The sequence below is a fragment of the Homalodisca vitripennis genome, chromosome 6 (assembly GCF_021130785.1).
Source record: "Homalodisca vitripennis isolate AUS2020 chromosome 6, UT_GWSS_2.1, whole genome shotgun sequence".
Lineage (NCBI taxonomy): Eukaryota > Metazoa > Arthropoda > Insecta > Hemiptera > Cicadellidae > Homalodisca > Homalodisca vitripennis.
The window spans coordinates 113,975,259-114,263,616 of NC_060212.1; the positions used below are offsets into that span (position 1 = coordinate 113,975,259).

General features: G+C 32.6%; 5 protein-coding genes across 7 annotated transcripts; 2 read left to right on the forward strand and 3 right to left on the reverse strand.

Moving 5' to 3' along the window:
• Positions 1-203: 203 nt before the first annotated feature.
• Positions 204-84,224, reverse strand: LOC124364753 (ubiquitin carboxyl-terminal hydrolase CYLD). Of its 3 annotated transcripts, none has more exons than XM_046820469.1 (14): positions 83,405-84,224; positions 74,863-75,112; positions 67,835-67,959; positions 61,315-61,414; positions 51,463-51,702; positions 33,296-33,489; positions 25,335-25,491; positions 19,882-20,044; positions 14,052-14,248; positions 12,468-12,655; positions 10,754-10,862; positions 9,272-9,393; positions 7,317-7,533; positions 204-3,876 (listed from the first exon to the last, which is right to left on the reverse strand). In XM_046820469.1, exons 1-14 carry the CDS (start codon positions 83,873-83,875, stop codon positions 3,686-3,688), a joined length of 2,724 nt encoding a protein of 907 aa, XP_046676425.1. In that variant the 5' UTR covers positions 83,876-84,224; the 3' UTR covers positions 204-3,685. The 3 variants fall into 3 exon arrangements, with proteins under 3 accessions (XP_046676425.1, XP_046676427.1, XP_046676428.1); XM_046820471.1 differs by having other exon boundaries at positions 84,039-84,223; XM_046820472.1 differs by lacking the exon at positions 83,405-84,224 and adding an exon at positions 83,382-83,401.
• A 2,420-nt stretch (positions 84,225-86,644) lies between these two features.
• Positions 86,645-109,876, forward strand: LOC124364756 (WD repeat and FYVE domain-containing protein 2). Its single transcript, XM_046820475.1, has 4 exons — positions 86,645-86,945; positions 92,013-92,154; positions 109,283-109,488; positions 109,765-109,876. Exons 1-4 carry the CDS (start codon positions 86,785-86,787, stop codon positions 109,859-109,861), a joined length of 606 nt encoding a protein of 201 aa, XP_046676431.1. The 5' UTR covers positions 86,645-86,784; the 3' UTR covers positions 109,862-109,876.
• A 4,675-nt stretch (positions 109,877-114,551) lies between these two features.
• Positions 114,552-123,888, forward strand: LOC124364757 (peptidyl-tRNA hydrolase 2, mitochondrial-like). Its single transcript, XM_046820476.1, has 2 exons — positions 114,552-114,912; positions 123,658-123,888. Exons 1-2 carry the CDS (start codon positions 114,631-114,633, stop codon positions 123,829-123,831), a joined length of 456 nt encoding a protein of 151 aa, XP_046676432.1. The 5' UTR covers positions 114,552-114,630; the 3' UTR covers positions 123,832-123,888.
• Positions 123,889-137,503: 13,615 nt separating this feature from the next.
• LOC124364758 lies at positions 137,504-154,750 on the reverse strand. The gene is made up of 5 exons (XM_046820477.1): positions 154,580-154,750; positions 147,597-147,852; positions 146,555-146,757; positions 145,499-145,593; positions 137,504-144,239 (listed from the first exon to the last, which is right to left on the reverse strand). Exons 1-4 carry the CDS (start codon positions 154,706-154,708, stop codon positions 145,513-145,515), a joined length of 669 nt encoding a protein of 222 aa, XP_046676433.1. The 5' UTR covers positions 154,709-154,750; the 3' UTR covers positions 137,504-144,239; positions 145,499-145,512.
• A 19,300-nt stretch (positions 154,751-174,050) lies between these two features.
• On the reverse strand, positions 174,051-260,514 carry LOC124364759 (Golgi apparatus protein 1). Its single transcript, XM_046820479.1, has 18 exons — positions 260,036-260,514; positions 253,153-253,474; positions 247,634-247,879; positions 246,514-246,694; positions 243,674-243,894; positions 243,409-243,530; positions 236,544-236,817; positions 234,160-234,335; positions 233,218-233,335; positions 230,319-230,531; positions 224,727-224,927; positions 223,527-223,712; positions 217,901-218,101; positions 215,483-215,602; positions 213,626-213,851; positions 188,557-188,663; positions 184,176-184,388; positions 174,051-177,234 (listed from the first exon to the last, which is right to left on the reverse strand). The coding sequence occupies exons 2-17, from the start codon at positions 253,162-253,164 to the stop codon at positions 184,221-184,223; spliced, it is 2,772 nt and encodes a 923-aa protein (XP_046676435.1). The 5' UTR covers positions 253,165-253,474; positions 260,036-260,514; the 3' UTR covers positions 174,051-177,234; positions 184,176-184,220.
• Positions 260,515-288,358: the final 27,844 nt, after the last annotated feature.

The window sequence follows — 288,358 nt, forward strand, 5'->3', positions numbered from 1 at the left end:
ATTTTTTTTTTTTTTTTTTTCAGGAATATTTTTGACTCCAAAATTATAAACTTAGGATGATGGGCAGTACCCGTCATCAGTAATTACGCCGATGCTAACTGATGACGGGCAATATACGTCACTGGTAACAAACGGGTTAAACAAATTCAGATCAATGAATTTCTACATCAAAAACAAGAACAAGGATACACAATAAAACAATATCAATAAAAATAATAGTTTAATGATCTGATCTTATAAACAAGATTTACACAAATGTATATAACAGTTTACACTTCTAAAGCACATTACATATTAAAAATAATGTCTTCATACAAAGTGTTGGTTTTAAAAATGAGAAACTGAATGTTTTTTGCATGTTTACAGTTATTGATGAAACTTAGTATTTGCTTTTCGTTGTGTTCTTAGATTAAATCAGATTTACATGTTAAATACAATTCACGGATCATTTTAAAGTCAAACACTGCAAGTAAGTGGAACATTTAAACTTAATGTAAATTTGATTAAATTCCATAGTGCCTTTGACACCATGTGTGCTGGTTAAAACAAAATGATAAGTATATTAGATTCTTCTATTATACTAACATAAATATAACCGTGCAATGGGGAATTAATAACATAATAAATTCTTCCATATTGTGCACACTAAATTTGGCATTTTAAAAACTTAAACTACAACTAATTTTTAGTAATTGAGTTCTGATCTATTTAAGACAAGTCTGTTTTGGGTGTACCACCAAACTTGTGGTGGTGTTAGAAAAAAATCTCCTAAGTTATACAAACCTATTGTTTCATTCTCTCATGTTTTTAGCATTCATAACTTCTTAGTCGTTTATGATAATTTTTATTTGAAGGAAGAAAATAATTTTTTTAACACATTCAGCAACCAATGTACTTTACAGTGTTACATAATCTTCACAATATTAGACCTGTGCTCAAGTGGTAAATAGGCATTTATTTAAACGAGAAGTTTTCAAAGCCAATTATTGCAATCGTTTGGCTTTGTACAATGCCCAACACATTCAGTATTATTGTCAATATTATTGAAAGAAGCAAAATTGTACTGATGAATTTATGTGCATATTAATGGAAGTCTAGAATTTTATGTATCAATACTATTATTTGGTGTGGTATATTAACAAACATAATAGTAACATTTAATTCATTAAGGGCACGTCAATGTTATTGTAAATAAAAGTGGTGAGCATTTCCTTAAATTCATTATTGATATTACATGAACAATAAGTCTGATACCAGTGATGATTTTTTTTTATGAAATCAAACCTAACAATGTACAAGTCAAGCACTAAAGCGAACAACATGTGCTTAATCTGATGTTTCAAGATGATTACCACTTGTATAATTCATATCTGTGATCGACTTTGACAAGGATAGCTTGAAATAAAACGGAAAATAACAGTCAAACGTATTTTTCCTCCAGTGACCATTTAGGTATTTATTTGTTTATATTGAGTGGGGAATATTGACAACAATAATGATAGTGTAGGGTCAACACTACAGAATGAACACTAGCTTTATATTGTCAATAACACTGATAAATAATATTTTAATGGAATATCTTCATAATATAAGGTTCAACACAATTATAAAAAACTGAGTGTACATGAAATCTATTTATTGAACCAAATTTCTGGTGAAACACAATTTATATAATATTGCTTGCATATTTTAATGCGGACTTGAAATCATAACTAGTGAAAATCGTGAAGAGGAAATATCAAGGTGATACCATTAAGTATCACTGTGACAAAGATTTAGATATTTAGGTTTGTTAAAAGATGGTAGAATACTTTGATGCTGGTTCTGGCAGAAATGGATACCGTAGTTAAACTTGAAGACTTAAATAACAAAAAGGTACTGCCCACTGTTTAAACTTGGAACTTTGGCATTATTTATCTATTACTTACTTGAAAATAATACTAAAGTTACCGACATCATTATTTACCATAAACATGCTTTATTATTGTCCTTTATCGATTGAAAAATTTTAATATTCAAAGTTCTTTACAAAGCATACAATCTTGTTATTAGAAAACTCAGTTGTTTTACAATATTATATTACACATTTTAACAGTGATTTTAAGCCGGTGTGTTAGGATTTCGTTAATATCTGAATTTATGAGAATAAAACAAAACTAGTAGTAAGATATAACGAGTGATCGTATGATAAAAGATACAGCAGTGGAAGATTGTTGATTATACACACTACACATAGGTAATGTAATTATAAAGCATTCAGTGTCTGATGACTATAAATCTACTATCACTTAAGTAAAGGCGAGTTATTACCTACTTATAAAAATACAATACTGGTGTAACTCTTAAACTGATACTTGTTTATTACTTAGCACTAAAAATTATACCAAACTTATTGACATAATCATTTTAATAAATCTTATTTCACAACATCCACCACCTCAATTTTCAGTGCCATAATGGATTGCATCCTAAAACATTAATGTTGACATAACTTTTTTAAGATTAAAACCCTAAAACCAAATGTTAGGCTTTCATGTCTGTACATACGAGATTTTAAAGATTGGAGCCAAGAACATTCCATTTCTGTACGCTTTTGTTCAAATTCAATACTAAAGAAAACAGTTAATTCCCTACGATACTAAAGTTATGGCAGCAGTTTTCATTTAATGTTTTTCAAAATTACTTGATTCTTATTGGTATGTATGTAAATATCAAAATAGCTAAACTTTTTCATCACGATCCATAATAAGCCTTTCAATCTATATATTTATGTACAAAGCAGTTCGTTCTGATCTGATGGAGGGACAACAGCGGAATCACAACAGATGCAACTAACATATACAAAAAAACTCGGTAAGAAGTAGAGGATTCAACAGGAAATGCGTATTGTGTTGCATTCACTGGAGCATTTGTCCACACATTTAACCTTTATCCATGGTTCACGGTGATGCCCTGATGAACCGTGGTTAAAGGACACTCAATTTTATATAATGTAATTTCAGTATTCATCCGAAACAAACGGCATTGCAAGAATCTGTATAGTGTAAACATGTTGTCTCGAATAACTAGTACTTCGCCAATATTCAGTAACAAAGGTTTTGATTCTTCTACTCATAATTGTTACAAAAAAAAGAGATAAAAAGGACTGTTCTTGCATTTTCACAAATTGTTTGATACAACAATGCAAAGTTGAAGAAATCATGTTTTAGGCTAAGAATATCCATATACGTGCACTGAATATTAAGAGACGATTGTGTAATAAGATTGACCTGTTTATAAAATCCCTACCAAAAATCTTTTTATTTAGATTCAATAAATTTGTATTTTACTTTAAAATATCTAATTTCTTAATTTTGTCCACAATAACTTGACACAAAAATACAGACAATTTGCAAATGCAACATGAACTCCCCGACTATCATAAATTTTGGAATGGTACTGCTTGCAAAAAAACCATAAAAGTATACACTGATCGTGGTGAAAACGATTTTCAAACGTTTCCAGAGGCTGCTTGTCAAACTTGTCACCTTATACTTATTTACATACAGAAGCAATATTATATACAGGTTTTAAATAAAATCACAGCCAACAAAATAACTTACGATGCTGCCGTTTACAGAGTACCAGCTTGAAAGTATGCGGAGGAGAGAATGACAATATTTACAGATGTCGAGTAATCGGAACCTTATCTGTACATGGAGACCTCGGAACTCTGATACATGCACATGTAGGCGTCACATAGAAGGCGTTTGGCATGTTCAGGCAGTAGACGATCATCCTTCACCTTGTTCAAGGTCAGGGCACCCTTTTCCGAGAGCCACAGAGGCAAATCCATGCAGGGCACCACTTCAGGTATGTTGTATCCGTTTTGCTCTCCTGAATTGAAAAAATGAACATAAAATTTACAACATCGGGTAACTACATTATATCACTTGTCACTCTCTTGAAAAGAATTATTTTACCCAATGCTATCTTGAAAAAATTTTGAAAACCACATTTAAATTTCAACAGATGGTCATGTCACGTCATCTACACAACAATGAACCCTAAGTAATCCTTTGTGAAGCACAATGTTTCATCGTGTAATTCACTTGAACTCATATTAGTACATTAGGAAACCTTATTAGAAAACACCAATTTTTCCCCAATGTAAAAAAGTGAAACTAACTCATAGACACGATTGTGGATAGTTACATGCGTACAAGGAATCATTATTGAAATGTTATCTATCAGGTTTTAGGTTCAATAAACAATTGACTCTCCAAATGGCATGGTCAGAAATATTCTACTAAAATATTGCTAAGTCTGAGATTTCTGACCTAACATTAATAAATTCAATATAATATAATTAGTATTGTGTTAAAACCTATACATATGCATGAAAATAGGTTAGCAGCTGTGTAAACTACACTTTTTTACAACAGTATATGGGTATAATCTCACGTGTTCTATGGTCAATTGTTCAAAGTTTGTTTATATTTTGGCTGCAATCATGGCAGCAACCACACAACTTTACTGAACATTTTATATCTGTCATTAGAAAAAATGAAAAACAAACTAAATTCACATGGCCAAATTTATAGAATTTAACGATAGAAATAAAATTTAAACTGAATTAAAGTAAATATATATTTAAAAAATTTCATTTTTAATGGTTTTATTTTGCAAAAGCATTTATTAGAATATATGTTAAAACATTTTACGAATTTGTAAATTTCAGGCAGAGTACGATAAGCAGACCCGGTTTTTATATCGTTTATTACAATCATCGATACTTTATATATCAAATACCAGAACTATCGATAACAACGTATCTAAAATATTAAATTAAAGTCAAATTAATAGATATTGCTTAAAAAATTACGTAATATCATAAATAATAAAGGAACCATAACCATTAATCAAACGTAAAATTAAGAGTGGTGATAGGAAAACTGACATTTAAATAATAAAGAAAACATAACAACAAAACAAATATCTTGAAACTGAGAAAGACACAGTAAATCATTTTTTAGTGTTATTTTGTATAGTTTTCTAAAGTATCTTTTTAATTTAAAAGAAGATACTTATAAACAAATTGTATTTAGAGTATGAAAATGCATGTACAGTTGGTGCACATAATCAACCAATAATTAATTTGAAAATAACTAAATTATCAATGTATATAATAATTAAATATCGTTTGATATTTTGAATATATAAAACCGGGTCCGCTTATCATACTCTACCCCATACATTTCTTATAAAAGTGCCAAGATACATATTGCACAGAAAATAAGATACACATATTAAACACATTCTTTATCAGCAATACATTTCGCAAAGTTTCAATGTATCCTAAAAAATTAAGGTACATACTATCTTTCGAGGCCAATAGTAGAATTTATTACTTGTTATACATTTTTTTAATATTTCAAAAGCAAAAAAAGGACACAGGAACCTGATAACTTGTTTTCAATATACTGTACTATGTTTCAGTGATAAAACATGAATATTTCAAACAAATGTTCTAATTTTGCCAAAATTCGGCTCTGCCACTGAGCTGATTTTACTCCTGCCAGCTGGGGGTTAAAGAAAATGATAAGGCTTATAGTGAAGGAAGAATCCTAAGTGGAGACAGATTAGAGGTGTCGTGCCCAATTAGTTTGCAACCATAGTGGATTAACTGCTTTATTTGGCTTCATAGGCAATGTACTCATATGTCTGATAGTGCAGTCAGCTAAGCTTAAACCCTTTCTCTCCTCGTCCTCCAGTAGTAACACTAACACCTTGGCAGGCTGCAATAGTTTCCATTGTATTTCTTATTCATTAATTCTTTCACAGAAAAGTGTTTATACAGTAAATGCAAAAGATTCAACCAATAATGAATGAATCTACACAAAATAATATATTTATACACACAGGCTGTCCCACGAGGAGGTTTAAACGTTTGATTTTATATTACTTGCCCATTTATGCACCAAACATTTTCAAACTCTACACAATTCATTACATAGGGGTTAAAAAGATTCTTTGAAAATTTCAGCTCTCTAGCAATTGTTTACATAAAATAGTGGCATTTTGGAAAACTACTTTAAAAACAGTATTTTTAGTTTTGTAAAATTATTTCTTGTTGTTGTGTTTTTTGTCTTGTGTTTCTTGTTGTTTTGTTGTTTTTTTATTTTTTTTTTAAATATGTTCTAGCGAGAAAAAAAACATTTAAATCAGAAAATTAGAACATAGCCTATTCAAAAAAACTACAGTTACAGTTCACAATTATTCAAACTGTAATCCATCTCAGCGACGCACTGATAACAACGCTTAACAAATTAATCGTAAGCACTTACAAAGAAATTCTGCGGTATCCGGAGAGAAGTTCCTATTCAATTGATTGTTTAAATTCTTAATCATTATTGAAGCTACGAGTATAAACTTGTTCCTTTAACGCAGTCACTGCGAGTTATGAGCATGCTCGTCATGCGAAAATGGCGCGCCAGCCGGTGGATGAGCAAGCTTGGCATACAGCAGCTGCTTTCATATTGCCTCAGTGTGAGCTGAGCAGTTGCCCGGGAAGGCTGTAACACTCATAGCGAGGTGTGCCTGTTTCGGTGAGTCAGTTGGTGCGATTCGTCGCCGGTTCGCCATTTTCATTTGTTGTGTATGCTTTGCGATATTGTGTGAGTGGATTATAGTGTCTGTTGACTGTGTAAGTGTATGTACTCATAATGGAGGAAGACGATAATGTTATTGATGATAATTTTTCATCTGATGAAGACAATGAGTCGAGTTTTAACAGTTCTAGGGACGGTGAAGGCGGCGTCCCCCACCCCACCCCAATACGTGTAATTAATGTACTATCTACGTGTCATTCATGTATTATATACGTGTAATTTACGAGTGTTTGTGCCGAAACCTAGTGCGCTGCGAGCACATACAACACGGGAACCGGTACCCGGTGCAGATGATTAGCAGACTCGGCACGGACATGACGTCACCCGTTCCGGCCAACAAAGCTTCCGGGATACCTTGGACAACCCTTTCGGCTATCCTGACTCCGTTTTGGGTAAGTAAAAAACAAAAACAATTCCCGCATTTTCTGTCACCGGTAATTTTGTCTTCCGCAGTGAATGTGTTAAGTAACCCCATAGAAAGAAATCAAATACAGTAAAATCTGGGGATTGGAGTAGCCAATCTAATATTTTTAAAACCTATTAAATGAATTGTGTAGAGTTTAAAATGTTTGGTGCATAAATGGGCAAGTAATATAAAGTAAAACATTTAAACCTCTATGTGGGACACTCTGTATATATATATGTTTTCTAAATACAAAACCACACCTTTTCTGTCAGCCATGGAGTCAAAGAAGCACCATGGTGCATCTGACCCGGTGCCACACTTGACGAAGGCCACATAGTGTGAGGTCTCGATGCAGACGACGGCAAACAGTTCCATAAACAGTCGCGGAATTACGCAGTGGTCCTGAAGCACTGAAAACTCGTGTGGCACCTGCAGCCTCCGCCAAACGTGCTTGCTGCGCTTCTGGTGCGAGTGGGCCTAGCAGAACAAAAGTGTGGATTACATTGTGCATCTTCCTTCTTTATCACTCATTACTACCGAGGATCAGGAAAAAATGCAGAGAGCGTATTGAAAAGGTTGTATCACATCATGATAAATGGCGATTATGTATAAAAACAGCCTAAAACTTAACCTTCAAAATGTAAATAGTTAAAATTGTTATTTTTACTTTATAAATTTTTATTTCAAAACGTCTATTATTTTCTCGTACATCTGAAAGAGCAATCCGTAAGCTATTTTTATACATACCACAACTAAAAATTAAGCACTTATTTGTATAAACTTTTCAATACCAGTTTTGTCACCTGTTTTCACGCATTTGAATAGTTTTTATCCAGAGTCAAACCTTAATATTTTTGTAATAAAGAGGTTTTTTTTAGTGAGCATCATACGTCTTGATGTCTGAGAGCCAACAAAATCAATAAACACAAAATTACAGTATATTTGTTTTAATTTCTTTCAAAGTATTATTCGTACAATAAATATTCACAGGACTGTACATAGTAACTTGATAAGCATATGACAAAAGTGTAGGACTGTTATGAACATAACATCCATTGTATGGGAGGCAATATGACAATCGACCACTTGCATTCAGTCCCTGATGTAGTACTCTGGCAGGATCTGTCTGTTAATAGTCATGTCTGAATTATATTTCTGTATCATTTCCATAACTATTAGTCACGTTTTCTTGTATTTGAACATTGTTACATACATATAAAACCATTTCTGTCCGATATTCACCAAACAGAACATTTTAAGTACTTGCACACAAATAAAATTTAATACAAATATTGTATAGCATATTTTATATTAATCTAATTAAAAATAGAGGTTCTTTCTATTAAACATGTAATATACTGCATAAATACAGCTGATAAATGAGTAGCAGTAAACAACCAATATGGCCAGATATCAACTTAAAAAAAGAAAAAAGCTCTAATATGAACTTGTTTACAGGTAGCTAAATAAAAATTGTACATATATTGAAAATAAAGTCTTCTTAAAATAGGATTAGGTTTCATTGAGTGTAGTAATTTTTTGAGTACTTCTTTTACTGTTGACTCTGAATATTTAAAAATTCAAAATATAATTTTGGCTTTATTTTTTCTTATATTTTAATGAACTTTTGAATATATAAAATGCTAATACACATATTTTTTGTGCAAAGCCAAATAAAGAATTATAAAATGTGGTCAATAAATAACAAGGTTATTTTTTTTAAGAGCCGTACACCAATTGTTTAAAACATAGCTTGATATTTTCGGATAACACCTCTAAAAAAACCACTAGGATATATAAAAATATAGTTAATGTGCTTTACATAATGTTATTAGTCCTTGTTGAATTTTTATTTTTTACTTGTAGAATGTAATTTTAGCTAATGAATTCCCATAAAGCTAAAAGAATTTAAAAAATGGATATTTCTTGTAAAATCAAACTTACATTTTTGTTTGTTTATATTCACTAAGAATACATTTTTCAATGGATAGAAAACACCTAACTATGTACAAAAAAATAATTTTTCAAGCATTTTATAATTTATATAACAGAATGTATTCTAAAATAAAATATCTAACTTTCAATTTTAAACTTTAAGATCGATACAAAATCATATAAACTGTTGTTGAACACTTAAAACTCCATACAGCAAAAGAAAATTACTTTCAAATGGTTTACAAGTGTACCATTCTCTAACTGACTGACTGATACTCACAGTATCAAGGCACGGGGAGCAGAAGGCAATACATTGTAGTCCCTCCTCACAGATACCTTGGTCGAAGCACTCCTTACACTCGTACTCTGCCAGCTTGCCACACACAGTGCACTGGCGCGGGGCTGCACACCAATGGTTCCAATTTTAATATCCGTGCTTTAGAAACGTACTCAGTGTTACTAATACAATTTGGCACAACCGATTTGGTTTTATACCTGACTAATGTTGCTAAAAAGAGGGTGCCATCAATTTTGGGTTTGAAAATATTTTTTATAGGTATTACATTTATAGTCCTTTGAAATAACTAATTAATTTAGACCACTCCATGTGAAATTGTAGGCATTAAAAGCAAAACACTTAGGCAATTTTGTAATCAGGCCCCAGTAAAACGGCAAAAGATAAAATTTAAAATCTGTTCAGTACATACGTGACTTATAGCTTCAGAGAGTGATATTTTATTTCATTAAGAAAACAAACATTATAGAAATTGTAACTTCCTTAAATTATATTTGATTAAAAAATTTTGTCATATTCTTAAATTTAATTTAATTTATAAATGTGCTCATTTTCTTAATTATATAAAATTTTCAAAAAAATCTTGTCATTAAAAAAAATTAATTTAATTAAAAAATGTTGTAATGTTCTTAAATTAAATTATATTATATTCTTAACTATATGTCATTTTCTTTCATTATATTTAATTAAAAAATGTCATTTACTTAAATTATTATTTTAAAAAATTGTAATTTCCTTAAATTATAATGTTTAATTCTTAAAATTTTGTCATTTTCTTAAATTATATTTAATTTTAAAAAGTTGTAATTTTCTTAAGTCATATATGAATAAAAAATATGTTACCCCCTTAAGCTGTACATACTGTAAAAATGCCATAATTACAAAATTGTCCACACGTTCTTATTTGTATTCCTGTAATTTAATGTGGAGTCAAAAAAAAATGTTTCTACTTTTTCTGAATTCATGAAGTTTTTTAAAAAGAGCAACGAATTTAACAAAAAATACATTTTGAAGCACAAATCGATTGCATCATCTACAGATATAATATTATGTGGTACCTCCTTTAATATTGTAATTTATAAAAATGTTTTAAACAACACCTTTAATAAATAGCCTTCGTGTATCACTATCACATGTATTTATCTTCATTATCAGACATTTTGATACTCGTAAAAAAAAGAAAGTGAATGACAAAACAGTACTTCTCTGATTAGACAGTAAGAAGAAAGAGGATTTAACACCATTTGTAGAATTTAAAAAAGCATAGGTATCAGTAATGCCTCGTGACATACACTGATACTTTAATTCATTTTCACTATAGAACTGTTATCACTAATCTCCTGAGAGTCTGTAGACATGAACTTGTGTGAGTAGTATTAATTGCAATTAATTACTCGGTTTTTATTTAATTGATTTTTAAAACCGAACTTATATAACAATGCTCCTGAGACACTTGTATGAACTTACAATCCTCTATAACGTCAGTCACATCCAGCAGCTGGGAGGGAAGTATCCTTGGGTACATTTTGAATGACTTTCCGAACCTTGGCATTTGAATTATCAAACAGGAAGGTACCTGAAAACATAATGACAAAAGGTAACATTTAGTTTCTTGATTAATTAAGGTAGTCTACGTTATCTCAGAATGAAATAAATTCGTGATTTCATGTGTTTATTTAAATAATTTTTACTATCATAAATAATAATCAGGATGATTTTTTCTGTTCGTCTTATTTTGTCAGACTTAAAGCTCTGACAAGAAAACAAAGATAACAGCTATACACACTTTTTGCAAAAATTGCTGATACAACAATGTTGAAAAAAGAAAACCTAAAATCCTCCCACTTACTGTAATCCAAATTCAGATGAGATGACTAAATTATTCATTTTTAGTCCTACTACATTTGAGGAAGTGGTAAAAACTATACATTCTCTTAAAGTAAAATTATCAACTGGCCTCGATGATGTTCCAGCAAAACTGTAAAAAATTGAGCAGCACAAGTAGCTCACCATCGGTCAACATTATCAACAAATCGTTCGATTCTGGTGTATTTTCTACAGGTTTAAAATCTACAAAAAAGAACTATCGTCCAAAAATATTGCCATCAACCTTTTCTAAAGTATTTGTAAAGATAGCTCTTACAAAACTCATCATCCTCCTGAAAAATAATCAGCTTCTTCTAAGATACCAACATGGATTTATCAAGGATAAGTCTACAAATAGTGTAGTGATCCATCTTGTAGAATATGTAATTAACCATTTGGAGAACCAAAAATATAATATCAGACCCAATGACGTAGCCAGTGAGGAGGCTCAAGGGGTCTGGACCCCTAAATTTTCAATTTTGTAATTAATTTTTTATTAAACGGTTTTTATTATTTAAATAATTCAGTATTACTAACATGTACTTCTGAAAGATAATTTTCAACAAAGGAACAGGTCAAGAACTTTTTAAGGAACAAAATAGGTCCTAACTCTCTGTCCATTATGGGAAAGTATCAGTTGTCTAGACCCCCCAAAATTTTTCAGTCATTGATCAGCCCTATGTACTGGACTACAGCATGGACTTTGACTGCCTTAGCCATACATCAATAGTGCATTTCTTGGATTAAGAGGAAAAGTAAATAAATGGGTAAAAATCTACTTAGAGAACCAATTGTAGGAATAGAAAAAAACAAACAAAATGTTCTTAATTCATAGATCAAATCCACTGCCAGTAACGAGGGGTGTAAAACAAGGATGAGTTCTTGAACCGATTTTATTCAATCTTTACACAAATGACTTTCCTCATTTCATTGAAAATTCAAAAACTCTATCTCTCATGCATGGAGACGACACTACCCTTCTTATTAATTATGAATTACCCCATAGACTACATAATAGTGCCAGTCTAGCAAGAAACAAAATTGTTCATTACTGCTTCTAAATTATCTAATTATAATAAAAAACAAAACAATTCAACTAAACTTTGGTAGCATTACAAGACACATTAGAAGAAAAATAAAAATCAGTGTTACAATAGACACCGATCTTAGCTCGACTGGCCACATAAACAATCTAACCAATAAAATAAGTACTGGGATTTATGTACTTATTAGCTGATCATCACACTCTATCATCACTGAAATATTTGTATTTTAAATTATAGATGTAGTACTGAAATCACTCTGCAAAGATTACCTCTTTCAGTTTGATATCGCTGGCAAGGAAGCTCTGTTCGAACAGTTGTTGCACAGTGGGCAGAGTCAGCTGTTCATCCTTCTCCACGAACAGCTGGTAATGATACGCTTCCTGACCTGAGCTCAGCTTCAGGAATGGTTCAGCTTTCAAGATCTGGGCCACCAACGATGTCAGGAACTCTTCCGGGTCTATCGACAAACGTAACAGTCAGAATTGAGGAATACTTATTACAGTAATAAGTATGTGGATTTATAGTTGGACAAAAGTTACTTTAGCACAAAAATAAAAAATAATAAAAACAGAGTTCCAAATTCACTCTTTGATATTTATTTGGTGAGCTCGGAAGTTTGGAAGCAGAAGAATGAGTTATTTATTTTTCGTTACAGAAAAAAACCTGTTGTACTGTCAGTTCTAAAACACATTAATAATAATAATGTTGTTTATTGTGAAAAAACAATATAAAAAATGTATCACAATCATCCTAAATCTAACCAAACCATTCTAGCTGACAATGACCCACTCAAACACACGTGTTATCATTCAAACTTCTCTCTCTTACAGTTTACAGGTCCGGTAATACGATTTTGTTAATGTTTGTGCTCTTATATTAAAAAAACACAGCTAACACATGCACGCAACAAAATGGACTGGATTGCATCTAATCTAAACAACATTGCATTAATCTATTTCTTCAGACAATATGCTGAAACAATTCCAATCTAATCATCCTTTCCAAGTGATTATACAAAAATGCCAAATACAGCAACAAGATAACAAACTTAAGATATTTTAATCTCAAGGGAAATATGAAAGTGTGTTTGCAGTTAAAATACAGTAACATTCTTCACATAAACATAGAGGTCATGAATGGCAAACTATAAGACAAAACAATACTCCACAGAGAAAAAAGGAGTTTTAAATGCCAACAAGCAACAGGTTTAAGCTGCTATTTGATAGTAAATATTTCAGCAATAGGAATGGTGTATCAGGTGAGTCTGTAATTACAGCGGATATTGAAAAGAAGAGATATTACAATATGTTTCAATATCTGTCAGCTGGCTTGTCATTTAGTGAGACAAATGCTATAACATATGATTTTTTATTATATTGGTATGAACGACCTTGGAAGAACTAAATGCCCAGGAGATGTCATGGGTGAAGGATGTAATAAACATAGCAAAGGATAAATTCCCAGATAGTACCAATGTCACCATATTAAGCCAAGATATCCATCACAAAACTAATTCACCGTACAAACCAAGATTTAAGATGGCCATGAACAATTTTAATCTATATCTGGGGTATAGACTCTGCCCTGACGTAAATTATGTTCGTACTTGTCATATATATTTACCTTTCTCTTCACAAGTGAGTCCCGTCACCGAGCTCAGCTTCTCCATCAGTGTCCTCTTTCATAACACGGTCTGCTCTGACGTAAATGATGTTCATACTTGTCATAAATATTTACCTTTCTCTTCACAAGTGAGTCCCGTCACCGAGCTAAGCTTCTCCATCAGTGTCCTCAATTTTATAACATGATCTGCACTGATGTAAGTGATGTTCGTACTTGTCATAAATATTTACCTTTCTCTTCACAAGTGAGTCCCGTCACCGAGCTCAGTTTCTCCATCAGTGTCCTGAGTTTCATAACACGGTCTGCCCTGACGTACAGCTTCTCTCTCAGTGGGTTCACGATCTCCTCTCTCAGCACTGTCTGCACCTCTTCATACTGAGCTATGTCTCGGTCCGTTGCTGGCCGAAACAGGAGGTTGTCAAACACGCTGCAACGTATAATACATTTGCACACATCATATATAATGGATAATTTTGAAGTATTTTTATATAATGGCACAAACAACAAATTCTATTGATTACCAGTCATTTACTAGTAGTGTCGTCCATAAAAATAATAATTAATTTTAATTAATAATAATTAATTAATGTACTCATTAATTTTTTTGAAATATTATAGCCACATTCATGGCCAAAAGTGGTTTCAGTTATCTTTGTTTTACTGTAATATTCTGTAAATCAAAGGTAGCCAAGTTTTCAGGTCAAATATTGTAAAAGTTACATAGCCTGATACATGCCTACTTCAAAGAATAGATATTTATTTCACCATTCAAGTTCATATGAAACATTAGAAGTAGTTAATTTATCTCAATATTAAAGTTAACCCTGAGGTTAATGTACTAGTGAAGTGTATTTGTACAACAAAGGTCAAGAGAAGTGTTTATTTATTGCTTACTACAGTTCTCAATAGAAATGTTTGTACCCAATGGAAACAAAATTGTGTTACTCTAAGATTTGATTCACAACTTCATGCAATAGAACAACCTAAAAACTTGTGAACAATTTTCTGAGATTTCAGTAATTGTTAATCAAAGGTTTACAAATTTGTTACTGGTTTGACAATATTCTTGAGCCAGTTCATTCAACAGACATGTCCTCATCTGTCCTCTCTCTCAAATGGACAAGACCACTGGCACACAACAATGTTCTCACCACTTTGTTCTGTATATAACACAAATTCCCAAAGAACACCAGTGGTTTTGAGCTTAAGTCTTTATAACTGAAAGGACACAACATTTAATGGATTTTTAATTGTATTCTATTTTTCACTGATGACTAAAAGTGATTACTGATAAGTGGCAAAATGCACGGACTTCCCACCACATGCATACATACAATTTTGCTCCCCACACTACTTCTCAAAATTTATAAAAATAGCATTTACTTACTCTCTGGCCAACTCTCGTACAATTTGAACCACAACACAGGACCATAAGTATTTTAAAATAATTATTAATGTTTTCTAACTATTCCATTTTGTATTTTATGAGAAAAAAACCACTATAAATTTCCCCAAACAACACACACATTTTTTTTATTCTAATAATATGAAATTTTATCATACATAGCCCGTTGAATGGTTTAAATCAGCTTAAATAGTGGAACAGGTTTAAACTGTGTGGCTTTTTAAGAAAAAAGAAAAAATCGATTTCTTTGAAAGGGTTCTAACAGTGAGACTGAATTTATAACTGAATAACAATAAGATTTATATATGAAAGACAAAGTCAGATCCTAAAATGTGATCAGGCTCTACTAGCTTTCGGATCCCAAAAGGGTCAAAGACAAAGTGAGATTTGTAAAATGCGGTACTTTGGCAAGATAATGTTATTGTTTACTTTTTATCATCCACATCCTGTCCTAAGGTGTGTGTTGTAGCGAAAATCTGCTACTTCCACACAAACTCCTTATCTGAAGAGACGAACCGAAGTCGAAACGGAAAATCCACAAATATGTCAAGAGCGTTAGCTCAAAGAGTAAGTTTGCATTGACACGCAATCCATAAGCGTTTTGGCCGTCACAGAGTAAGGGATCCCAAAAGGGTGACCGGGCTCTACGAGCTTTCTATCGTTATACCAATCCTCTTTACAACCTTATTGTGCTATCTTCACGTGCCAACGGTCTGTGTGAGGGAGGATCTTATCAAACAGAACAAGGGAGAGAGTTGATATAGCACAAGGTCGACAGTGCTGATAAAAAGTGCACCAGTCCAGACAGGATTTGAACCGCCAAGGTGTTATCTATCGATATGATTATTATATTCAAGATTTCACTGCTTAATATTGATTATTTCTATTTTATATTTAGTACAGTAGGAGGCATGTAGCTATACCTGTGATCTTGGCCACTGAGAGTGAAGACCTGCCTGCGTTTCTGCAAACATAGACTAGGCACTACCCTTCTTACCTTCCCCGCTCGCTGTAGATTATACACAGACCGATTTTTTTATGCATGACAGTACAACTTTGACCTGATCCATTCACACACAAATATAAATACATCCTACTGTATCTATTGTTTGAATAAATTTTCATACTACTGCATGTGTTGTATTTATTAAAAATTGTATTTGATACTTTATTTATTATTTTTTAATTTCCATATTATTTAACCCTGAACTGCGGATTGACTAATAACAATAACTACGTACCTTTGTCAGATAGTTTAAACTCTAGTCATGCACTACTATAGTTTCGACTTTTAATAAGTCATCTTCTGAAATTGTCATAGTTTAAAATTCACGAACACACAGTACATACACAATGAATAAATAAATAGTACGAGAAACACATTTTATAGGTGTATCAATCAGCCTTAACATAAGTAAGGTTGATTGAGGATTGAGGTTTGAGGTATTGTTGAGGTGTAATAAGTTGATATTTTTAGTTAGGATTATGGTGTGGATTTATTTCATATTTTTTATCACAGTCCGCGCAACTGCCACTGCCACTGACACACACCGCTAGCACAGATTACGTACGGTACACTAATGAAAAACTGTTTACCGAGTGTCTTATCACCTCAAACTGGAATCCCGTCCTGAATTGTTATGATGTCAACGAATGTTCAGCCAATTTTTCGGACGTGATTAATGAATCCTTATCTTTCGCTAAAAAATAAATAAAACATCCCACAACACAGAAGAAAAAACTTAAACCATGGATTTCCAATGACTTAGTAAATTTGATTCATAAAAGGGATAAAATTAGTAAAATCTTAAAAAAACAACCTTTTAATCGTGAACTTAGGACTTATTATAATATGTTAAGACGTGATTTAAGCAACTCTATAAAATCTACAGAGCGGGATTACTATAGAATGAAATTAAATGACTGTACAAAAAATACTAAATTGTTTTGGGGAATTATTAACGAATTAATTGGGAGGAATAAATGTAGAGACAACTTTCTTATTCAAAAATTTCTACCAGGTGCACCTATATTGAGCAAGGAGGTTTTAAAACAGGTTGCCAATGATTTCAATGATTTTTTTCGGCTGTTGGCAAAACCCTGGCCGACGAGATTGATTCAGGGGGTGATCCAGTGGTATGTGACTCTGATTACTGGCTGAACACTGAATTCTCACTACAGACCGTGACTGAACATGACATAATACGCCAGGTCAATGGCCTGAGGGGTGGATCCGCACCGGGGATGGACGGGATCTCGGCTAACCTTTTCAAGGCAAATATCCATGTTATATCTCAACAGTTAACACATTTAATTAACTTAAGTATCTCAACTAATGTATTTCCCGATAATTTTAAGCTAGCAAAAATGTTTCCTCTTTTCAAATCTAATGAATTTACAAACAAAAACAACTTCTGTCCCATCTCATTGTTAAGTGTTTTCTCTAAGGTCTTAGAACGAATAGTTAAGGATCAACTCGTCTCATTTTTACAAAACCATAACATTTTAAGTGAGTGTCAGTATGCATTTAGGCCAGACAAAAGTATCAATGACGCATTATTTGATATCAACAGAGATTTAAACAAAGTATTTAAAAAAATAATCGGTGCATGCTTGTTTTTTTTTGGATTTAAAAAAAGCATTAGACTCTGTGGATCGCACTATTTTGTTAACAAAATTAGAAATGATAGGGGTCAGCGGCATTGCGCTAGCGTGGTTCCGCAGCTACCTGAGCGAGAGGCGACAGGTTGTGTCCATCTGCGGAGAGAACAGTGATCCACAAAATGTAGATTATGGTGTGATTCAAGGTAGTACATTTGTTTTTGATATATATAAACAATATTTCTAAACTAAATCTGTATGGAAAACTCTTTTTGTTTGTGTATGACAACTTAATTTTTATTTCTGGTAACAATTGGATGGAAGTACAGGAAAAGACAGCAAACGACTTAATGATTTTGAAAAAATGGTTAGATTAAAATTTTCTCTCACTAAATATATCTAAGACAAAATTTCTACCTATTTCTTTGAACAATAATTCAGATTACAATTTAAATAGTTTGAGAATTCATCAATGTGGCAATTCTGCAAATTTAACATTTGGATGTAAAAGTATAGAACGTGTTACAAGTTACAAATATCTAGGTGTAATTTTTTGATCATCGCCTTAAATGGTCTGATCATATAGCCCATATTCAAGTAAAAGTAAGAAAATATATTTTCGCTTTCAGAAGATTAAGCGATGTTTTAAATGAAAAGGAAATTAAAATAACGTATTGCGCTTATGTCCAATCTCTTCTTACATTTGGTAACATTGCTTGGGGTGGGGCATTAAAATCAGTTTTTGAGCTCCTTTACATAACACAAAAATGTATCTTAAAAGCAGAATTAAGGAAAAATAAATGTTATCCTACTGACACTCTTTTTCATAAATCTTCACTCCTTTCCTTGCGACAATTGTACATAAAACATCTTTTAGTTCATATTTATAAATATTACTACATAATTTTCCCAGAAACATCACATTCTTATAATACCAGGCATGCAGTTACTGTCGGTATACCTGTTACAAGGTTAGTTAAATCATTTTCAATAACAAATTCCTTTTATATTTCCCATGTATTGTTTAGACACATTTGCAAAAACTTCAGTCACTTCAAATTATTCAAATCAACTTCAATTTCAATTTTTAAGGAAAACGTTAATTTCTTCCTTCTACAGATTGGCCTTGAGGGAGCCGAGGCCCTAATCTTACCTGAATACAGGGGCGGGCTTGACCTTGGTCCTTTCTCTCACCCCTCCCCCCTCCGATACCATCTGTCATTCATCTACATTTCAAAGTGATAATTACTTCAAGTAAATTAAATATAAATTTTTTGAGTCGGATTGTTTAATTTAAATTATTATTGTTATTGTTGCTCTTTCGTTTGCCTCTGAACCATACCTGGCAAAACAAACTAACATTAATTTCTGTAAAGGATAACGTCTCTAGCCTACGCACAGGCTGCTTGCCCATGTAGGCTAATTTCCAACAAATATATATTTAGATTACAATGTTTTAAATTTCTTTGTTAACTAATATTTATTTGCAAGCACATTATTGTAATCTCTGTACCTATATGAAGATTGTGGAAATATACTTATATTTCATTTCATTTCATTTTCAATTTTATTTATTTATTCGTTAGGTTTTTACTGTGTTCGTGAATTTTAAACTATGACGACTCCAGAAGATGACTTATTAAAAGTCGAAACTATAGTAGTGTATGACTACAGTTTGAACTGTTTCACGAAGGTACGTAGTTATTGTTATTAGTATTTTTTTTAATACAAAATAAGTGTTTTAACATATGTCATATACCGAAAAGTATATTTTGTAAGCTAATGTTTTATTTGATAGCATGTAAAAATAAATGAATAAAAATCAAATGGAGTCAATCGTATCTTTATTCAGATTGTTTATAAAACCAGAATAATTATTATGTATAAAACACAACGAAACCAAATTAAACCCGAACATTGACTCAACTCCCAGAAGTAATTGCTAGCATGGAAACTGTAAAATATAATCTAACGTAAATGTATATCTTACTTTCTTTAAGTATGTGTCGTATTTTGGCACAATTTATACTCTCACTGTGCGTAACGTAACATACCTGGTGAAGGCAAACATGCTGAAGAGAGTGGCGTCAAGGTAACAGCTGTTGTGGTGACCTTGAATCCCTTTGAACTTGCCACATAGGGACTCCATATCGCCAGAGCCCCGACTGATGGGCTGTACAGTTCCTGGTATTGGTGGACAATCCACCCCACCAAACTCTACAACAAGTCCTCATAGCTCTTATTTGTTAAAGGTGGTTAACACTGCATTAATGCACTGCAATGTAATCTATAACTATGAAACACATATAAAAACGTAATTCCTTATTAGCATTAACATTTCTTTACAAAACAAATTTTATGTGACTTAATTAACAATTAACACTAAAAGTCTATACATTTTTCGCATATTCATTCTCGTATTACATTCAGTATTTTTTTATATGGATCTACATCGGCAAAAATTTTGGTTTAAATTTTAATAATTCAGAAACAAAGCAATCTTTACTCTTCTAAAATTGCAAAGGAATGAATAAGTTAAAACGCATTTCCCTCGATTGGGGATAATGACAGTTTATAGTGCAAATATCTATAGTACTGTCAGTCAAAAATTGTGTGACATTAGTACCTGTGGCAACATTCTCAACTATAATACCCGAAATAGAAATAATATGGTAGTAAATCATCATAATTTGCAATTCTATTGTAAAAGCTAAAATGTATGGGTGCAAAATTCTTTAATATACTTCCAAATTACTTAAAATTAACGGAAGAGACTAACATTTTCAAATTAAATTGTGAAAACAACTTACCATTATATTCCTTCTCTGAATTGTTTAAATTTGTAATGGATAAAGATTGTATGTATTTATATTACCATTAATTTTATACTTATCTAAATTACCCATAATTAATATTGTTTATTACTTATCATTTTTATGGATTTATTTTGGACTTTACAAACACCAACACCCACTTATGTATTTATATATATATATATATATATATATTTATATATATATATATATATATATATATATATATTTATACCTGTATATATATATATATATATATATATATATATTGTGTTTATATTCTTGACACCATGTGTAAACTATGAATAAAGATGTTTCTGATTCTGAATATAATTTAAAATGTGACATATCCAGCTTTTTAAAATTACAATTCTATTTAAAGACTAGAACATGAGAAATTCAGCTTAAACAGGTATTTTAAGGAAACAGGATTTTTTCAGACATTTGCCATCGTTCAGTGACACAAAAGAATCAGTCGTAGATGGTTGGTCGGCAAATGCAGACTTATTAAGACCTGTATTCTATTCAGTTTTCATAATTAGTGTTGTGTTTAGTTTTTTATTAAGTGGATGTTTTAGAGTGAAGTGAAGTTGAGATACAACATGGTGGTTGTAGTACCTGACTTACATGTGTCACAACACTCTGGTATGATTAGTTTATTTCAATGTTTGTTATTATGTGTTAAGTTAGTTATTTACCTGAAGAAGAGATCAGATTGCAGATCCTGAAATGTAGTGTACTGAACCTTTTGTATCACTGAACAATGGCAAATGTCCAGAAAAATCTTGTTTCCTTCACAATCCGTCCATTGTCAAAAACAAACTTCAAACTAAGAAGATATATAAAGACAACATTTTGAAAGGTTTAAGCAGAAAATCTCTCAAGCTAAAGCCTTTGACCAAATTCCTATAAAATTTATTTAAAAAATTATGCAAGATTAACTTTAACCATTTGTACATCAATTTCCAATGCATCAGAAGTTATTAAAACATGGTTTACATTTATTCCATATCATAGTTTGATCAAACAACATTTAAAGCCATAGGTAGGTAAACAAAGTGAAGAAATATTGTAGCTTTGTAAATAGTATTACTCAATGTTAGTACATTCTATTTTAATGTTCATACATCACTATGCGTGTGCTGATGACATCAAATAAGTGAAGATGAAATAATAGTTTTTAAAATGAAATTTTACTACAAACACTTTACCGTGCAAGAAATACACATTTTGCAGTGGAATAAATGTAAAATTTGATTTAAAAAACGTTTATTCCATTGTAATTGCCTTATTGTACATAATGTTCTTCATTATTAAATTTTCTACAAGTTTCTCTGTAAAGATTTATGTTTTTATTAACTATTTAACAAATTAATTATACGTTAAACATAAAAAATCATTTTTAGAATGCCCTTTTTTGTGTTTTACATAGTACATCTTAAACAATAAGAGAAATACAGTTATGGAACAAATTTTATTCAATTTATCATGTCAAAAACCATTAGAAAAAACTGCATTTGTCTCTAAATCCCTCTTCCCAAACTCCCAGCAAATGATCATTTAACCTTGGGTACTAAATTGTGGGTGAATCTTTTGTTTACTGTTTCTCAGTAACAAAGCATTTCCGGACCTATGTTTATATAAACTTTTTACATTAATTTTTATAGTACAATAAGCTCAGAAAGTACCGGTAACAATACCCGAATCACCTTGTATCTTTATATATATATATATTTCTTGTGTGCATGTGTATGGGGCTGAACTCCTCCTAAAAGGATGGACCGATTTTAATGAAACTTTTTGTGTGTCTTCAGATGGATCCGAGAATGGTTTAGATTCACAATTCGGTCCAATTTAAATTGTTTATATAATTAATTTTTTATTTATAAATAAATTGTTGTTGATACTGGAATATTTTACATTGGATCCGCCAGACTGCGCTACGACACGTAATACAAAGTGAACTGTTACTTAACAGCTGTTAACACTTTCAGCTTTCAACAAGTTCAACAAAGACGCAGAAAAATTTGCTTACATTTAAATTGTAGAAAATATTACGTTATTATAAAGTCCTTGATCAGTAGTGTAATGCAGATTGCAAAGATGAAGTTTCACCAATTGTTCTATGTAAACATTATAATATTACAACACAGCCATAATGTTTTTCTATTTTAATTCTAGGTTTTCTCGACAGTTTGTGTTGCTATCAAATTTGTGTTTTGTTTTGTAACATCGTGTAATTATTGTGTGAGTGCTAATTGTAATAATACATTAAATAGAGATTGAAGATGTTTGAAGTGCATAAAAAACTATAGTTATTTATTGAAGTTATTGAACTCATTTTGCAAATTTATTGAAGTGAGTATATTGGTCGCATAACCTCAAATAACCTAAGTAGCATACAAATCAAAAGGTTGTGTTTCTATTGTGTGAATAACTATTGTTAACAGTTTAGATAATCAAGTTTTAAACTAATTGGATTTAAAATAATTTGTTGTAATTTACATTTTGAATCTGTAGTCAAAATTGGTCACATAAGTTCAAATTAACCCTCAAAGCGTCTATCGTCGACATTTACGACGACTCGGACTTTCACTAAACGTCATCGTCGAAAATTTCAACTATGAGCATTCATCTCTTTACATTAATTTTACGACGCTAATACCGGTCAAATCGCCGTATAACCTATACAGTTCGAAAGCCCGTGAGTTTTACTTTGTGTTTAGTGGTCTTTGGATTTCTCGTAGTCTGTATTGAACATTAGTCTACATCGTTTTCATCAGCTGTTGTTTCCAGTGAAGCGTATATGCCTTGTTTGTTGCTGAGATACAAAAGTGTAAATTTCACCATTTACAGTGTATTTTATGCTGTTTTCTTTGCTATATAGTTATCAATTCGTAGTTATATAGTTACTAATTGTTTTGTGTGTGTGTGTGTGTGTGTGTTATTGTGAGTTTTTGTGCTATATTTCAATATCATAATATTTTTGTAAAAATTTTCTGTTTATTTTCTTCAAAGTATACTTTTAGAAGCTGTCTCATATATATATATAATATCAAATTAGATACTAATGAATATGAATTCTCTGATTTTTATGTGAAAAATATATAACATTTGATAGCAAAAGACTAAGAAACTTGTTATATAACTTACTGCAACTAGGAAAATTGTCAAATGTGCGCTTTTTCATAAAAATATGTATAAAATAAAAACTATATATATAAACTGTTTAACATTATACATTTATGTCTTCAGGACAAACTTTCCCATAATTTAGCCATTCTGAATTTTCAATATATTGAATATTTCAAATACATGTCCATACTTTTTTAAAAAGTGTTTTTATTTTTGTTATTTTAATTTATTTACTTCTAAGGTAAGAGAATTATTTTTCTAACTTTATAGTTACACAGTCTGAAAGCTCAGCTCTTTGCAAAAAAAAATGGTATATAACACTTTATATTTAAGTTAGTATTTAGAGTTATTATAGATTTTACAAGGAGAGCCTGCAAAACCTCGCAAAACAGGTGTACATTTCATACAATATGATGGACGCTCGGAGGGTTAAGTAGCATACAAGTCACATGTGTGAATAACTATTGTTAATAGTGCAGGAATTGGTTTTAAATTAAATTCTGTTGGCCAGTTCCGATACTATACTGTAATTTTAAATAACTATAATGAAATTCGGTAGTTTAGATAGGCTAATCAGAATATCAACAATTCGATTGTGATGGTGGCCGCTTATTATACTTCAGTCTTTAAATAACTATAATCTAATTCGGATCGTCATTTTAGTAGTTTAGATAGGTTATTCAGAAATATCAATAATTTGATTGTGATGGTGGCCACTTATTATACTTCAGCCCTATAGGGAATACTTATTTAGTATTTTAGATCAATTAAATTCTGTTGACCAGTTCCCATACTATACTGTAATTTTAAATAACTATAATGTAATTTGGTAGTTTATTTAGCTAGACTAATCAGAAATATCAACAATTTGATTGTGATGGTGGCCGCTTATTATACTTCAGCCTTTAAATAACTATAATCTAATTCGGATTGTCATTTTAGTAGTTTAGATAGGTTATTCAGAAATATCAATAATTCGATTGTGATGGAGGCCAAATATTATACTTCAGCCCTATGGGGAATAGGTACTTATTTAGTATTATTTTCGAATTAAAGACGTGTGTACAGGACAACGTCTGTCGGGTCTGCTAGTATATGTATATATTTAATCAATTTTGTGTGAGTCCACTGATTTATTTATTATCAATATAAACTATATTAGCATCAAACCCGTGCAAATCACGTCAACAGGAAAACTCCCAACCGCCATTAAGAAATAAGCTAATATTACGTTGGTTAGTGAATTGAGAATAACTGGCTGAACATTATTTGTGTATTAGTAGTCAATAATCTGTTTTAAACTGGACAAAAATACTCTCATAAAATCAACCTCGGAACATTGGAAAACTGTGGAGCAGAGCCCTATGGTTGGATGTATTTCAAATCCACAAAAGACACATCTAGATTGTAAGAGCTTTGGGTTGATACCATGTATGTATATGAAATATTATACATGTATGAAATAATAGTTTTAGATACCTAAAATTACTGTATGGTCAAATTCTTTTAATAGTTATGGCACTTTAAAAGTAGTTTTTCACTATGTAACACTAATATACCTTTGGTTTTTGGCTCTATGTGGTTATGCTGCGCATCAAGGAACCTAGAGTCTTTCCGGCACTGGTTCAGTCCGATAAAGAACGCCCGTTGCGGATTACAAGTGAAGTACCTTCGACCGTGGAAAGTTCCATCGCTTTGGCCAGGGTGCTCCTCCTCCTATAAAAATAAACAATGTATGTATTTTGTATCAAAAGCTCCATTTAGCACATCTGTATGGAAAGTCAAATACTTATGCACATTAATAAAATTATATATTTTGTAAGTGGAATAAAGAATCAACTGTTTAAAATAAATTTGATTTTGAGAATAAATAAACAGCAGACCACAGTTGTATTTTATATATATAAACCTGATGAACATGAACGATACCAACAATACAGACAACTCGGCCATAGCAGTACTCCATTCTATAACTTAAGTTTAAAATTAGCCGTAATAGAGCCCAGTTGGTCAGTGGCCAAAACTCTGCAGACAATGTCTTGGCTGCGGAATTAAACAAGTTAGTGACCCATTAACTGACATGAGTGAGTCATCCTCAGATAGCAATCAGTCACTAACTAACAGCTGATGGTGTATAATACTGACTATAAATAATTACAGTTACAAAGTTCATTACTTATAGAAATGCACATAATGTACACGGTATGTTGTTCAGCTTACAACTACATTTATGTTCAATAGTGTAACACTATGAGATCAAACACTATGTGAACTGTACAATATTTATGTAGAAGAGAAGTTGGAAAAAATCATATACAGAATAGATGGCTTTGCTTATTAAGAATTCTTAGAGCTTTTTAGAATGTGACCAGTTTTGCTCTTTTTGATTTGTTTGGAAATTATTTGTAGAGATTTATTTCCTATAAAATTTTATTGTTAACTAAACTCATTAAATCTGCTCAATTATTGCTCAATCTCACAAAATTGCTCAATGAAAATAAAACCACTTTTGTCAAATTCTCTTGTCAGAATTCCAATAACTTGAGTACAAATCAGCAAATTCCAGTCAAATTTCAGACAATACAACATTTTTAGGATTAGTAGAAGGTAACAAGCTCAATTGGTCCTTTCACATTGATAAAATATGTTCTAAATTAAGTTCTGGTATTTTTGTAATTAAAAGGTTATCCCTATCTTGTAATGTAATAAAAGCTTAAATCTATTTATTTATTTATCTATCTATGTTGTTTGATCCACTCACACATCTCGTATGGAGTGGAAGTGTATGGGTCATCTCTCTGTAATATGAACAGAATTTTATCCCTTCTTTAAAAAAAGCCATAAGAATCATGTTGAATCTTAATCATGATGCACATTGTAATAATCACTTCACTGAAATGGGAATAATGACGGTTTACAGTCTCTAATATATAGAACCGTTTTGTATTTGAAAAATATTATTGACACATTGAGTTATAACAAAAAATAAAAACAATTTACAAATAATTAAACATAATAAAGAATTTTTTTCAAGAAGCCTTCTTAAATAGGAATACAATTTTTAACCAACTCCCAATATCGAAAAAATATAAATAAATTTGATGAAGTTCAAAACATCTTAAAAAGCATTTCTTGTTGAGGCTGCTTTGTACAATTTTAATGAATACTGGTCAAAAACAAATTCATAATTTTCTACTTTCTTTTTTCTTCGTAGTTTTAAGTAAAACTTCATGTATGTAGTTGTATATTTGACGAATAAAGAATTTTTTGAATTGAATTGAACTGTAAAATAGCTTTTTGTGAGGACTCAGATTGATATTGCCTTTATTCCTTGTGTTGTAATGGTGGAGATGGAATCAGATGGCATATTGTTATTTTTAGATATTAAAATAGAATTTAAGATATACTGTAAGATAATCTTTAAAATGTTCTTTAGCTGAGTCATGATGTATTAGTTTAAAAATAATCATTAAGGGATTTTATTGTTTTAATATATTGTCATGAATACAGACAAAATATGTGAATGAATACAGACAAAATATGTGAATGAATACAGACAAAATACGTAAATGAATACAGACATAATATATAAGTTAAGTGCGTAAATTTCGGAGTTAATTTTAGTTAATATTTTGTAAATAAGATCATTTCGACTCAGGTGTTGATCAATACTAAGAATTATGTGTCAGTCTTGATTTAAATAATTTGTGGGTTGAACACAACTACTGGTTCCCTTTGTTTTTTTAAGTAGTTTTGAATTGTATAAAGACAGTGCTTTCTATATTTAAAACTATATTGCATTCCTTTAGATATTTTTAAATATTTTCCAATTATGTAACAGTGGCTTTCATTTTCTTATATTGTCTTTTTTGTAATTTTCAATTTTTAGTTACAAAAGCATACAAACACAGTTTGCTATTTGGTGTATACATCAGGTTTTTATTAATATTATTCAAATAGCATAAGAACAATATTATTCCTAATATTGATCCTTGTGGAATACCAAATTTAACTAGCTTAAGTTTAGATGAAACTTTGGTGATTTAGTTATACTGTGTGTTCGATACATTATTTTCATATATTGGTGAGAATCATTGAAGATCATTAGTATTATTAAAAGAATGTCTTTAACCACAATCATGTTGTTACAATTATCTTCAAAGACTGACAATGTCAAGTAGTTACAACATATGAATATTTTAGACACATTAACCTGTATAAAACTAGAATACAACATTATTCATTAAACTACAGTGACCATATGTACTTCTGAATTTTAAAACTTCATTCACAAAGTAAAAAGAGTTCTATAAGAAATTACAAAATAATTTTCTTTAACAGACTCTAGTTGTAACAATCTGCATATAGAAATTCTGTTTCAAGTTTGATTGTAAGTACTTACGGTTTTTAGTACATTTTCCGATTGTTCACAGGGAATAACTAAGTTTTTTTTATTGTCTAGTTTGATGGTTATAAATTTTATCAATGAAAATAATTTGTTTACTTTTTTTTAACCCTTCATAAACAGTGAAATTTGTTTTGGGGTTTTCAAACAACTTGGAAACCGTGAAAATGACAAACTAAGATTAATTACATAAGTTAGAAGTTCAACAATAAGAGGAGCTATGAACTTCTATAACAGAAAAAATATAAAAAATTAGTCTTACTGAAACACTGTTTACAACGTGGTGCAATTAACCAAACCTATGCAATACCACTGATAGGCATAGCTTCACTAGTGATTTCTGTTGGTTAATCATAATTTTACTATACTAAATAGTCTTTTTTATTTTGCTTTTTTTAAATAGTGATATATGGAATTTCTTTATTATTAAGAATTAATTCCTTCATTTATTCTGTGATTTTTTTAATTGGTAGAATATTCTTTTATCAATGCTAATACAGCGGTAGTTGTACTCAATTGAGGTTATCAATGGTAGAAGGGGACATGTTTTTATTTTAGCCTCCATAAATTGTTCCCTTTACAACCTCTGTTTGGGAATCTAATAATTTATAGCACATTACATTTTATTTTGTACATTGATATATTTTAGCGTACAACACTAGAATATTAACACTATTTCCCATACTTTAAGGATTCAGTTATAATATACCCAACCTGTTTAATTTATATGCAACAAGTTACACTAACTCATTATATCAATTATGAACTGATTTGAAGGCATTGTTAGAGACAGTCATTCTAGTAATTAAAATACAATATATATGTGACATTTTCTAATGAATAAATTTTGATGCTTATTTATTAGGGAAGTGTTTTTACAATAGTTGACACTGCTAGAGTGTATGGTTTGCTAAGCTAAATTTGATAATTTTGCATTTTTCTCAAATAATATAAATTTTAACTAAAAAGCAAAAACAAAAGACGACAGACATAATTAAATCCAAACAAATTATTCTTACTATTGTTGTAAATTTTATGTAGATTATGCAAATGGCACTAAAAGCCTGAAAAATAATACAACTTAGAAATATTTAATTTACTTGAACGATAAGTTTTAGTAAAGTTTAAAATATGTTTTTATTCCCTTACAGTTATAATGTGACCTCTTAATATGTACCATTTAGTAACCAACACCAAGTATTTTTACACAAATTTTTCTTAACACTCTTTTAAAGGGTACCCTGTATAATATGTACCCAATATATAATATCATATAATATGTACTCCCTGTATAATAGGCCCCTTTTCATAGCTCAGGAAATACCAACGGTAATCAATTTGTATATTTTTGATTTGGTAGTGTACATTATGAAATCTCCAGATAAATTAGACTTCAGATCCAATATTCATAACTACAACACCAGGAATCGAAATAATTTGGAAATTGAATTTAACCGTCTTAGTAAAACCATGAACAGTCACAAAGTAATTTCATTAAAAGTGTTCTATAAATGAATACCATTGGTTGATAAATATCCTGACTCAATTTTCAGAAAGAAGCTTTATAGGTGGTTACGGGTTAATCCTTTTTACAGCCTTCAGGAGTTTTTTGGAGTTAGTCAAATTGCTTCTTGAGAACTGTTCACTCTTTAATGTTGCTTGTCTCAACTCTTTATAGTAGCTTTTTTATTGTTATTTTAAATTAGTCTATAACCTCTTGTTGTTATTGTTAGTTTATTTATAAATATTTTATTAATTGTTGAATTTTAGTTTTGTTGATTAATTTCGTTGTTTTAAATCTTTTAATTGTCATTTAATTTAAATAATGTATTTTAACTAATTGATAGCGTTATTTTAACAAGTCTTTTTACACCTTAACACACGAAAACTACCAAATTATAAAAAAATATGAATTTGAAATGTAATAGTTTATCTGTAATTTATGGTATATCTAGACTTTGGCATTATGCTACAATACTGACGTTAATACTTTTAAAAAGCTTTAAAACAATAAATTGGTTGATTGATACAGTCAATTTTATTGATTAGTTAACACGCAGATTTGAAGCCGTTCTCAGTAACAAAAAGTAAAATCTACCTCGGACTGAGACCGTGAGGAAAAACACTTGGTAATGACAGCTCTGAACGGCATCCAACACAAATGTTCCAACGAGGTGAACAAACCTGTGCCATACCCAGACTACACACTACACTGGTGCAGAATCAGTACTTGTGGTGATGTTATCAAGGTCACACACTAGAGTTTTACAACTGTCGTATCAACTCTTGCACCTTTATTTGTATTCATTAATGAATCCCCATCATTAAACAATGTGATCAATTACGGCCTCTTGGTACTGCTTTTTGTATGGCTGCTTCTTAAAGAAACATCAACAGGCAGTCCTGCAGACCCTTTTTTATTCAATTTAGAATTATGGCTTTGGCCACCCTATATATTATTTATGAAACTCTCTGTATGTACATAAAATATCCAACACAATTCAATAAACACCAGTATGAACATAACTATCAGCTGAGATACAGACCTTCAGTGTCCAGTCCACCGATTAACTTAATATAAAGCTGGAGTTTACTACTCAGCTCTGAAATTGCATAACAACCTTCTTCCACAACTCAAAATTCCCAAAACAAATCCAAAGTTTCCCTAAAACACCATCTCCTTGACCTATTACACGATTGAGGAATTTTTAAACGAGTAAAAATAATGTAATTTAAAGTGTTTTTCACTCACAGCCACAAATAATATTTTAAGTTAGTACAGCATTAGAATTTGTAAATGATTGACTTGTTACAAATGATGTAATGTTGCTAATTTGATGATTAATATGTATACTTTGAGCATAGCTCATTTTTGTACACAAAAAATGAATAAAGCTTTTTTAATTTTAATTTGAATTCAAATCTGTAACTGATACAAAAAGGCAGTAGGCAACAGATAAAGAGAAATGTATATTTTATTCTGTAACTTATTAATTTAAGGTTATAAAAACTGAGATAAATTGTATTCTAATTTATTCTTACTCCTTAATATATAGAAAATAAGAAACATTAAAGAGAAGGGACATCTTGAGGGTGTTTAACACAAGAAAAACATTCCTATTAATCTTAATTACAAATTAAAATTTAGAATTAGAAAAACAAAATTTAGAACAGTGATGTGCAACTTAAAGCAAATAAACGTTTCAGGATTATTCTAGACTCATACAGCAGTCATGCACATCTCACTGTGTCACGCATCAACCTGATATCTGTCAATCATTACCTGGCACTTGCCATCTGCCATTAACATCGACTTGTACACCTTGCTTCTTCTGAAATCGAGCATCATAGCATTTCTTCAGTCAAAAAGGTGAACTTTGAAATCCCTTATATTAATACAAGAGCGTCCATCATATTTACAACAAAGTCCAAGTTAACACTTTACAGCTACAAGCTGTTTTTACGTTATTATAATTTGGATGACCATGAATATAGAAGTTAAATTTTATTAATTTGTAATTCATAAACACTTGTAGTGTTTTTCAATATTAAATGTATGGGAAAATTAAATTACGATCAATACATGAAAAAATAATAACTCTTTCATTATTTTTAGCGTTTAACTTCTACGTTTTAACATTTTTATTTCCATTCATATATAAGAGAATTTTTCTAAGAATAAAACATTTTAAATGAACAATAAGTAGCTGAGATATTAAACATAAAGTGGCCCGCTATATACAGTGCCGTTTGATGCTTAATCATTTTTGCAGAACATTGGTATTGATGCCTGTCCATTTTGAAACCAAATTTCTCACCTGGCCTTACAAATGTTCAACAAGAAATGCCTTTAGAATATAGCCATATCACATGAAACATATTATCAACTGGTTTTGTAAATTTCTAGTCGAAAAATATTTTAACCCTAGTAGTGGCAATCATTTCGCTTGTTAATGGCAGGCCGTTTTTGTGTGTTGCATAAGGTATTTTTCTTTTTATTAAAAAATACATATTAACAGCAATTATGGTGTATTATACATAGTTTTTTTCATAAAAGAGTGAAGAATAAAATTCTGTTCAGATAACTAAAATACATCATATATACAATGATGTATTTTTGTATCAATCATCATCAAATATATATATATATATATAATTTAGCTACATTTTTAATTTTTTTTACATTAATTGCGTGGGACCATGGTTTGAAAATATTTTTATTCGTGGTTTGAAAATATTTTTTATTTTATTATGAAAACTTTGAAACTTCAAGATAGCCAAAAGTTATAAAATATTATGTAGTTTTTTTAAATATATAGGTTTTTAGGAAATATGCAAAGAAACTACAAATATGTGTGAAAATTTGAAAACATACTAAAACCCAACTGAATAAAACAGCAACTATCAATTTGAAATTTAGTAACCAAAAACATAATTTTTTTGAGCCATAGCAAAAAGAAACTTATTAAAAAGAAAGAATAAAGCAACAACATTATATTACAATGATAAAATAAATAATTAGTTTGTTTATTATTTGTAATGGTTTTATTTCTGGCTTGAGCTAGGACAAAAGTACGATATGCATCTAAATTTAATAAACAAGTATATTACTATTAGTATTATTTAGTAAAAATACTCACATAAGAACTTTACAGGATCATAATAAACACGTTTTATGCAATAATCAATAAATATTTACAGTTAACAAATGTAATAAATGAACAAAAAAAACCAATACAGTCAACAATTGTTCCGGTCTCTGGCAACAGAGTTGAAAATAAATTCCACTTTATGAACAGCTGATTGCTTCATCCACCCACTCTCTACAACGATTGAAAAAACTGTCTGTAGACAGGACAGATTCTGATGTTTGTAATGGTTCCCAAATCACGTTGATATGACGAATTTACGTACTATAATAAGTTAAATAAAGACGCCATGACTAATCGTCGATTGCCAACCACCGTGGGACTGTCACCGACGAATAGTCGTCGATTGCCAACACTAGAGTAAACAAAAAAACCATGGATTAAATCAGGAAATGTTGCTAAGCTACTGTTGTTGGATTAATGTGAACGTATCTACATTCATTCTCCTATTGTGAGTTGTACTGACCATCTCTATGCCAGCGACCCAGCGGCCAGGTTTGTCACCGGGCAGGTTGCCGATCCATCGTATGACACCGTAGAGAGGTTCGTCATCCACCCTGACCTCTACCAGGGAACCGACGCCCAGGTCAGGTGATGGAAGGGGTTCTGGGGTGTCGTAGTAGCTGCCGGCTTCACTGCCGCTGCTGGACAGCAGAGCATCTGCAACCATAACACAACACCTTTTAGACATTTAGACGCAATAACTTAGGGTAAGGAGAAAGGTCTGGAACTAGAATTGTATGAACACGATTTCATGAGACAAATTAGATAAAGACAAAGGAAGAAGGGTAGAAGTTTAGGGAAGGAAACAGGGTAAGTGGAATGGCAGTGTTTAATCAAACTGAAAAACATCAATGTTGACAGTAGAATTCCAGCAATATTAAACTAAAGTCCGGGGTGTGCAAAAGGCCCTTGAGGCTTATAGGTTATATTAGAAGGTAATCTTCTATGACGACAGTATAATACAAAAGGTTGTTTTTAGACATAATAAGTGCCTTAACATTGATGGCAATTATGTAGAAAAATAGATAAAAGTGTGGGCTTTCACATAAAAATAAAGGTTACTTGATTTTGGTATGTATCAAAATCGTACTTACTTAAAAAAACCGTGCTTTGTATAATATCTTAAACATAATTTTATATTGTGAAAAAGAACTAAGACAAGAAAAGGTGCAGTTTGGGTACAAAAAACATAAATAGATTTGTTGAAAGATTATGGAGAAAAAACAAAACAAACATTGGTCAATGAAAATTTCGATGTAACATTTTTCACTGCTAACTTGTGAATTCTACTTTACTAACTAGGGTAAAGTCACACAAAATTAAGCTCATATTTCTATCAACAAACTACAACTTAAATTAAAACACAGTGATTTCAATAGGCAGAAATAAAAGTAACTGTTTTACAGGAGCCTTATATAAAAAGTCAAATATTTCTAGACAAACTTCAACTTATATTGTTATACACAAGCCTAAAAAGGTGAAGTACAAATACAATAATATCAGGGCTACAGACAAAGATACCAAGGGTTATACCCAAGCTACTTCATCATTGTACCTATGAATTTGGAAGGAAGAGACAAGACATTTTGCCAAGTTATCATAGGAAGACCTGTCAGAATACATCCTTCATCTGCCTTTTCTTCTTTTTCTTCTGGAGGTACCATGTAAAGCAAAATTTTTATTAGCTAGAACGAAATACCATCATTATAACACATTGAAAAAGAAAATTACATTGTTGACATTGTTTAACATTCTCCCATTTATTGAAAGTATTTAAGAGAACAAATACTACCTATCTATCACTTTTGTATCAAAACCTATAAATCTAAGACCATTTTTATTCTTTAATACTCAATCTTTTGGTTTTAAACTCTTATATAGATCAACAGTAAAACCTCATCTTGAGACATGTAAATTGAACAATGGCAGCTACCAACACAAAAATTGAGCTAAATCAATTAAACACGTAACTGGCAAAAATTAGGTTTCATTCATTATGGAATACCACAAACTTCATCCTAGAATGTCTTTAACCATAACAACCTAACTCATTTTTCTAGGAGCCCTCTTTTCTTACCAGCCTTAAAGCATTATCAGGAACAATAACTTGTTCCAGAAAGAACTCCTTTGCAACCTGGTGGAAGCATTAGAAATATACCAGCTTTGTCAGAAATACTATCTCATTAGGTATTAAGAACACAATCCAACAACAGAAGACATATTTCTAAAGCAAGTGCCCTTTGGTCATTTTCAAAACAAGTTCATGAAGAAAAATGTATTATAGATAGTACTCCTGTCTTTTTCACATAATCCTAGTTTAGTTATAAAACCTGTCATGACACTGTATCAACTTCTTTAGACCCTTTATTTAGAATTTGGAAGTCTGGAAACGATCAATTGACGATGGCAGTCTTGAATTTATCATTGTTGCCAATCAATTGTCCAACTACCTAATAAAATACAAGAAGAGGAAGTTTCCCGATGCAACGTATGGTCAAAAATGACTTGGAATCTATTTAACAAAGCAATAATTAGCAACAGGAAAACAGTCAAAGTAGCACTGATCCTACAATAGCTGTAAAATAAAATGTACACCAAACTTGTCATAATAAGTAATACTTTTAATAAACACTGCATAAATATTGTTAATAATAAAATTCTTCCTAAATTAACATAAGCTCATACAAGACAATCAAATACAACATTCAAAAGAATAAAACATTTCAAATGTAAGACTGTTCATGAAACTAGATTGGAGAGAATAATTAACGTTGTAAAATAAATATTCCTCTTGCTATATATATTCCTCATAGTTTTAAAATACTCGTACGTGAGGTACCATTTAGTCAAACCTACCTCACACATAACAAACTCTTTCAATTACAACTGGTATATTTCAAGACTAACATAAAATAAGAAAAAATATATTTTTTTTACAAAAGATGAAACTTTACAGAAATGTCTAATTATGGACTCATAGCTCTCTTACTTTGATTCAAGTACTGGATAAATCCACGTTCTCTGTTATTTGAAATGTGAAAACAAAAACCTTTTGTAGTGAACAGCACGGTTCATGATCTACACATTCACCAATCACAGCTAATACAAACTACATTGGTTCTACACTATAATTAATTCAATATACACTCCAAGGGGACGAATTGATGAAGATTTTAAATTAGGTATTGGAATGTTTTATCTATTTTGAATATTCTAAAAAAACATATATGTCAATCTTTTGACAGAGTCTACTACACCACTGTATTTAAATTAGGACGAGGCAGCCAATAAAAAAATACAGAATATAATTTTACATTTTACTTTTGTAGAAGTTCAAAAGAAATATTTAGAAACCGTGCTTGAATACACGAAACAAAAAGACATTCGTAATTAATAAACCACAGTACAATAAAGATGACTTTTTTACAGTAAAATATTTATGTTAAACCTGAAGTCTAATATGAAAAATTATGTTTCAGTTGTAAATATAATATTTTTCGTACATTATGCCATCATGTGCATATTGTACACCTGACAAATGTTTTGTAGATTTTTAATATCAACTTGTTTTTAAAATTACATGGAAAATTCAACAAACCTTACATATTAGAGTAGGATGCAATGCAGTTTCTAGTCTATTTGAGAAGCTCGTCTTCAAAAGTCTCTGTGATTATCTTGAAAGCAACAACATCTTATATCTTTTTCAGTTTGGTTTTTGACATGGGAAAAGTACAATTGATGCAATTTTTAAATTGTGGACAGGGTTTCGAGGGTCATGAAAGAGTTACACTTTGCTGTTAGTGCTTTCTATGACTTATCCAAGGCCTTTGACTGTGTTAATTTCGAAGTAATGCTGGGTAAACTTAAATTCTATGGCATTGGTGATTTGCCCTGAGTTGGCTAAAATCATTGTTTATGAACCATTAATAAAGGGTGGCTGTAGATGATAATGTTCAGAGCAGCTACAAAAAATTCATCTTGGGTGTCCCTCAAGGGTCAATTCTTGGTCCACTCCTCTTCCTTATCTATTACAATGATCTCCCAGAACTCATCTTCAAAGAGCAAATTCTAATGTATGTTGATGACACTCCATATTTGCCTCAGCAAGTAACAAAAATGTCCTTCACTCCTTAATTCAAAGTATCCAACTCTACACCAAGTGCACTTTGTTTATTTCAATTCCTTAACATCTTATGGTTTCATTTTCTGAGGCAGCTCCAGCGAATCTTCTAGAGTGTTTCTTAGGCAAAAACTTCACCAGAGTTCTGACTTATTATTGCTGACTTAGAGAACCTTGCAGGGAAATATTTAAAAACTCTAAAAATTTTACCCCTTCCTACCAGTTTTGTTATCAATGTGTAGTTTATGTCAGATGTAATTAAGAAATTTTTAAGTAGGAACTATGTACATTCCCATATTACTCGAAATTCTTCTTTAATACAGTATCCACTACATAAAACCGCCTTCTATGGAAAAATCTATATATTATACCTTCAGCAGTCTATTTAATAATTTCCCAGTTTACATAAAGAAAGATACATCTTTTACAAAGTTCAAGAGAGATACTTTGGCAGTTTTATCTAGCCAAGAATTTTTTGCTTTTACTTCAAGAGCAGATGTATAAATCTGTCCTTTACTAAGAGTTGTTGAAATCTTTTTTTTTTTTAACTAGTTTATAACAATATTATTTATTTTATATATAATATATTCGAGGGGGTACCCAAAAAAAAAAACCGGAATTGTATTTTAATTTAATGTCAAGTCAAATTTTAACACCTAGCCAGTATATTTTATTACCTAGTTCAGCCTCTTTGCTATAAACATAATTTATATTAATATTTCATCATATATTTATTGACAATACACCTGTTCAGTATTTTTTTGTAATGAGCAATAAATATGACTTGTGACTAAATGCCATCTTACTCTGTCTTTATACAGGTTTTACTAAAAGCTTAATAAGTAGGCTGAACAATTTTAAATATAAGTGTAAAACTACCTTAATAGACAATAATTGACACAGTTTTAAAATAGTTTTATAACATTTTCACGTCCACAACCAATCTTGAACAATATTTCACTATTTCAATCTTGAAAAATTGAACTAACATGATTCACTTTCCACAACCACGACTTACCATGAGATTGTCATTAGTCTAGGTGTAGTTGTTTCTGCTATGTTCAATTTTATAACATTAGACAAAAATATTAAACCAAAAAATGGTGCTGAGAGAAGAAGCTAGGGAAATTTGTTCTCAATAGCTCTTAACTTATTACTACACAAATTTGCTAGGAGCAATGTTGTCCATATATTAAAACAAAGCTCTTATATTACATTGATAGCTAGTAAAACAGCTGACACACTCATTGTAAGTGGTGTAAGGCATTATTAAGCAGTTTTACATAATATTCATGCCTCAAATTCAAATAGTGGAAAATACAAGCAATGTTTCTGCACAAAGCCAAACAATCCCATAACTGTTGTGTTTTATGTCCTTATTAAAAACATACCAAACAAACCTTTGAAATCAAATTAAATGTGCTCTGTTTTTTTTATATATTCTCTGAATAATTGCACATAGAGTGTATAGTGGAACTTGGATAGTTAAAACCTAAAAAAACATGTGAATTAACAGCAAACTCTTCTCTTACATATAAGTGTCTTAAACAGGGCTAAAGAATAATTTTTATCCCATCATATTTATGTAATAAAAACCTTATATTCAGTAACATAACTAAATACTCTATAGCAGAAAATAAATAAAACTCAACGTCTTATAAGAATAAGAAAATCATTACATCCAAATTGTACACATTCTCTTTGACAATGATGGCTAAACAAAGGGGTTTTGTTGTGGAAGGGTAAGGGGATAGAACATTGACTTTGACAGTGGAGAGGCAAAATATGGATACTTTAAGATCTCCTATATTGCGGAATTCACGGAAATCCAAAAGCCATGGCAATTATTAGGGCATGGGGGGCATTATTTTGTAAACATCACATGACATTCTACTTAGTACAGCCAAGGACTGTACTACCATATATTTAGCCATTAGCAAGATCAACTACAATGCAACCTACAAGTTTTAAAATTAGTTTATTTTTCCTATACACTCTCTTATATATCTTATGGTAGATATAACCCAAGCATTGGGTTATATGGGACAACGTCCAAAGAAAAGAAAGATAAAATTCTTAAGTTTAAAAAAGCATTGAGAGCTATCCTTACACTCAATGTACGAGATTTAGTTAAATAAGATTTTAAACAGTTTATAGTTTGTATATAATTGGATCTGCCACGAATTTAAGAAAAGGTGCATACTGTATTTATATGACACTACAGAAAAACAAATTTTCACAAAAAAATATAATTTTAAATTAAAAAACAACATTTCTTAACAGTAAGATTTTTTAACTGCCAAACGAATTATAAAATAAAAATAATTTCTTTTAAAAATAAAGCAGCATGTAATGTAATTGGCATTATATTTATTTACTTGAGGAGTTTTTAGAGTAACATTTCAACCTTATTGCTGACAATTTTCTTTTTTGAATCTTAATATTAAATGTTCAGTTTAGGTTTATCAAAGATAATCAGTTTCAATAAATTACGATATTTCATATACCAATTTTGTGCAACGATAAATAAAAACAAATTTTGATTCTGACTCTGCTAGATGATGCATTTTATTGTTACCTGGTCTACATTTAAGAATTTTAGCTCAGAAATAATGTACAATGTATACAAATATTTCAAGCTATCCTAAAATATTTGAATTAACCACCGTATTTTACAATATACATTGTAGGAGTACAAATAAATTTTGGTGACGCTCACCCAAATCCTATGAAGAGGCACAGACAATCATCAAGCTCGATTTTGCTTGTATAAGCTTCATGCAAGATTTCAAGTCTGTAGGTCAGTTCGTTTTCAAAATATTACACGGACGGACAGACGGAAACGAAATTTTCTAGTCCATCAAGTAATAAACTTCACTAACACTCAGCCAAAAATTTTTAGGAATTAATAGAAAAATTCAAATTATCCACAATTATGAATGAAAAACATTTCTATTACTCAATTTCCAATTTAAGTTCCGCAAAGAATATTGGGACATATAAATTGTATATTATTTAAAGCTCATAGATAATATTTATTAATTTTTACCCCTCAACCTTAAAGTACATATTTTTTGTTAATGCAATATTTCATTGGTGTTCAGACAAAGCACATGAAAACCTATGTTCTTTGCATTCTTAACACCTAGATTCATATGAAATCAACACAAATGATAATGTGTCATAATTTCTATTGGAATTAGAAAAATTTGATTGAAATTCTTGTGCAAGACGATGCAAGTTACATGTGAACTGAATCAGTTTAATGCATGTGAACAACACGTACCATAGTAGGGGTCTGGATGCTTGCTGGCTTTCAGTTTCTCCTCAAACTCCAACACAAACAGAGGTATATTGTCCATCCTGGTGTCTGTCATCACTGCTACCAACCTCACAACATCGCACACTGCTTCACTGTTCACTGCACTACTGACTGGCTGTGTACGTTGTTTGTACTACTTTGGATTGTGATTTTATGTGTGCCTCAAATAACAAAATGTTCTGGCTTCTGACTTTAACTCAGCTTACTTTTAATCTGCAATGCACTAAACTTTTTTATTTTTTACCATTAATAAAAAAAAAATAATTAAAATTCAATTCATAATAATATATACAGTGTTCACAAAAGGGTGTCACAAACTTCTGTGGCTGATAGTACTCATTATTCTAAACAAAAAAAATGCCCTATAGGTAAAGGAATGTGTTGTTTAGCCCATAACCAGCATTTTGTATTTTTTATAAAAAAAATATATTAACTCTAAGACTAATAAAGCTACAAATACCAAACTTTGCATATAAATTATGACAAATATAAGGAAAACTCAAAAAATAATTGTGTGTTTTGCTTTAATATTAACAAAATTTTGCCTGTTGAAAATTACGTCAAATAACAAAAAAACCAGTAACATTTTTCAACAAAATTCGTTAATGCATAAGCGAGCACAAACACTTTAGAAGTACGCTTGCAGAAGCCAGGAGCAACAAACATGTCACAGTTGAGAGGCATCAGTTGTTTGTTGCTCCTGGCTTGTGCAAGCGTACCTTTCAAGTCGCCGTGTTTGCTAATGCGTTGATGGATTTTGTTGAAAGAAGTACCATTAAAACTGTTATAAAAATTACAAAATAATTGGTATCTTGTACACTATACATAACTACTGTTTTTTTTTATTCAACTCAAAAAATATTCGCAGGTGCCATTTTGATAATGTTTAAAAAATTACAATTATTTTTTGAGATTTTCTTTTACTTCTCTTTAGCTATGTGCAAAGTTTGGTATATGTATCACTACTAGCTTTAGATATTTTTTTTAATAAAAAATGGCAGCTTGCAGTCAAATGCAACATTTCTTGACCTATGTTTATACAACTTTTTAAACATTCATGAGTACTATCAGTCACAGAAGTTTGTGACACCCTTTTGTGAATATCCTGTATACTTATGTTATTATCTTATATGTATGAAAACAAAAATTCCAAAGGCACAATAAAGGTTTTTTACTATTTATTTAATTTGACATAAAAGCTTATTTTTTTAAATTTTAACTTGTAAGTATGTGTTTGAAGTATTAACTTAATACACAAACCACAGGTTCAAAAGATTTTACATGCTGCCTTTTAATTGTTCACAGCACACAATGAAAAAGATTAAGATGATGAAAGATGAAACAATCAATGAATGAACGTGGCTTTTATGGATAATAGATAAAACCACTTTGATAAAAGGTTTATAAATGCTTGTATTTTTTTGTAGCTTGTAATCTAATTTAGACTTAAATGGCAACTAAAATTTCTGAAGTTAAATTTATAAAAATTAGTTGTTTGTATAATTACCTAAAGTTGTACTTTTCATTCTAGGACTGTCACATAAGAGATATGTTAAAAAGACAATACCTCTCTTGAATTTTGAAATAACAACTAAATGTGTTTTAAAACTAAATTTTTTTATCTGTTTATGCTGATTCATGCGGCTTTTGAATCTACTTTGTTATAATTGCTGTAACAAAAGTTGAATTCAACAGTATCAATTGAATTTGTTCATATTTCTTTTGCATGCCACAGTCCATCATTTTCTTAGCAGATAGCCTTGGCATGTTTTCTTTTGTACTAAATAATTTTAATGTGATATTTAAATTAGATTTATTACCTTAATTTTTATTACAAATTATACCATAAATTTTTATTTTAAAATATATTTTTTATTATGTAGCCAGGTAAAAATATTGCTAGAGCAAAAACAAGAAATTTTCATGGAGAAAACAATGATAAAAAAACTACTGTATATACGTGTGTGTACGCGTATACAGAAATGGGTACTCATGAACAACATTTTAGTGATGTAAATTTAAAAGATTTTGGGATATAAAGATCTGTTGGCCTTGTTCACAGCTTTTCAGCTTTTACAAAGTTTGTTTGAAATGATGTTGCTTTAATGTAAGTACTCGTACAAGCAAGTTGTGTCAAGATCAAAAATATTTAGACGGATTAGTAATCACAATAAATAATCCAATTTCAATGTTTTATTACTTTTTATATTGTGTGTATATGTATATTGTTTCTTTAACTTATGTGCTACGAATGATCAGAAGTGGATGTGCTGGGGATGACTGATAATTCAGTACACTTCACTTGGCAATTCATAGAATTGTGGTCAAGTTGGATGTAAATAAAATTATTAATCGTTGACAATATTACTCAGAGAAAACACTTTATAAGAATTTCTAATTTCTAATAAACCACTTTGATAAAACCAGGTTTATTCTCTTTGCTTAATCTATTTTATACAGCTTGTACATCTAATTTAGACTTATAATGGCAACTAAAATTTATTCTGAAGTTAAATTTAGGAAAAATTAGTTGTTTGTATAATTACCTAAAGTTGTACTTTTCAACTAGGACTGTCACAATAAGAAATATGTAAAATAGACAATACCTTTTGTATTCTTTAGAGAATTTTGAAATTAATAACTAATAACTGTTTTAAAACTAAATTTTTTATCTGTTTATGCTGATTCATGCGGCTCTTTTGTTGAATCTACTTTGTTATAATTGCTGTAACAAAAGTTGAATTCAACAGTATCAATTGAATTTGTTCATATTTCTTTTGCATGCCACAGTCCATCATTTTCTTTAGCAGATAGCCTTGGCATGTTTTCATAATTTTGTACTAAAAATTTTAAAATGTTTAATATTTAAATTAGATTTATTACCTTAATTTTTATTACAAATTATACCATAAATTTTTATTTTACATATATTTTTTATTATGTAGCCAGGTAAAAATATTGGCTAGAGCAAAAACAAGAAATTTTCATGGAGAAAACAATGATAAAAAAACTACTGGTATATACGTGTGTGTACGCGTATACAGAAATGAGGTACTCATGAGACAACATTTTAGTGATGTAAATTAAAAGATTTTGGGATATAAAGATCTGTTGGCCTTGTTCACAGCTTTTCAGCTTTTACAAAGTTTGTTTGAAATGATGTTGCTTTAATGTAAGTACTCGTACCTAAGCAAGTTGTGTCAAGATCAAATTAACTTTAGTTTTAAAAGCATTGCAATCACAGTTAGTAATCCAATTTACAATGTTTAGCTAAGTACTTTTTATATTGTGTGTATATGTATATTGTTTCTTTAACTTATTGCTACGAATGATCAGAAGTGGATGTGCTGGGGATGACTGATAATTCAGTACACTTCACTTGGCAATTCATAGAATTGTGGTCAAGTTGGATGTAAATAAAATTATTAATCGTTGACAATATTTCAGAGAAAAACACTTTATAAGAATTTCTAATTTCTAATAAACCTCAACAAAAACCATATTATTCTCTTTGCTTAATCTATTTTATACAGTTATATTTACATCAATTTACATATAACGTTCCATTTATTCTAGCATGAAATAGGAACAAAGGTAATTTTGCAGGAACAAAATGCAATTTTAAGGTGGGCTACTTAACACGTAGAAAAATCGGCGTGACGCGGCGCGCGGACTGAAGAGTGTGGGATGGTCACTTTTGTATTCCCTTTAGAGAACTTTAAATTAATAATAATAACTGTGTCTAGCTTTAAAAGAAAATTCGTTTATCTTATGCTCTTTTGTTTAATCTATTGAATTTTGACACATTTCACTGTCCACTTCCTAATGAATTTATTCATTTGACTGTCATTATTTATACAGCTGAATTGACAAGTTATCTTTAAATATTTACAAAGATCAATTTCATAAGTTACTGGCAAAAATAGAAAATGTTTAATATCCTTACATTAGGACTCGGTAGCGTTAAGGGCATATAAGTGTTAAACTTTATTGTTACATATGTTAGGATGGTAAGTAAGATAATTGGTAAATATGATTTGGCACAGGTCCAAGCCACCTGGCACCTGGTAAGTAATGGTAATCTATTTACAGCACATGAGAGTATACTGCTCGAGAGAAATTATAAATAATAAAAGCTTTATACATAAAAATTACAAACATCAATTTTACACTCATATGAGTTCTGCTAGCAAACGTTTTGCAACGGATTAGCATTAAATCAGCACTGTGATAAGATAAATAAATATATACTATTACCTAAACAGTATTATTTTCTTTTCAGATACTAAATTAACTTTAGTTTTAAAAAGCATTTGCAACAGTTAGTAACTGTGTTACAAAAAGCATTTAGCTAAGTACATATTTAAATAATACAAATTTATTTAATATGATTTACTTTATTTAAATTTAATACTATTTGCAACAAATAAACCGAGGTCAAAACTTAAATGACTGCTATGTTCTAAGAGATTCAAAATTTTATTTAAACTAACTAATAAATGTATCTATCACAATGGTATGAATATTTAAGGGCATACTACATAAAATATTATTCAAGCGAATCATAAATATTCATGTACTCTTAGCTAGTTTAATAAAAAAATTCAAACTAATAATTAAAATTTGCTAAAAATGGTATGATATGATAATGAGTGAATGAGAATCTGAACAAGTTAGATGAATGCAACTAAGAAATGGCAAGCAAACAAAACAAAATGCAATCTCAAGGTGGGCTAGCGTACCACGTAGACAAGAGCGGCGTGACGCGGCGCGCGGACTGAAGAGTGTGGGATGGTCAGCCCAGCAGCTATTCCCGGCCGGCCAAAAATAGCATCTTCAGCTGTGTCTAGCTTATGTTCGTTTATCATCATGCAATCACATTCCAAACATTTTGCTCACATTTCACTTCCACTTCCTCATCAGTGATTTTGACTGTCATTATTTATAAGCTATAAAATTTGTCAAACTGCGCTTTATTTACAAAGATCAATTTATTAAGTTACTCTTCCCAAATAGAACAGGCAGATTTTATTGTTTTATCAACTGTTTCTTGCAATTATTAACAATTGTTTTTATTTTTACTATTTTTGGCACTTATTAGTAACCAAAACATTTTGGACCTAAAATTCACATGTGAAATGAATGAAATGGTCACCTGATCAAATGTAGGTAAAATGTATAGCTTTCTGTTTGTATGAGTTTTGTACATAAAAATGCATTGCTACAGAACTACTTAACGTACGGTTACGAAACGGTTAGTGACAGATGATGTTTGTACTTTGAAGTATACCAGCTGGTAAAACTGTAAATTTGATAACCTGACATGCAGTATTACAAGTACTACTGAAATAAATCTTAATAACTGATTAAGTCAAACTGACATTTTAAAGGGTAATAAATATCATAGTGTTTCATAACTTACTGTAACTATAAGTCGTTCTCAAACAATACATTTTAATGTCAAAAAACACAGTAGACCAAAGCTATAGATTTTAGAACATATGTTCAAATGGATTTTTTTGTTCATTTTTATATTTACAGTTACATCCTACATTTTTAAAAACACTTTCTAAACACCTTGTATATACAGGATATTCAGAAACTACTCAGTAAAACCTCCAAGATTATTTTATTAGATCTTAAAATACAAGAAATTACATAATTTATCTTTGTATCTTGTCTGGTTTTCTGTATGTGTGTACTTTTTAAGAAAATGTTATACTCTATAAAAAAACTTAGGTAATAATATTATAATTTTGTATTAATATTACTTGCCTAACAAAATAAAATCTTTACAAAATATCACTAATATATTACAGTGACCCACAATTTTCATGCCAAATTCCACAAAACCAATGTAAGAAAAACAAAAGTGTCTTAGTTTTTAATCAGATATGAGAAACTGTATTTTACTCTTTGATTTAACTTAAATCTCATATAAATTTCCTTAACATAGGTTCACAAAAGAATTAAAAAATATAATTATGCAGTTATTCATCATGTAATTATAATAAATGCACTGCCTTTGTTCATCTTTTTTTAAGAACAACATTTTTTATAAACTAAAACCTGTTGACCCTTAAAACTGTTTGCTGTTACATATAGGTTTTTGTGAAATTGGGCATGTAAATTTAATCAAATGGCTGCCATTTTGAAAATAGTGAAAATAATTCTCTTTTTGTCATATTACATTTTATATTATAATTGAAACCGTTTTTGAATTATGAGATTTTTCATGAAAAAAGTAAATGAATAACCAGGCAAAATAGAACCTTACATTATATGACATTTCTTGTATATTTTGACAGAAATCATCTCATGAAGTTCTGAGTAATTTCTGAACATCTCGCATGATACTGTTGATAAGATAATACCACCCGCTCAGCTCACTGATCCACAAGTCTAGATGTTTGGCTTGCCAGACATAGACCTTCACATAAGGCCGTAATTTTATCTTTAACAATTTTGGCAAGTGTAGACCTCTACAGGCCCAGAAAGTCCTCACTTCAAGTGGCCAGCTTCGGTATTTAGAGAGATCTATCCCTTATTATTAGATCAGCCTGTTGTGGGCCCTTGAGGTCCACAATTGCATTGGTTTTCACCCTAGAACTGGCATGCATTTTGTGCACAGTTTTAAATAATTAACTGCAATTCAAAACAAAATACAGTATAATATAAAAGAAATAAAATTAAGTTTACCCAATATTCATTTTATAGATTCTCCATTACATCCATGGACATATGGTGCTCCTAAGTTAAAACTTTTATTTTCTAAAAACAGTTTTTTATTATTTCTGCAACCCATAGGAATCACTAAACACACTTCAATTAAAAAGTACAAAATACACAGAGTTTTATGCTGATCTAGAAAATGTCTACTTATAAGTTCCAGGGTATGGCCAGCCAGTATGGGTGTTTACAGAGACCCATGCCTTATAATTATTTCCACCTGTTGTTGCTTCTTTGAGGTTCACAATTGCATTGGTCTTAACAAACGATTGAAGACATCAAAAGTAATAGAACCAAAATCATCGGACTTTTATTTTATTTTTAGAATTTATTTATAAATTTATAAAAGAGTTCATTTTTATTAATTGAATAACATCCACAACATATCTCTAACCTCAAAAAATGTTTACCTGTAAAATTATGTAAGTATTTACAGGATGTTATACTCCCAGATAACAACTACCTAATTTATTAAACTACATGTTTAAAATTACTTATAAATAAATATCTTTTGTTGTTACGATGTTAAATTCTTTGAGAAACGGTTTCATAAACGATTTTCCCATTTTTAGTAATTCAATTTTCAGATACAGTATAATTGTTATGTATTAGTAAAATTATTATTAATTTCGGTTGATTTTTATATTATGTTTTTGACAACTGATTGTCAAATAGTAAAGATTTGACTGAGTGCCATCCCTAATTGAGTTTTAATGTTGTTGAACTTCTGATTAACTTTTAAAATTATTGATAGCCGCCATTTTGAAAATATCAAAGACAATGTCAAAATTGTTTGTAGTAATTGGATGTGTTACCATAAACATGTGGCTCAAATTTGGTAGAATTAAATTCATTTGTTTTCAAAGTAATAATCAATTTTGTAAAAAAATACATACAGACAGACAGACGAGAAACGAAGCACAGAGGACGTATATTCCTAGTGCTGCTACGGGTACCTTATATAAAGGGTGTTCAGAAAAGGGTGTCAAACGTTTGTGGTTGATAGTACTCATAATTTTTTTTTTTTTAATATCCTACAAACATAGATCAATAAATGAGTTTGGCCACTGCCGCTTTGTATTTTGTATTTTTTACATTTCTGCAACCCATAGGAATCACTAAACACACTTCAATTAAAAAGTACAAAATACACAGAGTTCTAGAACTAGAAAAGTTGCAGATACCAAACTCTGCACATCGGTTATGACAAGTAAGAGAAAAACTTCAAAATTATTGTGTGATTTACTTTAATATTATCAAATGGTGTCTGTTGATAATTTTTAAAGTTAAAGAACTAGTATTGTTATAAAAAAATTACAAGATAGCAATTATTTTACAATTTTTTATTAGTGAGCACATTTTTAAAAAGGTATGCTTGCACAAACCAGGATCAACATAGAACTTGTCAGTTAAGAGGCATCAGCTGTTTTGACATGTTTGATGCCTAGTCTATGGCTCTGGTTAGTTCAATCACCGTTCACGTACCAACTTGTCAATAATTTATCAGCAAACAACCTCCAGCACACTTAAATGTAGTGCAGCTACATCACTGCCTCACATATTTGTGCCAAGCAGTCTTTGCAATGAAAGTTGGTCATTGGAGTCAATGTAAAACATACTGCAATTTTGTTAAGCAAGATATGGAAAGTGCTACAGAGACTGGACAAGGAAAAGATTTAAAAAGTTTACTACATATTACTGAACCCTAATATTGATGTGTTACCTAACAACATCACAACCTAAGCAAACACCACATACCTACTAGATCACATGTGCTACGGCACTGAACAGTTTTCACAATAATGTTTCGTGATGAATAATCTCTTTCTTGAATATGTACGCGATCTAGCGGAATGGATAAGAAACACTTTCAAGTAGCTTCTGCCATTAGAGTGCAGTTACTTTTAAAAAAATTTCATTTCAGTTCCAATCCACTGCCACTTAACGTTGTTCAATCAGTGTTACAAGTAATCAGCTGATTCTACTTCTGTTTGTGTACAATTCTATCTGATATGACGTGTTGTAACCTCATTTGTATGTTGCCGGTTGACCTGATAATTTGTAAATGTTTTGTGGTGTTTACCATTAGTAAATAAACATGGATGTTTGTGTACTTAATGATTTTGTAAAATGCGTGAGAGTAGTATATAAATACAAAAAAAGGACAGAAATGTTAAACTGAGTACTTTTCACATTACTTCTCTGCAGAAAACCCAAAAACCTAAACTTTTTAAATAAAAAAAATCACTTTTTACAGCACTCTTACAGAGAAAAAAACCTACCACTCAAGGGGTTATAAGAGTTTCAAATAGCTTAAGTTAAAATTTGAAATAGACTAGAAGAATTTTAAAATTGGAGATTCTACCTTTTGAAGCTGATACTGAGGGTAATTTTCTAGGCTTAACACTTCATTTCCAAGTCAGTGTTAAGATTGCACACTTTCTACTTCCAGGACATTTTTAAAAGTATGTTATATTATTATATATTATAAGTTCCAAAATCTATTATCTTACCAACATAACCTTTGTAATCAAATAACATGTCACTGTATACTAATTGCTGTTTAACAATGAATGTAAAAATTAAGTTATAGTGGACATTCAACTTAATATAATCCGAGTTATATAAATTAGTGTTTGAAACGGTTCTACCCAAACTAAATGCTTTGAAAGTATTAAAAAAGAAACCATATCATTTAAGTTCAGGATCACATATACCAATTTGAAACTGCAATCATATACCAATTTATTTGCTATCATCAAGACAGAAAAAGGTGTCATGTACTTAGAGAGAGCAAAAACAACAAAAAACCAGTTAGTTAACAAAGTCAGTGCCAGTTCATCTTATGCATTATTTGGAACACAGAGTCTATTTATTTGCTAATTGTCATGGTCATTCCTTTTAGGTAAAAACTCATTGACACTATAGAAGAGTATCAGCTAGTCAAGATTTTAATGTCTTCTTTAAGACTTTCAGCTCCAAGACCTTCCAGGATGTGGGTAAGGCATTGAAAAACTTTGTGCCACCGTAGGACGCACAAATCCCTCATTGATTCCCAGAAGACCTGCTAGTGTTATAGACTGGAGGATATTTATTGCTATGTTAATACTTTCAGACTTTTGAAGACTAGCCGACAAATAACTTGCATTTTCATTCCTTTCGCGGTTCAGATGGCTCTCTTCCAAGTGTAAGATTAGAACTTGTAAGTTACATGCTGTCCTCAGGAAGGTTCACTTCTGGCTGGTTCATACCTTTCTGTTGAACCTACACTGGACACAGCAAAAACCGATGTGACACTTAAATCTGGGCAACCTTATGGATGTCTAGGAGCGGCACAACACTAATCCCAAAAGTTGAAATTTTGGGATGCAAGGGTAGATCGATAGGTCTAGTCTGCTGCGGGAGATGACTGTGGGAATTGGTGGGGCTCCCCAAGTGTTAAGGGCTTTTCCTAGCCTAGACACAAGAGCACAAGGGTGTGCTGCCCCCTGCCTGTTTTGACTGGAGACTAGTTAAAATCTGGCTTCCTCTTCTTCTGAGGAGACAACTGAGATTAATGCTCTAAATCCTTCATCATGGATCTCGACAGGAGGTAGTCCCTACCCCCTATCTTTACCCATCCAACATATCCTGTCACTCTGGAAGCAGAACAAAGGTCTTTTTAGGACTAAGTGCAATTTCTAATAGAACAAAAGAGACGGCTGTGGACAGCTTGTGACAGAGCACGTCTATGTGCTCATTCCAGTTAAGATCTTCATCCAAATGTAATCCTAAATGTTTAATTGAAATGACATCGTCGGTATCAAATAGGTTTCAGACTTCATCCTTATTGCTGCCAAAGGTAAATAGCTTAGTGTCTTGGAGGCATTGAACACACGATCATGCCTCATACAGTAGCACATTGCCAAGTTCCAGTAAATATACTATCTATCTTGAGGCTTTTCAACAGACTTCTGAGACGTGAGTGGCCCTACACAGGCCCTTAAGGCTCCGTCACTGCAGGCATGTTATTGGTGGATTGTGATATAAACAGGATTTTTCCAGACATTTGTCATCTTTCAGTTATACAAGAAATCTGTCACACTATGTTACGAGATCTGTAATCTGATCTTTTCCTCAGGTGGATAACTAACCCAAAACATAACTAAAATCTAGGTTACAAATAATTAATTAAATAATACCAGAGCTTTGTGACACGCAGAAGTCAGAAATCACAAGAAACATGTTGTGTGTCCAAACTAAATACGGAATATATCTGCACTGAATAACCAACTACTCAAAACTGATCACTTACCAATAGAAAATGGTTATCGTTATGGCCGTAACAAGATGGTGGCAAATCAGGAAAGGAGGATGAGTTTTAGATTAGTTATTCACACCTGAGGAAGAGTGCAAGAATATAAAGAAAACTCAGATTTCTAATACTAATATTTTTCAACAATATGATAACAATTCTAACCTTCAGGAACGTTGACAGGAGATGATGCAAGTTTGATAAGATCGCCAGGACCCTGCCTTATCTTGCTGTTGCCTGCCGGTGCTTGGTGAAGGAACTCTCCCGTGTCTTGAACACGTGCTGAGACATCGCACTCTGCATTTACCCATCGGAACGAATCACTTCGCCGCAGCTTCACGTTGGTCTCCTTCAGCCCACCTCCACTACTCTCACTCTTCGTGCGTGTCTTTGTCCTCTTGTTCTCTACAATCAAGCATTTGCCATAAATTAAAAAGCAGATTGTTTCTTCCTCCACCAAACATATATAGTATGGAATAAAATACTCTGATGGGGTCCTAAAAATTAAATATTGATTAACAATGGAAATATACATTTTGAAACTGAACAGGACTTGATAATACAAGGGCTATCCAGAAAGTAGGTTACGCTTTGATATAAACAAAAAACAAAAGTACAAGAAAACAATTGTATTAAATACATTTGAAAGTGACACTAAAATAAAATTTTTCCAACATAGCCACCATACAAATTTAAGCACATCATAGCGGTGAAATTCCAGCGTTATAAATTCTGTCGCCTGAAACTTCAAACCAATAGTCACACCTTCCAGCAGTTCCACGTCGTCATCAAAGTGCTGTGTCACATTTCACGTGATTTACCCAATTCTCATATCCTGTAATGATTCGATCAAGCAGCGAGTCACTATCTTTTTCGTAAGTGTTCAAAAATGTTAATAAACCAGGCACTGATTTTTATGGGTTTCCGTTACAATTTTCGGTACCCTTCTTGCACAAAATTTATGGTAAACTAACTTCTGCGTAGCAATTTCATTTAAAAACTCCTTGAAATTTGAGGAAAACTAAGTGAGAGTTCTAATAATGTTGTAATTTTTTTTTACATAAAGAAATCAAGTTCTAAAGTAAATTTTAATTATCTTTTGCTTATATCGGATGTTTAAATTCCAAACCTGGTATTATTTATTTGAAACCAAACATCATAATAACTGTAGCGAGTTTTCATTTGATTCTTATAACTATTTCCATCTTTTTAATACAAACATGTTTAATGATAAATGCCTTTTTATTAACATCTGAGCGCAACTGATTTGAATCTACATCACATTGGCTTTTGTTGTATTTAAATTTTTATGCAATTGATTCTGATTTAATGTATATGTTTTGTTCCTTTTTAAAATTTATATTAACCTTTCACACATATTTGATAATTGTAGAACAAATTAATATAAACAAACCAAAAACTGATAAGAAGAGTATTTTATTTGTTTTCATATTGCACAAAAAATAGGTATTTTTTTATAATTAATTAATTTATAAAAAATTATGAAAAGGCCTTTCACATATTATAATAAGGTAGGTCCATAAAAATTAGAAAAAAAAAAAAAAAATGATTAGAAAATGAACATTTAACATTTATAAACGTTTAAATTCTTTTAGGAAAAAGAAGAAAAAAACAATAAGGATTAGATACTAGTATGTCTTAGGCTTTTCTGAAAACAGATTAAAATTGGATCACAGTTTCACACAATGATTACAGCTAAAAATAAGGCACAAGTACACTAGCAAATAACACTACATCATCATAATGGCTCAAACTGCATTTATAAAACATACGGGACTAAATTTGATTCTGAAGAAACATATAAAAACCCTATATATATATATATATATATATATATATATATATATATATATATAAAATATATATAAAAAAATATATATGAAACCTGATTTTGATTGAAGTCTAAAGCATAATTTGTTAATAAGTCCTTAAAAGCTTTTAATTTTTTTTAACTAAACTTACATCTTTTGACAAAAAAAATGGATTTTATAAAAAAAAGGTTAAACGAGTTTATTTTAATTACACAAATTTATTTACTCTGGTGGTGTGAAAATATACATTGTTATAATAAATGTACAAATGTTAAAATATAATTATATTATGGTAGGCTTAATTATAATATGTTCCAAGTTTTAGAAAATTGTAACCATTTCATTAAAGGAGAAACTCTTCTTATTTAAAAAACAGACAGTTTAATAAAGTTCTTCTAAGGTTGCAATACCATTTCTGTCCCTTTGGATGGTTGAACTTCTTTTTTTATTTTGTCTGTTGAAGGCGTAAGGCATTTCTATTCCAAATTTCACTTTTATACGACTTTAGAAAGTTAAAAAAATATATAGTTCTTCTAGGGGTTGCAACCAGATTAAAACCCCAATGGATCTTAATGAAAATGCTTTTGTTTTTTTTATATTTAATGATGAGGCATATCTGAGAGAAATTATTACCATCTATCCACGACAACAGGGAGTTGAAAAAATATAGTTTTTGTAAGAGTTGCAACCCAATTCCAGCCCCTTTGAATGATTGAACTTGAAAAATCCTGACTTTGTGTCTGTTAAGAACATAATGTGTATGTATTTTAAATTCCATTGAGAAGTTGAAAGCAAAGATATACTTCTTCTAGGAGTTGCAAACGTATTTCAAGCCCTGTGTACTAAATTTCGAGGTAGTGGAAGGTTTAAGAGATATTGTGAAGAATGGAAGGTTAGCCCCTTCATCAAAGTTGGGTAGATAACAAGCATAACGTATGGATTCACATCTTACATGGAAGCAGCACATCGACCATCTCTGCAAGAAACTTAGTTCCGGCATTTATGTCATAAGGCAAATAATGCAAGTAAGCGACCAGGAAACTGCAAGAACAGCCTACCATGCCATATTCGAGTCACACCTCAGATATGGCATGGTGGTATGGGGAGGAACTTCCAACAACAACCTCGAAAGAGTCCTGATCCAACAAAAAAGAGCTGTAAGATGTCTTGCAGGCCTTAGATACCGAGAAAGCTGCAGAAATGCCTTCAAAGAGCTGAAGATTCTTACAGTAACTGCACTCTACATCCGTGATGCTATTCTCCATGCCATTTCAACAAGCCAAACCAGACATAGAGACATACATCATCACAACACTCGAAATGCTGCAAGTTTTACTCTGCCACCACATCACCTAAGTCTGTACGAGAAAAAAACCATCCTACAAAGGAGCACTTCTCTACAACCATCTGCCCGAAGAACTCAAAAAAAAACCAGCACAACGCCTCAAGATCCAGCTCACAACATGGCTACAAGACCGACCTTTCTACACCGAAAAAGAATTTTTTGACAACCAGCTCTTTTTTTAACAAACTGACTGTAAAATAAAAAAATGGTTGACGCATGTACTGTGCTCGATGAATACGTAAATAAAGATTATTGTCTATTGTCTAACATCATATTAGTTTTTAATATTTAAAACGCTTAAGGGCTGAATTTTCCAAAACCCCTTTAGTATGCATCTAGAGTATATAGAGAATATTTGTATAAAGTTTCATGATCCAAAGCCTTACAGTTTTTTAGAGAATATGATCAGTCAGTCAGGCAATTAGATTTTATATAATAAGAAATGTCTTCTCCTAGTTTTATATACACAATTGTTTAGTATTACTAATTCCACTTTTGAATTCTATTGCATCTGATAGTTAACTGCCTCAAGATTGACAGTTTAATTTGTTTAACAACAATAAAAATATTAAATAAAACCGTGGCAGAACTAAACAATATTTAAATTTGCTCATTGTGATTAGACTCATTGTTTTATATACTGTCACACACAAGTGGTTTTATTACTACATGTTTAAAAACTCAGAGATTACTATATTTAAACTATGCCATGTGATAAAACAGTCATTTCAAATTCATCATGACTCAATTTTGTTATTTAGGTTAAAAACATTAAACCTAATAAAATATTTTAAAAATAAAATGAACTTAATATATTATTAAAATATAAAATATCACACCATTGATTAAATAGTCGTTGTGAAGACGGGTGAAATTCTTTATTTTTCTGAAGAGACTCATTGTTCAAATCCAGAATTGTGTACTACAATACATACCAGGTTCACTAATAGATACACATACACATTAAATCACACTAAACACCATTTCTTACTTATTACATTATTCCCTTTACTATTAAACAGTTACTATGTAAATGTTAATTTTACTACATACACCTACACTTGTGAGAGGAACCATTCAACACCTGTTATCATCTATGACGTTAAGATGATAAGATACTCCACAGACAATCTTGTTTCCAAAAGTGGTAGCTTACAAATCCCCACTGCAGGGTTTGACTTACACATACAACAATATTGAGTACATTATAAATTCAATTTTTAAATAACATGACTTGCACATAATAGTATAGAGAATTAATTACAATATTATACGCAATATTTAAAAACACATGATACAAAACAAATTATATATATATATATAAAAACAATAGTACTTCTTGGATGTATGTATAACCACAATATGATTTTAGCTTAAAACCATTTTACTACAAAATAAATTGTCACATTCTTATAGAAATAATAATATTAAATAACTGACTTGTGCAAAAAAAAAAAATATTTTAATTGTTCACAGCACATAAGTCATAGTTTATACATTCACTTTTTCTTGTAAGTAAAATTAATTTTTATTTAACTTTTATAATAAAATGGAATTGAACATAATAATTATTTATAACCACATAAATAAAAATTTGAATATAATATAGGATTAACTGATTCTTGTAGCTACATAATTATGTGTTTGTTTATACAATGAAAAAGACTGATCATGCATGTTACCAATCCCAGTAATGTTTTGAGGGTGTTTGGCCATAAAAAATTATTACATATCATCAGAACATTTTTATTCTAACTCCTTGAATGTTAAAATTGAGTTTAAGAATTAAAAAATGTAATATTGGTTTTAAATGTTCTCATACAGCAAACTCTGAGATGGTTTAAATGACTTAAACAACAATTTGTAGATATTTATATACACAAATAAAAATTTTATTACTGGAGTGATTGTTTTTAAATTAATATAGAAATGTTCACAGAGGCATATAATGATGTAAAATTATGATAAGTATAACAATCTATTATAATAGATTTTGCTTATATTTAATTTAAGTTATAAAATACTTGGCTTGATTAAAAATGAATTCTATTTTTTAACCATTATGTTTAATTTATTCAAAATGTTTCTGCTATAAAATCTTTAATTCAGTTACTGATAAAAGGTGATAAATTTGAATGGTCTTGAAAATACCCAATAGTTTTAAACAATCAGGAAAGATATTACACATATCATAATTTTTACACAGTCAATCCTAATTTTCATGTTACGTCAGCTACCAATGGATGTAAATGAATCCTAATACATAGCTACCCTAATATCCAACTGTAAATGAATTGAATTTGAATTTAATTATATTTATCGCATATCTGTAAGTGACAATCAGTTGACAAAATATATATTTACAGTGAAAAGTTCCCACAAAGACTATATATGATCTGTGAGTAGGGTTGAGTACCTTCATCAGTCGGATGGTATCTTAATTATCCATGAATAACTAATTGTACAGTAGTATTACACAAATAAAAACTTAACCTATTACAAACTTATTTGGCTATTTTATTACCGATAGTCAATGTGAATGGATTAATACATTGCTTCACTTTCTAATTGTTTAAAGTAGTCAGCTTCTTTATAATTGTCATAATTGTGGTTGGTTTAATCCATAATACTAAATCAAATTATAAACTAACTATTTAACGATTTTTATTTTTAGTGACTTTTTTCTTGGGTTAAGTAATGAATTATTTTTACTAATAAATTGATGATTCTGATACCTTTCTTATTTAAAATTTTAGAATCTCAAACCTATGGAGAATGCAAGTGATTGTAGTAGCAACAGCTGAATAATATATTTAAAATGTCTATAAGGTGGCCTGGGTGTTTTCAAATTTACAATTGAGGTCTGAAAGAACCGGAAATAGCATTTGTATATACATTGTATACGCATATATACACACACATATAAACACACAAGACAATATTAAATGACTAAGTGTAATGCGAATGCAAGAATGCCTCCGCTGCATCTACTCCTGTGCCTATCAAAAACTCCCCCACCCTCCTACTGTATGCGGAGACACTACTCCCCACAGCCTGTAATATATGATTGGGTAAATTTCTATACGTTATATGCGAGAGATAGAAAGAATTTGTTTTGTCAATATTATTAATTAATCTAGGAGTGACTAATCCAAAATTAATTTGATTTTGCGTCGGATACTCGTGCCCGAACATTGAAAAATAGATCATTTTTGTTATTCTTTATGTGTATTAGGAGATTTTTAATAAACAATTGTCGGATACTAAGAACTGGAAACTCCCTTTGCAGTATTTCACCCAGGAATCTGCTCCCCTTTTTTAATATCGTTTTAATAATTGTCCTCTGAGTAACAGCCAGCGGCTCCAAGACAGCCGCGGAGGCCCCCCGCCCCAGGCCAAGGTGCCATATTGTAGTACCGACTGGGCGTAGGCGTAATAAACCGTCCTGCAGTAATCCGCAGACAGAACTTCACTTACTTGTGAGAATGCGTAGATCTTTTTCCTGAGTCTGCTTTACGTATTGAACGTGTGGCACCCAACACAAATGGTTTAGCTGAACGCTCAATACAACAGCCAAAACAGAAACTGAAATTAATAACTGTTGACGAGAATGATAGTCTAGAATAACTGAACCTCGTTCTATTAAAATAGTGCACCACATCTTGTCAATTTGAAATGCGCATATAAAGATATAAATGCATGCACGGTTAAAACTCACAATCAATAAACTGTCACAAGAAGATTCTTGACACTATTTGATTTAAGAGCTGGTTGTATTAGCAACCATCTTGACAGAAGCACCATGAGAACAATGTTAAACCTCGCGCACTTTTACGACTTTATATTTAGCTATAAAATTGTAGGGGATGTCCTCATTTAAAAATATAATTAATATGCATAGAAACCCTTTTTATTTTTTTAAAATATTTTAATAAGTTATTCAGAAAAAATTCTAATTTTTTAGACCTTATTATATATTAAAAATGTATAAATATTATTTTTTTAAACTAAATGCGTTTGGATACATACTAATTATACCTTAAAATGAAACATACCATATAATTCTACGATAAAAAATAAGGGCGTAAAAGTACATGAAATTCAACATTGTCTTTATAGGCATAAAACTCAAGGTCGTTTCACCACCACTCTTAAATTAAACAAAGCAATACCACTAAATATTTTTAAGTACAAATTTTAGATCATGAACCAATTGAAGATTAAGAGTTTTCTGAGTAAAATTGATTTTCAATATCTTTACTGTGTTTGTCATAGTAATCGACTAAAGATACTGCATATTTTATTAAGTATAAAAGGTTAATAATATTGTACTTACAGAAATTTTAAATAGCAATATTACCCAAAAAATTCATTATCTTTCCATCAGTATGATTATCAGTTACTTAGAACCATGATACGCTGCTAAGCAAATGCTTGCAAGTTACAAATCACAACGTTGCGGGCAGAGTCGAAACCATACCAAGTGAAAGGATAGTTCTACTTTTATTTGTTCATTTATAAATAAGAATTGAAGCATTTTCAAACTTGCACGGTAAATATAAGTAATAGTAAATTTTGTCTTGAGAGATTCTCAAATGAGATGAATGAGAAAAATGAAAACTATGTGTTAAAGATTGTGCAACCTTACTCAGTGTAATTTCTTTCCTGACAAAACCTTATCGCTACTTGTAATTTTTCACTATTGTAAACGTAGCTTGTTTGTTAAACTTTTCAAGATTAGGTGAATAACAATTTGCCATATTTGTGAACAAAAAAACCAGTAATTATATTTGGCAAGGTGCAATAATTTTAAGTAATAAAACTGCAATGGTTTAGTGTGGTCCAATAAAAACAAACAATATCCTTTATTACTTGCTTTACAATTAAAAAATCATTTTGAAGTTGAATTACTTATTTGTCTAGTCTGATGTTGATTAACTGTCATGACTTTGCTGTGGTCTGTCACAACGATAGATCGCCACAAAGAGTTTTTGGGATATGCATGGTATTTTACTAATGGCATTCATGACCATGAGGAACAACAATTAATGCAGAAGCCTATTGTGCAACCCTAACCAAGCTACACCAAGCAATAGAAAAGAAGCTAAAACACAAGAGCAGGCTGGCAAAAGGGAATTTCGCTCCTCCATGATAATGTCACACCTCAAACTGCTATCCAGACCCAGGAAATGATTTATTCTTTCGGATGGGAAGTTTCGGATCATCCACCGTACAGCTCAGACCTGGCCACAAGTGAACATCACCTTTTCCTTCACTTGAACCATCATCTTAGTGGGAAACACTTCAACAACGATTACTGTAGGCGGTCAGTGCAGACAGCAAATTTCTTTAAAGATATGACAAGTGCAACTACATAGAAAATTTATAATTTCCTTCACATACTTACTAAATTACACATGATGATGGATATAGATATAATAAAACAACAGGTAAATCAGTTAAGTAAATATGATGTTTTTAATGTTATATTGTTTTACTTTCCAAGCATAGATCGGTCAATCTTATATCCTATATTCTAATAAAAATTAAATCTTAAAAGTAGATCTCAAAATTTGGGGAAAATTTTTTTGTTAAACTTGGATCTTATGCTGTTATGATATTTTGTTAAATATAACTCTTGTAACAAGATTGTAACAAATAAGATGCGCTTAACAAATGCATATGAAAACCTCAATGCATACTCACGTTCCTCATAGAGAAGAATTTGTGTAGAGAAAACCGAACATCTTTGTAAACAAACAAATTAAAAACAAAATCCATGACATAGTACCTGCAGAAATCTAGAATAATGGTTTAATCTGGTAAGAGGTTTATAAGTGTACTTATGTATACTTTTTAACCCTTTGACTAGTAATTCTACAACGGATTTGAGAACACACTATGTGCCACTCGCAGTAATCCATGTGGAATGCGCTACGGCACTAAACAGTTTTCTCAATAATGTTTCGTGATGAATAATCTCCTACTTGAATATATATATATATATATATATATATATATATATATATATATATATGATCTAGCAGAATGGATAAGAGATGCTTTCAAGTAGTTTATATAGTTTCCACTAGATCGCAGTTACTCGTTTATTTCTTTTAAGTTCCAATCCACTGTCACATGACGGTGTTCAATCAGTTGTTCCAAGTAATCAGCTGATTCTGTTTATGTTTGTGCACAATTCTGTTGTTATACCTTATATACGCTGTAACCTCATTTTTGTTGCTGGTTGACCTGATAGTTTGTAAAATTTTTGTCTTTACTGTGAGTAAATAAACGTTGGTGTTTGTGTAATTACTGATAGTATTGAATGCATGAGTGTAGTATATAGATACAGAAAACTTGTTTGATTTTGTGTATTTCATATTATTTTTCTGTAGTAAACCCAAAACACAAAATAATTTAAAAAAAATTAAAACCTCACTTTTCAGGGCACTTTTATGTATGAAAAAAACCACCAACCAAAAAGGGTTAATAATGAAGTAGATTATATTATGCAGCCTCCAAATAGCATAAAAATTGGTTTTCAAATCTAATTTTTTTGAAGTGAAAACTTCTTTAGGCGCGTTGAGCGTTTTGGTAGAGGGTAAAATCCTCGGTTCGCGTCACCGACATGCTAATGATACTAACCTGCATGAAAAAGTCAGTCTCGCTGTGTTTTTTTATAATTTGTATCTACATCATAAATAATCAAATGTAGAAACATGTAATTTATAATTTCTCTAAATCAAAACTTAATTGTACAGAACATTATTTAAATTTATAACTGTACCTTTGAAACATATAAGAGGATCTGAATAATTAAGATGTGATAAACCTTACCAGTGTTGGTTCCATAGAAGTCTTCAGCTTTGACCAGTTCTAGAGCTGGTATCGGAACTGTTTTCTTATCCAAATCATCGCTTCCAGGCATCAACTCCTCCTGTAATATATCAACAAAGATCCAAATAAATAAATAATAACTAACACATGAAATTTACAAGTTACTCACTTTCCCTTTATTGAACAAAAAGGTGAACATTTAACCATTAAAATATCACCTCTATATTTACGTAATTCTGCAACGTTACTGAACGCCATTAAAAAATTCTAAACAATTAGCATGAAACTCTTAACCCTTGCCGAGCGGCATATTAAGATAGAAAAACACTTTACCACGCATATTTTTAAAAATAAATTTTCTTTTTAGTATTAACATTATAATTACATAACTGCATAAAAAAGTATATACAATTTTTTTTAATTAAATATTTACAAAAATTAATAATTAAAACGATATTTTTCAATCAATAATATGAATAAGTTACAACGCCTATATTTTGTTACTGAGTAAAATACTTGTATATTACCCATATTTATCTGTTTAGAAATATTATTTGTCAGTATAACTCAAATATATTACCATGAAATGGCTGTGGTGAACGTGTTGTGTAGTGTGCTTGGACTGGCGGGGGTCACGACACCAAGACGAGCGAGGCATGGGACCGATATTACTATTACTAATTCCCTACATTAGAGTCTCTACATTATTTATATATAACTAAAAACACAACTCATAAAACACAGCTGAAATAAACATAATGTAAATGTAAGGTTAATTCAGAATCACTGATCACGAGTTATTTGTTTTGTTTACTTTACAATGATCGCATTGGAAAACGCAGGAAAACAAATAACACAGGTTTATTGATACGTGCTGCTACCTACTAAACAGAAAGGCGTACTAAGTGTACAGGGCTACATTGACAAGTGCTGCTACGTAGTAGGTGACGTTGAAAGTAACGTGTGGCGACAGCGCAGCAGCCAGCTGGAATGCAGCTGGCGGCTGGACCATATATACGGATGCCACTCGGCAAGGGTTAAAACAATTGTTTATGAAAGAAGTTAGCGGCTGCAGGTAGTATCATTTGCGACGATTACACCAATCTATTATCAGTTGAATATGGTGTAACCCAAGGCAGCGCTTTAAGCCCTACATTAATTTTAATCTATATTAACAACATTACAACACTGCAATTAAACTAAGTTTTCTGTTTGGAGATGATAGCCTACTATTTATGTATGGTTATAAATACAGCAAAAAAAGCAATGCGCAATGATTCTGAAAAAATGGATACATCAAAATGTTCTTTCATTGAACATTTCAAAAACAAAATGTTTGTGTATCCCTCTACGTATCAGTATTTACTTTAAATAATTTCAAGATTCATCAGTTACACAAATTTAATGTGCGAATGCAAAACTATGTTGCTTATTATATTTATAAAAACAATAGTATATGTAAAACGGTTATCCAAAGCATATTATAAAAATTACAGTTAGTCCTGAACATACTAATACGTTATTAGCTTGTTTTCTGTTAGGAATTGATTATGTTTTCCTTATTCAAGACTAGCAGTTACCCGCGGCTTCGCACGCAATTTTCTGTTGAAAAACTGGACAATATATCTATGTATTCTTTTTCTATGACCTAATAAACAGTCTAGAGATAATCGATAGTCACTCAAAGCTATTCCAATCTCCTGATCCAATTTAGATTTTACTTTAAAGAACGATATGAAATGTCCCTTTTATCATTGTGCCAGTTGCACCTCAAACTTAATTTATACGTATAAACATTATGATTTAATTTTCACCACAGCAGTTCACTCTGGCACTCACCAGGCACTCAAAAAACGTTAATATTCGTAATTCGATTTGGTAAATCCTATTCAAAAACAAATAATTTTATATCTTACATGTACTACTTTGAGAAAATATTAAATACTATAAGTTTTTTTTTTTAAAGCTAACCTTTTCCTTATTTAATTTCTTTGATGAATTAAATTAATCAACGCTGGCAAGAAGAAAACAATGTAGAGAAATCACAACATTCAATTTAAACTGCAGTAAATAAAACAATTTGTAAGGCACATCATTATTTAATGAAATTTCATTACGCTTATTAAACACATTATCATTAATAACAATTAGCTTTTTATGAGCGAGTTCATGTGCTAAATGAAATCAATATAATTTAATCTAAGTTAAATATTGATATAAAATAATCTTTATACACCAGGAAGATAAACCAAAGACAGAATAAAAGAACACAGAACAACAATCACACAACATGTAATACACTGTTTGTATAAAATATATTATATATAGATAAACCTATAATGTGGAGTTAATAACATAAATTATCTTAATAGAGCAAGAAGATAAACCAAAGACAGTATAAACACAGAACAATCACACAACATGTAATACACTGTATATACACAAAGCACTTACGCTTGCTCGACACTTCTCATGACAAAGAGTGCACAAGAAAGAAAACAGAATAGAATTGTTTCTTTGTTTAACCTTTTAGTAACCTATGAGTTAACATACAATCAAAAGTATGACCAATCATAACTGATGGATACAGATATGATTCCTTGCCTAATTCTCTAACATTTAAAGGGTTTTGCTATGGCCTTTCAATTTTAGTTATGAATATTTAAAATATTTAACCCTTTTAGTGCTGTAGTCTAATAAAACATTTTGTCAGACATTTCTCTTCTCAAGGTACTGCTGAAAAATGCTATGGTTATTTCAGTGATTTAGTAACATTTTACTAAAATATCATATTATCAAAATGTAATTTAATTTTTAAAATTTAAAATATATTTAATTAGGACACAAGCACTTTGTAAAAATTATTCCACCATAAAACACAATATTAATAGAAAGAGAAAATTAAACTCAATACAAACATGGAAAGTTTTGATTAATATTTTAAAAACTGTAAAAGTTATATTGTTTTCTAGAAATCTTTTCACTTTTGTTGTTTTACACTAAATTTTTAAACTAAACAACATCTAATTAATGTTACAAAATTGCTATAAAAATGTTTTCTGTAATTTGGTTCATTCTGACTGTTTAAATACCAAAAAAATTTATAGTATGTAAAGGATTACCGCAGTACAATATTTTACTAAGAACATCCATATATACGGATGAGGCATATTTCTGTAGTTTTCACAACGTCCATATATATATGAACATTGGCTCTAAAAGGGTTAAACTTAATAAAATAATAAATTCTAAAATAAATAGTTAATTAAAACTTAAAAAACTAAATTCCTATAATCTTATAAGGTTTATTGCAGTTTGTAGCTTTCTAATGTGTGACAGCATTCAAAACCAAGAGGAGAGAATAAAATGGGAGTGACTACCTTAAACTTGCCTTAAAGCATGGCTTGGGAGCCCAAATTAAACAAAGATGGTGGCCGCAGCGCATGAGTCATCCTAAAGTCGAGTTTCACCGCCCGCAGTGTTATTCTATTCTATGCTATAGTTATATTGGTAGGTTTATTACATTGCATTAGTCCGTATGATTCTTCCCATGAACACACTGAATCATAATAGTAAACACTAGTTCCCTAGCTATGTTAAAAATCTCAAAGATGTGTTCAAATTTTAATTCTTTAAAATTTAATGTTAATTTAGAAACTATACTGGTTACTTGGTGAAATGTTCTTTATATCCTTTTATTATTTAACTCAGTTTGACTCTGACAACGCGTTTTAATTTATTAATAAAATCATAGATTGTTCAGTGTCCAAAATCAACAAAAAACATTTTCAATTGCAGAGGTTTTGGTACGATAGATATGACGCATGTAAAATTTATTATATGATCAACTGTAATAACAAATATTACAGGAATAATAACTTTAAAATAATTTAAATTGAAAAGTTTTTAATACAGTAGATATGAATTGTGTAAATTGTATTGTTTTATGATTCTATGATTAAACGTTCTTAAATTGTTACATAAAAATAAAGAATTTCAGAAAAATAAATTTTGGAATCTTATCTCAAACTGTCCCAAGGACAAAACTTCTCTGACCAATAAAACTTTAAAATTTGTAGTCGAGTAACCTTTTCATGTCATGTTTGAAAAGGAAATAATTAGGATCCATTTAAAATATTATATTAAAATAATTTACGGTAAAAAGAAAAAAAACATTATTCTCATTGCATGGTCCATACAAGAACAACACATTTGAGTAAAAGGTTGTAAAATTTCAATATTTTATGATCACTCTAATGCTGCCTAAAGACAGTGTTAATAAAGTCTGTGAATTAGGTTTTGCACTCAAGCCACTGTAATTCTTACCGGATTGTTAATCCAATATGGCCGACTTTGCTTAAAACCGCACATACGCTGTTTTGGCTGGTGGCCACTCCATTTTATTCTTCCCCCCTGTTCAAAATATATACCAGATACAGTGTATACTACTAAATAATAGCATACAATATGCATCGCTTTTCACTATGTCACTCATTATTTATCACAAAATGTAAACTAGTAAAGAATAATACATTACGCTGTAGCAAATTAAAAAAACTAAACCTCCACAAGGTTATCCCCAAAATGGAAATAACTAAGCAATAACAAGGTTCAGCCATGACATAATTTACAAGAACCGTAAGCAATATATAAATCCCAGGAAGGTTCAGTTCTGGCTGGTTTATACTTTAACACAACCATAACTTTCCAGTTGAACCCACACTGGGTACAGCAAAAACCGATGTGTCCCTCAAATCTAGCCAACCCAATACATGTTCTAGAGCGGCACATCACTAACTGCAAAATTGTTAGATACTGGAATGAAAGGATTAATCGATAAGTCTAGTTTCCTACGGAGGATGACTTTTGGAATGGGCGCAGCTCTCTTGGTGTTAAAGGCTGTTGTTAGCCTAAACATAAGAGAATACTGACTTCTACCCGCTTTAACTGAAAGAGGCTGAAACAGATTTAGCCTATCAAGGTGATGTGATACAAAGTCCACTATCCCTCTTCATGGGATCTCGTAAGGAGCTGGCCTTTTTTTTAGGACAAGAAACTTATAAATTGCACTTAATCCTATAAGAACCTTAGTGCTGCTTCCAGAGTGACAGGATAATCAGGATGGGTAAGGTTAGGTGGTAGGGGCCGCCTCCTATCGAGATCCATGAGGAAGAATTAAGGCACTAATCTCAAAGTCATGTCCACCCGGAAGAAGGGGAGGCCAGCTCTGAACCAGCCTCTCCAGTCAAAGTAGGCAGGGAGTGGCACACCCTTGTTTTTGCTGTGCCCAGTGGTAGGTTCAACTGGAAGGTATATACCAGCCAGAAGTGATCTCTGATGGGTCGAGCTGGCCCTTATCTCCAACCTTACCCATTCTTAATATCCTGTCCCTCCAGAAGCAAGTGCAAAAATCCTTTCAGGCAATTAACAAGTGCAAGTATGAGTTTTAAAACTAAGAACCGTTTCTCTCTGTAGTCCTGTAGTTTATGTGATAGCCAAACAAGCAAGCATGCCATCCTCCGGTGAACACACACATGTCAATTGCAGCTCTATAGCTAGTCAACATGAGTTACTGTGCTTATTTAACATGTTTATAATTATTACATTTCCCTCATCTGGTTTCTCTCATGAGGTTAAGTGGTAGAGAGAACTTTATAGTCCTAACTTAGCCTCTAATAAAGACATTATTCATCTGTGAAATTTGGTTAGTGATAACGTGTCTTTTGTTGCATACCACTTTTTTTAGTTTTGATTGCACAATAGACTCTTCAGTGACTGATGACCACTGCAACATGAATTCCACCAACAAAACATCTTGTATTGCTGTGACCAATCCATCAATGAGAAATCCATGGAAAAAGTTGTTATTGTGAATCGTTAGTCCTCACAAATTTTTTCTGAATTACCGTTATCAAATCATGTGAGAACTTTCAACGTACTTTCTCATGAACACAGCCATCTACTATCTTACCCATTCCCGAACTTTACCTTCACTCATTACGGTATCTTTATACACTTCACAAAACTGATGGTGAATCCTTGATGTCAATACGTTTTCTGTGGTAAAAAAAAAAAACGTATCATTGAACAAATTTCACAGGTGGTGGGCAATTCAACAATCTTTAAGACATATAAAATACGCACAGTGATGCTTATAGATTAGCTAAAGAGCTGCAACAGACACGTGTCTGTTCACAAGGAATGCTGGTAGACAGTATACACACCAATCATGGGAACTATAGGACTATAAAGGGGAAAATCTGTTTCGAACCATACTATCCAGTCAAAGCGGGCAGGGATCCCATGCCCTTATGTCAAGGCTAGCGCAACTGCCTTTAATACTTAAATCACCAACTCCAACAATCATTACTAACTGCAAGCTTACCATTATGTTTTCTAAATCCTAGCTACATGTTCTATTGTCATGCCATTTGTTTATGGCTGATATATTTCACAGAACAGGTATTGTATTGCAAACGATTGTAATTGTGACAAATAAAGATTGAATTAAGAAACTTACAAAATAAACACCAACTTTGAGTTGTCCGTCATCCCCCCAGTGCAGCCAGCGCACCACACCTCTATCCTGGCCTGTGTCGGACACCCATACCACGTGGTCTCCAGGTTTTAGTGGTACAGGACCCTCTGTAAGTAACATCATACTGTTCATCACCGTAATAATTGTGGAAAACAACAACAACAATCAATAACAGCTTAAAACTATACTATCAAAAGTATTAATATATATAGATATTTATATTTACTTACTGAGCCAATAAAAACATTTGCTTGATTTTTTTTAACGAGAATGAGTAGAATTATTTTATTGAATTAGATTTACAAAGTATGGAAAATGAAAAGATTTAATTTACAATATAAGGTCAATGATTATTTAAATTTATAGGAGTAATCAAATTTATGAAATTTCACAAGAACAATAAGATTTCAGGAGGGTGATGGTGCTAGTATAAAACAAAAATACGGGATGAGAACCAAAATCAACAATATTAGGCACATATTTATTGTTTTTAATTTTATATTTTGATGTAAAAAAGTACTTTTTACATGGGAATAGGTTTTAACATTTTAATATTAAAAAATACATGTACAAGATACATTTAGAACATTGTTTTGACTCAGTCTCCTTGATGTTTAAATATTAACTCTGTCAATGCTTCCTGTAAAATTACAATAAATATTATTACTTTATAAATTAAGTCAAATAAAAAAATAACTTAACAGTAATAACATAAAATCTTTAAAAATTCATGTTAAATCAAAACAGGGTTAACACGTTAGCTGCCGTGTCGGACCAATCGGTCCTACAAGTCTAAGTTCATATAATGACATGTAGGACCAATCGGCCCGACGTCATCTGAAGGTTATGTTTTGTTCCAACACCTGTATCGGGGTGTCAGGAGACATCTGGCGACAAGACTATGAACCACCTTCTGTAAGAGTGGCAACTATTAACAGAACATTCGCTAATACTGTACCTTTGTTGGTGTTGTGTTGGCTAGCAACAAAAAATGCCATATTATGTAGGGCCAATCGGTCCGACACACACAAATTTATAAAATCACTACATACTGAATTTTAGGAAAATTAAAATAAACTGCAATTATGTAGTGTGTTTATTATAAACCACTTTATTGACATACCTAACGTATATTAAACATAAAAAACTGTGTTACACAACATCGTTTACTCATTAAAAATACTGTAATAATGTTCTTATTTATGGGTTTCAATGAAGCAGTTTTTACACATAAAAGGTTGACCTGGACATTTTTCACAGAATGTGGTTATTTTTTACTTATTCTTAGACACACTTCTTCTCTCTAATTGGCTGTATTTCTTATAACAAATTTTACACATTTCCCTCAAGTGTCTTTTGTTTTTTCCCATGCCAAAAAACACGTCAGTCTCTTTTAGGTAATGTTGGCCCTGTGTTCCATCTGTAGGCGTATCTTCCTGGAGGTTCATTAGGTCTATGGCAATGCTTTCCTTGAAGGATGTGATGGACATGCATTTTGGGGTAGTTCCATGATTGTTTTTGTAAATAAGCCATGCATTTACAACACAAGACCCAAAAAGGACATGCTCGGCCACTTTGTGGTACCACCGTAAGGTTTTTCTCACAGCAGAATTGTATGAAGCCATTTGATCGGCTACATCAATGCCCATTTTTAGCTCGTTGTAATCATATACAACAAGTGGCTTAAAAATTTTATTCTTTTTTCTGTCAGTTTTTCCTGTGTTAACCATATCAACTCTGTGCTTAGTAGACAGCATCAGGACTCTTCAATTGACCTGCCAATTAGTTATTACAATGCCACGTTTTAGTACTTCACCAAAAAGTAAATCTGTTGGCAAACCAACACGATTTGGTTTCAGAGTACCTACCAGATGGGTTTCTTTTTGTAAAAGGCACTTTGCTAGTTCAAGAGAACAATAATAGTTATCAACATAAATGGTACTTCTGGAATATAAGTAGGACTCTACTAAATCCAAGACAACTGAAGTGCCTATCAATAAATCTGGTGTTACATTTGATCCCTTTCCAGCGTATATTTTGATGTTAGATGTATTTAAGCTTTGCTGTCGCAAAGTTTAAACAGTTTTACACCATATTTATGGGCTTTCTTTGGTAGGTACTGTTGAAAAATAAAGCAGCCCCTAAATTGGACCATGGACTCGTCAACAGCTAATTCTGCCTCTGCTGTTTTAAGGTTTTTGAAAATTCTGTTCAACACGTCAATCAGAGGAGCTATTTTTGACAGACGGCCTCTGTGGTTCTGGTTATCATTAAAGTGCCAAAATCTCAATAAAAGTTGGAATCTATTCCTACTCATAACATTTGGGCTTACAGAGTTTTTGTACAGAATACTACTAGACCAGTAGTCACTAATTCTTGGACAGGATGACAATCCCATCCATATTAATAACCCCAAAAACTTTTCCATTTCATTTGGATCAGTTGGTCTCCAATTTCTAAGCCTACTTCTTCAACTTAGTCGCCGATTACCTAATGTTTGCTTAGCATGTCGGTTGGTCTCGGTAACCATGAGCTGAACAACTTCCACTTACTATGAGTTTATAATAATAAATGGGATTTTTACTATCTTTAGGCAAGTTTATATTGTATTTTGGTGTTCTAGAGACATTAAAGTGTTTTTGTAGCCCTTCAAAACCACCCCAAGAGATGTCTGTTGGGACTGGATTTTTTTTCTTAGCCCGTATAGCTGGTTGCCGGTTGAAAGATCGCCCTCATCCTTGGCCTCTTTTCAGACCTCTTCCACGGCCTCGTCCTCTTAGTGTTGTAGTGGGTGGATCAGGAGTAGGCCTATTATTCTGGTTGTCATGAGCGTCTAAGGGAAGTTCAGCATCAGGTTGGTCGTCATAAGGTTGGTGCTGGTCATTTTCGAGTAGGTCATCATGTAGTTGGTTATCGTAAGATTGGTTGTTATTTGTTTGGCCATCGGTATTAAGTTCAGCAATAGGCTCACTGCTAAGTAAATTTTGTACAAATGAGGGCGGGTCCTCTAGATCGATATCCATAAAATCAACAGATGTGTTTGTAATTGAATTATTGTTAGAGTTAGAGAAAATCATTTGTAAGGATTTAGGGCCATTATCATCTAAGCTATCAACATCTGAGTCAGATTCTCCTCCAGAGTCACTAGCAGGCGGAGTGAAATAACTTACGTTTGAACCACAGTCACTAGGAGAATCATCTTCATCATCAAGTTCCAGACAAAGTTCTTTATCTATTTCAGAAGAATGAAGTGGATCGTTATCACTCATACTGTCAACAAAGCTCACTAAAACACAAGATACTACACAGTGACAGCACAACTTTTAAGTCCACTAGGTGAAAAGTAAGGTTAGGACGGCGTGGTTTATTTCCGCGGGAACGGCTCAGTTACTAGCACACTGGGTGGCGGAAACTAGTACAACGCGGGTACAGCTCAACTACTAGCTCTCTGGGAGGCAAAAAATAGTAAACGCGGGAACAGACCAACTTACATAGCTAAGGGAGGTAACTCATGTGTTTTGCTGGAATTATAAAGAGCTGGTAAATGTAAATTCAGTAAGTTACACTTGGGTCCCGAACGGTCCGACATGTCAAATTACGAACATATTTTAGTGTTGAAATTTGACATGTCAGAACAATATTGGTCCTACACTTTTTTACAGTACTATGTGTATGTACCACGTGAAACGGATGTTATTATAGTATTCAGAAAACAATACAGTGGAAATATATTAAACATAACATCAATAAAATCTTGGCAATGTAGATGCGAAAAATATAATGGGGCAGCTAACGTGTTAAAAGTAGACTGAAAAAGTTTGAAATTTCAAAAGTTCAAGAAATTAAATTGTTTATAAAATTTTAGTTTTACATTTTCCTTCCTTCAGCTTGATATTATTGTCCAAAATGGTGTTGTTTTTAGTAATTGGAAAATATTTCTCTCCAGATTATTGTCAAGGGTAGTCATGAAGCTTCATATAAATATTTTAACTCTCTCCCACTACTGGGTTTAATTGATTGGGCCACTCCATCGCGGGAGAACACACTTGTTTTTATTATTTTAACAACTCTACTACAAAAAATCTATTATATATTATAAACTATTGTAAATATTATTAAATTCTCTATAATATGGTAGTATTTGAAAAATTATGAAGTCTATAACGTAAACTAAATTTAAATGAATGCTCATTTCTACAAGGAATGTTTGTGTGTATTGTGAAATTAACAGTCTTCTACAAAGAACTGTAAAACAGTATAAAAATATTTCAGTAAAACAGTAGCTACAGGAAGTACAGTAGTACAAACAGATAGTACTTCTATAAAATATAGTAAGAAGTTAGGAGAAAATTTGATGAAAACGCTCAATCACTGTCAATGAAGAAATCAATAAGACGTTTCATATATTATGCCCAGATAGCAGCACTAGGCATAAAACATGCAATGAATGAGGACAACAATATTGTCAATAGATATTTTCATTAGCAGTTCCAAAAGTAGCCATGTGATGGCAGCACAAAGCAGAGAGCAATGATAAAGCAGTTGATGATGACCGCTGGTGATTTGATGTTAGCGCCAGTTCCTGCCATGGTGATTGAGAGGGTTAAACTACTGTGGCAAATGTTGAAATGTTGTAGATGGAGCTTATATTGGTTACTGTTAACTTAATTACATTAAACATAAAACCAATATTTAATACTTTTATTTTATGATGTGTCTGAAGAAGATAGCCTTGCTATCGAAAGGCCTCACAAAAAATAAAAGTATTAAATATTGGTTTTATGTTTTAATGTAATTAAGTTGTGGCAAATGTACTTAAACATTTGAGTTGTTTGTTCAAATATACTGTTATGAATGGAATTTATTGGTTTGTTTCTGGAGGTAATTCTTCACGCCACAAAGAAAAACTTGAAGAAGCTTGGAGACTTTCGAGTGCATGCAACTAGAAACGCACAGGATTACATCCTCCCACTACACAGGATGGAACTCTTTACGAAGAAACCATCATATGCCGGCGCAAAGCTCTTCAACTTGCTTCCTTTTGAAATCAAGAGAGGAGACAACAACACTCTGAAAAGAAGACTGCGAAACTGGCTGCTTGAAGAAACCATCTATACCCTCAATGAATATATTGACCGCTGCAGGAACTACAGGACCACCTAGGAAGAACTGCACACAATTAATAAATAAACCAATTTTTGACTTATTGTTAAATCCTTTAACTTTATTTGTAAACAAGATTGTAAATTCTGTGACTCTATTACATTTCTTAAAGAAATTGTTAATAAAGATTTTTGACTTGACTTGACTTGACTTTCAAAATAATGTAAAAACTAATGAGATATTGCAACTAACTAGCCAACACATACAAGATTTGTTATTTTAAATAAACATATACATTTGAAAATGGTTGCTTTTTAGAACTATAAAGGAACCTGAATAGTTCTCTAAATCTAATCTTAATCTCGAAAAATGTATTGCACACTTCAATTGGCTCATGCACTTCTGCAAGTTCTAGTCCTGTCACAATTTTTACTGTTTCATTCTTTATTTGTATAAAAGTATTAACCCTAGAAGTGGCAATGCTAAACTTCCACAGTGGCAAGCTCTTTTTGGCCACTTTCCAGAGTATTTTTTTAAAATTCACCAAAAATATATTTTTTACTCTAACCTAGTCATGTTGCATACTGAATTCTTCGGAAAGAGTTGAATTTTCATATTATGACAAAATAAAATGATTTCTTGGAACCTGAATTGGACTTATCATGTGAAAAACCAAAAGATTTTGATTGACCAAACTAAAAATTGTAACTTTGACACTTTGTAAAAAATAATAAACACATAGTTACAGAAAATCCATTATATACAAAAGGTAGAAACAATAATCACCTACAAATAACAAAGGAAAAAGTTTGAAAATTATAAAAAAATAAATTTTAAAATTTTAAAAATTAAAAATTTTTTGCAAAATACCAAAAAAAGTTATTTTGCTGAAACTGCTAAAAAAACAACCTAAATGCTGTAGAATCTTTGCATACTATATTTTACTTTGAAGAGAAAGAGTTTTTCTACAGATCTACCAGATCAGTTTATTACAGTAAATTATTATTTTTAGTTTTTTGTTTGTGATCAAACTTGAAAATGAAATTCGGTACCAGGAAACAGTGAATAAACAAACTAACACAAGATCGTAAAAACAATGCCAAATTTATTACAAACCAAAAAGATAGACAATGTTATAATAATAAAGAAAATATATAGCTATATGTACAAGCCAAGAGAAACGAAACAGTCACGTAGGCCTACTCAGCTAGTTTTGCCACAGACCGCGGGAGAAAACTTAGGATTATTTCAGTTAGTACCATTGATTATTTCATCGTGATGTTGATGATACTATATGAAATGTATTTGAAATTTAGTGGTGAACGCAACTGTGCAAACTAGGCGTAAAAATAATTATCGGTTGCCTAGCAATAAGCGGCAATGTGAAGCGACTTCTAAGACGTCGCTTGCCACGTCACGGCGGCGTAAATAGAACGTCTCAGACGTCGCTTGCCACTTAGAGGGTTAAGTAAAAGATTTGTGAAATTTAATTTAATGTTATGTTGTGTTGTTTAATTATTACTAGTTCTTCAGTTTTTACGCTTAAATTTAAACATTATATAGATGGTACAGTGTAGCAGGCGGCTTAACTATATGTGTAAAATTTTAGGCTTAACTCAATCCTTCTTTTTTTTTAAATATATTTGGAAGTAAGATATTACATTGCCACAGTACTAAAAATTTCCTAGTTATATATCTTCATTATAATTCTATAATTCTGGAAGAAAAAGTAAAATTCATTCATTGACTTGTGACAATCCACGAGGTCAAAATCATCCATCGCATTGTAAAGTGATCATCTCACAATTTTACTGATAATTGGTAGACAACTAATTTCCATACTCAGAACTAAGGGTACAGCGTCATAAGCAATAATAATTGATAACTGCACACAAAATACAGCCTACCACTTTTACTGGAAGCAAGGGGGTCGGTGCTGCTGGGCCTAGCAGGTTTGTCCTCCAACCATACAGAAACGGAGGACTGGTAGGTGTTGGTGGCGGAGTGCCGAGACACCATCGGAGGCGAGGGAGTGTAGCGGGGAGGATCGACCAAGCGTAACTCGTTCACCGTGACGAACTTGCCACAGCCTGGCTTACAGGTGAAGTATTGCTGGCCAGCGAACGAACCATTACAGTTGTCCGGTGACTTGGATTCCTACAAGGTAATTCTTTAAATAGGATTTATACGAATTTATTCCTTTAGTTATCAACAAGTATACTGCTTACCTAAAAAGACATAACTGACAAACAGTTACGTAAATTTTTAAACCTAAAGAAAATAGTCATAATACCATACTACTTATTATTTTGAAACAAACAAACTTTCGGAACTACCGACTAAATGAATTAATTCGGTATTGAAAATTAAGAGTGTTAACAAAGTGTGAGTGTTTTCTAATAAAACTCCTGCAGAATTGCTATTTAAATAAATACGACTTTTACTTTAATTGTATAAATTATTTTGTTTGTAGACCTTCGCCTTCAATCAAAAAGCATGTGCTCAAAATTCTTCCTTAGGTAGTTTCTTTAAAATAACACCACCACAGTGGACACAATATTGAACATTGGATAATGTTATTTCAATTAATCAGTAAAATACCCAATGGTAAACACCTTTATTAAAATTTGGTATTTTATAATTGATAGAATCAAAACACAGCATTTCACACAGTAAAATGCCAATCAAAGTAATCCACATAACTAACTTCTGTAACAATAAATAATGAAAACCCTCACAAAGTAAATAATAAAAACGGATTTAAGTTTACAGAGAGGTATGAGATGAGCAGACACATGAAGACACAAATCAATACTTATGTACCGCAATACCGTAATACTATATATATATCGTAAAACTATATATACTGTAATACTGTATATACCGTAATACTTTAAACAAATCAATAGTGTTACAGTGCTCAATTACCAAAAGATTACATACTAACAAATTAACAGGCTAACACACAGTTGTGTTTAATGTTGTGTGTAGAGAGTATTCTATATCGTTTAATTATACAAATAAAAATAATCTAAGTACTTAGTTTATGTTTTGTCCTCCTGCCATAAAAAGTTGCACATGACATACCCAGGAAGAACATGACAACATGATGTTTAATCAAGGTTAAATGTCCCCAGAGCAAGATTTCATAGACCCAAAATTTAAAAAATATCTTTCAATCTGTAAAATAAATGCTTTACTCTAAATAAAATATAAATTAAACTAGCCTATCTAATTCTTCTGAGTAATTGGTTTCTGTGAAAATAAATTTATGATTTAATTTCAGTCCTGCTACATTCATTCTGACTATTAAAATTAAGATGTTTTAAAATTTTCAAAAACTCAACAACATAATAAACAAAAAGTTTAATTTCAATCCAGTGCTAACTAACGAGGATACACATTACTACAAACAAAACACATAACAATGTGATTCACAGTAACTTTCTGAGAGCGACTAAACTAAGCATGCAAAGTATAAAAAATGTTTTAAACAATATGTAAAACACAGAAAGTAACACATTGCAAAACTTACGAGACGATACGTATTTTTACCATTCTCAAATAAAGTAAACACTGATTCCATTGCATTATTTACAATAGATTCTATATTATAAAATAATGTGAGTGTTTAAATTATCTCAAGTGGAGTTAAATGTAACTCCAATTGAGATGACGTGTAGGCATACACGGAGTTAGAACGAAAATGTACATGTTTACAAGAATTACAGCCTGACTGAGAGGGAAAAGTTTAATAACGATACCCACTACCAACATTATAACAATGTTACACTACACACCTTACACTGCCAAAACTTTGGTCTAAAATTCAGGTAATGTTATAACAGTCTATAACTAATGGATGTGAAAGGGTTAATGACAATACCCATTACCAACAGTACTGTTAGACAGCTTAAACCCTATTCCAACATTTGGAGGTTGTTACAACAGCCTACAACTGATGGAAGTGAGAGAGAGGGAAAGATTAATTCCTTGCATACTAACAAAACTATACAATGTTCAACCTTCAACAGAAAGTCGGTTTCAACACTTTTAGGCTGTCACAAAATCAACTATAGCTGGATATGAAGGGGCACATGATTGCTGAAAATACCTTACAGCTTACTCTACCAAACTCTTGCTTGAACTAACATGGCAGTTTAGCCCACACATCACGAATAGACCAGTATCTTCAGTGTAAGTTTATACATGTTTTCTGAAGAGTTATTAATACTTCAAAAATGGCTTTAGTTAACCCAGTGGCTCGGATAATATTGGAACTTTGTTAGTTGGACTTCTACTGTACTGTTGCTGTATTATCACTTGAGGGGCTAAACAGTTTTACAGTCAAACCTCAATATATAAAGAACCTCAATATAACAAACTCCTTTATATAAAAAATATTTTTAATCCCCAAGAAGTCTCCATAAGAATCAATTCAAATTTCACCTCTACATAACGAATAAAGCATACTCACAACTTCGATATAACGAATTTTTAGTAATCCTGGAAAACATAAATCACCCTTGGTATAGCGAATTTTTCGTTGTTAGAACCTCTTGTAGCGAAATTCACCTCTAAATAACGAATTTTCCACGACTGCACCTTGTTATAACGAACGTAAACCAATGTCACAAGCATCATTTAACAGTTATGCTGGGAGCAAACTGCACAGGGACCCATAAATTAAAGCCTTTACTATTTGGAAAAGTGAAAAAACCATGTTGTTTTAAAAACGTGAATGAACTTCCTACAGACTACATGGCGAATACAAAGGCTTGGATGACACTTTCAGTGCATGGCTTCAAAGTGTTAAAGATATGAATAACAAAAAGAAGAAAATTCTCATCTTCATTGATAACTGCACGGCTCATGGAGACATTCCTAGGCTGAGTAACATTAGGGTCGAGTATCTTCCTCCAAACACAACCTCCAGACTGCAACCGCTTGACCAGGGCATTATCCGAAGTTTTAAAGTAAATTATAGAAAAGAGGTTGTACAACAGTTCCTTAGAGACATGGAAAGCCTACAAATATCAATGTCTTGGACACCATGTGGATGATCACAAAAGCGTGGAGTAAAGTTACAGAAACTACAATTTGTAATTGTTTCAAGAAGGATTCACTGTCACAACTCAGGAGGACAATTCAGACCAGCCTCCTACACAAGAAATTGACACTGCGGAGGTTTGAGAATCAGTCAAAAAAGCATTAGAGCTAGAGAAGGATGCAGATTCAAAGACTGTTACTTTTGATGACGACGTGGCAGTGTGTGGAGAGTTGACGGACGCTAACATCATTTCTTCTGTGACCTCTGTTCCGGACGAAAATGTGGCTGCCGAAGAAGACATTGACGATGAACCAGATTGTGTAATGCCGGGCCCGAATTTAAAAGAGGCTCGTGAAGCCGTTGGTGTTCTAAATTGTTTTTTTTCTTAAAAAGTGTGGTTTGAGTGAAAGTGTGGTAAAATCTATAACTGAATTGGATTGCTCATTGGATATTATCAACGTCACATCACATAAGCAGAGTACTAGTACTGACTTTTTCTGTAACAAACAGGGCGAAAACAGCATCAATAATGATGCCATTGAAACACAAAATGTAGATTCAAAGGCCATTTAACCTTTAACAATTCGTAATTTTCAGTTTAGTACACATATATACATATAAATATAGTACGAGTACTGTATTTTATTTTACTGTATATTTTACTATCTGTAGCATAAGATTTTTAAGTTTTGTTCAGGTCATGTTTACTTTTTAACTTTCTTTTAATGTGTTTTCAAAAACATAGCTATGGTATTACAGTTTTTCTGTTTTACATACTGTATTCTTAACTGAAACAAAAAATAAAGTTTCATTGTTCCAAATTAAATTCATTTTTATTTAGTTTTACACACTATTTAAATACAGTACAGCATACAATTTCACAACGTTTTAACACGACCGATGGTCTGTGAACCTTGATGAAGCGAAATTGTACCTAACCTAACCTCATTATAACAAAATACTTGATATAACGAATTTTCTGTCCGGTCCCTTGAGGTTCGTTATATTAAGGTTTGACTGTAATTTCTATCTTCTGTCTGTCTGTCTATCTGTCCACACATTATCTCGAAAACAAACTGACATGAAGACAAAGTTTGCATGAAACTTCATTGTTATGTAGACCTACACTGAGTCGATGATGGTATATGTCACTCCATGGAATTCGGCTGAGCGCTACCTAATATTTGTACATCGGTTTCATGGGTGACCATGATGGCAATTAGAAAATAGTAGAATAAATAAATGTATAAACAAATTGAATACCATTTATCTTATGAGATTGTAACATTTGATATATTAACACATGTAGCCATAACTAGGCCAACAAAAACAACATCATGTTTTGGTGTAAACTTGTATTATTCAAACACTGCAATGAAACCAAACTTAATAAACAAAAATGTAAATGTCTCATGTTGTAAGGTATCTCAAGAAAAAATTTTATTAGTAGACTTTAAATTTTGCATGAAACTTCATTTCTACATAGAACAAGAACGAGTTCAGTGATGGTGTATGTTTAAACATGGATTGTTATTTCAGTCAGTAATATTATATCTTTGAAATAAAATGTTTATAATCTCAAATTTTACAACAGTATACAGTTTGTTCTTGTCTATGTCTCAAATTCTATAGTTAGGGAGCCTTCGAAATTACATATAAATTTTATAGCATAAGTTAATATCTCATCAAAGCTGTTTAGGTTTGTGTTGAGGAAATCGAGTTGCAGATTCACCGTAAATCATATTCTAATTAGTCCTCTGGAAAGGTATCCTTCTTCCGGTTGTGACACCACAAGGTCCTAATTCAACCCTATTTTGTATAGAAAATGTATGCAATGCTTTATACACAAGTACACAGTGTTTCAAAACTTGGCAACATTCCTGCAATGGATTCCTCATAAAGGCTAAGAAACAAAAAGGTCATAGCAACATAGATCCTGAAATGCATGACCTAGCATATCCAGTGTACAAAACACTAAGTGACTTTACTTTGCTACAATAAAATGCAAAACAAATTATGCTGTACAAGTCATCTGTTGAAAATCAATTAGACGTAGGTTTAAATACCTACATGAAGAAGATCCCAATCACAAGTCATCTAAATTATTTCCAGCAATAGCAATTTCAAAAATATCCTCTGTCATCTGTGGTTATTGAATGAAGTTTGCAGTCAGATACGTAAAATTAAATAGCCATAGTCATATGTAATTTAATTTGTTGTGTATGATATTTGTTTTCTGTGATTATTATTAATAGTTGTAATTATTGTATTGTTGCAAGAGCATGCCATCACCACTATGCAATGCGCAGATGAAAAGGCGTTTCAAGGAATCTATTACAAGTTCACCAGACGCCAAGAAGTACTTGTAACTCCTGAAGAGAAGGAAGATTTATAATCCAGTATTTCGGAATAATATGTTAAAAATATGAAATACCTGTACACTGTAGACTACTAAAATCTAATCTAAAGCTGAACCTAATTTTTCAAATACTGACTAAGCTTGTGACGTGATATAAGACCTTTGAACATCATGCAGTTCTGACATAACAGTAGATTAAGAGTGGCAACCTGATTTTATCCTGTAGGGTCAACCATTTTGAAACTTCCCGAAACAAATAAAAAAAATTAAAATTGAAATAGGAGCAATCAATTATTTAAATGGAATGAAATTATATAAAAGTTTTGAATTCTTTGTTTGAGATAACCTATGCACATGTTTTTAAAAGAAATGTGAAAATGTTGGTGAAAAGATCCAAAAAAAAAGGTTGGTGACGAAGAAGCTCAAAACAAACAAACTCTTTGCATTCTTTCAACACTGAAGACATATGTAGACTACAAAATCAAGTATAAACTATATGAAAATGTGTTCTCATTGTCTCATTAGGTGCAAAAGCTGCACAGGTTTATTAAGCGGAAGGTGAGCTGGAGCTAAACTCAACATTAACATTGAGCCACTATGACAATTGAATCATTGATACTCATTTTTATCTAAAACTTCTGAAACCATATTAAATTATTGGTTGGACAATCTGGCACATGATCTGAGGTCGCAAAAGTACTGATCAGAAATGACCCTGGCCATCAGTGTGGATTTTGGAAACTAATCACTGGAGATAGTGCCCAAATAGGCTAAGATCATGTGAGCACTGGTAAAGGTTCTACTAGTAACATATTTACGATAACCTTTGAATCTAAACCTACTTATATCGCATAATAACATTGCATAGTGTAATTCCATTACTGGCCTCATTGCTTATACGAAATGGCTTCAGCTGTTACTGAAACAACAGAACCCCCAGAAATAGGTTACTATTGAATTACCTATTACTGACACTAATACTGCAGATCTGTAATAGTGCAGTAGTAATGTACATGTTTTATTTGTATCAGACACGTTTATCCTTCAAAATAGTAAAAAGGTAGTAAATGTTATACTGTTTTGTTTGTTTTATATATATTTATAAATACACATATCCTAGATTGTTTTTATGGTACTTTGGGATTATACCGACCACACCCAGACATGAATCGTTATTTGACATTTTGCTTCTACTGATTACTAGATTAGCATAGAACAATATTTCGTCAATATAAAACAGGAATTGTCTTATCGCAAACCCCTCCCCATCCTAAGACAGAGGTCAAAGTCAAGCGGTCTAGTAGATAACGTGATTGCAGAGTCTCGCCGCCCGTTCAGCTGGTGCGTCGCATTGTTGTACTTCCGTGTTTTACCCCTACATTTCTCCAAATACAAAAATTCAACAACAACAAACATTACCAAACAGAAACTAAACTCTTTATTGAAAAAAACACACAAACTTGTTTTTATTCTTGATCACACTACGCCACCCAAAATGCGAGTGCCTCCGGCCATCAGTGCGGGCTTCGGCAACACCTTCGGTGCTGATGTCAACGAAAGAAAAACATCCCTCGAGATAGTACCTATCAGTAAAATATCAAATTCTAGAGGGGCTGATCAGAAATATAAATTGAATTGTAATGGAAAGGCAATTATGTACCATGCAAAAAACTTAAATAATCATGTGATGCCGCGCGGCCTGCCGTAATCGGGATTCTCGAGAAAGATAAGATAACAGCGACAACAATACCGATCACAATACCTAGAAATGCTTGTTGATTGATGGAATGTTAGTTCTGTTACTCAACTACATTGTTTTATAACGTTCTAAGTTCATTGAAAAAAGTTTAAGCGTTGGGGGCATATAACGGAATCTGACCCCATTAACAATATTGATAATCATTGTAAGTTTGTAATTTTGTAATTAAAGAGTTGTTTTTTCGTTCTATCATGTTTGTTTCTATAAATTTATATTTTTGTGTTCTTCATACTGGTGTGGTCGGTATAATCCCAAAGTACCGTTTTTATTCACCATTAACATTGTTACTTTTTATACTGTAATTTGAAATACATATAACGTAATTTGGTTTAAGTACCATAGTTATAGTGAGGATTCTGTACTCATGAATATTGGTGATTCAATATTATCTATCATTCGAGTGTTGGTTGCTTACGATAGAGTACGATAAGTGGACTCGGTTTTTTATATTGAAATTATCAAACGATATTTAATTATTATACCCATCGATATAATCAACCAATAGTACAATAGTAATCATTTTGAACAATAACTAAATTATCTGCACACACATTTTCATATTCTAAACACAATTTGTTCTATATGTACTAACTTCTTTCAAAAACATTAAAGACAGTTAACTTTAGAAAACTAAACAAAATAACACTAAAAATGTATTTAACATGTCTTTCTTGGTTTCAATATGTTTGTTTTGTTGTTAGGTCTTCTTTATTATTTAAATGAAATTTTTTCCCGTCGCCTGTAATAATTTCATTGTTTGATTATTAGTTATGGTTCCTTTATTATTTATGACATTACATATCTTATTTGTTTAACCAATTGTTTAAACTATTTTTATTAGTTTGAAACATGCGACTTTAATTTAGTATTTTAGATATGTTGATTGTTCTGTTTTTCAATATAAAAAGTATCGATGATTGTAATAAGCGATATAAAAACCGGGTCCACTTATCATACTCTGCCTGACTCCGATGCTTATTATACTGCAGCCTAAAAACAGTTAAAGATTAGGCCTAACCTATTGTTAACTCTGTCTACTCTAAAACAGAAATCATTATGAACATTGTTCCCAAGATATGGTAACTTAATGTAATGTAAATAGCTTATTGAAGTGAGAGGAGATACAATGGTAAGTCTATCACATCTTGAGCTTGGTAAAATAATGCGTACATATACCTCCATTTTGTAACTTGATTTGATCTCAAGCAACGAGATCAAATATATTTAATATCAATAATACTTAAAATTAATTTCTTACTGATATGTTATCCACACTCGTACCAATAACTCCACTCCAAAATAAGTTCCATGACCCTTTTTAGCAACAGGTCCCTTATATCTGACGACAGCAGTTTCCGGAGGATGTAGTTTGTTTCCCCCCACACAAAATACATTAACTACACTTCCAACTTCTATAGAGCACAATTCTCTACAGCGTATTTCGTCTTGAAGAATTTGCACTCTTTCCAATGGAGATGAAATAGCTTCCAGCAATGGCCAAAGAACTTTAGTGACAGGCAACAACCTATCAAAGCGACATATCCATTCATATTGTTCAACAGTTTCATCATAACTTGATCCACAAACTACAACTTTAACAGCACATAACTCATCTGATATTTTATGATCTACATGAACTAAACTTCCCATAAAAAGCGTAATTATATCATTACTACCATCCCTTTTAGTCACAACTGTGTTTTCAGCTACCATACAATATAACATTTTGACAAACTTCCTTCTTGAGGTCATTATTTTACTAACTCAAAAAAGTGCTCCTAATATTTAAAAAGGATTAAAGTAGCATACATTTATAAGAAACAAGCATTACATCATGCCAGTGACATGCAATATATTAAAGTTTTAACTTAGCATTCTCAAGTGATCGTAGTGTAATATAAACAAGTTTACTAACACAACTTTTAAGATTAATAAATTTTAAACTCCACTAGAAGTTTCACGTAAATTATACGCAATGTGTCCAATTTTCACTAAAAATACCAATTAAAATTACTGGCGAACGCTCCCAACCACTAACACCAAACATATGACAATGACAGAATCATGAACGACATTTTACACTTTACAAACATCAGTGAATTTGATTGAATCAGTGACACATTACAGCTGCTACCAGTATTACGTTTTCAGATTGCCTCAGCGGTAGTACAGTAAAAAAGCATACGACGTTATGAATTTTTAAGTGTATTGTATTTTTCATAAACAATTGTATGATTGTTTGTATATTGTTGCCTTGTCAATATTACAGTAAGCTAAGATCAGTCACTTGAAACGGGTGCAACTCCTTAAGTTCTTTGATATAATAACACCTAGCATTAATCCTTTCCGAAGTATTAGCTTTGATTTATTTATTTGCTTTATTGCACGGTAAACAACATCTTACAATAATTGACATAAACAGTATGTAACATTACCCATAAAACGCTAACAAGAGAAAGAACTAATAGAGAGTAATATATACATATTATATATATATATATATATATATATATATATATATATATATATATATATATATATATATATATATATACGCATTATATATAAGTTAATACAATCAACAGTTGTTCCTTGGTCTCGCTGGAAGGACCAGGTGGAGAAGGACTTGCGGAAATTGAGAGCGGGTCAGGGGGATTGTGAAGACAGGGACAGGGAGAGATGGAGGCAGCTGGTTGGCGAGGCCAAATACCACCTAGGGTATCCATGGCCATGGGAGTAAGAGTAAGTAAGTAATACAATCAAAGGTTATAAACGTACAGATTTCAAATAAGTAACCGTACAGCTAATAAACTTAACACAATGCGAACTTAAAAATAACATAAACAATTTTGAAACAAACAATATAAGAGTACATTTTAAAATAAATAGCAGCTATAACACCAGGAAATAAGATAAACCCAATAATTAAAACAATAAAAATGGAAATTGAAGCAAGTGGGTATGTTAAAGTATGTGTGTGTTATATTGAATATGTCCAAGTTTGAGATTTTGCGCGCAGATTTGCATGTTTTAGAACACAATACATTGATTGCTTTACAAGCCATATTCTTGGTATTGCATGTGAGTAAGCCTAGGAAAGTTCTAGCTAACCACATCGTGTCTAGAACTTAGTACTGAGAAGGATCTCCCCGGACCCGTACCCTCAAGAGGACTAGGCCACCTCCGCCATACTTGTACGGGGCCCGGCCGAATATTTATCCGGGGCGCATCATAGCTGAGTACGGCCCTGGTTCTTACACATCGAGTACTACATATAATAGTCAACTGTTGTCAGTTAACCCTCTGACTGAGTGTTGACTGCTAGGACGTTTTCCCTAAAGCTAGATGTAAAATTCCACAGCTTGACCACATCCTCTCTAGTTCTTAGACAGTAAAGAAATACGTGAAAGTAAAAAATACACCTTTTTTAAATAACTAATTCGGTGAAACTAGGCAGAGTTATTATTCATTTTTATACTCTTGTCGGTCCTACTTATATATAATTTGGTTACAAAAATTAGTGGTCAAAATAAAACGTCGAAAATAAAAAATCGTTTCTAAAATCGTCTATGGAAACTTTGAACATATTATTATATTAGAGTGATATTTAGTAAGATCAATGTTTACCTACACCGTTTTATAATTTAATAAGAAGCCAGTATTATAAATTCTGGTTTTACCCAATATATAAAATATGCAGTTAAAGGTACTAATCATTAAAAGTAATTAGGAATAATCATTAGTCAAAAATCTTTTTTCATGTTTTCGTACATTAATACGATTAATACTGTCATATACATACATTAAAATATTGTACTTACTGGATAGTGCTCAACTGGTTTTTATTTCCAGTAATCAATAAATGTCTCTTTCTACTTTACAGTTTATATTTATTTTTTAACTTAATGTGTGTAAATTAATTACAGTTAACTGGTATAACAAAACACATACCTTTAATATTTTGTTGTACAATTTTATTAGAATTAGTGAATTAGTATTTAGTACACTAAACTTTGATTTTACTGTACTAAGCTAAAGATAATTGTGTGAATTAAGGAACTAAACTAGCATCGTGAATATTTTGGCTATAAAATATCACTGGCTTTGAATTCTTGAAATGATCTATGTTCATTCCAATTAAATTTTAACAATTAGATCCTTATAACAAATTATTGAAATTGTTCCTAAAATTTTTAGTTTAGGCTCAGCCCACAGAGATGATGGTGAATGGTTCTTTAGTTTTATAGAAGAGCCGAAAACCTATATTGTTAAATCAAATTTGTGGTAGATAACCAGAATGCAGTATAAAATCAATAGTATTTTTCAATTTGCTACATAAGCGAATTTTGAAAATAAGAAAATGTGATTACTATTCTTTATATACGTGGTGATGTTATTTTTAGGAATTGGTATAGTTAGAATATGGAATTTATCAAAATAATTCTACTTTGTAAGATTTTAGGGTAAGATAGCTTTGAGTAGGTGGCAGCTCTGCTCACAATACACAATACGAAGAGTACAAAGTAATACAGTACAGAGCAGACGAGCTGACAGCGATAGAACGGGTTAAACTTGGATTGTAGTTATCTTTCGCAGTTCTTTGCCAACCAATTGCCAGATAGTTGTAGAAGAAGTAACGAATATAAATCGAAGTTCTAGAAATGGCAGCTGAAATTAAACCTGCCCCTGCTAATTCTGGTGATAGATTCAGTTCTACGAAGAAACCTGTCTTATTGTCTAAATTAGAAGGGTGTAATGATGACATTAATCAGGCGATATTTATTCCTGGTCAAGATGGTGTTATCAGCGTTTCAGATGACAGGTCAGTAAAAAGACCTGAGTATTATATTTTAGGTCTTAGTATTAAAATATTTCAAGAAATAAGTAAGAGAAGTTATCATTCACATATGTTTAATCTTATTATTGTTACAGTAACCTATGAATAGAGCTTAGTTCCTTAGATGTTAACATGCTAAAAGAAATTGAAGGATTTGCTTATGTTAAAAGGAGGCTATAAGTTAAATTATTTGATTTCATTGATACAAAAACAAAGGTTATATAGGCCTTTGGATATAATTAAAGTTCTAATTGAGAGAACATTCATTCAAATCATAAGGAGGTCCAAACATGAATAGAATATGCTAAATACTTAAAAGCCAGCAAAGCTGAGTTAAGGCGAAACCATGACCACTCAATGAACCGGAGGCCGAAAGGCATACACCCCTCATCCTCTGTTCTGAATTTGGATAAATGCGAAAGTAATGGCTGAAGTGACAAAAGATGAGTTTTGCGTTATTAACTTATTGCTGTTGTTCTAAACAAAATAATTTAAGGTTTCAAGGAGTGGAAATGACAAATAGCTGAAGTTACAGAACATTAAAAAGTGGAACTACTTTTCTCCTGTGGAGTAATATTTCCTTGTGCTGGGTGCCACATGGTCTTGTGAACGTAAGTAAAACTCGTATACATGGGTTGTTACTGACATGAGCCGTTGCTACATTTTTGGATACATAATGTAATAGAGGAATTTGACCCAAATAAAGACGTTCATTCAGATCTTCTGAGAATAAAAGTTTGTAAGCCTAGCAGTAGCAACTTCAGTGCCATTTTTGCACTTTTTGTCTTCGGTGCTGCCCTGCTCTGATGGCGACATACGATAAACATCCTCGAGGTAGTACCTATCACTATAAGATCAAATTCTAGAGTGTCTCATCACGAATTCCTCAGGCCATTACTGCTACCTAAGAAACTCAACTAGAAAAAAAATTGTACATTAATTTACACGTTCATAGAAACATAAGCCCCATTGGGTACACACAATCTTTCACGACTGTCGTCGTGTTCCCAGACAGTTTTTTTGTGCTAGATTACCATCTGCCACAGCAAGTACCTCCGGCCACTGTATGTCAAGCGCTGAGATTTATATAATATGTCCGTTGTGGGTTAACCTACTTCTTCTATGGGGCGGCCTATTAATTGCCATGCACTTAAGCCTCAAGGACAGATCTGGTGTTGCCACACATATTTATATGTGAACATGACAGCCTTTAAAATCTGGTATGCTCACACTTGGCGTTTCAGCACATTCAATAATAATAAAAGACTTTAATTTGATTAAAATTATAAAAAAATAAAATTAAATTGTGCGGTAGTTTTGTACCAATGGAAACAGGAGATTCCATTGTGTAGAAATATATGGGTTTTGCACTCTAATAAGCGTTTTAATAAACAGAATAAATAATAGAAAGTTTCTGCTATATTAGAATAAGCATAAATAAATAAATAAATAAATAAATATATATATATATATATATATATATATATATATATCAATAAGTATTTAACAATAATTAATTACAGTCACTTGAAGAGTTCTAACAGAATCCATTACCAATAAAATTGGTGAATTAAATCTCTAAATTGAATAGTAAATCAGATGTTTAAACGTTCAACCATTAACAAAGTGTTTATGAAAATCAATTTTGTACTTTTATTACAATTATATCTCAGATTCATAAACCAAATTTTCAAATACATATATGTTGTTGTAACTGGGTTAAGTAGGACACTTGGACTTTTAATACTTTGTATCCTAAATTTCACATTAATTCTAAATTATTTTTTTATAAATTCTACATTACGGGTAGATTGTTATATGTCTGTTTATTATGACCTGTCTCTTGATTGAAATTTGGAAGGAATAATAATATACATGTATACATCTAACTACTTTGAACAGTTAATTAATTGGAGGCCACGTTGTGCTCAAATAATTAGTCATACTTTGTTAACTTGGTGAATAGACCTGAGACTCACATTGCGTCCATAATACCTTGATTACATTTTTTACTGCTCTACTCTAATAATTACACTTTTTATTTTATAATGATTGGTATTCCAGTTTGTTGTTGATTACCACAAAATGTGTTATAAAGACTTTGTCAAAATTATTTATAATTCAAACTTCTTTAAATGTTTGAAACTGATTACACTGATGACAAAATTTATGTTTGAATAAATGTTTTAACATTTTAATGTAAATTGTGACAAACTAATTCAATTATAAAACATGTAATAACAAACATGATAAATTTAAAAACAAACACTCCAATAATATACTCCAAGAATTTATGTAATTATTGATTTATTTGAACTAAAAAATGTTAGTTAATTTATATTGTTCTAGAAGTTAGTTTTGAACTAAATAAAAATGTAAAAACAATGATAAAATTAAACTTAATTTATAATATTTTTCTAGTTCTGTATATTATAACTTATATATATATATAATTGTTTATCTTCTTGGTGTTTAATAACCATAATTCTAAATTTAATTCAAATTATATCTTTCAAGTAAGGTTTTTATTGAAATGATTTAATATATTTGCATTGCATCTGACATTAGAAAGGAAATCTGGTCAAATATTGTAGATTTTACTTAAGTTATGTAGTTCAGTTTTTATACTTAAGTTGCAAGCTATTAGTATACCTATATTTTTTACCATAATTGGTTTCTTCTTGATCTATTAACCCTTAAAGCGCTAATCTAAATTACTATCTATCTGAAAACGCTAAGACATAAAATTTTTTTTTTTAATTTCCCAATGCTAATTTTTGTTTCATATTCCTTGGTATTACCTTAATAAAAAAAAAACATGTAATATTACATATTTTTTAGTATTTTATACACACGAAAACATTTGAAATTTTGAATAAACTGCATTGCCGGATAATGTTCATAGGAACACTATTTGACAGATTGCATTACATTTATACAGGTTATTTATAATGAGTAAATTGTAACTGAAGTTTCTGTATAATTAAATTACATAAAAATAAATAAGTTCTGTATAAGATTTTGAAATGTAATAATAAGAAATTCAACACAAACTTATTTATACGATAGCCTACAAGGGAAATTAAACAAATATTGTAATTATAAACCTTATTTATTTAGAATAAATAAACTGGACTTGTATGGTGAAACTGGTATAAAATACAAAACAAATAATTGAAAAAAAATATTACACATGATATACCAAAAATGCGCTCATTCGTCAAAACTTGGATCATCTGGATTAGCCATTATAACAAAAAATTATACTAAATGTTAGTAAAAACAAACTAAAACACTATTAGAATAACAACAGACTGATTCAAAACACTTTGTTTAACAATATATAACCAACATACGACCAACACACACGTAGTTAAACAGCTGAATGAAATGAACGTGTCTGTAGGCGTATGCCGCGTCACAGGCCATACAAAAAATGGCAGCGATTGCTTTCAACCCGAGTAGATAGGCTAACGTTACAAAGTCCACCAACGGTGACAAATCGTTTTGTCTAGTCCCGACAGTCGAAAAGAACATCGACCTGCTCTCTTACGGAAGTTTTAACAACTAATTCTTCGCCATTTCAAAAGTAAAGCTTTTGCGTTTGTAGACGTTATCTGCGTTTAAAGCATCAGCAGTTCCGCGTCTATAGGCGTTAGCCGCGTTGGAAGGGTTAAGTAATTTTTAGTTCAACTTTATTATTAATTCATTATTTCTTGGTTAAAGGCTGTCACTTTTATGTTGCTTTAGGCCTACTGTCACGTAACTTATCTTGTTGCAGCTACAAAGAGGGATACTATCTCGTCTGGTAGGAAAGGACTGGGGCTTTTCCTAGTGCACCGGGTGCAGCTCTAGATTGTTGCCTCAATCTTACCCCTGGATATTGTCAATCGGCCTATGGCCTACAGTCGTCAGAAAGCGGAACTGTGGTCAAACTACAGCAGTGGGCACGTAGAATTAGCATCCTGATTAAGGGGGATGCTCTGCACATGATCTCTGTCAGGTGCCACAACAATTTTCCTTTGACAAACCCTTTAGGATTGTGATTCCTCCTAGGGACGATTGGTGGGAGGGAAGGAAACCTCTTTCACCATCGGAGCTTGGATGGTTTACAGACGGCTCTAAAACAAAAACCTGTACAGGCACTGGAATTGTGGGGGGGTGATACCATGCAGGGAGCTGGTGGCCCCTATGGGTCCTTATCCTACAGTTTTTCAGGTGTAGGTCACAGCCATTATGAAGTGTGCTCCTGAGAATCTTTGTCTGTGGTGTAGGAGAAAGATGATCAATATTTTCATGGATAGTCAGGCAGCACTGATGGCGCTGGACCCTTGTGTGTTCAATTCCAAACTTGTCTGGGATTGCTATAAAGTCGCTTCTTTCCTTGGCTTGCCAGAATAAACAGTGTGACTGTTAGGTTCCTGGTCATGAGAGGATCCCTGGGAATGAAAGAGCTGGTGCCCTGGCCAACCGGGGCTCAGCGTCAATTATGACAGGTCCTCAACCGTTCTGCAGTATTTCAAGGTGTGAATCCTTTGGGACTGTCTCGAAATGGGTTCACGCCAAACATGAGAGAAGGTGGAGGTTGCATCCGGGCATGAGAATGAGCAAAATGGTACTACAGCCGCCTTTCTCCAGGGTGGTGTCTGACCTTCTCTCTCTGAGTAGATTGACGACTACTCGGGTTATAGGTCTGATTACGGGACATGGTCATATGAGGAAGCATCTTGACAGAGTCAGCATCCTTCAGGACGATCCGCTCTGTAGAATGTGTGACGAGCAGTAGGAAACTGCTGAACACCTGCTCTTTGATTGTCCTGAAATAGCAAGGGAGTGGTATGCTATCTGTGGTATTTTCAGGTGGTGAATTTCCCCAGGAGGACCTGATAGGTTGTTTGCAGCGGTTTGTGGAACTGCTGAAATCATAGACTGGTAGGCCTTATGGTGTTCTTTCGGGGGTGCGCAAGAGGCGCCCCTTAGAAGAAGAAGAACTCCCACTATATGCCTGTAGCTGCCACCTGTGTGTACTTATAACTGTTGTTATGTTGGCAGGACTGTGAGAGTGTGGCTGAAGAGGGACTCTGGTCAGTACTGGCCCAGTATCTGTCACTACATGCCTGTAGCTGCCACCTGTGTGTATTACTGTGCAGAGACTAGACAGCTGTTTGTAGGTCAAGATAACGGCTCCATATTTGTGAGTTGTGTTTATTTTGTTGTATTCAATAATAATTGTTAAGTAATTTGTACACGTTCAAAACGACGTGTACCTGATTCGCTTTGCTATGCATTTCCTTATTGTTGATTTGTGAAATCTACGCTTAAATAAATACCTTAGACCATTGTATGCACCATCGGGCACACGGTTGCATAATTTTTAAGGCAAATTAATTTTTAGGTAATCCTTGGCATACTCAGAAAAATATTAACTAGATACATAGGTAATGAAATAATTTTTTTGTAAAAAATTGCAAATCCTACATATGTTTCTTGTTATACTAAGACGTTTAACATAAAACAAGGTTATGGTGTTTTACCATTATTATTTAAAAATTCTACTGCAAATAAAAAAGTCCAGAAATAAGCAATCGTCGTGAGCGTGTTTATCTATATTAATAAAACATGCAGTAATGGGTTACATGCATGCACAACTTTAATGTGTTAAATATTTGTAGTGACAATACCGCCTAATAATCCACCCGATATGTAGCAAAATTCCATCTTGTAAATGTTATTGTATAGGCGTGTTCATTATTACAAAAAAAGTATATATACAATAATAAACCTTTTTATTTCGTACAATGTGCATTTCAAATTCTAAGAATTTATCATCAGGTACAGGTTTTAGGTTAAGGTAAATTATGAAAATAAATAATTGAAAACAAATTGTCATGTTTTAACTACCAAGGTTTTTTTTTGTGTATTTCTTCGATAATACATTAATCATGCTTGGCTTGTATCCATTATTTTTGCCAATGTATTTAATAATATTTAATTCTTTATCAAAATCTTCAGTTTGGAATTTCGTGTAATCTGTCGATCATTGACCCACATGGGTTTGATGAGAAAGGAATAACTAAATCTGTGTTTGTTGGTTTTCTGCAAATTTTTAAATTGTGCTTTTTGTTGATGTTGGTTATAGTCAGATCAAAGTAGTTTATTGCATTATTTGCTTCAATTTCACTAGTAAAATTTAGATTATGATGGATTTGGTTTAAGTATTTTTTGGACATTTATATTTCTCTTTCATTTCCTTTGAATAGACAAATTATATCATCAACATATGTGTAATAAAAATTTATTTGTGTTAGATATTTGTTTTTATTACTTAATATAAATTTGTTGTCTATGTTGTCGAGGAATATATCAGCCAGTGGTGATCCCGTTGGTAATCCTTCATGTTGGATGTAGTAGTTGTTGTTAATAATGTAAAGTAATTTTGTCTTAGAGTTACTTTTGTGAGTTCAAGTATTTTTTCAATTTCGTGTGCATTTAGAATGTTTTTTTCTGTAAAATTATTTTTAATTGTAAGTATTGTTTCTTGGATTGGAACATTTGTGTATAAATTTGTTACATCGAAGGATACAAACTTAATGATCTATATTATTAATTTTGGTTACTAGGTCAATGCTGTTTTTCAGTCTTATGTCAGTTTTAAATTTGTAATGTTCTTTACTTTTGCTTTCCAAGTATTTTGCTAAATTATAAGAAGGAGCATTTTGAAAATTTACTAGTGGTCTTATTGGGTAGTTTTCTTTGTGAATTTTTAGCAAACCTTTGAGGATTGGTACAGAAGGCTTCATCATTTTTAAATTCTCTTTTTTATTTGGGAAAACATGATTAATTTTGTTTATACATTGCTTGACATCTTTTTGAAAAGATTCTGTAGGATCATGATTTAATTTTGTAATATTGTTACGAGGGCTATTCGGAAAGTTGATTACGTTTTGCGCTGTGGCCACTAGGGGCAGGACTAGCACGGCCATCTTGGTGTCAGGACGTCCCACCGCTCAGTGGCTATCCAGCCGTGCTAGCGGGAAGTTCGTGTTGTAACGCATCTAGTCACAGTGCCTGTTTGAAATGTCTGCCGCAATTGAAAATCCCGCCAACTGTGAGGTGCGCGCAGTAATTAGGTTTTTGACTGCCAAAAACTGTAAGCCTATAGAAATCTATCGGCAGTTGTGCGAAGTTTATGGGAACAACATTATCACTGAAGGTGGAGTGCGACAATGGGTCATTAAGTCTAAAAATGGCCGAACAAATGTTCATGACGAAGAGCGAAGTGGAAGACCCAGCATAGTGACTGACGAACTTGTTAAGAAAGTTGACTCAAAGGTCCGAGAAAATCAACGGTTATCCATAACGGAACTCTCGCTTAGTTTCCCTCAAATTTCACGAACTTTGTTATACGAAATCATCACTGATAAGCTTGGCTTCCACAAGTTTTGTGCAAGATGGGTACCGAAAATCCTGACCGACGTCCACAAAAACCAGTGCATGGCTGCAGCGTTAACAATTTTGGATGCTTAAGACAAAGAGGGTGAATCACTACTCGATCGCATCGTAACTGGCGATGAAACATGGGTGAAACATGTTAACTGCGAGACCAAATTGCAGTCAATGGAATGGGGATACACAAGTTCCCCTCTCAAACCAAGAAAATGTTTGCAAACAATGTCGGCAAGAAAGGTTATGGCGACCGTTTTTTGGGACAAGAAAGGTATAATTCTTGTTGATTTCCTGGAATGAGGCACTACAATCAACTCAGAAAGGTATTGCCAAATGTTAAATAACCTCAGAAGAGCGATCCAAAACAAGCGTAGGGGAAAGTTGAGCTCGAAAATTCTGTTGATTCACGATAACGCTCGACCTCACACGTGAAGTTCTCGAATCATTCCAAGGGGAGTTGTTTCCTCATCCACCATACAGCCCAGATCTTGTTGGATACCAAGTGACTACCACTTGTTTCCAACAATGAAGAAGTGGCTGGCAACGCAGACGACGACGCAGAGCTGTAGCAAAAAGTGACAAACTGGTTGAAGACACACGCGGCAGAATTTTATGAGGAAGGCATTGTCAAGCTCATCCATCGATATGATAAGTGCCTAAATTTGAATGGCGACTACGTTGAAAAGTAGTATTTAAGTGTGGCTTTCATATGTATATAATAAAAATGTTTTCCTATTCTTTGTTAATTTTTAATTCCAAAATGTAATCTACTTTCCGAATAGCCCTCGTATTAAAATAAAATTTTATCTGTGTAATCATTTTTGTTTAAAATTACAATTGAGTTACCTTTTTCAGCTTTACATATAACCAAATTATCATTTCATATTTTGTTGTTTATTAATTTTACACTTTGCTTGATTTTGTTTGTCTACAGGTAAACGTGTAATCCCTTTTTCACTATTCAGTATCAGTTTGCTTATATAATCTTTCTATTTGTTGGGTGTAAATTATATTTCAGTCCCTTGTTAAGAAGCTCTGTTTCATTTTCTGTAAATGTAATATTTGACTTATTAATAATACGTGGGTGAAATTTTGTTTTGAATAATAATAATTTGAAGTTTGAAGTAAATAAATCAATTATTTATTTACTTCATTTGCCTTAACCTACAAGTACCTGATGCTGAATTCATTGAATTCGAAATGGTCATTGTACAAAATGAAATCTTGCAGAAAGTGTTAAAAGATGTATTATTGTATATTATATTATTGCTCTATAATTCCGTAATACTGATTTATATAAAATTAAAAACTATGAATCTTCCTGTGAATGAATAGATGGCTACATCATATAGGAAATGAAATGTCCAATTTAACACATTTTGTTTTAAGAATATAATATTATTATTTAATAGCTTGAGTTAAAAAGGGTTTTTTGGTACATTTGATCATTATGTTTATTGTCAAAAGTGTTTTGTATACAATGTGTGTCATAATTTGAATTTTGTCATATATCTAGACAATGACGATGGGAGTAAAAGTTTACTAGCTTTGGTGCAGTCACTGCCATGTTTATAACATAGAACCAACAACCAATAGCTCATATACCTCCATAAATGACCACCAACAAGAAGTATAACTTCTACCACAATAAAACATTCTTCAGTTTCATAATGAAAATAATTAAAGTCCTATACTAAAAGACCCACTAAGGAAATGGTACCACTATCTAATCGTGGGCTATGAAGTTTTTACCAAAGCCTGTTGTTATATTGGTGTCTGATCCAAATCCTCGAACTTCTAAAAATATATACTGCATCAAATTATATTCTTTTTAATCAACTCCCTTCATGTCATGCTAACTTTAGAAATTGACACGTAACCAAATATAATATTCTATTTAGGTACGTTTGTATTTATAATTATAATTTAGTATGAAACAAGAGTTACCATTGCTCTATAATTCTTTAACGCTGATTTATATAAAATTAAAAACTATGAATATTCCTGTGAATGAAAAAATGACTAGGTCCTATAGGAAGTGAAATGTTAATTATAATCAGCATAGCTTCTGTTTCAGCAATTGTTCTAATTTTAAAGCTAAGACGAATGTGACTCTTACCAATCACAACTTTCCTTTGAGAACACACTTTTTTCTCCCTTTAGCAAATGCAACCATTTTGCATAAAAAAAATGTAACCATTAAAGTACAAAAATTGTTTTACAAATTTTTATGAAAATAATAATGAAACATAGTTACATGATATCAACCCTCCGCCACCCCTCAATCTTGTGTTACAAGACTAAGATGACTCTACTACATACAATTTGAAGGGCCCAGCCGAAAAGAATGTATAATGATTGCAAGGCGTAATGTGCTGTAGCTATCCACTCTGCTTGCCTCAGAAGTAAAATTTAGGAGATTCGTCATAGAGAATTTCGACCCAGCTGGTGTCCAATCTGCTTGACCTCAGCAGTCAAATGTGGAGATACGGGAACGTAGAATTTCGACCCAGCCGGTGTCCAATCTGCTTGACCTCAGCAGTCAAATGTGGAGATACGGGAACGTAGAATTTCGACCCAGCCGGTGTCCGTAATAATATTTATCATCCTCCACTCTTCTTTACTACATTCTCTGACAAGATACCATACACTAACATCTGGCCAAACTGAGCCAGAGGTGGCACATTCTTATTCGCCTAAACGGGGTAGAAATCTGGTCGCCATGCTATTAACAAGCTCTTTAACAATCTAGCATTCGTTTCATTATGGAGGAAAATCCCAAATGAAGGTGGGATCAAATTAAATTTGGCCTAAACTTTTAGCATGTTAACACTTCATTTTAGAATTTAGAATGATCAATTAATTTTTATTACCATGGAAATAATGAAAAATGTTTCTGATTGTTAGATTGTTTTGTTTACAAATATTAATTTTTAGCCAGCTAGTTTTTAGCAGAATTGCGTGCTGGCAGTAGAAGCTGTGTGGTAATGGTGTTGAACAAAAATACCACTGTAACTGCATTAATTCTGGAGCACTTTCCGCTGTAGGAGTATCCATAGGGGAGGAGGGGTTGGGGGTTGTAACCTCCTTATTCGAAGTAAATTTTAACTTGTGTTAAACTGAAATTAAACTCGTAGTCAAACCATACTCATAGTTCAGTTTTGTTTTTATTTGTTTTGTTTTATTCTTATCTATAACAGATAACATACAGTACAACACAAAACTTGCCTAGTATTTTTTTGGAATGAAGAGTTCAAGCACAACCAGTAGGGACTAAGAAATACAATAAAAACAGCCCCTTTTGCACACTTCCCGCGCTTCGAGTGAGAGAGACAACGAGTAATGGCATTGAACACTTACCAATCGATCATCACTTTGAACGGCTAGTTTGTAATAGTCTTAATATCATTCTTGTCTCTATTACTCTATTAATGTTGAAAGTAGTTGTGTATTAGTAACTTTTGTTAATGATAAGTGCTGACAGTGTTAGTATTAACAAAAAAAAATAAAAGCACACCTTTTGGTTTGCCAATTGTAATGTTTTATCGCTGTTACTGTTACACTTCTCGCCTAGTTTCTACCAAATTGTCAAACTATGGTAGACAATTCTACAAAAAACTTAAGATAAGGGCAAATAGAAAATTTGATGTTTTCAAAATGTGTTTCTTATAGTTGATCTATATATAGAAATAAAATTACTATTAAGTATGCAAAAGTTATGCAATGATATAGGAAATAGGGTGGTCTCTTAATATCTGACTTGAGATTCGTATTCTTTAAACTTTTTTATTTACACAAGGGAATGTTGTTTTTGTGATGTTAATAAATAGTAATAATCAAAAACACTATTAGCAAGTAAATGTTAAGCTTATATTCAAATAATCTCGACAATTTCAAACAAACAGTAAATATCTATCAGACCTACCGATAACGTTTAAATTTGGTCCTTAATAACAGTAAGCTTGAAACAGTTTTTATTTTAAGAAACAGATTTAAATTATTTAGGACCAAAATAGAGAATTGAATTATTATAAATGTTTAGATTTCAGTTTCTATTGTTCTATGACCTGGTATTTTAAAAACATTGTCGTTATTAAAACCAAAACTAATACAATGATAAATCGATAAAGAGGGGAGGGTTAAAGCACTATCTGGCTGAAAACTATCCTCTAAAACTCTCTTGCGGCCGGCCCGACTCCAGACTATTAAGGAAAACTTTGCGCAACAATAATTCTATTGTAATTTCGAAGAAAGAATCCCCAGAAAACTATTTCATATCTTAGTCTTGACTCATTTACACTGTTTTAAGAAACCCTGACAGTCCATGGTCAACAACGTCAAAAGCTTTATTTATCTCAGAAAAAGAAACAAATTGTTCTTTTTTTCTACATTTTCAAAATGTTGAGAACCACAAGTGCTACAGCTTTTCAAAGAAATAAAGACACAGCAGCAATTGTGGAGAGATTATGTTGAAACCTAAATTGAGAGTAACATATTACATTATTGGTTTCAAGAAAGAAGTAGTTTAGTAAAGAACTAAATTAGTGTACTGTATTACAATAATGCACGTTACTGTGTTCGTTATGCAGGAATATACAATTTTCTCAAATATTTTTGGGAAATTTTGAGTATTCAATATTAGTCTCAAGGTATTAAGATTAAAATTGTTATGTCTTTAGAATGGATAGTTTTATTAGTCTTCAAATATGTTGTAAAGACACTCTGAGCTGTAGAGGAATTAGTCAAGAAAGTCAAGATAGGGGATAGGTCAAATCATATTCATGGACAATTAAGTTTTTTGTTTACATTTTATTATAAAGTATTTTAACAGTTTGCTTTTGTAGTTTTTGTCATTTTATTTCATTGACAAGTAAGGAAAGGAAGTAAAACAGTCAGTGAAAATACTCTTTTTTAGAGAAGTGAGTTTATCTAGATTTTTAAAGAACTGGATTTTCTTAAAGGAAATTAAATTTAACATATTAATTAGTAACATGTAATTTCACAAACTTAAGATTGAACAGTGGTAAGACTGGCCTGTTTGCTGGAAGAAGAGGATTTAGATTTTAATCTACTACAGTTGTCAATAAAGTAATTCTGTTGAAGATTTCTTGGAGATCGTGTATGATATACTGTTGAGTTTCAACTCACCCACCTCTCGGTTAGATGACGAAGATGATAATTTTTAACTGTTGATAATTTTCTAGGTTACCCCAAAGGGTTCCAATTAGCAACAATTGAGTCCCTCGCGTGGTCCGATTTTACTTTACCGATAACTTGTTGTGTTCAAACATCTTTAAGTGCACAAAATATCATTGGGATATATTGAGTAGTTTCTGAGATAATGGGTTATTTATGTTATAATATTTAAGTTTAGGAAAACTGCAACAAAATAAAAATATAGAGACTAAACATTTATTTTAGTTACCTGATACATTCCAAGGTCATAGGAAAGCTTATCTGGGCCTTCTTTAGCTTAAAACTCATCTTCAAGCTTTCTCTTGGCAATTAATTTCTTCTGTCTAGCTTCTTTTTGAATGTATATTTTGAATGTAGTAGCTTTTCCACTTTTTGCACTTGCACTTTGGTAGGTTAGCTTTGTGAAGGCAGGATTGATTCATATTGGCTGGACTAACTATAACCATGAGTTTCCTTTTACCAACATGTTTCCTCTTTTAAAAATTCCATTTCGGTTTTGTCATTGTCACAAAGTATAAGTGTATAGGTGCACAAGAATACTCAATACTGTGTGTAAACAAACACTGAATAGATGTACAAATAAATAATACTCTAGACATAAACAAGAAAACAAATCTTTTGACCAATCATCTGTCTTGACTGTTAAAGCCTCCAAGTAAGCTGCCAACTTACGCAAAAAAAAAAAAAACATTACGAAGTATAGTGTGCACTACTTACAATGAATTTCCTCAGACTGGCCCAGAACCAATGTCATCCTTTTTTGCATGACATGTTTGAAAAAGCATTTAAAATACTTTCCTATGACATTTCAGCATAAACCTTATATAAAATTAAAGCTAATGTATAGAATAATTTCTAACAAAAAAAATTAAAATATATGTTTGCGCTTACCGACCTCCCTTAATGTGTAGTGATTCTTCAATTCTCGTGGGCCATTAATCTGTACAATATAACCATCTTGAAGTTCTTGGCTTTTATTTATAATTTCATGATTAAACAAGTTTTGCTCGTTATAAACTGATATTGTTTTGTTATTTAAAGGGAACGCTTTGTTAAAAGGGGTTTCAATGCCTGTTTTATTGAAAACAGTATTCCAAAATTCTACTTACAATATTTTTCGGGGAAGTCTTAATAGTTTTTCTTAATAAAAAGGTTTTACTTTAATTTATTCAGGTTGAGCATTATTGCTTCTGAGAAACTGCCAAATAAAAGGCATTCCTGGTCAGACAAGTTAGGTAGGAGAATGATAATTCTTGGAGCATTGGAAATATTTTCATTCAATACCATTAGTAAATTACTGCATATTTTTCCAATATTAATTTAATTTTTGTGAAGTTGCCTGACGATGGAATCTTCAATTATGAAAGGTTTTGCGATCATAAAACTAATTTTGGAAAATATGTAGTAATTTACTTGTGGTATTAAATGAGGTAGGAGAGCTAATGGGTTTGTTATGTAAAAGATATTATAAATAATATTAGCAATACTTTGCTTCCTCTGTCACATCTCAGGTTTATGCTTGTAATAGCTTTTCTTAAAGTTTTTGTTATGAGGAGTAACCTAACATTACAAACTCCAAATGAAATAGATTTGATTTTTCATCGATCTATATTCGTGTAACTGGTGTTCGCTCATTGTTACGTAAGTTATTTACCGATCACTTACTTGAGTTTGTGCCATACTTTGTGTATGAAAACCCGAAATTAGATAACCAAAGTAACAAGATATGGTGCTTTGGAAATATTTCACTAGAAGTTCGTACTCTCTATGTCTGTGTTTATTTCATCGCCGTGCCGTGCGTCTGTGCATGGACGTCAACCATTTATTATTACTTGAGAATAGGAATAAACTATTCTCAAGTAAAATAAAAGACATAAATTCAGGAAGCCCATTTTACAATTTATAATAGTTTCGTATAGATCTATGATTGAGGGTAAAAAATGGAGGATGTAACGTGTAGTTCTTAAGATAAAGCAGTTTTCTACAGCCTCTGTAAATTCCGTATTCCATCGTTTTTGTATATTTATGTGTTATCGGGTGGCCTCCAACAATTTTGACAATTTACGTTATAACAGTTTTGTAGGGCTTACAATAAAATAATACTTTCAAATGACTGCCAAACTTGTAATCATTAATATTATAGAATTTAAATATATTTCGAAAGAGTGTCCCCGGGCCGAAGCTTGACTGGGTGGTATAGAGAATTTCCAGGTTTTCCGGTATTAGTAAACCCCCCCTTCATCCTAGATTTACCCGTGGTCACAACTGTCAATGCATCAATTCTCCAATTGACTAAGGATCAAATGCGGTTGGTTTATGACCAAATCAACTGATGTTCAATAATAATACACATTAAAAGAATTTGTTTTGCTTTTCTAAAAGATAAGGCTGTTTCTATCCGAAATACAATATAGGGCTATTTTTGTTTTAGTTATAAGTTATTATAATGCACGGGAATGTAAGAAAAATACTCTTACAATTATCTGTATGTATTATCTGTAGTTCAAGTATGTATTTCTTCAATTTCATGTGAATTTAGAATGTTATGTTCTGTTAAATTATTTTCAGTTATAAGCATCGTGTCTTGGATCGGAACATTTGTGTACTAATTTGTTACATCGAAGGATACAAACTTACTGTTGTTGGGTATATCTATATCATTAATTTTGCTTACTAGGTCAATGCTGTTTTTCAGTCTTGTCAGTGTTAAATTTGTAATGTTCTTTAATTTTGCTGTCCAAGTATTTTGCTAAATTATAAGAAGGAGCATTTTAAAAATTTACTAGTGGTCTTATTGGGCAGTTTTCTTTGTGAATTGTTGGCAAACCTTTGAGGATCAATGCAGAAGGCTTCATCATCTTTAAATTCTGTTTTTTGTTATTCGGGAAAACATGACTAATTTTGTTTATACATTGCTTGACATCTTTTTGAAAAGATTCTGTAGGATCATGATTTAGTTTTGTAATGATCGACAGATTACACCAAATTCCAATGAAAACTGAAGATTTTTATAAAGAATTAAATATTAATTAATACATCGGCCAAAATAATGAATACAATCCAAGCATGATTGATGTATTACCGGTATCGAAGAAATGTACAAGGGCAGAAAATAAGAAGAAAGAGATATCAAATACATTCAAATCAGACTACCTTGGAAAACATTGCCACAAAACCAACAAATCATTCTATAAACAAGGATATCAGTTGGCTTTCAAAACTTCTACCAACCACTGCCTTATAATCAAAAACAAAGCAATTCAACAAACCAAAATCAAAATTTAACAATAGTGTAGTATACAAATTAAATTGCAATGATTGTCAATCCAACAATATTGGACAAACTGGCCGATCCTTCACAATTAGATTTAATGAACATATAAAAGCATTGAAAACATGATCAAATTCAAAATATGTAGACCATTTAAATAATACCGGCAATACATACACAAACATCGAAAACAATCTTGAAATTTTACACACATATAAAAAAGTCACCTATTATTAACTTTAGAACATTTTGAAATGTTCAAAAGTGCCAAAATTAATCCTAATATATTATTAAATGACAAATATTTTCTAACAAACAATTTATTATTCAATAGACTTTTAAACAATATACGTTGATCACATATAAAATTAAATACAACAAATTTAGCCACCAAGGTAGTTAAAACATACAAGGGCTGTTTTTTAAGTAAGGGCCGTTTTTTTTTTTTAATAAACAACAATTATTTTTTTCAAAATACATTTATTTTCAAAATCTATATACTTTTTTTATTTTTCTACATAGTTGCCTTGTTTGTTAAGGCACTTATCATATCTTAAAACTAAGTTTTGAAATCCCTCTTCAAAGAAATTTGCCACCTGCTCTGACAACCAGGAGTTCACGGCCGTCTTGACTTCTTCGTCGTCATTGTAGCGCTTCCCGCCAAGATGATTTTTCAAGTACCGAAAAAGGTGGAAATCGCTCGGAGCAAGGTCGGGGCTGTACGGCGGATGATTCTAAACTTCCCAGCCAAAAGAGTCGATCATTTCCTGTGTCCGAGCAGCGGTGTGAGGCCTTGCATTGTCGTGGAGGAGCAGAATTCCCTTTGTCAGCATGCCGCGTCTTTTGTTCTGAATGGCGTGTCGGAGACTGGCCAGGGTTGCGCAGTAGGCTTCTGAGTTAATCGTCATTCCTCGCGGCATAAAGTCCACTAGCAAAAACACCGCGCCTGTCCCAGAATACAGTTGCCATAACTTTGCGCCGCGACAGCGTTTGCTTGGCTTTGACTTTGATTGGAGATGTTGTGTGCCGCCATTCCATGGACTGTTGCTTTGATTCAGGAGTGATATGGGATACCCATGTTTCATCTCCTGTGACAATTCGACTCAACATGTCGTCTCCTTCCTCGTCGTAGCGGGTCAAGAAAGTCAAAGAACTGCTTAATCTCTTTTTTTGTGATCCTCAGTGAGGAGTTTGGGTACCCATCTTGAGCACAACTTTTTAAAGTTTAGGTTTTCTGACACAATTTTGTACAGTACTGACCTGGACACTTGAGGAAATTCCATAGAGAGAGTGGTTATTGTGAACCGTCGGTCCTCATGAATTTTTGCGTCAACTGCAGTAACCATATCTCCCGTGATCACAGATGGCCGGCCTGAGCGATCTTCATCGTGGACACTTTCGCGGCCATCTTTAAATTCTCTGACCCATTTCCGCACTTTACCTTCACTCATTGCCTTGGCACCATACACCTCACAAAGCTGACAGTGAATGTCAGCAGCCGACATGTTTCTTGCAGTCAAAAATCGTATCACTGACCGAATCTCACACGCGGCGGGTGATTCGATAATCTTAAACATTTTAAAGATCCACAGTAATGCATACAGGTTAGCTACAGAGCTGCAACTGACATGAAGTTGTTCGCTAGGAATGCCGGGAGGCGGGGCGCACGCTCGTTACGGCAGGAACGCGAACTACTACCGTGTACGGGAGAACGGCCCTTACTTAAAAAACAGCCCTCGTATGACAGTTGGGTTTCAATTATTTATTTTCATAATTTACCTTAACCTAAAACCTGTACCTGATGATCAATTCTTAGAATTTGAAATGTACATTGTACGAAGTAACAATTACATCAAAGAGTGTTAAAAAGGTTTATTATTGTATATATATTTATCAACACTTTTCGAGGCTACATCTCTTAATATGAAAAAAGTAATTTAATTAAATAAGGTAATTATCTTCCAGTCACTATCGCCATGACTGCCCAGTCAGTCAGTTGTGACCAGACAAAAAATATATTACAAAAAAATGTTTTGAGTAACTTGTGTATACCATCATTTAAGCTCCAAAATGACAAGACAACTTCACAGAACGTGTTACATTGCACTGATTTGACCCAGTTGTCCTTTATTACCATCATTACTCGGATATTTTTTAACCTCACATTGTAAATTACGAACAATTTATGTAAAGCTTCTCTTGTCTCCCGTTACTTTTACACTACATTAAAAAATGATAACAGTCTTAAATATACTATTTACAATATATAAACTCTAGATATTTACATTATAAACAGATTCCAGCATGAAACAGTGGTGAAACAATAAATTATGCAATGACTGGGAAGTCACCAGCATTGCTATGAGTCTGAACTGAAGTAACGGAAAGGTTAATATACTTCATCTAGAACAAGTTTGAAAAATTCAAAAGCAACACCAGAATTATTTTTGTGAGTTGTTCAGTCAAACGCTGGGCCATTGCTCTGAGTAATTTTAAAGCCATATTTTTTATTCCTTATTATTTTATAGTTATTTTTTTATATTTTGTTATTATTATTTTTTATTTATTTTACATTGTTTTTACTTGTCTAATAAAAAATACTCATTGTTAATCACCAGATCTTGAATACAGAACACGTAGTTCCTCATGGTTCTGTGTTAGGAACTCTCCTTTTCTTGTCACTACCAAAGTATCCTCAATGCATGTGTACACTAATGTTCTTCTGGCTAGAAATCAATCAAATAAAAAAGGTTATAATACAGTATAAAGATCCAATGTCTCGTTTGAAATTAATTAATTGCAAGTAATTATTAAACAAGAAGTAACTTTTTTATTTTGATCTGTAAAATTCCATGTAGCCTGTTTTAGATGTAAATTGTGCTGGGAAAACTATATTAATCAGTTATGGATCAACTTTCCATACATTTGCTTTTCTTGTTAGTAGACTGAACTCTTGCTCAACTATTCTACATTTATTATGTCTTTTGACCTGCATGAAAAAAGTATTCTTGGCAAAAGACATTTTTCTAAGGATTATTCCTTTTAAGAATCAGTAATGTATAGTCTTGGTAAATTTATTATTTATTTTATTAACTAAAATAGTTTTAGTATACCTATCTTGTCTTTTTTTTTTTTTTTTTTTTTTTTTACGGTCTGTACATGGTAAAATTAAAACTAATGAAACGTTTAATTGTGTTTAATCTTCAGTATTAATTTTATAGACACTTTTAAATTCCTAATTACAATAGTATTATTAGCTTTTCTTTACTGTTGTAATAAAACTGGTTGTAATTAAAAACAATATTTTAAAAATATACTGTATATGTTTTAATTCACTTAATAAGTAATCTATTATACTAATCAGTTGGTATTTGTATATTAATTAATTTTGAATTTGAATGTCAGACTACAATAAACAGGTAGTTTAAATTTTTTAAGCACGAGAAGATATAAGAATATTTGTCAATTATCATACCTATATCGCTTAAAGAATTTAAACTATTTGAAACTTAAAGATTAAAAACAAAAAGAAATGTGTTACAAAACAAGCATAACAAGGCTATAACTAATTGACTGTCAAAAAAAGTGTTACAAACAAGCTTAATAAGGCTTTGACTAATTGACTGTTATTTGTAGAGATGTTAAGAGTATACCAGGTAGTTAATTTTTTTTGTAATTAAAATTTTAAATATATTCATTGCATTGTAATGTATTTAGCGACTAATAAGTAGAACTGAGACTTTTAGTGGTATTATTATAAACTTCTATATTTTAATAATTTTAGATAGGAATGTTTGAACAGAGTTAAATGAGAAAAGAAATACAACAAGCAATAAATTAGTTTTGAAAGCCATAAATAAATTAAATTTATAAGAAGGTGATGAAGACTAGTTTTATGTGTTATTGAAATGCCAGCAACTGATTGACATAACTGATTGTGTCACCTATCTTTTTCTATGAATGACCTTGGTGTTAGTGCACTTGCTTAGTAATCACCAAGATACTGTTAGACTAAACAAGCAGACTAACTGGCTGTTCTTGTTCGCCAGGTTTGTTTGTTTAATTTAATCTGTTTCATTCCCACATGCCAACATTCTTTCGTTTCTGGAATGTAATCTCATTTCAGTCCCAAAATTGGTAAACAAGTGTTATCCTCATAAAAAGGTGAATAAAATTTAATTTTACAAACTCCTATCAACTTTTACATCCATCGTCTTGTATGTATTCTTTAGGAACAAAAACACTTGGGTGTTTATGATTGCTCGGACATAATTAATCGATAAAGGAAGTCAGTTAACTATAAAATTGTAGCATTTTTAAATTTCAAAATCAAAAGTACTATTTTATGAACATTTATGAAAAACTAATTAAATGAATAATGTTTATTTTTTAGGCAGAGTTTGAGCTGTTTAGTCATCTCTATCACTCAACTTCAAGTTAATATGATCAGGACCAATAATATTTTCTTACAAGCTACAAAACATGATAAACAAGTAAAAAATTATTTTAAACTAAGCTATATGTATGACACAATATCAATACAGTTATGCAATTATTATAATAATTAACAAATCTGCTATGAAAACAATGTTTGTATTCATAATTTTAACAGTGTTTTTTTATAATAGACCACTTTTTCAATATATGGGAAAAAAAGTAATGACAACAAATAAATGAGAATTGAGGTTATGTTAAAGACTTCTTTATTCAATAACAGTATATAGGTACAGTTTAAATATTATCAGGATTTAAAGAGAGATTCTTATAAAGCTTTCATGTTGTAGTAAAATATGAAAGAATAATGTCCGGTGCTGACTTTAAAGAATGTTTTAAGCAAATTTTTCAATCCTTTCAAAGTTTGCCGCTTTCATCAATCTTTATGTTTTAGTGTGTGCTTTTTTTTAAATGCAACTTGGATAGATTTTATTGTAGAAACCATAAACATTCTCTGTTTACCTGAAACTCTTTTGTACCTCAATATCCAATACATAAAAATATCTTCTTTGAAATTTTCCATTTAAAAGTTTTCCATTCTATACTTGAATTAATATTTACAACCATTTCCCAGCAAATATAAAAAGTAAAATATTTCTTAAACTGTTTGAAAAGGAGACAATAACTTTCCTTTTTGATCACTGATTCTATAGTATACAGGACTGTCTCAAACTTTTCTTCACGATCAATAGTATAAATTCTCTGAAGTCATGGGGTTTGGGCTGAAGTAGAGAATGTTGTTTTTCTTGTTCTAGTCAAACATTTTATATATACTGTAAGGTTAAAGTTAGTTTTTTAACTTGTCATTAAAAAAATGAAAATGTCTTGCATTAGTATAGTTTTAAGTTTTGACAGTGCACCTGTTTAAATATGAATGTATTGTGCAATAAAGATGACTTTAACAATTTATAAAATTTGATAAAAGGTAATATATTTAGTAAGAAACATATTTTATATTTTCTGTCAAGCTCCACTTTAAACATGTGAAAACAATATTACAATTTTCATCCTACAAATTTATGTTACAAACATTTTTGAAATTAATATAATGGTCTCTTTTCATTAGGTACTCTTTGAAAGTGGTTTGAAATTTTTAAAGATTGTTTTCATTTTTATAGTACTAGGAAGTTGATAAAAGAATTTAATTCCTGCATGTGATGGGTTTTTTTTGTGAAAAGTTCCAGCCTGTGGCAGGGAAACACATGCTTATCCCGGCTTCTGGTGTTATACTAACAAGTCAAACCAAGAGTAGATAGTTGCTAATTGTTTTTCTCAAGAAGTACTATTTCATATATCTGCTGACTCCAATTCTGATTGTTTTACGTCACAAAAATTACTTGTAAATGAAAGTACTACCGGCGTAATAAATAAGAATGTTAAAAAACAAAAAACATAAATATTTGTGCTATTTATTTTTTTATTTAGGCATATATAATTGTTTTATATTGATAACAAAAATGTCATACAATTATTAACATTAATTATCTACAGATCCTGAAAATTTTAAGAAATTTGGATAAAATTTGCCCAAGTTATATTAAAAACAATAAATAGTAACTTACATGAATTTTAGGCAAATTTTCATCAATCACACATAAATTTATATATTACGTAGTCAAGTATAAAACATAAAAATTTATATTTTTTGTGGAGATTTAAATTCTCTACAATTTGGTATATAGATATGCTAATTCGTCAAAAAATTATGTTAATGTAAATTTATTATGCAACAATGATACATCGTTGTGAAACAGGTTTTGGCAGAAACATGAACAACGATATATCACTGTGAAACCGTTTTTGGCAACGACACGTACAACAATCAATCGTTGTGAAGCAGCCTAAGGGTTAATGTCATCTATCTGATTAATGTTCACCATAGTTAGCATTTCTAACCATCCATTTCTATGTGCAGGAATATGTGCTGGAGGAAGACTTCAACCGGATGTCCGCAGTGCGAGAGTTGCTCGCTCACCAGAGCCGTGTGACAGCAGTACACTTTGCGCTCGGTCAGGAGTGGGTTCTCAGCATCGGGCGAGACAAGATGTTCCAGTATCACTGTTCCGAGACTGGCCGCACCCTCGGCAACTTCCTCAGCAATGCCTGGTGCACAGCTCTTGTGTATCCTTTACGTTGTCTATAGTAACTGCTGCTGTTCATTTGTATTGTGTTGGGATCACTTCTGGCTGGTTTATACCTTCCAGTTGAACCTGACCACTGGGCACAGCAAAAACCGATGTGTCACTTAAATCTGGGCAACCTGATGGATGTCCAGGAGCAGCACATCACTAACCGCAAATGTTGATATTCTGGGGTGCAAGGGTAATTCAATAGGTCTAGTCTACTGCGGGAGATGACTGTTGAAGTTTGGTGGGGTTTGATCCTTAACTATCACAGGTTCTTGCTAGCCTCAACAAGGGTGTGCAACCCCATGCCTGCGTTAACTGAAGAGGCGGGTTCAGAGCTGGCCTCCTCTTCTTCCGGGGGAACATAACTTTAAGGTTAGTGCCCTAATTCTTCCTCATGGATCTAGATAGGAGGTTCAGAGCTGGCCTCCTCTTCTTCCGGGGGAACATAACTTTAAGGTTAGTGCCCTAATTCTTCCTCATGGATCTAGATAGGAGGTGGCCCCTACCTCCTAACCTTACCCATCCTGAATATCCTGTCACTCCGGAAGCAGCGCTAAGGTTCTTATAGGACTTGGGGCAATTTATAAGCTTCTTGTCCTAAGAGAACAAAAAAAGAAATGCTTCAATGAGACCTTATTTTCTGGTTATAAAGACTTGATGGGAATTTTATTCCATTGAAGAATTTGTTGATTTATTAAATTTTGTATATGTGACAGAGAATAGTTGTTAATCTTGGATCTTATTTTTCTACATAAGTGCTATTACTGAGTACCACATGACAAGTTCGCACAGAACATTGTGTCATTGACAAGATCTATTGTGATTGTGAAACCGTCTAATCGTCAATAAATTTTCTTATTTCTTGAATTATTTTTAGTTTTAATTTAGTATAGGAAACGCGTGCAAACTAATACTATAGATGAGCCGCTTTGAAAACGACCTGTTAAGTGAACAGTGTGGGGGGTGGAGTGAGAGAGAGATGTGTGTGTGTGGAGAGGGAGAAGAAGTGTGGACTCACTTCCCCCTCCACATTCCTCACCAATCACTCCTCAGTCACCTTTTTACCACTCGTAGGGTATGTGTTGTTACATAACAGCTGTTTTACAAACCCAGTAATAATAACAACAGCTGTTAACAATAAACATTTGTTAAAATTACTTCTTAATTATAGTAACCAATAGGTGCAATTAGTAATTAATAGGTGCACATCGTATCCCCCCCCCCCCCCCCCCCCCCCCCCACCCCCCCCCCCCCCCACCCCCCCCCCCCCCCACCCCCCCCCCCCCCCACCCCCCCCCCCCCCCACCCCCCCCCATCTCCAGCATTGCCTGGTAAAATAAGACATCCTTTACCTTTTTTTAAATAAAGCATTATTAATCAATTCCTTACAAAACTTAACAGTTTATGATGAAATATTAAAAAGTGTATTGTCAATCGATATTGGTGGAAAATCTGTTCTTCATTCTTAGTTTATCCCATTACTGAATTTGGACATTCTAAAACTGGTATTACATGAATAATGCTTTGATTGAGTGCTTAACACACAATATATCAAGTTTGTACCCATCTGAAACCATTGGAATACAAGGTTATTTTGTTTACTAAATGAAGTTACTAATCAATTACTAGAAATATAAATCTTTCACGGCTACAGAAAATATTTTACTCTCATCAACTTCTCACATCCATATGAAAATTTTCCCAAAAATGTAACATACATTAGTTAGTTTTACCATTCAAAGTTCCAAAGAAAAATATATACACCAGATTTTGCCAGAATGTGTTAAGAGAATTGTAAATCTAATCATTCAAACTGCACTTTTCAATTTTTCAAAGCGTGCTTTGTATTTTTAAAATCATTTTAAATTTTCTTCTCTCAAAATATGGTTGAGATGTATATTTCCTTGGATCGTGGGCAATGTTTGCTCAACTGTTCATAAAAACAAGATTCCCATGTCAAAATTCCTTTATAAAATGAAGTACTGCTTGAATTATGTGTATGTTTATATTCACAGGGTGTTCAGAAAAGGTTGTCACAAATTTCTGTGGCTGATAGTACACTTAATTTCAAACAGAAAATGTCCTAAAATCATAGGTCAAGAAATGTATTGTTTAGCCACTAGGTGCTATTTTGTATTTTTTACGAAAATACTTCAATCTCCATATTATTATCGATAATAAGAAATAATTGAAGATTACATAAATGTATTGTCTGGTATTGACTGATATGATTGTTATCAGTTTGAAAATTAATCTATTGAGCACAAATGATGGAATGATTCTGATAGCCACCGCTATTGTTCCAAAACCTCAATTACATAAATACATAACAGTTACATGATGTCACATTTTTTATAGAACCATTTTTATTATTCCTACTATATACTGTATGATATTACTCATGTTTTAAGATTAAACAAAAACATTTGAATCTAATAATATAATGTGTAAAGTTTATCAAACAACAGAAATTACAGTAACAACTCTGGTTTCTCAGAAATTTGTAAAATAAAACCACTGTGGTTAAAAAGCAAGGGATTACTGAAAACAATAAATTAGTCTTTTTCTTAAGCTGCCTTATCAGATACATCTTGTGACAGTCTTAGCCCCTCCACTACCAGACAATTTGCTTTCTGCATATTCCCATTATACCAGGCGTTAGAAATTATTAGAAACAGTATTTAAATGTTCGTCATTATAACATACAAAATAAAGTTTTTTTAATCTTTTCCTTCAGAATTCAGAACCAATGTAACATTTCTTCCAAATTCATTAGTTTGAGACTCAATAACAAGGTTTGCCCGATAGGTAGCCAACTTACCTTTGCTGACCGATTGTTACCCTAACAACCGTGGAATTGGAAGTGGAACCCTTCCGAGATAGCTGGCAGACAATCAGTCTGGAATTAAAGTGCTCTGTTTTTGTTTTTTTTATTACATTTCACCACAATTAATAAAATATGTCAAACAGTGTATACTTATGGCCGTTGTAATTTACACTTATCAGTATTTGTTTGCCATAACTGTTGGCTTGGTTGCCCAATTGATTGAAAATGTATGTATAAGAGAAAGTATATATACATACATCTTCAATGTTTTTATATACTTTCTTGAGAAAGTATATATACATACGTTAGATCTGAGAAGCCTACTTCTGTCAAAAGACAACTAAAATGATTTTAATATCAGTCTTCACATTTATAGAAAATGTTGGATAGTAATTTTGTCTTGTCTTTGATATTTGCATTGCAGTACGGACAAAACTAGTGTTTTATATAGTTATATGTAGTATTTGCTAAAATCTATATTCATATGACAGAAATAAGTTATTTGCCTCTACACCACATTTATAAATACAGTATCTCTGGATTGAATGGCGTGATGATTCAGCAAGTAGAGATAACATTGATTTCCGAATGAGTAATCGCTACTTTTGTGATAGTGAGTATTTTAAATGTAGTAACTAAGATTGAAAGATCGGACATTATTGACGCAACATGTCAGCCACTTTACCCAACAGTTTTTTGCTATAGATATTAATATATCAAATAATTTATTATCTGGTAATATAAAAAGTAATATTGTCTGCTTTTTCACTCAATTTATTTAATTCTTTCTTAGGACATTCACTCCAAAACATCAGTACTTGGGACATAATCTTGCCTATTACACTCTTCTTTGGATTCTCTCTTGCATACTTTCCTTGCTTCTTCAACAATCTTTATCAAAGGAGATGTCAGATTCTGGTGGCCAGTAACTATAACTCCTGGGTTCTTGTTTCATGTCCATCAGTAAACATTCCAACTCTTCTTTGAACTTACTAATAGAAACCAATTATTTAATTTTTGAGCATTGGGTGTTGTTTTAGAGTTTAGATAGCTCTTCTCTTAGGCCAACCAATTAAGTTCCAAGAAGAAGTTCTCCTATTTTGTGGAAACATACACAGCTGTGTTGTAGTATTACATCCGATCTGAAAAATCATTATCATATTTTCCCTTATTGTAATCAATAATTATTAACAAATTCAATATTTGTGAATCGCAAACTTTTTTTGGCTTAAGCACAACATACTCAGTTCTATGAAATGTGAAAAACATGTTTCCAGGTTCTGATTAACAGAACAGCTGATGCATCTGCAATAGCTGGAGAACAAAAGCACATACAAAATATTTGTACAGCCAACCAAGAAAAGTTTTCTACTATGAAGTGAAATGTATATTTGGCCTGACAGTAAAATTTAATAATTTAATTTTCACATATAAATAGTAGTGTTGGGTTCTTTATAAAAAAATATAATTACATAATAATGACAAATAAACCAAATCATAGTTAATCGTGAATGAGAGAGATGAAGAGAGACAATCCAACTCAAGAGAAATATATTGCTCTCTTATTGAGTAGAAATGTTGCTTCTCTACCACTGAAACGAATTTAGAGAGAGTTCAAAATTTACTTGTTTAAGAGATATTTGGATATAATCTCTTTAACAGGCATTGTAAATTACAAATAATATGTGACTTGAAAATTTCATTACTTAACCATGACATAATATAATTTGCGTTTTAACCTAATTTTTATTTACAAATTAATCTAAAATTAATAACGAGTAATAAAGTTATGTTAGTTAATATGGAAATACATCATTGCAAACAGCAGGCATCACAATACAGTTGCTTTCGAGGCTGTTTTAAGTCAGTATCCACAACCCTGGTCTGACAGACTGACGATGTTGAGTTGTGGTTCTGTTTCTATTAAAGGACAACTAAATAAAGATTAATCTAAGCCCCCTTGAAGGTAATAAAAACTTAATGTTAAACATACACGTGTTTTTATTTTACTATTGCTGCACGTTTTGTAGAAAACAAAATATACTTAATTTATAAACAAACACTCCAATAATTATGAAATTTTATTTTTGTGAGGCCTTCCGTGTTCAAAATAAAATTTCATAATTATTGGAGTCTTTGTTTATAAATTAAGTATTTGATTCCAATAAGAAGAAGCTGGTAGAATGTAAAACAACATAGGTTTAATAATGTTTAAATGGTTTTACAATGTTTTATTTCAGATATCAGCTAGGAGAAAGCGAATCATTGACGATAAATGCTTTCAGTGTCAGTGAACTGATTGAAAGAATGGATACAACGAGATTGGCAGTATCTGCGACAAGTTTTGTTGTCGGAGTGGTGGCAGCGCTGCTGGTGAGGGTAGGGCTGCGAGGAGGGTTTGTGAAGGCATTGACTACAGGAAGCTCATGGAGGGATATGAAAATGGTAATGGTGGTGCGCTCGGACCTGGCGATTGGCAGAAACAAGGCCGCAGCTCAATGTGCTCATGCTGCCATCAACTGTTACAAGAGAGCACTGACTGATGCACCAAAAGATCTGCGCCGTTGGGAGACCCAGGGCCAAACCAAGGTTGGTTCATTTGGTAATTGGTTGATTTGTAGTTGGAAGTGCCGATGGCCGAGCACTCCATGATGGACTTTGGATCTGTGCTAGAGACAGTCAAATCCTGTCTATGACTGTAGGACTTTTTATTAGTACCAATCGACCTTATACTGTATCTACTCTCCTCCTTATTTGGTTTGATAACATCATCAAACTAACCTGTGGTCCAGGAAGAGTAAGGTTTAAAAGGGGATTGGCATCTCCTATTTAAAAAAAAAATTAAGCTGACAATTAGACTGTTTAGTTTGAGTAGTAACTTTGCGGCGAGTGCCACTATAGATTTGAATTTGGCATGTAATCCATCAGTAGCCATTAACACGATAGCCAGCTGCACCTACCTTTAGGTCATAGCTTTAACTATGGGAGCCTCCTACTATCTGGAATTCTCCTGGACAGGTTCTGGTAGGATTATTCCTGCCTAGGATAGCAAGCGGGAGCGGAGGTTGTGTCGGAGTCGTCATGCGGCTATCGTGTACAGTAGACCAGGTAGAAGTATATGTAGATCGTCTAGGCTCGTTTTGGCTAGGGAACTTTCGGAACCATATCCAAATTGTTAGTTTATTATTTCCTTATTAAAGCTTGTTATGTTTGGATGGGGGAAATCTAGTTGCGGATCCATGGGAGATAATTGGTCCTCTAGAAAGGTGCCATCTTCCGGACACTATGACACAAGGTCACAACTTAGTCTAATTAATGGTAAGAATGATAATATAGTACTATAATATGAAGCAGAATAACTTTTTCTGTATATTTGTTTGTCCGACTTGAAATTTTTCATTGTGTAGTGTCACACCTGATCTTAAAATGTTCACTTCGTAATATTGTCATGTCTTATTTACATTGTAACCAGTAGAGATAAAGAACTGTGACTATAGATTTCCTATAAGAAACGTACGAAAGGATCAATATTAAACAAAGCAGGAAAAGGACTGCTTGGAAAGTAAACAATGATTTAAAAAAATTCAAAGTAGGTGATCCGTATTTCCCAGCTGTTGGAGAATTTTTAATTTCCTGGGGCATTCATTCTCCCTTTGGTGAACGTGACCTGACTCCCGGCATCTTAAGATTTAATAATAAACAAACCTAAATTGTAATGAAGGAGGAGGAGCTCTTCTTATTGGAATATAAATTTTCTATTATTTTACTAAAGAAAAACTCACAATTATCCAATAATTTGTGTATTTTATCACGAGGCCTTTCGACATCGAAGATGCCATCATCAGGTGTGAATAAACAATTGAAAATAAATATCAGCTGAATCAAACTTAATACAAAATTTATATGGTTAAAAGTAAAATAAATTAAATAAATATTAGTATATGTATATATATATATATATATATATATATATATATATATATATATATATATATATATATAATATAAAATAAAATATATATATATAAAAGTTTTGGTCAAAAAAGAATTTAATTATATTTTAAAGGAATCAGTTTATCGACATGACAAAATCTATTAAAATTACCAGTGAAGAATATTTAGTTTCATTTGACGTTACTTCTTTATATCCCAATGTCCCTATGAAATGCACGTTAAATATTATCAAGGAATGGTTAATATCAATCGATTTAACACAAGATGAAATTAAGGAATACATAATGTTAACTGATTTATGCATGTCTCAAACCACTTTTCAATTTGAAAATCAGTTTTATCAACAGATTGAAGGAACAGCAATGGGGAACCCTTTATCATGTTTTATTGCAAACATTTTCCTATCAAAATTTGAACTAAACGCGAAACAAAATATGACATTTCCCCAGAGTGTGGTTACGTTATGTTGACGACATTTTCGCCATATTTAACAAAATACCAAGACCTTCAAAATTTTATTAATCAACTAAATACATTTTATCCGACTATTAAATTTACTTGTGAAATTGAAACTAATTCATCATTGCCATTTTTAGATGTATTAGTGAAAAGGAATAATGGCGACATAGAATATGACATTTACAGAAAACCCACTTGCAACAACAGATACATACCACACGATTCGAACCATCCACCCTCCCAAAAAAGAGCTGCTTTCCACACAATGATTAATAGATTACTTACAACACCATTAAAACACGATGAATACATGAAGGAAATAACAAACATAAAAAGTATAGCAGATTTCAATGGATACTCAACTAAATTAATTGACAGTTTATTAAAAAAACAAAAGAAGAATTTATCAAAAACATCGAGAACAACTTTAAAAAGTGAACAAAAAGAAAAACGGAACTGGCAATCCATAAGTTATGGTCCATTTTATAAAGAAATTAAAAAAGTATTTAGAAAACATCTTGACATGAACATAACATTTTGCACACCATATAAGATAAATAACCTAATTGGAAATCCAAAAGATAAAATTTTAGATGAAAATAAAAGTGGCATTTACAAAATTAACTGTGAAGATTGTGATAAAATTTATATAGGCCAGACAAAAAGAACCATTAAAAAAAGATTCAAAGAACACGAAAGATATTATAAATGGACAAACTGAAAAATCAGCTATTGCCAAACATGCATTTGAAACAAACCACACCTTTAAAAACTTTACATTATTAAAACAAGTCCATAAACAAGAAGAACTCGGCGCATATGAAATATTATACATAACAAAACATAAAGAAAAAATATTAAACAATGATTTTGGACCGATTCAAAATTCACCATTCCTTTAAAATATAACTACCGTAAATTCTTTTTTGACCAAAACTTTTATATATATATATACAGGGTGAGTCAGAAATATGGTAAAATATTTTAAGACGTGATTGTAGAGCTAAAAATAAGAAAAAAAATGTTATATAAAGGTAGGTCCGGAAACGCTCCATTACTGAGTAATGGCTGGCGAAAGATTTTGCTTTGTTTTCAGTTCACCTGGTGACATTAAGTGATTCTGAAAGGTTTTGTTCTTACTTTTTAACTCAAATAAGATGGATGTATAAAGAAAATCACCTGAAAAATCAAATAAAACCACTCTAGAGGTTGTAGTGTGAACAGTTTTTGAGAAAAAGTATGAAATTTGCCAAAAATACCGTCTTAAATGTTTGATGTCGAATAACATTGTTAAATGACCAATAAACAAATTGTTTTTCCTAAAACAGATTGTAGAGAATTTAATTCTGAAAAACAACCATAATAAACAAAGTTAACTAAATGTATAAAAAAGGTATGAAATCGACTCCTTACGTATTACACTACACAGCAATGTTTTGCTGTTTTAGAATAAGGAATGAGTATCTGATTGGTAACAGCTGGTAATAATTAATTATTTAAACAACAACTATTTAAACATTTTTAAATAATAAATAATCAGCGTGGCATTTATTATTAGATGACATAATGATGTCACCTCCTTGTTGAACAATACAACAAACTGTAAATATACTATGTGCTTGTGTTAAGTATTTTAACCAGTTATTTCCATCCATTTTATTAGTGATTTTGTGTTGTGTGTTTCATTTATTAAAAATGGAAGGTAATATTCATCTGTATTCAAACTCTGATTTAGAAGACATGCATTTTAATGTATGGTTTGGGACGCTGCAATAGTACTTCAGCAAGACGTCTGTCTAGCAAGAGAACTTTCCTAACCGCAGGTGTCAAAGCGCAAGATTTTTGCCACTGTTCATCTACGCCTATCTGAAACAGGTTCTTTGAAGTCTTCGGAGCATAGTGATGCAGGCATCGCCCGATCATGTAAGACTGTTGAATTAGAAGAGTTGGTTCTTAATAAAAATTCTGATTATCCTGAAAAGAGCACTAGAGAATTGTCACTACAGTTCAATGTCAGCTAATCTAGTATTCGGAGAATACTACACGAGTACCAGTTACACCCATACCACTTCCAGCATGTCCAAGCAACTCCATGTTCCAGCAACTCTTTTGCCACAAGACTACGCTCCCCATGTTGTTTTTGTCGATGGCTTCTGTTAAAATGTGCTGATCCAAACTTTTTGAATACAATTTTGTTTACCAATGAGGCTCATTTTACAAGAACAGTTATCATTAACTTCCATAACAACCACATTTGGGCAGACAGAAAGCCTCATGCTATCAAACCTAATCGCCCACAACATCAGTTTTCAGTAAATGTTTGGGTTGGAATCTTAGCAGATCATTTTGTCGTATTCGTGCTTCCTCCCAGGCCTAATGGCGTGGTGTACTTGAACTTTTTAAGAGACGAGCTACCTAACCTGCTTAATGATGTACCTCTGAATTTGCGCCAAAACATGTGGTTTATGCATGACGGGGTACCTGCGCACTACTCTCTGGCTGTTCGTAGACACCTAAATGAGAGTTTCACAAATCAATCGATAGGCCGAGGTGGACCAGTTTCATGGCCAGCAAGATCACCGGACTTAAATCCTTTGGAATATTTTACCTTTCGGGACATTTAAAAACATTAGTTTACTCTTTCCCAATAGACACCATTGAAGAACTCCGATTAAACGTTTCTAATGGCATAGAAACCATTAAGCAGACACCTGGAGTTTTTGAACGGGTCCGAAACTTGATGAGAAGACGCCTGAACGCGTGCATTTTGAACAATGGAGGTCATTTACAGCATCCTTTTTAATCTTTCGGTAAGACTAAAAGCGATTTTAGATGTGTATTGTATTTAAAAATAAAATTTTGAACTAAAAATGTTTATTTTTCACCAGCTGTTACCAATCAGATACTCATTCCTTATTATAAAACAGCAAAAGTTTGCTGTGTAGTGTGATACGTGAGGAGTCAATATCATATCTTTTTTACACATTTAGTTAACTTTGTTTATTATGGTTGTTTTCAAAATTAAATTCTCTACAATCTGTATTTGGAAAAACAATTTGTTTATTGGTAATTTAACAATGTTATTCGACATCAAACATTTAAGACGGTATTTTTTTTATTAGATTTTTGGCAAATTTCATACTTTTTCTCAAAAACTGTTCACACTACAACCTCTAGAGTGGTTTTATTTGATTTTTCAGATGATTTTCTTTATACATCCATCTTATTTGAGTTAAGAAGTAAGAACAAAACCTTTCAGAATCACTTAATTTCACCAGGTGAACTGAAAACAAAGCAAAATCTTTCGCCAGCCATTACTCAGTAATGGAGCGTTTCCGGACCTACCTTTATATAACATTTTTTTCTTATTTTTAGCTCTACAATCACGTCTTAAAATATTTTACCATATTTCTGACTCACCCTGTGTATATATATATATATATATATATATATATATATATATATATATATATATATATATATACATATACTAATATTTATTTAATTTATTTTACTTTTAACCATATAAATTTTGTATTAAGTTTGATTCAGCTGATATTTATTTTCAATTGTTTATTCACACCTGATGATGGCATCTTCGATGTCGAAAGGCCTCGTGATAAAATACACAAATTATTGGATAATTGTGAGTTTTTCTTTAGTAAAATAATAATAATAGAAAACCTAAATTGTGTTTCATCCATAAAAACCTTTAATTCGGCGTTTGAAAATTCGTTCTATCACCATTGTACCTGCTCTTTTCAGATAATACAAAATCTTATACTAACAATGTTTTGAAATTTTAACAAACCATCGTATTGGTTAGGGTAAACCTTTTGAGGTAAGGTTTGTGACATTATATTCTGCTAATAGAGACCTTTAATTTGATATGCTACTCGACCTATGCTCCCATTAAAAATGTCTGACTCATTATGGGCCGTCTCCCTGGGAGCATAGTGATCTACTGAATATGTGTTAGTTTTTCATGAGTAGTAACAACATGTGAAGTTTTAGTAGATCTATTTGTTAAAATAATATTAAGCTGTCCCAGGACTTAATAGATACCCTGTATAAGTAACACCACCATGGAGTCGTCTGTATTGATAATGTAGCCAGGACTGAACTTGTTAAGTATTACAGGAGTAATGGTCATATATAGACATTTGTTTACACCAATATAGTAAAATGAGAAATTCATATAAATTTATGTTTAAAAACATATCTAAAGGGAATAGGATAGACTTCTTTAATGGAGGGAAATTATGATATATGGTCCGGTTGTACATTTTCTTACATTTGTCGAAAAGTAAACATTAACAGCAACTAGGATCCAAAATTCAAAGATGCTCAATGGTTTATGTTAGAGAATTTCAATGGTTTTAAATTAACTTAAATGGGTAACAAGTTTTCTTCTTGAATCTAATAATGAACTAGGTTTGGAGAAATACAAATGGCATGGAAATGTTTTGAAACATCATAAATGAAGTCTAAAGTAAAAGTGTATTCTTTTGAATCTGGAAATATCTTTAGTTCTAGATGATATAGTTACCAGCGTCAACAAAATTTAAAAAAAGGGTGAACAATATTCTGGAAACATGTTTCTGTACATAAAACATGATATGGTGGTAATTAATTGCTAAAACTATAAATTCAACAATGTTCTCAGTAGTCCATTAAATGACAACTTTGACAAATTTTGTTTGTCTATGAAGTAATTTTGCTTACAAACAAGATTTAAATTTTCCACTTTACAAAGCATTTCTGTAGCCTAATATGAACATAAAAGGGCTGAAAGTACCAATTTGAAACAAAATATAAATAAATTGTACCATATTTTGTGAAGGCTTAGTGACTATTAAAAAGGGATTGGATTTTGTATTTTCATGTTTTTGCAAACTACACAATGTTAAAAAAAGTCATAACAGTGATATTCATTTTAGCTTTCATAAAACCTTGGTATTACCATGTTTAGTTTCCCTCTAAGGAGGCAGAGTATACAGTATAGTAGTCCTATATGCATTAGCTGTAGAAGATTAGTAACACTAAAGAACTTTTTTTGTGAGTAGTGAAATGCTAGTTGGCTGATATCTAGTCTGTGATTTTAAATAATGTAATGGCTTTAAATATTCAGTTATCTAAGAATTATTGATATGAGGGAACCAATCATTAACCAACAATATATTCTTGGCACTAGAGGTAAAAAAAGGATCTGGTGACATCCTAAGTTTGGATTTGATGCTAGCCAATTGAGCTGGAAAACTTGCTCAACCAATCAGTGAAAAAATAAATTTGAGCGTTAAAGAAATACATTGTGTTTGGATGTCCTTTCATTTTATTATTTTTGAATATTGTAATGGAACCAAATCATAGTTTTATTTGATTTTTTTTAAATATTTTAAAATTTATTCAAACAGTCCTTAATGGAATAACATCCATATATATTATGTAGCCTCAAAATGTGTTTATCTGTCAAAACTATGTAAGTATTGTGGATTTTATATTATTAAAGGTAACAATTAGTCCATCTTATTAATTAGGCCATGTGTTTAAAATTACTTTTCAAAATTAAATACTTGTTGTTTACAAGGGTGAAAAATCTTTTTTAGTTGAATTCTTCAAAAAAAATTTCTTCAAAATCAATTTTTGATTAATTTAATTTAAGGTATAATAACGTTATTATTGTTCATATTCAGTTGATTATTATATTAAGTTTATTAGGCATTCCCTGCAATTTTATATATATATATATATATATATATATATATATATATATAATTCTGTAAATATATATATATATATATATATATATATATATATTTACAGAAACAGGTTATTCTCTTCCAACAAATACCACGGTATATTGGTTCAAAACATTTATACATTTATCTAAGTACATTTCTTCAGATAAATATAACTTGTATAAATATTTACATAAATTATGACATAAAAAATAGGTAAGAACTCAAACAAGAAAAACAAACATTACAAATAAATGCAGTAGATCAGCAGCTGATGGTCCATGACATGCCGTGTGTGAATAATAAGTAGACGAAAAATAAATTTATCTTAAATTAAGACCCCTTGGATGTCTTGTCTAAAGTACCAATTGGTGTGCAGTTTCACTTTTTTTCAATTTCCATTTATTAAGGCTTTCGTTTGAATTTTCAGGGATCTTATTTATGCATTTGATGGTACAACAATTTTCTATATGATTTTGTTTATAGCGTGACTGGCTAAAGGTTTTTCTATATCGCTATGGACAATGTCAAATATGATGGCCAGTTACTCGTATGCGTAAAGGATTCGATGTTTGGCCAACCTACTGTTTTTCACAAAATTTACAGTCAAATTGGTAATAAGATTTAATTATGTATATATATATATATATATAAAATAAGCATATATATATACAAATACAAACATACAATAATAATAATAATAATATGTTATGTGTTTAATATGTTGGCATACGTGTGTGTGTGTGAAGCATTTTAAAATTTGTTACTGAATACTTGAATGTGTCCCTCTTGCGAAGGTGACATAAAAAGGGAACAATCTGTTTCAAATAATATTTATTTGCAAATCGTTGGCTGTTTCAAATTGTTCTGTGGTGGTAATTTATTTTGGTTGTCAAGGTTTTTCGGGATTTAGGTCACTGTCTCACCAGGGAGGTTTTCCAAACTCTGAGAAAAGGATCATATTCCTATCAGAACATTTAAAAAAGAATAGAAAAACCTAAATTTGTGTCTTGTGAAGTTGATCAATCGGAAGGAATGGAGAGATCTATCCACCCAGATGAGGCTACTGAAGTTGTGTGAAGTGACCTCAAAAGAAATAATAGGATATATCAGGTAGACTGTCACCAAGACATGATCATACTGCTGCACTGTACTAATATATATGAATTCTGTCTGACTTCAGGTGGTGGTAAAGGTATCCGGAGAGGCGGAGCTAATGGAGGTGGCAGAGAATGCACAAGCTGAGGGGCTGGTTGCAGTGGTCATCCACGACTCGGACTCTGCCATAGTGCTGGGTATTGGCCCAGGACCTACTGCTCTTGTGGACAAAGTTGCTGGCCACCTCAGGCTCTATTAGATAATAAATTTATGGATTGCAATAAAACATTATTACACATTGGTGTCATTCATGCAATAAACTGTCTTGCTTGTTTTGTCCCTTGTCTTTCTGATGAAATGCTAGAATAGTCTATTGTGAAAAGACAATGCTTTGGGGATTGACAGAGAATCTTTGCAAAGACATGTGAAGGGTTTTTTGGGTGCCAGTTCACGTACATGAAATTTTAGCCATACAGGATAAGACTATTCAAATGGATCTCTTATATTGTAGAATATAAGAAAAAAAGGTTAAATGCACACAAACCTTCGGGTTAGCTTAGGAAGCTTCACATTTGGCCTATAGTGGACTACATCAGAGAGCAACTCCTATTGGACCAATTTTTATTATTTTAAATTTCTATGTAGAAATAGAAAAGAGTTTCACAACAAACTCCATCCCTCTAATAAATTTGAAAGTTGTATATAGATGGACACACAGATAGAAATCTCCTTTCAACAAGTTTTCTGTACACAAGTAGACACAAACTGAGTTCACTTGTCTATAAGACCTACTGGAACAATCCCTTGTAAATTTTCTGTACACAAGTAGACATAAACTGAGTTCACTTGTCTATAAGACCTACTGGAACAATCCCTTGTAAATTTTCTGTACACAAGTAGACATAAACTGAGTTCACTTGTCTATAAAACCTACTAGAACAATCCCTTGTAAATTTTCTGTACACAAGTAGACATAAACTGAGTTTCCTTGTGTCTGCAATACCTACTGGAACAATCCCTTATAAATTTTCTGTACACAAGTAGACATAAACTGAGTTCCCTTGTGTCTGCAATACCTACTGGAACATTCCCTTGTAAATCTTCTGTACACAAATTGAGTTCACTTGTGTCTACAAAATCATGCAAATAAGTTAAAATGCACTATACAGTGACAAACTTATTGATTCCCACTGTTTAAGGCCATCTTAGGCAAATACAAACACAGGTATGAGTACTTATGTTAAGTAGTAAATTGATGACAGCAGCAATTCTGAGCTTTTTTCAAATTTGAGACCTAGGTCCCAGTTCAGTATAACTTATTAACGTCATTATATGTATTATGAAGTGAATGAATAAACTATATGATTAACCTTCACGATGTACTCTGTTTACTAACTTGTTTATTCTGTTTTTTCTCATTGCCAACATGGTTATCCATAAGACCATTGTAACCACACTTACTTTTGACAGACAGAAATCAAGACTCCCAATGGGCTTATGTTAACCCATTTTTAGTACCATTATTATGTTAGTAATGAAGAGTTTTATAGTAACCCAAATTTCAACCATCTAAGTGACAATGTTTGACAGTTAAAGCGTGTACAGGCACGAGACAATGTATTTACTCATTAACAGCTGGGAGAGGCCTCATTAAATCATCAGCCAATAACAGTCATGTTAAAGCAAATAAAATCAATTTATTTTCCCACAGTATGAATTGTACATGCATTAGTAAAAAGTAACCCTCCCACTAGCCACATATTAACTTCTACACTGGCAAGCAAGTTTTTGCAAACGGGTAAAGATTTTTCTAAACTGTTAAAAAACGTACATGCTTTATGCAAAGGTACATTTTGTCTGTGTGTGTATATATATATATATATATATATATATATATATATATATTTATAAATAAATATACATGCATACAATATTTATATATACATATTGTATATATAGTATATTGTTTGCCATAGTATGTAGGATTTGAATATTGAACTGGAAAAATGTTACCATTACACAAAAAATTACTAAGCTAAAACTAGTGGTTGTTGAGAAATTTTAGTGGAAACCACAATATCAAGTTCCCTGGACATCTGCAAAAAAAGTTTAAACCTCATTAGCCAAAAGTGCAGACATTAACATTGAATAAGAAATTATAAAACACTGTAAAAATTTATAGAGGATGTACATATTATACTGACATCTTAAAAATTTCAAATGTACCAAAAAGGCAATGTTTTTTGATGATTTATATAAAATATTTCTTTACATACAAACAACAAATTTTGTATCATAGTAATCCGAAATTTATGTCCTATTAGGTAAACACAAATTTAAAGGTTTTAGCAAAAAATTAAAATGTTGAAAGAAAGAAAGAAACTTCTTTACTGAGGCAAAATTAGGACCATATGGTCCTTTCTTACATTTAACCTCTTAAAAAATTTATCTTAATAATGCAAATTAAGGCTAATTAACTATAACTTACACTTACGGTCTTCCATTCACACAGTCACGATTCAAAGAGTAGCCCCGCCGCCCGCCACGATCATCCGGTCCAGGTATTTTCGTCTCAGCTCCGCCACAAACCGTTTTCGGCTCTCAATTTGTTTGACAGGATCTGGTAAGGAGTTCCATAATCTACAGGCGGTAACGGTGAAGGATCGGTTATAGGTTTTGGTTCTGTGTATTGGAATTCTGAGACTTAGTGCACCAGACCGAGTTTCTCTTGCGCCACTCCCGGCCAAAATCTGAAAGTTTTCAGATAAATATTTTGGTGAATCCGTATTAATAATAGAGTACAACAATGACAAAATTCAAATCGATCTTGAATCAGCTAATTTTAGAATTGATGATTGAACAAAATATGGTGTAACATGATCCCTTCGACGTAAATCAAACAGAAAGCGAATGCAGTAATTTTGTGCTCTTTTCAGTTTAGTGCTAAGGGCTACAGTCATGTCATTGATTACAGAGTTGCAGTAGTTAAAGTAAGGAAACACAAGTGACTTGATCAACAGAAGTTTAATGTGAAATGGTAGAAGTCCTTGCATTCGTTTCAGTGTGTGCACAGCAGCGAACACCCTGTTACAGGTGTACACCACTGCATTGGTCCATCCAAGTGTGTTGCTTATGATTAGTCCTAGACTTTTTACCCTTTCAACGTATGGTAAAAGTTTTCCGTCTACAGTTATTGTTGGTGTATTTTGTAGGTCAATGGAGTTGGCAAGTCGTTGATGACAGACAATCATGGGTTGGTTTTTATCCGGGTTAAGTTTAATTCCATATTTTAAAGCCCATTGAACAAGTCGTTGTATGTCTTCATTCATCCACGTCACAGTCTGGTTTATGTCGATAATGTTAAAGTGTGAGTAGATTTGTAAGTCATCAGCATAACAGTGAAATTTGCAATGTTGCAATACAGTGTTAATGTCATTTATGTACAAAATAAAAAGTAGTGGTCCAAGAATTGATCCTTGCGGAACTCAGCAGGTCACAGTTCTGAAATCAGACATTGAGTTGTCATTGCACACACACTGCTTTCTGTCCCTCAGATATGATTTTATCCATGCTAAAGCATTTTCAGAGAAACCTAAATTTATAAGATTTTTAAATAGAATGTTATGAATGATTTGTATTGAAAGCCTTGCTGAAATCGAATAGAACCAGTAAGGTATAAAGACCTCGATCCATGGCTAATCGAATGTCGTCAGTTATTTTCAGAAGTGCAGTTTCTGTACTATGGTTTTGGTGAAAGCCAGACTGAAAAACATTAATAATATTATTTTTAGAACAAGAAATCTGATATTTGGGAATGAACTATTTGCTCAAGGCCTTTCGAGAGAGCTGGTAAGATACTAATTGGTAGTCTTGGGGTTCAGATGGAGACTTAATTTTATTTAGTGGACGAACCAGTAGCGTAGCCAGAAATTTCGTTCGGGGGGGGGTCCGAAACCGGGGATCCGGGGGACGTTTTGTGTGTTATTTGCCAATGAGTTCACTGGTAAAAGGTAAATACAAAAATATGGGCTTAAGTAACTACGCATTATAGAAAGTGTAAAGATGTAATAGGTAAATTAAACTCTCACAGCAACTCTAGTACCACAAATTTTCTTGTATAGCAACAGAAACTTTACGAAGTTCGATTCTGACCGAGTAGAAGGCACCAAAGTGATGTTGGATTCACTGGATAAGAAAGAAAAAGAACAAAACAGAGCTTCACTCAAGCGTATAATTGACACAACTATATTATGTGGAGAAAATGAAATACCCCTTCACGGACATTGGGCCACTGACGGCCGAAAATCCTTTAGAAAAAGAGGGCAATTTTCGAGCGTTGCTCGGGTACAGGTCAAACTAACGGTCGGCGGAAAAACTCTACTAATTAGAAGTTCGGCTACTTTGGATTTCACTGATTGAGGTATTTATGAATGAGTAATAATGACGATTTTTTGTATCATTACACTGTAGACGAGTATATAATTATCGGAAAAAATAAAAAAAATCACTTTCTGTCGGAAATAAAATACACCTGAAAAACTCTAATGATTAGAACTTCAACTACTTCGGACTTCGGTTATTGAGGTAAACGTGGTATTTTTTATTGAGTTAGGACAACGATTTTTTGTTATCATTAAACTTTACTCGACTACCTATATAATTATCGAGAAAAAAATCACTTCCGGTCGGTAAATACCGAAGAAAAGCTCTCTACTAATTCAAGTTTTGACGATTTTGGATTGCACTGGTTGAGTTGTTGAGGTAAAAGTAGTACTTATAATTATGTTAGGACATTGATTTTAGGTATTAAATCAACGCCGACTAATAAATATACAATTATCGAGAAATAAAAACAAAAATAATCACTTCCGATCGGAATATACTAAGGAAAATGAAATAATACTTGTCAGTGAAATCCAAAGTAGTCGGAACTTCTTATCAGTAAAGTTTCTCCGGTGTATTATCCGACCGGAAGTGATTTTTTTCAATTTTTCTTCTACAATTATAATTATAGGTATTAGTCGGCGTTCAATTGATACCTAAAATCAATGTTCGAACATACTTCTAAGTACCACTTTTATCTCAACGACTCACAACCAGCGAAATCCAAAATCTCAATCAGTAGAGCTTTTCCTCGGTATTTTCCGGCCGGAAGTGATTTAATTGTTTTTTTTCTCGATAATTATATATGTATCAGTTGGCGTTGAATTAATACTTAAAATCACCGTCCTAACATAATTCTAAGTACCACCTTTACCTCACCCAGTGAAATCCAAAATCGTCAAAACTTGAATCTGTAGAGAGCTTTTTTGGTATTTACCGACCGGAAGTGATTTTTTTTTCTCGGTAATTATATAGGTACAGTGAACGGTTTAATCATAACAAAAATCGTCGTCCTAACTCAATAGAAAACACCACGTTTACCTCAATCACTGAAGTCCAAATTAGTTGAAGTTCTAATCAGTAGAGTTTTTAAGTGTATTTTCCGAGCGAAAGTGATTTTTTATATTTTTTTTTCGATAATTATTTACACATTTACAGTTTAATGACTCCTAAAATCAACGTCGTAACTTAATTCTAAGCAGTCATTTTAAGTCCCCAAGACGAATTTGAACGAAGTGGTTGCTAATTTAAACTGTTCGCCGTGTTACGGTTCAGGTTACTTTGCTACGTCACGTGACCGCGCCCTATAGAAATACCGTGATTACACTACACTATCCGAAAGGCCGAGCCCAAACGTATCGTTTGATACTTTATGATTTAACGAAAGGACAATTATATTTTTAACAACGATCACTTCAATCAATTTAATGTTTGTAGACAAGAGTAATGATAACTCTCCAATTTTCTCCTGCTCCATGCTTTATTTTTTAATATGTCTTAAAATTTCGGGGGGGTCTGGACCCCCCCCCTTCGCTACGCCACTGGGACGAACTAAGGCGGACTTCCATTGTGTGGGAAAAACACCTGTTGTGAGAGATTTATTATAAATTGTTGTAATGACAGGGAGAATAGCAAAAAGAATTTTCTTAGCTAATAAAATTGACATGTTGTCTGAACCCGTAGCATTCGTTTGTATACGCCTGATTGCTTTAAGGACATCTACCTCTAATACTGGATTTAAACGAAACTGGCTGTCTGAGGTAATATTATGGGTTTGTTGACTCAATTCATCTAAATGGGTTTGAACAACTGCGGTGATAGATTTTTGAGAAAATTATGAAAAATAGGCTACTCGTTTAGATCATTAAGTTAAATATTAATAGAGGCAGGAGAGGGTTGCTTACCAATAAACCAAGCTTCTTGACATTACTCCATAACGCAGTTGTCGATTGATTTCTGTCTGAAAACATGCCATTTATGTATCGAAGACGGGAATTTCTAATTTTTTGTTTGACTTGGTTACGAAGATGGCGGTACCGTATCATTAAGTTGACATCTCTAGAGCGTCGAGCCCTCCGAAACAAGGCATCTCTTTCGGCCATTAGACCGAGAATATTCTCGGTAATCCAGGGAACGGGTCGTTTCTTATTAATTCACTTGGTAACAAGAGGGGCATGTTTGTCATACAGCTTTAATATAAGAGAATTTAAAGAGTCAACCATCTCATCAACAGTCTCCTTATTCTGCACGGAATGCCATGGGTATGAACAAACATCCGCAAAAAATGCAATTTCATTCATATTTCTGTATGATCTGTAAGTTATAAATATTTCTTTAGGTTTGGGAACTTTTAATGAAAGGGCACAGAAAATTAAATCATGATGGGAAATTGCCGGAATTGGAAGCTGCCCATGGTATAATGATTCCTCAGGGTCCGAGACTACCATAAGATCTAGCCAGGTGGCGGTTTCGGCAGTGTGGTGCGTGGCGTTCAGTGGTAGTATAGTCAGGTTGCAGGATTGAAACATCCTAGTGAGCTGTATAGTGTTGTGATTGTTAGGTTTCAGAAGATCCGTATTAAAGTCACCCATAATCAAGACACGACCATAGCCCGGAAGAAGGCGCAAGAGAGTATCCTCAAAGTCACCCACCAATTTTGGACAATCTATCATTTCTGAAAATTAAATAACCCGGAAGTGCTACCTCACCGTCAGGAATACTCGGATTTAACCAAGACTCAGATATAGTAATGACATCAAACATCTGATTCATAAAAATAGTTCTAACTTCATCTATACGACATCTAAGCGATTGAGCGTTCAGATGAGCTGCTTTAAATTGTTTGCGATAGGGAGACATACTATTGATAAGGAGTTGGGTCGTAGTGATGGGTTGCGTGATAAGGTGGGTAGGAGGGGTGCGGGGGAGCAATGGAAGGGGGAGGACAAACCGGTCGCGGAGTGTAAACGGAGTCGTGCGGGCCTGCTATCCTAGACCCACGGACGCCCCAGACACGGCGTCGGCACGGGGGACGCGGACACTCTCATTACCGTGGCTACACACATACACACACATAGCAAGCACATACTTATTCATACAATTTACAAACATTCTATAATATAATATATGACCATATGCAGGGGCACAACTTCATTGCCAACCTTGGCCACTAGCCCTCCGGCTCCAGAATAAAATAAAAACAAGTAATTTTTTAACCAGACAAATAATTTAAATAAAAATAACAACTTATCTATATTTAAAAAAAAAGTTTACTCTCTTACATAAAGCTCGGAATAAAAACATAATGTCAATATAATTATTTAAAAATTATAAAACAAGCGCAGGCACTTTTACCAAATAAAGCATTTTATTGTAAATTAATTTACACCGAAGATACGCAGGTTGTTCTTCTTCCGTACTGCTCGAGCTCGTCCATCCGGTCTTCAATCTCTTTCATATTGTTGACTCTCTCTCTGAGCGATGCCACCTCCTTGCATAGATCCGTGAGCTCGGCATTTGACGGGCGCGAGCGCTGCCCGGACGGCCTCTACAATCATGGGCTTCATGGCCTAACACAATCTGTCAGCCAACGTCCTTAATAAACGCTTCTCCTGACAGATAGGCGTCTACACAGGCCCCTCCACTTCAGTTGGCATCTTCGTTGTTTTGACAGGAGCAGACGACTCGGGGCTAGTAGTAGACGACTCCGGTGTAGACAGGGAACGGGCGGTCTTGCGCTTATCTCCAGCTGATAAGAGGCACTGGCTGACCTTTACTCCCAGACCTTAGCTTCTGAGGCGGTCGAAACATGAACCGTTGAGGTTATTTTCACGACTGTAGCGATAATTAGGTTAGTTATTTTACTTTAAAAATATGTCATCCTCTATGTTAAATGTTAAACTATGTAAAATTAAAAAATCTTTTATTGATTTATAATAGAAAAATTGAAACTTCCTTCAGTATTATACTTGGAAATCTAAGTAGTTTTTTTACCCTTTTTCGTATTTTGTGGCTGGTGCTGACTATGCAACTGCTTTATAAAGTAGCTTAAGTCATAGGCCTATTTGATGGTTAAATACTTCTTGGACCCCTTTGATGGTTAAATACTTCATAGAAGGGGAGATGATGCAGGCACTTAAAATAAGTTTCTTGTCAGGAGGATTACAGAAAAAAAATATTAAGCATTTGCAAACAATAACTTCAAATCGTGATTCTGTACTGTCCTAGACAAACAATCTGTATACACAACTTATAGAGATAATTGAAATAAAATGATTAATAGTTATTACATTTTAGATGTAGTTTGCTACCTAAATAAAGTAGTAATATTCATGGGAAAAGTCCCTGCATGGACACTAGTAAGGCTTGATATACTAAGCTCAAGTTATAAATATTTAGGGTTTTCGTTATCTAAAGCAGTGTTTGTTTAGTTAGTTAATGGAAGTTTTATCGGAAAAAATTAAGCTAGAATTTTAAAAAAAAGGATAACAAACATGATTTAAGAATGTTAATCGTTAATAATATTAAATAAAGAAGCAGAAAATAATAAAATTATGAGGGAGAAAAAATTTAACAATATCAAAATGTTTATGAAACATTTCTTTCCCCTACAGTTGGGAAAAGGGTCCCATTAGCTTATGTCCGTCAATAGGGACAGGATTATCTTACTTAGTGTTGTAAAAATCAACCCTAGACTTGTGATTGTAAAACTGTGAAATTGCTACAAATTCTTTCATTGATTTTCGTCAACAAGTTTTTCAGGATCCAGCCAAGGGCAATCTCTATGATCCTCATCGTAAACACTGGTGTGGCCATTTTAAAAATCAATACATTACTGCCTCCTCTTATTTCACTCATTCCATTCCCATAAACGTCACACAGTTGGCAATGAAAAACCGGTTTGTTGTCTACAAACATAAACCTAATCACTGAAACACAAAGTGCCGGGTTTTCCAATTGCAGTGCACATTTTAACTAGTCTCAGTGAGTAAAGTAGAAGAAATACAGATGCCTACTACCATAGCTTGATCAGTACTGAGGGTAGGAGTCTGTTCACCCTAGATGGCAGCTTGAGCCCCAGCTAACGTCTCAAACATCTGTTAGGACAACCCTCACACATTTCGAAAATAATACTGAGCCAGAGTAACTTCCTTGAAATACACCATACAGGTAGCTCAATCCTTTTTACACTACAGATAGATAAAACTTGCCTTCTGTCTACAGAGTAACTCCTAAAACTCCTTAGCACATTATCCATAAGGCTGATGGTAATTTAAGGAATAATCCCTAAGGAAATAGTAATTTATTTCTAGTTGTCTTACGTAGAGCTTTTTTGAGATCAAGAAAAACAAGTTTTGCATATTATTCATAAAGTAAACATTTCTTGTTTATGTAAAAAAAGAACAATTGAAATATTTTGGTCGGTACTAATCCCATATTGCCATTCCACCAAAATCAGTTTGTATTGGAAGTAACTTGCAAGCTGTTCCTTGACTATTTTCTTCTAGAGTCTTAGAGAACATGTTTATGAATGAAATGAAGCAACAGTTAATTTTCTTGGCATATACATACTTTTTACATAGCATTAATACTTTTGCTAACTATCAAAGAGTATTCCATACACCAAACTAAGATTTGTAATATCTAGAAAAGATTTAGAGGAAAAAGGGAATACACCCATCCTAACCCCCTTTTTAAATGTAGAAATCGAGACACATTGATGTGGTTTTTGATCAGCAGATAAATCATTCTTCTTAGAAACCAGGAGTGGATCTGCTGAGAAGTGTTGAGGCAACATCTAATTATAGTGTGGAGCGTACATTTTTAACAATGTAAAATTTTAAACCACTTGATTTTTGCTGTTTTGGGTCATAACATTTGGCAACATGGTAAGTTTAAAGATATAATTCATATGTATCTCAACAAATTTTTAGTTTTTTTTCAAAAGTTGGCTTTTTCAAATAAATATGATTACCCCTTGAGTACTGACCATATTTCATAGGTAAATTAAATAAATTCTGGGGTGTTTGATTTGCTGTAATCCACTCTGTTTACTTAAAACAGTATAACTTTTTATTTTTCAAGATAAGTTAATTTTTTACTTTGAATTAAGTACACATTCGTGTTTAAACTCATATTTGCTTTACAAAAATAAATAAGTACAAAAAGCTTTAAAAAAAGTTACAATAAAATCACTGCATCATCTAAAATCTTTAATAAAAATCTAGTGTCTAAGTTAAGATTAGCATGAGATTCTACATCTATTTATCACCTATACAAACAAATTAATATTTTCTGTATTTCTTAAAAGTTAAGGTACTAAAAAATTTTTATTTTATTTTTATTACACCGGACCATATTTGCGACCAGTTTTTGTTTTACATCATTGCTGAAAAAGTTTGAGTTTATATATATGTAGTATACGTATAGTTAAAATATATATGTACTATTACAGTTTTGTTTTGAAAAGTTAATAGTTCATATTATTTTATGTTTGTTTATAAAAGATTAATAAATAACTGAAGGAGTTTATACCACATATATACACAGACACAGGAATCCATACAAGAAGAAGAACATACACCCATACAATTTTGATAACTTACAATAAACGTATATAAATCAATAGATTTTAAAATTAAGATAAACTAGCAACCTATTTTAGAGTTAAAATTAACATAAAACAAATTATCATACATATAAGATAGAAATAGATAAACTATTGTAAAATTGAATCATCAGATAAAATAAAGTAATTCCTTTAGACCAAATACCACAGAATACATTAAATCTTAATATCAAAAACAAGGAATTGTTATGCAAAGTAAGTTTACAACACCTGGAGTTATAAAGTGAATTTAGATCATCTGGTGACTTTACAATAATGGAATTTATTCTTTTATCTTTTGAATCATAACTTATATGAGACTGAGAAGAATCTTTTTCATCAAGAAATTTATTACAAAAACAAAGTTAATCAACATTTGAGTTATTAAATACAGTCATACATTTTATTATTTGTGTTAAATTGGTGAATCTCGATTTTTGTAAAAGAACAGAATAGACATTTACTAGAGGATGAACACTTGAATATTGGATGGCAACCAGAACTCTCAAATCTTCAAGGATCAACATTGCCAGTACTAAATCCACACTACTGTAAACCGACAAGGATGATTGGAAGATGAATAAATATCAATGGAACACACAAAGTAAAACTGGACTTGAACTCAAGTAAGATCTACCCAATTTATGATTTCAAATCTTTCAAAATTCAAACCTATTTTTTTGAATAAATTCAAACCTAACATGCACCAAAACCTTTTATATGTTGGATATAATTCTTTTTATGTGCCCATGGCAGTATAATTCACGAAACCCTTTATCATACATGTGACAAATAAACTCAATAATAATTGTAAATCAAACGTTATTTATATCAATAACTAGTTAAGCAAGGGCAAAGAACAAGTTAATAAATAAATAAAGCAAAAGATAAAATTAATAGTACTGTAAATTTTTTATTTTATTTTTTTACACCTTTCCATGTTTGCGACCAGTTTTTGTTTTACATCATTGCTGAAAAAGTTTGGTATTAACTCCAGTGTATATATATATGTAGTATACATATAGTTAAACATATTATATGTATACTATTTATAAGAAAAAAATCAAAGGCTGTGAAACTAGTTGGGTGAACTCCTTTTTCACATTTTTTGCAGAAGTACTTACTTGGCTTCTCCCCAATTTTTAAACACTACTTGAATATAATAAAATGCAATAACAAATACATAATGTAACTGTAATCTAGAATCAGGTTGCAATCACACTCGATGTAAACACAGGTTGTCTCATTGATGCTAGACCGAATCACCTCTGAGCTTTATTATTCAAGGCCATGGACTATCAAAATATGAAATTTAATCATACAAACAACACAGGGTGTTTATAAATGAATTTCGGAGCTTTAAAGTTCTGTATTATATAAAACCAAAACATTACAATTAATATATGAAATTAAAGAGTAACTCAAATAGTTATTCCTACAGACTTACAAGTGTTCAATGTGAGCTTCATTCATCATACGACACACATCAAGTTGATAGCTCAGTTCTTCCCAAACTTTGATCAATGTGTCTCGAGTGATGTTGCAACAGCTGCTTCAATCCTGTTACTTAAGTTGGGCAGGTCAGCTGGTAGCGGAGGCACTACACACAATTATTTATGAATCCCCAAAAGTATAAATCACATGGTGTCAGGTCGGGTGAACGTGAAGACCATGCAAAACAAGTTCTATCATTAGGTCCCCCCAGCTAACCCAGCGGTCGGGTACAGTAACGTTCAACAAATTGCATACTGAATTATGCCAGTGAGGTGGTGCACCATCTTGCTACCAAATGAAGTTCTGTGGTTTGCCTTCTTCCAACTGAAGAAATAACCATAATTCTAGAGCATCAATATAAGAAATCCCAGTTACAGTTCATTCTCAAATAAGAAAGACTCATAAAATTTCCTCCTAGATATGGCACACAAAACACTCAATTTAGGGAAGTCTCACTGAAATTGTACCATCTAATGAGGGTTTCATGAGCCCTAGATACGCACATTGTGAGTGTACACATATCCACTGAGGTGAAAACTTAAATAATCACTAAAAACGACATGATCCAAAAAATGTTCATTGTCACGCAACATTTTGTTCGCAAAATTGGTACATAAACCATAGTCTGCAGGCTTTAGAGCCTGTAACAACTACAAACGATAAAGACGTAGTTGTAAGCGTTTCCGTAAAACTTTCCAAAAAGTTGATACTGGAATTTCTAATTCATGACTAGCCTTCCAAACTGATTTCTGTGGACACCATGTGAAAGTCTCTCTCACTCGCTCAACACTCTCTTCATTAACCGTTGGTCATCCCGCACTCTTCCCTTCGCAAAGACAGTCAGTATCGTGACAGCCAAACTGATGATATGCATGTTTTTATCACTTGGAGGATCATAACCGAATTTTGTAAGGAACGCATGGTGCACAGTTATTACAGATACTTTGCAAACTGCAGAACAATAAAGTCTTCTGTTCACGAGTTGCCATTTTTGCTACTAGCGCTTTCTAACGGATGGCGTAGGAAACATTGCGTCCGCATGCATACAGGTGGCAACAAACAAAACTGTTTTGAGTTGCTCTTTGAATTGATGTATAAATTATAATTTTGTCATATGTAAAAAACAACGAAGTGTTAAAAAAATTTTCATTTGTAAAATCGTGGTAATTTGATCATAAGTGAGAGTATAAAACATCGCAACATTCAAGTATGAGGCATTTTAAATAACCATGCAGCCTGTAAGTTCAATAAAACAACTATGTTGGCATTTCTAGGAAAATTGCTGACGCCCCTACTGTATGGACATTGCCACTGAAAGAATTAAATTAAGAACCTTAACTTATTTTACTCCCATGTACTATGTGTATGTGTGTTTTAATACTATAAATATCTCGGTAAAACATTTTACTTAGATTTAGTACTATAGGAATAAGGATAAAAAATACTCTTAAGTTGAAAATATTTAATGAGCAATTTGAATGTAATACATATGTCACAATAGTACATATGCTGTAATATAAGCACACCTCTTACATACACTTACAAACTCTCTAAAAACTGGATAAAACCCAGACTTCAAATAGTAATCTCTGTTGTGCACGAAATACCAAGTTGTATGCAGTCATTTTGTGTCCGATAATTAAATACATGTTCATTTAACAGTCAATATTGAATATTCTCTGTACAAAGTTTAAAGACAATTGAACTTTTTTCAACGAAAGCGTTAATGTCTCTCTATTCTACAGTAGTAATAACTGGTTATGAAAAATTTTCTGCTGATTTTTATTACACTGTGAAAATTAAAAAATATTCGTAAGAGCAAGCCAAAATTAAACAAACTATGATTAATAAACACAACACAACAGAACTACTATAGTTGTATCACTGACACAGTAATTATTAGAATGTATGTTGGCGTTTTATAAAATAAAATAAAATACGTATTGGTTTCACAAAAACCCTGTGAAGTTAGTGACAAAGATAAACCTGATCCTTACATTAACATATGATTATAGAAACCCCTGAATATGTTAAACTTATACACACCATTCAAAATAACCTCTAATGATCACAATCTTCTTAATATATTAATCTATTACCTTTAAAAAAATTATAAATGTTAGTACTTGGTAAAAAAATGTACAAATTAGTTTATTCCACGTTGCACGTTACACTATGTACACATTACACAATGTTTAGTGTACACTGTACACCCGTCATGTAATTGCAACTCATTACGTAACAAACTGTACACAAAATCGTGAATCCTTTCATACTAAGTTCAGTTTGATGCAAACTACACTGTGATTCAATACACATTTACACTGTACATAGTTGCAAGAAAGTCGTATTTACAGGAGAATTGACAAATATCACAAGGTTGTCACTAGTTTATTTTTTTTACATAAGTAACTAGTAAGCTAACTGTAATATCGATGCATGGAACAATTTTATAGCTATGTTAGATATTACGATTACGAAATCATACAGTGAAGAAATATTATGTCTTCCTTTAGCATGTTTATTGCAGAAATTAAATTTGGTTTGTTCAGGGTATGTTGTGAAATATACTTCTGGTATGAAGTTTTGCATTCATCCTGTAATTTTATTGAATGTGTAACCCAGTAAATTACACAAAACATTGTTAGATAAAGCATCCCCTATTATTTTAGCTTTTTATATATTTAAGAATTACATTAGCTGAGGGATGTCAAGAAAGATTTATGAAAATTGTTTGGACAATTTAAAGTACGTTTAGAAAGTTATAACTTTTCCTGATTGGGTTGGGGTTGGGCCCCCCCCCAACTAAACAATTTAAGTAGTAAAACCATCACAGATATTGGGATCCATTATATAAAAGAAAAGATTATAAAATCTAACATAATCTATATAATTTAATGTGTTTTCTCTCTGATCAAAACAAAAAGCTCAAATCAATAATTCCTTACAGCTCAGAAATCCTCAGTCCTTACAGCTCAGTCGGAAGAAGTAGGTAAGTTTTTGTGACAACAATATTAATAATTTATTTCTTATGGTTATTGTATTAATAACTTTGGTTTGACAAACAAAAACATTGTTTATTAGAAAAATATTAGGAAATGTGTTTAACAATCCAGGACACATTTTACTTTTACTCCTTGAATACACCAGAAGGTTTTCTAGGTAATACACCACGAGGAGAATTTTTTTTAACGAAAACTTATTGAGGCTTCATACATAAAATTAGCAGACCAAATCGCTTAGTCAACATTCGGTTGAGGTTAGACCACTTTGGATACCAATATTAAAAAAGAACTAACTAGGATATCTAAAAAGACTATACCAATTAAAGAAACCTCAACCAAAAATAATTCGTACACACACCATGACACTAAGGTCTAGGACCAAAGCATAGGGCTGGAAGCGGCTTGCCTTTAACCCTTCCTCCTCCTGACCATCGCCTTCCTGACCCATTATTTCAGATGACATGACGCGGTGCCAAAGAAAGAACCGATATCGATTTTCGTATTAGTATCCCACTTTCATCCGTGCCAATGTGATGTGTGATATGTTTCTCGTACTCGTGACTTGTGCTCGGAACTTGCATTCTCTGCAGTGACAACACCTGGACTAGACTCCAAGCAGCTTTTCAGTATGATTGAACCCTTTTCTTCTCTTCTTTTTGTTCTCAATTTTTCATGTACTAATACCTCCCCCCACCTGACAAAGAGGATAGATTTCAATCCTCAAAACGTTGTATTATACCTTTTGTAACCATAACGATGGCAAATGTCCGAAATCCTGTTACCCTGTCAAAAACCTTCCATCGTCAACAACAAACTTTAAAAACAAAGAACCCCAGAAGGGTTCACTTCTAGTTGTTTTATAACTTCCAATTCAACCTACACTGGATGCAAAAACCGTTGTATCACTTAAATCTGGTCAACCTTATGGATGTCCAGGAGTGCCACATCACTAACCACAAATGTCAAGATATTGGGATGCAAGGGTAAATCGATAGTTCTAGTCTATTGGAGGGGTGACTGTTGGAGTTGGTGGGACTCCCTAGGTGTTAAAGGGTGTTGCCAGCCTAGACATAAGGGTATGCTACCCCTGGTACACAGCTGAACTCCCCTTCTTCCAAGGGGACATGACTGAGATTAATCCCAAAATCCTTCCTCATGGATCTTGACAGGAGGCGGCCCCTACTCCCAACCTCACCCACTTAAAATATCCTGTCACTCCAGAAGCAGCACAAAGGTCCTAGGACTACGTGCAATTCCTCAGCTTCTTGTCCTACAAAGACCCAAAAAAAGTTGGTTCTGGGGGTCACATTTATTGAAGATATATATATAAATTCCCCATAAAATAGATGTTAAATTTATCTTGTTTTGAAATAGGAAGTTAGTATTTTAAACACGTTAATTAAGAATAGGTTCTATGGATTAAATATCAAGAATAAGGGAGAAAAAAAATTACATAAAATAAAATGTTTTGGTTGATCATGCTTGGCAAAATGTTTAATGCAATCTAAAGCCTCAAGGAGGTAAGACAAATTTTCAGCTTTAATTTAACACACAAAACAATTAAACAAAATTCAAGCATAAAATATGGCTAATGATAGGGTTTCTTACAATCTAGGATCAATTTGACACTTCAATAAGCACATCAGGCGTAATAATCATAGTTTAGAGCTGATTATGTGAGCGATATCTCTAGTGTCTAAATAAATTCATTGCATTAATTAGACCCCATAAAACACTGTAAATAATACTATTTGTATGAATTAATAGATCTATTTTGCCTGAAGTATCTAAATATAATGTATGATTATCTTTGTAAACACAGTTTACAAGACGTGTTACTGATTATAATAAAATTCTAAGCAGAAAAATGGCACCTATATAATAAACCATTTCTTAGTTTACTTCACTCTTAAGCTTTTATTCAATTTATGATTTAATAAGCCTTTGGATACCTACAATAAGTGGGGGTCTGTTTGGGAACATCATACATGAATCCAGTTTGAATGTTTTCTATTTTAAAGTTACTCTTTCCTTTAACCCTAGAACTGGCATGTAATCCAGTTGAATCAAACTGCAACAACAGGACGGTGTCTTAAGTGAGCTATCAGCACATTCAAGACATCAAGTCAGGATACTAGCGCTACTCTTGGACACAGGAGTTAGCCTTGGAGTCGTGAGTTTGATTCCTGCGCCTGACGTTAGGGATTTTTACGGTCTGGTGTACAGTTATAAGAGTTACTGGTTTGTGGTAAAGCCAGTGGGAGGCCCCTCCTTAAATTAACGATTGATGGCTTGGTTAGAAAATGATGGGATGAGTGATTTTCTTATATATGTGTACCAGACCTAAAACACCCGTTTTTAATTCGTTGTCCTCACTATTCAAAAATAATAAAACAAAGACTTGATTTATGTTTATTTTATACTCTACGAGGCCTTTATTATCGAATCATGACAAATATAACAGCTTTTAAGAGTTAGAAAACCATTTATACTACAATAACACCCAAATTGTATTATGCACAAGTCTATACTCACAGCGGGAAAACATAAGTTGTAAATTATGACTTTGACAGTTCTAGGGTTAAATTAAGTTAGGGAGTACTAAAAGTTGAATTACATTGTAACAAAACTACTATAATTTATTACACATTACAGTATTCTTTCCCAAAGAACTTCTTACTTCATGAAACATTCATAACGATTGGTGTGTAAAAATCTCTAATATAGGATTACTTTTAAATAAATACATAAACTACAAGTTTGGAACCCTCGAACAAAATAAGTTTTACAGCAGTTGTAACATTTATATTGAAGTGACACAATTCTTTGTACCTTGTACATATTATGGAATAAAGTGGTTTCACTATGACTACGACTAATGCTAGTAAAACACTGTAACAGACTAAATGTTAAAACAATACAAACTAAATATTAAAATAAAGTATCTAGTTATAACTAAGTTGGAAACACAAAAGCAAAATTTTGCAATATTATTTACCATTGTTGATATCAACAAATAAATCACTTATTTATTATAACTGCTTAGAGATATTGCTTGTTTTGGTTGTAACAAGCCTAAACATATTGAGAATTGATCAGTCTAGGGTTTAAAACAGCTGATGTATGTGATTATGTATTATTTTAACCTTGTTTTATATCCTCAAACATATTTTCTAATAAATTTCCACTTATACCAATTGTTTTTATCAGTAATGTTTATGAAATAAATGTATATAATTTAAACAAATACTTAAAACCCTGACGTTATAACTCATTATGTATATTGATTCTTAAATCATAAATTTTGATAATTTATTTGAATGGAACTAGATTACACACATTAATGCTAGTAGAATATCTCACTATCCCAAAAACTCTTGCTAATACAAATGCATTAAGTGCTTACCATTAAATTTACATTGATGCTATGAAAGTAATTATAAATAAAATTATCAATATCATTATTTTAGATTAATTTGTAACTGGTTTTTGTACTTGAGTCATCACTCAACTATCCAGGGTAGTTAAGGGTGATGGCTATGATTAACCACATCTGCTATTCATCTAACGTAATCTGAAAATGTCTACAAGTGACACAAGCCACTTAGTTTAACACCAATATTCATTTAAGTTACGTGACAAATTGCTCATTTCGCTTTAGAGTAAGCTAATTGTTATTTGTACTTCCAAACTTAATTAATAGTAAGTAGAACATTTTTAATTGTTATGTACCCAAAATAGTTTATGCTATCAGAAACAAATATAACGTAACAGCTTTCACGCTTATGAATCCTATATTATCGACAATATAGTGTAATGACATACTTTATGTCACATTAAAAGCATATTGGTGTGGCTTATCATATTGGTGTGATAAGCTACCTGATGAATCTCCTTGTACCTTCACCGCATGCATATCTGGACTGAGGTCTGATCTAAAAATTGGATACACTTCCGGTGTAATTAATGCTCCGCTTTCACATTATTTTAGCGCAAACTGTTTACCTGAAGCTGTTTCTAATACAGAAATATGTAGATGAATTGGGAAAGTTTTCAGAAAATCTGACAATAAAATATCACAATGTATTGGAAAGTCCAAATCAAAATTTATTATTGAAATATCTTAAAAATGTATGCGATTGTGCAGTTGGTGACTAGTTTTTAATGCATATTTACTTAGGAGTAGACAATCTGAAAAATTAAAAACAAATAACCCTAATATGAAAAAAAGGGAAGAAAGAGATGGATGATAACCATCCTTAAATAGATTACTGATAAAAAGTTATATGACCAAAATTCTTCTTCAAACTAATGTTTGCAACCAGAACATAAATTTCATAATAAATTAAGTCAATTGAAGCAAGGATTGAAACTGAAAATAGTTCTTAATGTTATAATTGGTTTACATATTTCAAAAGTCTTATTGTTACCTAACGTATTGAGTTTCATGTATGATTCTCATAATTTTTATTTATTTAGCCAACAAGATTAACCTGCAAGAGATTGATTCGTCCCTGGATAATCGAGGATTCACTACAATACATTTTAAATTTATTTTATTTAAACAAAAATATCTGAGGAAAATTATTAAAACCTTGCTTTAAAAAGTAATTGTTTTACTATTTCTCAGACTATTTATAAAATTCCACTTATATACATTTTTCATATACATAGTCATCTATTAAAATCATAACAATAGTTTTCCGAATCAAGTTTTGTGAGTAGATACTATAAAAAAACCATTTAATAGTATTTTTCTCAAAAATTAAAAAAACATTTGCCCTAAAAGAGCTGTAGAAAACAATTCTACTCCAATGCTTTGTTGAAGTACTAAAATTAAAATATATAAAAAACTATTTGATTCACTGCTTATGTTCAACTAAAAAAGTACCATAAAAGATTACTTATTGAAATAGCGAAAACAACACTTCGTGTTCAAATTACACTCAAAGGAGTATACGAGTACTTACAGTTACTAAATGCAACAATCTAATCAATAACGTACGAGTCGAGACAAAGTATAAAAGATGCCATGGTGTCACAACGGGGAAGGCACGTGAGTCCGTTGTACCGTTTGGTGACAGTGCCGTCCGGTACAACGCCAGTCGGATCACAGTCAGATTGCAGCACCAGAGCTAGACACGGCTTGTGCGAATATATGAGTCTCCGGGAACGTCCCTTGTACATGACAAAAAAGATGTGTTGAAATATTAAACCAATTTAGCTTTTACTACAAACTAGAACTACATGTGTCGGATTACAGAGTTGAAACCGTGCAAATCCTTAAAAAAGAATACAATTTAGGTTCTAAGTATTGTATCCAAATGAAATTCAAGTAAAGCTTAGAATGATGATGAATTTACATATATCTACTGCTGTAAAATTGGTTTTTTTGTTGAAAGTTCCACAGAAACCATTGCAACCCTATTTGATGCCAACATCTATGAACAACAACAACACAACAAGTGGTGGTTGTGGTGTTGAGTTAACTCTACAAGTGGCAGAAGTTCCCTGAGTGGCAGGCCGATTTTTTCCCTATCAGTAAAGGTTTACTAAGTTGTGTATAAATTGCACATAATATGTTAAAACCCTAATGTTATATATTTTTGCAAATTCAACAGATTATGAATCTGGTTCAAACAATTATTTAACTTATAAATATTTAATAGTCACAATTTAAACTGAGAAAAAGTTCCTGTTTTTCAAATGTCAAAATCAGATAACTATAAATTTCAAAAAAATATAAAAAAGTTTTGAAATTATTTGTTCCTATAGAAACCTTTTGTTTTTTAATGCCCATAATAGCGTTTTACCAAGTTCATTGTAACCGAAAACTTAAAAATGACCAAAACTGTCACTTTAATATAAAATATCTGTTCAACATCTCAAATTATGTATATTGATGATATAATTTATTTTTATGTATAGAACAAAAAAGCCAGGAATTTATTATGGATTGGACATGATGATGTCAGCATATGAAACTAATTGTCCATTTAAAAATGGATATAACATTAGATTTTTCCAAATAACTGAAATTAATTAAAATTAACATAATTTTCACAAGGAAAATTTAATACAAACCACTTTAGCATAGAGCTATACTGGTTGTATCCTGAAAAGGCAGAATGATCAGCATCTGACCTACAGCTTATTTGTCATGCAAAAATATTGGATAAGGTATTGTTAGGCTAAAATGATTACAAGGATTAAGTGATATGCGATCTGGACCATGAAGCAAAAAGCAGCTTCCTACTAAAGCTTACCACAGACAGAAGGAAATATGTTGGGTTTTAAATCAGCACTCAAATAGACATAATAAATGAATTTGTTCTCATAAGTTGATTATTTCAGCTCACTGGCCACTCATGTTTGTTGACTAAATACAAAGGGAACAAATAATTAGTATTTACCCTGGACAACAAAGCAATACTTACCGGAGATCCATGGATCACATAACCAACTTGGTATACTCTAGTGATGCCAGGTCGGATGTGCTCCCGGCACTCTGTATAGTAGTGAACGTCAGGTCCTGTAAATATGACTCAGGTTACGTTTGTTTACACTACTAAAATATTGTGCCAGAGCACTTATGCAGGGTTATTCTTCAATTTCTTTGAAGAAGCTATGGGTTTTGGTGAATGGATTTCATTTTTACCATTTTATAACAATGTTATTACATCTTATTAATTTTGCTTATCAGCAGAACCTAAATATTTACTAAGAATATTGCTGCTAAGAAATGTCTTCTTTTAATATTGCTAGCTTTCAAAACTGCAAACTAAATGGGTATGCATATTACATTTTTAACCCACAGAGCGTCCATTGTCAATTTTTTTGACGACTCAAACTTTCACTAAATGTCATCATCACAAATTTTGACGATAAACATTTATCTCTATAAATTTATTTTACCGATGCTAATACCAGTCAAATCGCATTATAACAAATACCGTTCAAAAGCCTGTGAGTTTTTCTTTATGTTTTGTGGTTTTTGGTTAAAATTGTCTATTCTAAATTTTGAATATGTGTAATATTTCAAATACATGTGCATACCTTTTTTGAAAATTTTGTCTTTATTTATTACCTTTAGTAATTTATAAAGTAAGAAATTTGTTTCTACAACTTTACACTTACACAGTTTGAAAGCATAGTTCATAAATCTGGTATATTATAACACTTTATATTTAGATTTATTAAAACATTTTACAAGGAGAGCATGCCAAATTTACAAAACAGGTATGCATTTCACAAAATATGATGGACGCTGAAGGGTTAACCCTAAAAAAAACTCCACAGAAAATTCTAAAATGTTATGCTCAAGACAATAAATTGGAAAATAATTCCAATGGAGACATTAGGAAAGAATGTGATCAATGACCCTAATTTTCATACATAGCCTTACAAGTAACAAACTAAGCCTTATAACAAAGATGTTATCCTCAAATTATCTGTAAAATATAGTGCTCTGTATACTGCATAGATATACAAACCTGTGCACTTCCAGAGTTAATGGAGTTACGAAGACTTGTGTAGCCAGAATTGGAGTTGATGACATGAGGTGCTTCGTTGAACTCATCGAGCTCATCGCTCGGGTCAAGTGAGTGCGCCAACAGAAAGTACTGCTCAGTTCGTGTGGGCCACAACAGGTGCATCATAATGCAATACGCCAGGCAGTCCGCTGAGTAAGTTATACCTGCACAGTACCAGTTGAGATGTTACTCGTTAAATTCACTAAGGTTGTACCAAGCTTCAAACTCTGGAATCCATAACTTTTGATAGGACAGTGCAAAATGTTATCAGATACTTAAAGTATATAACACAAAATATAAATATCCAGCAATTAGAAATGTATATATGTGAATAAATAGTAACCAATCAAATAAATGACTCAGTTTGAAACATCTACATTTCAAAGATCATCATATGACTTTCCCATATGCTTACCCATTTGATTGCCATTCCATACACTTGATGGTGAATTATTTCAACTGCTTTCACGCCTTTAGTGTGAAGAAAACAAGTAACAGCATGTACTTCACAGACAGCGGGATTCTCAATTGATAGGGACATTTTGCCTTAATTGTGTCTGTGGTTTGCTCACGAATGAAGGTAGACAGTGTGTAACGCAGGCACAACAGAGGCAGGATTTCAAAACAATACTTACTTAAAAAAGATGCCTCATATTTGTATTCTGTGTTGCTGGGTTATACATTTTAATATTTGTTAACATAATGGTATTGTAATCACTTAATACAAACATAAAAATATCAATACCCCAGTCCAGTAAAAAATTAATATTAAATGTATATTTACTTTTTATATAGTTCATTTCTATTTGGAAAAATTTTTTAAATATTAAATTGGAAAGAATATTATAGATTGGAAATAAACTCATGGAATAAAATCTAATCTTTAATAATACTGGAGGTAATAACCCTACATTAACTATTTGTGTTAATGACATTAACAAAGTTCCTCTGTGTTAATTTGCTTGCTATCTGTAAGAAATTCTAAAGAAACACAATAGCAGACCTAGCAGCAGTTTGAAGCGCCAGAAAGGCGGGACTTGCAGGGCTATGAGTGCGACCACTGGCAGGTAGATGTACCAGACGAGCGCAGATGCACCAAAGTGCAGGAAGAAGTGTAGTTTGGTGTCGTTGTGCTCGTACAACATAGTAGTGCGTAGTTCACACAGGAACCAAGCGATGATAACACAGCGCAACACAAGTATCAACCAGCCTGGCCACGTCTGATACTCATCTATCTCTTCTACTATGTCCACCTCCGTCTGCAAGCATCATCATTAAACACTTTCTATAAAAGTCACTAGAAAACACTGTAATTTTTAAAACCAGTACATTTTGGGAAGGACAAAAAGAACTTTCTTTGGATTCTAAAAATCGTGTCAAAATTTTTGGAACTTCTGCCCTCCTAACATTTCTCCCAGTTCAGGGAACAGGCAGAAGTCACTGAACATTGGACTGTCTTGACGTCAGTTGGTCAAAAATATCGCCCAGCACTATGAGTAGAGGTGATTTCATGCACGAACACAACTCTAGAACTCAGCATTTTTTTAAAATTATGAATGGCTCCCTGCCACTGTTCCAAACAATCATAGTAGCCTGATGCATTTATCGTGATCTTAAAACGTTTTAAATATGGGTTGTAAAATTAATTAATTTCTCTAGCCTGTATACAGGACAACTTTTAAAATTCGGCTTAAGTGTTATTCGTAATACTGGTTTTTAATTCTAACTAGCTGTTACCCGCGGCTTCGCACGCAATCTTTAGAACCGAAGTCCTTTTACTACTTAGTAAAAGAACTTATGATGTAATATGATGGAGTTCTATGAAAATTTTAAAACGTAAACAGGCATACATTAAGTAGATATTATTTAAGTTCATGGTAAATAGTATCAGAATTTAATTTATTTAATATATCATGTTTCGCACGTGGAAGAGCATTTCTGGTTAAAATAATTATATTTCCAACGCCACAGCTGAGCCTGCATTGTTACCCCAATCAAGAAAATACAATACTCAGGTCTCGAAAACTTACTTCGGTCAAAAAGCGTCTATTTCTAGCCTTTATCACATATTTCAGGTTTGATATTTCCAGTACCATATTAGAGTTTGCCTTGTCCTGTTGAATAAAAAAAGTATACTTACGTATAGGGCCAAGAACCCTACTTCGATAAAAAAGTACCCACTGCAGACCGTTTAATTCACTTACTATGTCACAATTTAGCTTGCCATATTACCTCGATCAAAATACTAAATAGTTAGATTATGCAGTTCTTGGAAATCTACTTTGGTCAAAATTATCTACTATGGGTTTCTGTAATATACTTTCCGTCTCAAATATTTCCAGGGACATAGTTGGGTTTGCCTTTTTGTGCTGATGAAAAATATATACACATAAGTAGGACTGAAAAGCCTATTACGACCTAGGGAGAAGTCCTACCCATTTCCTGTGTACTTTCGGTATAAGAGAGAAATCCTTATTAAGGTTACGCAACATTCCAAAATAAAAGTTTTTTGTTACGGGCATGTTAGTAGTATTAATTTCCCTGATTTCCCATAAGCCAACTTTAAAATACCATATCACAATGTCAAGGAAGCCCACCAGTTTAAAGTAACGTATGTGAAAACATTCATGACTTTGTTCATTAAGGTTGGTTTTATAACAGTGTTTAAATAATATATAAAATGCATTAGATGATTCTAATTCATCAATGGCACGATCTGGAGCAAAATTTTGATATTAACTTTTTATTTACTACCAGCATGGTTTATGTTAGATAAGTATTGCAGTAAAGGTGAATTTTTACGTAAAATTTGAATTGTATTATCTGGATAGTAATGTCTATGCTTAACAGTGATTGCAGAAACAGATGAAACAACATTTTCTGTTTCTCTTAAACTTACTCTATGCTTTCAAACTATAAATGTAAAGAAATTTAAAACGTTAATTAAATGATATAAACATATATTTCTTTTGTCGCATTATATATGTTTACAATAACAGCTGATTAAATTTGAACAGGCTCTTTCACTTAATAACATATGTTTGCTGCAATGCATTTCTTACGGGTATTTCTGTAACTTTTAGAGACCAGTGGGGCGGAATCCTGAATCGGGAACGGGATAAAAAGTATCCTATGTCCTTCTCCCAGTTCTTAGCTACCTCCCTACCAATTTTCAGCCAAATCGGTTCAGCCGTTCTTGACTTATAAATAGTGTAACTAACACGACTTTCTTTTATATATATAGATTAAAGATTTCTATACATGGAAATTTGTCCATGAACTAAAAAAAATTGATTCTTGATCCCTAGACGTAATAATTCAACAAGTAATGCACTTTTTTCTGGATCCAAAAAAATGGAGGCCATAACTTTCCTTTAGTTGAAAATTTAAAAATATATTTATGGACTTGTTTGATTAGTTTGAATGCTTCCATTGTTGTTTCACAGATGTCATAAAAACCCCATTTGTTGTCTCACGATTTTTAAAAGTCCTTCACTGGTCTTCAGGAAAATCAAGGAATTGTTAAGCTGGTGCCATTCGGTGAGCTTTATGACCGAAAAAATCACATAAAATCTTAAGCACCAATTGAGTACGTTATCAGTTGTGATAATGTAGATTTTGAAATTTCAGGAAATTTATCAGATAAAACACTTATGGTAAGCCTCCGATTGTCTTAAAACATTTGATCAACTCATTCAACAAGGTCTTTAACAACAGACTTATGCACGTCTTTTCATCATGAACATCAACTCACATACCTTTAAATTTCAAAGACCACTAAATGCAGTGAGTAATTGAAGGATAATATTATTTTGTTCCAAATAACACTCTGCAATTCCCACTAAGCGGGAGAATCAATAGTACCAAGTATCTCTAAGTGTACTCGTAATTGTGTTGTATATTAGCAGTGGCTGAGGTTTATAGTTAAGGGAGTGTGCAGTCATCTGTGCATGGACACCTTATAACACTACTTGAGTGGCTATTTCATAACATAATCAGAGGTAAAATAAACCGCCCTCATTGATTTCTGTGAGTGAGCTTTTAGCAATTATAAATTAATTATGTGAATGAAGTTACTTTTAATCCCAACATCCGCTTTATCAATAAAGGTATTCATAGATAAATCGTTCTAAATTTTGAATTATAAAGCATAACAAAATTTACACTAGTGCTATATCAAAACGATCACACAAAAATAGACTTTCTAATGAATAAAGTTGTGAACTAAACTTTATACAATATTTTACAAATATTACAGAACTTATAATTGGTGGTGTTGCAATTTGATATACATCTATTTGTAAATTAGCTGAAAATGACACTACACTACACTGTTTTTATTGTTGAGTGAGCACTGCATTGTTGTTTTACTTTATTGCTCGTTATTTTTAGTTTTCTATTTACACGTTTATGTTTCTTTGACATAATTTGATTTTATTTATTGTTGGCCCTATACATTGGCTGTATAGTTCGACTTTTACTAGTAATTTGGAGTAAACTTTTAATTCCTTAAACACATATCAATTTGTATAAAACCCATATTTGATTTATTTAGTGAGGTAACAATGAAATTTGGTGCAGTTGCTCATTTTTAACAGTACATTTTCAAAGTTGAGAAATAAAAAAAATTAGTAAGCAAGTTATTTTTAGTATAATATATTGCAAAAATAAATACTTCCCGTGGTTATAAGAGTATAAGGTAGTATATTTAAATTTCATTAAAATGGAAAATCTTGAAAATGGGTTGAAAATAAGTAACAATTTTTTAGTAGACTGTTGCCAATAGGCAAAATAATTCTGAAAATTTTAGCAAGTCATTTTGCCTTTGTACCATTATCAAAATGTAAAAAAGCCATCCATTTTATGTTTATTTCATCAGCTGGTGAGACAGGTGACAGTTTGTCAATCTTACTCGAACAGTAAACAAAACACATCTGTTGTTTACAGTAGCGGCTCATGAGTAAAAATATACTGGGAGTTCACATAATTAGTAAGTAAAAGGTTGTGATAGTTGCATATAATAGAAACATTTGATTTAACCCTTTGAGTGCCGCAGCGTCTACATAGTAGATGTTGTGAAATGTGCATAAATTGCCGGCATCTACCCAGTAGACGATTTTTATTTAATTAATATCACATATAATTCATTTTTGTTTTGACAAATAACTTATTTCACGGCAATCTACAAGTTTCGAACTATCAATTGTGATTGATTTTTATTGTTCACCGCCCCCTTGTAGTTATTTGTCATCAGAAAAAAACAGATGACGCAATAGTTGGTCAGCTGCTACTTGTTGCCATTAACTACACAGTTTCGTTCATTGTGTGTTTACATTGTGCTAGTTTCGTGTGTTTATGCTGAAAACTGTTGTTATTACTATTCTGCAATTGTGTTCAGTAAAACTTACAATGCATTTACAAACTTCTTTTTCCGTGTTTAGTGACATATATTTTATTGTTGGATTGGTGATGAACTAAAACGCAAGTTCCAATCAAACTATTGATTTTAGGTGAAGTAAGGTTATAGAAGTAAGGTTATATTGTAGGCCTGTGTATATTTTTATATACTTTTATATAATTAGTATTTTACAGTCGTCTTACTTCATTGAGTGAAATAGGGTAGTTATAATATTGTTTCTAAACTTTTGACAAACTTGAAAAAAAATTGCTTTTTGTTGTATTTTGTATATATTGCAGTATCTGGTTAAATATTACTGTAACACACCATATTATGCATGATTTTTGTTCAGTTTTTCATGCTCTTTCATATGGTATAGCTAAAAAAAATTAAAAAAAATATTGTATAAATAAAATTTTAGTTCAAACTTGAAATTTATTTTTTTTCATTTTTTAGTTTTTTGTTATAACCTATATTATTTTTGTGTAAATAAAAATAAAATTATAATATTATATGGAAAAAATACCTTGTTTTATAACACACAAACCAAAAAAATAATTATTCAAATCGGTTGAATAGTTTTTTTAATATAGTTTTTTCCCCACACGCTTGCAAAACAGAAGGCAATGCTCCGGCAATTTATGCGTATGACTTGGGAAATATGCTGTGGCACTCAAAGGGTTAAAGATTTTAATTCGGAATTTATTTACATTTTATACCTAAAACATCAGTATTTACCTTAAATAAAGTTTTTGATGCCAAAACATTGATGACATTTTGTAAAAAATCTTGTATATTATTATTTAGACTATGTCTTCCTCAATTAAAAGCATTGCCAAGGCTGTTACTCTATTCCCTGAGTAAAACGGGATGCCTTAAAATTCGAATCCCTCCTTTACCGATCAATTGGCCCAATTGTTCTCCAGAAAAATGTCCTCTGATTTATAAGTCAGTATATGTTTTATTAATAATATCTGATAGTTAAATTGAATCATACAATATATTATATTATTCAAAATATACTTTCTGTGTTTTTTTAATGTTAATACCTTTGAATTTGTGGTGTAAATGACATACTTACACATTAAAATGATTCAACACTTCTTGTAAATAAGTTTCGCTATCTTGGGATCCTATTATCATTTGTTGATAATAATATAACAATTACAAACAGAACACTGTGATTTGTAATCAAAATGCCCTCTGTTGATAAAATTACATCTATTACAATAAGTTTAAATGAAATTACAAACAGTTTTTCAATGTTGCAGCTCAATACAATACTACTAAAATAATACTTCAATATTAAGTATAACAATACCTTGTCATTAACACACATTAATCTGGCAGTAACACGGTTGTGATTAGTGCTGTTGGTAGTTTATCTGACTGCCCATAACATAAGAGCACAACAGCACAGTTAAGCTGCATATGAGTCAAAGATATCAAATTGCTTGGTAAAAAGACTTCAATTTCCTGAGTTATATGATACAAAATGGAGTGAAATAGAGAAATAGGAATCTAAAAACCCTATTCAAAAACTAAATTCCAGGACTTTTGAGTGTCTCGAGGAATTGTTTTGGGACAATCCCAGTTTTCTGGCATGATTGGTCACCCTATATTAGTCTGATTTCATACATTATTGACTTTAAAAATATCTTTATTCACTTAACAGGCAAAATCATCTTTCCACTTAGGCAGGAGCAATTTGTACATCAGTCTCCAGCTGATATTTTTCCTCGAAAGACTAATGCCTACTGTATCTCCAATTAATTTATCTGGATTTAATTTGCCAATACATAATCATTACAATTGATCCTGAATTCTACGGTAAATTTCCCATACTCCTTTTTAATAATTCATTTAGTTTCTAATTTAATTCAATCATTAGTTGAATACTGACTGTGACAGGGTGACTTAGAAAATCTGTAGACTGGATACTTTCTGTAAAATATCAGAGTAAGATCTATAGACTGTTTAGACTTAAACTGAGATACAAATAAGCAAAATGTTATCAAATCAAAACAAACATTTTTCAAAAATACCTCAATTTCAAAAATAATATTCTTAGAAGTTCTTATGGTTAAAACCAAATAAATGTTCCAATGGGTCGATAATAAATAATAAATTAAATTACCCCCAACCATATCAAAACATTTTGATGTATATATATATATATATATATATATATATATATATATATATATATATATTCCACTGTATTTACTAATTATTTTTAAATGTGTTTTATGTTTTGTAAATTATTTTATTTTAAGATAATAATATCTACATCTATCTTTAATTAATTTTAATATGAATTATAACCTGTACCTGTACCATTAGAATTTAATGTTTTATATACTTACTGGATCACTGTTTGTGCGATTAATATTGATTATTTATCAATGAATTATTAATTATGTTTATAACTTTTTTAAAAATTAGGATTAGTATATTATAAACTATATTGACGAGTCACCTGTTCATTGTAGATCTTATCTACTACAATTATGTAATGTTACGTGACAATAAATTTCTGATTTCTGAATAGCGTATGAAAGAAAACAGCTTTGGTCGTGACGACTCACCCTGTTCCAGACGTAGAGTAAGATGTGGACCACTCCGTACACAACCCAGATACTGAACACAAGAGACTTCTGGGTAAGCTCCATCCTAGTGACGGCCCAACCCTTAGCCAACAGCAGTAACAGTAACATGAACGTTGTCTGAAGCAAACAGAAAACAGTAAGAGAAGTCTTGTACAATAGAAGTGTATACATTTTGGCAAGTTTTGAAATACCACTACATTTTTGTATTTTTTAGGGATCTTATTGATGTTTCTATTGTAATAATGTTTGGCCTTTTATGATAATATAAAAGTTTTAAATACATCATGCTTACGAGAAAATTATAAAAATTAAGGCTCACGAAAATCGATGAGATCCTTACAGGTTGAAATATGCAAGGAGCAATCTGACACTTTTTTCAAATATGAATTGAATGCATAAACCTATAAAAAGAAATGGAGGCCTTAAATTGAAGTAGTTTACGTAAAGTTCTTTATTGAACACATGCAAGACTTTCACAAAAAAACTAAAAATCAGATATTTTGGCTATAACAATACTTTTCCTTATAATATGTAAGCCAACAGGAAAACATAAAAAGCAAAATTACGTACATTTGGCTATATTTGGTCTTTCTGTGCATGCAAGTAAACAATTGTTAGCTGTTATTAAATTAGCTGTGGTACTAAATCATTATCTTATCAGATATCTTTTTGTCTAGTTTTAGTCTGGGATTGGAATGTCCTACAACAGTTATCTGAAGAGCTCTCTCTCTCTCTCCTCCTCTCTCTCTCTCTCTCTCTCTCTCTCTCTATATATATATATATATATATATATATATATATATATATATATATATATATATATATATATATATATATATATATATATATATATGAGTAGTCCATTTCCAAAACCAGCTTTCCGTCAAAAAAATCGAAATTGAGATAATGGTTGCCATGGTAACTTTAGTGAATTTGCTACCGTTTTGAAATATTTTCAAGTTGCAAAACCTGCTAAAACAGCAAGAAAATTGGATTTAAAAATTGATTTCATTTCCAAAACCTGTTATTTACACTCAAGCTTCAGTATCAAAACCTGTTATTTATTCATCCATCTTTACTGTTCCAAAGCCTGTTATCTATATATATAAAAATGAAACTGTTCGTGTGTAACAGCATCACTCACAAACGGCTGGACGGATTCGCCTAATTTTTTTTTTAATTTGTTCGTCTTGATCTGTAGAAGGTTATAGGATACTTTTTATCCCTTTCCCGATTCAGGATTCCGCCCCACTGGTTACAGAAATACCCGTAAGAAATGCATTGCAGCAAACATATGTTATTAAGTGAAAGAGTCTTTTCAAATTTTTAATCAGCTGTTCTTTGTAAACATATATAATGCGACAAAAAATATATTTATATATAAATTTCTTTACACTTATAGTTTTAAAGCATAGAGTAAGCTTAAGAGAAACGACAAATTTTGTTTAAACTGTTTCTGCAATCATAATATATAAAAATGAATGTTTGTGTGTTTGTCCTTTATAGACTCAGAAACTATTGGACCGATCACTATGAAAATTTGTATTTTTCTATGTAGAAGGTTTATACGCAATGCCCATTGATGTAACTAACCACCAGGCTGTACTGCAAGATATAAAAGTTATCAAAGCGCCTGCACATTATAAACTGCAATTACAACACAGTAGTTACGTATATTAAAATATCCAAACACTATTTGAAGGCAAAGAAATATACGGGCAAAGCTTAAGAGACGCGTGCGAAGCCGCGGGAAACAGCTAGTATATCAATAAATGTAAATGGCGTCAAAGTAAAACATTTCCAAAACCAGCTATTTTGTTCACTCATATGATTAGGCGCATTTCAAAATGAAGTTTTTGCACTCTTATAAAATAATTTTTTGAGTGAAGGAGAGATCGAGCAAATAAGGGTCTGCAGAACTGCATTTTTGGGAATAATACAAGAAGGGCGTGATCGCTTACAAAGGTTATGTAAAAAATATCTGCAAACAGGTGAGGTTCCCCAAGAAACACGAGGAGGTGTCCGTCAAGTTGACAAGTTCCAAAAAAAGGGAAGCTGTAATAGACTTTATAAAAACATTCCAGCCGATTCAGAATCATTACTCAAGGGAGAAAATTAAAATACGTCAATATCTACCAAGTGAACTATCAGTAAAAAAAATGTGGGAGATGTATACAGCTAGGGAAAAAGATGAAAATCTTTGTGTTGAATATGAATTTTTTAGGAATGTTTTCAATGAAAATTTTAATATTAGTTTTCATGCCCCGTATAGTGACAAATGCTCTACTTGCACTAGTCTTGAGAATAAGCTGAACTTAGAACGCAACAAAGAAGAACGAGACAATCTAAAGCTGCAACTTCTTGCTCACAAAAGAAGAGCTGATACATTTTGCATTGCAAGAAAGCATTGCAAGAAAAGAAAGAAAATGTGTTAATCTTAAGTTATGACTGCCAAAACAATTTAGTTCTTCCTAAAATACCAGATCAGGAAGCATATTATCGACGCCAGATGTATTTGTACAATTTTACAGTTGTTGAAGGAGATTCAAAAGCCAATTTAAATAAGGAAAACACTTTTGCTTATGTATGGTGTGAAAATGAATATGTAAGGGATCAGTTCAAATTGCTTCTGCCCTGAACCATAGACTATGTTCTACAGATATGAATGGGATCACATCTGTCCATCTCTTTTCCGACGGTTGTGGTGGCCAAAATAAAAATAGCACTATAATATTCATGCTGTCTGACTGGTTATTAAATGCAGCTCCACAACACGTCAAAGAAGTCGTTCTCTTTTTTTCCATCGTTGGCCATTCGTTTATCCCACCTGACAGGGTTTTCGGAATCCTTGAGCGACAGTTCAAAAGTAATAGTGTTATTGTAAATCCTGATAAATATCTTGAAATGTTCCGGAAAGTTACAACAGTTATTCAACTTGGAGAAGACTGTGAGGTTATTGATTGGAAACAGTCTTTAGATGAAGTTTTGAAGAGGACGACTGACTGGCATTTTCAATTCCAAAAGTCAAAAAGATTTTCTTTTAGAAGAAACAAAACGTTGACAACTGTTTTGGTTCGAGGAGAACCTTTTTATAATTTAAAAAGTGGGAAGTGCAAAACTCTATGCAGAAGAGGAAAAACTTTGAAGAATATACAATCAGAAAAGGTGAGCAAAGGAATTCCTGTAAAATCCGCCAAACTTGATGATGTGAAACGACTTCTAGAACTTCATTTTGGAGAAGAATGGAGCCAAAACGAACTTTTGCAATACTATTCAAATGTATTTGTTCAGCAAGCCAACTTAAATACCGGTACACCTATTGAGCATGAAGATATTGACTTCGATTTAATGCAGAATGAAGATGAAGTGGTTGCATAGAAACCTTTTTACATTGATGTTGTGGACAGTAAAGTGACATTTTCATGATGTTGTTGGTTAAAGTTCTTTTTAATTACTTTTTATTTTTATATTCTCGTTAAGTCTTCACAACCATGAAAGGGCACTATTAAAATCAAATCATCAAGTCTTTTGTACTTATTAATAAATATGAATAAAATTAAAATTTGTCACAGGTAATTTATTTATTCAAACCCTTTTTAACTGTTTTTGGAAATTAAAATCATTTTAACTGGTTTTGGAAATGTACCAAAAAACAAAATGGCTTCTTGTACAGTTGCAAAACCAGTTATATTCATTATCATTTCCAAAACCAGCTATATCCAAAACTCAATATTTAATTACTAAAAAACAAAAGTCTTGTGATTATACAGACTTTGTTAAATAAAAAAAGGACATTTTTCTAAAATTTTTGGTGAAAAAATCAAAAAGATATGTTAATTAGTAATGTTTTTATACGTTTTTAATGAATACTGTAAAATTACAAAAATTCTAAATAACAGGTTTTGGAAATGGCCTACTCATAATATATATATATATACAGGGTGTACATAAAGTCCTGCACGGGTATAATATTTTCCTGAACGATACCAGATAAATAAATAAGATTTGGTACATCAATACTACACCTAAAAAAATCTACTTTTTGAAGGAACTATCAGTTTTCTGTAATATCATGGGGACGTCCCGCAAGGAGTCAGAAGGAAATCTTAAATAGGAGCATAGGTCAATATGGACATCATTTTAAAGGGCTTGTCTAGCAGAGTTTAATGCCGCAGACCGCACTCAAAAAGATTGATCCAGTACAAAATGGCGGCTGTTCAAAGATTTTTACTTGGTTTACATTTTATTAGTAGTCATAACCCCAGTAAAGCAAAACTGCAACCAAACAAATACTGCAGCTAACTACTACATTATGCTGGGTCAGTTGTACAGAAGTGAATTATGACATTAGTTATCCTCAAGGGTTACAAATTTGGTCCTAATATATTGATAACGGGGAAAACCTGATAACAGTAACAATTAGGAAATCTCAGCGACCTATAATGATCGGAAACACTTCCTGTTTTCATAAAGTGTTGAACAGTTCTCCCTACAGTTGTTCTAGAAAATTGGCTGCCTCTCGTGAAAGTAGTTATTAAATAAATGGCATGCTTCTTCGTGTGATCGTCTGTTATTTCCCCAACCAACCATCATAAGAAGTGTTATACGTTCACGTTCGTCAAGCGACATAGTGTAGTTGAAGAACTACAAGCAATACGACAAACTCTTTTATACTAAAGCTGTACCAACGCCGAGCGTGGCTGCTGCTTGGACAGGTGACCGCTGAGCGATCCTGTCCTTGCAAGCGGCCCGCCTGCCCGGCCATTGGTGGTGGTTCGGAAGTCACCTTTAAGCCGTTGGTCCCCAGGTTAAGTGTTAGAGAGGGCTTCTTAGCCCTAACTTCGCCTGGTAAAATAAGACATTCTTTACTTTACTGATAAAATGGAATGGACAGCACTACTAAAACAAGAAAACTAGAATAGCCTACTATGAATAGACTGGCTAATAGGAAAGTCCTAACTGCGACCCAAAGATAAGAGATTTCTAATTGTTACTGTTATCAGGTTTTCCCCGTTATCAATATATTAGGACCAAATTTATAAACCCTTGAGGATAACTAATGTCATAATTCACTTCTGTACAAACTGACCAGCATAATGTAGTGGTTAGCTGCAGTATTTGTTTGGTTGCAGTTTTGCTTTTACTGGGGTTATGGCTACTAATAAAATGTAACCAAGTAAAAATCTTTGAACAGCCACCATTTTGTACTGGATCAATCTTTTTGAGTGCGGTTTTGCGGCATTAAACTCTGCTAGACAAGCATATTGACCTATGATCCTATAAGATTTAAGACTCCTTGCGGGACGTCCCCATGATTGATATACAAAAAACTGATAATTCCTTCAAAAAGTAGATTTTTTGTAGTATTGATGTACCAAATCTTGTTTATTTATCTGTTATCATTCAGAAAATATTATACCCGTGCAGGACTTTATGTACACCCGTATATATATATGTATAAATGTATACACACGTTTTTAAGATGATCCTTAAGATGTTATTTCTTTTTAAACTAATACCAATAATAGCCTCCAATATTCTTAAAAAAAATCATGATGACTGTCACTAAATATAATTTTTATAACAAAAAAGAAAGTTTATTAAAACTACCAAATTTTGACTTTGCTGTAGTCAATAGATTTAAATACAAGTGGTTAATATAACAGAATTAGTTTTTGATCATTACAACACCGTAACATATCGTCGAACATATCGGTTAGGGTTGGAGGCTAAAGAGCTGCTGGTTTCTCTCCATTTCCGGTTTGTGGACCCCATTGTGTAAGCCACCACGTTGTGAGAAAGATCTCGGCCTGATTCCTTCTTCTTAATTCGAACACCGTAAGGGAAGCACGTATTAGATTCTTTCTGTTGCTCTACATGTGATATTGTGTTCTGATTTGTGGAATTTTATATAACGGTGATTGAATGTACTGGAATATATATAGTATGACGAAGTAACAATTTGAATTCCAACTTTTTATTTGATTTGATCTGAGACTCCAGAACCTAAATTTGGTGAGCACGTACCGGGTGTATACGAGGGCCGTCCGGAAAGTAGTACCCGTTTCTGCCGCGTGAGGCGCTGACGACGCGAGTAGCCGCCGGTCAAGGTCAGATCGCTTCAGTGGCTTGTCTGCCTTCTCTGTTACAAGTTCCGTGACGCTAGCATTGCCTGTGTTGTTTCTGTGGCAGTTCATAATGTTTAAAAAAATTGAAAACGCCGCCAGTTGTGAAGTGAGGGCTGTAATAAAATTTCTCAACACAAGAAACGTTCGACCTTGTGATATTCATCGCCAATTAAAGGAAGTGTATGGAGACAATGTGATGGAAGAGTCATCTGTTCGGCGCTGGTGTCGTAATTTCAACTTGGGGAGGGGGAACACACACGACGATGAGCGTTCAGGGAGACCATCTGTCATTACAGATCAACTGCTGAGGTCAGTAGACGAATTCGTGAGGAATGATCGGCGCGTCACAATTGATGACATCTGTGAACATTTCCCCAATGTTTCTCGAACAATTGTTCATGAAATTGTCAAAGACCATCTGCATTATTCAAAAATTTGTGCAAGGTGGGTCCCTCGCATGATTACAGATGAGCACAAAACCAAGGCATCATGCAGCGGGATAACACAACAACTTCTGCAGCAATTCAATTGGGAAATTTTCGACCATCCACCGTATAGCCCGGACTTGGCCCCTTCAGATTTTCATATCTTTACAAAACTTAAAGAGTTTTTGGCGGGAAAAAGATTTGACAGCGATGAAGAACTTAAAGAAGTGAGACATTGGTAATAGTGGACTAAATGTAATAAATTAAAAATTGAATAATGATTTGAATATTTTCAAAATTATTTAATTTCCCAGTAAATGAAATTGAATGAGGTGAAAAATCAACCAATACATGGAGTGAGTCCACTGTTATAAAGAGAGAATTGCAGTAGTGGGGAAACACAGGTGAGTCTCATAGAATTAATAGTGAACACCCCCCCCCCCCCCCACCCCCCCCCCCCCCCACCCCCCCCCCCCCCCACCCCCCCCCCCCCCCACCCCCCCCCCCCCCCACCCCCCCCCCCCCCCACCAATAGTTCAATTAATAGGAAACTATCGATCAGTAATTATGGATACGAAGGAAAATATAACCACAAAGCCTATTCCTCCTAGATTTCAGCAAGGCTTTTGACTGTCTTTGACCACACAACTCTAATAATAATCAAAAACTTCTATCACTCCTGAGAGATCTAATGGCAATGGAAACTGGAATGGTTTTAGGTAGCCTACTTTAAGTAACAGAAAACACAAACCTGCGTTGAAATCACATACACATTTACACATACACAATCCAGAAATAATTAAGTTCGCCGGAACAGGTCTTCCTGTGTTAATAGAAGAGGATGTGGCCCTCAAGGGACTCAGTTCTTCGGCCCACCAGTCTTATATATATTTACTAACCAACTGTAAACTTCCCAAGTTTATCTTGAGAAACTACTGCTGAAGATGGTTATGTACGCTGATGATTACTAGCCTTGATTTGCTAGCAATGCCAAAGAACAAAGACCAGCTAGATGTTGACTCGTAACGTCACTTGTTTTAATATGGCGAAACAATATTTGCCGTCTATAATGACTTGGTTCTAAATGCCTCCAAAAACACAACAGATAATCAACACGCACGCCCAGGCAAAAACTACCATGAAGGCCTTCCAGAAGTAAATCACCAATAGACTCAGGAAAATCTCTCGGCATAATCATAGACCAAAATCTATCCTGGGAACCCCATGTGAAATAAACTCTGCAATAAACTAAGTAGTAGCCTCTATGTAAGTAAGAATAAGAATAAAAACAAATTACCCAACACCTCAAGTAGCCATGAACAGCGTACTAACTACGCTATTGTTGAGTTCTCCACATGAAGATATGGTCTGGATAGCCTGGGGAGGGACAACAGCGCACAAACCTCCACAGACTGCTTTGTCATCCCAGAAAAGAGCAGTCAGATACATTTGAAAGGCCTTGGAACCACTGGACACATGGCCGAGCAGCGCCTCTTCAAGGAAACTGGGAATTCCTGACCCTCATTAGGACTTCCTACATTCAGGAAAACAATCCTATAACCGCAAATCAAGACCATGGCCAAACAAGAACAGGAGGACCAGACCACCCCTTATTCACACCCAGACACGGAAGAAACTTCCTACTTGTACCAGCACCCACCTGAGCTTGACTGAGAAAAAAACCATCCTACAGAGGAGCTTTATTCTTTCAACCAAAACACTGCCCGGAACAGCTTTTAAGAAGGCTTCCAGAAAAGGAAAACTCCATCCCCCCCACTAAAAACCTGGTTTCTTGAGAGCAACGTCCAATTCTACACATATACAAGAATTTCTGCAGTGGAGGAACTGGAACCCATAGCTAACAAACATACACTCCTACATAATTGTAACATAACCACGTGACCTTTACTCTGTTCTCTAGGAATATGAATAATAAAAAATTTCTGATTTCTGATTTATCCATTTAAATTAGCTGTTTCTGTATCATTGGTTGTATATTAATGTTATTATACATATTTACTTCTCTATACATAAAAGATAAAATGTTTGTTATAATATTCTTAAAAAGGATACATTTAAAAGTAGATATTGATTTCTACTTTAATATGAGTATTCCATAAAAATTTTATTTCAGCCAAGTGTTATCTAGGCCTAATGATAAGAAACTAATTAATGCAACAGTTCAATTCAGCCCATGCTATTAATGGGCCAAGGTATGATCTAGCATATTTATATAGTGCCAAGAATAACATGACTGGATTGTCAGACTCTGGCTTGACAGAATTGTCCATGCTCCTTATTCTGAATATATTCCAATAGGATTGTTGAGTTATAATCTGTGCAACTGATATGTTTATATTTTAGTAATTACAAAACATAAACAAAAATATTACTGATTATTACAATGCACAGAAGTTTTAAATATCCAAGATTCCACAGATTAACAGGCTAAAAAATGTGTAGATTAGACAGGCTAAAAAATGTGTAGATTAGACAAGGCTAAAAAAATGTGTATTGTGTATATTCAAGTTTTAAATTACAAATTACAAACTACTTAAACACAACAATAAAACCAGTAATAAAAAGAAAAGCCAGCTAAAAGTAAACAACCACATCTCAACAAACAGGGATATGCAATGACTAATAATTACTTAGGCTTACTATTTCTTAATTACAAACTTTCTTTTTTATGGAAAATAATAATAATAAAATAAACTTTTAACTGACTTTAACACATAGTAACATAAATAATATTGTTATTCAAAACTTAAACTCCTAAAACTTCAATAAAAATATACAAAATTGATGGCACACAAGCAATGAACAAATTATTTACACTGTATTTTGCAAAGGTTACACATTAGAAAAGAAAATAAATGAGTGAACACATTTAAGCAGTACAGTGAAAGATCAATATTGTTAATGAATGAAGAAATCAAATTGAAAGAATTACATACAAAATTAAATTTTAAAAATCACAATTTAGTGACTTTTAAATGTTAGATTCTATTTATATTTTACATAGAGATATGCTGCTAAACCGAATAAAATATGAGGAAAATAAACTAGATTGAGACAAAATGGATTTGAAAAACAGATAGCAAAATCACAACCAGATGCAGAAAATTATTTTTTTTTTTTACTGAAGAGATTAGGACCTAAGATTAGATTATATAAATCCCATCTCATAACTGTGCCAATTTCTTAAAAAACATACCTATTTAAATTAAAATAAACCCTTCTTCAGTTATGATCACATAGACCTTCATATACCATTTCCAGAATGTGTGAGCTACATATCCTGTACATTTGACCGGCGCAACTGAGTGTGTATATATTTTGGCCGATAACAGTCCACTGGAGAGTACAAGCACACCAAACTGTTGTATAAAAGGTAGACATCTGCTCTTTTATTTTTAAAAAATGAATAAATATTTCTGACTACTATACCTATGATCAGATCACAATGAATGATTTGAACAAGGAAAATACCAACACAAGTCTCTGGCCATCAGTGTGGGCTTTGGTTACATAACTGAAAGTAACCGCCGTTCGCTTATAGTGCTGATAGTAAATAGCACTCTTCTCTCACTCACACTGGCATGCACGTTTAGATCAGTGGTAGCTGTGACAGTAGTTTTCATTTTTCATTTTCTATAGTTTTCCACCAAATGCAAAGTGTGTTATAGTTAGGTAACATCAAAACAATATTCAGTGGCAGCTATTCATAAGGTCTCAGGCCTACTTTGTACTGTTTATGGCCAAACATTATGGGTGAAGGAAGTGACACACGAATGGGTTCATTGGTCTAAAAGTGGACAAAAACTACACAATAATATTTGGTTTCCACGTTTCTTGTGGCAAACCACAGACCTCCTGTGAAAATTTAAATGGGACACTTTCAATCAACCATAACATAACAACTCACACTTGGCTCTGATTGAGTCGTGCTTAAAATCTTAATGACAATTACGAAGAAATATAGAGGAAATAAGTTTTGTAGTTTCCAAATTTAAATAAAAAAATGTATGGTTCTAATTAACTTTGGCCATGTTAGCTATAATGATCTCAAACCCACTTTTATAAATTTCTCAAAAAAGTATGTTTTTATTTCCAGAAATTTTTAGGCGGTCACAATCCCATAATTGCACACAAACTGATAGTCCATCAATCTAGAGGAAAATCAGGTTCCTGGGTGGAGAGACAACAAGTTAATCAGGATACCAACATTCAAGACGAAAACGTACAAGGAATTTTAGAGGTCAGAACATTTTTCCAACAGACTCCACCTCTATGGTGAACATTGATTGACATTTTCCATCAGATTCTAATTCTATGTTGATGTTTTTTCCTTTGTGCTCTTGGTCTCAACATCTTTTGTGATTCGTCAGATTTTAAAAGACGTTCTTTGTGTGTTTTGTCGTCAACCATTAGCCATTCTGTATCCACATTTTCTTCCAGGTTGGTTTTTGAAAGATTCTACAAAGAAAAATGGAGTTATATACCCTGGAGGTTTCACCTGTGAATAATACATACAGTGGTGTTTCCGTGAAGTTATTTGATTGCATTCCAATACACAATTTGGGAATTGTGCCATTTTTAGTTTTGATATGGAATTTTAAACGCGTTTCCTTGTATATAAAAAGCAACAGCCTCTAGCTGAGGATACAATGTTTTGGGACAGGTCTCTAAATCAAAGAATAAGAAATTAAATGTTTCGTATGTTTCTATTATTTCAATTTTGTTATAAATGTTTGAGATTTATAATTATTAGTTCTTGTGTTGGCTGATTGTCCCCTGGGTAGCATTTTTTCTAAGTCAGATCACATTGAACGAAACTTTGGGTAAGACGGAAACAACCACTCACATAATCTGAGCTTGAATTTAGGTACTATTTCAAAAAATGTTTTTCTTTTTTTTCCAAAGGCACCACTGAAGCCCATATTGATGGCCAGAGGCATTTCGGTTTATGCTTTCCTCAAGTGATCTGAGCTTGAATTTAAGTAATATATCGAGGAATTTAAGTGCGGAGTAACAAAGCCGTCAACTCGCATTATTTAAGCTTTCCTCCTCCCTTTTAAATCTATTGTACTACTCTCCTATGCATTTATTTTCTTAATTTAAATTGAAATTTTTACAAATAGTGTGCAGTGGCTAAATTAAATACTTACTTAAGACAATGATTCAAGCTATTTATATTTTATAAAGATTTTATTTTATACAGGCTTGCAATTCTTACTTCTAGTCATTATGCAAATCTAAATTGGCAACAAGCCTGTGCAAAGGATCTTGTCAATCAAAATAAAAGGAAGAGTTGGTGCAAAAACAAGTGTTTGAAGCCATAAGTAAAGTATTTTCAATTATTTTCTCTGTACTCTTTTTATTTTACTTTTTCACAGGTATGCTAAACTTAAGTAATAAATGTTATTGTTAAATAACAAATATTTTTTGTACATCCGGAAAAAACATCCTTGCACTACAACAATCAGCACACCACCAAACAGTTTAGAAAGTTAAACTATCATTGGTCACATTGGTTTGCATAATGCCACCATTGTAGTTTATCTGGTACTTTGGTATTATTCAGAGGACACCTCTGTCCCTATCTACTACTTGTTAGTAGGCTATGTAAGTAGGTAAATATATTTAAACCCTTTGCGTGCCACGGCGACGATATATCGTCGCCAAAAACCCTTGTGAAAAGTGTCAGGTGACGATCTGTCGTCGCCGTCTGTTATCGTAATTTTTAACGCTTTATTTTTCATGAATTCTTTTCACAACCAATATTGTTTTATTTGTTAACTATCCTGCAATAGATAAATAATAGTTCCACATAGTACTTTATATTAGTGAAGATAAAAAAAAAAAACACAGAATAATAGAAGCAACAACAGCTGGCGGAGATCAACCCGGGGCATCGCAATCGTTGGCGCGTAAACAACTAACACGCTACGTATAGCAGTCTGTTCGGCTCACATGGTTGTGTGTTTACATCGTTTTTGAGGTTAGGATCTCTAAAATGCTTTGTTAAATTGATATCTTTGTAAGTTTTAGTAGTTTCTTGTGACTGTTTTTTTCATGTGTTATTAATAATAGACATTCAGAAATGGATTGTGATCACTTAAGTGTAAGTGAAGTTGACAGACAACTACTGAGTGGATTTGTCGGTAAGTGATAACGATTCAAACTTTTCATTGTCCGATATTTTTGATGACACTGATGAAGACCCTACTTACACACCAGAACAAGACACCCAACCGAGATTTGTGAGTCGTAATTCCCCGACCATAGGCTCTCAATGTGACAGTGATACATTGTGTGTGTGTGTGTAGTGTAATACTGAATTGATTTTTTTGGAAAAATATGAAGACTATATATTGGATATTGGACTTTAGAACCAAAGGATAAATGTAAGTAATGCATTATTTATTTTTGTTTTAGTGTTGTATTACCGGTACTGAAAAATGATTTTTTTATTATGTACATAATTTCAAACATTGTCATGTAACTATAGTAAATTATTTATACAAAAAAGTTAACCATTATTTTTTTTTCACATTAACAATATTATAAAGAATATTAAAAAAAATTGTTTCCCATAGTAAAATTGTTTTTCTTATTAATTTGTAAAAAAAAATAAAAACTAAAAAATAAAAATTGCTTCATACATTTTTTGGTTTTGACATGCCAAAACTAATATTATTTTCTGTTGTTTCGTTTGTTTTGTAATATTTTATTGTAATACAATTTATTGCAAATATGTTTGATACCTGTTTCATAAAAATAGTATGAAAAATATAAAAAATATATTCTTTTTCCTGAAGCCCGGTAATACTTCTTATTATTCCCTGGCATTTTTCGCATATGACTTGCAATATAGTTGCTAGTGCATTTCTTTTGTACTAAATTTTTTGCCTTGTGGCATTCAAAGGGTTAAAATAGAAAAAGTTAGTTACAATTTATGAGCGTTCACATGATCTTAGCTTGTATTTAGGTCCTATATTGAGGGATGTTCTTCTTTTATTGCTAGAAGTGTGGGCCACCATATTCCGAACTGATGGCCAGGGTAATCTGAGGTACAGGGTAATCGAGAAAGTACAGATCAGAAATGACCCTGGCTATTAGTGCAGACTTTGGTGATCCCTAGCACCACCCTACTTCTGTAAAAAAACCTTGATATAGTATCCAAATTAAAGCTCAGGGGTAGGGTACGATAAGCGGACCCGGATTTTTTATATCGAAGAATATAATCATCGATACCTAATATTCGCATATCGAATCATAGGCTATCAATCGATATAAAAGTAATAACAATCATATGTTTTAAATTAAAATGTGAATGTAATGATGTAACAAATAATAAATGAATATAACCAAAATCAGGGAAACTCATAACTTTAACTAAATGAATCAGAACGAGAACAATCAAACAGTAAAACCATAAATAATTAAGAAATGATAACAAACATTGGGAATAGAAAATAAATTAGAACATAAAAATAATTAGAATAGGAAACGGAAATTTGTCGAACTATCTACATGTCTTCGCCTGGGTTACAATTTTTTACAGCTTTTAAGAAATGGTAAAACGCGTCCTCTTCAGAAAATCGTACCTCTCTTCTATATAAATATTCACAGAGATGATCTGCGAGAAGGTCAGCTGGGATACCACTTCTTAGACTACGTTTTACGGCTCTCCACGAACTTTCAACTGTCTGAGTGTTGGCACCAGTTGCTGGGTTTAAAAAGTTTTCACTATGGTTGACAGTAAAATGGACAAAACCACAATCACTTAATCCAAAATATGCTTTCCACATATCTGTAACTATGGGTGTTCCAGGCTGCACGTGTTTTTTTAGCACGAGAGGAATGGGAGTTTTTTGCATCCCGTTTGTTTTCAGGACAAATCTCTATCCTATATCTACCCCCAACGTTTTTATCCTTCCGGTATAGCCTAGTTTCTATTAAACCTAGAATCCAGGTTCCTTCTACCAACCTCCCTTTGTTATTGTTACGTTTACCAATTTTACACTTATCAATTTCCACCACCACTCCAGGACCTCCAAGCTTTTCTTCCCTATTAAACTGACCATCTATCCAAACAAAACACACTTCCCTGCAAAACGACAGCCAGTCAGATATCGTACTTCTAGATGGACTGTGTAAATCCGAACTACACTCAAGAATTAAAAAATCGTAATTTGTCTGATTTCTGGAAAAGAAGTACATTACAGTCACAATATTGCGCAGTCCGAACTTTAACCCTTCAAAAAAACTATTCTTCAGTGCGTTTTTTACTAAAATTGTGTCCACCATTACCTTCTTTTTTGCATCTGAAGACGACTATGTTAGCTCCTCTGACAGTTACATTTGTTACCTTTCCACAAATATCACATAATGGATTCATAGGTACTAACCCAACATGTTGAAGCCATAAAAAAACATGTTTTTTCGTCTTTTAAAGCAATTTCGTGAAGCTTCCTAAGATTGACAGCCATTTTTTAATACACAATGTTTACTTATGTGAAATTTAAAATATTACCTTAATTGTATTATTTGAAAGTGTTTTACAGCTGTTCATATAGATTATTTAAGTTAATTGTTTCAAAATAATTAATCAGCATCGATTGATTATATCGATGGTTATGATTAAGTAATATCGTTTGCCAATTTCGATATAAAAAACCGGGTCTGCTTATCATACCCTACCCAAGCTCAGACCACATGAGTGCTTGTTAAGCTAAACTTTGGTACTACTAGTTTATGATAACCTAATCTAAGCCTACTTATAACCCGTAATAACAAGTTACTACTCAAGAGAGCGTCCCTACTGAGTGTCTTATAAGGGACAGAGTAGCCTCTGGATGCCAAGTACCCTGGGTCTTTTTGATTAAAAAAGTAATCATTTAAGCTAAATAGACTTTTAACATAGGAATTATATTTTTAACATTATCATTTACTAATATATTAAACAATAAGAAATTAATTACAACATATTTATATAAAATTTAAAAATAACTCTTAATCAAGTCTAATTTTAGTGATTGATAACACAAAATCATAATTTAAAACATGAGATTTTAAATCATACTACATTAACAATTTAACTTAAAATATTATTAATTAAATGTATCATAACATTTTACTTTTAAAATCTTATAAAATCGTGATCTTACCTGGTAAGCTAAATTGCTTAATATTTGATAAAGACACTTTCTCCAGTGTACCAAATAACCTACAAGCTGCAGCCATGGTTGAATAAATTAACAAATTGTTTTTAATCCAGGCAGAATAACTGTACTTCACTAGGAAACACAAAAACTAACAAAGCCGCCAACTAATTATTGTTGGTGCATGAATCAATGTAAATATGTCGAAATGCTCACTAGCTTTATTCAGCTCAGGCTATGTTAAGATCATCCATTAGTCAAATAATTCAATGTTTTATAATAAGTGTCCACACTTCCCAATCCTCCCAGTACTTTTACTTTAAATGCTGCTAATAACTTCTTTACTTTTACCTTGATCTAACAACTTGATCAATGGACTTAATTACAATTTAGAACGAATACAAATATTTCATTTACAGTATTTAACAAATCTAACCAATCGCCCAGTCACGAAACAACCCGGGCAGATGACAGGACATAAAGAAGACAAAAAAAGGCATAATTTTAGATAGTTTATTTCAATAGATAACCATAGAGTAAAATAAGAAAGCAGAGAGCAAAACAATATCCAAAACACATTATGTATCATTAATTAATACAACTACTTTATTGCTAGAGAAAAATATGTAATATTTAATTGAATAGTATTCCGAGATGCGGAGGTAAGAGGCAATTTTCAATGATTTAGTAACATAACCATTAATTTAATTATTTTTGTGAAATCGACTTTTCAGTTTACTGAAGTTTTTGTTGGGAAGTCAAAACGCAAAGATATTAAAGGGATAACAAATGCAGAATGGTTCACGAGTTCTATATTGTATGCTTGATACATTTAATGCCAAAAATTAGACACGTAATTAACAGTTATTGGCAGTGGCCAATTGTTTAAAGAGGTTAACAATGGCCTGCCACCAACACTAGCCATTATGTTCATTAATAGACTTCTTCTCATAGACAATTATCTATCCATTTCATGAAAACCCAGGCTTTGTTCTTAAACAAAGCGTATTGGCTGTCTCCTCCTGGATTACGAGCTGAAGTTGGATGACGACTCTGGAGTAATTCTACATTTTCGGATATAAAACTACGTGCTTGCTTCATTGTCAAACATATGAATCACATCTTGTTTATAAAACAACAAAGATAATTAAAATTCAATTTACGGTACCTACCTGCGTTTCTTTATATTTAGTTTTCTTTGGTTAGTATACTCTAAAGGATCATAATCTAATTTTTTTGACAAAAGTAACAAGTCAATTTGGCGTTTTTGGCTCAGTAAAGTTCTCATTTAGCTCTTGTAATAATTTTCTTTTTTATATCCGGGAACAATCTGGTATAATCTCTGTTAACTCCTACAATTAGCCACTAAAATACTATAGCATGTAGCACGGCCTGTATTGTGGAAGACGTATGTGATTTAATTGCATCTGTAACCAACGGGTTAAAACTAAAAATATGGCCCACATCACAACTGCCTTCGAGGCTCGACAGTATACGTCACGTTGTACTAGCCCTATAAAAACCATACTCCCGCAAATTGGCGTTCACCATGCATCCTCTCATGTCACTAACACCAAAAAGACTCAATTGTTACCAACGGTGATCAAATGAAACGAACAAGCTGATATTTAGTCAATTTTGTAATTATATTTATTATTATGCACTCCTTCCACCTTATCATAATTGAGCCAGATTTCAAAACTTTTACCAATGAAAGTCAAAATAAAGGACTCATGAGCTTGGATCACCTCTCTCTATCCTCTGGAAGTGCTGTGATCTTCTTGTTCCTACACATCACTAACTTCCTCAAGGTGTCCCTGTGAGGTCTAATTCTTTCCGAAATCTTTGAAGGCTAGCTGTGTGGTTCTATTCCTAAGTTCAGAAAAATTAGTAAGACAATCACCTACAGACCCATTATCATTTTTCTTATCTGGCTATGGTCTCTGAGGAGCTCGTTCTGAACTTCTACATGCCGAAATTTCATAAATCGCTGATGAGTAGCAAAGCTTTAGGTCTGGTCAATTCACTATGACCAACTTGCTTATTTATTGAAGCCGTAATCTTTTGGCCTTTTAGCAAGGTAGACAGGTAACACAAACATACCATCAATCTTGATTTGGCTAAAGTCTTCAATAAGATCAGCACCCCCAAAATGGTGAAGCTTATGTTATGGAGTTATGGGCAAGCTGCTATATATTGACTGAGAAACTATACATCAAGTGAAGTAAGTTTTGATTCTGCTTTGTCCCGTGTTTCACTGCCATTCTTTGCTTCTTCGGATGTCTTTCAAAGGTCTCTTTGTGTTTGATGTCTTATGTATAACCTGAACAATTTAGTTATAGTGGCGATGTCTACCCTATAAAGGCGACACCAAGCTTTTCACTGACATATTGGTTCCTGGAGAGACTGCATGTGGCCTTTAACGCTGTTATTGAGTGAACTATGCTAATGGAATATCTTTGAATTTCACAAAATACTGGGTTTTCTCACTCATAAGATATTGAGATTGATATGTTTATTACATGGTCATTGTGAAATCATTTTTCACATTAATTATGAATAATTTTATATTCAGTGTAAATTTTCCCATTAATATAAATAGATTACAATATAAAATTGAGTACAATACAATTTTACAATTGGTATTGAGACACTAATATTTAAGTTTCTATATTGAAAGATTTGTGGATTTGAGACAAATGCCTATTTATAAAGCAGTTTTAAACATTAGCCCCACATTGTAGAGGTTCAGATGCGCTTAAAAAATGTCAAAGCATGACTTCAAATGCCAAAGCGCTGGTGTTAAGCATGACTTCATAATAATATCTAAAGGAAAAGTCAGTGCTAACCTCAACAAGGGTGTTCCACCCCCTGCCTGCTTTGACTGAAGAGGCTGGTTCAGAGCTGGCCTTCCCTTCTTCCTGGGGGGACATGACTGAGATTAGTGCCTTAATTCTTCCTCATGGATCTCGATAGGAGGCGGCCTCTACCCCTAACCTTACCCATCCTGATTCTTGTCCTAAGAGAAAAAAACTGGAATGTACTAATGTATCTTTGTAGTACAGAAGTTCAAGGTATTTTTTTATAGCATTGCATTCATTCATCTTATTGGATAGTGTGTTGTGCAAAGCCCATATTGGAAGCACATTACGCAATTCTTGGAAGAAGGACAACAGTCAATGTCGGCCAATATCTTGGAGGGATATTTAGGTTTGTTTACGACACTTCATGCAAGCCAGCATAACCAATCTACAAATATATTGTCCTGGAAGTGGTGGGAGATGAGCGTATCTTTTATAATATGGAATCATGACAGATTCAATTTTTGAGTCTCGATTGATTCTGCATTTTCTTTGACACACTACTGCTGTTAACTTTGAATATATTTACTATAATCTACAGAGTTAGTTTTGAGTTGTAACTTGTGTTTGTGACATAGCAATTGTACCTTCTGAGTTATTATATGGGCATTGTACGCTACAACTACCACATTGAGCTGAGGTTCACAGGCCAAAAATACCTCATATTCAATTTCATTTTTTGTCCAGAAAGTTACGGGACACCCTGTATAACAAATTTATAATTGCCAATGTGTAAAAGATTGAATTTATTACAAAATATTTATGTGTTTTTAGGTATCTACTCTTTGATTTCAAGAGTCTCTATTTATAAGGCCTTTTAACAATCTAACCCAAAGGAACAGGATTTGACAATAACAACAATAGAGTTATACATTTTGTGCTTTAATTATATATTGCTCATCTAATATTATACATTTATAACCAATAGCTCTTATACATAATATCACTGATTACATGCATACAATCTTACAAGTTATAAAAATATTAATTTATTTAACATTTTATTTACAAATGTAGCAATGGTAAATTACACCATAGTTTTAAATCTCACGTCATAATTCTATTACTACAAAAATTCATATAAATCTCAGTAAAGAATGTACAGTAAAATATTTATTTCATAAACTAATAGTAACATTTGAGTTAAATGGTATACACGCAAGCTACAAAATAAATTATTAGATAATATTTATATATAAATTGTAGACAGCATATTTACTTTCTAAACTTTAATTTTTATGGTTTGAACCACAGAAACTTGGATAAAAATGGTGTTAAACAGAAACTTGAGTAATAAACTGAGGTAAATGCATCATTGAGTAAAAGTTTGCCAATAGGATGATTTCTTTAGACCAACAATTCTCTTTTTTACTATGCGTATTTTCTGTCATTTTCAAACATTTCATTCATACTACTATTAGTGTCTTTGTCAACGCAGAGAGCACAAGCAGGGTGAGATCATTCAGTAATCCTCCTTTGTATTATTAGAATGATGTAACTAAAAAAAAACTTTGTGCAAAAACTCAACTCAGAATTCATATAATTTACATAAAGCATAAGAATAATACAAACAGTAATTATTAATCTAGCAACACGATAACTTTTTTGATTGCCAATTGAATAATCCTTCTGGCTTAGCCAGAAGTAGTGGGTAGATTTTGTGAGATCTGAAATATTAATAATTTACTTCTTATGGGATTTACATGTATCGACATCCTAAAATCTATTTGAGATGCAAAAAAAGTCGTTTATTACAAAATGTTTACGAAATATTATATGGATTCCAGAATACTTTTGATTTTTCTCTAGTTCTATAAATGAAGCAATTGTGAGTTTTTAAAGTTTAACACCTGCAATATTGGAATGAAATGGTATACAAAGCTAGCAAACTTAGCTGAGACATTTATAAGATAATCTTTCGTACCAAGTTTCAACTGGTTTGAGTCATTTTGGGTATTTTTCACAAGAAATGTTAAATAGCATAGATACACATATAAACTTTGGAATGGAGTGGTTTTGGGCTTTTGGAATTTAGTGTTAGCATAAGGCCAATTGTAATACGCTGATTTTGTATTAAAAAACAAATTAAATTATGTTAACAACAAAATTTCTGCTGACGGTTATTTGTGGATTTTGTTACTTTTTCTGACATTTGTAAATATTAGAAGCAAAATACAGCAATTTTTTATTCAAAAACAAAGTGATGGTATTAAAAGTAAAAATGTATTCTATACTAAAAAATGAAACCCTAAAACCAACGTACTTCATTAACTTTAAAGACTTTATTATACTTTTAAATTTCAACATCAGTTCATGCGATTAAATAGAAGTTTAGTGATTGATATTAGGGTTTTTATGAATGCAATTACAAGTGAAGATGTTTTAACTAATGAAAATAAAATTACATTTCAGAGAGGCATCCCCTGTTTTTATATTATAAAGGATTTATTGTAAAAAATTTGAATAGCTTAAAAATGCAATAGGTTTTTGTTATTACATATCAATATAAAACGTGATATTCTCCAGGAATGTGAAAGCTTACAAACAATGAAATGAAATTGATCCTTTGAGAAGTATAGCATTAATGTTTTGGAAGATCATTATTTTAAACATGCCTGAGTGAGGTACAAGAACAAAATAAAAACCAAAATAATAAAAAATTGTGTAATTTTTGTACAAACAAAAGAGTATTTTTAAATTACACAAAGTGACTGCTTCTGGCATAGTAAATAACTGTACAGAATGTAGGGAGTATATTCAGGCAGTTTCTTTTGACAAAGGGTATAAAAAAGATTTTTTGAAATAGTTTAATATCAGTATCAGCCGATAGTTTCAACACAGGAAATAGTACATGTCACATATGACAGCAGACAACTGCTTCTAGTCTAGAAGCTAAGGGCTAATTTGGATTGTTTAATCTCACAATCTAGTTACTTAAAATTGATAGAGGAGTCTCTCCTATGAAAGAAATCAATTGTCAGCAGCGCTGGTTCTGGTGGTGTTTGAAATGAAATGAAATAAAAAAAAATTCTTTATTTATACAGGCAAAGCTATACAGGCCGCATGGCCCTTTTTTACATTAAGCTGCGACAACAATATCAAATGACAATTTTCTTCTCTAATTATATTTTTTAGCTTTCAACCGTGGAACACATAATAGTTGTTGTTACTGTAAGACAACTAGGCTTGAAGAGACTGAAAATCGCCTTTTTCCAGATCTTTATATGATTAGCTGAGACTGAATTAACATTAATTTACGTGTCTGACAATTGTTTGTAAGTGTGTAAAAAAAAATTAAAATATATGATGTCATTTATTATCATTTAATACTTTTAACCCTTTTGATACTCTCCCATTTTGACCTGTGCCAAACTAGCAAGGCCGATTATTGATTTCTTTCCAAGGGGAAATTTCTCTATCGATTTCAAGAAAAACCCAGTCATGTGCTTATACAGTGTAAATTGGCTCTTGAACTATTCCTTTCAAAAGTAAAAGTGTCACGATTAGAAACCGAATCTCCTAACGCTCTACATTCCTGTTGTTTTCTCTCCTAATTCATTCTAAATCCATAAACGTGCAGCTTTATTTCCTATTATTACTATTCAAGAAAATCTCATGTTTAAATTTAAACTACAAATAAATGATTAACAAATTGTTTATAGTAGTACAAGCAAGTCTTGAATGTCACAACTATTTTTAAGAAAATTAGAAAATTACTTCTTGAACGTCACTATTGTTAATCAACTAAAATATGTCTTGATGAGGTAAGAGAAATATTTGGTATATAGCAACAATGACAGTTACAGAGCTGCAGTGGTTTACATAGTAACAGTGACAGACAAACAGTTACGGAGTTGTTACTGGGTGTGTATTTGTGAAATTGCTACAGTAGTAACTAACAATTATAAATTTTACTGATAGATTACCTAAACCCGAAATGGGACTTGGTTACGCAGTGGAAAATGTTACTGCGCGCATGCGCGGCCTGCTCATCTGATCAGCGCACAGTCAGTTCTGTCTGCTCCACAAGTAAAGTGCATACTAGCGTGGCTAAAAACATAAATATCAGTGCTTAAAATGTACATTACAAGTTCTTCGGTTTCAAAAACTGATGAAATAATATACAACGTTTATAAATATATGAAGAAACAGTACCCCGCAGTGTTATGTTAATAAAGTAAAAAAATATATAAAAAAATGAAAGCCTAGGCACGCTTCTCAGATATCTGCTATAGTGCAAGTAGTCTACTGGCTGCATCTGCCTTCCCACTCCTCTTACCCCACCCAGCCCACACTTTCCCTCAAACCCCTCCATGCGCGAACCGTTTCACGTCTAAATAATATATCTGTGGGTGCACAAGAACCTATATTGAATATTTTAATATTGGTAGTAGCAACTGTTATGCACTGCGGATTGCATAAAAAATGTGTTTTTTTTTATAATTTTTTGGTATCTGCTATCTATTTAAAAACTAGATGATAAACTTGATGGCAGACAACCAATTGGGACCATGGGCTTACATTATAAAAGAGATTAATGTAAGTGCAGTTTGCTGTTAACACTTTCACTGCTGCCTCCTAATTTTGACAACTTTCCCACACTGCCGCCCGTTTTAATGATTTTTAAATAAATATAACTTTTTAGCCAATTATAAGAAAACCATCGGACTTACTTTTTATTAAAGCTGTTCTTCCTATTTCTACACAAATGCTCATGCATAAATATTTTCAAACAGAAAGTCTTGTTTTAAAACTAAAAAACAACGTTTTTTGTAAAAAATAAAAAGTTGCCAAAAAACAGCACCATGTACTAGTCTATAACATAAATATATTTCTCATTACTATTTGCTGTATTTAGTACTTTAATTATTGTCCCTATAGCTACAAATATTTACAATTGAAATCCACTTATATGTTAAATTTTTTTTAGTGTGGGGGCCTAACCCACTTGCTCCAAGTCCATCATCAAACTCTTCATCAGAAGCTGAAAAAAACTATAAATTTCTGTAATAAACTAATTATTTATAAAACATAAAAATAAAAGTTTTATACTGATATTTGTTTTTTGAGTAAAACCACAATGTGAACAAGTCCATCGATAGTAAAATCAGGATCTTTATCTGTGGCAACTTGGAATAAATCATCACTTTCACTGTCACTTGAAAATCTGAATAACTCTTCTAGCATTTTATTGTCTTCAATTCATTGTATTTACTCACAAAACAATCGTTGTAAACTAAATGAATGGCAAGCAAAACAATAACAATGCAGACGACGAATTAGCAACGTCATGACATGACAACGGTCGCCCAGCCGCCATGACGAATTTTTAAGCAAACCACTTTTTCTGATATTCCAGATGACTGCCAACATTTCATAGATCATAATCCATAGAGTAAGAAATAAAAACACGGAAATAGTGAATGACTTTCAATGCCAAAGTCTAAATAAGTTTAAATGCATTTTTATTACTGTAAAAGTCAGCGCCATCAAAAGATGTCGGTAGTCTAAAGAATTCCATGTGCGACGTCAAATGACGTTGACAGTGGAAGTGTTAATTTTGGTGCCAGCTAATGAGAACTACTACCATTGCTGCAAAAATTCTCTGAAGTGTCACATAAACTCGACTTCAGATACATTAGATGCACTATCAGTGAAGTTGAATGCACAATAATTTAACTAATAATTGACTACAAACTGTCCCAAAATGGTTGTAAGCAACTATTGAAATTTAGGAATAGCATACAATTGATTGTCATGCTTTTTGTGTCCATATGTATTCACTAATTTATCAGTAAATTTGTGTTATGTTTTTACATTATTTCCAATGTTGAATTGAAAAATTAAAATGGTAATGTTTAGTGTGTTTTATAGATGTTTTATACTTTTAAACATTTAGTTTAACATAAGGAATTTTTGTTTCATGCACCTTTTAATATTAGATACATTGTGTTATAACAATTAATTATATGTGATGTGTAGTATTGTTATCGCTTTAAGATTGATTGATCTTTCTAAAGGATGACTAATATACAGTCTCATACAGGAGTACAATCAGAGGGAAAACTTAGTGGAGGATGACTCCCCAAACTATTCCATAAAAATAACCAAATTCTTTCACAGGAGTATACTTTTACTATAAAATTGGTAACAAATTATATTGCACAATTTAAAAACTCAAACACAAACATTGAATTAGGACTGATGAATTAGCATTGTTACTTTCATCCAACCTAAATGCATGCCAAAACCCTTAGATATAGTAGCGAATGATCAGTTGAACATCTGGTCGCGGACAAGCTTCAAGTCTAATCGTTTAATTTTATTTTAAGATAGTAGTTTTTAATTTGTATTAATATCAGATGTAACCCCTTACCTTTTATTTTAAACATGTTAATAAAACATTGTAGGAATACATTACTTCTGTTGACCATTTCAAACAGTAGTTATAATGAATAATTAAAAATTTATTTTATTTCAAAGACTACACTAATACATTCAAGTAAAATTAATTACTATCTTAACTAATATTATAAATGCAACAGTAACTCTGTTTGTTTGTTACACTTTCATGTGTAAACTGTTTAAACCGATCATCATGAAATTTTACATGGACATTCTTAGGGTTCCTAATTTAGGTCTATTCTTATTTTGAATAATCCCATCTTGGTCTCTAAAGTTGCACTATAGCAAACAAGTATTATTAATTGAAAGGCTGTTAAATATAGTCAACTCTTCTGTGTAAACATTGTTTTATGGTAGCACAATCATACGTTTAATTCATTTAAACCACTATTTCCAACTCGTTTACATTAAATAGTCTTGAATGCATAGAATAACCTTGATAGTAAGAACACTTCTTATTTTAACCTTTTCTGCAACCACACACACGGAGTGAGAAAATATCCAGATAAGAAAATGAAAGGTTTTAGTACAAATATATTGTAAACTATATATTTTAGCAAATATTAAGTATGCAGTGCTTGGTCAGTACTGTAATACAGATATCAAATACACAGTTACTATCAAACTTTTACTATAAATTTAAAGACTGTAGCAAAACTAAGTAAAACACAAATGATATTGCACAAATTTTACATAAATAAAGCAGGATCAAACGTTTACCAATGTTGCTAAAGCCACAAGAGTTTTAATATTAAAACATTAATAACACAGAAAATAAATTAATAAAAACCTGTTAAATACTACCAATGAAAATCTGATTTACATTATAAATAGAATTCACTTGAAATTCATTGTACAAATTTTAGAAACATTATTCAAAATTTGCCTGACAAGATAAACATATATTTCTTCTACAAGAGTTAAGTTGAGGAATTTCCATAATGTAATTGCATGGATGAAAGACAAAATGGATTAATACAAAAATTTTGTTTTACGCTTGAAAACTAGCACTTGAAAAATATTTATTTGCCAAAATACTTATTCTGAATTGTTTGAAATGTTATGCAGACTAATAAGAAAGTTAAAATCATCATCAAATTTGATATCTGATACCATTGTTCTACTGAACAATTAATTCACTTTAAAAATTCAATTTAGTTTCAATATAAACTAATCTTGCATACAGTTATGAATTTATTATTCCAAAGTATGAATATCCTAATTATTTTCTTACATAATTGAAGAGCTCTTTTCCAAAAACTGCTAAGTCCATTTTGTTATAAATTGAATTGCTATCAACTACATTATTAAACATTCACAGCTCTACTATGCATTATAATAATTTTTTCCTAAACCCTCTTAGTCACATTTATTTTAATAAAATAAAAACAGATTTTTTCCAAAACTTATCTAGGTCCCTCAGAGGTTTTTTCCAAAAACCCACTATGTCCAGAAGCATGCGCAATACAGGACAAACAGCTGACTGACTCAAGCTATTATGCGGTATAGCAGTAAATAAACATAACCTCACTTGTTGATGTTTTTAAAGCTGCCAGTGTGTTGCATTTATGTTTCCAGTTTTTTAAGTATATTCTTTTAAAACTTTTGTATGAGTGATTTTGATTTAGAAGGGCTTATAAGCCCTCAAAGTTGTGCTTCCAGGACGAGGTAGAAGTGCTTCCTTGGACTTAGCTGTGTTTGGAAAAAAGCCTTCTCAAAAATTGACTTCATTCATTTAAATTTTAAAAAATCAGTGTTTTCAAATATTTAAATAAGTAAGTACTTCTTTTAACTTAATATAGTGCATATTAATCTGATAAATGAGCGGTTGTTCAAAAAAACGAGTTTCCTGAAAAATTACCTTTTTGGACTTAGCAGGTTTTGGAAAAAGTGCTCTTCAATTGTTAACATGAATTCAGATATAGAAAACTTTCACCATGAACATATCTAAATTTAAATATTGGTGTTTTGTCAATTTTAATGTTTCACAATTCAATTGAAATGTGCACATAAATTAGTAATTACCAAGCTTTACAACAGATATGGGTTTAGGTTGTTAATTTTTCTAGCCATAACTAAATGTAAGCAATGTTAATTGGAATTATAGCAATAACAATCATTCTTATAATTCTCTAACTATAAAATATGTATATAAAATAACAAGGAACTTGAAAGTTACCAGCACACACATCTAAGTGACACAGTATAATGTAAGTTTAAATAATACAAATTGGGTTAAATAAAATCTAATTAATTTACATAAATGATCATCATAACCTCCTGTACAATATTACTGAAACTATTGCCAAATTAATTAGACAAATCCATTCACAAAATGCAATGCCTCACTTGAGTCTTTACATCTCCAAAGAACATTCTTCAGTCTATTTCAGTTTTTATTACACAAACTTTTACTTAGTTGAAAAAAAGATGATGTAACGTGATAATTATAACATAATAACAGCCTAGATGCCCTGAACTATCGATAGAATGAAAGAAGAGTTCACTCATTGAAAGTAAGAATATAGTAACTCACATGAAAATGATCTAGAATATTCTCACGCCAAATCTTTGGCACATAAAAAATGTTGTGATTGTGTAATTGATTGAAAAGACTTTTCATACAATTTCATCCAAGAGTTTCATGCAAAAAAGACCACCGCTAAAATAACCATAAAAATGACAGCTAAAAAAAAAAAAAAAAAAAAAAAAAAAAAAAAAAAATCACTTGAGTAAACATGTGTGACAAATAGCTCTTTAACACTTTTACCAAGATATACTACATTAGTATATTACAATACATTAGTTGATTTATTGTAATGGCCAGCCGTATGAATGGTTCCATAAAAAAATACACAAATTTCTGCAAAGGAAAACCTACACTAGAAGAATATTATAACACATTACAAATGTACAGAGATAAACCATAAAAATTGACATACAGTTTTTACTTTTAAATTACAATTTACGAATAAAAGAATTCGTTTTTTATTTTATAAAAACATAGAAACCAGTATAAATGTTAAACTTAATTTAGCTTTTAGTGTTTATTTAAAATGTTTTATACAAACAGAAATTAGTGGAAACCCTTATAGTGCCAGGCCAAATCAAGTCATTTCTAAGAAAGCCAAGTGCCAGTCATTTCTAAGAATGCCGGGAATTTTCCACCCACTACTACTGAAGGATGCCAGGCATATTTCAGCAGTTTTACAACGTTTTACTGAAAAAATTGTTAAAGTTATAAATAATGAGTTATTTTAATAAATTTTTACCTATAAGCAGAAAAATAAATTTCCTTAATAAATACTATAAAAGAAATCTTATTTTTGATTGTAATGTACTTAAATTAAAAAAATATAAATATTTCCTTACAATATATTTTTTTTTCAGTTTCACATGAGAAAAAAATATTTCACTACAAAACACAATATCACTTAAAAGAGAAAATGAAACTGAATTCAAACATAATACGTTTTGATTAATATTTTCTAAACTTTAAAAGTTACGTTGATTTTTAGAAAACTATATATTAACTGTTTTTGTGGTTTCATACTAAGTTTGAAACTAAAGAGGTAATTAATCTTATAATATTGCAATACATATTTCCTTTCTTGTAATCTGGTTTATTCTAATTGTTTATAATATACAAATAAATTTATAATACGTTAAAAAATTATAACAGTAGAATATTTTCTGTGAATGTCCATATGCAGACGTTGGCATTGTTCAGAAGTTTTGCAACGTCCATATATACAAACACTGGCATTTCTTGGTAATTTTTCAAAATTCCATACATTGGCACTAAAAGGGTTAAATTGTACATTTCATACAGTGTGCTATTGATAACGGAACTTATTATTCTGCCCAATGAAGGGTTAAAATTAAATGTTTACATCAACACAGTTGGTTACATGTAACACGATTTTTCTCTAATCCCTTGCAGAAATTGTATAGGTTTTAATTGATGATATAAAAACATAATATAAAATGGTTTTCCACTTTCATTTCCATACCTGGTTTTGATCTAGTTAGTATCAAATGGAGTCATTATATATCTCTTGATTTAATGATCAATTTTTAAAATACATAAGAAATGTCAACATTTTCAAGCAACTAATGGTTTTGAGAGTAAAAGGTCAAGGGTTGAGATTCTTCATTTTAGAAAGCATCTATTAAATTGTTTATAAACGAACAACTATACACAGACAAAATGTGTAAATGTCATACATTTGTTATTCTTGTATATTTAATATAAAATGGTTCACTCTTCAATTTTTAAAATAGTTTTCTGCCTGATGAGACCATTCTACTGTTTTCCAGACCCTGTTTTAATTTTAGGATCAGGTGGAGACTAAGGAGACAACTTAGCACAATGACTTAAGATTACTTATAACAGAACAGACAAACCAAAGCAGGATAATTCCGCATTATCAGTAACCAAAATTCAACCAACTAGCAACTGATAAAAAAAACTGACAATACTTTTGTTGAAGTAAAAAATCCACCACTCAAGCGTGTAATAAAGAACACAAAGCCGTCTCACGAGTTTGAAAATAACAATGATATTTGGCCAATTAGATATTCACCAGTCGGGAGTGATAATCTCCAGGATAATCGGAGATGTTGGCGTATCACTTGTTCTTCATCAGTATAGTCCTCCTTGTCATCCGGCCCAAGAACATTCCCATGATGAACACCATTCCTACGAAAGAGAGAGTCACCAGCATGAAGTATCTTCTCGATGGTGAATGCGATACTTGGGCCAAAAGTTCACCCACATTCTCAGGTTGATTTTTTATCTGGAAATCAAAATAAATTATCTCAATTTTTAATCCTTAAATTAACCTAAAATATAAGTCTACACCATTTAACCCTTTTAGGACCAGCTGTTGTTATATCACCAGCAAGTTTTAAAAAGCGTTAGAGCCAACAAGCGATATCGTACTTTTCTGCTACAGACCAGCCATTGACGTTTCACAACTTCAGTATTTTTAGTTTTCACTACTGTTTTGCGGAATATGTCACTGAAATCTTTATGGTATTCACCATTTATAACAACTACACAAATGCTGTTTCGTCTTTCTTTGCATTTAATATAATAATAAGACGTCAAACAACGATATAAATACTGTGATAGTATAAGGTATCCTTTTAGAATAGTATTATATTCCATCCTTGAATCTAAACAAACCCAAAAAGGTAATTTTTCTTTCATATTTTAATTGTCTGCATTATTGATATGTTAGATGTGTATTTACGAGGCATGTTTTTAAAGTACCGTTTTGATATAAAAAAATCAACAAGTAAATTTTTCAAACAAAACTTTATTTACCTGAGAGAGCATTCTTTCATCTACTTCTCTACATAATTTCCATTATTATTAAGGCACTTGTCGTATCTTGGGACCAGCTGTTGTATGCCGTCGTCAAAGAAGCTTGCCGCCAGACTGGACAACCACTGTTGCACAGACGTTTTTACTTCTTCATCATTGGAATGACGCTTCCCCTTCAAATGTGTCTTCAAGTGCAGAAATAAATGGTAGTCGCTAGGTGCTAGATCGGGACTGTATGGAGGATGGTCCAATTGTTCCCAGCCAAATGAAGTGATGAGCTCTTGTGTTCGATTTGCTGAATGTGGACGAGCATTACCGTGGAGCAAAACGACGCCTGCACTCAGCATGCCACACCTTTTGTTTTGAATTGCGCTGCACGCAGTTTTTTTAAAGTTTCACAGTACGCGGCTGCATTAATCGTTTTACCGCGAGGCAGAGAATTGACCAACAACACACCCTGTCTGTCCCAAAAGACAGTGCATATGATTTTCTGGGCAGAAATTGTTTGCTTGAATTTGACTTTCATAGGGGATGTTGAATGCCGCCATTCCATTGACTGTTGTTTTGATTCAGGTGTAACGTAGGCTACTCACGTTTCATCGCCTGTAACGATATGGCTTAAAAAATCATCGCCCTCGTTTCTGTAACGCTCGAGAAAGCCCAATGCACTGCCCAATTGTTTGGTTTTGTGCTCATCATTCAACATTTTCGGTACCCACGTGAACACGGTTTCCGATAATTTAAACGTTCGGACACAATTTCGTAGAGAACACTTATTGATACAGCAGAAAATTTTTCAGCTAAGGAAGAAATTGTGAACCGTCTGTTCTCTTTCACTTTACAGTCCACTTTTTGAATGAGATCATCGGTAATGACTGAAGGTCGCCCACTTCGTTTGAACGTTTGTGCGGCCATCTTTGAAGGCCCTAACCCATTTCCGCAACATCCCTTCACTCATAATGTTTTCACCATAAATTTCACTGATTTGACGATGAATACCAATTGCTTTTAAGCCTTTAGCACAGAGAAAACGAATCACAGCACGCACTTCACAGTTGGCGGGATTCTGGATAGTCGGCGGCATTTTAAAATCATGTAAACAAACGAAGACTCGATCAAACGGCGTCAAATTTTAAATGTCAATAAGACACTTCTTTTTTGCAATAAAATTTGAATTTGGTGAGTTTATCACCATGTTTTATGAATAATTTACTTACTTACATAATTAACCTTATATTTTAGAATTTGACAGCTGAAGAAGAGAGAATACATCAGTCCTCGAAACCTTGTGTTTCTTTTATAACAACACATATCAATGTGAAAGTCTGTAAGCCTTTTATGATTTCCATACAACATTATCTGAACCTCTGCTGAATCTATATAAAAAAGAAAATAATTTCTTGATTTCTGTACAATAATTTTAGATATCCAAAAATAATTTTTTTACCTATTTATAGTACAAATTGAGAGTTCTTACACTCTGTTTGCATCTGTTGTATATTTGAAATACAGTATAACTGCCCCACGGGCTTCCAAACTTCCAATGTTAATCTTACAAGAGTGTTTAGTTTAACCCTCTAAGTGGCAAGCGACGTCTGAGACGTCCTATTTACGCCGCCGTGACGTGGCAAGCGACGTCTTAGAAGTCGCTTCACATTGCCGCTTATTGCTAGGCAACCGATAATTATTTTTACGCCTAGTTTGCACAGTTGCGTTCACCACTAAATTTCAAATACATTTCATATAGTATCATCAACATCACGACGAAATAATCAATGGTACTAACTGGTAATAATCCGGTACTTTGGGATTATACCGACCACACCCAGACATGAATCGTTATTTGACATTTTGCTTCTACTGATTACTAGATTAGCGTAAAACAATATTTCGTCAATATAAAACAGGAATTGTCTTATCGCAAACCCCTCCCCATCCTCAGACAGAGGTCAAAGTCGAGCGGTCTAGTAGATAACGTGATTGCAGAGTCGCGTAGCTTTGTTGTACTTCCGTGTTTTACCTCTACATTTCTCCAAACACTAAAATTCAACAAAAACAAACATTACCAAACTAAAACTAAACTCTTTATTGAAAAAAACACTCAACACTTGTTTTTATTCTTGATCACATTCCGCCACCCAAAATGGTGCAGCCCCGCGCTGATGTCAACAAAAGAAAAACATCCCTCGAGATAGTACCTATCAGTAAAATATCAAATTCTAGAGGGGCTGATCAGAAATATAAATTGAATTGTAATGGAAAGGCAATTATGTACCGTGTAAATCATGTGATGCCGCTCGGCCTGCCGTAATCGGGATTCTCGAGAAAGATAAGATAACAGAGACAACAATACCGATTACAATAGCTGGAAATGCTTGTAAGTTTTTTAATTTTGTAATTAAAGAGTTGTTTTTTCGTTCTATCATGTTTGTTTCTATAAATTTATATTTTTGTGTTCTTCATACTGGTGTGGTCGGTATAATCCCAAAGTATCAATAATCCTAAGTTTTCTCCCGCGGTCTGTTTATTTTATTGAGGGAAAGGGAGGAAAAGGCAAGCAACTTCTAGCGATTCTGACTAGAAAAAGTGTTTTTTCTAGATTCAGTTTTTCCCATATAACTTTTACAGTGTTGTAAATAGAAAAAATATTATTGAAGGTTTTTTGTTTAGAATTAGATTGTGAATAAAGGTTGCATTTAACATAATCTCCTAGGAATGACATTTTTAAAGTTACAGAACGTAAAAATGAAAAGTTTGGTGGAGAAAAAAACGTTTTTTTGAACATTTGTGTGGATATCATAAAAAGAGGTTAAGGTATGTAAAAAATTACTATACTATGTTATTCTGTAGTTTATTGCGAAAAAAATTGATATATAACAAGCATTGCTCATATTAGAATTTGCATTTTATTTTTAAATTATAAGATAGTCCTGCTTGACTCTGAAAAATAGCCTGCCATTCCAGCAACATATTACCACCACTTAGAGGGTGTTAAAAACAGCTGATTACTAAAAAAGGCTCAACCAGTTATTCTCAATCCACTAACCAATTTATTATCAACTTATTTCTTTACGACGGTGTACACTTGTTAAGTTGTAAAGAAATTTTCTTATAGAAAAACATCAAATAATATAAACAGATATTGATAAATTCTTTAAAGACAGATAATTCATTTACACTAAAAAAAATAGTTTATATAAAAGACGATCCCCAACAACTATTGTTGCCGAACTTGCAGAATTCACCTGTGATCAATAACAAATGTAGGTAACCATTTAAAAACTTTTAACGATATACGTTTTCTTCCAACAGAAATTGATCATCTAAACCTAATCTCTTACTGCTAGTAATAAGCATAAGTATATTTTTATTTTCTATTGTTAATTTAAACATAAATTTTATGCAATAGTAAAAGATTGATTTTAACTAATACATGGTAGGATTGTGCAACACCTCATGTCACGTTAACAGGCTTCGCTGAGGCCAGTTTGTTCTCAGGATATCATGGGGACAGACAGATAGACAGAAATGAATTTTTCCAAGCCTTTAAGTTATAGACTTTGCTCAGATTGAGCCAACAACATGAAGTAAACTGCAACTTATGATAAAACTGACAATAAAAACTAAATACTCACCTCCTCATCAGCGTTTTTGAACATTTCCACTCTTTGCTGGAGCATTTTTTGACAGTCTGATTGCAAATATTTGTGTTCTGATAGAGCATTCAGAAGGCACTGTATATCTGCAAAATAAAGTTTTGTGATTTAACAACTTGTTTAATGAGCTGCACAACATCTTATGACAGAACATCAATATAGTGGGATACTGTAGGTTGCAGTAATGTGTATATATATATATATATATATGTTTAGAACCTCAGCACTTGCTGGTCCAGGAGCGTAAATCGTGCGTACCTTGTTGGTCATCGCGCCTCATGCTGGTCCGGGCCTTGAACGTGTTGGTCCGGACCCGCAAGTTACGAGGCTCTGTATAGAGCATGTAACATCCTGGACCAAGAAGTGCTGCTTGCCTGTAAAGTTCATTTGATTGTACAGTAGCTCGCCTAGCGTGAGTATAACGAACTAAATACTCGAATGAGGGGAAATCCCCCACCATTCTCGGACCAAGATTTGCCGGGTTTCTGTGCAGAGCATACTGTCGAAAGTTGAATAAAGTGCTTTTTCAAATCAAATCAGTCTTTATTGCCTTTTAACACTGTATTGTATAGAAGCAGTCAGTATTAGCCAATGTATTAACTCATTCACACACAAATACAAATAGTTCCTCATCCACAAAAACATGCAATGGCTAATCGGATCTTATTAAAACGTGTTTCGATTTTAATTTTCTATTCCCAGGCGGCTTTCCATGAACTCACATAGCGTGGCAAAAGCACCTGACACAAATAGGCATTGAAGACGAGATTTAAGTTTTTTTTGGTACTGCCAATGTTTTACCATCCTCAGGGAGCCTATTAATCAACCTAACACCAGCCTGCGATGGCAAATTATGAAGCGCCACCGTTCGACGTGGTTGACTGCGATAGTTATCCCTGCCTCTTGTCTCATACTGGTAAATGTCCCTTCCCTGAGCTAATGTGCTCTTTGATTTACAGAACACAGCCACCTCGAAGATGTAGAGGCAGGGCAAGGTCAGTAAACCAAGCTCACTGAAGGCATCCCTGCACGACTCTCTTCTCTTTAATTTTGATATGGTTCGTACACAGTTTGTTGTTTGCACAGCTGCCCCAGAGTCTTACTCCATATGCAAGGTGCGGATAAACAAGGGCAAAATAAGCCATTCTCAGGATGTCGTGAGAACAGTGTTTTGCCAGATTCCGCAAAGCATACAAATCTGAAGTTACTCTGGAACAAACACTTTCAACATGATTGTCCCAGGTCAGACCTTGATCTAGGTACATCCCTAGGAATTTGATGGAGTCAGATTCCTCTGAGAGTTTGTCATCTACCAGGACAGCAGGTCGTGCACTACCTTCACGCTGTCTCAGACAAAAATCAATTGTGTTTGATTTTGAGCTGTTTGTTTTAAAATTGATTTTCGAAAAAAATTAGATGCATGAATTCACTGTGACAAATGATTTAATTTTAAGTGTCTGCAAAGAATTTGCAGTAATGCAGAGAGTCGTATCGTCAGCATATTGAATCACCTTTCCATTCTGGACCGATGAGTTTAAATTGTTAACGTAAATATTAAAAAGCACTGGCCCATGGATCGATCCCTGAGGGACGCCATTTACCATTTCCAATTTTCCTGACATGGCATTTAAGATCTGCACACACTGGTCTCTATCCTTATGTAGGACGAAATCCACCTGTGTGGCAGACCCCGTATTCCACATGTCGCTAACTGATGCATCAGTGTCCCATGATGCACGTAGTCAAAAGCCTTAGAAAGATCGAGAAATATGCTGAGTACCTTATCCCGTCTCTCAAAACCATCGACAAAAATATCCACAAGACTTGAAACCACATCAATTGTAGATTTTTTTATGGAAGCCGAATTGTTCAGGACACAGTATGTCAAATCTTTCCAGAAAACTTTGTAGTTCATTCAAAAATGCCTTTTCAAAGATTTTACTGAAGAATACGATTGGGTGGTAATTTTTGGTTTGATGAGGATCTTCTTTCTTAAAAGTCGGGGCAATTTATGCTGTTTTCAAATCATCCAGGTAAACTCCACATAGAAATGAAAAGTTTATCACTTTTTTAGTGAAGTCAAGATATGCTTGGAGCATTTTTTGACTAGCCACACGGACATACCACTGTTTTTACAAGATTTCTTTTAATTTATTTTTTGCACAATACCAGCCATCTCAGCCTCATCGACAGGGGTCAAGATCAAAGACGATATCGGTTCTCTACCAAGGTAGCGGGAGAGGGTTTCAGTGAAGCACTCATCACACTAACCAACTGAGGTAAAATACTTGTTAAATTCGTCAGCAATTTTTTGAGGATCATCTATAAGTTGGTTTTCAACGAGCAGTAAATATTGTTTTGATTTTTGTGTTGGATGTTCTCGTTTTTACGGATTAATTAATTATTTTCCATGCTGTTTTTGAAAATGTCTCGGTGTTCTTTAATATTTTGTTTAATTCATAGGCTTTAGCGGCTTTTATAACTTTCTTATATATTCTTCTATAATTTTTGAAAAATCTTTGAAAATTTTCGTTGTTTGTATTAATAAAAATTGAGTGATAAAGTTTGAGTTTTTCACGAGATGTGAGAATACCTTGTGTAAACCAAGTATTCTTATGTCGCTTACTGCGTACTTCAAATTTTCTGTAAGGACATGAAATATTTAAATAATAGATAAAGCGTTCATTAAAATCATTGTACACTTTATTTGGACACTGAATGTTATTTCCAACTTTCTCGCTTAAGGTGATAAAGTAACTCATTAATGTTTTGAGGTTTTAGGGCTCTTTGGATCGTATTTTCTGCAAGCCTAGTCACCGGATCAAGTCCATTAATCACAATCTCCTGAGCGAAGTGATCAGAGATGGCAGGATTGAACACGACACGTCAACTTTCGGGATGTTGGTGATAACGTTGTCGATGGTTGTACTCGTCGTGGCACATACTCGTGTAGGAGAGTTCACTGATCAATTTAGACCAAAAGATTGAAGAATATCACGCAGCCGCCGAGTGTGGGGGTCGGGGTGGTCCAGTGTGTTTATATTTAAATCGCCAATTAAGAGAAATAGAGAAATAGATTGTTTGAAAACAAAAGTTGGTTAGCGGGCTCTCTAGTTTTCCAAAAGGGATGAAATAAAACTTCGGTTGTTGTTTGGACGGTATATTTCAACACTATTAACTTTTTCGGATGAATTTAAATTGATATTAATACCAGCAGCCTCAAAATAAAAATTCCAGAGTATGAAGGACTTAAATGTTATTCAAATTTCAAGGGGATTTTTACAAAGATTGCCACACACACCACCTCCCTTAAAATTGGAACGAAGGAAAATATGTAACAATTCATAATTTTGCATTTTTTTAAAATGTTGATCGGTTGTAAAACAGTGTTCCGATATTACAATAATATTGGGTTTTCGCTCATCCCACATGAGGTCAAAGTCTTCTAAATTACTGATAGCAGATTGAGCATTTAGGTGAATAATTTTAAATTTCGTAATTTTATGAATATTTTGAGTGGTTTCTGAAAACGTGTTTAAACAATTTTTATGAATTTTGATGTTCTGAATTAAAAACAGGATCTAATATCCCTCTCTCGTTTTACATTCGTCATAGGCTCTTCGTTTTTTTTTTTACAGGAAAGCGTATATTGTTTTCGTCAGGTTTTACAGGCGAAGTAGCTTTTATGACTTCGTCGTAAGTGTCATGCTGCATGAGACGGTTCTGGGCCGGACTGGCGGGCGACTCACAGGTATCAGCAACAGCAGGTGAGGCAGCGGGCACTGGGAAGTGTTAGAGACAACTCAGGCGCAGCAGGCGGTCCGACAGCAGCAACCAAGCCCTCCACTATAATTTCGCCCAGCAGCTCTTTACCCGGCAATCGCAGATGCATGCCATCTGTGTGAACCAGTTTTTTCCGATATCATTGATATCGAGGAGCTTGAGGTTTGAGTGTCTCACGCATAGCTCCTCTATGTAGTAGTTGGCGAGAATGGTCCGTTGGTTCATAGGATGGCTGACGAGCAGATCGCGAAGATAAGGGATCGTTGCCAAGATGACATCGGCCGAACTCAGTCGAGCGGTGACTCTTTCTTCCAGGCGATTATAGATGTTGTGTGACTCACCGGCAGCGATATCGTTGGTTCTGGCGAGCAGGATGAAGCAGCTAGAAGGAGGCGAGGGGCCGCTGGACGTTACATTCAGGAGTTTGGCCCCGGTTTACATATGCCAGTCACTTTGGTAGCCGATGAGACGCGGTTCTGCACCATGCCGGAAACGGGTACGACTGTCTCCCTCAATCACAAAATTCCAGAAGGAAAGCAACTCTCTTTTAATTTTGCCTTTCAATTTTGGCCTTCTACCAGGAGAAGATTTTGGAGGAGGGTGTTGGCCGGATGGTTTACTACTGTTGCAGGTTATTGTACGGGGATTTTTTTGTTGAGCTGCATTAGTGGTTACGATGGTTTTGAGAATGGGTGGTTTCTCATTTGTATTTTCGAGAGGTTCAAATATATTGCTGGTCGTAATAGGAACATATTTGTTATTTTAACAGACAATCCAATCACCCGTCGCCTGAGAGTAGCCGCAGGAACACCCCTGGACCTCCCTCTCGGCCCTGAGACGTTCAATCTCTGCCTCGAGTACATAGTTGTCATCAGATTGGTGACGAGGTCGCGAGTCTCGGAGCACTGTGCGAGCTGACAGCAGGTGGTCACCGGTGGCTTGCACTGAATAGCGCAGTCTCTTACAGAAGCTCCCGCTGATACTCCGGACAGCGAAGGTCTCGCAACAAAAATGTCATTTGTATACCGAAGGAGCCTTGTGTCCGATTCAATCGAATGATCGACAACCCTCATCAGATCGACTGCCTTATCTGCTCCTTTAATCTAAAGTTTTCTGACGCAAGTTCGTCAGCATCAGAGGCGCCCGACGAGGCGACAGGCTTAGGCTCTTTGAGTCTGTTTGTAGTAGTCAGGTTTTGTTGCAGCGGCAGGGGTCGGAGTCTCTCCTGTAGACGCGTGGAACACAGTAGTCTCGCCCGCCGGTGAACTGATCGATGCGGAGGATCTGGATGGAGTGGCGCTCAGCGCAGGGTCCGGGCCAGGCGTGGAGCAGGCAGGCGGCGAGTCAGATGCAGGCGGAGTAGGTGAAGCAGCGTCGGTCGCAGACAGAGTCCTGGACAGCGGTGACAAAAGCGAACGCATGGTGACTGGGTGTTCATCGCTGTGTTTTTATTGCAAACAGTCAGTGCTGTTACATTTGGATCAGTTTTTAATCGATGCGCTGCAAATTTGTTCCGAGACATCGCCAAGATATGTCTCCATTATTTTAAAATTCTATGTTGTCTGTATTTAAAATTGTTAAAAAGAATACAGGGAATCCCGGTTTTTGTTTTTTTCTATTGTAAACTGCATATTTTTTTTTTCAATGATAAGTTAATGAATAAATAAACAAATAGATAAAATTACAAGTCACGATTATTAAAAGAATCTAAGTAATAGTTTAATAACAAATAAAACTTATTAGATTAACAATAAAAACAGTTTCTCTTCAGCAAAAAGGTGCTTCTGTCGGTGGGAGTCGAACCAATGTGTACTACTGATGTACACAATGTACAATGTATACTACAATGTGTATGTGAACAGTTATAGTGCCGCGACCCTACTGTTGCTGCCACGCAGGTAGACAAGATGTGGTAGTTACTTCTTGTTCATACGGCTCGTCGCTCTGTGGTTGTCTCAAAAACGGAGTTGCACAGTTGTATTGCAAGTCTAACCTTGCTATTTTTGCGACTAGGTTTCGGGCTAAAACTTACAGAGAAATAAACTACCCAACTCATTGTAAGGCGTTATTCGCATCGGTAATTTAAAAGTGTTCTTCAGTAACTAACTGTAACTAAACTATGACGTAAAACCTTGCAAAATTTCGTCTGTGCCAGTGCCGCGCTCGTGTGTACTTTTTTGACAGTATACTTTGATTATCAGTAGGATATTAATACGTACAGATTCGAAGACTCCAATGTTTCATTTTATAGAGCCTAAAAGTTAGTTTTGCTTTCAAAAATTATTTTTCAAAGATTGTTATTTCACTTTTCATTTTTCATGTATAGAAAACGAGTTCAGGTACATTAAATCAGGTATGCTGACCGCCTGATTTTAATTTATAACTATTATTCACTCTATTCGCAACAATATGAGTGCAGAATAATTACTAAATATACACTTGTAAATTTATTTTATTTCAGTTTCCTTATTCTTTACACCTATTGTTATCTTAATACATGTATTTCTTATAAATGTTAGAACCTTTTATCATATGTACATGTTACAAAATTTATTTCTGATGATAAATATATAGTTGAATCCACACTATAAGCTAAACATGTGAGTGACTATTAAGATTTAGACAAGGTTATAATATTTGCACCGATGATCGGAATTTTAAATAGGGTACTTTTATCACCGAACTAACCAATACCGCAAAGACAATACAAATTGTCAAAATACAATACAATGTCAGTTTTGTATTTGGACCACACATAACTCACTTTAAATTTTTAAGGTCTTGGTTATTTTCTGTGTGTTTAAGTATTAGAACAAAAAACGTTGGCTGTTAAGTTGCATTTTACATCTCAGAGTATGACGTTTTGGATGAGATAGCTAATAGAGTTATGAATGCATGCACAAATAAAGAGGTGGGCACTTTTAAGATTTTATCAGAATGTAGAATAGAGAAAGTTCTTAACAATTCTCAGTTTAAATATTCATTGGTATAATATAAATGAAAACGAGTTAATGATTGTCGTATTGCTGCTTGCACTGTACATGAGTCCGTCCGGCGACCTTGGGTTTTATCTCGACGGTAAGCAACGGGTTGGGTGGAGTTGTAGTGACTGGTTAGACACAAAATTTTTTTGTATTTTAACAGATAAGCTCGCTCAAAGATATCTTGATACCCTGTTATGTAATTTGTATCAATGTATCTACTAGTGTTTCAGCGTTTTCTAATTATATCAATCATATATTTATGAACATAAAAATCACAAATTCAGTCAAATCCTACTGTGGTAATTGAGTAAAAAATGAGTCATCAATCAGAAATGACAAATCATTATTTACCATTGCCTTGTTTCAACCAAGTTTGGACAAAAATCCAGGTCAGACTTTGTTTAAACATAGAAAAATTAACTTGACGTTCCATCTTATCCCTGGTAGAGATTGCTCGAATCAAGTTGTGAAACTTACGTCAAGCAGCTTCAGAGTATTATCATATTGTGAACGAATATATCAAAATTTCCATACAAAATTAACAATATGAAATACCTTGGATACTTACCGGTTTTATCAGATCAATCTAGACCAGAACTTAGATGAGCTACCGTTTGTAAAGACAACCTTTCGACATTGCTTTGAAAACCCAATTTAAATGGTCCTGACGTTTTAACAAAAAAAATTAGTTCCTCAAAAATTTTAGGTAATTACTGTAATAAAATCAATGACTAGAAAAATGAAAATATGTGGGAAAATGTTTCAAAATCCATGGATATAAACAAAGATAAAGAAAGGACTCCAAATAATTGATCATTTCAATCAAGGGTCAACGAAAGGTTAAAACTCTACGATGTAAAAGATGAAGCAGATTTATTCAAGAAATATTACGCGAATGTCGGGGACCGCCTAGCCCGGTTTTTCCTGTAACCTGGGTCGTCACGACGATACTGAGTACCTGGTGGAAGCTTACTTCCGGCTAGAATCTATAACGGGCTCTGAACTCCAGCACGTTGTCACGGATATGAAGGGCGGCTCGGCCCCCGGCAGTGACAATATTCTGGCTTAATTCCTTCAAATTTATTTGGCCTATTTCATTTTTCCCTTTTTTCATAATTATAATAAATCAGAGTATTAATGAGGGCATTTTCCCAATCACTTTTAAACTTGGAAAAGTAATCCCGTTTTATAAAGGGCATAGTAATGATCATGATTTCGGGCGGACTTCCCAAGTACGTTCATTATTAACAGTAAAAATTCATTAAATTTATCTAGAGTAATGAATGTGATTGAATGATAACATATAAAATATATATTCTTACTGGCCATTCTTGTATATGTTTATTCTTTACGCCTCTGATAACTACTAAGTTACGTATTGACTGTTTACATTTCTTTCACTGGCAATCCAAAATTTACCAAAAGAATTATATTGTTTGTTTTCTACGGTTTTTAGCTATTGAATTATAGTATAAGAGCACAATCATATTTTTAAATTTTTGCTATAACCAATTTTATAACGCCGGTTACCCATCCAAGCAGCTGCCACGCTCGGCGTTGCTTGATCCCGTATCGCTACACTGTGCCATTGGGAAGAGGTAACGTCAAAACCGTAATTAAACAGAACAGAGAGAAATATTATGCTCATTTCACTCAACGGCGGTAACTGCTTTTCGAACAAATAAAGAATGGCAAAAATTGTCCAGGCATTATGAGGATTAGGATTTAAATGAACAAATGTATTATTGTTTTTAATTAAATAGTGTTTTATGGTAATGGATTTGAGTAGGCCTAATGTATTCTAGTCCAGTAACGTACAGTAGATTTTACGTTATTCCGAAATGTACTATGTTCTCATTGTTAAAAAAATCTTGTGTTATCGATATATCAAGGTTAAAATTTAATTTTTTAGGATTTGAAAAGGCCTTGCTAATCTTAAAATCAGTTGACAAAACACCACACATATTTGAGGATAGTAAAAAAGTAGTCGAGTTAAGGAATAGACAAAAACATGTTGTTTGACTAGAAGAAGGCAAGAAGAAAGCTGGATTCAAACAATTCGATTTCGTAGAAATAAAATTAACTAAATATACTCGTATTATAATATGACAGTTAACAGATCTAGATTGAATACTATAAGACTATGTTTATCTCTAAGTCTGGTCTAAAATCACAACACAGTAACTTTAAACCAATGTCACTTTTGACATCAATAGATACGATTCTCGAGAAATGTGTAAGAATTCAGTTACCGAGTTACCTAAAGCAATTTCACATTGTAGCTAACGAACATTATGGTTTTAGAGAAGAAAAAATTACATCCGGTGCTTTAATTTACGTTACTAAGTTAATTTCACATACATAAAAAAACCCGTTATAGTGACATTCCTAGACCAAGCTAAGGTTTTTGATTCCGTTAATAGAAGAAATCTCGTTAGAAAACTGGAAATTACTGGAGTTAAGAACAACGACGTGGAGTCTCTGCAGGAATTATTGCAGTACAATTATCTTTTTACAATTTCTGTAAGTCAAATGTATGTATTTATTGTTTGGAAACAAATAAATCAAATGAAATGAAATTTTTACTGGAATAAAGGTAATTCGAATTATATGTAGCCGAGCAGTCCATAAAGTTAGTATTATAGTTTTACTATAGAAATTTCTTTTAGATCGTGCGAGATAAATTCGTTGAGTTTAAATTCTTACATCTTACGTTTATATCACGAAGATTATGAATTAGAATTAGTAACAATTTTCCAAGTTGCACTCAAAAGGGTTCCCACCTGTCAAAATCTACTCTATGTTAGTTAAAACTTCTTTAACTGATAATAACTATTAATTCTATCGGGCCATTGAATTGTAAGATATAAAGTATCTTGAAATTTTTGTCTATTAATTAAAAAAACTATTATTCAAAATTAGCTTCTTATAAATTGATAAGTTAGGTTTGTTTAAATAGTCTCTAATAGTTTCGAAGACATATTAACGATTTAACGATTTCTCTAACGATCTACCATCAATAGATTGAGAACACTCTACTCCAATTTTTATTATGCATTGTTTTTCGTTAGTTTTCTTACTAAAACTTTCACCTTTACTTTTTTAGTGTATCAACGTATTTATTTCTAAGAAAATTAAAAATAAAATGCTAATTTGCTACGAAACAGATTTACAAAAATGTTGTATATTCCGTGCCTGGGGAGGAAATACACTATCATCTTAGATCTGTCTTATTGTCAGATCTCAGTTTGATGACTAATAGTTTGTATAAAACTGTAAATAAAAAGAGTATGTAAAATGACATTAGAGTCTGTGGCATAACTAGAATATTGAAATTAAAATCGTCAACAAACTAAATAGATTTTTGTGTCCATTTATATTCGTATATGAGCATTAACTTTTATGGTGGTTATTTCATTATCGCTATAACGTGTTTGTGTCACACTTTGTGTGTGGACCCCAAACCTAGACAATGGAGGTCAACCACTCACATACAAGGCGGCGGAAACACATACAATTACTGATTTTTTGTCTAAAAATTTGTGCAGTTGTATTTACAGTAAATATATCCTTTATAATGCCTTCGTATTAATAGTATATCAGAGAAATGTTAACCTATACTGGTTAGAATGTAATTTAATTATACTTTATAATCTGTCCTGCTGTGATATTTGAAATTGCAGACTTGCCCTTAATTCAAAAATATTTACCTTAGTGTGTCTTTCTCTCTAGAAGGACTTCCTGATAATTGGGACTCTTTGCAAGTCAGGTCAGTCCGGGCAGGTAGTCCCCGCGGCGCTCGGAGTATCGATTTAAAATAGGACTCAACACACGACACTGAATGGTTAACCCAGGCGAGCCACACCGCCCGGTTCAGAAGGGCCGGTTTCGTCGTCGGCCTGTTGTAACTGACCATCAGCGCTTTGGCATTTTGGTTGAAATAACCACAAACGCACTCTCATTAAAATTCAAACCATTGATGTAAAAGGTACATGCACAATCAGCCACGTTGTTAGTCTAAATTTCCACGAAGTGAGATCAACTCGGCGATGCCTCAATTTGAAACTACTGCCGCCACGTTTAGCCTTGTTGTTAGTTTATCGTATGATGGTTGTTCCAGATCAGTATTCCAAGAACGCAAATTTAATAGAATAGGCATTCCAAACTGGACAAAGCCTTCCCCTTTTCGTTAATATGTTCAATAGACTGTAATGTCTCTCATATGGAGGCTAATTTTAAAATGTCTACTGTCTTATTAAAATAAAATAGCGGACAAACGCGGCTACTTTCTTCAAAGGTCGCTTTCATCGGGTACCAATCCCTCTTTTAGAAAAAATATATTAAAGAGCCTTCAGTTTCGTCATTAGTTTATATTTGCATCTAGATAACTTCATTGCTTTAAGAAGTAACGCTAGTTGGCTTCCGGCCACGCATCTGAGTCAGATTTTGCCATGGGGCCTTGCAGATTTTGCTTTGCATACCAATTTTATACCGTCTACATAGGTGAGTAATCAATACTAATCTTATGAAACAGAATATAGAGGAAATTCAGTATAGAGAAGAACGATTGTACTAATAAACGATGCAGCGGTCACAGAAGAGAATTGATTTTGCGCTATTATTACTTGAAAGTATTAGGTCCGGCAACGAATACGCTAACACTACAACTAGGTCGAGCCAGCGTACTCTGCTGCATTGATATCACATTGAAACCTTATGAAAAATAAATTCCCCTTAAACTATAACCAAAAAACCCCTTTTTATATCAAAACCATGGTGTTCATATAATTTGCGGCGGTGGTCAGAATTTTAATGACGGTAAGTTTATGGCCGACCAAACTGATATAGCAAAGTGCACTGATGGTCATTCAATTTAAAATTTGTCTTGCCGACTGGGATTTTTGCATCTACCAGACGAGAATAAGACGGCAGCTGCAGTAATTACTTATGTTGTGATCGCCTCGTTTTTTTGTACTCGCTCAGTCAGGTACGTAGTTATACTGAATGTATGCTTAATAATCATGTATATTTTTTACTCGGTGATAAAGGTTTAAGAATCATGAACTAAACATGAAGAATTAAAAATGATGAGCAAATCAAGAATTGATTCACTACTTCTTGCTGTTTGACTCAAATGTCACATGTTTTAACGATATACTTTTCACGTAATAATTTTTAAAATATAGGAATTCCCACATTGGTAAAATCTTTCAAACTATTTGTAAATAGTGATTTATTCAAAGTTTATTTTAGTGTTAAAAACAATCGTTTTCACGGGAGAAATATTTATTTGAGATAACTACATCTTTAGTTATATATTATCCAAATACTACTACAAATCTCAATTACATTAAATATGTGCAAAAATGGATCTTTATAAAGCAAAATTATTTTCTTGACACGTAAATGCAATCCTTTTTTAAATCTAACGCATCCTTCCCAGTTTAGGAATTCATACAAACTGTACAGGATGAACTAAAATCAAGAACGGTGAAAGAATTGCCAGATAACTTTTTGCAATAAACCGTAATCAATCGAACATAATGTGAACACCTACCAACCACTCAGTAGCTATTCTCTCGTTATAACTATAAAGATATTGACGGTATCTAATGACCTCACTTCCATATTAAACTCCCGGAACTATGAAAGGGCTCTGTTCACACAGAAAATAAACTTAAACAATTGTAGTCCTTCCAGAAAACAGCCTTCTGAATCGTCCTTTGCCGGCCCGAACCGAGGGGCAACTATTTATGCTCGGCGCAATCTAGCAAAATTTTGTTCCCCAGAAGTTTTAAGAATGGACTACTACGGCCTAATCCATCCTCATTTTGCGTATGAAATAAGACTTTGGGGAAGTTGTGTAAAAAACAAAATGGAGCTCGTCTTTATACTCTAGAAAAAGCTGTCAGAATCATTGAAAATTTTAATTACAGAGAGTCGTGCAGGGAATCTTTCAGAGAGTTGAGATTGCTGACTGCCCTGTTTCTATATTTTTGAGGTGATCATGTACTGCAGATCAAGGTGCATCTTGATTCGTGGCAGGAACGTTCATCAATATGACACTAGAGGCAGGGACAATTTTCGAACTCATCAACGCAGATTGACATTAGCGCAACATCTAGCTCAAGAAGTTGGTGTCAGATTAATCAACAGGCTCCCTGAAGAAATCAAAATTTCCAATAATCAATATCATTTTAAAACGCGTCTCAGTCTCCTTTTGGTGTCCAAGGCTTTCTACTCTGTTGCTAAATTCATGATAAGCCGCTGGGATATTTGAGAGTGCTGGATCTGAGGTCAATGCGATTGTGTCTTGAATGATTGTGTGAATTGTGAATATGAGGTTGCGTTAATGTGTAGATAAAATCGTGTAAATTTACTTTGACTATTGGCTATTGCGATACGATGTAAAACTTTTTAAAGTAATGCAATAAAGAAATTATTATTATTATTTTATTAACGTTTACAGGGCTGACAAAACGATTTTGTGAAATTTTGTGCTCTTAATTGTCCCAGCGATTCATCATAAACTCGTCAACAGAGTAAAATGCCTCTGGCACCAAAATAGTTTTGAAACCGATCTTTACATTTTTTTAAAATTTTGTTGTGTAATACCTTCAGGTAGACTGTTATTAGTCCTACACCAACTTGAGAAGGCAACTTTCTGAAAGCATTTCTTCTGTGTTGTTGGACTCGAGAGTTATCGAGTTACCTCTACTCCCATGATGGTGAAACCCCCCCCCCTTCGAACAAAGCGCACTTTGATCTGGAGTAAAGGATCACCTTGAGAATTTAGAAACACGACAGAGTCAGTAACCCGACCTACCTAAAAGCATCTCTGCATGACTCTCTGGCTCTCAAACCAAAAATCATTCTCACAGTTCTTTTTTGGAGTCTGAAGACCCGTTCCAACTTGTGTTTTGCACAGCTACTTAGAGTTTAATTCCATACCCTAGATGAGGATAGATTAGGCAAAAATATGCCGTTTTCAAGACTCCGATGGAGCAATACTGTGCCAAGTTGCGAAGAGCAAAAATTTCTGATGCAATTTCTGCACATGCGTGGTCGATGTGATTATCCCAAGTCAAACCCCGATCTAGCGACATTTCAAGGAATTTCGTGGTTTTTTGTTTTTATTGTTTACATGTTTTATACTGTAAAGTTTCATTAAATCTAGAATACAGTAAATGTTTTGTTGATAGTGCTAATATTGACAGTATCCTGCACTAAGCGCCAAAGAAAAAAATTTGACTTTTCCTGTAAAGAGCCGAGATAAGCCAGGGTCATAGTGGTCAGCTAGGCGAAATACTCAAGAGTGTATGTCAAATGGCATTTTAAAACTATTTTTTAATTTGTAAGTAGCAGATTTGAGAATGTTATTGTGTGATAGGAGTGATGGCACAGTTTCAAGTCTATAATATTTATTGAGACAATTTTTTAAGGAAAACTGGTAATAATGATTTATTAAAATGTCCTTAATACAAACGCAGCAAAGTATGGTATTGTTTTTGATGAGGAATGATGGGTTTGAATTTAAAACCATTGATAAATGTTTTATATAAATTAAATATAGAGTACTATGAAATATTATTATTGTTATATTGTTTACCGAGATTCGCCCAGCAAAACAGATTCGGGACGACTCAGACTAATTTCCAGAGGTTCATATCGGTTTGCTTCCGGAGTAAAAAAACTGGTAGAATCATCTATTAAAGTCTATAGTTTTATATTTAAATACATCCATGACCTTTTTTATTGATACAAAAAGCCAATGTAGTTCCTAATTGTGGCAATAATACTAAATATGATTGTATAAAGCTCCCACATTTTAAATTTACCGTTCTATAGATCTCCCCGAGAAACAAACGGAAAGACACACATTTCTGCTTTAAAGATTTAGTGATAGATTTTATTTATGTAACATTGTTTATGTACAATTGAAAAATTTTGTTCAAACAAATTTAAAACCATAGAAATTTATTAAATTAATGAATAGTGTTAGTGTTATTGGTTCAAAATTAGTGAAGCCTGTAACTCGAGGGGCTGGAAAAACTTAATTTATGATTCTCTGTCTGTCTTTCCGAACGATATTCCGATAACTAAATGTGCTATTGACTTGAAATTGTGCATGAAGCTTCATATCTATTTGAGGAACACTGAGTTTCATGATGGTCTGTGTCACTCTATAGAGTTTGGTTAGGCACTAGCCAGAGAGTGGTAATAACACCAATATCTTTGTTTCGTATTGCACACAAAACTTGTATACAAAATTGTATACTATAGATTAATAATACCTTATATTTTTCTATTGAGTAATTATTTGGCCAAGATATTCATAAAGTAAATAATAACTAAAGAAGAAGTTATCAACATACAAAAAGTAAATATTTTATTTTAAATCATCAACACACTACAATGATTTTTTATGTATCAAAGGAATTTTATATTGTGGAAAATTACCATTTCTTTGTTATACTCTTTATTTTGCTCGATAGGTTTTAACAAACACCACACAATTAGAAAACATTTTATAATATTCTTTTTAATATGCACTGTTAAGATATTATAATTGCGTTATCGTCTTCAATTCAATGTCTTATTTAGCTGTTCTCTCTGGAGCGGTTCCCTGATATTTATAACTCCAGGCTATCGCTTTCTAGATAATAAACGCGCCACTCAGAACACTCAACCATTGAAACCGTTGGCCTAACATAATATCATCTTACATGATGTTCCATTCCAATTGGCTAATTAAATAGCAATATAATCAAAAATCTGTCATAAAGCAATCATTTTCCAATCTCCTGCCTATCATGAAAATTTACATTGGACTAAAATCCTAATTACAGTTAAAATATAGACATGCGTTGATATTAACTACTTCATTATTCAGCTAACGCACTTTTACCTGTCTACAGTGTCATTTATATCGTAAAAAAAATTCAATACTAATGCGATAATTTTATGTAACGCTGTTCTAATGTATTGATTGACTTTACCTACCACGTCATTCATGAGAGAGCGCAATGAAAGCTGATTGAAAAGAGGAAGGAAATTACTTTGCTTGCTCTCAATCTGAAGTATAGGTTAGGTTGCATCTTGAACCTAATGCATAGATGACCACTGCGGTGCTGGCTCGGTATATTCATCACTGCATAACAGATCAGGTTCTATGACTTCGGTGCTCAGTGCACAGTTTTCAGCTCTGCGATCAGAGCAAACAGTGCATTCAGTGCTGGTGCAGGACACCGAGGAAACTCGCTTCCAGTCTTCTGTCAAGAACAGGGCGAGTGGGCGAGAGAGAGCGAGCAGTCGAATGACAAAGAATGAACATCCGCCCCGCTTACCAATATAGTACTCTTGTCCTGCGTGCCATGACCGTGGTCAGCTCCTCCTGCACTTGGTCAGGGATTCATTCATGAGTTTTTATAAAACACTTCAATAACTAACCCTCGCTCCCACTTAACTCTGTGTTGGCAGCCGATCTTTAAGGTTGACTTTTTGATTATTCCTAATGACTGCAATTTCGGGTATTAAAATTTTTTTTAGATTCATCTCATAACCAGAACTAAAACCTGTTAATGATAAAGATATGAATTTTTAAAGTAGGTGCAAGTAGTATGGCTGAAGAAAATGTCAGGAATTTATTTATAAAACATTTTTTAACTATTTATATATTTTGTAAAAACATTTTAAAGCTATATTTAATCTTAATAAATTTAATTTTCTCAAATCATTAAAATTAAGAAATGTCATGTCCTGAAGTTACTATTTATCTACGTACAGTACAAAATTCACTTTTTTATCATCGGCATCGGCCGTTTAATGTGGACTTCATCACAAACATTTTCTCATTTACACATATATTAATCGTAAAAATCCTGTAATATTGCTGTATTCTTATATTATTAACTTATTCCCTTACGACTTATATTGAGGTAATATGTGAAAAGCTTATATGTGTTGCGTTTGTTAAACCTTCTGGTAATGCAGAGTATAACGAGACCTCGGTTTTGCAAATGATAATGTAGAGTGTGAACAGATTTGCTGATTCTTCTTATTATTCTACTTGGAGATATCTATGATTTGTTGTAACTCATTGTGTAGTGAGGAAATACTTAATCCCGTGTTTAGTACCTTTAAATTAGTATATAGTGGTTTCTTGCAATAAGACGGAAACATTTATATGTTATTTGGAGAAAGGAACTCAAGTATGACCGTTGGATAACGTGCAGTTAATTATAAACGAAATGGGTTCAGTGAAAGGTTAACATCAAAAGTTACAGTATGTATTTAAAATTTAATGGTAAATAAGAAACAGTATTGTGCATTGGGGTCCCGTAGCGTTTAAATGTTGATAGAGTTTAAATCCAATCAAATAGGTCTCAGTTCCTTATAGGACATATTTCGTTAGGGATCATACAGGTAAGTACTATCAGACACAGAACTTTGTGACACACTTTTAAGAACGCCTCTCTTTAAGATTTATGCACCAGACTTAGTGCAAACAAATATTCTAAACTATAGGATGGAATCAGTAATTTAACGCGATTTACTGAGTGTTTATCTATCGTATATACATAACAGAGATTAGGAGCATTTGATAGCGATGCTTCCTTTCCTGGGAAGGAGGGGTGGATTTCCCATATGATATTTTTCTTATATTATGGAGTAATCTTCGTTCGTTCATAACTGTTACAATATTTACTATGTGTGCTCTATATAGGTTTATTTGGAAAATCTGCCATTTATTCTTGGATTGGTATCCGCAAAACAATGTTAAGCGACCATCTATCTTATCGCTGATTGCCAGGTTCACATCTTAAGAAAATTCTTTAAAGCTGAAACAATTTTATTATTTTCATTTCTCATTTTAAATACGTTAAACATTTTTTTTATAATTTTTGTTAACATCATGTTATTAACCTTAATTATTAAGTAAAAATAACACAAATAGGACAATATTCGTATTGTTTTTGCTAACATTAACCAAAACAAAAAACATATTACTTTGTAAGTGTTACTATTTTTCAGGAAAATTTTGATTTAATTAAAACAACTATATACGCAAAACTAAGGCGCGGCGTTGAAGTTTCAAAATCAAGCAACATTGGAAACTTCTTCTATATTTATCTCATAAGAGTATATTTAACTGTTATTAATGTGTCGTGTAGTGTTTAAATCGATAGAAATATCTTGAATTCGTTTTCATGAATGTGAAAGAATTGGGGGGAGGGCTTATTAGGCTAGACCCCCTAATCAAGTGTAATGCACATATGAGTAAAGTAGCCTTATTCGGCTTAAGCATTAGGTTTGTAAAAACGTTGATATGTATTAAAAAATATATATATTTTTAAACCTTTTTATCGGTACTTTCACGCCATTCTCTATTTGGGGCGGTTCCCTAACACAAAGAAATTTATAATAATAATCATAAAATAATCAATGTGCAAAATTCGCACCTATAGTATTTTACAACAGTTGACATTTAAGAGGCTCTTTTAATTAACTAATTTTTGTAACTGTAGAGACGGAAAATGGAATTTTTAGCTATTTTATAGACCAGTAGGGCGTAGCCCAAAGAGATTTTCGAAATAAGAATATGCATTTATCCATCCCAGGAACCTTAGGGTGTCTTAGGGTCTTAGGAATGTCTACGTAAAATTACAGTACAATGGGTTAAATAGTTAAGCGTGAAAGGAAAACAAACAAACATAAGCAATTTTCCATTTATAATATTATTAATACCTTCATGTTATATCCAGGCCTAAAAATCAGAGATAATAAGGATAATACATTTTACAGTACGTGCTAGAAAAGTGGCTTGTAGGAATATTTTTATTTTATTCATAATAAAATTCATAATAAATTATGTTTGATTTAAATATAGACATTTTTAAGATATGTGTAACTTTAAATAAGTAATTATTTATGAAGATATATTTTTTCCTTTCCTAAAGTTCTAAATTACGTACAAAAATAAAATTTTGATATCCATCAGTTTTTTTGGTCCTAATTTATGAACTTGACAAATATTTCCTACGTTCAATGTATGTAGGTCTTAAAAGCCATTCATAATGAATTATATCTACGAGAGTGGTCTGAAAAGTTTTCCGACCTAACAAACATGACATAATTTGTGAAATAAAAAAATCAACATAGTCTCCTTGTCACTCTACACACGTCTATCAGCGATACCATCTCTGTAACCCGTAAAAATTGTACTCGGAATATTTTTCTGAAAAATGATTGTTCACGAAGGCGATTGCCTCTTCATTTGACGATCACATTGTCCTCCGAGCGCAATTTTGAGATGAAGGAACAAAAAGAATTCGCTTGGGACTGGATCTGGTAAGACGGATGGTTAAGCAGTTAAACCCGTAATTCATGGATTTTCGCCATCATAACCGTTAAGGGACGAGAAGGTTCGTAGCCTTGGTGAAACATTATATTCTTTTTCTACAAATGTGTGCGTTTCTTTAAAAAATGTCTACCTTTACCTTGTCAAGTAATGATGGATAGTATGCTCCTGTAATGGTTTTCCTTTTTGAAGCTAATCTATTAAATTAATTCTATTAATATCGCATAAACAGTCGTCATCTCTTTCCTAACCAAAGAAGCAGCAAATTCTTTTTTTGAGTCTGTTCCCCTTTTGTAATTTTTTTCGGGTGTATAATGGTGTAGTCAAGTTTTATCTACAGTTATTAATCAGCGCATTTGGATAATTTTACCTAAACTGCGCCAGAAGAGCGTTGGAAATGTTCATCCTCGAACCTTTATGGGTTAACGTGAGCAAACGCGACATTAAACGCGCGGACAGCTTTCTCATGCCTAAATGTTGATATATTTTCACTTTAATTCGGTGGTCGTCTAGCACCATTTGGTTAACTCTGTCGATGATTTCATGGGTAGTTGCAGTTTTTGGACGTCCCGAGCGTTCATTGTCTCTCAAGATCTTATGGCTATTTTTAAATGAAGCAGCCCAAAATTTCACTGAGGTAAATGATTGTGCAGAGTTTACATACACAGAATCCAACTAATTTTTGATTTAATAAGGCGTATTGCCTTTCAAACACAAATAGTTAATGGCAGCGCGATAATCACGTCCATATCACAAAAACACTCACATCAACTGACTCGACTGTTACATAAAAACGGCACGTCGAAAATAGCTAAAACTTTTTTTAATAACTGTCAACAGACGAAATTCAGTAGCTTTTGTTAACGAACCTTCCATCTTCACGTTCAGAAAGCAAACTTTTCAGACCACCCTCGTATACTACGTATTAACTAACTCCGGTATGTTTAATACAGAATTAGAATGTGAAAAGATCTATGTTGCTTTTATGTACCATCTTTTAATGCAGAGTATAACGAAGAGTTGGTTTTACCATCTGTGAATGTAGAGTGTGAACAGACCTTAGCTACATTTTATGGTTTTATATTATGCTATATGGAAATATGCTTGTGTAATATCTCATTGTGTAATACCAAAATATTTCTTCCCAAATTCAGTAACTTTAAATTAGTGCTCAGTGGTTTCTTGCAATCAAACATTTAATATGTAATTTGAGGAAGTAAATTCTTGTATGATTGTTAAATAAAATACAACCATAACCAATATAGGCTAAAGTAGTGAAAGACTAACATCAAATGTTACATTCGAAATTTACAAATTAAAGGGCCAATAAAAGGGGTAACGTAAGAAACAGTATTGCGCATTGGTCTTCTGTATTCTTAAAATTGTTAAAGGTGCCAATGACTAAAAATAGGCGAATTTAATAAAATAATAAAATTTGTGCGCACTTATATCTGTAAAACATTTAGGAAAAAGGAATAAATTTTAAAACTTTACAGTTAAGTGCAGTACCTGAGAACTAATAATATTTTACAAGATCAGCTCAAGATTTTGTCCACAATAAATTGAAATGTTAAAACCTTATTTGTATAAACTTGGTATAATGTTTATTTTTTAGCTTTTAGCGAATTCAACTCCCTTCAATATCACATAGTTATAATTAAATTTTTTATGGCAGATTTATTATAAAATGTACAACTTTTATTTTTCATTTCATTCCGTATGTATAATTTTAGGAGATAAATATGTTGCTAGTTATCTTATAAAATGGGTAGATGTAATTCAGCTGTTAGTATGGAATTAGTAGGACTATACGTGTATACATTCCTGGTCCCTGATCATATTCGAAAATTAGTTTAAATTAAAAACAATTCTTAGATTTAAGTTCATCATTGATGATTGGTGTATTATTTTTAAAATGATATTAATGTAGAATGTTTACATTCTTTTAGTGTGTTATGGTGATATATGTGATTTAGATGTTTAAAATTTTAAAATAAAAAATACTTTGAAGAGTGCTTTAAAATTTATAACGTTCTGGAAAAATAAAGCTGTTATTTTATCTATTTCAATGCAATCCTTTCGCTGATTTGCTGACAACACAACTACCCAGCAATAATTGAGACGCTTGAGGCATAATATTCTCCGTGTGTAAACCAGCCACTGTCAATTAACGTTTATGTTAAAATTCACTACGGAAACGCGACCCATTAACAAATTAAAAAACAGTATTATGACAAAAATGCACAGCATAGATAAATTTTACTTACATTAAAACATGCGCATTACCATATCTATTTATAATTGTAAATATAGAAATAGTTTAAGCTGAAAATATTTTTAATGCGTATGATTTTAGAAAATGTCATTCTATTGAAATATATGTTTAATATTATGAAATACAATAAATGTCTGTGGGTAATAAGGAGACCACAGAGCAGATGCAACAGCAATTTATGTTTTAATATTAATGATTATCCAAGATATTCTGTTACTTTCACCTAAGGTAATATTATTGATTACCTTAAAATGAAATAGAATATGTGAAATGAATGCTTTACAACTTGGAGTTTTACAAACGAAAGGCAAGTACAGGTCTTTTCAATATATTACAATCAAAAGGCAGATGCAGGTCCCTTCCCCTCTTTCTCCCACCACCAACCACACGACCCGCGGATCAACATGTACCGCTTAATTGTACGGTGTATAAAAAGGACCAACATGGACCGCTCATTACACGCGGACCAGCATGTGGACAAAAGTTTTTATATATTAAAAAATATTAGCATACATTTATCAAGCAAGTTATAAAACATAAATGTATGCTGAGAACAAATTCATAACACGGTTATATGAAGGTTTAAATAGGGGGCTTGATGGACCTGCATGGGTCGCTGTATAACACAGGACCATCAAGTGCCTTGTTTCCGTAAATATATATATATATATATATATATATATATATATATATATACACGAGGTGTGATGATCAAAAAGTTCCAGGACTTTTTATATACTATGGGAATGCAATGTCTCACAGCGATGCGGTTGGCAGCATTGTATTCCCTGACTCAACAGTAATACAGCTGTGTTTGCAGATCAATCATAACATCACTGAAAGTAACATTAGCACAGTTTGTTTGAGATTAGTTTTATAGAGTATGGCTATTTTTTTGTTTAATGAAAATGAATGTGAAAGAAGAGCAACGTGTTTGTGTGAAGTTTTGTGTGAAACTGAACAAAACGTTTTCTGAAACCTTTTTGATGTTACAAGAGGCTTTTGGTAAAGAATGTCTAAGCCGATCATGCTGCCATCAGTGGTTCAAGAGGTTTAAAGATGGTCGAACATCCATAGACGACGATGCTCGTTCCGGACGCCCTTCAATGTCAATCAATGATGACAATGTTGCTACAGTGAATGCTCTCGTACGATCAGAACGTCGACTAACAATCCGTGAAATGGCAGAAGAGTGTAACATTTCATTTGGGTCATGTCAGGAAATTTTAACTGAAAATCTTCAAATGCGTCGTGTTGCAGCAAAGTTTGTGCCAAACCTGTTGACTGAAGACCAAAAACAACACCGAATTCATGTTTCTGAGGAACTTCTTCAAAAGGCAAATGACGACGAAAGCTTCTTGGATCATGTCATTACGGGAGACGAGACATGGGTTTTTGGTTACGATGTGGAAACAAAAGCCCAATCATCACAATGAACATCAAAAGGCTCTCCAAGACCCAAGAAAGCACGTCAAGTCAAATCAAATGTGAAGGTCATGCTTACGGTTTTCTTTGACTGTAAAGGTATTGTCTACTATGAATTCCTTCCACAAGGTCAAACAATTAATCGTTTTGTTTATCTTGAAACCCTCAGAAAATTGCGTAATGCTGTGAGAAGAAAGAGACCTGAGCTGTGGCAAAGTGGTGATTGGGCCCTTCACCATGACAATGCTCCTGTTCACTCTGCATTAGTTATCCGTGACTTTTGTGTAAAAAAACGCAATGACTGTCATTCCTCAGCCCCCCTACTCACCTGACCTGGCTCCAGCAGACTTTTTTCTCTTCCCGAAGTTCAAGAGACCCCTGAAAGGACGAAGATTTCAAACAGTTGATGAAATTAAAGAAAAAAACGACGGAGCTGCTAAACACCTTTACAAAAGAAGAGTTTTCTGGGGCCTTTGATCAGTGGAAACACCGGTGGGAAAAGTGTGTAGCTTCTCAAGGGGAGTACTTTGAAGGAGACAAATTCGAATAACCTGTATGTTGTATGAATAAATGTATAAAAATTCAGTCCTGGAACTTTTTGATCACACCTCATATATATATCAAATCTATACACCTTACACCACTTAATGTGATTAAAAACTAATGGGAAGCATTCAGAGGAAGCAATAAAAGAATCACTCTAGGCGGTGGCTGTGATGTTTTCTGAGATATAAAGCACTTCCAACTGTGCATGAATAATTAACATTCTTTTTTGAACGACAAACCTATTTATTTATTTATTTTTGAAAAGTATAAACTTCAAATGTACATTTTATTCTTGTGTAAATTTGAGTTTTTTTGGAAAATGGAATGCTTAGAATATAAGTCAATGCTAATGTATAAAGAGTGTCTACTCATACACAATAACAAATTAAACATTGTTATTAGTGATAATTTTTTGTTCAGAAAATGCTGTTTTTGAGTGTGCTCTTTCATGATCACTGTATGGAATATACATAAATTGAAATAATACCATGTTTGAATAATTTAGGTGGGCCAATTTTAGTGACACTGTCTATAAATTTATGAGGGTCCTCACATTATAAATTTTACTAACTCACTTCTACTCCATTCCTCCCTCTCAAGAGAGGAGATAGGAAAGGGGAGAGTGAGGAGAAGCGGAATGGAAAGGGAAGAGAGGGAGTGGAGTGGTGCAGCAGAATGTGAGAATATCTCATAAAGTATAAATTATATACATCCAAATTATAAAAATTACAGCTAGAAAGAGAGTAGTGTTTTATTTAATATCCAACTAAAATAGGTCCATCAGTTATTTACTTATGAAAAAAGGTGGATTAAACAATAATCTCAAAGTTTAATTATTTATTTTCTGTCATAAATACTTTTAAAAAGAGGTGCAACTTAATGAAGGTTTAAATTTCTAAATATATTGTTTGATCTTGCCCGAAAAGCTGTTCTGAGAGCAATGCTTGGGGCAAACTTTAGAGAGAGCTGCCGACCGCTATTTAAAAATTTTAAAATACTCACACCACCAGGATTATATATTTTTGTATTGTTGAACTTAATCCATAAAAATTCAAACACCTTTGACCAATACAAAAATCAGCATAATCACAATAGTAGACACAAAAATCTTCTTGCCTTTCCAATTCACAAAACTTCTTTATTTGAAAAAAGTCCACTGTATATGGGAATTTTCTTATATAATTGTTTACCTTTATCACCTTTAAAAGTGCTTAAAAATAATAATTTTCAAAATAGTATCAAAATCCTCCTCATAGAAAAAGCTTATTACAGTGTAAATGAAATACTGAAAGATTTTTCAAACAATAAGTAAAACAGTAACTAATCAATTTTAAAATCCCAATTATTTATTATTACACCATATCATCCTATCAGGCTATGTAAAATAACGATGATTTTGTTCTTCTTTATAGACATAATACAATATAGACAATATATGCAGTACATACTGCAATGCTTGTATTTTAGTTATACCTTTAAAAAACCTTGACCATGCACCTGTTTGTATCACTAGTGTAATTATTCAAATGCCAATGTGCAATAAATACTTTGAATTTGAATCTTGAAGTGAACTCACTAAATTTGGAAACAAATAAGGACTAGTAGTAATTACATTAATTCTTTGTGTATTCAATATAAACTATCCCATTACAACACAATAACTATACAACTTACGTCGTCCTGCGCCTTGTTCGATGTCGAAGCAGAACTTTCGCAGATCCAGGGAGCAGGTCTTGTGTAAGATGGGGTCCACGTGTATGTCAGCTCTGGCCTCCTCTATGAGCCCTGCGACCTCCAGCTTACATGCTCTGCTGGTGATGTGACCCTGGAGAAGGGCCACCTTCAGGCATTCTTCTGTTCCCCCTTTGCCATCGTCCTTGTCTTGGCATAGCCTGTTGATCTGGAAGTGTGAGAAAAATTGGAGAACACTTTCGTAAAATCAGGAATATCTATATCTGGTTTGAATGGAGGGGTCTGTGGCCAAGATACGAGTAGATTGGAGAAACATGGATTTATAGGGCAGCACAATAACTATGGATATCCAAACCAAAACCTGGATATCCATACCAAAGCCTGGATATCCATACCAAAGAATGGAAATCCATACCAAAACCTGGATACCCATACCAAAAACCAGATTTCTGTTCCAAAACCTGGATATAAATACCAAATCCCGGATATCCCTACCTAAACCCAAAATTACATAAAATTCCATTACAAAACGTTATGAAACCTTTAATAGTCAAATTAAAATTTTTGTCTTTGGATTTATTGATACGTAATTGAAATTGTATAATAATATTCTACAGTTGTATAAAAAACTTCCTTTATCTAAATTTACTAAAAAATTAAATGAAGTACTTTGTCAAAAAACATATTGTAATGTAAATAAATTCTTCAAAGACAGTTTATGATGAACGAATAATAAAAATATATCTTTAAAGAAATTTTAAAATGGGTTTAAGTCTTAAATTTAATCAATGTGTTTTATAACGTTTTTATATCAATAAAATGTATTAAAAGTAATGTTTTAGAATATGCTTTAGTTATGTAGTTTAAATCATTGACTATGTACCAGTTTTTTAAATTACATTCTGATAACAGAAAACATATTGTACAATAAATATTTGTCTATTGTCAATAAAAAAACACAATTTATGGGTAAAATGTAGATAGTTGTCTTTTTTATATATAATTTGAAATTATATCCCATTTTGGGCAATTCCTATTTAAGAAGGCGTTATCTTGAAATTTTGAATAACCAAAAAGTAACTCCAGTTCACTTAGAAATATTCTCCGTTTTCATTTTCTACCAACAATAAATAAAAAAAATAGCACAGAGAATGGATTTTTCTATGATTCTGTATTGTCAAATTCTACTTCTCAATGGTATAAATGTGATGACCAACGCATCCTCAAATTACTGAGTTCACTTTTATGTGACATTAGTGCATCCATGGTTAAATTATACATTAACATTAATGGTTGGCTCTTCAACACTATTGCTTGTATTTACGAGGTAAGAGTACACCACACCATGTGTAACAGGCTTCTCTGGGATTGCATGAAATATTACAATTCTATAGCTACATGTGTTACTATATGATATGATTTTACTCAGTTTGTTTAAAAATTTATCTAATATGAGATTTTCTTGTTACAATCATGGCTAACCATAACACAAATGTAAATATTTTCGCTAACTTATATAGAAATAAAGCTTTATCCATAGGTCAGTTCATTTTTAGATAACGTGCAGACAAGATAAATTAAATTTTGTCAGTCCCTTAAGTAATAAACTTTGCTAATGCTCAGCCACTTACGGACATCATAACTTACTGTACAGATGGCGTGAGTACTGGCATACCTACAACATTACTACTAAGCACAGTGTAAACATTTCATCAACTTATAAATACATTTTCAACTTAATATGTAATAAAAACACCTTAAATTAATTATGTTGAGGATTTTATTGGGTCTCCATAAAACCCAATAGTTATCTCTAAATACATACACCAATAAATTTACCTCCTCTTGGCACAAACTCCGAAGTAAAGGATTCAACTTGTAGTCCAATGCAGCTTCTCGTAGTACATTCGCCATTTGAACTTCACACTCACTTCGCAGCTTACCCTCTCTGAATTTCACCTAAAAGTAAGTTAAAACAGAAAATATTAATTTTGCTAATGTTTATTTTATTAATATATCTCTATTAACAAACTAATATGCTGTATATGAGTTCAATCATTTTATTCTTCGATAATTATTAAACACACCATTTTACACAGCTCTGTCATTGTGGGAAGGATTGATTCAATATTGTGGAGGAGAGGGACTAAACTCAACATAGGACAAAACCACTCATTGTTAGTCAACCAGTTCGTCCTAAAAGGACTTTTGTGCTTGCTTCCGGAGTGATAGGATTTTCAAAATGAATAAGGTCGTAGTAGGGGCTACATGTTGAGATCCAATGAGAAGGGTAGTGGGTCTCTTATTTTAGTCATATCACCTTGGAAGAAGAGAGGGGTATGGATATAAGGGTGATGACTTTCCCCAGGAGTACCTGACCAGTTGTTTTCAGCAGTTTGTAGAACTGCAGGAACATTAAACTGGTTGGGTTCATCGTACACTTCCGGGTTGCGCAAAAGGCCTTTGAGGCTTCAGTGCATGGTAATAGGCTGCCCTTAGAAGAAGAGGGGAAGTTACGCTAGCATTATCCTTTAACACTAAGGGAGCCCCATCCACTCCAACAGTCATCCTCCGCAGTAGACTTGAAGTATCGTTCAACACTTCAGTATCTCAACATTTGTGGTTAGAATGTGCCACTCCTGACATCCATTAGGGTTATCCAGATATAAGTGACACATCGGTTTTTGCTGTACCACAGAAGGTTAAACTGGAAGGTACAAAATAACAGAAAGTGAACCCTCCAGGTGATTTAGCACATTTACTACAGGATGTACTGCTCAGTGACTATCTTGACTGACTCTGTCACTGTGAATGTAACAAACACCATGAAGATTAGTCACATTTTCAGTCCACGTTATTTTTACTTTTTTTAAGGCCACTCCACATTGCACAGGGCTAGCATGGCTGAATGTATGCTAGCTATGTTTCAAAATGTAGCTTCCCTGCTTATCGAATGGGACCGTTCACACTGCAGGACCATGGCCACTAGCAGCATCACATGTGGCTACCAGTTGCTCATCGAGCGATCTTTGGACACGGTTGAAGTTACACATGAGCAGATGGAGTTTGCTGATCAATCTAACAACGAATAACCCGCACTTTCAATTGAAATTCAAAACTCAAAATTCTTTATTGAAGAAGACCATGATATAAAGGGTGTCCTGTAACTCTCTGGACAAAGGTATACCACACTATTGCTCAGGTCAAAACAAATTTATTTTACCATATGAACATGGGTCTCCAATGCTTAGTTTCCCACCTGTCTGTCTGTATGTGGTTTTATTAAAAAAATAATATCTCAAAATTCAATAAACTACATTATACCAAAATTGGCTCAAATGTTTATGTTAACAAGGCCAGTTAATGAAAAAAATATCATTAAATTATCTTTAGTATTTTCAAAATGTAGGCCATAACAACTTTTAAACTTTTATAAAACAATGAATATCATAAAATCTAATAAATTAAATTATATGGAATTTGCCTCAAATGTTTATGATAAAAAAATATCGTGAAATTATCTTTAGTATTTTTAAAATGGTAGCCATTAGATCTTTTAAACTTTAAATATCTTAAAACCCAGCATTACAAGAATAGCAGTTTTTAGAAAATGTTATTAGAAATCTAATGACACCAAACATATTTAAATCGAATAACAAATAACTGATTTAAAGAGCAGATTTACTGTGACAAGACATGGTCCACATTGAGGTTCTCAGACAATAGCCAACAATACAAAAACTGAATTAATGGCAGCTCTCAATGTGGGCCATGTCTTGTCACAGTAAATCTACTCTTTAAATCAGTTATTTGTTATTCAATTTAAATAATTTTAGTGTCATTAGATTTGTGAAAATCCCTCTAAAACTGTTATTCTTGTATTTCTTGAGAAAAAATGCTAGGGCATTCAGGGGCATACAAAATAATGTTATCTCCAATATGTACAGACCACACAGAGTCAACAGTTTTAACTATGTGAAGGCTTCCTTGCAAGATTATTTAAACTTCAATTGTGCAACTATCTGAATCACTTACTTTTGCTTTAGCACTGTTCCCTATTGTGTACTGGAGCTTGTGTTTTGGATTTATAAGTGGCTGGTTCTGTGAACCTTTCCGAAGTGAAAATGGAGGATCTAATTGAGGAAGTACGTACTAGTGCAGTGATTGGGGACCTATTAGAGCCGATAGACTATAAAAACATGGCCTATATATCATCGGCCAAACTGTAAGAATAAGTATTAGAGCTATGTTTCACACCTTAAGGCATTTGATGACTTTTCCTTGCAGCTCCTGATCTCTAGGCTGGTGGTCCACAATATGGTTACAGAACTTGTCTATGTCCATGCGGCAACCTATGGCCAACAGAGGGTTGAACCTGTAGTCACTCGTCTGCTCTATCATCCGCCGCATCACCAGAAGTCGGCACTTATTGTCAAATGAAACTTCATCCTTGTATTTCTGGAAGGACATTACAAGTTATCAGGATAACTAAAAAAACATGAGTTTCATCTTTCAATAGTTAGATATAGAATGGTACCAAAACGCTGATCACGAGACGGTAACGTGATGACGAGATACATTATTAAATATTTGTTTAAACATTAGTATGGACTCAAATAATAAAGTTTATGTATTAAAACTAAACAAAATAACATGTACATGGGGTTAATACATATTTATATGAATACTTACTCAAGGTTTCTTTTTTGGCTTGAGTAAGTATACATATAAATATGTATTAACCCCATAGAAATGAGTGTGATCCATACCCTTGCGCTTTTTGCGTATTTTCTAAGATTTGTATAAGGAGAACACATGTCGCATTTTACAAAAATCTAAGTGAAATTGAAAAAATTAAAATAATTCAATGAAATAAAATTTTCCACTTAAACAAAACAGTAAAATTCCTATAAAACTACACCAAATATCATAGATTATAACTTTACTGTGTTTTGTACTAAAAACAATTTCTTGCTTTCAAAATTTACAAAAAAGAAATAATTTTTTTAAATATTCTCATAATGAAAAAAACCTTATATACTTCAGTGCTTATTAATTACAGTATATTATAACCGGTTTCATTAGCAAAAAACAATAGTTCAGTCAACCAAATAGCAACACAATTGAATGTTTTGTGAGAGAACATTTTTTGCATATTTAATTTATTTGTACATGGAGGTTAGGCGCAAGAATGTTGAGTGGCTAATGGGTTAATTTTTTGCCATCATTAATTGTGCAAACAGAAATTTAAAGAACTAAATATATTGACAGTACCATGCTTAATTATTTACAAAACATTTTTTAAAACAACCAAATCAAAATAATATACTCAAAGAATCTACATGATTATCATACCTGAGATATGGTCTCTATATAGTAATTTAACTCATTGGCCTACTAGTATTTCCAGCCTCTCAACTCCACAGTAAATCCAATTAATTTGGCCCAAAATGGAAAATTTTACTTAAAATTCCATTACTCTAGTTGTACTGTTTAGATTTTAATAAAACTTGGGATATTTAATAAAAGCATCCTAAACTATATTTTTCACAAAAAAAAAATTAAAAAGTTAATGTTTTTGTTTTGTTTTTGTTAATTTTGTTAATTTGTGTTAATTTTATGTTAATTACAAAATAAACACTTTTTATTTTTTACTGACAATTATTTATTATTACAATGTTTTTAAGTATACAAATACTGTCGACTTAAAAATAGTAAGTTAATGTTAATTTTGGTTAATTTTAAGTTAATTTAAAAATAAAAATCTTTTATAAAAAAACCTAAAAACACAATATTTTTAGGTTCGTTTGGCTCGTCATTCCATATTGGAAAATTCCATAATCCAGTTACACCAGAAGCCACACTGCTAATAACGTCTTCAACATTCTGTAAATGTAAATCATTCATAGGATCATCGGCATTGTTTAGGCCTACGTCCATCTCTTCAAAATCAATATCTGAGAGGGCATTGTCAGACTCACCGTCGCTGAATTCTTCATCACCATCAATCCTCCACTCTTCTTCCACATGATTAGAACCGATTTCACCATCAGATTCACTTAAAATAAATCCGTCATTGTCAATATAACGATCAATTTCACTACTACGTAAAGCTCCATGTCACGCCATTGTACACACGCTTAGTTTGTTTACTCGAGTCAGCTGTTTACTTGTTCCGATCGTCTGTTTATGTTCCCCTTCCCCAACTGCAGTGTTGCCAAGCTGTAAAGTTAAATTATTCAATTCCCATTATTGCATAGAACACAGAAACGAAGTTAGGACTGAATGGTGCTGACATCTTGTGAGAAATAGGCGAACTACTTGGTGGCGAGATGGTTTCGTCAAAGTATTTTACCGTGCATAGCGCTAGCGGCGAGATGGTCTCGTCGAAGTAGGCTAATGGGTTAAAGACAGCCCCATAAAACACATACTTTAACTGCATTAGTTTTAAGTCTAATATGAAAGAGTACCTAAAAGAAAATGGAATAGAGCTTAGGGAGAGGATCTTGTAGAATGCATAGTACAGCTCATTAGCAGTGAAGTGCCACCTGCATTGTCAATCTGACTTGTTCTGTTTGTCCATTGTCATTGTTTTTGCTAGTGCTATTTTTTTTCTCTTTTAATTTTTTTTTATCATAGAAAGTTACATATGAACAATGTGCAGTCGTAAAGTATTGCTTTCTGCTTGCTGAAACAGTTTTACTATTGAAAATAGTTTAAAAAAGATGTTTTCTCATTTTAAAAATTTGGATATGTCAACTGATGTTAAACCTGAATCAACAAATGTAAAAAGAGTAGTTTAGAGTATTTTTTAACCCTTTGGGTGCCAAGGGCCGATATTATCGGCTCACTATATTTAACCAAAGCGTGCCGAGAGCCGATATTTTTCGGCCCTTTACGTTTAACCGAAGTGTGCCGAGAGCCGATGTTTTCGGCCCATTACGTTTAACCGAAGTGTGCCGCGGGCCGATATTTTCGGCTTTGCGATTATATTATTTTTTTAAATCATATAGTAAGCGAATCTTCATAATAGATACATCAAACGAAAGGGGAAGAGTTACTTAACAAATTGATATATAACTTGTTATAGTATAAGGTCCAGGACAGTATGTGTCAAGTGCACCCGGGGTTGCCACCTTGACTGTTTCCCCCGCCACGAGTGTAAATAGACTGAACGTTTATGTAACAATGTATATATTTTATATAGAGACATTTCTTTGCATAGTTTTTTATAGACTTAGTAACATTTTTCAATAGGCCTATGCTGTAGACTATAGGCACTAAAAAATAGTGAGTGATTGAAGATTGGACTTTTTCTGCCTTTCAATAACTGAGGGTGAGTAAAAGCAAATAATATAAAAAAATAGGCTATTTGTCATGTTTTATTTTTTGTGAACATGCATTAGGGTCCTAACCAATGTTTTTCAACCATCTCAATGCTAGTTTAATAAATATAGTTTTGTTTAGAAAAGTCCTTACAATAACATGCCCTTACATTATATTGTCAATATTTTAGCATTTTAGTCCAAATGTAAAGTTTTATTAAAAATCTTATAAAACTTTTATTTCTCAATATTTCTTTCTGAAATTTTCTATATTGGTTCATAATTATACATACGAATGTAAAATGTAACATATGTTTACATAAATAGTAAAATAATATAAGTTTTCTAATTAAAAAAAAAAATAAAATAATTTTTTTTTTTATTTATTTTTTTAAGTTTTCTTATTTATATTTTTGGATATTATCATAAAACTTTGTTATTACATAACAGTATATTTCATAACCTACAAAACAAAACAAAAATTGTCCATTTATCAGTATTAGGATAGGGGTTATACAATTTTTAGTCTAACATAACAAAATAGCTGTTTTGTGCTTGGCACACTTGGCTGTTATAGGCCATTTACCACTGGCACTCAGGAAACACCCACAGCTCACATGCATGGCATTACTCAAAACGAATCTTGAAATTTGCTTGGCATCCAAAGGGTTAAGGACATACTATTGTTTTGAAAAGAAAATTATACAGGGTGATTCAAAAAGAATACCACAACTTTAAAATTTTTTATTTAATGGAAGAAACATAATAGAACCTTCTGTTATACATCACTACAAAGAGTATTAAACATATTTTTTTTCACTCAAAAACAAGTTCAGAGATGTTCAACATGACCCCCTCCAGACACTCGAGCAAAAACACCCGATACTCAAACTCACTCCACACTCTCAGTAGCATATCAGGCGTAACAGTTTGGATAGCTGTTGTTATTTCTTGTTTCAAAATCATTAATGGTGGCTGGGAGAGGTGGCCAAAACACCATATCCATAACATACCCCTATAAAAAAAAATCACGGGGGTAAGGTCAGGGCTTCTTGGAGACCAGTGATGAAGTGCTCTGTTGCGGGCTGCCTGGCGGCCGATCCATTGCCTCGGTTAGTTGACGTTCAGGTAGTCACTGACAGATAAGTGCCAATGTGCTCCATCCTGCTGAAATATGAATTGTTGTGCTTCTTGTTCGAGCTGAGGGAACAGCCAATTCTCCAACATCTCCAGATACTGTAGTCCAGTTACAGTAGCACCTTCGAAGAAAAAGGGACCTAAAACTTTATTGACTGAAACTGCACAGAAAACGTTTACCTTACGCGAATCACGTTCATGCTCAATTGTTTCCCGCGGATTATTAGTGCCCCATACACGGACATTGTGGCGGTTGAATTTCCTGTTAATGTGGAAAGTAGCTTTATCATCTACTTCGAAACGAAAGATTCATCTGCTTCCGATTCTTTTGATCTTATCAGCTGCAGAAAGGGCTTGAACCAATTTCAGACGATAAGGTTTCATTACTAACCTTTTTCGTAGGAATATCCATACAGTTGTTTGTGGAAGTTGCAGCTCTCTGCTAGCTCTTTGAGTTGATTTACCTGGGCTGCGAACAAATGCTTGCTGTATGCGTGCTACATTTTCATTATTCATGTGCGGCCGTCCAGAACTTTTCCCTTTGCACAAACACTTATTATCTATAAAATGTTTATACCAACGTTTGATACACCACCTATCAGGAGGTTGAACACCATACTTTGTTCGAAATGCACGCTGAACAACTGTTGTCGATTCACTCAATAACACAAAAAGCTTTCTGTTAGCAGTCGCCATCTTAGCATCAACTGACGCTGACGCCTTGTCAGCAGCGCCACAAGTGAACAAATGAGCAACTAAATTAAACTTTAGAGCTTCCTTAATTCGCCGACATATTGTGCTTAGCTTTCTTTTTATTCTCTGCAGAGTTATAAATTTCTAAAGTTGTGGTATTCTTTTTGAATCACCCTGTATATAGCTTTAAAAGTTATTTAACTTTTTTGGATACTACTTTATATTAAAAAAAATAACAAATGATCAGAAAATTGGTGTTCCCAACATTCAAATCCTCATTAAATGCAATTTCCTCCCAATTTATCCACTATATAAAATTAAATTACTTGCTGTTAATAATAAATATACGCTTCTATAGCATAAATAATTCACAAAATATAAGTAACAATTTTATTTTATTCCCTTTTAATGTAGACTAGCTATTGGATTGCATTTTATTCTATTTTCTAGTTTGTAGATAAATTCCAGCAAAGAGAGTATTGTATTCTTTCTGAATAAAACAAAAACTAGCCGAATGTCTTATTTATTACTGTATCTTTAAGATGTAAACACTATTATTAATGATAATTTCACCTAAAGCTCTATAAGGTAAAAAAGCTCTGAAATATCTTCTATAAACTACTTTTATAATTTAAACAAACTATAAATGTCAAGTGAAATAAAAAGCAGTGAATAAAATTATTTAAATTAGTGGATTTAAAAAAAAAAATGAAAATCTTGACAGTCACCTTTAGACACATGAGAGCCTGAGATTTATCGTACTGCTGACAAAAGAGACGGATCATAGGCTTGCAGGTCGAGAGCAAGGTATAATCTGTGGAACTGTCAGTCAAGTCTTGAAGTTCAATGAAAAATACCTTCTGGTGGCAAGTTGCACTTAAGTTCTTTTTCTTCTCTTCTAAACACTCCAAAACCTAAGTGACAATAAATTAATTTCAGTTATTATCGAGTTGAACACACATGACAAAGGAATAGTTTTACCACTTTTGGACAATAGCTATCTTTGATAGTGTTATGCAAATTGTAAAATACAAAATTAAATCCAAAAATATACTTTCAAAATTGAATGTTAAATAGTTAAAATACTTTTAAAATGCTGAAAGTAATTGTAACACATTTTATAAAACATGAAAGGATTTTAATGACGTTTAAACCCATTGAAACAATATTTGAATCAATTCTATTTTTATTTATAATTCTATTTAATTTTTATTTAACCCTATACTATTAAAATCTATAATTTTTAATCAAATAACCGATATTGTAGAAAATCTCTACACTAATTTATTTACCTCATCTACTGTATGTAAAATGTATATAAACAATATGGATAACACAATTATAAGATTTATAAGTGCACCTGGTAATTATTTTCCGAAATTTGCAATAACATACATTTTTATATGTTTTAATGGACTTAACTAACAAAGTAAAGTAATTAATAATTTTATCGGACATTTGCCTTCATTACGTGAACCAAAAAGCATGTTTTGAGATCTGCTATTTTATTTTAAGGTGGACAACTAAGCTTTATTATAGACTACAAACTAGGTCAAAATAAACTATTAATACCAATGGGTTGTGACATTCAGAAGCTACAAATTACAATTAACTCTATACATACTACCTCAAAAATAAATAAAAAATATGCTAATTAGTCACAAGATTATATCATAAATTAGAATGATACAATTTTCTTTTCTTGAAAACGAAATTAATCGAAACTTCTTATATTAGATTAATAGACCAACCCATTACAGATCTCAAAACGTTGTGTTTTTATTTTTGTTTCACACAACGGTAGCTAATGTTTGAAAAAATCCTTTTGCTTTCACAAACAGTAAATTGTCCAAAAACAAAGTAACCGTTAAGTGAACTATTTCACTTCCTGTATACAACTCTGAAATGAGACAGGAAAAGAACAGCACCTGTGCATTTTCATGTTTCACATTAGAGCAGAACTTTGCGATATCATCGCCACAGGCCTTCTTCAGTTCAGGGTCTAAGTCAATGTTCTCCCGTTGCTGCAGGAGTTGGGTCTTGAGTTGTTGTCGGCAGTCACGAGGTATCCGATGTCGAGAGTCAGACAAGGTGTCGTTGCGGACTATCTCACTCAGACATTCCACCACCTGGTCACAACCCATTCAACATGAGCTACACAGATGCATTTACACCATTTATGGTGTTCAAATCATTTATTGATTACAACAAAATTATATAATTATATTACTAAGTAATAAAATATAGTAACATCTATTCATGAACAAGTACCTGAAAAGGGTCCGGTTCGATTACTCCACCGATCGTTGGCCCAACGACCCAAACATTAGTTTAGTTTAAAATAAGAGGGTCGTTGGCCCAACGTGGTGTAATCGGACTGATTTGTTTCATAAAGTGAAACATAACTAAAATGGGTCGTTGGCCCAACGAACCGTATTTACAATTTAAAACAGTAAATTTACAATCAAGGTTCGTTGGCCCAACGATCAAAAATTTACTTACAAATATTAATAACGTATATGGTTTCGTTGGGCCAACGACCCTATTGGAGTAACAAGTTAAATTGTAGAATGCAGGTTCGATTACACCACTGTTCGTTGGGCCAACAACCCGTTTTATAATTTTATAGAGGTTCGATTAGTCCACTGGGTCGTTGGCCCCAACGACCCGATCAAATAAAACATATGCATTTCAGAATGAAAAGGGTAGATTACTCCACTGACCGATTAGTCCACTATGGACAAGGGCAGGTGGTATGGCAGCCGCTCCTCCTGCACTGTAGTAATTTTATCTTCATTATGAGCGTGAATACATTTGATGAAAATATAAATATATAAAACTATAAATGTTATTATAAATTATATATTAATTAAATGCAGGTATGAGGTAACTTGTACATTATTAATTTTTTTGTCGGTACAGAAAAAATTACATTGGTTAATATAAAACGTAATATATTTTTTAGTTATAATTTATTCTACATCATTGACGTGACTAAACAAATATATGTTTTATATAAAATTTGTATAAACGGCAAAAAGCGTGATTTAATCTTTATTGAAACTACATTAGTATCGATTTTTTTATCATAGACATATACATGTACAAGTAAAAGAACTGGCCAAATCTCTGCAAAAAGCCAATGTATAATGTTCTGAAGCATTTAAACATTTTCGTGTATCTGGTACATTTCTTCAGATGGATATAAACTACATTTACAGTATATATTAAAGGTAACTATCAATCATTAAAGCTTCATTGAGAATATGTTGCCAACTTTAAAATAGAAGCCTCTGAAGAAGTAGGCCTAATGTTGATTATTAATGGAATGTGACAGAAGCATTACATTTATCCCTATATCGGGTATTCTATATGAGGTAATCTATAAACGTAATGCAGCTCAATCAAAGTATCGTAAGCAAAATATAAAATATATATATTTCATAGAAATATTTTTATGAAATAAACTGGTATAAACAATCTACACTAATTCTTGATCATTTAAAATGTATTTTTATTTAGATTTTATCTCATATATTTCCAGTATTGATTTATTGTGGCCTAAACAATAACACATCGTTAAATAGTGTAGATTTATTGCATAATTATTTTCTATATCAATGAATAAGTGTTTGTATGAAGGAGGAGTCCAGATATAGTTTATAAAGTTATTCATTATAGATTATTTCAAAAGAATATCCATCTTATTGAAATTATTTAAATTGAATTAATTGAATAATTTAGCTAACGTCCTACCCAAAACCTCAGTCAACCTTAATTATTTTATGTCACAGGCAATGTAGTAATCGACAAATACTATATTTTTTCTTCTTTATGTATAAATCTGGTGTTATATTGTGTGTCTTGTTATGCTGTTTGTATTTTATAATTTTTGACTCCAAAGATTTAAGATTGCAAATTAAAATTATTACAAATATCTTTAAGTGAAAGTGGTTCATCTATCGAACTACACATAACGTTCGTTTAAAATTGCATTCTTATGTAATAATATGTTAATAACCTGTGTCAAATGTCAAACACCATAAAATATGTAAATAACGCTTCTAAATGTAGTTATAAACTGTTTAACAATTATTAATTTTCAACATGATATTAAGGATTATGGACCCTCAGAAATCTTACAATAATAGGTTTTTTTAAATGCAAAATAATTCTCAATACATTTGATTATGAAAAATAATCGGGTTTGAAATAGTTTTTAAGATGTTATATGATATTACTATTATAATTATTTCCTAAACTTGTAAAACATATGCATCTAACAACGTTTTACGGGATTTCAATACATTTTTACCGACTTCTTATTAACCATGCAAAATATAACTATCAACGAAATTTAATAATATATATATTTGGTTAAATATGAAACCACTTATACTTTTTATCAACCTTGTTATATAAATATTAAACAGGTAATGATAAAAACAAATGTCATCTCATAATAGCATTTGTGGGTACTAATACTAATATAATAGTACATACTCCTACTAATATGTATATATTTGATTTTTAGTATTTTAATATATATGTGGTTACTTTATCAGTTATGACATATTTTCTACATACATTAGTATCTCGAGAACAACACTAAAACGACATATTAACTGGAGTGCTAAAAAAGTAAAACATTGCCTGCAAGGGGACTATCCGAAATTCAAATGTGGAGCAACAAATGAAGCCACCAGCTACAGGCCAATTTTCCCTAATCTCTACTTTTTCTAAAATACTGGAGCGAGTAATACTAAATAGACTACTGAGCCACCTCAAGCAGCACGATCTTCTCACCCCTAGACAACACGGTTTAATAAAAGACAGATCAACTTCAACAGCAATAGCTCAACTAATTGAAGAAATCATCGACAATCTGGAAAAAGGAAAAATTGCAACAAGCCTATTTTTGGATTTTAGTAAAGCGTTTGACTGCCATGACCATGAACTCATACTGAAAAAGTTACACTCTCTTGGAGTCATTGACAAGGAACTTGACTGGTTTAAGAGCTACTTTGAGCAACAGGGAACAAGTAGTAGAACTTACTTACTTGGAGAAAAACACTGTGACGAAAGTAAAATCCAAGCCAATACCAGTAAGCAGAGGAGTACCTCAAGGCTCCGTGCTTGGACCCGTCTTGTACATTCTCCTAACAAATGACTTCCCAAATTATCTCCAAAACCACTGTGAAATTGTAATGTATGCTGACGACACAGCTTTGATTTTAGCAAATAAGAACAAATCTCAGCTAGATATAGACTCTTTTGTTGCATACAATGTGGCTAAGCAATACTGCCACCTCAATGATTTAGTCTTAAATGACTCAAAGACCCAACAGCTAGTCTTTACACCTAACCCAAACCAATATGACGGGCTCCAGAAATAACTACAATTAAATCAGGAAAGTACCTTGGTCTAACTGTTGATCAAAAACCTCTCATGGGAACCTCACATCAATCAACTCTGCCACAAACTTAATAGTAGCCTGTATGCAGTGAGAAGAATAAAAACAAATCAGTAGCCCTCAAGTAGCTTTGACAGCATACCTTTCCCTATTTGAATGTCATCTCAGATATGGACTGATAGCCTGGGGGAGGTACGACAATTGGAAATCTTAAAAGGGTGCTCGTTATACAAAAAAGGGCTGTCAGGACTCTAAGTGGATTAGGACCAATGGACTCATGCCGAGCAGCTTTCAGACATCTAGGAATACTGACGATCATAGGACTCTATATCCTAGAGACGATCTTATTTGCCACAAAAACAGGGCACGCAAGAACTGGCGACATCCACCCCTACAACACCAGACATAGAAACAACTTCCTCCTTGACCCTCATCATCATCTGACTCTGTTCGAGAAAAAACCATCGTATAAAGGAGCCATGTTCTTTAACAATCTACCTGACTACCTAAGAAAGCTTCCAGAGAAGAACTTCAAGGCCTCCTTAAGAAGCTGGCTGCTGGAGCATCCATACTACAGTGTCCCAGGAGTACCTTCAGTGGAGGACAAGCGCTTTGTAATTTACATACACTGACTCACACACTGATTGTGACATAAACACTGACCTTTGTTCTATTCTCTAAGAATATGTTCAATAAAGATATATTCTATTCTATATTCTATTCTATTCTACTTATAAGGAGAAGGAGAATGAAGTAGTGGACTAATCGACCCTCTGGCCGCTGAAATGAGCTAATGTTAGCGGCGTGGGTCGTTGGGCCAACGCCTGGTGGTGTAATCGGCCTCTTTTGAAACATCGTATGATTCATTTCACTTAGGTTCGTTGGCCCAACGACCCCCTTTAAATAATATTGCTTAATTATTAATTCATGGTCCAATTACACCACTGACCGTTGGCCCAACGAACCTATACCAGTAAATAAAACATATAAGGTTCGTTGGGCCAACGACCCTTTATTTACAATTTACAGAATGAAACAAATAGGGTCGTTGGGCCAACGAACCCAGTGTAGTAATCGAACCTCTACATGTTTGTAAAATGGGCCGTTGGCCAACGACCCTCTGTAAAAATTACATTTCTTTCCAGGAGGGTCGTTGGGCCCAACGATCAGTGGAGTAATCGAGCCGTCCCCCCTGAACACATAGAAACCAATTATACAATACCTTATTCTAAAAATGTACTATAGCCTATTGAGAATCTGTATTCAGTTGTGTCAAATCGAGCCCTCCAGTTGGTGTGTCATTTGTACTAGATCAGTTTGTGGGATTAATAAATTGCCATACGTTGGTGACGCTATATGACGAAGATCAAGTGTGTGTGTGTGTGTGATAATATGTGACTACCTGATATTGTTGTGCCATAATATCGAAATTCCAATACAGGAATGTGGGTTGTTTTATACTGCCAAACGTATGATGTGGTTCAGTAATGTAATCATTTTAAATTCACTTGGACCATTTGCTCTTTTTTTGAAGACGAGCGAAAAATATACTTCCAGTATTAAAGTTCAGCAAAGAAAGAGAATAGGCAATCCCCACAGGGATGAAATTGACATGACCAGAAGTTGTGATTTTAGCCTCCGACCCAAACTACTACGTTTGAATTTAATATCTGTTAATACTGCTTATAAGTTATGAATCTCTTTAGTAGCTACAGCAATGAAATAAATTGAATTTAGTCTAATGTAAAGCTGACTTACATTTTTCTTTATTAATTATTTTGGTCTTTAGATATAATTAGGCATTTGTTATGGACGATTGTATTTTCACTTACCGATTTTTTTTAAAGGAGAAGCCGATCCCCTTTTATGCCTTATTTTGCCTGTCCTCATGGACCACTGGCCTGTGCGAGAATAAGGGGGAGTCGATACAGTACAAGGTCGATGGTGCTGATAAAAAGTGCTTCCGTCACAGACAGGATTCGAACCTGCGCTATCTCTAACCCAGATCCAAAGTCCAACGTATTAAGACCGCTCAGCCATTGGCACTCCCAAGCAACTTAAAAATTGAATTTGAATTGAACTGATCTGTTACAAGAGAAGTGTTACCTTAGCCTTGGTGCGAGCCGAAGGACAGTATCTGGCCACGTGGATGCGGCATGCCTCCTTGAACTTGACAGTGAAGTGGTAATCGCTGAGTGAGACCAGCTGGTGATGCTCAATGGTGGACCTGCACTTGTAGTTGCTGCGGACTTCTGGCTCATTCTTGTGCTCTATCAGACAGTCCATTACATCCCCTGCACTGGCCGCCTGCAACTCAGCCTGTACAGAACACAAGTCACACTGTTATAGTAGATATCTAATGGCAAATCAGTTACACTCCAAAATTACTTCCTTCTTCTTCTTCTATGGGGCGGCTTATTGTCAATCACTTAAGCCTCAAGGGCCTTTTGCGCACCCCGGAAGCACACCACGAGGCCTTCCAGTCTATGATTTCAGCAGTTCCACAAACGGCCGAAAACAACTTATCAGGTCCTCCTGGGGAAATTCACTACTCTTTTCCAAACTACCAAAGATGGCATACCGCTCCCTTGCTATTGCAGAACAATCAAAGAGCAAGTGTTCGGCAGTTTCATCCTGTTCATCACACATTCTACAGAGTGGATCCTCCCGAAGGATGTAACTCTGTGAAGATGCTTCTTCAGGTGACCATGTCCCGTGATCACACCTATAACCCGAGAAGACATCTACACTTAGAAGACATCTCTACTTAGTAAGAGAAGGTCAGACGCCACCCTGGAGAAAGGCGACTGTAGTACCATTCTGCTCATTCTCATACCCGGATGCAATCTCCACCTTCTCTCATGTAGAGAAAAATTTACTAATAAAACTGTACATATATTTACAATGGAATAAGTTTGAAGTTAACTTTAAAATATTTAATCTGATATACACGCAAAGTTTGGAAAGTTACAAAACAGATAAATTATGTGCATGAAGTGTTGGAGTTCATATAGAAGTAGGAAGAGAATACTTAAAGGTGTGCAAATATGTATAATACAATATGAATAAACCTTTTAACCCATTTTTTAAAACTTTTATTTTTCTTACGATGTACATTTTGAAATCTGCGATTTCATCTTTTACATATGAATGCAATCGATCTCTGGGATAGCCTTAAGCTCTTTAAGCAATGCATTTTTAATGTCATCTAAGCTTGTAAAACGATGGCCCTTTAACCCATTGCGGATCGTGAAAACGGCGCGCGCGCGCGGGCCTTAGAGTACGAATTAATCCGTATTACAACGCAGCACCCGCAGTGTTTGCACGCCTACCTGCCTGCTTAGCGCGCTCGCTAATTAGGTCAGCGTATATAATTATACATGTTTTGTTTGTTTATGTTGTTATTTATGTTATATAAACATTATACAGATCATATTAGACAAGTATATTATACTAGAACAAATGTAAAAATACAGGTACATAACATTTTTACTTACGTTTTTTGCGTGTTGTAGCTGTTTGATATAGGACGGATCAAACGTTTTACACAATAAAAAAATGTTCTAATAAAACTGTCAATTCAAGAAACAACTAATCTAATATTTACAAAATATTGAGACTGTCTTTGTCTTAGTAGTGGATTTTGGTGTGATAGTCACGGAAACAATTATACGCGTGATAGAATCGTCTCCATCCTCAATAACACTATCGATATCACTTCCACTTTCTAATAATAGTCTATCTAATTCAGATGATCGTAAATTATCACCCATTTTATTTACGTACACGCACACGAGGCAAAGGAAAATCGAACGCCACGACTGTACGACTCAGACAAACAATTTGTCGCAAATAAAAACGTTATTGACCGATAACGAGGGGAGTATTTGTGGACAGGTACCAGAGATAAGATAGGAAGCCAGTCCAGGAAAACGGACTATAAATAATCTCCGAGACTTATAACAGCGATAAGCGTTCAAAACAAATGAGTCATCCGTACCACGTCATCCGCGTGAGGGTCACGTCATTGTGCTTTTGGTCCACGCCTCGCTCCGCGTCACCCTCACGTCGTTGATCCGCAATGGGTTAAGGTTCTCTTTATTTTAGGAAATTAAAAAGTCACACAGATTCATGTCTGGAGAATATGGAGGCTGGAGCATCGTTGCAGTACTGTTTGTGGCCAAAAATTCATGAACTAGCAATGAAGTGTGAGCAGGTGCATTGTCGTGGTACAAAAGCCATGAATTGTTTTGCCACAACTCCGGGTGTTTTTTATGATTGCTTCACACAAACGGCGTTGAACTTGCAGGTAGTACTCGTAATTAACCATTCGACCTTGTGGGAAGAATTCACGATGCACTATGCCATTAAAATCAAACAACACAGTGAGCATAACCTTCATGATCATCTGCACTTGTCGAGCCTTTTTTGGTCTTGGCGATCCAGAATGCCTCCACAGGGAAGATTGAGCCTTAGTTTCCACGTTGTTTATACACTCATAAAACCTTGTTTTACTCATAGCAGACTCATCATAGGCTTTTTTGTTTTAACATTTCCACATTTTGTTACAATAAATTTATTTAATTTTTCACAAAAAATTCTATACAAATTCTTTGATCCATTTTAACAAACAAAAATCACTGAGTTCACAAAACATGTCTAATCTTAGCAGCTACCACTGAAAAAGAAAACAATGAATACACCTGGAAATGTTATTATACTTCATGAGCATGAGTACCAACATAATAAAAAAAATCTTGACAATCGGACTCTCCAAACCTGCAAAACTAAAACATTCCTGTTACTTTTTTAACACACATTGTACATACATTTCATACCAATAAAATGAATATAAAACAGCCAATAATGATATAAAAAAATAAGTACACTTGTTATACATCAAATGAGACCAACAAATTTGAATATTATAAACTATGACAAATTTATTAGTCATTTAAAAATGTTATTATTACATTTTTTACTAAACAAAAGACAGCTTACTTACTTCACAGAAATGACTCATGATCAGCCTGCAGTGAGCCATTACTAGTGGATTGAATTCCAAGTTTTCGGACTGGATTTCAGTAAAATTCCCAATTAGTTTCTTACATTCGTCTTCCAAACTGAAAAAAATCAAAACAAATGTTAACTACACGTTAAATTAGATTTCTTCAATAGTTTTATTTTTTTTCATTGACAATGATACTGCCACTGAAAATTAAACTAAACTCTTTATCATTATAGTTTTGTCTCATTTTAAAGATAGAATTTATACTAATCCAAGAAATTCTTACTATACTAATATTACTGCTGCTCATTTAAAGAACATTTGATTAATTTGGACCATTTAATTTTACAAAAGCCAATACACATTTTACACAAATTTTAAAGGCAATTGTATAATTTGTTCCATTAAAATGAGACATATTGCAATAAAAACTAAGAAAAAAGATAATTCAAGATTTTACATCATTGTTGAGGTAAAAAATTTAACGATGTTTCATTACAGTCTCCTCATAATCTTGAATATTCAGTTTTCCGATGAACATGTTTATTCTTTGCTTGAAGTTTATTTTTGACGATGAAAGGATTGTGAAGGAAACAGGATTTTTCCGGACATTTGCCATTGTTCAGTGAAACAAAAAATCAGTAATACTTCGTTTCGAGATCTGCAATCTGATCTCTTCTTCAGCTAAATAACTAACCTAACACATAATTACAAACTAGGTTAAAATAAACAAATCATATCAAAGCGTTGTGACATGCCTAAGTCAGGAATCACAACCACCATGTTGTGTGTCAACTTCACTAACTCTAAAACATGCACTTAAAAAAACTATACACAACACTAATCATTAAAACTGAACTACAGAATACAGGTCACAATACGTCAGCATTCGTCTACCAACCACCTACGACTGACTAGAGGCCAATAGCACATGTTTACCTAGCAAGATGATCCTGGAGACACATCATCTCCTCCCCCTTGGCAGGCTCCTGTTCCTTGATACAGTAACGAGCGAGATCGTTCATGCAGTTAATCTCCACTTGAGGTTGAAGCTCTACACTCATTGCCCTCTGCCTCATCACCCTCCGCACTTCGTCACTGCATTTCAGGGACAACTGCGCAAATCAATTACACAAATATTTGCGATGTAACCTGATTAGCAATTTTCAAAATTTAAAGGTGTAAAATTAGTGGTCTAAATTATGACAATATTAATGATGATAAATTAGTTGTGGCTTATACTCAACAAAAACTTCATGAGTAAAAAAATATCAGATTAGAACAAACTAATTGAAGCTGGAATAAAAGTATCGATGTTGTTGGGTTTCAAAAATGGAATAGAATGCTCAAAGTTACGATATATTTAATTAAAAAAACTAATATATTGAATTGTTATATATTTATTGTACCTTACTTTTTGTTCATCAGGGTGTCCAGTAATGACCAAATCTAAAATTCAAGTACATTTCAAGGTTTTCAAGGCTCAAAATTATAAAATTCAAGGCTATATTCGCGGTTTACTTTTGGCTCTTTATTGGTAACTAACAATTTTACAAGCCAAAATCAAGTCACGAAATAATGTTTACTTTCCATGTGACAATAAAGATTTCTCAAATATTTAAGGCCTAATAACAGCATTGTAATATTTTTAAATAACTGCTTAAAAGAATACATACCTTTATTTTAGACGATGCTCAAAGGCCCTCTGTTTAAATTACTAATGTCCTTATACATTATTAACAACATTTTATAATTCGTTGTTGAAAAATCTACAGTTCACTCCAGCCTAGCACCGCCCACTGCAGCCGGCCCGGCCTTTTTGTGAAGTCGAAATACACGCAAACCAAATGGACATCCACCAACTGTGACCGGCCCGCCCTATCCAGCCTCGGTGGCTCTTCGGGTGCGTTGTGGGCAGAGTTTTCCCGGGCTGTGCCGGGCCGGCCGCAGTGGGCGGGGTGTCCATTTGATTGCGTGTATTTCGACTTCACAAAAAACTGCAGCGGCCCGGCCTTTTTGTGAAGTCGAAATACACGAATGGTGATTGCAGTGGGCGGGTGTCCATTTGATTGCGTGTATTTCGACTTCACAAAAATGCCTTAGTGGGCGCCTTGCATTAGTAACGGCAGCGGCGTTAAAAACAAAAATGAAAACTCCCGATTTTCTACAAAATACAAGCACAATTCCCGCCCTATTCAAGGCAGGTAAAATTCAAGCATAATTCCCGATCTTCCCGATTTTCAAGGCTGCTGGACACCCTGTTCATCTAGTTATCTCTGTAAACATGGCTTTAAGGGTCAGCTGTAGTGAAATGATCTTCGGGTATTTCCCATAAGAACAATGTTAAACCTCACACACTTTTATGTCTTTATTTTTGATCAGCGATCAGATACATAGATATAGATTATAAGCTTTCAGACACTTTTTAGTTTTTTTCTGTAGAGTGTAAATGTTGTTTAAATTTTAAATATACTTTTTTAATATTTAAACAATAAATTTGAAAAAAGTTTGAGATTTATTTTTACAGTACAATAGAACCTCTCATATCTGACCTTCCCACATCCGGCTCCTCCCAATATCCGACCGTCTGTGTGATCCGACCGTGCTCCATTGGCGAGAGAGACTGTTTAGACTTGATTTTTACCGCCCCACATTACACCTTTAATACTGCCTGTGGATCAGGGCATCATTGAGTGGCTAAAGAGAAGATACAACAGAAAATATGACCATACGTCATGGTCGTATATGAGAGGTTCTACTGTAGCTATAAAAATACCTAAATAAATAAAGAGTGTTTATATATTAATTAAATGTTTAAAATGAGACATTCCTGTTACTCTACATCTAAAAATAAATGCATTAGATTTAACATTGTTCTTATGAGACTAAAATCATGATGGGCACAAGAACAGCCAGCTCTTAAGTAAGTGTATGTGTAAGATTAAAGCCATAATTGAAATTACAGTTGGAAAATTACAGTTTATAATAAATTACATGCTAGCAAAGAATTGAAATTAAATAAGTAACCTGAAAAGGTAGATAAATATTTAAAATCAGTATTAATTTCAGAATAAAGACAAATATATGATGATTTAGTTATCGGAAATGTCCCTGTGATGTTTGGATTGTGATTCTCCACAAGGCAATTTACAGTTAATCTGCCCTCCTTATTGGAATAGGATTAAAGATAATCCATTGTTGCTGAAATCATGAGTATATGAACTTAAAATAAACCAGAGACAATATGTCAATTCTTTGGTGCTACTTTTCACGATTATGCTCACCAACTCTATGATGTTGTATGATATGGGATCAATACTCACAGCAATTCGTTTGTCCTTGATCTCGTGACCGTTGGCGATATACCGAAAGAGGCATGGCAGGACCAGAGGACCGTTGTCTGGGTCCATGGTGGTTTCATCATGCCAAGCTTTCTTGGCATGGCAAAGTTTCACAGCTTCGACGTGGCAAGCCCGGTACAGTTGAGGGTCAAGTTTGTAGTCCCTGGCAACGAAATACTGGATCTGCAGCAGTGCCTCTTCACAATCAGCCGTCATCACGTCAGTACCCAGCTTTTCCATCAGGCAGTTCATCACTCTGGGATACACAAGCAAGATTTAGTCAGAGCTTGGGGAAGTTGAACACAATATATTCCAGTATTATACAACTGAAAGTATAAAAAATGAGTTAAATATTTTGTTCTCTTTTACTTTATATAGATACACTATATTACTTTATAAATAGTTTTCTCCAACTATTGCAAATTTCCTTATTCCCTTGAACAAGAAGGTAAACAGTTAACCAAATACCAATGATATATTGACGAATTTCTAAAGAACAATGAAATACACATAAATGTAAACTGCGTTAAAAAATCAAAATGTCTAAACTTTAATTGAGAATCAAGAAGCTTTATTGTCATTAAACGCACAAGTGTACAATAGACATTGTATGAACGTAATAAACATGTAAACTATAAATAAAAACTATATTACAGTACAATTATTTTCCTTTGAGTGGTTCATGTATTTGTGATCTGAAGATAAACATTATTCTAGTGTTAAAAATTAAAAAGTCATAAAATAAAACACACAATTTATCAAATAGAAATACACAAAACAGGAAGAAAAACAAGTACCCAACAGTGTGACAAAAAACCTTCAACACTAACACTTAAAATTCAAACATTTAAAATTATCACTTAAACACATTTATAAATAAATAACAAACTTAAAAACAGATACAATAATTTTTAAAAATAACAAAGTTTACAGTTTACATTAAGGTACTTGTATCACAGTTAGACAATAAACAATCTTTATTTGTTATTAAAACATTAATAAAGTTTACTACAACGGTAAAAAATAAAATAAAATAAAATGTTGCTAAGCTACAACATGCTTAATTTAAAAAGTATATCTAAAAAGTCTTCTACAATGTAGATACTGTTCTTTATCAAAATTTTTTTATGTGTTATGTGTTAAATTCCTATCTTAAATATTGCTAAGCAAGTATAAGCTAAAATGTTTGAAAATAATTATAAAAAAAACTGTGGACTTTGAGGCATACTATTGATTCTATTTAATATAAGTAACATATAAACTCACATACACACATATACATAATAATTAGTTAGTCTAATAAAAATTTCCTACTAGGATCCACTGATTTGAAAGAAACACATAAAGACACATATTTAGAACCTTTTCTAAAATTTATAAATATGTGCACTTTTAATTTCTTTATGTTTTTTTTAAAAAATCAGTGCACCCTAGAAGGAAGTTTTCAAGGTATTGTAGAGAAGTTATAGCATGACCGGTGACTTCGAGATGCGCCGTAGGCAAAGACGGAACTGAATAAATGAATGAATAAAAGAATTTATTTCTCATATTGCAATTCACAAATTCACAAAGTATACAATAAATAAGGTCGAGAAATCTGAACTGATCACTTTGTCCAGTAGTGTGATCAGTTGTACAAAGGGAAATATACATTCTTTTTACATAATAGTTATTTCAGTCTAGCATTCAATAAGCACTTAGTAATTCGCCAAACTGTGACATCTGAAAGCTATACACAAGAATACATAATTAATCAATTAACCTTGTTTGTCCATTAAAGCGTGTATGACATGGGTCAACAATATATAATTATACATTAGCAACAACCAAAACACCAATAGGCCCACATATCTCCGTCTCTATCCAAAATAATTTTGCTTATACCAGCACGTTGTTCAGGTATTCCACATTATGTTGAACAAAAAGCCAAGCAATTGTTTCTTTACAAAAATGTTTTATATTGTTAATATTCCTTATTTGGAGTGGAAGTTTATTGAAGTATTTGGGGCCGCCCCGATATTGAAAAGAGTTACGAAAGATAACTCTATTAACTTTGGGTAGTTTAAAGAATTTATTTCCAAAACTTCTTGTGTTATGCAGATAATTAGGCATTGTAATCTCTCTATTTCCACTTCTAATAAAAAACAATCTGAGAACTTTAAAAACAAAACTTTGTCTTGCTAAACATTTACTTGCATTCTGTTTATAGAGCACCATTTTTTAAGTAGTAAAAGATCATGATTTATGGAATTTCCTATTATAATTAAATTTTTATGTGAGTAAAAGAGCGCAATATCGTCAGCAAAAGCGTTAATATTTCCTTGAAAGTTTAAATTTAATAAATCGTTAATGAAAATTAGAAAAAGGGGTTGCTGAGGTCATTGATCCTTGAGGTACCCCTGTTTGAACAGTGAGTGGTTCCACTAAAGGTGTTATTAATTTTTAACTCGTTGTTTTCGTCCTGTAATAAAGCTCTTGAACCAGCTTAAAGCTACTCCTCTTATCCCGACAGATTCTAATTTATTTAAAAGGATCTCATGATTAACCATGTCGAAAGCTTTTTTAAAGTCAATGAATAGACCTGTTGTTTTAAGTTTAGAATTTAAGCTAGCAAAAAATATGATCTGTTACTGTAATTAACGCACTCTCCGTTGATTTTGCCTTTAATAAAACCGAATTGTTTTTAGTACTAAAGAAGTTAGATTTATTTAGGAAGCTGTCCAGCCTTATCATCATTATTTTCTCGAACAATTTAGAAAAAACTGAAAGAAGGCTTATAGGTCTCAGGTTGTCCAATTTATATAAATTTGGTTTTTTTAATATAGGTACTACTGAGCTTAGTTTAAGACTTTCGGGAAAGACACCTTTACTGAAAACTATTATTTATTATATACACTAAAACAGGAGCTATGTCATCCACTATATGTTTTAATAAAATTACATTAAAATTGTCAAAACCTCTGTGAATTTCTTATTTTTTAAATTGCGAACAACCGCTTTGACTTCGTCCACGGAGGTAGGAGCAATAAAAAAGGAATTGTTCTGAAAGGGAAAAGGAGTTAGTGTTTTGGGTAGTGATTGTACTGGGCTTATCAGAGTGTACCGAGATAAGATGTTTGTTGATTTCTTCTGCGATAGTACTGGGGTCCAGTTATCCAAGTCCCATTATCTAAACTCAATCCGGTCGACACCATTGTTTTTAGAACTACCTGTTACATTATTAATGATTTTCCACTGTTGAGAAATGTCACCTTTACAACTTTCTAACTTTTTTTGCATAAAATGTGTTTTTGAAATTATCAAATTTCTTGTTTAAAGGTTATTAGAAAATCTATTAAAGTAATTTTTAAATGTTGTATCATATGGTCTCCTCTTACAAATTGTGTAAAGCTTTTTTCGTTTGGCTATTCTTTTAAGAATATTTCCTAGTAATCCATGGGCTTATTAACTTAGCTTTCTTTAGTTTTACAATCAATTACAGCTATTCTACTACTACTATTTAACAATACTACTCAACACTTCTTGGAATTTATTGTAATAACTATTAACATCTTCTTCATAAAAAAATCTCACACCAATCAGTATTTTGTAACTTATTTTTGATCATATCTAAATCAGGCACGAAACTGTCAATACTGGGAATTACAATTTGTTAAATTGACTGACGTGCTACACTTGTTATTAAACTTTAGTCCTAGAACACAATGGTCCGTTATTCCTAAATCAAACACATCACTGGAAAAGAGATCAATATATCTATTTCTAACATATATGTGATCAATAAGTGTTTTTGAGTTGTTTGTTATTCTGGTTGGAGTATTTTACTAAAGACAAAAACCCATTATTGTTCATTATACTATTGTAGCTCTGAGTTATTTCATTTGTTTCCAATAGGTTAATATTTATATCCCCAACACAAATAATGTTATTTTTCATTTCCGATATAAGTTGAGTCAGTTCCAATAGAAATGAATTTTTCAGATATAAATTGTAGCCTCTGTATAAGCATATTAGTTTAAAGTAGGTTTTGTTTATATTAATTTCAAGGATAAGTGTATCAGCTGTTGTCATATTGAAAGGGGAATTTAGCTGTTTACAATCTATTGAATTATGTACAAAACATATAACACCACCTGCTCTTATAAGTATCGTTGCACTTGGCAAATGATGTGTAACCTGGAATATTATAAAAAATCTGTCTCATGACTACTAAACCCATATTTCACTAAGTATAATAAAATGAAATTTATGTTCCATAACACCTATTTCTGCCACTAAACTATTCAAAGTTTTTTTTCTCAGACTTCTTATGTTTGTATATATTAGTCTATAGTTGTTTATATTATTTCCAGGTTCAAAAAATGTATCCAGATCAGATTGACAATTATTTGAAACTATGTCCATCATGTACTTATAAAGTTTATCTAAAATAAATGCGTAACGTGGAATTTATATATATATATACATTTAACAATAATAAACTATACAACAAACTCAACAAAAAATAAGAACAAAACAACAAAGAAGTATGTAAACAATAAATTGATCAATAGATAGTATAAATAATAACACAACTCACATTTTACTTTAGCTTGTCAAGTTCCCCATAGTTGTCAATTCTGCGGTAACGTTCGCCCTGACACTTCCTGACAAAAAACTTTCCGTCTCTGCACCACGCGTAATCGTAACCCACTTCTTTACACTTCTGTTTCAGTTTGGACAGAAATACCTTATTTTCTGGGGACATATGTTCATTGATGTAGACGTTCTGAGCGGGAAGAGCGGCATGAATCTGTTTTGCTGTCATCACCTTCCTTTCCTTGAATTTGTTGAGTAAAGTGTCACGAAGCTGTCCTCCTTGAGAATTGTACTATGAGGGGCTGCGGGCGGTCTTTCTTGAAAGATGGAACTCGGTGGGCAGTTGAGATGTTGTTTTCCTGTATCTGTACACCAAGGGCAGCTCCGATGTCCTTAACTAGGCTGAAGACGTTTTCTTTCGGAGTTTCAGGGATCCCACTTATCTCAAGGTTGTTTTTTCTTGAGTAATGTTCTAGGCTGACGAACTCTATCCTTCAGAGAAGTTACCTCTGTGTCGAGGAGGGCGCATTCCTATTACGCAGATATTCGTTCTCTTTCTTCAGACTGCTAAATCGACCTTAATTTCTTTCATTAAGTTAGTCGATTCATCCATCTTCTTTGAGACGAACTGCATAGATTCGGATAGGCTATTTAACTCATTTTCTAGTTGACTTCAGCTCGGCAACTTCTGATTTCAGTTCTTTTATTACTTTAAAGAGTTCTTGTATGTACTCAGCCCTACCCTCCGAACTAATAGCTGTTTCACCTCTGCAACTCTTGCATTTCCAATCCTAAAAGATCGGGTTTTCGCTCCATCAACATCCTCTTGGACGCACCGATAATGGAAGAGGTTTTTCGCAACTTCCGGCGCACTTAATCTTCTGTGCCACTTTAATAACTAAAGTGGTGGGGGGTGGAGCGGCTCAGTCTGTTGCCGTATTTAGCCTTGTGAAACTTCGGTCACTAGTCTTCTATACGTGCCGCCCAAAAAACATTCGCTTGTGCCAATTCACGAGTTGTAATACAATTTGTGAATTAATTCCGTTGTGCTCATTACGTTTTAAATAAAGAGTTTGTGATGGATCGTAATGTAAAAAGTAAAATTGGAGGTAGAAAGGTTATACACGGCCAAGCAAGAGAAGTGATTGCAAATGTTTACCATTTTATGAAACGGGAAGCAGAAACCAACACACTTATAAATTTGAAGATAGTTCAACAGCGTGTCGTAGAGGCAACTGGAATTTCTGAAAGTACGCTGAGACGAATTTTGAAGGAGGAAAAAAAATAAGTCCAATTGGCAATTCTTTTAGTACGCCCAACAAAATAAGAAAAACGCAAACATACTAAAAGTGATTAAGAAGATTACGAACTCATTAAGAAGGGTGAGCTATGAACACAATTTCGGCAGAACATAGTCATTGTTAAGATCACGTACATCCGGTCCCAATATTTCCAAGATTTCCTGTATTGAATTCCCCATCATAAAAGTCCGTCGCCGTAACTACAAAAGAGTCTAGAAATGTTCAAATATTCTCAAGGTCTCCTATACTAAATTGCTCATCATAAAAGACCACCGTGGTAAAAACATAAGGGTCTAGAAATGTTGGCAAACACTACAATATTCGGCTCCCGCCACCACTATGAGCCGGGAGCCGAAAACTCTCAGTAGGGGTAGTAGCACCGTATTCACTCCCCTACTCTAGATTGTGCCCCCACGCGCTCACCTCCTCCACTCCTCACGCGCAACCCACCGGTCATGCTATAACTTCCCTACAATAACTTCTGCTGATTTTCATATCAACTACGAAAAATCCTTGGCTTTCATTCCTATGAATTCAAAACTAATAATAGTCTAATAACAAAATTACACTTGCTTACAAAGGACCAGGAAAGTCAATTACTTTTCTGAAAAAGACTGAATTCCCAGCAGTCAACTATAAGGCAGTCTGTAATATTATTCAATATTATATTATAATACTGTAATATTATAAGGCAGTAATATTATTTAAGGCAGTCAAGTGTATGGTATAGAAAGATTACATTTATCATTTCACATACATAGGCTTGGTTATCATGCTTCTTCTTGGATAACACTGATATGAATTCATCAAATGAAAGCAAGAGACACTTTACACAGTATTTACTCTGAACCACCTCAAGAGAAATCTTGCACTTTTGGAAAACATGGTGGTGAGCAAAGTAGATGACATAATATTAATCATCGTGCTATATTTTCCTAAAGATTTTATAACCGATGAAACTTCCTTACCTTGCATCACCTCCCCTCAATTCTTGACAAGCCTTGTCGACCACAGGTTTACAGGCATTCTTTAAGAATGGATCTACTCTCCAGTCTTCACCAATATCAGTCTTTTCAATCAGATCTTCTAGCTATAACAATGAAGAGATCTATCAAAATCATAAATAAAAATACTAGGAGTTATAAAATTATAAATTTTAAAAATTTGCTAAAGTGTTATCAAAACCTATAGGACTGAAAATATTTAGTAAATTGACAGTACAATAAAACTTACTGCTCGTTGACAAGGTGGTGAGACCCGTTCTTTGCGCCTTTTCGGCCGCGAGTGCTCCATGAGACAGTGAATTGTACGGCCACCCATCTCCAACCCGTTGCAGTACTCCGAGATATCATTGGAACAATGAGAAACAATCTCCGGAGACAGTCGGTAATCTTCCAGTAACATCCTGCGGTGCTCCACCATCTCCTTGTGGCAATCCCACACCACTTTTGATCCTTTATAGAAGAGAGCCGATCAGAACGTTTTACTGTACATTTATAACTGGCGTCTACTTATATATATATATAGTGTTTTCCAAATTTTATGCACACTAAAAGGATCTCAGAAACCATAAGAGATACAGCAAAGATGGAAATGGACAAAGTTGTGTGTAAAAACAAAACCAACAAATCAATATGGTGGGGATAATTATTAGTTGCATTTTTTACCTGCTCCACTCATAAAACTGTATTTGGTCAAAATTTTCAAACTGTCACAGCTCTCTTATTAGTATCTATATTGAAACATTTTTAACATGAATTTTTTTCTATTTTCATGAAAACTTTTTCAAGACCAGCAAGCAGGTGGTGCAGCATTCAAGTCAATTTTTTAAATGCAATATTATTAACCCTCCGAGTGGCGGTACTTTTTTTTCCAAGTGGTGGGACATTTTTGCTGATTTTGTATGTTCGAAAAAGAAAATTTATTTGAAATACTGTAAATTATATAAGAATGACATATCATATATCAAGTTAAACTACATAACACACAGAATAGAATGGTAATAATATGAAACACTTATCTTGGGTATGTGTAAAAAACCACTGGGTTGAATTCCAAAAATAAAAATTCATTTTTTTTGTTTTATGTTAGGCTGAGTAAATGATACTAAATTTAATTATTTAACACAAATCCAAATATCCATTTTGTTTAAAATTTAATTCTGAACAAAAATATATATAGTTTATATGTATTATTCCTAAAAAAAAAAAAAAAAAAACCCACTAATTGCTGATTGAAAATGTTATGTACATATGCTTTTTACTGCATTTTAGTCAGTATCAGAGCCAACTTCATTCTTCCTGGTTTGAGAGGCCTCCAGTAATGTTCCAAGTAAGGGAAACACTCCCTAAGAACCCTAAAATTACAAGCTGGGCACCAAAAGTGACTTTTGTCCCTTTTTTTGGTGTGTCCACATACTGCACAAAGTCTTTCACTACGGCCTGGTAAATGAGCAATCCTTCTCCACTTGGTCCAGGAGGTAGTACAGTAGGTGGATGAACTGGTTGTAAGGGTTCCACTAGTGCCAGTATATCTAAATACTATATCAAATTAAAGTTTGGAATCTGGTCTTTCTAACCATACCTAATATATAACGTTTAAGTCGCAGCATAATATCGGAAATAGCGGAACAAAAGGGGCTTGCGTTAATAGACGCTAGAGCGTCTCTGCCACTCGCGAACGAGATTTAATAGACACTGCAGCGTCTTTCACCACTCGGAGGGTTAATTTTTTACTTATTAAAAAAAAAAGCAGATATTTTTCTGATTTCCAAAATTTCATACTTGTGGATTTTGTCATATAATTTATAAAAACCCGTTTTATTTTTTTGGTAGTTTGATGAAAATTTGTATTATACTATTTGGATAGTTGGTAAACCTGACTGATATTTCACTGTACTTAGTTTTGGAATCAACTGGAACAACTAGTTTAGTGAAACACATAAAGAAATCAACTCAAAATACTCTGAAAACTCTGAATAGTTATGCTATTTAGTTTTATTGCTATAGAGTTAATAATAATCAGTGTTTAGTAAGTAGCAGTTAACAGATTGGAGTTAGTGATCTTTAAAGTAATTTAAAGAAAATGTACATTAATATATAGGTTTTAGATTTCATTTTAAACTATAAAAAAATAGAAAGATTATTTATTGGATTTTGAAAAATCAATAAGGTGCTTTATGTTACTGAACAAACAAAATTATGTTTGGTGTCTTACTTTTATGGTAAATAGCAATTTTTACTATCTATAATTGTATCTTTTTTTATTTACCACATAAAATACATTTAAAACCCTTTTAATTTGAGTTTTTACTCAAAATTAAACTGTCTATTTTGGTACATCATCAATTTTATATGTTTTAATATGTTATATGAAAAGTGGTATTTGAATCTTTTAGAATAAAATACTGTACTAGAATTTTTATTGAGAAACATTAATTTAAATATTAACAGTAATGTTTAATCTTCCTTTGGATCATAAATTTATGTCCAGTATTTTCTGCCAGTACATAGTAAGAGTGTTGTCTGATTTTAGCAATACAAACATACAGTGTGATTTTCAGAAACAAATAGGAAACATTGTGTAGTGTACATGAAGTATATATAGTGTTATTAGCTAAAACTGTAGAAAAGGAAGAAAATGTCTTTATTTTTTCAAAGAAAACACGTTCACACAATGGCTATTTTTGGAATTTTACAATTTTCAATGTTTCTCCATCAACCTCAAGGGGTATCTAAAAAATAAATTTATCTTGTAAATTGAGCAATCATTCGCTCTTTGGGGTACACGATAATCTGAGGTATTTCTTTTAAGTGCGGGATCGTATTTAATAAACCACCAAGACAGGCAAACAAAAATGCAATAAATGAATACTTAGCAATGTGTACCCCATTGGGAGCACAACGTGTTTTATGAAAGTCCAGCATGAACCAAAACCGGATACTCGATGTCAGTTGTGGTTCGTCATGAACATATTAATAATTCAATACTTAAATAGACTTAAAAAATTTAAAAACACCTTGATCTAATTGTTTATTTTATATTTTGAATACAATCGAAGAATAAAGACATACCATTTTTAATAGCGTTTTCCAAACAGAGTAAAATCTGCGCCAACCGAACACCTTTGTCATCAGAGACCAGTCTACGACACCTGTAGTTCCTGATGTCTTCCTTACATGCTCGAGCAAGGCCTTTGCTGACAGAGAAGTCTTGAACTATTAGCTTCTGGTGTCTAACCAGCTGGTCTTGACACTGTAACAAAATGTAATGCAGTAGTTATAAGTCTATATTAGCAAAGACACATTGAGTCAGATCTGGTTCATATTGATTTAAATAATTCTTGTAATATTTACAAGACACCTTTACACTGGCGAGTGGTTGTGAAAGAGTTTGCGCTGTCACAATGTGAACTGTTCCAAGTACGTGTGACAGGCGTAAAATCTTTTACACACAACAGTAATATCCCAGTAATTCTTTATAATGGAGAAAACATTTGCTCTTAAACAACTGTTCAACACTAGTAGCAATGGTCAGATCTGTTTACACTAGACAGTTTTACTATCCAACACTGCTCTCTGATTCTTGTGTACAAGTGTCCTACACTGTTGAGTTTAGCTGAGTTCACCTTCTCTTAATGCAGTGTATGGAATCTGATACTGATACAGACTTGGAATCTAGAGCCATATTTGTCTGAAGAGACTGAAAAAAGTCTATGGCAAAAAGGTTAAACGATCAATTTACATCGTTTTAACATCAGAAACACCTATATTAAGTCCTTATAAAACACGTACAGTAGTCCCTCTGTACTACGTCAATATGAAGCCCTACCCACTGCTACAGTTATCCTCCACAGTGAAATAAAACTGGACCTTTTGACCAGCCTTTTTACCTCAACATCTCATTATTAATTGCCGCTCTAGCACATCCATTGCATTGCCCAGATTTAAGAGACACATAAGTTTTTTTTTGTACCCTATATGTTGGTCAATAGTTTTTAGAATAATAATGAGTAGTGTGTTACTCGTTGGTCTTTTTTACTAAATCTAGCACTAAATATAATTATTTACAACTTCTTAAAAAATTAAAATAATGTACTGGATGCCAGTAATCAAACTGTGGTTGACCACTGATCACGATAATTGCTACGCAACGAGCTAACTAAGATTATTTTGTTAATGCGACTTGACTGACCTGTTGTGAGATCATGGTGTCAAACTTGTGTTGCATTAGACACTCATACGCTTGACCCAGTCCTATCGTGACAGTAGGGCAGAACTTGTTGAGTTCCATGTTGCACGCCAGGTACAGTTGTCGGTCAAATTTGATGTTGTCAGCTTGTACGGACGACAAGTGTAAGACTTCTTTCTTGCAATCAGGTGCTAGATCATTGTCTAGGTGTTGCTGCAGACACATCAGTGTCAACCCTTGAGACAGCATCTGGGCAATTCCACAAAAAATAAGGTTTAGGTTTTGACCAATAGGTGACAGAATTGAGAATAACTTATAAAATACTTATTATTTAACAAGGTACAAGCAAGTCACACCACGTGAAGTGAACAGGCTCCGTTGAAGTTGCAAACAGAATTTCAAATCTACAACTCATTTCATCCTTGAGAAGTCATATGGGCAAATAGATAGACAGGTTTCTAATCATAAAGAAAAGAAAGTTTTACAATCCTTTGGCAGACAAAAGATAAATTATGTAAGCCTACAGAGTAAATACACTTTAATGATACTGCAAAATACCAAGGTTGGACATATACCATCAAACAACTCATTCTTACCTTTGTAGAAATGAAGTGTCATACAATATTTAAAGTCTACCTACGCAATTCTTCTCGAGAGATCTGGCATGTTACATTGTTACATTCACAGTTTTGTTCATTAATTTAGGTGTCATAGCAGTGTTCAAATAACAAAAGTTCCAATGACCTAGGGAGGGTATTACAACACAAGAAATCAAAATTTGTTACTGACTTTTAACATCAACATTCAACTCATTATTTTGCATTTTACTCAATGAATAAAAGACAAATGTTCAAATATAAAATGATTTTACTCATTTTGCTAGCAAATCTATTTATTCTGCTATTTTCTTGTTACCATCAAGGTTACCCATAACAGACCAATTAATAAATGTTCACTAATGTTCAGCTCTATCTCCTGGAGTAAGATGTATCGTCATGGAACTCAGTGTTGTCTACATAAAAATGAAGCTTTGTGCTAAATTCAAGTCTAAAGGTTAGTTTTTTCAAAGTACTATGCATACAGACAAACAGAAATGAAATTTTTCAGCCCCTCAAGTAATAGGCTTTGTTTAATGTACAAGACAATAAAGTTATTAATAATAAATAGCGTTAATTTTTTTATTTGCTGCAAGATTGTACAAGTTTTGACAAAGTCATGGTTAAAATTACATACGATCATTTGTTTTAATGGAACACAATACATTTGTCAAAATAAGAAAAAAATTTAAGTTATTGTTTATTTCAATTTTATGAGAAACAATAAAATTACAACATTATTTAATAAATACAGATCTTGGTTCCTAGAGAGTATGCACTTGGTGTAGTTAACACCTTTTTCTCTTTTTTGGCCAAACTCCGACTGCTGTGTCTGCTTGTGCGAGAACCATTTGCAACTTATTAAACATTTCAAACTATATTTGAATTCACAAAAAGACTCACCTTACTTCCCACATGAGTGTGTAAACACATTTTCATAGTTGGCACCCATTCTAAGCATATTTTGGTACCTTCAAGCAGTGATAATTTTGAATTTGTTTTTCAAAAATCAAAGTTAAAATCACAAATTCTATGGAACAGTTTGGATAATAGTGGAATCAGCAATGTTTTACAATATTTAAAAAAGCATATGCAATAATTAATTTTATGAGCACAAAATTGTGTTTTATAATTTTAAAGACAATTAAGGATCCTCAGTTTTCAATCAATCAAAATATCCTTTATTCATTAGCATTACAAAATACATTGAATTGTGTCCAGTCTTAAAATAACAATAAGCCTAAACTGCACAACCAAAACCTAATCTTAATCTTCAATTAATACATTATTTTTATACCAATATGTAGAATATTAAATTAATTACAGATGTTATGTTAACAGTACAATAATTTGTTAACATTCAAAGATCAATTAACGAATAAAGCGTTTTATGTATTAAGTATTTTTTAAGTTTACTTTTGAGTTTAGAGAAAGAAATTGTATGGTATTTTGTAATAAAACATATACTAGTTCAGCCATATTGAGTATTTCTCTGCATTTTTTAATACTGAGTCAAAATTTTTGGAGGTGGTTGCGCCATATGAGGACATACCAAAATTAATTATAGAATGAATATAAGAGAAATGAATCATTTAAATATCACAAATACTTCTTAATTTTCCTAAAGCAAATAAACCGGATGATTTTTTTGCCATTTTAGTTCTATAGTCCTAAGAAAATTCAGATTTCAGAAGAAAACATTTAATAAAATAAATTGATACTGTACTCAACAATGTTATGAAATTGACATACAGTACTTTCAAAATTGTTTGGTTTTTAGATGGATAAAACTTTGCCATAATAAAATCACAACCAAAGCTTTTAGTTTTTATAATTTTCCTCATAAAAAATGTTGAATTTGTTGGTATAATTTTGTCATGCAAGTTAAAACATATTATGAGCAAATGCAGGTACTTTTGAGATACAGAGTTTCAGTTTTTACCAATTTTGAGGTATTTTTTTGAGAATGGGTGTTAAAAAGTTTCATTCCATTTCAGAATTTACATATAAATTACTTCAAGTATATTTGGTAGTCTGTAAAAATTCGATGTTCTAATTCTTGTATGTCACTGTGTGAGCGATCAAATATATATTTTTACTTAATTACATATATGATAGTAATAATAGTAAGACAGGGTATTTAAAGTAATAAAGTATTCAAACAAAGAACATTTGAACTATTTCTATTGCTAGTTTTACTGCAGGAATGTCTATAACACTGTCAGTTAGTAACTACTACATCAGGGGTTAATAAAGGTTAACAGCAATCCAATTCATACATTTTAAGTAAGCCTATAGACTAAACTTACCAATACGTGATACTTTCTTATTAAGAGTATCATAAAATTATATAAGAATATACTACACAATAATAGTGATAGAAGTATTTTTAAAACTACAAAATTTAATGAATGTATAAGGGCATTATATTTACCAGTTTTTATACACATACATAATAAAGAATGTAAAGAAACATTTATTACTCACTACAACAAATGATAGATTTTGAAAAACATCTAAAATAATTTAAAAAAAGTATAAACAAAAGGGGAAAAGATTTTAGTATTTATCAGATGAATTTGTCTAAATAATGCAAATGTACACAATTAGGCTACCACAATTTACAATTTATTCATAATATATTACTAAAAAATGATCAACAATCTTCGTTGAGCAATTAGTTGGGCTATAATGATTTTCTTACAGAAACTATTAAGCGATGTTTCTTGGGCAGAAGTTCCTATAATATGGGTTAATTGGCAGCTATCTTTATCTTATTTAAATCTCTTAAAAGGATTCCCCTCCTCTCTACGATGGATCTCAAGAGAAGCTATATTATACATTATTGGGAATCAGGGAATTGAAATTCAAAGTCAGTGCTAACAATTTATGCTCATAACGTTTTTACAACAGTTATCTTTCTTAGTTAAAAGGTTGCGATAGAACTGAATATTTTACTAATTTACTCAGAAAAAATTATTTCTCTCACTTGTGGAAAGCAAAAATTTTGATATTTTTTACATTAATAAAAAGATATTTATGTTAAATAAAACAAACATTCTTTAAGCATATTTATATTTTATTGAAAGAAACAAATCTTTTTTATTAACAAATTTACATTACAAAACTCTTGACACATTTGAACTAAAAATAAGAATATTTTGTCTGTTGCCTGTAATTCTTATATACAAATTAAATAATTTACAATAGGCTACTTAAAAATATAATTCTAATACAAACTGTGGTGTAAGTAACCTTGTTAAAGGAAATTATGCACAACATTTCTTTGCTTCACTGCTTAATAATATTGAATAGGTTAAAACTAATAAAAATTTGTTTAAACTCACACAACATAAAATTGGCAAGAACACTTAGAGAGCACTCCGCCGATTTGTGACAAATTGCAGATCTTCATCCATTTTACTGTTCAGGAATTACTATTACGTAATGCAACTTGCATTAAAGATAGATGGATGGTAAAAATAAAACAGGGAAATTGTGAATTTATCTGTTTATAAAACCAAAACGTGTAGAAAGCCAAATGCAAATAGGCAAAGTGAGTGTACAGCTGTTTGAACTGACAGCTGTTTACCGAGCAACCATACAATAAACATTTCAGTTTCTACGATTTATTTAACAAACTTATCTGGTATTACTGTCTGGTTGTTTCTTCTTTCAGTAGTACCAACAACTTTAACTGTTTGTTGAGTTCCAGACTATCTGAAGGGGATAATGAGAAATAAAAGGGCTGACGGTTTTAAAAAAATATTTGGGCTTAGCACCAAACATGACACGATCTCAATCATTCTGTGAAATTTATAAAATACGGTCTTTAGAACTATTTTAAACTGGATGCACTCTAAACATATAAGAAAGATGGATAATGTTTTGGAATTAATCATGAGTAAGCCTGTTCATTACTCACCTTCCTGCTCTCTGTGGGCAGATATTTGTCTTAACAGAAAGTGGGTCTAATAATCTGATGAAACGAATTCTCAGAGAGGATAACTTCAGAGATAATTCACTCTATAGGTTATACAATGAGCACGGTTAAACTGCAGAACAATTCTATTTTTGGCTGATCATTAGAAAAGCCTATCACTGCTGAAGAACTACAACTAGTTTTTAATATTTAAGAGCTATAAGTTAGATGCTTCGTCGCATCCATTATGTATTTAAGAAAATTTATTACAGGTTAAATTGATAAAATTCAAACTTTAGAGAAAATTCACATTATTGCTCCTCAATTCTTTAGAAGATTAAATGCAGTATTTTTTCATCCCTCAATACATATATAATTGCATGTAATTCGCCTATAACCAATAATATGAAACCATTCAATTTTGCAGCACTGTAACAGACCTTGATATTTTCCATTAAAATTACAATACATTTAAGACGGAATTTTTGCATCCTTGTCCAGCCGAGATAATAACTACGATGTTGATTGTATTGATACAACATGCCTCTGGCATGTTGATTTATGTAAGTTAATGTTTTGTTTTGTTTAGTTGTTTCTCTGATTTGTATACTTGTGTAGTTACATCATAATTTGTAATCATGTATGTAATAATGTAAATGTTGTACTGTATAGGAATCCTTAAATAATGGGTAATAAATATATTTTTATCATATTGTTTAGTACTTATTTCTGTAAATATAAAACACTAAAGGTTAATGTAAGTTATTCAGTGACTTATACGTTTAGCTTACAGTTAAATTGTTTGCTGTTATTGGAGTGACACTCCGTTATGAACAATTAAATTGAATTAATAAAAAATGTTTACTTTTAACCTACTAACCTTACTAAAATTGTATTATTAAAAAGAAGAAGAAATCAGTAACCAAACTTAAAATATAGAAATTAAAAAATGCATTTAATTATTAAATAAGCAAAATAATAAAACTGTTGGGTGAAAAACTCACCTTTTTATCCATTCCCCATGCGGCCACATTGGAAGCGTTGTATGTCCGGTTCACAACTGTCCGTGAAATGCGAGATAATTCTGAAATCACTGAAAGCGACAAGGCCGATCCTCTGCACCAAGAGACGGCAGTCCGGACTCTTTATGCTGTTGACGTTATCCAAGACATACATGAGCAAGTTATCCTGGTCCCATTCACTCTTCCAGTCGCTCCTGCAGACCGGCTGCAGCATGGCTTGCAGATGTTCATTGTTCATCAGGTTATTGGTAGCAGTCCATAGCTCGTGATGGCAGTCTTTACTTATTGTCGCGATTGCGTCACTCTGAAAAGAACCAACAGCTTTTTTTTCTTTTTCTTAGAGTCCACTAACAGCTCTCAACAGTTAATAATAATATAATAATAATATTCTTTATTGCATGAAACAATTACAATATTGCATGGCATGCGTCAATGTAACTATATAAAATACATAATTCTTCTTCTTCTATGGGGCGTCCTATTGCCATGCACTTAAGCCTCAAGGGCCTTTTGCGCACCCTGGAATCACACCATGAGGCCTACCAGCCTGTTTTCAGCAGTTCCACAAATCGCCGAAAAAACCTATCAGGTCCTCCTTTGGAAATTCACCACCCTTGTCCAAACTACCAAAGATAGCATACTGCTCCCTTGCTATTGTAGGAAAATCAAAGAGTAAGTGTTAGGTAGTTTCATACATCAGATAAATTATGTTAGTCAAGATAAATACATACAATGCAATACAATTCTTGTATGTATCAGAACCGGGGGTTTCGTTGTTGTTGTTAATTTAAAACGTTTTCATCCCAGCGGCCCATCATGACCTCATCAGTCGAGTAAAACGCCTTTGACATAAGAACATTTTTTTGGTAAAGTTTTGAATTTTTTTGTTTCATTGAGTTGTTTGATACCCTCAGGGAGCCTATTGATTAGTCCGACTCCAACTTGTGATGGCAAGTGTTTGAAAGCTGCCGTTCTGTGCTGTTCGACTCGAAAGTTGTCCATGCCTCTAGTTCCGTGTTGGTGGACATCCCTGCCCTGTACCAACTCGCATTTAAGTCAGCAGTACAGGGCCACCTCGAGAGTATAGAGACAGGGCAGGATCAGCAATCCAAGCTCATCTCAAGATCAAGACGTCTCTTGGGTTTAATTCTGAAAGAATTTTGATGGCTTTCTTTTGAGATCTGAAAACTCTTTCAAATTTGTATTTGGAACAGCTTCCCCACAATCTTAAGCCGTATTTGAAATGTGGATGTATGAGACCGAAATAGGTCATTTTGAATACATCCACCGGACAAAATTTTGCGAGATTGCACAGGACATAAATTTCAGAAGCAACCTTAGAGCAAACGTTTTCAATGTGATCGTCCCATGTCAGCCCCCGATCAAGGTACATTCTAAGGAACTTAATGGATTCTGCTTCTTCCAGAAGTAAATCATCCACCATCACCGCGGGTCGAAGTTCGTGCTCTTGTTGTTGCCGAAGGCAAAAATTTATGCCGTTTGATTTTGAACTGTTTGTTTTAAAATTGATTCTGGAGAAATATTCTATGCATGAATTCAATTCAATGAATTATTCCACTTCAACTTCGTTTTTTGATTTTTATCTAATGCAGAGAGTCGTAAGGTTGGAAGTTTATTGTGAAAGGATGCACACATAGCACAAGTTATTCAGCAAAATTATCTCGAAGAAGCTTAAATAGATTCAAGGAAAAGATTCTTAATGGTTGATCTTTGACAGCAAGAGGATCCAATCATTGCTAAGAAATTGGATGGTGTGGATGTATGTAAAGAATAGGTAACAAGTAAACACGTTCAAGATTATTTTCCCTGTAGTCAGAAAGAACTGTTATTTTGAGGAAAGTTACTACAATGCATAAGAGTCAAAATAGCCATTTTTAGATTTTATACATTAATTTTCAATACATTCATATTATATAGAATATTACATGTTACAAGCTCACCTGTATTAAAAAGTATTTTGATTGACTTCTTTACATTAAAAATATTAACATGATGTTTCAAAAGTTGATACCCAAATTGCTAAAGTCACATATGAGACAGGAATTAAAACACATTTCTACATGGGCGTGATGAATTTGTAATCTGAATTTATAGAAGGAACTAGGTTTTAATTCATTTTCTAGGTTTAAGTAAACCTGTTTAACTCATACTCAGGGTTCAAAAGCGGAACCAAATTGACTTATTGATTTTATAAATTTACTGTAAATAAATGGGGTAGCAAAAATCTAAGAGTGGTAGTTTCAACTACTTATGCAAGTTGGTAGTTTTCCTGAAAACAACAATTCTTTTTTTATTCAGAGAAACAAAGCTAAATGTTGCATATTATTAACAAATATGTTTTAGTTTGTAAACACGTTATAAAAAAAACATTAGATATTTTATGAAATTTAAAATGGTTGCAACAAGTGTTGCAATAAATAAAATAAAACAATGATTCTTTTTGCTTTTGTTAGGTCAAGGATCAGATATTCAGAATTTCGTTCCTGAATTAAACATTGGTTTTTAAGTAGTTAAAAATATAAAATTAACATTTTACATATATTATGTTTTTCTTTTTATATCAAGATGTCCCAAAAATTTGTTATTTTTAATGAATACAAGCTACTTTCAAATATTTCAAGAATAAACTTGCTATAGAGCTCAGTTTGTTTTTCAGAAATCGTGCTGACAGACAGACGGAAAGAAATGAAATTTGTCCAGCCCCTCGAGTGATAGGCTTTGCTAATGTTAAGCCAAATATGTTTACACTAGTTAGGGTATTAAATAAATATTATTTTAATCACAGTAAAATAGTTGAAAGAAAAGATAGTAAAAAATCAATTTTGACAGCAATAAGATAACTCGATGTTGCAGAGAAATGAACTGACCTTGAACAAGTCTACAGCCAACTAGCCATGACTCAATATTATTTTAATCGTGGATATTACTCATCAGTGGGCAACACTAATCTAATCACCAGCGACTCTGTGGAAGGGTGACCTTCGTTTAATACATGAAAATATCAAATAACACTTTAAATATTTGTCATTAAACACTTAAAACTGATATATCATTATTATATTTAATTAAAGACCTGTTAACAAGGCAAGTTTAGATTCCTGTGGTTCAGTCGGTAAGTCTATAACTAAAATCAGTAGTTCTGCTTCGAACTTTCTTCCCTTTATCACATATGTTTGACATATGACAAAAATCAAAATAAGTATAATTGTGAAGCTGAATGTAAGAAAACGCATACCTGTCATGGATGATGGTCAAAATTTGTATAAAACTAAAAAGAAGATTTTAATACATTATTACCTAACGATATATTTGTATGTTTCGAATTTCAGAAAAAGAGAACTAAAATAATGATAAAATGCTAATTTTCATCCCAGGGGCCAATCACAAACTTAATCGAGATTTGAACTGTTGGGGTTCATTGATTCGTCTGAGATCTTCAGGCAGCTAAATTGATTACCTTGACTCTTATTTGTGACAGTGTTTGAATATAGTCATTTTAAGCTGTTAAGTTCTGAAGTTGCCACTGCCTTTGGTCTCATATTGATGACCATTGTTTGCACTTAAATCAACATAACTGGAAAATATCAAGAAAATGTAAAGGCTAGGTAAGGTCAGCAATCCAAGCACAAGACTCTGGATTTTTAACTTTAAATTATTTTTACAGTTTTCATTTGTGTTTTAAATAATCTATCAAATTTTTATTTAGAAAAGCTGTCCCATAGTCTCAAACCGTAGGCCAGATGTAAATGTACTAGGCTAAAGTAGGCTGGTTTTCTGTACATCCAAAGAGCAGAACTTCGCTAGATTAAACAAGATATATATGCCTGAGGCAACCTTTGAGCAAAACTGTTAATGTGATCAACCCAGGTCAGTACCATGTCAAGGTACATCCCCAAAAGCTTGGTGGATTCAGCTTCATCTGTGATAATTTCATCCATAATCACAATTGATCCATATTCGCCTTCCTGCTAACGGAGACAAAAGTTGATCACATCCCAGTTTTGGCACAATTTTTTTCAGATGTACACTTGAAAGTTCTGGATGCTTATGTTTAGTTTAATAAAGGCTTTGATCAGAAGATCTTGTTTCGTTTTTAATCTATACAGAAAGTTGTATCATCCTCATATTGAACCATCTCTTCATTCTGAATTGACGAATTTAACATGATGTAAACAAGAAAAAAGATTGATTCCCAGAATTGAACCCTAGGGAAAACCATAGAACATTTTCACTTGCCTGACAAGGTGTTTACAGTCTCCACACACTGCCCTCTGCTACTAAGGTATGACGTAAACTATCTATGTGACAGATCTCGAACACCACATCCATAACTGATTGTAACAATGACACGTGGTAAACAAAGTCAAAGGTGCCTTTGAAATGTACACAAAATGCTGAGTACTTGTTCTTACCTTTCCAAGACAACAACAATAACACTGTTAATGAGGTTTGTGATAGCATCAATGGCCAATTAATTGTTTCTAAATCTGAACTGTTCAAAACTAAGAATTTTAAACCATTCATGGAAATCATTGAGTTTTATTATGAAATGTTTTTAAAAGTTTTGCTCAGGACAGGTTGAATGGAAACATCATGATATATGTACCTAAATACTGGCTACTTGGGATGCAAGGATAATCCTTTTTGAACGTTGGGACCATTCTTGCTGTTATTAAAGCAGACAGGACAATATCTTGGACAAAGTAGAGATTGATCAGTTTAGTAAATGATGTCAAGTTGTCATTCAAGCATTGCTAGATTAGCCACACAGATATTCCATTGATGTTGCTGAACTTTTTCGGCCCACAATGATTCCCACCTCGACCTTCCTCGCAGGAGGCAGACCCATGAAAGATGCCAATTTCAATAGTAAATTCCTTAGGCCTATCCTTTTTGAAAGATAAGTTTTGTACAGCCAGACAAGAAACTGTTGTTTAATTCAATTTGCTTGTCATTAAAAAGGATTGTTTGTTAATTCATCACGAATTTTGAGTTTCGGATGTGATTTTGATGAGGTGTTTGTGCTCTTTTCCCACACAAATTTTGAAAAGTTCTCAGAGTTTAAATTTTTGTTCAACATCCTGTACTTTGGCGTTTTTATTTCCTTGCAGTAATTTTGTTTTGAACTTTCCATTTTCAGATCTGAAATAAATTTAATGATAAATTTAGCCTTTCTCTTAAGTAGAGAATATTTGGAATAATCCATTTATTAAAATGCCTTTGAGGTCGCTCTTTTATAAATTTTATATAGGCAAGTGACATTCAACTAATAATTCAGACAGTGGGTAGGGTCCAATAAGCGGACCCGGTTTTTTATATCGAAGAATATAATCATCGATACCTAATATTCGCATATCGAATCATAGACTATCAATCGATATAAAAGTAATAACAATCATATGTTTAAATTAAAATGTGAATTTAATGATAACAAATAATAAATGAACATAACCAAAATCAGGGAAACTCATAACTTTAACTAAATGAAACAGAACGAAAACGTTTTTACTAAAGTTGTGTCCACCATTACCTTCTTTTTTTGCATCTGAAGACGACCATGTTAGCTCCTCTGACAGTTACATTTGTTACCTTTCCACAAATATCACATAATGGATTCTTAGGTACTAACCCAACATCCTGAAGCCATAAAAAACATATTTTATCGTCTTTTAAAGCAATTTCGTGAAGCTTCCTAAGATTGACGGCCATTTTAATACACAATGTTACGTGAAATTTAAAATATTACCTTGTATTATTTGAAAGTGTTTACAGCTGTTCATATTGATTATTTAAGGTGTTAAAAATAATTCATCAGTATCGATTGATTATATCGATGGTTATGATTAAGTAATATCGTTTGCCAATTTCGATATAAAAAACCGGGTCCGCTTATTGGACCGTACCCTAGACAGTCACTGAGTGCTTTCTTCAAAAGTGTCCACAACGATTCCTTGAAAAATCTGTTGAAAATTTGGATGTTTTCATTTAATAAGTGTCTTTTAAATTCTGCTAAAGAGGGTTTTAATTCAGGATCGAACTCTTTGATTACAGTCTTCTGTGCAACATGGTCTGAAATACCCATGTCACTAAGCCATTATTACAAATTTTCCACCAAAAATTAGATTGATTTGCATTCCTTCTGCTTCAAAATCAAACTGACAAATATGGTAAACTCTGAAAGGTTGGAACACGAATTCGGATTTGGTAAAAATTTACCAGTCTCATTCCCCCAAAAAATATTCATTCATTTAATATAATTAGTATATTCAATTTAAAAAAAGGTAGTTTTAAATAATTTTGATTTTTTTATAAGTATAAATAAATATAAAACGTGTTTAGGATGAGTTTCAATTTATTTTAGAGAAATCATTGAATTGTAATGTTTATTTTAACTGTTACATCAATTTCTTAGTGCTCCACAACAACTATATTATTATCCCCAAACACAAAAAGATTATATTATTAATTTACTGATTATTTGGGTGAAAACACTAAAAACTTGAATAGGGCAGCAAAGTGAGCAAAGGGGAAAAAATAGGAAGGAAACTCAAGTATTGAAACTAACCACGGTACTAGTAATTGATTAAACCTACATGAAACATAAAAATATATGTTTTTTATAAATCACATATTTTATAAAGTCGCAGATGCTAATTTTATTTATGCAAATAGCCTACCCGTATTCATTCATACATCCTGAATTTGAAAGGGTTAAATTGTCTCGTATCTCAAAATCTGTCCAGTTCATGTAAACAAAACACAATCAAAATAATTTCCCCAAATTTAATGGAAATAGACTATATAAATATAAATAAATAGGCCTAAAGAAATAAGTATAACTTACCTTTGCAGTTTGAATACATTCTAGAACAGTCAAATCATCACTATTGGTATTTAAATTTGTACATATTCTCCATAAATCATTTTTACATTTTACATTGGAAATTAAATAACCAAAATTAGTAGCAGCTCTTTTAGATCTTATTTCCAACGCTGAAGAAGGATTCCAAAACATTGGCGACAAACTGACACTATTACTGGTAACAGTAATAAACATTAAGGAGAATGTACATAATGTTAAGAATGAATTACAGTCTAAATTTGTAATCGTAAACATTGTTCTGTTTCTAGATATGTAGTCGAATTAGCACATTTTACCAAAATATAAAATTGAGTCTAAATTTGAATCCAACTAGCATTGAATTGAACAAGTAACAAAATTTATAAGCAATTCACAACCGATATTCCGACACTCAACGTTGTTTAGATTTAGTTTGATTGAAGGGCCGAGCCGATAGAGGTTAGGTCGGTTTGACTTGTAAAATTGAGTTGAGTAAAAACATATTTGATGGAGGGGGTAGATAAGGTCACAGGTTATAAAAAGAATATCAGCTAAGGATACACTCAGGAGTGAGTGACAATTATTCAAAAAACATTTTGTTCTAAGCAGTAAAATGATTATTTCAGATTACGTATTATTCAAGCTATGATTTTATAATAGTTTATTTCATTTATATTTAAATGAAAACTTTTCCTGATAGAAAATTTTCCATGACTGTGTTGTTACAACTGTATTATTTTAGTTGTATTATGAATAATATAGTAAAAAGTTAAGTACACAACCCATTTAAAATAACTTTCCAGCTAGGAATAGTTATTGTTTGTATTCTTATAGCAACCTCGTTTTCCAAGCTCTTGCACAGATCTTCATCAATGTTTTATCACTTTGTTCTGCTACCACCTTGTTGTAGTCGTCATTGTCTTATACCACTGAAAATGCTCATTGCTCACCTGGAATATTTTTTTCACATCGTTCATTCTTTTCTTTAAGCTTCGTGTCTACATAGACAACGTAGTGTTTGATTATGGGATTTGGCTGAGCATTTGCGTAGCTTAACTACGCGCAAGATGTTTTGAGAAAGATTTCAAATCTAGACTTTAATGTTGTATGAACCTTAATTCTACAAAATAGGTTCGATGGTTGTACTTGTCTACCCATGGGATTCGACTGAGTTTTATTGGTCTATCACTAAGTAGGCTAGCAAAATTACTCTTCGGTCTATCTATCTGTCCGCATGACATAAGAAGTGTAACTGATGTGTCTAGTGATGTAGTGTCTTGGTGACTGGTTGTTTAATTTGGTTAAAACTTTATTATTCTGTAATATTGGTATCGCTTTTTTTTTGTTTAAACTCGAGATTGGAAGATTGGTAAACTTCTTAACAATCAACTTTTACTACTGAGCATGAGTTCATTTTATTTGAAAGGTTTAAATTATTAGCCTAGAAACTAACCTCTACTAGCTATTTTGCAACACAAGTATTTGTGAAAATAATAAATTTTTTCAATTAAAACTGAAAGAAAGTTGAAAGTGTTTGTGAAATAAAATTTTGTAAACAACAGTTAACAGCTGATTTTGACATTTACACTTTGGTGAGTTGGGCCTAGGCTGAAACTGAGGTCATTATTGTTGATAACAGTTTTCTACCTGCAAAGCAACTGATTTGATTGTGGCCAAGTAGAGCTTATCAGCAATATCCTGTATGGTTTGATAGCTCAGTTGGTTAGTGAGATAGCTCTTGGGTCTGAGGTTTCCTGGTTCAATTCTCGCCATTGGCAATATATTTTTGCTTATGAAGAAAATTACTTTTTATTGAATAAAACACATTTATGTGTATTGGATTATTTTTATCTGTACTTCAAGAAAGTTAATTTGTTTGGAAATACTTTTCTTCATAATACACTGTAGGTTTATTACCTATACTGAAGAATTTTTGTTTTTCCTTCTTCATACTTTATACAGGCAGCCAACCATATTTGAACTATGAATACGCGTAGTCGTAATAATCTTGAGGCCAAAATCAGTATGGCAAATACTATAGAAAATGAAGAAGAATCTTTGTGTGGAAAGTGCAATGTGCCAGTTTCCAATGAAATGGCTATGGGGTGTGATGGTTTTTGTCAATTATGGTACCACCCTGATTGTGTGGACATTGACAATGAAATATATGCTGTGATCAATGACATAGCCGATAAGGTTAAAATGGTATTGCGAGGCATGTAACAGTAAACTGAATATGCTTTTCCGCAAGTCATCGAAAGTTGACGACGGGTTGTGATTGGCCGAGTATAATTAATGTAGTCCTAACAGAACTTGAAAATCAAAGCAAGAACAATGTTTTACTGTGTGAGAGAATCAATATGCTTTCCTCCCAATATCAAAAACTTAACAGCGAACTTCGTGAAATTAAAACAAAACCATGTAACTTTGAATGAGATTATGCGCATAAACGGTTAATTCTCAAGTAATAGACACTCGAACATGTGTAGGTCGATCTACTAAATCACAACGTAACTAATAATATTGAAAGCTCTATTGCATCTAGTACTCTGTGTCACACGGACAGGAGCCAGCAGACGAAAACCTGATGCTGTCAATACTACCGCTACCCGCTCAAACAACATAACCTATTCCAGAGTAGTTAAAAAACAGTGCTCTTGGCGCTAAGATGGGTGGAAATGATACAGTCTCAAAAAATAATGAAAGTGACAAGGATTTTGAGAGGTTTATATCTCACGAAAGGAGAAAATCTGCTATGAAGTATGCTCAAGAAAGAGATAACAGTGGTGATACTACTTATCAAGAAAAGCTACAGCTAGACCTATTGTTGGGATAAAAACAGGGGGTAGTAGTAAACTAAAAATTGCTAGTAAGAGATCTTGGGTGTTTGTCTCTCGTTTGGATACAAGTGTTGCCAAGGATAAATATTGAAACATACTTGAAAGACTCTAAAATCGAGGACTTTGTTTGTTTATGAGTTGGAGACAAAATATGATACATACAAGTCTTTTAAAATTGGTGTAAAGGACTCACAGTTTGATCAAGTCATGGATCCCGAGTTCTGGGAAGAAGGTATACTCGTTAAGGAGTATGTGCCACTGCGTAGGCAATTCAGAGGCAATTTTTTAGGCAATCGCAGAGGTTAGATGACTCTAGCCTCGTGAAATCAAATAATGATAACTGTTTGCTTGGTTTTTTGTACCTAAATATACAGGGCCTTAACAATAAAACTGTCGTTCTTGAGGACTATATAGTGAATCTTAACTTAGACTTATCCCCGATCGCATTTATATGTATCACAGAAACATTGGTTGTGTCAAGATGAACTTTTGAATTCTCACCCAGAGAATTATTATTGTGCGGCAAATTATTGCAGAACTGATCATATCAGAGGTGGCGCGGCAATCTTTGTGAAAATTAACTTGGAAAACCAGAGAATTAGATTTAGGATCATTCTGTTCCGAGTTGAACTTTGAAGCAGCGGCAGCAATTGTGGACAATTTCAAGCTTATCATCATCTGCATCTACCGCTCGCCTGGGTCTGACCCTAAACATTTTCTCAGTACATTGGAAGATCTCTTTATACACCTGACAAAATGGGATGACTACACAGTCATAGCAGGTGGCGACTTCAATGCTGATTTCGATGTAACTACTTACAAAGACCAACAGCAGTTGAGTTTTCTTAATCTACTTCGACAATTTAACTGCTACTGTTTGAACTCTGCACCTACTAGAGGTAAACAACTGTCTTGATATTGTTTTTGTAAATTGTAGTTTAGACTATGTAAATTGTAATGTTGTCAAAAATTTTCCGTTTACTGACCATGATGGCATGCTTATTAATTTGAAGGTCATAAATAGATCGATGGCAAAGGGAGCTTCATCTAAACAACATAGTATACTTAAGGCTAATTCCTCTTACAAATTTGTCCTGCCTAGAAAAAGTATATGTCTTGTTTAACTGATAGACTTAATCTTGTTAACTGGTCCCTGTTTTTCTGCACAGTGTTTTTGTAATGGAGCAGCAATGTTCACAATGTTTTTTTTACTATTTTGATTAATATTTTGAATTATTTTTTGATTTTAAAAACGACCTAAATTTGAAGTAAATGGTGTGAAAGGGAGAAATAGTTGGTATACATCTGACTTGGCAACTTTAAAGGATAGGTTGTTGTCTCTTGATTTTTTTGTACAAGAATACTGGTAGTAATACAGTTAAAAATCAGCTGAAAGTGCTAAAGAGAGAGTACACCAATAACATTTCTGCTGCCAAAGTAGCTTATAACAGTCAGCTAATAGATTCTAGCAAGAACAAGTGTAAGGCAGCTTGGTCCTTAATAAAGAAAAAAACTGTAACATGGCAAAAGGCCAAGAGCCCTTGATCTCACCAAATATGTTTAACAATTATTGTATAGAAGCAGTTTGTTGAAGCAAAAAAAGCCATCGAAAACCTGCAGTTACTACTAAAGCTCTCCTTAAAAATGTTTGCCCAGTTAGTTTAAGTAATATTAGCTTATTTGAGTGGAAATTCGTGTCAACAGATGATGTTCTTAAGGCCGCAAAACATTTGAGTGATTCTTACAGCAATGATTATTATTACATGTCTAATACTCTTTTGAAGCAAATACTACCTCTTATTGTCGAACCTATTACTAAATGTGTCAACTGTTTACTTAAAGAAGGAAATTTTCCCTGAAGAGCTTAAAATCTCCAGAGTTTGTCCTATCTACAAGAAAGGTCCGAGAGATAAACCTGAAAGTTATCGCCCAGTCTCAATTGTACCTGTTGTATCCAAATTGATTGAAATTATAATTTATGAACAAGTTGTTACTTTTTTGGAAGAGAAAAAACATTTTGACCAAATTTCAGTTTGGTTTTAGGAGGGGTAAAGCCACGCTTGATGCCATAGATAGTTTGGTTTTTGAAATTTTGCAGGCCTTTGAGAGCAGGGCCTTTGCTCAGGTAACGTTTTGTGACCTGAGCAAAGCTTTCGACTGTGTTTGATCACTCGGACCTATTAGAAAAACTTAATTTTTATGGTTTTCGGGGGTAGCTCATTGAGGCTTTTCAAGTCCTATCTAGAAAATAGAAGGCAGGTGGTTTTTATCGATGGAGAATGGTCTCAAGAAGTTGTCCTAAAATATGGAGTGCCGCAGGGCTCGGTTTTGGGGCCTTTGTTATTTTTAATAAGTATTAATGATTTGCCTGTAAATGTTATTAGTAGAACTTTCCTTTATGCTGATGACACAACTTTCTTGAATGTTTCAAATGATATTGTAGAGCTGAATGATTTGGTGAGGAGCTCTTTAGAAGAGGCAGGTGTGTGGTTTCGAGCCAATGGTTATCTCTTAAATAAAAGTAAAACTGAAAATGTAATATTTAGCTTAAGGCCATACAATCAGGAACTTGTAGAGTTGGACACCGTTAATAATGTTAAGTTTCTTGGTATTTTTATTGATCACTCAGCTGACCTGGGGAACACATATAGACCACATTAAAAACTAGATTGTCTAGAGTTATTATTTCTATTGAGACGTCCTGAAACATTGTGTAACGACAGATTATATTAGGATGGCATATTTCGCTTTCTTTCAGTCAATAATGAAATACTGTTTGCTTGTATGGGGTAACTCTCCAAGGATTGTTGAGATTTTGAAATTGCAGAAGAGGGTTATTAGAATAATTAATGGCTCAGCCCCATTAGATCATTGCAAAGCCTATATTCATTAGTTTAAAAATTAACACTGTCGTCAATCTTTACATTTTTGAACTTGCTGCTTACTCCTTAAAAAAAATTACCAGAAATGATACTTAATGAAGACCTACATCCATACAATACACGTAATAAAGATAATATTAGTTTTCAACAATGCCGATTAAGTAAAATGTTAAATAGCCATTCTGTCATGTGCAAAAAAGTCTATAATAAGTTAAGTTATTTTGTTAAATTGTATAGTTGTAAGGTTTTTCTTAAAAAACTCAATGACTGGCTGTTGGCAAATCCTTTTTATAACATTGAGAATTCCTAGAACACCCTGGCATAAAACTCTGTAATATATTGTCCGTTGATCAATACCTTTTTGCTTTGTTGACTCTTTAAATAGTTTATTTTTGTTCTTGTTAACTGTTCTTACTAATAGTCTTTATTTTTTTGTTAACTTGTTGAATTTTTGTGATGTTATCTAATTTATATACTTATTTATTAATTAGTTTATTATTATCAATTTTACGTTGTTTTTAAAATTGTTACATTTATTACATTACACGCAATACATGCATTGTTACTATTTTATACCGCTAAGTTTTGTTTTTTTACTGCTCTAGTATGACTAAGAACAATGTAAACGTTTCAACAATTCTGACATTGTCAATACATGTATATATGTCCATGACAATAAAGTATTATTATTATTATTATTATTATTATTATTATTATTATTATTATTATTACATATTTAGAATGAAATCACTTGCTAGTTCTGCATGCAACTTTAGTTGAGCCTGTTACGTTCATATGATTTAGTGTACCCCTACTATATGCATTGTAAGTGAAAGTCGTACGAAGGTTATTATTATTATTATTATTGTAGTAATTACTATTTAATCACTAATAATTATTAATTATACGTAAGTAATAATTATTTAGTAGTTAGCGAAGTAATTCTTTTTGTTTTCATAGTTCAAATTCTTTCATAGATTAAAAGGGCCAGTTGTTATATTTCCTCTTCGCATTTTCATTTAGCTTTGAAAGTTTTTTTATTCTTCTGGTAGATTTATAAAAATTGGACATCACTGTAAAAATTGACTGTTTTTTAAGTGAAAAAGTACGTTGCTGTTTTTATGTTATAGCGTTGGGTGTCAAGTAATTCTTTTATGTTGTATTTGTAGATGTGTAAACATGTTTCCAAGATTAACAGCTCCACCAAATTGAACACTATTATTTTTTTGAACATTATAACGGCTTGCCAACAGTATATGTGAGCAAAAAGCCTGAAAGTATACGTTGGGTCTTTGCATATTTAGTTTGTCGTATAAGTGTAGTACAGATTAATTTGTGTGGGCTGAATCCAGGTTATTCTTCTGGTAATGTATGCTTTAATGATATGTAATCTAAAAGTCTGAAAGAGGCAATTATAATTGAAATGTCTTGGAATTTAATGATTTCTTATTTTTATGTTTAGCTACTTCGTTCATAGTTATAAAGCTTTTTGTGTTGTAATACCGGTTTCGATTGAAAGTAAACCATCTTCAATCATAGATGACTTACAAGAAGTCTTGGTATTATTTTTATCACTAATTTTGGGATCGTTGGTTGAAATTATTTAAAATTTGTTGCAGCTCTGAATTTGATTTTTAGGCACTAGATTTCTAAGTTAATTGAAATTGAAACTGCAATTAATACTGATGTGCTTGTAAACATCCTCTAAAGGAGAAACATATTTTTATGGACTTTCCTCTTGACTGCAAAGATTACTTGACTTCATTTTAATTATCAACATTAACAAAAATGTTTTAGGCCACACTGATCTCGTCACCCAGCACCTGTACGATGTTTTCTACTCTTGGCCAAACTTGGTCCATAGACTGACCAACACAGCACCTTCGACAGTGAGGATCCAACATAAATATTTCAGCCCTAGAATTTAATAAACTATTTTTCCACTGTGCAACTTCTACAGCTATCTGGATTTTCAAACAGAGCGGCTCTTCCAGGTCCCCTCAAATGTCCAGTATTTTATATTGTTTTTATTCTTGTGATTTAGACGGATGAGGTTTGATATAAACAGAGACCGGACCTTAAAATTTCATGTGAGGTACAAATATGATTGTTCAGACAGGGTAGTGACTTGTAGAATGCATTTTTTGTATCTTGGAGGCGCATGAACATTTGTTTGGTATATTTCTTGATCTTTCTAAAGCTTCTTATTGTGTGCATCGCATTGAGCGATAAGCTTACTATTGCAGTAGTTGAGAACATGGTGTCCGAGACCTGTTACAAATAGGCTAAGGGATTTCAGCTCGCGGCCGAGGCTCTATTAGCCATCCTTGAAACACCTGTTACAAATAGGCTAAGGGATTTCAGCTCGCGGCCGAGGCTCTATTAGCCATCCTTGAAACATTGACCTCACCTACGTGCTGTCATTCTGTGATTGATTTAAAAGAACTAAACTATCGGAACACCTTTTATTTGATTACAACCACGAGACAACTGAAATCAGTAAATATTCCAGTCCTTTCGTCTTGTGCCACGAGAATACTGGAGGATGGGGCTGTAAGGGAAAGCCCAATTTTCTTGGAAAAGTCGTCCGTCTCCCCTTCCGCCATTCAGACGGCAGGCCGGCCCGCCTGCGCAGATTCCTTTGCCCACCTGTACAAGTGTGGCTTTCATAACATTTAAATGATGAAGTCAAATTTGTACAGGTGATTAATGATCTACTCCAAATGCGAAAGAACTACAGGAATCTAAATTTGGTCCAGTATTATAATTTTGTCAGCTATCTGAAATCGTCAATCCAGAATGGGGAGTTGATTGAGAATGCAAATGACTATACCTTCATTGATCGAAACACGAGATACAGAACAAATTGACACGATGTATAAAAGATAGTACCCATAACAATAAATCTGATAGTAGTGATGAGTTGAAAAGTAGCTTTAACATGCAGTTTACTGATCACATGCATTATACTAAAACAACATTTTCATGGGATCTGTTCATTCAAACAGTCAAAATGGATTCCATTCCCACTCATTTATGCAGAGACTAGTTTTAATAAGTTAAATGTCTCTCTTAATGTTTAAAATAATACAATGGTGTAATGAACAACCCTAGGTAAAATACATTATACATTATTATACAGGGTGTCCAAAAAGTCCCGGGTCGGTTAAATATTTTTCAAAATAATTAAAATAGAGCTACAAAACCTTACACAAAGTTACTAGACATAAAAATCTATTTTATCACGTATTCAGTGATCCGCTACTTCCTCAAGGGGGCGGCCCGCTAGGAGTCAGAAGGAAATCTTAAATGTAAGCATAGGTTGATATGCATATCAAATTAAAGGTATTTATTAGTAGACTACAGAACCGTAAAACCCGACCTCAAATGGATAACCGAGTCAAAAATGGCAGCCGTTCAAAGGTGGCAAGAGTTTGGGTCCAAAAAGTCCCGGGTCGGTTAAATATGTTTCAAAATATTTAAAATAGAGCTACAAAACCTTACACAAAGTTACTAGACATAAAAATCTATTTTATCACGTATTCAGTGATCCGCTACTTCCTCAGGGGGGCGGCCCGCTAGGAGTCAGAAGAAAATCTTAAATGTAAGCATAGGTTGATATGCATATCAAATTAAAGGTCTTTATTAGTAGACTACAGAGCCGCAAACCCGACCTCAAACGGATAACTGAGTCAAAAATGACAGCCGTTCAAAGATGGCTAGAGTTTGCAACATAGGTAAATGTAAAAAATAAACTGATGAGCTTTTTGATTTTAACTTTACTAACCCAAAACTCCGATCCCTCTCAGAAATAACGAAACTTATTATTCTATTAATTGTAAACAGTTTTGGGTTAGTTCATCAGAATTCTCATTCATGTCACATAAAACATTTATCATATGAAAAATACTATGTTCAAATTATCTGGCCCTATCCTTTTTATTTCATGTAATTTTTTTAATTATGAATGTATGGGCAATCTTGATTGCGTTAAATTTGCAGTGCGGCAATTTGTAAATAGCGTCATCAGGCCAAAAATTTGGCTTTAAGTTGTAATTCATTTGAATTTTTAAGTAATTTTCTCATTTGATGAGTCAAATTAAAAAAGTTTTTTTTTATTGTTATTATTATTGTCAGAATTAACCCAATATAATATGTTTAATACTTTAGAATAGAATAGAATAAAGCACGCTAGACGTATGCAGGGGTAAGAATTTGTTTATGGCTGTTTCTGTTTGGAAATCTCTAGAATGTTTAAGATCTAATCTCATGAAGATATGGTTTAATAACTAATCAGTTATTTGTAAAACTAATAAATGACTATTAAAAACATTGCTTCTCTTGCTTAATTGATTTTGTGTGGTTTTTCCATGTTTTTCATATATTATGTTAGGTTTTGTAAAATGTTAAATTATAGAATTTAAACTACCACAATTTTATAACCAAAAGAATAATTTGAAAAACTATATTAAAATTCAGGTCATTATAAAAAGAACAGCGATGTGAAATGATGCTATTGTAACTTAAGTAAGATTTAAGACTTTTACACAAAGAAGCAGTTATATTAAAATAGTACAAAATGTTAATAAAACAATACTTTCGAATAAGTTTTTGTTTCTCATCAGGCGACTCCAGAAAATGTTATATGTTATATCTTTAGGCAGTTATTTGTTAAACCAGATATAGGAGTGGTACGTTTTGTGTGTTTTTTTTTTAACTTATTCAAATACTTCTCAGTTTTGGGACACTCAATTAAATAAAAGTTAGTACAATTTGTGTACAGGGTTGTTATATCAAGAATTACCGTTGTCACCAATGGAACATTATACTGCATAAGTGCAATTTGTACGGAATAAATATCTAATTAAAAATGAATTTAATAATCGAAATGTTGAGAGTTGTCCAAGAGTTCAGCCCTTTGATTGAGTTTGATAAAATAACACCACTTTTATTTATCTCGTATTTTACTGTCACCATAGTTGTACACAGGGTCAAGTGAAATTAAAAAATTCTGATTTTAGTTACATTTCACCACTTGTTAAAAAATAAATCATAACTTTCGGCAAAAGCGTACTACATAATGCAATGGATAAATACTAATAAACTGCAGAAAATAAATTTAATATACGGTAAATAAAAATACAATTTGTTCCAACTTGTTTTCGGATCGGGTTATTTACAATTTCCGTTAATGAACGTACGAGTCTGATACGAGAGGAAGTTTAAACGAACTATAATCGTCTCCAAAGAATTACGTCAGCAACTGTATTTTAGTTTCAATGAAAATGAAAACTGAACTCTGAAAATTGATTGCAAAACATATAAAAACTAAACATAACTCCATACGTTAAAAATTATTGATATAATTCTTCGAAATTTATATATTGGCTAATTTTTAAGGGGGGCCGTAATTTTGTACCATGAGATAACTTCTCACCTTCCATTATTTAAAAAGTGACGTAATCAACTAAATTAAAGGTGAGATTTTAAAACTACTTGGTTATCACATAATTTTCATTGGTAATGTATATATACTTTAGTATTTATTTCAAACTAGCTGTTTCCCGCGGCTTCGCACGCGTCTCTTAAGCTTTGCCCGTATATTTCTTTGCCTTCAAATAGTGTTTGGATATTTTAATATACGTAACTACTGTGTTGTAATTGCAGTTTATAATGTGCAGGCGCTTTGATAACTTTTATATCTTGCAGTACAGCCTGGTGGTTAGTTACATCAATGGGCATTGCGTATAAACCTTCTACATAGAAAAATACAAATTTTCATAGTGATCGGTCCAATAGTTTCTGAGTCTATAAAGGACAAACACACAAACATTCATTTTTATATATTATGATTGCAGAAACAGTTTAAACAAAATTTGTCGTTTCTTTTAAGCTTACTCTATGCTTTAAAAACTATAAGTGTAAAGAAATTTATATATAAATATATTTTTTGTCGCATTATATATGTTTACAAAGAACAGCTGATTAAAAATTTGAAAAGAGACTCTTTCACTTAATAACATATGTTTGCTGCAATGCATTTCTTACGGGTATTTCTGTAACCAGTGGGGCGGAATCCTGAATCGGGAAAGGGATAAAAAGTATCCTATAACCTTCTACAGATCAAGACGAACAAATTAAAAAAAAAATTAGGCGAATCCGTCCAGCCGTTTGTGAGTGATGCTGTTACACACGAACAGTTTCATTTTTATATTATAGATAGATGAAGGTTTCAATGTAAAACGCTGTACGTGCAAACTAAAACGTGGATTACAGTCCGTAAAGTCAGGTAAAAGCAGTAATGGTTGCATTACAGCTCAATGAGCTGGAAACTCAATATGATGATCCAGCTCTTGTTTTTTTTTATCACTAACAATACTGGAAATGTTAATCTTACGAAAAATAATTTGGAACTCTTAATGGTGGGTGGGATAATGAATTTATACATTGACGATATTGTATGAATTTTCTGTTTTTTATTGTATTAAACATCTTAAGAGCTGGATGTACTGGTAGCCATGATCCAAGGAAACCAACGTTTTATATTCCTAGCACTTTTATGACCTTTAATTTTTAATCGTGGAATACGAGGGATGTCTCTGTTAAAAATATTACTAGTACACATAAAACAATTCATATACTGTTCATTTTTATTAGTCACTCAGAAACAATATCAAACCTATTTATATTTTAACGTTTAAATACAGACAAATTATGTACTTAAAAATAATTAAAAATAATAATGTGATGTTCATATGACTAATCTATATATATAAAAGAAAGTCGTGTTAGTTACACTATTTATAACTCAAGAACGGCTGAACCGATTTGGCTGAAAATTGGTAGGGAGGTAGCTAAAGACTGGGAGAAGGACATAGGATACTTTTTATCCCGTTCCTGATTCAGGATTCCGCCCACTGGTCTCTAAAAGTTACGGAAATACCCGTAAGAAATGCATTGCAGCAAACATATGTTATTGAGTGAAAGAGCCTGTTCAAATTTAATTGGCTGTTCTTTGTAAACATATATGCAACAAACAAATATGTTTATATAATTTAATAACGATTTTAAATTTCTTTACATTTATAGTTTGAAAGCATAAAGTAAGCTTAAGAGAATCAGCAAATTTTGTTTCAATAAAATAAAAACCATACGCAATTTCGTTTAACATCTGGAGCTCATAATCATTAGACTGTAATAATATGTACCTAATATATGCCTATTTTCGTTTCGAAATTACATTGAGCGCCATCATTTATTACATCGTATTTGTGCAAATGAATTCGACTTTTGACTCCTGTCCACGCTGGGCTAATATAGTTCAATTGTATACAAAAATCATAGAATATTGGAGAAAAATTCCAGTTATTTCACAAGTGCATATTGAGACTGTTTTAAAATTTAAATCTTAAATAGTTCATGAGCTTGGAGTATCTTTCAGTGACTATTTATCTCAGAAGGGTAATAAGGACGTTCAAAAGAAATATGCCTCCTATGTCCCAATTTTTCTGCAGGAATTCGCGTGCGAAGCCGTGGGTAACTGGGTATCTGGTTGTAATTGGTATTTTATTGAAAATTAAGAGTTTTCGTTATAAAAATACTACGAATGTATTGACGAACTAGCTGTTACCCGCGGCTAATCGCGCATAATTGCTTTTAAAAAGTGATATAAGGACTTTTCTAAAGATTGTGTGCGAAGCCGCGGGTAACAGCTAGTATAAAATAATATGTGAACATTGCAAACATAAGTCAGAGACGAACGCCTAAATTGGAAATACTCTATACAATAATGTAGCGGTTAATATAAAAATTAATACCAATTTAAAAGCGCTAAACGAAACAGAGAGCTTTCCATAGCAAGGATCATTTTACCCAGTGGATTATATTTAGAGGTTTTACTTGGAATCTATAATGAGAGCACCAGATTAACAATATATTTCTTAACCATTAATTAATTATACTTTATAATGTTGCATGTGTTATTATATTTTTATCAATGTTTCTCTAAGTCATTATTTCAAATATTTATTAGTCTTTGTCTAAATTGGTTGCTTATGTCTATATTATAGTTATCTATTTTTAGTTATTTATTTGTAATGCACTCACCAGGTCAAATATTGCAATGTAATTAGTCAAAGTCTGTCAAAAGTGTATGTTTATAGCCATTGTACACGCACATGTACTTTATTATAAAGTGATCTAACACTCAAGTGTTAAGTTCAACCAGACATTTATTTAAAAGACAAATATACATTATAACTTAGCGCCTTCAAATAGTGTTTGTCTATTTAATATACGTGACTGTCTCGTAATGTCTCGTAAGTTTATAATGTGCAGGCACTTTGAAAACTTTGTTTGCAGTGCTGCCTGGTGTTAATTTTTTGGTTAGTTAAATTTCCACCACTTGTTGAAAAGTAAATTCTAACTTATTAGGTAACAGCTTATTAGGTACTTATTTAATATAATAAAATAGCTTGGAGTCCATAGCTCGCGAGTTGTACGCCCCGCTGACATCATACTCTCTATGAGCAATCCTCGGACAGGGTCGTTTGTCACGGTTTTGTACTATAAGGACCCCATTTCACTTTACGCCGGGTTATTTAGTGTTGGGGTGAGTTTATGGGCCAATGAAGACCGCGGGGTCACTAACCACAACGCGGAGCCTGACATCTCGGCTCCAAGTCATTACTTGCCCTAGTCGTATAGGGGAGTGAACGTAACTGTAATAAAGGATTGTAGGCCGTGGTCCCACAAAATTGATGGGGTCCGAATCCCCAGTATAAGGCGTAAATGGAATAGCTGGTTGAAAGATTATAAAACTTCGCAGACATAACTCTAATACAGGATTATTCATCCTCTACACCAATGTTCATAATTGGTTGTCGTCCGTGAATTGTCAAACCCATAAAATAAAGCACGCGAGCTAATAATTTCACAACACAATCAGCAATGTTCAGTTAGAGTTAGCGGTTTCAAATTGTGTATGGATATTAAGCTTGTCAAAGTTCAAGGTTTGTGACATGCACATACGAGTATTCAGTCTTTTCTTAGAGTTTGTTTTTGACGATGGGACGATAGTGGAGATAACATGATTTTCCGGACATTTACCATCGTTCAGTGATACATTCCTCAGTCCTGAATATATAAGAATATAGATAGATTTGCTCTTATGTAAATCCTTTCGTTTGACTGGATTATTGGAGAGAATTAGAATACATGTAAAGCACAACATTAGAACCGCGATTAAAACACACAACACAGTTAGAAAAAGTCTCAAAACTATACAAAAGAATTGCATTCAGGATTACAAAAACTGATTACAGTATCAAATGTAATAAATTGTAATACAAAAAAGATCATCAAATGAAACTCGAGAAAAAGGCTAATAGAAAAGTTAAATATTTCAATTCATCGCTGGACCGAAGATCATCGTATGGATTGGGATGAATCCACAATACATCGGGAACATCATTTCTTTAAAAGTAAATAGTAGAGGCTTCGTACATTAAATAAGCGGACCAATCTGACAGTCAATCATCAGATAAAATTTAGTCGCTTCGGTTGGCAATTCTGAAAAATTAAATAACAAGGAAACCAAAATTATTAAACAGATTAGAGATTTCTAATAGGCTATAGCGATGGGGGAGTCTCAGTATGGTTTTTATCTAGAATGAACAAATAATATATTCACTCCTGCGTCATTTGTGTTGCTGCCATATTGTTTCTTCTGCCGTGCCGATAGCCATTTACTAATTTGTCTTTAGTCAGTTATTAGTGGTTGGCCGTTCAGGGCAAACCTGTTGTGATCTGTATTCTTTAGTTTGGGTTTAATAATTTGTGTTGCTGCCATATTGAGCTGACACACAACATGGTTATACGTGTCACAACTTATGATGATTGGCTTATTTTAACCTAAATTGTAGTTGTGTTTGCTAAGATATCCACTGAGGAAGAGATCAGATTGGGGATCTCGAAACGTAGCGTTACTGATGTCTTGTTACAGAGAACAATGGCAAATGTCCGGGAAATCCGGTTTACTACACGCATTAATAACATACACGAGCGTAAATCATCATAAATTAATAAACTGACTTAGTTAGTATATGTAAACAATTAGCTAATATTAACTTGGTTAGGGGATTGACTATTAGTGGCCGGGCAACACGGATTTCTGTAATCAGATGTATTAAAGTAGAAAAAATACTCCCATACAAGTGAGGAAGAACTCTATGGCTATGTAGGAATGAAGATTCATACAAAATCATGAGCATATACCTAAATTAATTTTTTAGCTATCGTACGGACAGACAGGCAGATGGAAAGATGTAAAATTTGTCTAATCTTCGAGTGATAGGTTTTGATTAAGCTCAGCCAATAAACACAATACACTAATTTAAAACACATAAAAAAAACCAAATAGCTGATTTTAGCCTAATTAAAATTTTGTTTTAATATCCTTAAATGCAAAAACCACAACAAATGTTAGTTTCCAGTTTCACATATATTTATCAGGTTAGTCTAAATCAGTACTAAATAACAAAAGTTACAAATCATAAAATCATTTAAAAACATATATTAATTAATTTAAAGTTACAAATGACCTTAATCTAACCGTCAATTTTATTTTAAGGTGCGTTACAATTATCAATCTTTAATATAAAATGTATATTAGGGGTTCATTTAACGTTTTAGTGATGTTATTATTTTCCAATCACCTTTATATACCATCGTTCAGTGATACAATACAATCAGTAACAGTACGTTACGAGATCCACAATCTAGTCTCTTCTTCAGGTAAATGACCAAATTAATGCATGACTGGGATCTAGGTTAAAGTAAAGTAGTGTCTTCCATGCACACCAACTCTTAAACATGCACTTAATACAAAATAAACAATAATTATTAAACATTTAGCAGGTTTTTATTAAGTACACGTTTTAGAGCTAGTGTGCATGTAACTCGTACTCACAACATGGCTGATGTCTACTTTAAGCGAATGTCTGAAAAAATCCTGTTTCCTTCACAATACTTCCATGGTCAAAAACAAAATTCAAACAAAGAACTGTTTATGTAGTGTTTGTATTTTTACTGTCGTCTAATTGTAAAAATGTTTTTAAATTTGATATAATTTGGCACCACTAGGTAAAAATTTTCGAATACTTTACATTGTTATGTTGTCAATGGATTTTATCAGGGTGATTCACACCCCTACTTTACCTACATAACATACGATATTGCCCATAAGTACAAATATTCATGCCGCAGGTTTAGGCAATTCAAGTTCCTACTTTATTAGAAATTTTTGAATAAATTCTATTCTTTTCTGAAAGTTCAAGTTTATTTTTCTTTAAAATCCACGTGCTATGGATTGGCAAGAATACATTCCTGTGCAATGAAACGCTCCAACTGAAGCGTTATTCAGGTACCTTGGCAACTCGCTCCCTCGGGAACCACTGGAACCAAAACAGAGAACTGTACACAGGTCCTTCGGGAGATTTACACTTTCATCTGGACTCCCTCGCTTCACCTTCGCTTTTCTTTCAAGCACCGAAATAAAGCCTCTTTTTTTAACACTTTCACAACTACAAACATGTGTTGTAACTGTGTGAGTTGTAGTTGAAGTAAAACATGAAAATAAATAACAATAATAAAATATTTTTAATATCTGGAGAACACAGAAATATAATTTAATTTTCATTGATATTTGTGAAATTTATATTATGATTTTCCTATTAACAATTTTTTAATTAAGATTAATATACCTGTGTATAGGCTCTAGTAACTTGTTATGCATAAAATATTTATGTAATTGGTAAAATGTAAGTTTTTAATATACTGCACAATTAAATTGTGCAAATTGAATTTAGGTATGGTATTTAATAAAAAATTGAATAAATCTATTTAGAAAAGTTGTGTAAGCTAAATGGTTTACGAAAAGATAAATGCATAACTCTTTATCTACATTATTGTTACATGTTCTATAATCTTTGAAATTTAAATTATCTTTAAGATTGCATAATTGAATTTATACTAAACAATTTCTTAACTCTGTTAATTTGTTTGTCAAAACGATTGTTAATAATTTATTAGTTATAAGAAAATCATTAATAATTTTGCAAGTTTAAAATAAATGTTATTACAACTCAGTGCAGTACACTCACGCGATCTTGTTACTACATCTAGATGGTTACAATCATACTATTCTGAGTATGAATGATAAAGAAATATTTAGTAATTATGCGGATGACTATGTCATCAATTTAAATTACATTTTATAATGCATTTTCCAGGATAAAAATTTAAATTTAGCTTTCTGGAGCAAAACTGAACAGGAACCAAGTCTTTTAAAGGTAAAAAATATCGGTCAGTAACGATTTTGCTTGTTTGTCATCATGTCAAACATGTATCAATGCTTTTTTTTTTACACATTAAAAACATAATTTTGATTTAGGGGGATAATTGTTACAACAATTTAATAATTAAATTACACGAATGATAATTTTGGTACTAAATAGACATGAAGTTATTGCATTATTGTTATACATGTTGTTGTATTAGAAACATGCTAAAGTTGCGAATAACTTGACTTAGGAACTATCGTTTACTCTTCATCAAATGAATTTATAGCATTGCAAAAGAAATTTATAGCGTTGTAAAACATGATCACAATAAACGTAAACAGCAAAGTTACACCAAGATTAGAAGTATAAACTTCAATATTCAATATAAATAAAATTATTTCATACTTTCACAAAATAGAAGGTCTTGGAATACAATTATTCCAGAAAAAATTAAAAGCAGTTAGATAAAACATTCAAGCAATTTCAAAGTCACAGAATGTGCACGTAATTGAATCCAAAACAGATAAACGAGTATTTTGGAAATAAAGTGAACAAAAAGTTGGTCAATGTTGCAACCCAACAAATACATATTTGTAGTTTTCAGTAATATTAAAAAATGTATTGCAAATAATTTTCGCATTGAGTCAAGAAATGAAACATTTCTTACTTAATAAAATGTTAATCAGGTTTCAACGGAAAATCAAGGTAAGATGAATGAAGACTATCCAGGGCCACAGTGAACTTCTACTTGAATAATGCAGCTTCGCCGCTGGGGAAATAAGCCTTCACACCTTTCTTTTCTTTGTTATTGTTGAATGGTGTTCTCACAATCGTTTCCTTAAGGAATCTGCAAAACAATCAAAGCGAAAAAGTCAATATTGCTGTGTATATGTGGTGCTTATTGGCAAGTTTTTCATTGTTATTGTTGAATGGTGTTTTCACAATCGATCCTTAAGGAATTTCAAAGCGAAAAAGTCAATATTCTGTGTATATGTGGTGCTTATTGGCAAGTCTTTGTTATTGTTGAATGGTGTTCTCACAATCATTCCTTAAGGAGTCTGCGAAACAATCAAAACAAAATAGTCAACATTGCTGTTTAATGTGTGGTTATTGGCATGTATTACTGTGTAATCTACAATAGAGATATACAATACATTCAAATGATGTATTCAGACAAAAGTCTCTTCCAGAGAAATATATTAGCTTGTACAAATAACTTTAAAATATTAGATGTGTGTAATAACTATTATTTAAATAATTAGAATAAAAAATACTGTTATTTATCAAATCGAATTCAGTAAAGCAATTAAAACAATGTAAATTTATTTATAACTTTCATTTTAGTAAGTAAAAATGTATTATTATGTATGGCTTCCTTGAAAAACCCAACAATAAATTGCTTTGAATTCACCCCCCCCCCACGATATTGCAACTCTAAAGACTATTTCAATTAGAAACTAGGCGTTTAATATCTTTTTACACTTACATGACATTTAATGGTTCAGCGTACAAATATTTTGCTTTATTTGGAAACAACTATTATATTCTATCCTTACTAATAATTGTTTGTTAAATGATCAAAATATTAAATTAAGTTTAGCACATATGGAAGCCGCTGTAAGTTACACTTTCATCGCTCAGTTGAATTTAGTATTAAAATCTCCGACCAGCTAAGGTGACAATTTATTTTTCACAGTGTACTATACTATGTTCATTTGTTGTGTGAGTAAACGTTTCACAGTGCCGTGACCATGCTTACATATATATATACTGAAGACTGTTTTCACCAAAATATAGTGCCAATCTTTGAAAAAACATTTTATTTGTACAGTAATTTACTAAAAATAATATATATATATATATATATATATATATATATATATATATATATATATATATATATATATAGAGAGAGAGAGAGAGAGAGAGAGAGAGAGCTATTATATATATTTTGAAAAAGTATGAAAAGTACGTTTATTATTATTAAATTGTTATTTTTTTATATATTTTAAAATAATGTGAAACACTAAATTCTTTAACATTACAAGTTTTATATGTTCTATTAATTTTACAAAAAATGATTCTAATATTTTTACATTTCATATACTACAATGATCACTGACTTCTAAATATTAAAATAATAACTATTTATGCATTTTCATTATAATAGTTTATATTAGTTTCTATAATTTGGTCAGTATAATTTTCACAACAATCTTGTAATTCCGAAATAATTACTTCATTTTCATTGTCATTATAGTCTAAAATTAAAATATGGATTTATTATAACTGAAATAAAATATAAAAATTCTGGTTTCAAATCTTGCTAAATATCTTATAAACACCGCGTATATTATGGTTCCGTATATTTCATAGTTTGAGATTGTTAATTTTCATTATCCTTCAGAAAGTAAATTAATAGTTTAAACGTTTCTTCATAAAAATTTGTATTAAAATCTGTTTTTACGTAATTTAGTTTTTAAGTGAATGTTAGGAAACGTCCAATGTGAGTAAAGGTTACAATTATAATAAACAAAAATACTAGTTTCCTATCACGAATAAATACACCGAGTCTTTGTTAGCTACAAAAGATTTAATCAATTTATTTTTAATCCGTCTTTAAATTCCGTCAGGATGAAACTAGTAGTGAACCGGAATAGGAATCAATTTTAACCGTGCTGTAATTCAATTTAGAATCCAATGAGCTTTAAATGATGCAGTAAGTTAATCAATTTTACGTTGGATTCATAAATAAATAAATTAGTAGTTAGTAGATTTATTCAAACTAGTAGTGTAATGTATATATTAGTCTCTTTGAAATGATTGTTTGGCGTTTGAGGTTTTCTAGATTTCCACTAAACAGAAACGCATTGATATCAAAATGGCTGTGATAGTCCCGCCCCTAGCGGTTACAGAGCGAACATGCGTGACATTCCATGACATGAAACGAAAGTATTTCCTCCCGTATAAAACATACATCCATAGCCCACCAAAAGAAGTCGTCACTTCAAAAGTTTTTCCTTGTTTTTTTGTACCCAGGGAAGTGATTTTAAAGAGCTATGAATTTAACATAAAATTTTCCTCCAAACCCGAAATCAATTGAAATACTTTTTAAGTTTTAGGTTATTCTTATTGGAATTTAATTTTCTACCTAAAATATAATATAAACTAGTTTAATTATTAAGGTAAAAAAAGTGTATGCATTTTACTTTAACATGAATGAAACTAAAATGCTTCATAATAATTAATGGCCATAGAAATTCCCATGAGCTTTAGTCTGTGTTTATGTATTATGTGCTCTGGCAGAGAGAGAGAGAGGGGGGGGAGAGAGGTCCATGCCCCCCTCCTTGAACTGTAGGAGGGTTGATAGTTAAATAATAATCCGACGCGATGTATGGGGGTATTGTTCAAAGTCATTAAGCCATTAGTAAACCACAGAGTGGGGTTTCCTCGGCGTCATAAAACACCAACTACTACCGTACAACCCTCATTACAACAGGATCTAGCCACCTAATATTTTACTGGATGATCGTAAATAAACTTAGTACCAGGTAACAACATATATAATGAAAATCACGGTTACCATACAAGGCCTGAACCTGTTTCAAGACTATATTCTCAACTGTTCATACTGTAATATTTTGTGGATATTTTATAACACTGGAGTTGACGAGAACTGTTTAACTAGTTTTGGAAATCAGTACCAATTAAAAATGTACATGGTGTTTTCGAACTCTCCTGGTGACACTGAAAATTTGTTCTTCTTGTGAAGACAAAAAAATGTAGTTCAGATGCTAGATTAGCACCTGTTTGTGTTTAAGATTTTATTTCAGAAATCGGTAAAGATAAAAATATCAATTTCTTAAGAATTATCTTGCTATCTAGTTCTTGCTATCTAAAAATCAAGAGACATATTAATATTATATTATAACTAGCAGTTACCCGCGGCTTTGCACTAAATTTCGTAGGCTTTGCACATATATGAGCAATTTTCTCTAATTTGAGTACATTATCTTTTGGAAGCAAATTTTGAGTTTACCTTGTTTCCCTGATTAAGGAAAAATACATACACAGGTCTTAGGAGTCTACTTTGGTCATAAAAAGTCTACTTTCGGCCATTGTAATTTAATTCCAGTATAAGACATTTCTGGTGCCAAAATCGAATATGCTTTTTTTCTGATCAAGAAGATATATAAGCAAGTCTGAACAACCTGCCTCTGTGAAAAAGAAACAGAGATGGATTTTAAAACGACTTTAAATGTGTAGTAAAAATGAGATAGTAACTTGGTCTATGATATCTGTATTACAGTAATAATCAAGCACTGCATACTAAATTTGTGCTAAAATGTACAATTAAAATATATTTTTACTAAAACTTCTAATTTCCCTATGGATAAACCTCTGTGCTTAGGTATCGGTTCCAGAAAAAGTATAAATAAGAAGTGTTGTTACTATTAAGCTTACTGTATGGTTTCAGACTATAAACTAAAATAAATTTTAAAATTATAGTTAAATTAATTACACATATGTTTGTGTTCCATAAAAATATATACATAGAACAGTTGATTACATTTAACAGGCTCTTTATATTAATAACTTGTGTTTAATACAATGAGTTTCTTATGGGGGAAACCCCTAAAAAATATATTTTCGGTCTAAACAAATTTGTCTCTACTTTGTATAAAATATTGACGTATTGTACCCAGAAACCTGCCTTACTTCATAATGAAGCCGACCGACAAAACCATATAAAAATCCGTTGATTGGTTTAGAAAATATCGATGCACAAACAGATAAACACCAAAAGCTACTTTAGTTTATACTCGTACTATGTATTGATGATATTACGTTCTATGGTGACAGATGGTTTTAATCTTTAAAACTAAATACTGTAGAAAATAATAAGATTAAGAGATTGTTTTAAAGGATAACACGAGTTTATAAAATTAAACACAAACATTTTGACACCTAGATCGTAAAAATCTAATATAATGTAATATTTTAACTTTGGTTATGCACTGCATCATTTACACTGTTTGCATGTTACTACCCCATTAGCCATGCATTAAAACAGTTAAAAGCTTTTATCTACATTATTTACTGACCGACTTTTATGTTTAAAGTTTCAACTTTTTCGAAATTACATTTATGAACTTTGATTATTTTTTCTTATATATTTCATAATTATATTAGCTGTTATATCATTAGGCTTCAAACCTTCCACCATCTTGAGACGTGATATGGTAATATAATACTAATTTTTATATTGATTTGAGACTGAAAAGTTGTTGTGAAAAATTAGAATTTTCTATCTTTACTGGTTTGTGAATTAAAAAATAAAATCGTTAGATACACGTAAGCATTTCTGATCCATGTTTACATATGTTTAGTTTGCCTTGACGAGTAAAACGAACTCCCAAAATACCACTGGAGGGTTCGTAAACACCCTGTATATTCTTTATCTCGGACCAAGAGCCCTTAGTTTGCTTCATTACTTATTTAGACCTATTACAACTGCACCTCACTACTACCTGTCACCAGGATGTCCGGCAGCCGCAGTAAAGCCACACTTTTATCAGCTGTAACTCCGTTATAGCAGGGTGTACTCTAGCTGGATGAGCGAACTTTATGACATCTTAAACCTTCTAATTAAGGGATTACTTTTTTATATGTCCACATTACTAGTCTAAACCGAGGTAAGGAGCGAGGTTTGCAAATCATTATTTGTGAGACCTTCCAAATGCTTCTCTAAGTAATTAATTATTTACATGAGGTTCTTTATTTATTAATAGGTTTCGACCATTTTACTTGATAGAAAATACTCTAAATGCTAAACAATACAGAGGCTACGTAATTTACCAATGTTGTACGTATTTTATTACTACACGATTAATACAATTGTTGGTTAGAGAAAGAATTTGCTTTGTCACAGTGATTTTTAATGAATTAATGTTTAATGCCTAAGAAGGCATGTCATTTCAAAGCGTTTTCAAACTTTGAAGTGCTCTCCTGATTATTATAAAAGGTGACAAAGTGCATTTTATTTCCAAGCATTGTGATTTTTATCAATTAAAAGATATGGTCTTTAAAAATTCGTCATTTATTTGTTAGTACTTAGCCGGCGTTTGAACTAAGTATACAAAACAGGACAACAGTATTAACCATGTAACAAACAGTTGTGTATTTTTTAAATATTGATGTTATTAAAAACTAATAAAAGAATCAATAATAACTCAAAATTCTGAATGAAAACATTATCTTTTCAACGGTGTCAAACAATAATCCCTTTTACAAACCTTGCAAAGTAATAACTACACATACACGTAAAATATGTTCTATTTCTTATTACGGTCCAAATACTCCTGATAACGAAAACTCAACAGTTGAAAAAGAGTTTTCATAGCTCACAAAAAAAAATAATAATAGTTTTATCATAAGCCGATTACGGTTTTGTCTGATGATGCATTTTGATACAGCTGGTGCATTTTGAAATGTGGGAGATGGTGTTTAAGGAAACTTGATCAATAGATAAAATTTGTAATGCTGCTGGAGTACCTTGTTGTATTGAATTGGGGTATCGGTTGCAGTGAAACAAATTATCCCCCCACCCCCCCCCCCCCCCACCCCCCCCCCCCCCCACCCCCCCCCCCCCCCACCCCCCCCCCCCCCCACCCCCCCCCCCCCCCACCCCCCCCCCCCACAGGCGCTCTAAAGACTATTATCTTTTGCAGCGTCACTTGGTGGCGAGTTACATCAATGGGCATAGCATATAAACCTTCTCCGTGGAAAAATACATATACATACAAATGTTCATAATGATCGTTCAAAATAGTTCACGATTCCATAAAGGGACAAACACACAAACATTCTAAGATAATGTATGAATGAATATTGTAAGGTTTTGTAGGGTTGGTTTAGTTTAAGATTAAGGTTGTGACATATTTTGAGCAAGGGTTGCTGTGAGAGGATTTAATAATAGGTTAGATTGGCAGTACAAATACCCTCAAAATGAACCAACACATTTATTTGTGACAACATTTCATTAAATTGATTTATTGATTGCGTCAATCGACATATTAAAGCACAAACCTTAATACCTTAATACTTTGAAAACATGTTTGATATTAAATTATTCATTACAATTTATTTTAAATTTAATTCATTATAAACATTTACTAGTAATTTTGTAGTGTTGCAATAATAAATGAGTTCATGGACTAACATGAGAAACTTTCTTTAAAATAGCTAAACATTTACATGAATTTACATTTTCGAAATTGTGAACATTTAAATAGATATGGAATTGAAAATGATTAATGAACCCTAAAATATACTAAGTTCTTAAAATTACTTACATTTTATTTCACATCACACTTATTACGCCTAGAGATATTTTTCCGCACACGAACACAAACACTCCCGAACTTTCACTTTTCGAATTCCCGGCCTCGACTTCCACCTCTCCTCCTTGTTCTTCAGTTTTGATGTTCTTCTCCCGCCAGCTCATTGACCACGCCTCTGCCAAATCTCTCCCATCATAATTGGTGAGTAACAATTTTCCATATCAGCATGGCTGTCCCTTACTTTGTCGCATCGGTTTTTTACAAATAAGCATTTCCTGTTTGTTCACCATCGGCGTCTGGGCGGATGTGCGTATCTACTTACATCCGGAGGATGTTTGTCTCGAATTGCAATACGAGACTTCCTTTCCAGCAACTATCTGTACATCTTATTCTATGAATTTTATTTTACTAATAATACATATGTCTTACATTCCCCTGGCTTAATGACGATTCTACCTACGAATCGTACTTATAGTCTAATTAAGGTTATCCATTGGGTAGTCACGTTCATGTACTGTAGGCTTCAGAAATTTTTTATTTTGATGTTATTAATGTGGATGAAGTAGAGGGCTATAAAAAGAAGTAGTGTTATTATAGAAGTCCAGGCTAATAAAATGTACAAAATGAGTTCCATGTTGTTTACTATGTTTTTGTCGTCGTGTTTTAGCTGGAAGTGGTGTTGTCTTTGTAGATTGTGAACAAAGCAGAGTGAATGCGCAGGTAGCTCGGAGAGTAGGTAGTGTTGTTGTGTTGAGAATGCTGTGTAGACATCTTCCTTGTTGTCTGCCAAGTCATGTATTTGGTGTTATGTCGCAATGTCACAACACCATTCGAAGAAATCTCCGACGAACGTGAGCGATCTTCTGTTTCTATCTGGTTGCTGTCTTTGGATGAATGGGAGGTGTTCTGCTACCATTTGTTGAATGTATGAGGGTTTGTAATGTGGAAAGGTTGTTCTGTATCTTGCAATAGGTTTGGGAGTTGTTGAGGTTTTTAGGGCAGAAATTTAAAGAGGGTTCGTTTTTAGGTAAATTTTTGTTGTGTTTTGAAAGGAATTTTTTATGTAATAGGGATGGAACTGATATAAGGTAGTGTCTGAGGCATTGGAGTAAAGTACGCTTCTGTGAAGATTTGTACTAGAGGCTTATTGGGTTCTTCTGTGTTGTGGGTTGATGTGCTGGCAAAGGTGGTCGAAAGGAGGCATGGCAAGTTGCTGTCAGTAGTAGTAGTAGGAAGTGCTGTAAGGACTTCATCTGTCTCGTGGGTGGTCGGGACGGTTAGAGTGCTGTAGACTGGTGTCTTGTAGATTGGTGTGTTGTAGACTGGTTTCTCAGGTTGTGGTTGGTTTTTCTGGTGTCATTAATTCTAAACTAAATATCTACAGGTTACATATACATTTCAGGTTAATATTTTATAATTAATATGAATGAACAGTGGGTTGCTGTGAGAGGATTTAATAATAGGTTAGATTGGCCAGTACAAATACCCTCAAATGAACCAACACATTTATTTGTGACAACATTTCATTAAATTGATTTATTGATTGCGTCAATCGACATATTAAGCACAAACCTTAATACCTTAATACTTTGAAAACATGTTTGATATTAAATTATTCATTACAATTTATTTTAAATTTAATTCATTATAACATTTACTAGTAATTTTGTAGTGTTGCAGTAATAATGAGTTCATGGACTAACATGAGAAACTTTCTTTAAAATAGCTAAACATTTACATGAATTTACATTTTCGAAATTGTGAACATTTAAATAGATATGGAATTGAAAATGATTAATGAACCCTAAAATATACTAAGTTCTTAAAATTACTTACATTTTATTTCACATCACACTTTTCCGCACACGAAACACAAACACTCCGAACTTCACTTTTCGAATTCCCGGCTCTCGACTTCCACCTCTCCTCCTTGTTCTTCAGTTTTGATGTTCTTCTCCCGCCAGCTCATTGACCACGCCTCTGCCAAAATCTCTCCATCATAATTGGTGAGTAACAATTTTCCATATCAGCATGGCTGTCCCTTACATTGTCGCACGGTTTTTACAAATAAGCATTTCCTGTTTGTTCACCATCGGCCGTCTGGGCGGATGTGCGTATCTACTTACATCCGGAGGATGTTTGTCTCGAATTGCAATACGAGACTTCCTTTCCAGCAACTATCTGTACATCTATTCTATGAATTTTATTTTACTAATAATACATATGTCTTACAATATATATATATTATATTTATTTATACCATAAGATAATATATAATATATTGATAAAGATAATATATTGTTGTTTGTGAGATTCCTACCAGCTCTTTTCAATGTTTTGGAAGGGTCCGGGGGTTCGGTTTTCTTTGGCTCTAAAGTTGTACTTTTTTCAGCGGATGTTCGCGGCCGAGGTGCCCTGTGGATTGCTATTCTTGGTTTTTTCAGATAGAATGAATGTATGAGTGACTGTTTTAACAAGGTTCTAGAGTTCATTCTGGCAGAAAAAATAGTATAATATTAAACAATAAAGCTTTAAAATATTATCAGTTCTAAAAGTGTTTAGCGTCAATCGTATTCTTTGCATATGTTGAGGTTTCTTTTAAATCTTCAATGCTCTACGTAGAGAGCGATATTTATATTAAGATTAATTTACCTTTTGTTTTATCATCACATGCTACATCACCTACACATGCTTGACAAAATACACTGCAAAGCTTAGTTGCGGTTTTCTTATAAAGAGAAAGAAACTGTTTTCTCTTCAACTTTGCTCTTAAATCTTAGATATGTCTCATTAGGTGAGCGTTAGCAAAGTTTATCAAAAGAGGGTCTTGAAAATCTTTCTGTCAGTCTACATCTTGAGAACAAACTGACCAACTGAATTGGAATTTTTCCTGAAACTTCATTTCTATTTAAGCAACATG

Bases quoted from the DNA above. Each gene is read 5' to 3' on its own strand.
- LOC124364759 (XM_046820479.1), bottom strand. The intron at 233,336-234,159 runs GTAAACATGTGC...GATTTTTTTCAG, and splicing joins CTCCAGGATCATCTTGCTAG to TTTGGAAGACGAATGTAAGA. The intron at 215,603-217,900 runs GTGTGAAACATA...ACTTACTTTTAG, and splicing joins AAGTCATCAAATGCCTTAAG to GTGAAATTCAGAGAGGGTAA.
- LOC124364756 (XM_046820475.1), top strand. From the start codon at position 86,785: ATGGCAGCTGAAATTAAACCTGCCCCTGCTAATTCTGGTGATAGATTC. The intron at 86,946-92,012 runs GTCAGTAAAAAG...TTATGTTGGCAG, and splicing joins ATCAGCGTTTCAGATGACAG to GACTGTGAGAGTGTGGCTGA. The intron at 92,155-109,282 runs GTGAGTTGTGTT...TTCTATGTGCAG, and splicing joins AAGATAACGGCTCCATATTT to GAATATGTGCTGGAGGAAGA.
- LOC124364753 (XM_046820469.1), bottom strand. From the start codon at position 83,875: ATGACCTCAAGAAGGAAGTTTGTCAAAATGTTATATTGTATGGTAGCT. The intron at 75,113-83,404 runs GTACGAGTGTGG...ATTACCTTGTAG, and splicing joins ATTTTGGAGTGGAGTTATTG to GAATCCAAGTCACCGGACAA. The intron at 20,045-25,334 runs GTATATTAGTGT...GACTTGTTGTAG, and splicing joins CATAGAGCCAAAAACCAAAG to AGTTTGGTGGGGTGGATTGT.
- LOC124364758 (XM_046820477.1), bottom strand. From the start codon at position 154,708: ATGTTACTGTTACTGCTGTTGGCTAAGGGTTGGGCCGTCACTAGGATG. The intron at 147,853-154,579 runs GTGAGTCGTCAC...TGATGCTTGCAG, and splicing joins TACTCTACGTCTGGAACAGG to ACGGAGGTGGACATAGTAGA. The intron at 146,758-147,596 runs GTCTGCTATTGT...GGTACTGTGCAG, and splicing joins GCGCTTCAAACTGCTGCTAG to GTATAACTTACTCAGCGGAC.
- LOC124364757 (XM_046820476.1), top strand. From the start codon at position 114,631: ATGGATACAACGAGATTGGCAGTATCTGCGACAAGTTTTGTTGTCGGA. The intron at 114,913-123,657 runs GTTGGTTCATTT...GTCTGACTTCAG, and splicing joins AGACCCAGGGCCAAACCAAG to GTGGTGGTAAAGGTATCCGG.